Source organism: Heloderma suspectum, chromosome W (genome assembly GCF_057233095.1).
Source record: "Heloderma suspectum isolate Gila_16-S chromosome W, 16-S_ref, whole genome shotgun sequence".
NCBI lineage: Eukaryota > Metazoa > Chordata > Lepidosauria > Squamata > Helodermatidae > Heloderma > Heloderma suspectum.
In genome coordinates, this window is record NC_139475.1 from 58,092,626 (window position 1) to 58,380,983 (window position 288,358).

At 47.3% G+C, this 288,358-nt stretch overlaps 1 protein-coding gene across 1 annotated transcript; it reads right to left on the reverse strand.

Moving 5' to 3' along the window:
- Positions 1 to 93,182: 93,182 nt before the first annotated feature.
- On the reverse strand, positions 93,183 to 192,717 carry LOC146334058 (one cut domain family member 3-like). The gene is made up of 2 exons (XM_084825220.1): positions 191,667 to 192,717; positions 93,183 to 93,475 (listed from the first exon to the last, which is right to left on the reverse strand). The coding sequence occupies exons 1-2, from the start codon at positions 192,715 to 192,717 to the stop codon at positions 93,183 to 93,185; spliced, it is 1,344 nt and encodes a 447-aa protein (XP_084681346.1).
- Between the last annotated feature and the right edge of the window lie 95,641 nt (positions 192,718 to 288,358).

Consider the following 288,358-nt stretch of genomic DNA (forward strand, 5'->3'; position numbering starts at 1 on the left):
GGTGATATTAAGGCTTGCTTCAATTTAAGAAAAGCCTTTTTTATTTTAATTGTCCACTTCTAGTGGGTAATATTTTTGTTAAAGCTTCATACGGGGGCTTCACCCCTTTTTATGGCTACTATAGCCTCCCTCTTGTAACAGGCACACTTATCTTTTGGCTTGCCTGTTCTGCAGATCATGTTTCAAATTCTCTGTGCCATGCACCAGTTTTAACTCTTTGTCTTCTCTGCAAGTTAGGCTGTTTGCCATTGCTTCGACAGAGACTCACTTGCTTAGATCTTCTTACTAATCTCAACGACACACATTTGGGATAAGCTCTCTTTCTTTTTTAAGCCTTTTTGTCTGCTACTTTCTTCTGCCTTCTTTTATACCTTTTTCATATCATTAAAATCTAACACCATGACTGGAAAACATTTGTTTTGCATCGTAGGGCATGGTGGAGCAGATCTAACCATTATACTGCTCCTCTGACTGCATGGTCAGGGCCCATCAAAATTAAGGGAAGGGCGTTCTCATACATGCAAAGAGTTCCAAGCCACCATTTTTGCATCGGCAACTCCACACTGCATGAGTTTTGGCAGAGTGTCAGGTTTGTCTCTGAGCAAATGGAACGTCAGAACAGTTTAGATTTTGAGAGAGAGCTGGAACACATGGGGCAGGAACTTTCTTAGGCTTCAGAAACACAGCTGGGCTTAGAAGTATCACGGGAGAGTGGGGGACTCTTTCTCTCTCACCTCTTAAGTTAAGAGAATTTGGCCCCCCTTTTTAAAGGGAAACTAACTTTTGTAGTTTCTCTTTGAACTTTTTGAAGGCTGTTTCCTTTGTAGTCTGTGAATCTCTAGAAATTTGTGTCTGTATGCTTCATTAGGGTAAATGAAATCAAAGCCTTGGAAATCATAGAATCATAGAATAGTAGGGTTGGAAGGGGCTTACAAGGCCATCGAGTCCAACCCCCTGCTCAGTGCAGGAATCTAAATCAGAGCATCCCTGACAGATGGCTGTCCAGCCTCGTCTTGAATGCCTCCAGGGTGGGAGAGCCCACCACCTCCCCAGGTAATTGGTTCCATTGTCATATTGCTCTAACAGTTAGGACATTTCTCCTGATGTTCAGCTGGAATCCAGCTTCCTGTCACTTGAGCCCATTATTCCGTGTCCTGCACTCTGGGATGATTGAGAAGAGATCCTGGCCTTCCTCTCTGGGACAACCTTTTAAGTACTTGAAGAGTGCTATCAGATTTCCTCTCAGTCTTCTCTTCTCAAGGCTAAATATACCCAGTTCTTTCAGTCAAATGCAGCTTTTTATCTGAGTGATGAAATCACAAATTAAACTGTACACTGAGCTGATCACAAACAAACACACAATCTACAACAACGGGAGTTTAAGGCTATGACAAGCCTCACAGTACTTTTTATGGCAAGTCTTTAACTGGCCAAAGTTCCAGTCCATGTGCAGAGTGCCTCTAACAAAGAAGGCTTTGGGCCATAAAGAAGGGATGCGTTTTAACAAAAGCTCTGTGTCTCTTCATCAGTTCGAATGGGGAAGGTGTAACCTTACACCTCTTCTAGATTTCTCCACAGATAAGAACAGAGCAGTGCTGCTCAGCTTTTCAGCTGTGATGCTTTTCTTGTTTTTTTTTACAAATCTCACTCTTTTGTCAGGTCCTCACAGACACCTTCCAGCCTCTCTGCTTGCTAAGGCTAAACCAGCCGCGGCGAAGGGGGGTTAGGCAAGTCCCCCTTGGCTCTGCTCTGAGCAGGCTGACAGAGATAAGCTTACACAGACCCTGATATTTTAAGAACTTGCCCTGTCTTTGTTTCTTGATTTTGCCACAGTCTTTAAGACGTCAAACAAATCTCTTTCTTCAGAAGTTGCAACATTTTTCAACTGCTATTGCTTCTTCTAACAAACTTGGATACGGTGGCAGACAAACTGTCTCTGGAGGGCCCCCTCCCTCCCCCAACAACCTCTCTTCCCAACCTAACAGACCGAATCAGACCGGGGGGAGCTCAGGGCACCTTGGGCAGGGTCTCCCAGCCTTCAAGCTCCTCCTGCGGGGCTTGAATCAGGGAGAACAGGGGCTTTGGGCTTCACCTCGGAGCATACCATCATGACTTTACAATATTGAACTTTATATTCAACCTTTTCTCGCCTTCAGTGGATTTTGGTTGGCACTCATCCAAATGCTGATAACCTCACCTTCCCTGAGGCAAATTTATCTCTCACTACTTGATTCAGACACCACCCGGGGTCTCTTGCCCCTGTGGTCCTTTGCCAGTAACACATTTACACATTTACACTTCTGTAACTAAGGGGGATTCTTTCCGCACCAATTCAACCAACCATCAATATAGGCGAATTGATCCCATTGCCCATTATTCACCACATTTTTATATACAGCATTTACAAGATTTACACCAAAGGATCCTATGTCTGGCCAACTAATTCCAAATGCCGGCCATTCCAAGTGACAGAGTGTAACCAGCTTGCCTTTCGACATCTTAGTACACGGAGTCTGACAAACCTCAGACGCTTGACTTTGCTAAAGTTCTTTAGCATGCATCCCAAGGGAGTGGCAGAGCTTTCTAAACGGGAGCTACCCACCCCCATTGTGCCTACCTCTGTTTGAAACCACACACGGAGCCTGACAAACCTCCGACACTGACACGGAGCCTGACAAACCTCAGACGCTTACACAGAGTCTGACAAACCTCAGACGCTCCGAAGGCAACTCAAACAGAAAGACAGAAGGGAAATCAAGTACTTACTCTGCCCAGCACCCCAGTGCCGTCTCTTCAGACCCGTTCAGCCTGTTTGACTCAATCAATGGAGTCCACGCCTTTAACCTCCTGGGTGTCCCGACCCCCGTTCTCTGGTGCCGTGGCAGACCTCAAAGGCGGTCCGGCGCGCCCCACAGGCATCTTTGCCGGTTCTGTCGTTTGACCCCAGGGTGGTCCAAGGGACTCCTGACTGCTCGCCAGTTTGTTGCACAAAATGCTAGTTTCGCCCCCTGGAGGCTAGTCCAATTTGCCCCAAAGAGGAGAGTCAACTTCAGGCTGGCTCCAACTCGATTTTATTGTTTGCAAACAGTTCGACAAAGGAGCTCACGCTCAAAAGCAGAGTCGACCCTGGGCAACCCCCGCGTTACAGTTTTATCACCTCAGCTTGCATTCCTCAGCCAGCGTGTCACTTTGATTGGTTGCTAGCAGTTTGCTTGGCAACCTTATCTTAGGGTTACTGTCTGCTCATTCCAGGCATGCGCAGCTCTTACAATACTACGTGCTGCTTAAGACACATACAATGGCTTTTAGGTTACATTTTTACTACACCGATGAGACTGCCGTGAACCCCGCAAAACGGCAAATTGCAAAATTATTTTTAAATTCTCTGTGGGGGAAATTTGGCCAGAGGACAAACCTGCCTAACACACAAGTGGTGAGAGACCCTGATGAGTTATTTCAGATTCTGTTTTCTGATGCTTATGAGGTTTCAGTGTGTGAATTTATCGATACTGATGCCACATGCGTGTCCTGGAAACATTCTGAAGATCGCATGATAACTCTAGGTAGGAAGAATGTGTTCATAGCTGCCTTTACAACAGCATATGCTCGGCTGAAGCTCTACACTTTGCTAGATGGCCTTCAAGATCGATGTTTATATCACGATACAGATTCGGTGATATTTGTGAGTAGGGAGGGGCAGTGGATGCCCCCTCTCGGTGATTACTTAGGAGACCTCACAAGTGAAATCCCTGCAGATGAATTTATCACAGAGTTTGTGTTGGCTGGTCCTAAGTCCTATGGTTTTAAACTTTCAGGAGAAGGGAAAGTTTTTTTGAAGGTCAAAGGCATTATATTGAACACCACTAACTGTGAAAAAATTAATTTCAACAGTCTCAAAGACTTAGTTTTTACCTACGTCTCAGACAGGGAGCGCAGACCGCCTTGTGAGATTGTCGTACAGCAGCCAGGTATTGTAAGGAACAAAAGCCATTGGACTCTGGAAACTAAGACTCTCAGGAAAACTCAAAAGGTGGTATATGAGAAAAGCGTTATTACTGAAGGGTTTAACACACTGCCTTACGGATTTTGACTATGAATACACGCTGGCAACACCCCTTTTCAGCCATTCTAGCGGGGCCTAGCAACTGCGGGAAAAGCTTTTTCATCAAAAATATGCTGGACAATGCTCACAGTGTGTTCTCGGTTGTACCTGAAAATATTGTGTGGTGTTATGGTTGTTGGCAGCCTCTGTACAAAGGTCTGCTATGTAAATACCCATTTATTCAGTTTGTGGAGGGTTTGCCTGCAAAATTTGATGGTAATGTTTTATTACCCCTCAATAAAGTAAATTTTTTGGTGATAGATGACCTGATGTTGTTGGCGTCTGAGAGCTGTGAAGTCGAAAAGGCCTTTACTCAGTATGTACACCACAGGAACATGAGTATTTTTTTCATCACGCAGAATATTTTCTGCAAGGGAAAAAGCAACCGCACCATCAGCCTAAATGCAAAATATATGGTGCTGTTCAAAAACCCCAGGGATAAATTACAAATTGCGATTTTAGCTCATCAAATGTACCCGCAAAACAGTCAATACTTTATGGAGGCGTTTGCAGATTCTACAAGCAAACCTTATGGTTATCTGGTGGTAGATTTAAATGCATCTACCCCAGAAACTTACAGGTTAAGAACAGGTCTTTTTCCACCAGACTGGCCTGTAGTGTACACCATGAAAAAAGCTCCAGCTGGCTACAAAAGGCATCGCCTTTAGTGCCAGCTCATCTATTGATGCCCAGCTCCTCTGCAAGGCAACATGTCTAACTGTGTAAAGAGAAATTTGGCACTCTTAAACATTCGTATTAAGACACCGCCACGCCAGAGGAAAGCCATTTTATGTGCAGCATCTGATGATCTGATTGCGGCCATCTCAGAAATAGCACTCAACACTTTAAAAGGCAACATTCCTCTATCTCTCTAACAGGTACGTACATTAAGAAAGAAACGTAACCTTATTAAAAGCCTGAGTAACAAGAAAGTCTCTCTGAGAAGAAGCAGCATCTGGTGAGACAATCTGGTGGGTTTCTTGGACCGTTGCTAAGTTTTGCAGTCCCCCTGCTCACCGGGTTTTTAGCCAATCAGTGATGGAGTATGCTGAAAAGATGCATTTGGTCCCTAGCCACCAGCTGGAAAAATTAAAGGGGCCACCTCCTAAGGAGGAAAACATCAGAACTGCAGCAATCAGCTCACTCGATACTGAGATGCAGGGATTCTCCACAGGAGCGACTTAACAGAACATGAAAAAGCTAAACGTTATGCTTCTTTGCTTCAAAAATATCTAACTCACGTAAGACAGAGGGAGGCGGCGAAAGAAAACCTAAACCTGTTTCTGCCTCAGCCACAACAGGCCTCTGTGGAAGCGTCAGTAGTCTCTGACAATGTCTTCCAAGAAGTACTGTTGCACAAAATGCTAGTTTCGCCCCCTGGAGGCTAGTCCAATTTGCCCCAAAGAGGAGAGTCAACTTCAGGCTGGGTCCAACTCGATTTTATTGTTTGCAAACAGTTCGACAGAGGAGCTCACGCTCAAAAGCAGAGTCGACCCTGGGCAACCTCCGCGCTACAGTTTTATCACTTAGCTTGCATTCCTCAGCCAGCGTGTCACTTTGATTGGTTGCCAGCGGTTTGCTTAGCAACCTTATCTTAGGGTTACTGTCTGCTCATTCCAGGCATGCGCAGCTCTTACAGTACTATGTGCTGCTTAAGACACATACAATGGCTTTTAGGTTACATTTTTACTACAATTCCCCCCTCAAAAGGCTTTTCTCAAATTTATACTCTCTTTGGTCCAGCGGTGGACTACGCACTTAAAAGCGCAAACTATTATTGCTGTGGCATTGACGGTTTTCTCTAAACAGCAAGTGAGGCCTGGGACGCCTTTGTTCTAGCTACTAGAATGCTGACAACAAAAACACTTCTTTTTTTTTGAACTTTTGGAACTCAGTATTGTTCCGTTCATCAGGAACCCTTGAGACGAGAGCACCCTCTTTCTGTAGAGCTACTTGAGTCCTTTCCGGGGTTCATTATTCCAACGGTGACCTTCAGGTGGGTCAGCTTCCGGTGTGACCCTCTCTGGTGCAGGTGATGCCTTTATTCAGTGTGATGAATCCACTTCTTTTCTTTGGCGACTTTCATAGCAATGGGAGTGGTAAGTAGGATCTGAAACAGACCCTTCTGCTTCTTGGTAGGTGGTTCATCTTTCTAGGACTGGATTAGCACCCAATCGCTGGGATTGAGATTATGCACTGGAGCATCTAAAGGCCAGGATTGGTGCGGTGTCGCAAACCTGTGAAAACAAAACAGACTGCAAAGCAGTAACATAACCTTGAATCTTAAAACTTTTACTTTTAAATTCACATTTAAGCTATCAGCCATAGGTAATATTCGAGGTGGGCACTTATGGAACGTTTAAAAGGTGTCAATTTAATACTTCCCTTGGGGGCGCACCATACTCGAGTCAAGGTGATTGGCAAGGCCTGTGGCCTTTCAACTTAATCTTTCAACAAATTCTAATGAGCATTGTCTTTAAGGTGCGGTTCATCTTCTCAACTTGACTTGTAGATTGAGGTTTCCAAGGGGGGTGTAGCTTCTAGTTAGTTTGTTATGCCTGGGCCACTACTTGCGTCACTTGTCCAACAAAATGGGGCCCCTGATTTGATTCACTCTCTTTAGGTAACAAGAGCTTAGGGATTACTTTTTAACAGGATCTTGGCTACTGTCTGAGCGGTGCAGTCAATTGCTTTTATCATTACTAGCAGGTACCGATAGCCATGAGTCTGGGGCAACTCTGAAAAGTCAATTTGAAATCTCTGAAAAGGATAGTAAGCACATGGGCGACTTCTCATTTGAGCTGGGGGCTCAAACATCTTTGAATCATTTTTGAGGCACAAAGGGCAGTCAGCCACTGTTCTCAGGTCTTGGTCCAACCTGAAGGAGGTGCTATCTGCCTCGGGCGCACTCAAAATCGGGGTGTTAAAAGGGGACGATCCCTTTATTAGCTAACCATAATTTTTGAACTTTTCAATGAGCGGCTTCAAGCCTGCACAGGTGGCTTTTTTCAGAGGATACTGCCTCACGCACACAGGGCTCTCCCTTTTTAAAGAAGATTTTAATTTGTGTTATGCATTTGGTCGGGCAGGGGTTCTGTCTGCCCACACACATGGATTAACATTCTCTAAAATCTCAGTCCCTTTGGCCTCTGATACAATCTTAATTGCTTGAAGGGCCATTCGATAATTTGAGCCCTGCATTGCTGGCAGCTGTACTACAATCTGATTATCACGGAAGAAGATTTTAGCTTGCAGTTTTGTTAACAAGTCCCGCTCCATGAGGGCAACCAGGTATGCAGATGAAACTACAAAGGCATGTTCCAGTATGTTATTTCCAGTCTTCGTGAGGAGGGGCTTACACAGGGATCATAGAAAATGTGGCTCCAGTATCTACTAGGGCTTTACAGTCCTCGCCACCAACCCTTGCTTTTACCTTGGGATTCTCCCGAGCATTTGTTCGTAGGGTGGTGGCCCTTCAGCTAGACTCCCCCCCACTGGAGGACCCTGCCAGCATTTGGCAGCCTTCAGGGTGAGTCTCTTTTCTTTTTTCTTTCAGCTCTGGACAATCTTTCTTTTAATGTCTCTTCTCTCGGCAATACGCACATTTATTGAGCCTCGGTCGGCCCTTTCCTTTTCGCCCCCCCCCCCCTCTGGTCGCTTCTGTGCTCTCAAGCTGCTGTTTATATCTCCGCCCATGGTGGCTGCCAGCATTGCCTTTTCCTTTTTCCAGGAATGGCACTTTTTTATGTGCTCTCATGTGCACCATAGCTCTAAAAACTTCATGATCTGGGGTCTGATAAGGCTAAAGCAGGCGGTGATATTAAGGCTTGCTTCAATTTAAGAAAAGCCTTTTTTTATTTTAATTGTCCACTTCTAGTGGGTAATATTTTTGTTAAAGCTTCATACGGGGGCTTCACCCCTTTTTATGGCTACTATAGCCTCCCTCTTGTAACAGGCACACTTATCTTTTGGCTTGCCTGTTCTGCAAATCATGTTTTAAAATCTCTGTGCCATGCACCAGTTTTAACTCTTTGTTTTCTCTGCAAGTTAGGCTGTTTGCCATTGCTTCGACAGAGACTTGCTTGCTTAGATCTTACTAATTTCAACGACACAAATTTGGAATAAGCTTTCTTTCTTTTTTTTAAGCCTTTTTGTCTGCTACTTTCTTCTGCCTTCTTTTATACCTTTTTCATATCATTAAAATCTAACACCATGACTGGAAAACATTTGTTTTGTATAGTAGGGCATGGTGGAGCAGATCTAACCATTATACTGCTCCTCTGACTGCATGGTCAGGGCCCATCAAAATTAAGGGAAGGGCGTTCTCATATGTGGAAAGAGTTCCAAGCCACCATTTTTGCATCGGCAACTCCACACTGCATGAGTTTTGGCAGAGTGTCAGGTTTGCCTCTGAGCAAATGGAACGTCAGAACAGTTCAGATTTTGAGAAAGAGCTGGAACACATGGGGCAGGAACTTTCTTAGGCTTCAGAAACACAGCTGGGCTTAGAAGTATCACGGGAGAGTGGGGGACTCTCTCTCTCTCACCTCTTAAGTTAAGAGAATTTGCTGCCCCCTTTTTAAAGGGAAACTAACTTTCGTAGTTTCTCTTTGAACTTTTTGAAGGCTGTTTCCTTTGTAGTCTATGAATCTCTAGAAATTTGTGTCTGTATGCTTCATTAGGGTAAATGAAATCAAAGCCTTGGAAATCATAGAATCATAGAATAGTAGGGTTGGAAGGAGCTTACAAGGCCATCGAGTCCAACCCCTTGCCCAGTGCAGGAATCTAAATCAGAGCATCCCTGACAGATGGCTGTCTAGCCTCGTCTTGAATGCCTCCAGGGTGGGAGAGCCCACCACCTCCCCAGGTAATTGGTTCCATTGTCGTATTGCTCTAACAGTTAGGACGTTTCTCCTGATGTTCAGCCGGAATCCAGCTTCCTGTCACTTGAGCCCATTATTCCGTGTCCTGCACTCTGGGATTATTGAGAAGAGATCCTGGCCTTCCTCTCTGGGACAACCTTTTAAGTACTTGAAGAGTGCTATCAGATCTCCTCTCAGTCTTCTCTTTTCAAGGCTAAATATACCCAGTTCTTTCAGTCAAATGCAGCTTTTTATCTGAGTGTTGAAATCACAAATCAAACTGTACACTGAGCTGATCACAAACAAACACACAATCTACAACAACGGGAGTTTAAGGCTATGACAAGCCTCACAGTACTTTTTACGGCAAGTCTTTAACTGGCCAAAGTTCCAGTCCATGTGCAGAGTGCCTCTAACAAAGAAGGCTTTGGGCCATAAAGAAGGGATGCGTTTTAACAAAAGCTCTGTGTCTCTTCATCAGTTCGAATGGGGAAGGTGTAACCTTACACCTCTTCTAGATTCCTCCACAGGTAAGAACAGAGCAGTGCTGCTCAGCTTTCCAGCTGTGATGCTTTTTTTTTTTTTTTTTTTTTGCAAATCTCACTCTTTTGTCAGGTCCTCACAGACACCTTCCAGCCTCTCTGCTTGCCAAGGCTAAACCAGCCACGGCGAAGGGGGGTTAGGCAAGTCCCCCTTGGCTCTGCTCTGAGCAGGCTGACAGAGATAAGCTCACACAGACCCTGATATTTTAAGAACTTGCTCTGTCTTTGTTTCTTGATTTTGCCACAGTCTTTAAGTCGTCAAACAAATCTCTTTCTTCAGAAGTTGCAACTTTTTCAACTGCTTTTGTTTCTTCTAACAAACTTGGATACGGTGGCAGACAAACTGTCTCTGGAGGGCCCCCTCCCTCCCCCAACAACCTCTCCTCCCAACCTAACAGACCGAATCAGACCGGGGGGAGCTCAGGGCACCTTGGGCAGGGTCTCCCAGTCTTCAAGCTCCTTCAGTGGGGCTTGAATCGGGGGGAACAGGGGCTTTGGGCTTCACCTCGGAGCATACCATCATGACTTTACAATATTGAACTTTATATTCAACCTTTTCTCACCTTCAGTGGATTTTGGTTGGCACTCATCCAAATGCTGATAACCTCACCTTCCCTGAGGCAAATTTATCTCTTACTACTTGATTCAGACACCACCCGGGGTCTCTTGCCCCTGTGGTCCTTTGCCAGTAACACATTTACACATTTACACTTCTGTAACTAAGGGGGATTCTTTCCGCACCAATTCAACCACCCATCAATATAGGCGAATTGATCCCATTGCCCATTATTCACCACATTTTTATATACAGCATTCACAAGATTTACACCAAAGGATCCTATGTCTGGCCAACTAATTCCAAATGCCGGCCATTCCAACTGACAGAGTGTAACCAGCTTGCCTTTCGACATCTTAGTACACGGAGTCTGACAAACCTCAGGCGCTTGACTTTGCTCAAGTTCTTTAGCATGCATCCCAAGGGAGTGGCAGAGCTTTCTAAACGGGAGCTACCCGCCCCCATTGTGCCTGCCTCTATTTGAAACCATACACGGAGCCTGACAAACCTCCGACACTTACACGGAGTCTGACAAACCTCAGACGTTTACACAGAGTCTGACAAACCTCAGACGCTCCGAAGGCAACTCAAACAGAAAGACAGAAGGGAAATCAAGTACTTACTCTGCCCAACACCCTAGTGCCGTCTCTTCAGACCCATTCAGCCTGGTTGACTCAATCAATGGAGTCCATGCCTTTAACCTCCTGGGTGTCCCGACCCCCGTTCTCTGGTGCCGTGGCAGACCTCAAAGGCGGTCCGGCGCGCCCCACAGGCACCTTCGCCGGTTCTGTCGTTTGACCCCAGGGTGGTCCAAGGGACTCCTGCCAGCTCGCCAGTTTGTTGCACAAAATGCTAGTTTCGCCCCCTGGAGGCTAGTCCAATTTGCCCCAAAGAGGAGAGTCAACTTCAGGCTGGGTCCAACTCGATTTTATTGTTTGCAAACAGTTCGACAAAGGAGCTCACGCTCAAAGCAGAGTCGACCCTGGGCAACCTCCGCGCTACAGTTTTATCACTTAGCTTGCATTCCTCAGCCAGCGTGTTACTTTTGATTGGTTGCCAGCGGTTTGCTTAGCAACCTTATCTTAGGGTTACTGTCTGCTCATTCCAGGCATGCGCAGCTCTTACAGTACTATGTGCTGCTTAAGACACATACAATGGCTTTTAGGTTACATTTTTACTACAGTACTGGACAGTCTTCCTGCTAGATATACGAACAATGCAAGGCTCCTATTGATCAAAATACAGCAAAACAGAGATGTTTCTTCGTGGGATGAGAAAGGAGCCTTTGTGTACAAGGGGGTGGCTGTACCTGGTTCCAATATTCTGGATTTGGTGAAGGGGATCACACAGACCCTGAAAACCAAGCGTGCCCCAAAAGGTTGGGATGTTTTTATGAATGCTCTGGCTGAACTAAATGTCCCAGCATCTGTAGTGGGTAATCCTACCAATAGAGAAGCCTTGGACTACCTAAAGACCCCCAAAGGCACGACGCCAATGTTGTTGCACACCTCTACGAGTGCTAAAAAACAAAAGCGTTCTGATGCTCCTACCTGGCTCAGCTTATGAAGTAACCTTTTGTGGTTTTTGTTTTATCAGGACTAAAAATAAAATAGTATTTATAAAAAACTTACTTAAAGTAATCTGCACTGTGCCTGTCTACTTTAAGGGTAAATGGTTAGAAAACATACAGATAAGAAATTCTTAAAAAAAAAAAAAAAACCCAATAGAGGATGCTTTATTGGGAAATGCGGCTATGAAAAGCACAGTATGATCTACAGCATTGGGCGGGTTGGAGAATGTCTAAGGCATGCCTGTGCAAGTTGGAACTAGTGTAAGGCATGCCTGGGCAAGTTGGAATTTGTCTAAGGCATACCTGGACATGTTCTTCTTGTTTTTTACGAAATGATCCACCATTTGATCCTTTCTTTCTAAATTGTGAGAATAAGGTAAATAGTTAGAAAACATACAGACAAGACATTCTTTGTTTTAAAAAAAACCCAATAGAGGTTGCTTTATTGGGAAATACGGCTATGAAAATCACGACATGATCTACAGCGTTGGGCAGGTTGGAACATGTCTAAGGCGTGCCTGGACATATTCTTCTTGTTTTTCACAAAATGTTCCACCATTTGATCATTTCTTTCTAAATTGTGAGAATACAGTTCTTGAATCTGTTTAAATGTTAGGCCTTTACAATGCTGCTGCAGGAAAAATGCACAATGGTAGCCACAAACCACAGACTCATCGGCTTGGAGTTGCCTGGGTTGAAACACAGTCTTCCTGGCATTTTTTCTTAAAAAATTCATGATGGTTTTAGGGAAGAGGCGGGTGGTTGGGCAGGTGCCCGTAGGAATAAAAAGACACTCCACTTTTATCCTCTGTCAAGTAGATGGCCAGCCAGTGCTCTCCAGGTAGGTTGTGGGGGTGGGTATTGACTACTAACCCCACAGGCCTTTGGTGTACCCTCCCACTGGGAAGCGTGTCACAAGGAAACACGCCGTAGAAAATCTTTCTGGTGTAGGAGCTTGAAGATAGCACACGAGTTAGCTGCACGCTGTCCATGTTACATATAGTCAAACAGGACATTTCTCCGGTGATTTATTTCTATCACATTGTCAAAAACACCATACACAATCATGTTGACGGTGGCGGCCAGGGCTTTAGCAAAACGGAATTCTGCTCTCAGGTTCCCAGTTTTAATCAAAGAATAGTGATCTCCACATTCTTGGTCCGGCGTCAGGTCGAATGCAAAAAGTGTGTAACCGTTCGCATACTCCTCACGGTTAATTAAAAGGGCCCTATCTTTCATATGTTTGCCAGCTGTTTGTACCAGACTCATGTATTCTCTTACACAGTTTACATTTTCAAAATTGGGTTGGAGTGGCTTCGTGGGGATTTGCTCTCCATCCAGGTAAAGAGCTGAGAAATTAATATAATGCTGAAAATTAAATGGATTTTTATTGAAAGCGCCGCTGAAGGAATCACTATCCACTAGGCCTATAACGACCTGTTTAGGCAGTTGCCCCAAAACAGGTTTTCCTGATTGGCAACGCGGCTTCCTCTGGGAATGCTAAACACTTTCATACTCACACGATCCACGGGGTATTTGGCGTTGGCTGTCAACAGAACCTCTGCATGGCTTAAGCGAATGCCAGGGGCCACCCTCACCTTTTTCACAAATAGGGAGGCTGACAAAATTTGCAGTCTGTAACGTCTTGCTGCGTTTTGTGTCATTAAGCAGAAAGCATCTTTGCTGCATGTAAGTTTAATTTTCACATCAACTCCATTTAACAGCAGCTTTTCCTAAAAAAACAGCTCAGTATGAAGATGTCCCAATAGCTCTATTTTTCGGCTTTGAGCTGTTAGGTTTGCTCTTTTAATGAAGCCTTGATTGTTTCCGTCCAGACCCGCAGATTCGTGTTCCCCAGCTGTATCTTTGTAAAATAGGCCTGCTGAGAATTGTGTTGCTAGAGTATCCTCACTATAGTTCAGCACAGATTCAATGAAAGCATGATAAGGGTAAGAATTATTACTCTGACTTATAAGTCGATCTCCCACCGTTACATCCAGTTGACTAAAGATGGATGCTATGGGGTAATTCACCAGGCCTACTGCCGCATCTGCAGCAATGTTGCTCCCATCTTCATTGACAATTTTGCAGCACACATAGAGCAAGCTGTTATTTAGATCCATATAATCTTCACCATTTCCTGCGATGAAGAAGTCTAGGGGTGCAGATTCTGTCAGGGCTGACAAGGGGGGTACTTCGATAAATAAACTTCTCTCAATACTGGTCTGCATAGGACCAATGGTGAATAGATCCAGTTCAGATTTAGTGCATTCTTCAGAGCCGCAGTGGATAAAAGCCATGATTGCGTCTAAAATATATCTCTTTTTGACGCAGCTGGACGTCTCTTTCTTACAACACGGCGCTTCTGACATCTCTTTACTCTCACAGCTTTTCTTTTAAGGGGGTGGGGTGGTCCAATCAATCTCACCTGTGAGGCTTTTCTTTTTCGGCTACTTTTCCTTTTAATATACATTAGGCCTGACCCCCCTTGAGAAAGTGGATTGTTCACTCTATTCAGAACTGCTTGAGTAACGTGGCCAGCCACATCTTTAGCAACATTACGTGCAGCAGTCTTCGCGTGGGGTTTGATGATGTCCAAGCCTCTTCTCAAAAGGGGAACTGCTTTTCGGAAAAGGCTCCTGAAAATCCCGCCAATCCCCGCCCCGTACATAACAGGGGCACCATGGAATCCTGGCAACACATTTCCGGCCTGGACCCTATAATATCCCCTATACAGGGTAGGTTCCCCATATGTTTTTAGGATGACCATTCTAACTTTAAAATACCTGGGATCTCCGGGGGCGAAAGTGCATCTTCACAACAACCTTACCAAAACGAAATGGTACACTTTTGTTCTGATCCGTCTTTATTTCAACAGGGATGGTGTTGATGTGATGCTTACTCACAGGTATGTAGTGAGGCTTGTCATACCCAATATTGACACATTCCTTGTTCTGTCCACGCATCGGCACACAACGCAGTAAAGGTACATAAAAGTCCCCAACAATCTGATGTTCCACGATATCTGTGTAGATATATAAGGTGTTAAAACCACCGGTAATGTCAGAATTTCCAGTTAACGACCCCAATATGCGGATCAGCTCTGGACTGGCTTCTACGCTATACGGTGCTGTGGCTTTAACAACTTTTCCAGACACCGCATCGTAGTGCATAGTCATTTCCGGGCCACCTGGTTTATCTTGTATAAGCTCGTTTATGTTTTCGACCAGATCAGGAATGCTCGGATAATAGCCACTGCGCAGAAAAAAGGTCCACTTGCTTTTCCCTTGATGAATTTCAATGGGTGCATCGCTAGTTAGAGTGTACCAGCTGTGAGGGTATTGTATTTCAACCAGACCCACTTCCCATGACCCTGGAAGGTCCAGAGATCTTGCTAGGCGTATAGTAAATGCAGAGATGGTGTTCTGTGGGAAAACCTCTGCACAGGCATTACTAGGCAGGGTAATGTAAAACCCACTGTCACCCATCCTGTTCTGCCCTTCTATACAGGTTCACAAAGATCAGAAGCGAGCACCCAACTGTTGAACTTGCTAGGCCAGCCTAACCATTTCACTAGGTGATACTTTCTCCTACCCCTACCTTTTGTAGCCAGGACTTCTTCGATCCTGTACACCCTATCCTCCGTGGCATTAACCTTCTGTAATTCTTCAGGATAGAAGGCCCCCACTACTGTGTCTCCTTCATAATCTTTTAACTGGTAGACAGGTCTCTTTGCTCTTTGGATGACTTGATCCACTATAAATAACTCTGTGGTGAAATTCTGTTCATAACCCTTTGCAAAGACACCCTTGCTTTTAGAAATCCGCACATGATCCCCTTTTCTGAGCAGGGGTGTCTCATGTTTCCTTTTTACAGAGCTCCCGTAGACTACTTTCCAAATGGCCAGGGAGTTAGACTGATTAACATCCACAGGCCTAGCTTTGATGGTTCTGTGAAAGCTATGGTTATAACTTTTTAGGAATTGCGGTAGCACGTCTATATAAGTGAAGGTATTGTTGGCTGTGAAATACCTCCACATTTTTGTTTTTAAAGTTCTGTTGAATCTCTCAACTACCCCTGCTTTTACCTCAGTATTGGAAACAAAATGGTGTACCCCATGTTTTTTTAATAGATGACCCACATCCTTGTTTAGGAACTCCATTCCTTTGTCCGTCTGTATTTTGATAGGCTGCCTTCCGTCTTGTGTGAAAACAGCTTTAAAAGCTCCAGACACTTCCCTGCCCATTTTGCCTTTTAGAGTGCGAGCCCAGGCATATTTAGACAGAATGTCCATCACTGTTAAAATATACTTGTAACCGTTGTTGTATTGAGAAAATTGCTTCATGTCGACTAAATCGGCTTGCCATTGTGCATCCACTTCAGACACTATGGTCCTATTTCATTTAAAATGGATCCTGGCTGGTTTATGCAATGTGTAAGCCTCCTGATCTGAGAGCCACTTGGTAACCTCTCTTCTGAGCAACGTTTTGCTCTGTTTCTTTGCCTGTTTCTTTGCCTTTTGAATAAGGGGTTCACTCCACCCAAACTCCCAACTTCACCGGGGTTATAATAAATCTTCTTTAGGATTTCTTCATGCTCTGACATTTTGTAGGTTAACGCAAGAATGGACGCTTAGGGTTACTACAAAGCATTTTTATTGGTGCAAAAGAAACAACCACCACAGAAAACATTATCTTTCTATGACCGTGTCTGGGGCAATACATGACAGGCAGGAAATGTTGACTGTTGGTGAACTCTCGATGTTCAGGTTCTCGACATCACCGCACATTCCATGTTCCTGTGTAAAACAATGGAAAGCTTAGAGTCAGCAGCATGTACCCCCACCCTCACCCCCGCCCCTGGAATTGCTCTCTAAATACTATTAAGAACAAATCTCAGAAATAAACACTTACTGGTGTGCCTCCTTTCTCTGCCACAACTTCCATCTCCTCTTCCAGATCCTCAAGGGATGTGCAGAAAGTAGACCAGGTTGTGTCAGAATCCTCCAGCTCCATTTTCTCTAAAGGCGAGGTGGCTATTTTCATAAGCACCCCGCCATCCATGTCTTCAACAGGCTTCACCTCAGTACTATCCATACTCCAAGCGGCATGTAACTCGGTTTCAGGAAAAGTTCTTTGCCCCATGGGAAATACAGCTAAAGGTAAGCTGTCTGTTACAGTCGCTGTGACTTCAGATCCCTCCCCTGGTTTACTGTTTATGACTCCAGGTTTCATAGGTGCAGTTTCCATCTTTCTGGGCTGAATGTACAAGGGTACTGGGAGATGAGTAAAACCTGTAGGTCCCTCAGTCACTCTTGGCTGTGCCACATTCTCTGTGCAGAAAACGTGTCTGGGCATGATAAAAGGCTGTTTTTCTGGGGGCAAGGCGGTCCCTATTGGACAATGGGGTTGCGGGGCGTGACCTTACAGGGCTAGGCTCTAAGACCGCTTCCTATTGGTCCATGGCGGTGTGGCGAGTTCGTAGAGGGGTCACATGACCCCGCTGGACCAATCTGGGCGTGGCTTAGAAAAGGCCCCGTGGGCCATCTCTGCACCCGTACCCGCTAGGGCTCTAAAACCAATTCCTATTGGTCCACAGTGGCATGGCGAGTTCGTAGAGGGGTCACATGACCCCGCAGGACCACTCTGGGCGCGGCTTAGAAAAGGCCCCACGGGCCATCTCTGCGCCCGTACCTGCCAGGGCTCTAAAACCAGTCCCCATTGGTCCACGGCAGCGTGGCGAGTTCATAGAGGGGTCACATGACCCCCGCAGGACCACTCCGGGCACGGCTTGGAAATGGCACCACGGGCCATTTCCGCGCCTGTGCCCCCTAGGGCTCTAAAACCAATTCCTATGGGTCCACGGTGGCATGGTGAGTTCGTAGAGGGGTCACATGACCCCTGTCAGGTGACCCTGAAGGTCATATGTGGGGCTTCCAGCTAGGGCGGGACTTCCCATCTCAACGGGGGTGGCGCAACTGTCACCTTCGCAAATGGGGCGTGGTTTAGAGTTTGATGTGGGCCCCCCTCCTTTACTACTCCTGTTTCAACATTGAAAGGTGAAAGCAAGGTTGCGTACCTGCTCCCCTGTTGTTTAACTTTTACATAAACTCATTAGTTAAAGCTCTTGACCGTTTTGACATCCACCCTCCCAAGCTAGCTGACAGACACCTATCGGTGCTACTTCATGCCGATGACGCGGTAATCCTGTCTCAGCCACCTATAGGCTTGAAGAGAGCCTTGCGGGTCCTGGCCTAATATTGTCACGATGAACATCTGCAAATAAGTTATCAGAAGACAAAGGTCATGGTCTTCGCCAAAAGACAGAGGACATACAGCTGGATTGTTAATGGCCATAAGATTGAGCAGGCAAAGATATTTAAATACCTGGGTGGTGTTTCCCAAGCCAATGGCAGCCGGAAGGCGCACGCAGAATATGCCACCCAGACAGCCCAAAGAAGTGCCACTTATGTCCTTTTATTTCTTTCTGACAAAAAGGCAGCCACTACTCTTACTGCTGCCAATTTTTTTGTACCAGCAAGCAAAATCCGTCAAGAATTCACCCAACCTATCTGATGTTTAGAACTTTTCTGAAATGTTTAGAACTTTTATAATGTTTTGGCTTCATATACATATTGCCCTATTTCTTGTATTTGGTCTATATATTTTATGTTAATTATTGGGCTACTTCGGTCATTGGACCGTAATAAAAAATGACTTGACTATTTCCATAACAATTTGGTGCTGTGACTTAGATCCCAAACGCTGAGAAAAATTGAACCAATTTGGACCGCCATTCACTGAACATCCCCGAAGCGCGCACCAAGGTGAGAGACCTTTTGAAATCTCTACATCTGGGACTCAGAGTTGGGCTGCCTGTGGGACAATTCTGTCTTAGCTGTAGGGATGTATGAATTGTGCTCCTACTGTCCCACTTGACTTCCGCAGTTTGCTCCCTCCGTCCTGTTCCGCTGTCCGCAAGCCCTCAGAATTCTGAATTTTTTACTTACGTAAATAAATTTGTACTGACTGCCAAAAAATCCTCCCCACCCAGCAGCTGTCCGCCTCCGTCCGCCATTCCACGAATTTCCGGGGGAACCCTATTTTTCGTAAATGTTTCCGTATTTTTGTCAAGGCAGCAATTCCCCATGTAACTTCCGTAATAATTGTTTTTCGTAAATATTTGCATTTTTTCCATTGGCAGGAATTGACCCTCACGTAACTTCCACGGCACTTGCCATTGTTGTAATTGCTTATGTATTTTTTTCCCTTGGCGGGAATTCCACCCCCCCCCCCACGTAACTTCCGCCACACTTGATATACGTATTTTTTCCCTTGGCCGGAACTCTCCCGCTATTTTCGTAATGGTTTACGTATTTTTCCCCGGAATTTTTCCCGCCCTCTGTGTGCTCCGCCACTGTCTTGTTTGCTCAGACAGGGACTGTGATTTTATTAATTTCTGAGTATTTGTGGTTGATGTGCCTCGCGTTCACTGGTCTTGTTAACCTCAGAAAATCCAGCATCTCCCAAATAATAAATAAACGGGGGCTGCAGCTCTGCTTCAGCAAAATCTGTCATTATTAACTTCCTGTTAACTTCCTGAATGCCGTCTGTGTCTGCGTCTGTGTGGTTGGCTGTGTCAGGGTGGAAACTGAGCCCATAGAGCCCCAGAGCAGTTCTGATTCTGAGGAGGAACAGCAATCTGTGGGAGAGGAGCGCGCTCATCCCTCACAGGCACAGCAGCTGGCAGAGATTCCTCCTGCCAGCATTCCTGGGAGAGAGAGTGACCCTGGCAGCGAGCGAGCACTGGAGGGGGGCTTGCTGGACACTCGACGCCAGGAGCGACGACAGCTGGAGGGCGTGGAAAGGAGGCGTAGCGCTCGTTTGGCGCACAAGCAACGGTTGCGTCCCGAGGACCCAAGGGAAAGAGGGAGGATCTCTCCCTAGCCCATAAGTTCAGGGTCTTCCCGTGGTTCCCCTTCAAATGGGGACCAACTGCCTTACCTGGAGCTTAGGCTACTCAGCTATCTTTCCCCAGTGCTGTTCCTTGCTTTGGCGCTAGCAACTAGTATTCTGAAAGAGTCATAAAGTAATAAAGGAATAAAGCCTTGGAAAGAATCCTCGTCATCTGTGTCCTGAGTTGGCTATTGGTGGGGACTGCAAGAGGCAGCTAGGGTGCTCCTGACAGGCTGGTCACTGTGTGTGTTGTGTGGTGATTGTTGGTGGTTCTCTCTGGTGGTGTGTGTGTACTGTGTGTAGCTGTGCTTGTGCGTGGTGGCGGTGGTTAGTGTGTGTAGCTGAGTGTTGATTGTACATGTGTGTGGTTGTCTGGTTTGTGTGTGTGTAGTTGAGTGGTGTTTGTGCATGTGCATGGTTTGTGTGTGTTTGAACTGTTTAGTTTAAAAAAAATGGCTGCAGCAGTGCTTGGGAGGATGTGGGGCCGGGAGGAGACCAAGGCCCTCCTCATAAACATAAAAAACAGTGAGGCAGTGGCAGTGCTGTTTGGCAGCTGCTGCTGCCGAAATGAATTGTACTGGGAGTGCATAAGGAGGAGGATGGCGCAAGTGGGCCATGTGAGGAGCACTGGCCAGTTGTGCTCGAAGTGGAAGGCCTTGAAGCGGTCCTTCATCAAGGAGGGGATGGCTGCTGCCAAGAGGAGGGCACCACCGTTGAACCCCCCTCCATACTACTGGAGGATCCATAAAGTGTGGGTCCAGGTGGGCAAGCCCGCATTTTCACAGAGGCATATGCCTGGTAAGTTATATTTTTATCCCATCCCATCCCATCCCATCCCATCATCAAGCTTGACTGAATATGAAAACAATGATGTGTACGGTCTGCCACTCCTCTTGGACACTACCAGTCTTATTATTATTCTTCCCATCCCATGTCTGTCCCTCCAGTCCCAGCCCTTTTTGCAACCACCCCTCCTGCAAAAGCCCACCTGAAAATGAAGCTATCTCTTTGTGGTCTCATGTGGAAACAAACAAATCCTGACATTTAGCCTGCAATCCTATGCTTGTTGAACTTGGACAGAAAAAGGTCCCATCATCTTCCGGCCACTTTGGCTGGTTGAAGGGATGCTGGGATCCGCACTGCTTTTTCCTGTACAACCACATGCATAGGATTATGCGGCCCTGGCTACAACTCATATTACACGCTGACACGCTGTCCATTTCCAGGGAAATGCTGCTGCTGCTGCTGCTGCTGCTGCTGCTGGTCTCTCTGCACAGTGCACAGACAGAGAGAGACTGGCACCACCAGCAGCAGCAGGACCAGCCTCTCAGTGTGTGCACGTCATCCTTATTTATGTAGTGATTGCTGAATTTTTGCACCCCACCTTTCTACCAAGACATTGGCACTCAAGCCAACTCATGAGCAAGTGTTGATCTGGGAGCTTGGAGATCTGGGTATAGTCCACTCAGCCATGGAAGCTCGCTGGGTGACTTTGGCCCAGTCAGAAAGCCCCAGCCTACCTCACTGCTGTTGTTGTGAGCGTTAAATGGAGAGGAAGAGGATGATGTGAGCCGCCTTGGGTTCCTTGCGCTAGGAAAAAAGGTGGCACTTATGCAATGCATCAATAGAATAAATAAATACCATGGCATTGCAAATGTAGAAATGGGGTGACTAGAAGTGCAACCCTGTGCATGTTTACAGAAGTCCAACAGTCCCCATCATGCAACCAAAACTGTCAATACTGTCTAATCTGCCTCCCTAATTATCACCTCAAGACCTTGTGGTGGGAGGACAGAATCGGTGGTTCTTATGGTAGTGGGGATGGTGATAGAGGGATCAATCAGTGACTGTGGTTTTGTTCACGCACCGCACATATAACTGCATTCATTCTGTTACTGTGACATCCCACAGCTGCGCATTGTGCTTTGCTGGAGGAGGAGGCACTGAGGGCCGCGGAGAGGGAGAGGAAGGAGGAGGGAGAGGAGGAGGAGGAGACCCAGGAGGAGCCCAAGGAGCCCGGAACCACAGCCAGAGCCGGCAACAAGAGGAGGAGCAGCATCTGTGGAGGAAGGCCGCCCTTCTTCCACAGATGAAGCCCCTCCTCTGGTGCTCCTGAGGCGTCTGCGGGGGGAAGTCCAGAGGCTCAGCAGGACCTGAAAGTCCTAATGGCGCCTGAGCTAACAACTCTGCCTGCAAGATGCATATTACCATTGTGCTTTATGCTTCTCTTTCTACACACAGGTGATGACCGTCAAAGAAGGGTGGAGGCCATCGAGCGGGAACTGCACCCTCCTCCGAACTGAGGCCTGCAGCCAGCCAGCACCCAGCCCCAGCCCAACGTTACAATTGTTTTTGTGTTTTGTTCTGTTCTGTTAGTTTATAAGGTTCTTTCTGAAAAAAAGTTAACAATTCCTTGGTTCAAGTCCAGAGATATAATTTTTTAAATCCAGATCATTTTACACAATGATCTCTGTGTTTGCTTACTGTTAACCGCAACAACAAGAATGCTTTCCCAGCCAAACAAGCCCAGCTGCTGTAAGCTTCCCTCATAGGGAGATGGTCAGTCAGCATCCCTGATGTTACCAAGCATGCTTTGTTTTACGTGGAGGTGCATATCACATACAGGTAAACTAAACACATACCAGAGGGATCTTTTCACATAGAACTCCCGGTGCTTAGGAAAACCCAAAAGCTGAGGGAGTCAGAGAGAGACCACAACAAGGTCTTTGAAAGCCATTCCTTGATTTACGAAAGAAGAATTTAAAGCGAATTAAAAGCACACGTCAGGGGAATTAGAACTATACATACATTTGGGGAATCAGTATCATACTAACATTCAGAGGGGTAAAGATACACATATAAAGTCAATAGCAAAGTACACTGGGATGCACAGAAAATTGTGTGTGGGGGGGTGTACGCTGTATAGGCCGCCAGACACAGGCAGCGCAACTGGACTCTGCATATCGCTGTGAGTTATGCAAAGCTCCGCCACATATCACCACTGCTCTGAGCTCTGCCCAGGCCAGACAGGGACTGCTTGTTTGGACAAAACAAGAACAAGATGGCTACGTACGGTGCGGAATATGTGCACTGCTGGTACAACCACCACTCTGTGAGTTGCCTCTTCTACATGCACATTTGGAAATGGTGTTTTCTCTACCAATTGAAAATGTGCATGTACTTGGGGTCACACTCACAATCACGTGATTCTGCCTCATTGTCCCTCAGAACTTTGGGCCACATTAGCAGCAGTGCCATCGTCAAAGGGGTCCTCCTCGTCACTTGATGGTCGCTCTGCTGTGCTGACAGTTTCAGCTGGTGGTGGTGGAGGGAGGTGCTGCTCAGGAATCCATTCCCTGTTGGAACGCATGAAGGCAAGGGTGGAGACATGTGCTGGTGTGAGTCTGCTTCGGCAGGTGGTGACAATGTTGCCAGTGGTGGAGAAAAGCCTTTCAGAGGACACACTCGAGGGAGGGCAAGATAGATGCCAAATGGCGACTTTGGTCAGATTTGGCCAAACGCCACGTTGTGTGCCCCAGTATAGGAGAGGATCACTCTCTGGGCTGCTGTGTGTTTCTGAGAAACTGTCTCCGGCATAAGCTTCCAGTTCCTGGATAGCCACATCATGAGCCGATCCTTTCCTGGCTCTTTTTGCACATTTCCCCTGCGCAGTTACACCGAGCTCCACTGCCATTGAGGAGTACAAGTAGAACTTGCCATGAGATGCCCCTGTGTCTGTATGTTATGGTGGTGCAGCTGCTGTGGCGGCGTCACCCTTCCTGCTGGTGATGTCGCTGCTGCAGATATTATCTGTAGGGGAGGTAGTCCTAGTAGCCTCACTCTTCCCCGGCTCCTTCTCATCCAGAACATCTTTCTGGTAGCACTCCGTGACTTCCTCTGTCAGATAGCTTTTTAGACTTTGGAAGTCAGGGTTCTGGTTCGACAGCACCTCCCTCCTCATGCTATTCCGGAACCGCGGTTCAAGGAATGAGGCAGCAATGTATTTCATGTCCCCCCTCATCGATGTGATGTGTTCGATGGTGCCCAGCTCCTGCAGAAGGAATTCAGCAAGCCTAACTGCAGGATTGGGGGCTTGACTGGTGATGCACTTACAAAGCCCAGCACGGCATTTTCTCGGCGCCCCCTCTATAATCCTCAGCACGGGTAGACCTTGGCCCAGTGTAGCATAATCTGCACTCAGTAGTGTTGTGCATTCATCAAATACTTTTTGTCAGCCATCAAGTCCCACTGCTGCGGTGTGACCAAAAATGTGGAGTGGTGTTGTTTCTCGATAATGTAGTCGTTTATAGCAGCTCTCTGCTCACAGAGTCTCTGCAGCATATGCAATGTGCTGTTCCAGCATGTGCACACATCCAAGATGAATTTGTGTTGTGGAAGACCACGGCTACGTTGGATGGCACTGATTGACTCTGTTGCAGAGCAGGACTGCCTGAAGTGGGTGCAAATGGATTGGGCCACCTTAAGTACCTTGCCTATCTTAGGAGATGCATCGCTCAATCCCGAACGCACCACAAGGCTCAAACAGTGAGCAATGCACTGAATGTGGTTTAGCCTCGCGATGTGGGCTGCTTTCAGGGAGTTGGAGGCATTATCTGTTGCTACACAGCCCACTGTTAGATTTAAGGGGGCGAACCGGGACTGAACAACACCACTGATGTTACTTGTAATGTTTTCTGCTGTGTGTGTCCCCAAGATCATTGTGACGGCTAATGTTGCTCTTCTCCAAGTCAGTCTGCTGCTCGCATTGCGCGGTGTGCGCGGTGACACACAGATAAGACTTTTTTTGATCGCTTGTCCATGTGTCACTTCTTAGATGAATGCTTCCTCCAACTGCGCACTTCAAATCCTGCTGGAGCGCCCTTCTGATTACAGAAGCCAGGGCTGGAATGGCAACGCCACTAATGTAGTGACGAGAGGGGACATCCCACCGAGGGCACAATTCCTTCGCGAAGCCCCGGAAGGCTTCCTCTTCCACCATGGAGAAGGGCAGCAGGCATCGAGCAATGAGCTCTGTCAGGGCTCGATTCAACCTTGCTGCCTGGACGCTGTCAGAGGGGAATTTCTGTGTCAGCGTGAGGCATTTCTCCAGTGACGCCTGCCTCTTAGCTGAGTTGCCTTCTGTGCCCTTCTCACTCAGACCACTTTGCGTTAGGTCTTTGCAAGATGAGGTAAAGAAGGCGGTAATGCTCTTTTTGGATGGTTGTGAGAGGGACTTGCCTTTACTATCTTTGGGCACAAGAAGCGCATGATGCACCTCCATGTGTCGCCTCATGGCAGACGTGCCCACTCGTCCACAGCCCCCTTCCTTCCCTAGCCGCACACGGCTCCTACAAACATCACAAACCATGATGTAACGGTCATTTTTTGCATATTTGAAGAAGCGCCACACATAGGAACTCACTCTGCCACCATCTTTTCTTTGGGGAATGGGGGTATCAGCTTCAGATGAGGCGGCATCGGGAGCTGCACGTTTCTGCTCATCTCTGCTTGTGGATGGCGTTGGTGGCATCGTTGATGGCAATGACGAGCGCTTAGCAGGGGATGTTTGTTCCTGAGGTTTGGGATTGCTCCCAAAGAACCCGGCAGGCTGGACCACAGAGTCAGACTCAGTCTCAGCAGGGACATCGATACAGAAGGGCTCCTCCTCATCTTCGCTGTCTGGATCACTGCTGAAACTAAGTCCTCCAGCCTTTTTTTCCAAATCACGTGAGCTGCTGCCCACGAGGTGATTATCAGCAGGCAGCTCTGGACCTGGTTCATTTTCTGCCCCACTTCCGCTCTCTGTGTCAGGAGCGCTCTGGCGGCTTCTCCCAGTAGATTCCAATAGCCAACTCAAGACACAGACAAAAGGATTTCTTTTCAAAGCTATAATCCTTTTACAACTTAACGACTCTTTCAGATGCTAATCACCAGTGACTAAGCAAGGAAGAGCAGGGTAGCCTAAGTTTCAAGTAGTCAGTTGATCCCCGTTTGAAAGAGAGTCACTTGAAGACCCAGCACTTATGGGCTAGGGAGAGATCCTCCCTCTTTCCCTTCAGTCCATGGGAGGCGGCCGTTGCTTGCGTGCCAAACGGGCGCTATGCCTCCTTTCTGTGCCCTCCATCGCTCGTCGCTCCCTGCGTTGGTGTCAAGTGTCTAAGAAGCCCCCCTCCCACATTCCCTCACTACCCGGGTCGCTCTCTATCTCAGGAATGCCGGCAGGAGGAATCTTTGCCAGGTGGTGAGCCTGTGAGGGATGAGCTGGCCCCTCTCCCACGGATAGCTGTTCCTCCTCAGAATCCGAACTGCTCTGAGGCTCTCTGGGCTCAGTTTCCACCCTGACACTCTGATGCAGGGAGGACGGTTGTGGGTGTCTCTGTAAAGATTCCAAATAGATAGAAGCGGAGTTTCAGGAGAAATGCACCTTTTACACATGAGTAATAGCAAAGAGAAAAAAACTGTGTACCTCTAGAAATCTGTGAAACATAGCTTGGAATTGCGGTCAACATTACACAAGGTGCAGATGTAAGCTACTACTGCACTAGCTAGCCCTGAGAAAACAACACACGGCACAAGGTGCAAAAAAAATGTACAGACCTCAAAGCTCCACGAGAGTTATCTAAACGTGTCCTCACTGGTAAAAGTCTGAAAAGCATGGGGGAGGAGATATCTGGCTCCCTTGCAAGGTCCACTCCTTTGCATCAGCTCTGTTATACCACTGTGTGAGACTCAGCACCTACAGGGCTGGCCCAAAGCATTTTGCTTCCTGAGGCAAAGGAGAAAATGGCACCCCTCCATCCCACATAGAGCGATAGCTGAATCTTACTTGAACAGTGACAATGGGTGAGCTTCCTCCACCCCACCAGAGGACAGCAAGCTAGCTGAGGAGGTACAAGGCAGCACCCACGGTACTGTGCCCCAACACCTCACTGCTGCCTGAGCACATACTTGGCAAATCCCACTGCCTTTTTCCAGAGTGCATTTCTGGTCCCCTGGGAGCAGTGCCTGATTTTAAAAACCATCCTCAGAAATGTAATTGCTTAATCAATTCACATTGCAGCTCTAGTTAAAAGAGATCAAGGCCAAACAAGACAGCAAACTATGATGAATGGCTTTGGAAACAAAGCAAGAACAAAACACTGACGTGTTTTCCCACTGAAAAGGAGGTGTATCATTTGAGAAATTATTGCAGTTCTTTTAAAGACTTGGGGTTCTGTTTTTGTTTAGTACTGGAGTCCCATATAACATTTTAATAATATGAAATATGTTCACAGCAACGAATAATATGAATGAATGTAAAACAGTCATGTACGTTTTGTGGCGTGTTGAAGAAGAAGATCCTGTGGGGTAGTCTTCCCCAAATGGTTCCCTCCAAAGGTTTCAGACTTCAACTCCCATCAGCCCCGGCCAGCATGTAGTCCAATACATCTGGAAGGCCACAGGTTGCAGGAGGCTGCTGTAGGGACTATTCAAAGATATTTATTTGTATCCAGATATTTACAAGCACCTGTGATGACAGAGTCTTACCAGATCCATCTTCTGGAATGACGTAGACTTCTTGACTTTCATTCCGCTGCTGTAGAGTGTCCTTGGGAACATTTTCATCTGCTTTGGAGACACTGCCCGCCCACTCACCATCCATGAACTTCCTTCCTCTTCCTCCGGAGTTGTGGCTGGCTGTGCCTGTGCCACTTTCTGTGGCAGTATTTGGTGGTGTGTACTGCTTACGCTTGCGGGGTGGACTAGGGCTGGGGCTGTTGTCGCTTGTGATGTGACCATTGTCATATTCACTGACAATGGGATTCACTTACGATTGGCTGGGATCACGCAATGAAAGCAGTTTTATTTGCCTTAAAACTTCCACATCCAGTTGCTGCAGTCTGGCCACCTTTTCTTAGCCATTGTGTGGGGAGAACGGTGGCTTCCATAAACCAGTGGTGGAGAACATTAAGAGGAAACTCTGTAAAATGGCCTTCTTTTTCTAGGGGGGAGGTGAGGAAAAGAAATCTCAGAAAAATGTATTTTCCTCCCACCCTGAGGCTAGGTGGAAGGGGGTGGGAGGATAATATTTTTAAATTGATTTTTTAAAAAACAACTACCAAGGGGTAGGAAGCTCCCACATCCACACAACCTGTATCTCTCTCTGTGCTTTCTCTCTCACCCCCAACTCCTCCCCAGCACCCAATTTAAACACACAACAAAAGGAAGCAGCCCCCCTTTTATCAGATGCTTCCTCCCCCAAGTCTCTATTGAGGCCCAGCAGGCTCAGGAAGAACTTGTATGAAACCACCGAGTGTGCTGACTGGCTACCTTCACCAACAAATCCCTGGGTCCTGATTGGCTCGGGTGGAGCCTGTCAGGCCCATATTTGCAAATCCAACAGAGAGTTCAAGAGGTTTGGCCTGCCTGCCTGCTGCAGAGGCAGGCATAGGTGCAGGCAGGCATGCTCAGAAGCACCAGTGAAGCTAGCCCAGTCCTGCCCCAGACACTGCTAACAGCAGTAATGGAGGCTGGGAAGAGGAGACAGATCTGGCTGCACACTGTTAAGTGGATAGGTTGCCCCTTACACACACGTGTGTGCGCACACACATGCACACACATCTCTGGGGGAGAATGTGGCAGTTCACCCCCCCCAGCCCTTAAAGGGAAACGGCCTCTGATAGCCTGCTTCATTTTCTGTGTGATGGCAGAAGACTGCTATCATATCCCTCTTCTCTTCTCCAGGCAAAATATTCACAACTCTTTCAAGGGTTTGTCATAGGACTGTTATAGAAATGTCAGTTGTAATATGTCTGTTATCCCATGGTTTTATAAACTAGGCTATGTCTATTCTACCTCTGTGTGAGATTGCCATGCTGACAAAGACACAGCGCCTTATCAGAGACTCAGGAATGCCGAGAACGTGTTTACGTTAGAGTACAAGACTACCTCTCTGCGCATGCCTAGATACGTGAAAGGCGCTGCCTGCTTTCTGTTTCCCTCTCAGCTAGACAAATTAGCAAATTAGATTAGCACAATGCAGCCCCCAAAGGTCTTGCCGATATAAACGTTTGGATCACATCACTTGAGTGTGACCTTTGTTGGAGCGTTCGCCCCAAGGGTTGCCTTATTCTGCAGAATAAAATCGTGTTGGAACAGATCTCTGCCTCCTCTCGTTCTTGGTAAACAAATTGGAAAGTCTACCAGGGAAAGAACACAATTTTTGTAACAGGACCACCACCACCATTCTGGTCACACACACCCTGGGTTAGGGGTTGCCCGAGATCAGGGGTGGGCAACGTGGTGCCTTCCAAGTGTTTTGGCCTACAGTTCCCATCATCCGTCACCATTGGCTATGCTGCAGAACCCAGAGTCAGAGAGAGCACGGAGTGAAGAAAAAAGAGATTCTTTATTTAACGCGCGGGCTTAAGGCTGGAATCACTTCCAAAGAGCCAGAAGCCCCGAAATACATCAGCACATTGTTTTTATAGACATTGTGACACATATGAAACGGCTCCTCCTCCCCCTCCCGCGTGGGGTTGCAGTCCTCAACATTTCTTCTCATAGCACTATTGTTTATAATACAAGAACTGGGTTATAGGGTAGCCGTGATAAGGAGAGAACAGAAGAGAACAGCAGAGAACAAGATATACAGCTGTATGACCTTTGACAAGATAAGGAATTCCTGTGTCTCGTCAGCTTACAACAATATATTCAAGGGAGAAAGAGCTCAGCAAGAACATGAAGCATGAGACTGCATGAGGCTACTTAGTCTGACCCCCGATATGGCTGCTACATTCCCCCCTTAAATGCATAATTTCATTACAATTATAGCATTTTTGATAACTATACAAAGCTTTTTGTGACATACATATTACTTAGCCTCTTGTTGGGCTATTAGAGCGTAGAGGGCAGCAGTTTTACTAGCTGAGACATAAAACAGATTGGTTAAACAGCGCATAAGACAAGGAACGCAGAGACATAACAGAACTTTTATGAACAACACTGGTAGAATTAGGATGAACAATGCTTCAAGCCAGCTAAGATCTGGAAGCCAAGGGGTTAACTAATTGAGCTAATTGTTTTGTCTTATTGTTTTGTTAGCTACTATATTGTGCAGCTTGTTGATCTGTTCATCTACGGCATTGCCATTATCAGTTAAGTTAAAACAACAGAGCTTTTGGTGTGTCTCACAACTTAAATGATGAAGAAGGAAGAGGTAATCTATACCAGCTCTATTTTCTAGAACTACACCTCTTAGATCACGCAACTCTTTATTTAACAATGACAATGCTCGTGAGGTGGCATTTATGCTTTTGGCTAAGCTGCAAGCTAACCGGTTGATCTCCAGACTATCAGCCAAGGCTAAACCTGGAACCCCAACCAGTGACATTGTTAAGGCCAGTTTTTCTGAGTCAGAATATAACTGCACATGACTATTACAATTTTTAGTTAGTTGGAGTGCTCGAGGCTGCCGTCGACGGATTTTCTCGGGCCACAAGGGAAGAATTGGCACCAGTTCAATTGGCGGCTGAGGCAACATGGGTGGTTATTAGACAAGTTGGCAGGAATGAATGACCAAGTGTGGGAACTACATGTCTAAAACCATCCATGAGGCAAAAGTATGTGGGCATCATTAAAAGATAGGTTTTGAATTTTATTACAGTGGAAGGGGGCCAGGGATAGCTTTATATTTTCTGGAAAATTTTTGACAATTAAGCATTCGTGCACACATAGCATTTGTTTCAGCAACGATGGGGGTGCATAGAGTGAACTCTGTAGGGGGTAGGATCTTTGCAACTATGCCCCAATTAGCATTTTGGGAATAAGTTAAACTTACACCATAAACTCTTAACATGGTATCTTTTTGAATTTTCCCAGGATGTCTACAGACAGGTATTAAGCAAGAGCTAATAAGCCTGTTTGCAGGTATACCTCTTGGCAAACAAAAATGTTTTACTCTCGTGATGTTAGCCAGGTAAAGCCAGTAATTATCAGCAAATCACTGGGACAAACTTTCCCTTTCAGGGGCTGGCCCCCCTTTTTGCACCTTATTAAGGAGACACAATGCAACACTACTAACACTACAACACGCATGTTTGATCTTCTTTGGGATCTGACCGTACGCTGGGCAGCTATTCACCTGGCAAGCTGCAGTAGGGTCTAGTCCCCTTCTTCAATTCTCCCCAGTTGCAGGTCTGACCGTACGCAGGGGGACAGTCTCCCGGTGTGCCCACAGTAAGGTCTAGCCTGAGTCTTCTTACTGCTTTTTCAGAATGATTTTTAAAGGATTTTTGAAAAGGAAAGAAATCCTTTCAAAGGATTTCTGTTTACAGTCTACTCTCCCCCTCTTGCTCTCTTGACTCGTGTCCAATGTATCCAGGGTTTAACTCCAGCTGCTTTCATAGCTGCGGGGGTGGAAAGTATGACAGTTTTCAGTCTTCTCCATCTGGGAGTCAAAGGGTTATTTTTCCCTCTTTAACTCATACTTTAACTCTTGGTTGGAAAGGATGAACTTCTGTGATGGGAATGGCTTATTTTCTAAGACAAAGCGAGGCTGGGCTTGAAGAACTTTGCTCAGTGTTTGGACTTCTTGTTTAAGGCTAACGTTTGCTTGCTCTTGATACCACTCCAGTGTCAATCATGAAGTCAATGTCACGGCCCCTCACAGTCAATGTCACGGCCCCTCTCAAGCTGTCTCCCTCTTCGCCCATTCTGGCCCCTTTGGTTTTCTCCTTTGTGTATTTGATTTATTTTATTTGGGCATTCATGCCACTAATGTCTATCTTGTCCACACTGGGCACACTGGTTCTTTTTTAAGAATCTTCTGCCTCTGCTGGGTCTTCTTCTTTTCTTCTTTCGTCCACGTTTTCTTGGGCCTCTGGGTTGAGGGGGGTATACTGGCGATAGGCATTTGAAAGACGCTCTAAGTACGCTCTGGGGCCTCGGTGGCACCTTGCAGCACTTTAGACACTTTGGTCATATTAATTGACTTCTTTATACCTGCCTTTACGGCTTTTAACAGCAGGGTTTGATACTGGGTGAGGCGCTCTAGCCCCGCTTGTGTTTTGGGATTCCAGCGGGGGGGGGGGAGGGGTTACTTACAAGGAGACTTTATTGGGTAACTTACAGCACACAGGCGTACCTAATGGTTGGATCAGACAGCTTCTCTGAACCACGAGCTATTGGGCTAAATGGGTTTTATACTATACATGTTACCCATGAGGCAGCACAACACTAGCAAGCATTTTCAGCATAGGCTAGAAGTGTTTGGTTCTCAGGCACAGCTTCCTGTAAACAACTTCGCTTCCCAAAGTGCTTGATAACACTTTCATTCATTAGTATGGGAAGACAAATTTTTTCTCTTTCTTTTGCTTTCTTTTTCTTTGCTGATCTGCCTGTATTGCAGATCATGTTTCAAACTTTTTATATAAAACTTTCTGCTCCATGCACCAGCCTTGTCTCTTTATTTGTCTTTTTCAAGTTAAACTCACTTACTTAAACCTTTCTGCCTTACACTAGTCCCAATGACACACATTTGGGATAGGCTCTTCTTCTCCTTCTAGTTACATTTTCTTCACCTTAAAGAACTATTACATTATTGTGGCTACTTTACCCCAGGTAATAAGCTCCAGGCACAATCAGCTGCTTTTAATTTACCCTGGGGGCAACTATGGCCACGCTTCTTTTCTACAAATGTTTTTTTCTTTGCCTCTTGCCTTTTCTTTCTTCTTTTTTTTTCTCCCTTCTCTATCTGTCTGCTACTTTCTCTATTTCCTTCTTTTCTACTTGCCTTTGTCTTTTTTCCTTGTCATCCATCGGGAACCACACTTAGTATCATTTGGAGTTGCAACTAACACTAATCTGCAAATATCACATATATTTTATGATATCTAAGAAATCATAAAATATACACAACAAACTTTTTCTGCAATTTAACACAATGAATGGAAAACACCTTTTGCATGGTAAGGCATGATGGAGCAGATCCAGCAATTATACTGCTCTTCTGGCTGAAAGCTCAGGGCCCATTAAAATCAAGGGACGGGCATACCCACACACGCAAAGAGTTCTAGGTCACCATTTTTGCATCAGCAACTCTATGCTGCATGAGTTCTGGCAGAAGGAAATCTAAAAGTCATAGATCAAACTCAGCCTGCTGTACACTGAGCTGACTACAAACACAGACACACGGTCCACAGCGATGAGAGTTCAAGTTTATCAAAAGCTTCATAGCACTGTCCATGGCAAGTCTTTGACAATTTAAAATTTTAGTCCATGTGCAGAGTGTCTCTAAAAAGCCCAGACAATGATGGAGGCAAACAGAGAAGGCTCTGGGCAATGGAGATGTGATGTTTCCAGCAAAGGCTCTCCACTTTTGCATCAGTTTAAAAAGGGAAAGTGTGGCCCTACACCCCTTCTGACAGACAAGGGCCTTTAACTTTTTAGCAAGGCCTCTGTCTAAACAGAGCGGCACAGCTCAGCTCTCTAGCCGTGACGCTTTAACCTGGGCAACTCCTCTGTAAATTTTATTCTAGTTCTGTCAGGTTCTCACAGACATTTTAAAAACTTGCTTTTTTTTTTTTTTTTAACCTGGTACACGAAAGCACTGAAACACTGAGTGCCGAAACTCAGGACGCTGGGGGGTGATGGGCATCGCCTTATACTTGCATTTTTCAGGCAGCCATTAATCTTCGGGGAGGCGGTGGGGTGATTTGCAGGACTTCAAAGGCAAGCTTCTCAGTTTGTTTGTATTTGTAAATCCCAAGCTCAAAACAGGACATGATGAGGTACAGGGCAGCCAAATTCTTGCTTTGGCACGGGCAACAAATAACTCGGTTCAGCTTTCTTCGCTGGGGTCTCAAACAGGAAAACAATCTTAATTTAAAGTTGTAACATCACTGACAGCGTCAGCCAGCCAGCTACACAGATCTCATTGTTTTTTAAGACATTTGCTCCAATATCTTCTTCTCAATCAGGTTGGGTCTCCCAGCTTACACAGTTTATTGCAGCTTCCAGGAGCATGGTAGTAGCGTGATTTTGGCTTGGCCAGGAACATGCTATCTGGTTTCTCGGTCTCTTCAGCACACATACTCAGGCAGTCTAACACTGGACACTCAAATCAGTGAGATTTCTTCATTGCAGGGAATCCCACGGCAAAAGCTTAATGGTTACGCTCTTCAGTAATCATATAGCTGATGGTCTACAGGCTCTATGCAATTCTAACACAGTTCAAAGCTAAACACGGCTACCTTGACAGAGATCTTCAACGTGGTCTCTCCGCTTCATTCTGCTTTGGGACAGTCTTATGGCACACTTTTCACTCGAAGAGGGGTCTAGCCTGTGCCCTGGGGGCTGATTCTTCACCTTTATTCTCCATTTTGCGCCTTCATCTTCTGGGTCTTCATTTTCAGTTTCCATTTCTTAGGGATTTCATCTCAATTAGGCGAGGTGATGATGTTGCACAACTCAGAACGTTGTGGGCAATTTTCCTGCCCCCCCTCTCGGCGCGCTAGGCTAACAGCTACTTCTTTGGCCTTACACTCTCACGCTCCCACGCTTTGTTAAAAGCCAGACTGTCCTGCAACATTTTTCTAATTAACAGCCTCAGATCTTGTTCTTTTTTTCCTCTCAGCTCGACCTTGAGCTTTTTGCTGTTTTCTCTCTCTATTCTGAATCTTTTTTAAAAAACCTTTTTCCTGCTTTGTTTGACATACATCTCAAGGGGGTGCAAGGTTTGCTTCCCCCACCACCCATAGCCTCCCTCCTAAATTGAAGACAGACACAATTAGGGAATGGGAATTGGTCAGTGAGTAAGGGGTCTCGCTGGCCGACACAAGAGGATTTTACACACCACGCACTTTGCTACTGGCCTGGGCACCCGGACGGTCAACGGTATGCATCAGAAACCACAGTAGCCACTCACACCATCATCAATCTCTCCACTGCATCCATATGTCCCTGCCACCCACTTTTCCCACTTTTTACCAGAGTGGAAAGCAGCTTCCCCAGCTTCCTCAGCTTCCTACTGAGTAGTGGCGTGCTGGGTACTGGCGCCCACTCGGGGGTGTGATCAGGCCCCCCTTCTACCCACAAGGAGTAGGTTCTTTTGTATACGTATACCACCAACACTGACCTTTCTCCCTAAAGGCGGGGCCCTCTTTTTCCCATATACTTGCCTTTCTCCTGAAGGCTTCCAATGTGGGTTTCAACTCAATTGCAGCTGTGATACAGGCAGGGCTCAAGTTCCTTCCTCCGCTTCCCAAGGTTCTCTTGCCGCTCGCTGCCGTTTGGGCGATCCCGGTGCAGGCTTTCTCCCATTCACTCGACAAAAAGGTCGGTGGCACCAAGAAAGGGAGGCATGCGCCGAGCTCATCTTCCTGGTGCGGCGATCAAGAGCAGGCAACTGCCACCTCTCTGTCTCAGAGCCTGCCACATCCGAGTCACGGCACCATTTATGTTGCAGAACCCAGAGTCAGAGAGACCACGGAGTGAAGGAAAAAGAGATTCTTTATTTAATGCGCGGGCTTAAGGCTGGAATCACTTCCAAAGAGCCAGAAGCCCCGAAATACATCAGCACATTGTTTTTATAGACATTGTGACACATATGAAACGGCTCCTCCTCCCCCTCCCGCGTGGGGTTGCAGTCCTCAACATTTCTTCTCTTAGCACTATTGTTTATAATACAAGAATTGGGTTATAGGGTAGCCGTGAGAAGGAGAGAACAGAAGAGAACAGCAGAGAACAAGATATACAATTGTATGACCTTTGACAAGATAAGGAATTCCTGTGTCTCGTCAGCTTACAACAATATATTCAAGGGAGAAAGAGCTCAGCAAGAACATGAAGCATGAGACTGCATGAGGCTACTTAGTCTGACCCCCGATATGGCTGCTACAGCTAGGTCTGATGGGAGTTGGAGACCAAAACAGGAGGGCCACAAGTTGCCCACTCCTGCCCTAGATCCTATGTGAGCCTACTCTGATGTGGGCAGAAGGTAGACCTCCAGATATTTTGGGCTTCAACTCCCAGAAGCCCCTGCCAGCATGGCCAATGGTCAGGAATGATGGGAGCTGAGGTCCAAAACATCTGGAGATCTACCTTCTGCCTGCTCCTGCTTGCTGATGGCTCTTCTTTGCTACCATCTCCTGTCTCCCTTCATTTCCCTTGCAACAGCATGTTCTACTAACCTCTGAAGCAGGAAGGAATAAACCGACCATACCAGTTTATCCTTTCCTTGCACTTAATAAGGTTTTAATCGCACAATAGATCTGGTTGGACTTATTCGAGAGTAGCTGTGACAGAGATGCATTTAAATTTATTTATTTTTGTTTATTTAAATCATTTGAATCTCACCCTATATCATTAAGATCTCAGGGCGGCATACAGATAAAACCAATTTAACAGTATAAAACAATAAATAATGTAAACAGCTAAAAGCATATTAAACCATTAAACATGCTAATAACAATTAGAAAATCTAAAACAATAAACCAGTTTGCAATTTTAGGGAATTCAATTAGCCCTCAAAGGCTTTGGTGAAAAGCTATGTTTTAACTTGGAGCCGAAATTAAACCCATGTCTGAGCCAATTGGGCCTCCAAGGGGAGGGCATTCACCAACCGAGGTGCCACAGCAGAGAAAGCCTTCTCCCATGTACCACCACAGTGTATGTCTCACACTGGTGGAATGCTGTCTAGCTCCCCGATCCCCCTAGCGCACACCCTCAGGCAATCTGACACCGGACACCCAAATGGTGAGATTTCTTTATTGCAGGGAATCCCACGGCAAAAGCTTCATGGTTACACTCTTCAGAGATCATATAGCTGAGGGTCAGTAGCTGTAGGCTCCGTATAATTCCAGAACAGTCCAAAGCTAAACGCTACTACCGGGACTGAGAGCCTCATCAGCGTGGTTTCCCCGTTGCCATCTCCACGGTTCTGAACACAAGGGAAGGGCCTCTGGATTCCTGGGTACCTGACCCAGGCAAACCATACATGGGGAAACCTGACAGGTGGATGGGTGGAGAGCACTTGGGGTTATTGGGGTTACTGGTAGTGCTGGACTGAATTTTTGTGGGATGTAATTTTTGCCACAGAAGTGCCTTTGGGAGGCTGAAACCGCCCACCTTTCACACATGTTCTGTGCCTGTTTGTAGCCATAGTTTCTCCAGTCTCCAGTTGCTTGGGTGCCATTTGTTTTGAAATAGTTCTCCACTGGGTTGATCCCAGCCAGTCAGGGTTCTCTTGGGGAACACAATGAGATCACGGTACCATGCAGCCAATCAGATTCTGCGAAGTGCCGATGTCACTGAGGGTAAATAAAGCCCTCCCTTTGCCCTTAGTCTGAAATGGAGCGGGGGGGGGGGGGCAGGGAAGAGCTCAGGTTTTCCTCAGCATCCCACTGCTCAGGTTTTCCCTTTGTGATTTAATTGTCTGTACAGCAAACGTTTCACCCTAATACAACTCTAAGGTGCTGTCAAGGTTCCCCTTATGACTTGGACCCCCTGAGCAACCCCTTAAGGATCTCTTGCCTCCTTAAGAGTCCTGTCTTCCTTCTTTTACCTTCCTGTTCCCAATAACGTGGGGTTTAGGCTGTAGATGTGGGGTGACTGACACTCTAGACACAGGGTTCAACCACAACAGTTTACTAGTAGGTTTAAAGCAAACAAATTACAACTAAAGGTATTTACACAATAGAGCTGAGTGATACAAAAGGCATTTAGAGAAAATAAAAGTTGCAAGAAGCAAGTTCCTTTACCCTAGCAGTCCTTAGACTTTTCTAGGCTGTTTCTTCCTGCTCACTCTTTAGACTATGCTCTCACTTCAGGCTCTGGCTGTCTCTGCTCTCTCTTGCTCCTTATATACTCTCCTCCCAGCAAAACCTAAAGGACTGCCTCAAACCTGAAGAAATGAAACTTAGGTGGAGAAATGAAACTGACACTTTAACCAGATAAATGAAACTAGGCTTACCCCCTCCCAACAGAAAACTCCAGGCCTCTAAGCCTGACTTTTCCCCCCCTTTGTCTCTGTAGGCCTTAAACCTTCACAGGCGCATATAGTTAGGCATGATTAGTCAGAGGAGAATGTGGATGGGAAAGCAGGACATCTAAATGATAATCCTATTCGTAGTAATTGTGAATGAAGGGACAACATTCAGAAGGGCATCCCTCTCCATCAGTGGCTCTGATGTCAGCTGGTGGCTCTGATGTCAGTGGGGTGGTTTCAGTCAGACCCAATCAGAAATCTAAAGGGGCTCTCCAAGGTGCAAAGCAAACCTGGAGTGGATTCACTGCCCCACTGACGTCAGAGCCACCAGCCTCCACTGCCCTCTATACTCTTCCCCAGTGGTGGCCTGAAGGTAGATGGCCAAAAATCTGCCAATAGATCCCCGTTTAAAGGGATATGGGACGGGAAGGGCTTTCAGAGAAGCTTGCAAAGCAGATGCTCTACCACTGAGCTAAGCCCTTCCCTCAAGAGCAGGGGTGGGTTGGGGGGCAGCATTCCCCCCCCCCCCAGGAGCATGGTTCTGCTTGCAAACAAGACATGTGCTCCCTGTGTTCCTTGTTGCTTGCAAAATTGCTAGGTTGTTGTTTTTGCCACCACAGCAAATTTGGTGGTGGGGGCAGAGGAGCTACAAAACCAGCCATGGGGCCCCCACTGGTTGCCCATCCCCCATCCTTCCATGTAGCTTCCCTTCCTACCCATGAAATTTCACAAGCCTTTTGCTCAATGCCAAATGCTGGAATTGCTCATGTCAGGTCCCAAATTCAGCCTAATTCTGAATTCAGTTCTCTTTTTTCTCTCTCTCTCTAGCTGCTGACATTGGGGTTGAAATCAGCGGGCAGGAAGGGATGCAGGCTGTGCAGTGCACTGATTATGCCTTGGCTCAGTTCTGCTACTTGCAACAGCTCCTCTTTGTCCACGGCTGATGGTCCTACCTCTGGGTCTGCAAGTTTCACTGCTATTTCTTCTACAAAACGTTTGCCAGCATGATGGTGCAGCTCTCGTTTGCTTTCTATACGGGTTTCACAGCACAGGTGAATTGAAGGTTTTTTTTTTTTCCCCTCTGAAGTTCATGTCCTTTCATTGCACCATTTGGGTCTGAGCTGGTGTAACATGGTGCTCCCCTTAGCCTTGCTGTGGCGAAGGGGCTTGCGTAACTCAGTGAAGCCATAAGCTATGCCGTGCAGGGCCACCCAAGACGGACAGGTCATGGCGGAGAGTTCTGACAACATGTGGCCCACTGGAGAAGGAAATGGCAACCCAATCCAGTATTCTTGCCAAGAAAACCCCACGGAACGTATCACAAGGCTAAAAGATATGACGCCGGAAGATGAGCCCCTCAGGTCGGAAGGTGTCCAATATGCTACTGGGGAAGAGCAGAGGGAATTTCCAAGTAGCGCCAGAAAGAGTGAAGCGGCTGGGCCAAACCCGAAAGGACACTCAGCTGTGGATGTGTCTGGTGGGGAAAAGAAAATCCGATGCTGTAAAGAACAATATTGTTTAGGAACCTGGAATGTCAGATCAATGAATCAAGGTAAGCTGGAGGTGGTCAAGCATGAGATGGCAAGATTGAACATCGACATCTTGGGAATCAGCGAACTAAAATGGACAGGCATGGGTGAATTTAATTCAGGTGACCATCATATCTACTATTGTGGGCAAGAATCCCTTAGAAGAAATGGAGTAGCACTCATAGTCAACAAAAGGGTGGGAAAAGCAGTACTGGGGTACAATCTCAAAAACGATAGCATGATCTCAGTACGAATCCAAGGCAAACCATTCAACATCACAGTAATTCAAGTCTATGCCCCAACCACTGAGGCCGAAGAAGCTGAGGTTGATTGGTTCTATGAAGACCTACAACACCTTGTAGAACTAACACCCAAAAAAGATGTCCTCTTCATCATAGGGGATTGGAATGCTAAAGTAGGAAGTCAAGAAATCACCGGGATAACAGGCAAGCATGGCCTTGGTGTACAAAATGAAGCAGGACAAAAGCTAATAGAGTTTTGCCAAGAGAACATGCTGATCACAGCAAACACTCTTTTCCAACAGCACAAGAGGCGACTCTACACATGGTCATCACCAGATGGTCAATATCGAAATCAGATTGATTATGTCCTTTGCAGCCAAAGATGGAGAAGCTCTATACAGTCAGTCAAAACAAGCCCTGGAGCTGACTGTGGCTCAGATCATGAGCTGCTTCTTGCAAAATTTCAGCTTAAATTGAAGAACGTAGGGAAAACCACTAAACCATTCAGGTATGACCTAAATCATATCCCTTCTGAATATACAGTGGAGGTGAGGAATAGATTTCAGGGATTAGACCTGATAGACAGAGTGCCTGAGGAACTATGGACGGAGGTCCATAACATTGTTCAGGAGGCAGCAACTCAATCCATGCCAAAGAAAAAGAAATGCAAGAAAGCCAAGTGGCTGTCTGAGGAGGCTTTACAAGTAGCTCACGAAAGAAGGGAAGCGAAAAGCAAGGGAGAAAGGGGAAGATATATCCAACTGAATGCAGAGTTCCAGAGAATAGCAAGGAGAGACAAGAAGGCCTTCTTAAATGAACAATGCAAAGAAATCGAGGAAAACAACAGAATGGGAAAGACTAGAGATCTCCTCAAGAAAATTGGAGATCTCAAGGGAACGTTTTGTGCAAAGATGGGCATGATAAAGGACAAAGAAGGCAGGGACATAACAGAAGCAGATGAGATTACGAAGAGGTGGCAAGAATACACAGAAGAACTATCCAGGAAAGATCTGAATGTTCCTGATAGCCGCGATGGTGCGGTCACTGAACTTGAGCCGGACATCCTCGAGAGTGAAGTCAAGTGGGCCTTAGGAAGCATTAGTAACAACAAAGCTAGCGGAGATGACAGTATTCCAGCTGAGCTATTTAAAATCCTAAAAGATGATGCTGTTAAAGTGCTGCACTGAATATGCCAACAAATTTGGAACACTCAATAGTGGCTGCAAGACTGGAAAAGGTCAGTTTACATTCCAATTCCAAAGAAGGGCAACGCCAAAGAGTGTTCAAACTACCGCACAATTGCGCTCATTTCACATGCCAGCAAGGTGATGCTCCAAATCCTACAAGCTAGGCTTCAGCAGTATGCGAACCGAGAACTACCGGAAGTACAATCTGGATTTCGAAGAGGCAGAGGAACTGGAGATCAAATCGCCAACTTTCGCTGGATCATGGAGAAAGCAAGAGAATTCCAGAAAAACATCTATTTCTGCTTCATTGACTACGCTAAAGCCTTTGATTGTGTGGATCACAACAAACTGTGGCAAATTCTTAAAGTGATGGGAATACCAGACCACCTTACCTGTCTCCTGAGAAACCTGTACGAGGGTCAAGAAGCAACAGTAAGAACCAGACATGGAACAACCGATTGGTTCAAAATTGGGAAAGGAGTACGAGAAGGCTGCAAATTGTCGCCCTGCTTATTTAACTTATATGCAGAGTACATCATGAGAAACGCCGGGTTGGATGAATCACAGGTCAGAATTAAGATTGCCGGGAGAATTATCAACCTCCGATATGCAGATGATACCACCCTAATGGCAGAAAGTGAAGAGGATCTAAAGAGCCTCTTGTTGAGGGTGACAGTGGAGAGTGCAAAAGCTGGTTTGAAACTCAACATTAAAAAAACTAAGATCATGGCATCTGGCCCCATCACTTCCTGGCGTATAGAAGGGGAAGAAATCGAAGCTGTGATAGATTTTACTTTCTTGGGCTCCAAGATCACCGCAGACGGTGACTGTAGCCATGAAATTAAAAGACGCTTGCTCCTTGGGAGGAAAGCTATGGCAAACCTAGACAGCATAGTGAGAAGCAGAGACATCACCTTGCCGACAAAGGTCCATCTAATCAAAGCTATGGTTTTCCCAGTAGTAATGTATGGCTGTGAGAGCTGGACTATAAGGAAGGCTGAGTGCCGAAGAATTGATGCTTTTGAACTGTGGTGCTGGAGAAGACTCTTTCGAGTCCCCTGGACTGCAAGGAGGTCAAATCAGTCCATACTAAAGGAAATCAACCCTGAGTGCTCACTGGAAGGACAGAGACTGAAGCTGAAGCTCAAATATTTTGGCCACCTAATGCGAAGAGAAAACTCTCTGGAAAAGACCCTGATGCTGGGAAAGACTGAAGACAAAAGGAGAAGGGGACGGCAGAGGATGAGATGGCTAGATAGCATCTCCGATGCAATGAATATGGACTTGAGCACGCTCCAGGAGAGAGCGCAGGACAGGAAGGCCTGGCGTGCTATGGTCCATGGGGTCATGAAGAGTCGGACACGACTGAACGACTGAACAACAACAACATGGTGCTGCGTATGAGCTGTGAGCTCAGAGGCTGACATTGCTGTCTTTTCCTCCTCCTCAACGTTAACCAAAGTGCAGGTGCACATTGAGCAGTTGCCACATCTTCACCTTCTCCTGAGCACACGCCAGCTGGTGCGACTCTGCAGCACTTTCCATTGCTTAGACCATCTCCGGTGCTCGCTTTGCTCTTATCCAGACTGTTAGATAAAAAGTTCTTGCTTCTGGTTGAAAGAAAGGATGCCAGACAGGCAGCAGTGGATCCAACACTATTTTATTGAACGTTTTGCAAAACGGGTACAGAGCAGTCAGCAGTCTGGACCCCGAGCTAAGCAAGCATAAGTCTTTTTATACCTCCGCCCCCTATACATTTTTGCTAGTGATAAGATATTTCAACCGACTAAGCTACTAGCTGACACAGCAGAAGCATGACCTGCAGATGTACAATGAGATAATGTCGGCATGTTTATTTTTGTGATTATGCTTATGTGCCTGTCTCAACCATGTTTTACGACTTCCCTTTTTAACAAATGTACATTCCCTCTGGACATGTGTCCGGTGGGCTCAATAATTATGACTAGTAGCTCAAAGGTCTAGCAAAGAGCTGACAGCCAAAGAATAAGAGGACAGTCTTTTTCTAACAAGACCCTCCTTTAAGTCTTTACTCATGTCTTAAAGCATTTTAAAACGGGGTTTCTCTATCAGCACAATAAAGCAAGAGCATTTGTTTTGACAAAGCAGTTTCAATTAATCGCTGGGATAAGCCTCTGGCGCAGGGGATAATGCAACAACCAAATAATACTAAAACTCCTACCACCACTACAAGCGAGATAAGGATTGAGGCTGCTAGGTGTTTCCATTTTCCAAACCATCTCTCTAACCAGGCGGTCACGGGGTTGTTAATCCCTGAATTCTCGGCTAATTCTTCGGACAAGGCGGTGAGGCCCCGCAAAGCCCTTGTTACCGTGCCGTCTGGGGCAGTGTTGTTAGGGATGAAGGTGCAACATCGTCCACCTAGCATGACACAAACCCCTCCTTTTTCTGCTAACATCATATCAAGAACATGCCGATTTTCCCAGGCCATTTGGCTAGTGGCATCTAGCTGCTCAGCCAATCCTTTTACAGCATCTTGGGTATAGTTTATAAACCTCTGTTGATTATAATAAATGTAATTGATCCAATCTACATTTTTGTTAATGGTCACCCACCAAAACAGGGTAGATTCAAATCCTGCAGCAATTTGATTTCTTCCTTTGAACTCATCTGGCACTCCCCTTGGTACTCCTATGGAGTCAATGTATATTCGATCATCAAAAGGAGTTACTGATCGTTTCTGCCGGGGTTCGCTAGTCCTCTCTGCTGGATGATATGCAATTGAAAAGGGGACTGCCAACTGAACTAACCCGCAAGCTCCGGACCAGTTGGAGGGCAACACCTCATACAACTCTAGACCCCCACAATACCACCAGAGATCAGCTCGTGGGATTGAAAGGGAATTATTCCTAAAGCGGGTGGAATTAACACACCTTATTTTACTCGTCAGGTTCCCTATGCGCCCCTCTGTGTCTGCAAGGTTTCGGTGTATGCATCCGGTATGGTTTCTTCTTTGCAAGAAGACTGTGGAAGGTCTGACACGATCCTTTGATTTGAGTGGGGGGTATAACTTATTGAGGGTCTGGCATTCCTCCTCTCCCCATGCATCAGGATGTTGGAACAAACGGATCACGCAGGTGAGGAGGGAAGGAGTGTCCCACCCCAGAGGAAAAGGCAGCATCTTTGCTACCGATCTTCCTGTGGCACAAACAAAACAGTCAGACTTATTTAAGGACTTGGCTGTATACTTTATCCACTCTAACCACACATTATCAGTTTCCTCTGTTATCGGGATTCCTAACCTGGTTCTCCAGGGATGCTTCTCTTTCTCGGGGATTTGTACCAGAAGTGGTTTGAGGGGTGTAGGTGTGACATTTCGGGGTTTTATTTTAAAGCTGTCAAGCCCAAACCCTTGAGGTATCACCATCCATGTTAATATTTCTCTGACTAGCATTGCCAACACCACCCACAATACTTGCTTCATATTACAAGTTCTTTGTAATTCGAACCCGAGCTTTTCCCAGATGTTGTGACTTGTATATTACAGGCGATTGTGGCTCCTGGATGGCTTCTTCGCCTGTGTCCCTGGCAGCTTCCGGAGGGGTGCCAGGGAGCAAAGGACCATTGCCCGTGTCCTCCTGTTCTTTCCGGGTGACAGGAGGAAGCAGGGGTTGTTTAAATGGCTTTATCCGGCTGCAATGTGTCCATTTGCTAGAACCTACAAGTTTTACACATGAGTGGCTGGTTGGCCCCACCAAATAGGGCCCTTCCCACCCTTCCTTTAAGGCTTCTTTATTCCACTTTTTCAGCAACACCTCGTCTCCCGTCTGGAAGAGGTGGATAGGTGCATCTAATGGCAATCTCTGGAACGGAATGGAACGGAATAAGCGCGTAGCTGTGAAAGAACAGACTGTAGAGATGTCAACTGATCCCTTAGCATCTGATCACCCATCTCCCATTTGACCTCCTCCCTCCTTCCACAGTGTACCCGAGGCGGGAACCCAAACATCAGCTCGAAGGGGGACAACTTTATGTCCTTTCTTGGCATCCTTCCAAGTTTTGTTAAAGCTATTGGCAGAGCCTCAACCCAAGTGAGCTTTACCCCTTGTTGGAGTTTGGTTAAAGTCTCTTTGAGACTCCGATTGACTCTTTCAACTTGTCCACTTGCCTGGGGCCTCCAGGGGCAATGTAAGTGCCACTCTACTCCCAGAGCCTGTGCCAGCCCCCGTGTAATAACTGAGGTGAAGTGTGAGCCCTGATCGGACTCTATAACTTCAGGCAGGGAGAACCGGGGCACCACCTCCTGTAGCAACTTAACAACAACAGTTTTAGCTTGGCAGTTTCTGCATGGAAACGCCTCTACCCACCCTGTCATTTGACACACTATTACAAGCAAATACCTGTAACCCCTACATGGTGGCATTTCAGCAAAATCAATCTGCACCCTCTGGAAAGGCTAGTAGGCCCATGGTCGCCCTCCTTTTGGCAGAGGGGGTGCCCTGGGAGGGTTGGTTTTCTGGCAAATTTCACAGGTTGCGGCTAGTTGGTGGGCGCGTACGGTTAAGCCAGGGGAAACGAACAGCCTCTTGCAATAGTCGATCATGGCTGATGCTCCAGGGTGTCCAAGAGAATGGTGGACTTGTTCTAGAACAACCCTCTGCAGGGTCTGTGGAAGAAGCAGTCTTCCATCTGTCATCTGTATCCATCCGTCATCACAGGGACTTATTCCATGTTCTTGTGCCATCTGTAGCTCAGCAGGGGAGTATGTGGGGCGCTCTTTTCTTTTGGGTAAAACGAGAAATGTACTTTGGATTCCTTCTCTGGCTGCTCTTTTTGCAGCTTCATCTGCCTTCTGGTTTCCCCGTCTCCATTTATCCTCTTTTTCTTTCCCATGGGCTCGGACGTGGACAATGGCCACTTGTGAGGGCAGCTGGAGGGCATCCAGAAGATCCACTATTAGGCCACCATTAGCCACTGGAGATCCGTTTGCTGTAAGGAATCCCCTCTCTTTCCACAATTGCCCATGAGCATGCACAACGGCGAAGGCGTTTTTGCTATCGGTATAAATATTTACTCGCTTTCCCTTGCTGGCTTGCAGGGCTCTTGTCAGGGCTATCAGTTCAGCGGATTGGGCGGAGAAATGAGGAGGCAGTCTTTCCTCATGCACACTCTCATCCAGGGTAACGACAGCCACTCCTGTATAGCGCCTTCCATCCAGCATATAGCTAGACCCATCTACAAACAGATCTTCGGCTCCCTCTATTGGTTCATCCTCAAGGTCTGGCCGGCCTTTGGTGTCTAGGTCCAGTACTTCAAGGCAGTCATGATCTGGGAGTCCCGATCCGTTTGTGCCCAGTAACGTTGGCAGTAGTGTGGCGATGTTAAAGCTAGAGCAAGCCTTAAAGGTGAGGTTTTCGTTTGTTAGTAAACCTATTTCATATCGGGAATGCCAGACCGGGTTGAGAAATTTGCTTCCTCCTCCTGATCCTAAAATTTGTGGCACCCCATGTGGCACCCAAACTTCAGTGGGTCCTCCCATCGTCATTTTCTCGGCCTCGGTGCAGATCAGAGCTGTTGCTGCCACTGCCCTCAAGCAACTTGGCCATCCTCGTGCTACGACATCTAGAACCTTGGAATAATAACCCACTGGTCTCCAAGAGGGCCCTTTTCGCTGGCAAAGCACTCCCGAAGCTATGCCCTTATTTTCATGCACATAAAGTCTAAATGGCCGGCTGGGATTTGGTATGGCCAGGGCGGGCGGTGACACAAGGGCAGCTTTAAGACTGAGGAAAGACTTATTCATTTCCTTAGTCCATTTCCATTTATCCAATCTATCTTTTTGCAGCGCCTCATACAGCGGCCACGCTGTCTCTCCATAGTTTGCTATCCATAGTCGGCAGAATCCGGTCAACCCCAGGTAGGCCCTCAATTTGCGGGGGGACTTAGGGACAGGAGTGTCACGGATGACTTCGACTCTTTCTTGCCCTAGGCTCTGAGTCCCTTTAGTTAAGTGGTAGCCTAGGAATTTTACAGTTGGTTGGGCCAACTGTACTTTTTCCTTTGACACTTTATACCCCCCCCCCCCCCGCTAGATGATTGAGGAGGGAAACCATCCCACTTAGGCACGTATTCCTGGCCTTGGCTGAAATCAGGAGGTCGTCACAGTACTGGAGGAGATGCACCTCTAGGTGCTGCTGGACCCAGGGTTCGAGGTCCTTTTGGAGCTGCTGGCCAAAGTCGACCGGTGAGAGATTGATACCCTGAGGGATTACTGTCCATGTTAATTGAACCTTTGACCCTCCCTCTAGGCTCTCCCATTCAAAGGCGAACAAAGGCCTTGAATCAGGGTGGAGGGGGATGCTGAAAAAGGCGTCTTTTAGGTCTATGACAGTGAACCAGGCGTGCTCTTCTGGAATTCCTACAAGGAGGGTGTGTGGGTTAGGGACCACAGGATGGGGGGGCCTCGATCTGCTGATTAATGAGGCGGAGGTCTTGCACCAAGCGATACCCCTTGCCCCCCCCTTTCGACATGGCGAGGATGGGCGTGTTATAGGGGGACATTATCTCGGTGAGCCGGCCTTCTTCTCGAAGCTTCGTTATTACTGGTTGTAGGCCCTCTCTCCCTTGGCGGGAAAGGGGATACTGTTTCACATGAACAGGCCTTGCTCCCTCCTTGAGGGGAATTTTGTATGGTGCTGCTGACTTGGCACGAGAGGCCCCTCCAATCCCGGCCCAAACCTCACCTTTAAGGCTTGCTCTAGCTTTAACATCGCCACACTACTGCCAACGTTGACTTTGTTTTCTATTAAACCCCAGTCCTCGCCGGCCTCTGAGGTGGGTTCTTCTGCAACCTTCAAAAGGGCCATTTGGTAGTTACTACTCTGCTGTTTAGGGAGCCGTACCTCCATCCTTCCGTCAGGGGTAAAAGCAATCTCAGTTTGGAGTTTAGTCAATAAGTCCCTTCCTAGCAATGCCACTGGACAGGAGGGGGTGCAGACAAATGCATGCTCTAGGTGTGTTTTCCCAACCTTGGTGAACAGGGGACGAGAGAGAGGCACTCAGGTTGCCCTTCCCTTGACCCCCATTATGGTGGTGAACCCCCCACCTCCTGTTGGGGGCTCGCTGAGGGGGAGGATGGACAGGGCGGCCCCTGTGTCTACAAGGGCTTTGTAGGAGTGGCCCCCAACCTTTATTTTGACCATGGGGTCCCATCTTGCCTCAGAGACGGCTAAGAGGGGGCCGGGCCCCGGTCTGTCCTAGTCTCTTTCTTGTTCGTACAGAACTCTCTCCGCTCCTTCCGTATTCTCCTCTCTCTCTTTCTGCTTCAAAGCCTCACAATCACACTTCCAGTGCCCCATTTTCTTACAGAAGGCACACTGATCTTTCCCCAGGGGAGATCCCTTCCTAGCTCCCCCTTTGTCGGGTCTAAGAACCGCAGCAAGGAGCTTTGCCTTCCTCTTGTCTTTTTCTTTTCCTTCTTCTTCTCGCCTTTCATAAACCTTTTGAGCTACCTCAACTAAAACTCCTAGGTCAGCTGCCAACCCTCCTTCAACCTTTTGCAACTTCTTTCTGATGTCCTGGCAGCTATTTCCCACGAACTGAGTTGTGAGGATCCTTAAATTTTTTGGATCATTCAAGTCAATGTCAGTATATTTAGCGAAGGCTTCTCTCAGCCTCTGGAGGAACATGGCAGGAGGTTCGTTTTTGACTTGCTTTAGAGTCAGGACTTTTTGCAAATTGGGGGCCCTTCTCACAGCTTGCTTCATGCCTGCTAAAATGAGCCGAAAATAGTCAGCATGTAAGCGTCTATGTGCCGCTGTGGCCACCCCCCAATCGGGTCGCCCTGTGGGCAGAACCTCCGCCGTCTCCTCTTCAGTTGCCTGGGGATTTTCTTCCCTATACTTGGCTCGTGCCCTCACAAGGATGGTTGGCTTTTGACTGAGGAAGCAGGTGTTTAACAGCATTTGTGTATCGTCCCATGTGGGGTTGTGAGTGAGCCTCACATTCTCCATCAGAGACAGGAGTGGGCCAGGATCCTCTTCAAAGGAGGGGTTAAATTGTTTCCAATTATACAAATCAGATGTCGTGAATGGGACATAGACAAACATCGTCCCTTGAGGATGTTGGGCGGTAGGGTCAGGGACTTCTCTGATGGGCAAGGTGAACTTCACTGGTGGTTGGGGGTCCTTTCGCAGGTTATAGTTAGGTCCCCCTTTTGCTTCTCTTTGTAAGACTTCCAATCTTTCCTCCAGGGACTGCAGGCGATCTTGGAGAATGTCCCGGCGTTCAACTAGAGGGGTGGGGTCCTCTGGTACTATTTCGTGAGAGGGGTCCTCCTCGGGGGCATCTAGCCACCGAGCGGGCCCCTCAGGAGAAGGTGGTGGTTGCAACGGGCGTGGTCGCCCTGCGACAGCTGTCCCGTAGGGAGGAGGAAGCAATGGATCCTCCAGTGCCGTGGCCACGACCCTAGGTGGTCCCTCTTTTGGTGGTTTTCTTTTGACCACCATGGGAAGCGCCAGGGACATGCATTCAACAACCCACGGAGCGGGTCTGCCACCAAGGGGCACACAAGTTGCCCATGAATCAATATAAGGGAACTGGTCCCAACTTCCCCTCTGTGTGACTGTTATTCGCACATCAGATACCAAGGTTGGGTCAAAAGACCCCTCGGGTGGCCATTTGGGCTCTAATATTGGCCATTCCCGGGTGCAAAAAAGGACAAGGCGATCCTTTGTCATCTTAGTTCCATAATCCTGCTTAAAATGTGACCAGTTGCGCAAACAACACTCCAAGGGCGTATGGGACTTCTCCGCAGGCTTGGACTGGGACCCGCCCATGACGGTGGGAATTTCAATCAACAATTCTTGCGCTTCGCCCTCCTCTGACCCAGCCCGTCTCCGGGGTAAGGAAATGCAGATCGGGGCTCCTCACTCGCTTCGCCCGTAGTCATCTCACACAATCACAAACACACCACCATCCCGCATTTATCCCCTAATGTAAGCTGTTTCACTTACCCCAAAAGCCTCTTCTGTCCCGCCCACAGCTGCGTCCAGCTGCTTATTGATCCACTGCCGGTGCCTAAAAGGAGTGATCACGTCTCCCTCTTCCTCTGGCGTTGGTCCCCAAGCGCCTTTGCCGCCGCCGGCGTGAGGAGAAGGCAGTGTAAACAACCGCCTGTGGCCACTTCTCCTCCGCGGCCCTTCGGTTCAGCGCAAAGGGGACGCGCCCCGAAGCAGGATCCGAGTCACGGCACCAAATTGTTAGATAAAAAGTTCTTGCTTCTGGTTGAAAGAAAGGATGCCAGACAGGCAGCAGTGGATCCAACACTATTTTATTGAACGTTTTGCAAAACGGGTACAGAGCAGTCAGCAGTCTGTACCCCGAGCTAAGCAAGCATAAGTCTTTTTATACCTCCGCCCCCTATACATCTTTGCTAGTGATAAGATATTTTAACCGACTAAGCTACTAGCTGACACAGCAGAAGCATGACCTGCAGATGTACAATGAGATAATGTCTGCATGTTTATTTTTGTGATTATGCTTATGTGCCTGTCTCAACCATGTTTTACGACTTCCCTTTTTAACAAATGTACATTCCCTCTGGACATGTGTCCGGTGGGCTCAATAATTATGACTAGTAGCTCAAAGGTCTAGCAAAGAGCTGACAGCCAAAGAATAAGAGGACAGTCTTTTTCTAACAAGACCCTTTCTACACCAGCTCTGCCATTGCTGTCACTGCTTCATTCGGGACTTCTCCGGCTTCGGGCAGAGAAGCCATTGAGATCAACGCTGCTCTTGGCTCCGGAGATCTGCGCCTGCTTGCCTGCCTGCCCACCTCTGGTCTGCCAAGCCACTTTTCCTGATCTGGGGGCACAGCGCACGCATGTGCCTGCCTCACGGGGCCCTTGCCAAGACCCACAGCCAACCAGAGAGAGAACGAGGAGGCTACTACTGTTGCTGCGCTGATTTTGGCTCCAGAAATACAAACTGTAGGAGACAAAGCTGGAAATCCAGGAAGAATCCTGCTGTGCTTTTTGGAAGGAGGCTTCTCTGAAAGCCCTTCCCTTGTGAACCTTGTGATTCAGCAGCTTCTCTGTGTGCGTGAGTTTTAAAATTCTCCTTCATCGGGGGAAGGGAGAGAAAGGAGAGTGCAAACGGTTGGAGGCGGTGACTCACGGCAATTGTTATTTTTTTACATCAGCTTTGGATTTCACTTTGGAAATAGTCAAAGAACTGGTGCTTACAAGAAAGGCATACAGAACCTTGGGGATCATACCCACTACAGAGACGGCTGAAAAATTTGAACGAAGATTACCCAATTCTTTCCAGCAAGGGAGGAAGAGAAGGGGATGGATGATGAAGCTCTACCCACATCAAATTCCATCTTAGGCTGGTTTGTATGTCTTCAAGGCAGCATTCAAGATCTAAAAGGGGACGCATCATCTGTAAATAAAATCTTGCATTAGAGTTGGCAGCTGCCAAGAATAGCGCAACACATATAATGTAGCCACCTGTAAACAAGAATCAGCTGCACGAACTGATGCTGACTGAGTTAGAGTTAGAGTTAACTCTCAGAGTTAGCTCGCAGTGATGAAAAAGCAAACAAGGGAGAGTCCTCCAATCAGAGTAACAGCCTACCAATGGAAGGCTGACTCTTTTTACTAATGAAGGATACTGAACATGTTAAACTCTTCTTGTCTGAATGCAACAAATTTCTGACTACGTGGAAGCCTTTAAAAGGGCTGCCCCCAGGCTAAAAGAGGAGAGTCAAGGGACAAAGCCTAGTAAATAGAAGTCACAGGCAAATAAGCTAATAGTAAGGAAGAGCAGGATATGCACAAGAGCAGTTAGAAAGAAGGAGAGCAATAAATTAACAAAGAGTAAAAATATTAAAAATATAAAGGGGGCTTGTTTTAGGAAAATGGATTTTAAGAAACTTTTTAAATTATTAGACAATAGTCCCAAACAGATAATAGAACAGACAAGTAAGATGGGAATTAAGAATAAAGAAAATAAAAATGACAACGCCAGACTCCAGCTTCAAAATGCAGAGGGGCCCTTGCTACAGCCCCATCCATCCATACTAGCCCAGGACAAGGACTCTAACTTACAGGACCCATGGTCACCTATGCTGTCAGGAATAAAAATATGCCAGAAGAAGTCTTTAAATAGCAAGAACTGGAATTTAGTACTGAACTGTAATAAGCTAGTTTTATCCAACTACCCTAAACCTAAAGAGTTCTTAACACAGAAGGAACTTAAGTTACATCTTCTACAAATCTTAGATAGGGTGTTCCCAAGCTTGTTTACCATCATTGACCTAGTATATGTGGAATACCTGTACTTCAACTATTTTTGCGCTCGTGCAGTGGTCACCTTTCGAGAGCAAGGTTTAGCCAAAACTGTATATTTGTAGCAGGGGCATATTCTTGAAAAAGGGGATAACAGTCTTAAGATTCTTTGAGAACCAGGCTAGAGATGGCTACTCTTGCACACGAATAAAAGGTAATAGAGCCGAGGAAGCTAGCAGCACTCAAGATCTAATTGATCTGGACACCATTTCGGAAGTCCCCTCCAGCTATAAAAACCTCGAGACTCAAGGGCCAAAGTGCATTGCAAATATTAGTACTCAAGAAGCTAACACTCAAGAAGAACGGCAATTACTGGGTGAGGGGAAGAAACCGTTAACCAGTGAGGGAAAACTGCACCTAGACTCCTTTGGTGTCCTGCCTCTAGAAGCGCAAAACGAAATTGTGCAGAGCCTAGAGGCTCTGAGAATACTTCTAATAGATTTGCAGGCAGAACAAGAGGGATCTACTGATAAAAAAGGTTTACACTGGGCAGCAGAGGATCTTATCCTGGCAAAACAAAACAGTAGCCCAAAGGGAAGGAAGGGAATTGTGCAGGAGAACCCTGAGGCGGAGATGAGTACCCCAAACTGTCTCATTGTAGCAGAGATTAATCCAATAGGAAATAAAAGCGAGCAAAAATGTACTAGGAGGGCCTTAGCTTCTACAATAGCTAACAAAAATTCTGTAGTCCCAAAGTTTCCCACCTGGTCTGATATGAAATTTTTAGAAGGTGAAGAATTGGCCAAGTCTGAGAGGATACCAACTCCTATTTATAGGGATGTACGAAAGTCACTTACTGTTTCACAGATCTGCTTCGCGGTGGGGGGGAGGTGCTCCATCCCTCCCCCCGGAATCCTCGATGCGGGGGGGAGGCGCTCTGTCTCTCCCCCCAGAGTCCTGCCAGGCCGGCTTCGCTCCACGGGGATTCCACGGAGCCGCCGGCTGGCTCCACCCGCAGCCGGACATCCGGCCGCTGGGCAGCAGGGACGCAAATGGCGGCTGCCGTAGCCACCACCGTATGCGTCCCTGTATTTAACCGTGATAGGCTATGTAAATATTTACGTAGCCTATCAAGGCAAGGTAAAAAAAAAACCACGTACGCAAATGGCGGCGGCTACAGCGGCCGCCATTTACGTTCCTTTTTTTCGCCATTTTAACCTACGTAAATATTTACGTAGACTGTTACGGCGAAAAAAAGGGGAACGCAAATAGTGTAGTGGACGCTATTTGCATTCCCCCCCCTTTTTTTTTTGCTGTAATAGCTTACGTAAATATTTACGTAGGCTAAAACGGTGAAAAAAAGGAACGCAAATGGCGGCCGCCATAGCCGCCGCCATTTCCATATGTGTTTTTTTTTTTATCTTGCCGTGATAGGCTACGTAAATACTTACATAGCCTATCATGGCCTCCGCAGGGATGCAAAAGGCATCCCTGCGTTAGCTGTGATAATAGGCTACATAAGTATTTACGTAGTCTATCACGTCTGTGAAGAGGAAGTGAATGGCAGCCGTGGAGGCGGCCGCCATTCGCTAGTCGGCACAGACGGCAGCAGGTAAGTGGGTTGGGGGCTCCGTTCCGGGCCCATTTCACGGGGCGGGGGGGGCTTCGTTCCGCCAATGCACTGGCATTCAGCCTCACCGAGATCCGTGGCGGAATTCTCCGACATCCCTACCTGTTTACCAGACAAATGCTGGCCGTCCAGTGATCTCAAATGTCATCAGGCTGAGCCCCACAATCAACAAAATTGAATATTTGGAAGAGGAGATGGGGGCTTTTGAGAGGGGAATGCAAAAAAATCAAAACCGAATGAGAAGCAAGGTTACCACCATGAATTTCAGATTGCCACCTACCCTGGACTGACAAACACAATGCCAACCTAGTTCTCAGTTAAGACTCTTGTCCTGGAACATTGCGGGATGCTTGAGTAAAGTATCAGACTCTTCTTTCACAGATTTCATTAATAACTTTGACATTTTATTACTGCAAGAGACCTGGGCTAGGGAGGAATTAGATCTGAATGGTTTCGCTGCATACTCTCTCCAAGCAGTATCTAGTCACATGGGCAGACGCTCTAAAGGGGGTCTGAGTTTGCTGGTTTCCACTAAACTCAGAACCTCCATTACTAAACTAGTCCATCTGTCTCACCTCGCCACCTCTTTAGTAATCAATTTCAGATCGATGGGGTTACTGACAATAAATGTCTATTTGCCCCCACAACAACAAAAACAATCAACTAAGGATAATTGGTCAAAATTGGAGGAGTATATTAATAAGATGTCCGTCTTGTATCCAGAAGCCTCCGTGATTGTGGCGGGGGACTTTACTGTGCCCGTATTGGGCAAAATGATGAGGACTTGTACTCTCATTTCCGTGTATTACTGCCAGAAATAGAGGAGGCGTGCCCATTAGCTGCTAGACAGTCCAAAGACACGAGATGTAATTATGCTGGGCTTTGCCTTATGGAAATGGTAAACAGGTTGGATTTAGTTATTCTGAATGGTGGAGTAGAGGGTGATAGGAAAGGTGAATTTACTTTTTTATCTGCTTTAGGTGCGTCTACAATCGATTATTTCTTAGTTTCCTATAAGTTGTTAAATTTGGTGTCCAGCTATGAGGTGGGAGAGCGCATTGAGAGTGACCACCTACCCTTGGTATTATCTTTAAATCTGGATAACCAGATTGCTTACGCGGAACAGGAGCCAATGTTAAAACTAGAGGCTGAAGAGCTCCACGTATCAAGTGGTCTGCCAATCTTGAGACTGTCATCAGAGAGCTATTGTACTCCGACAGCAGTATTCAATTTCGCAATGCCATCCTAGCAGCAGACTCTTCGGTAACAGTTCTTGATCTTATTCAAGACCTGATTCTCTCCCTACAAAACTGCTTGGATTATAAAAAACCTCGAGGGCAAGATGCCTTCACCTGTAAGTCTAAACCCTGGTTTGACCAGGAATGCATTGCCATGAAAAAAATCTTTAGCTAAAAAATATAGGGCCTACAGAGAATTGAATTTGACAGCACTCCCAACAGAGTGGTTTGTGTTAAAGAGGAGTTATAAAATCTTAATTAAAGAAAAAAAAAAGAAACAGGCCCAGATAAAGACATGGCAATGTTTGATAAAAGCATCAAGGACAAACGATACAGCTATATTTTGGAGAACTGTCTCTAAGGACTGGCAGGATACAACAGTTTGTCTGGACTATCATATTCCAGTTAATGTCTCAGACTCTCGCTTTAGAGATATTTATGCGAGAGGTCAACACTGTCAACAGGTGACACAGACTAATATAAATAGTTTTCCTGAGTGGCCGCCTGTTTCTTTGTCAGAAATTACTAACTTTATCTCCAAGCTCAAATCTGGCAAGGCACCGAGGGGTGATAGTATTACACCTGAATTGTTGAAGGCTAATATAGAGTGGTGGGCCCCAGGGCTAGCTGCTTTATTTACCTTCATTGTTCATTCAGCATGTATCCTGGAGGACTGGGGGCTTGCTATTATTGTCCCAATTTATAAAAGAGGAAAAAAGATCAGATCCTGCAAATTTTAGACCAATTAGCCTGCTAAGTATTATCAGCAAGTTATATGCCAGCCATCTTAATGAAAGATTGCAGAACTGGCTAGAGCAAGGAAATATCCTGGAGGACGAGCAGGCTGGTTTTAGGTCAGGGCGATCTTGATCAAGGATTGGCCCTTCAACATCTAGTTGAAAAATATTCTTCCACCAGCAGGGCTCTATATGCAACCTTCATTGATTTTAAGTCAGCTTTTGACTTCATTTCAAGGGATAGATTATGGGAAAAATTTGAGGCCACAAATATTGATCGGCGGCTGCTAGCACTCATCTGCAACCTTTATGAAAACACCTGTGTGAGGATAAGATGCAGTCGTGCGGGTCATTTCTCTGGACCCATACCAACTTTTAATGGTGTTAAACAGGGGTGTATTCTAGCTCCTACCCTGTTTAACTTATATATTAACTCCTTGGTGAAAGATTTAGCCAAAATAAATTCCCACCCTTCCAAGCTGGCAAACAGAAACTCAATACTTCTTTATGCAGATGATGCAGTACTTTTGTCACTAACAAGTGTTGGCTTGAGACGCCTCCTAAGAGCACTCGATATCTATTGCAAAAAAGAACACCTAGTAATTAATTACACCAAGTCTAAGGTTGTAGTCTTCACCAAGAGAAGAATCAAACACAAATGGTAGATAAATGAGCACCCTATTGAACAGGTTGCAACGTACAGATATCTGGGTGTAACTTTCCATTCATCCGGCTCTTGGAGAACTCAAATAACCAATGCTATAGATAACGCCCAGAGGAGTATAAAGGCACTCCCTCACTTTTTTTTACACCAAAGGGGGACAGCATATCCCATCAGCCATTCAGGTATTTACAGCCAAGGCCATAGCTCAGATGCTGTACGGTTCGCAGATATGTGCTTATGGCAATTATGCCCCATTTGAAGTCATACAAACTAAATTTTTGAGAGCCATATTTGGAGTCCCGAGTTGTGTGCCTAATGTAATTTTATTATTAGAAGCAGGGCAAATTTCTGTAGAAGCTCATGCATGGGCTTACAAGATAAATCTTTGGTTGAAGATTATTTTCTTTCCTTTGGGATTGGCCCCATTAACTTTAACTGATGATTTTCAGACAAAATGGATAAGGACATTTAATGAGAAGTTACGAAATATGGGATTTTCCCCCAGTGTGCTTGTACCTCTCGGATACAAAAAAGCCAAAGTTACTATCCGTCAGTGAATTTGGGTGTCAGGAGCGCCCTAGTGGCCTCTTTCAGTCTACTCCAATAGCCAACTCAAGACACAGACAAAGAATTCTTTTCAAGGCTTTAATCCCTTTACAACTTAATGACTCTCTCAGATGCTAATCACCAGCAACTAAGCAATGAACAGCAGGGTAGGCAGTTGGTCCCCGTTTGAAGGAGAATCACTTGCAGACCCTGAACTTATGGGCTAGGGAGAGTTCCTCCCTCTTTCCCTTGGGTCCACGGGATGCGACCGTTGCTTGCGCGCCAAACGAGCGCTACGCCTCCTTTCCACTCCCTCCATCGCTCGTCGCTCCTGGCATTGGTGTCGAGCGTCCAGCAAGCCCCCCTCCCACACTCTCTCGCTGCCAGGGTCACTCTCTCTCCCAGGAATGCTGGCAGGAGGAATCTCTGCCAGCTGCTGTGCCTGGGAGGGATGAGCGGGCTCCTCTCCCACGGATTGCTGTTCCTCCTCAGAATCAGAACTGCTCTGGGGTTCTATGGGCTCAATTTCCACCCTGACATTGGGATATTGAATTGAAAAAGCTTTTAGGTTTGGCCACACTATACCCTGATTTCAGGGACCATGGGAGGGCACTCTTGCCCGCAATTATTTGTCAAATCTGATTATTCCCAAATTCAGAAAGGCTTTTATGTTGGCCAGATTCAATGTTTTGCCATCTGCACTCTTGGAAGGAAGATTTATGAGGGTCCCATATCAAGAACGCTTGTTAAGCGGGGGAAGTGGAGACAGTTGGACACGTTTTGTTTTACTGTTCTTTTTATTGTGATCTTCGATGCACTTTTATTACCCTGATTTTACAACAAATCCCTGGCAGATCTGTTTTATTTATCATAATTTTTACCTGATCAGAATCCCCATGTAACAGCAAAAGTGGCCAGTTTCTGTGCAGCTGCTATCACTTGCCGGATGGTGTTGACAAAATAATATTTTAACATTGTAACAATTTTTTATATTGGGATTGTATGTTTTTAATTGTGTTGTCTTGTGGTTATGTGGTCTGACAGCATGAGTTTTGTATGTTTGTTATTATTTATGCGCTGGTCTTGGACCGAAATAAAATATATTCATTCTTTCAGGTGCATATTGATAAAATGCAAAAAAAGCAATCTTCATGTGACTGTATGTATCCTGTTCTTCTTGTTCCCCTTTTCTCCAAGGAGCTCTGCAACATTGGGAGCCTCCAGTTGGACAAGTCAGATGTTTTGTCTATCTAGTACAGGGATGGGCACCTGACGGCCCACCAGGTGTTTTGGCCTACAACTCCCATCATCCTTCATGATAGCTATACTGGCTAAGGCTGATGGGAGTGATAGGACAAATCATCTGGAAGGCAGCAAGTTCCCCGCCCTGGTTCTAGTGCTATATTCTCTGCTGTGACCAGCAGGTGCTCTCAGGCAGAGGAAAACTTTTCCCATCACCTGCGGCACAAGATCCTATTAACTGGTAGGGCAAAACCTCTGCCAGGGACTGAGCAAGGACCTTCTTCTGCATGCAAAGCAGGTCCCCTTCCACTGAGTAATGGTTTATTTGTTTGTTTATTTATTTATTTCATTTCGGTACCACCCAATAGCCAAAGCTCTCTGGGAGGTTCACAAAATCAAAAACACGAAAATACAACTGAAAACCCAATAGAAAATATAATAGATTAAAACGACAGAATAAAAATACAACCAGAGTAAAAACCTAGCAGCAGTACAGATATTTAAAATGAAATAGCAGATTTGAAACAGCAGAGCTTTAAAAACTGGAATGCTAAAATGCTACAAATGTGTGGGAAAATAAAAAGGTCTTCACCTGGCACCGGAAGGAGTACAATGTAGGTGCCAGGCTAACCTCTCAAGGGAGTTCATTCCACAGCTGGGGTGCCACATCAGAAAAGGCCCCTTTCCTGGTAGCCACCCACCTCACCTCTTTTGCCAGGGACTCCTGGAGAAGGACCCCTGAAGATGATCTTAGGGTCCAGGCAGGTACATATGGAAGGAGGCGATCCTTCAAATACCCTGGCCCCAAGTTGTTTAGGGCTTTGAATGTTAGTACCAGCACATTGAATCGGGCCCAGAAATGGACTGGGAAATGGACTGGCAGCCAGTGCGACTTGAAAAATACTGGCTGCCAGTCCATTTCTGGGCTTTCTCTTTTCTTAGGAAAGAGAAATCTCTCTCTCTCTCTCTCTCTCTCTCTCTCTCTCTCTCTCTTTGACCTGCCTGTTTTGCAGAACGTGTTTCAACTTTCTACATAAAACTCTCCTTGCCATGCACCAGCCTTAACTCTTCACCTGTTTTCTCTGCAAGTTAGGCTGTAAAGTCATTTAGCCTTCTTGCTATACTTCAGCTCTCTCAACAGAAACTCACCTACTTAAACCTTTCTGCCTTACACCAGTCCCGATGACATCCATAAAAATTGCACATTTGGGATAGGCTGTCTTTCACCTTTCAGTCACATCCTCCCACCTTAAGGAGCTCTTTCACTGGACTCTCAATTCCAGATATCTATATAGAATCATAGAATAGTAGGGCTGGAAGGGGCCTACAAGACCATCAAGTCCAACCCCCTGCTCAATGCAGGAATCCAAGTCAGAGCATCCCTGACAGGTGGCTGTCCAGCCTCATCTTGAACCCCTCCAGTGTGGGAGAGCCCACCGCCTCCCTAGGGAACTGTTTCCATTGTCGTATTGCTCTAACAGTCAGGACGTTTTTCCTGATGTTCAGCCGGAATCTGGCTTCCTGTCACTGGAGCCCAGTATTCTGTGTCCTGCACTCTGGGATGATTGAGAAGAGATCCTGGCCTTCCTCTCTGGGGCGACCTTTCAAGTCCTTGAAGAGCGCCATCCTATCTCCCCTCAGTCTTCTCTTCTCAAGGCTAAACATGCCCAGTTCTTTCAGCCTCTCCTCATAGGGCTTTGTTTCCAGTCCCCTGATCATCTTTGTCGCCCTCCTCTGAACCCTCTCCAGCTTGACTGCATCCTTCTTAAAGTGTGGTGCCCAGAACTGGACACAGTACTCCAGATGAGGCCTGACCAGTGCTGACTGCTGAGTAGAGGGGAACTAGTACTTCCCAGGATTTGGAAGCTATGCTTCTATGAATGCAGCCCAAAAGAGCATTGGCCTTTTTTGCAGCCACATCACATATTCAGCTGGTGATCGACAACAATTCCTAGATCCTTCTCGCTTGTCGTGTTGTTGAGCCACGTATCCCCCATCTTGTAACTGTGCATTCGGTTTCTCTTTCCTAGGTGCAGAACTTGGCATTGATCCCTGTTAAATGTCATTCTATTGTTTTCTGCCCAGCGCTCCAGTCTATCAAGATCACTTTGAATTTTGTTTCTGTCTTCCAGGGTATTAGCTATCCCGCCCAATTTTGTGTCATCTGCAAATGTGATCAGCATTCCCTGCACCTCCTCCTCCAAGTCATTAATAAACATGTTGAAGAGCACTGGGCCCAGGACTGAGCCCTGTGGTACCCCGCTCGTTCCCTCTCCCCAGTCTGAGAAGATCCCATTGATAAGCACTCTTTGAGTCCGATTCTGTAGCCAACTGTGGATCCACCGGATCGTTGTTTCATCTAGCCCACAGTTTGCTCATCAGGAGATCATGGGGCACTTTGTCGAAAGCTTTGCTGAAGTTGTGGTATATGATGTCTACAGCATTCCCACAGTCCAGAAGGGAGGTGACTTGATCAAAAAATGAGATCAGATTCGTCTGGCAGGATTTGTTCTTGACAAATCCATGTTGGCTTCGAGTAATCACTGCATTGTTTTCAAGGTTCTTCCAGATGGATTGCTTTATCATCAGCTTCAGAATTTTCCCAGGGATTGATGTCAGACTGACTGCTCTGTAGTTCCCAGGTTCCTCCTTTTTGCCCTTTTGGAAGAGAGGGACAACATTAGCCCTCCTCCAGTCATCTGGAACTTCACCCGTGAGAGCTCTTCTGCCAGTTCCTTTATGACTCTAGGATGCAGTTCATCTGGCCCTGGAGATTTGAACTCATTCCAAGTAATTGGGTGTTCCTTGACCTATCGATCTCAAGCTGCAATCCTGCCCCTTCAGCCTGGACTTCGCCTTTGCTGGGGGGTCGTAGACCCTCTTTTGGGAGAAGACTGAGCCAAAGTAGGAATTGAGCACCTCTGCCTTCTCTTTGTCATCTGTTATCTCTTTGCCATCCTTATTTAATAGCTGAACAAACATTTCTTTCCTCTGTATTTTACTATGCACGTAGCTGAAGAAAGTTTTTCTGTTGCTTGCACTTTGCCATCTTTTTAAGCTGCTTTCTAACAGCTAGATTGGCAGGCATCCCTATTCCTTGATGCTTAACCTGCATCCCCTGCCCCCCTTATTTTAAGACACACACCTAGGGTTCAAGCATTCATTCTTCTCAAACTCTTAATCATTCACACACTGCAGCGCTGCTTTGATTTTCACAAGTTCTTTAGCACCCACTCATTCACAATGTGGGTGGCTTGAGGCTCTCCTCTCCCCATTCCTTTCTTAAATTCATTCTGTCACATTCATTCATTCAACAATCTCTTTCACACATTCTGGAATTTTGTTTTGGACCCTCTATCCCAATATATCTAGCACACTTCTTTGCTTTGCCTGTTTCTGATGCGTGTTTTTTTTCCAGCAAAGCTGTCTCAAATTTTCTTTTAGAAGGTGATCAGCCAAGGGGCTGCTTTGTCTACTTTAAATAGATCAAGCCCGCAAGTCAATGAGATGATATTCCGCTGGGCCCAGCAGAATCTCACCAGTGACTTAACATGCTAAATTGAGAACCTTTGTACCCCCCCCCCCATTTTCCTCTCTCTTCTAGGAGAGGAGGACAATTCTCTGTTTATTGCACGACCGACCGGCCATTTGAACTGCATATATAGCCAACTGACAATTCAAGCTGGCAATCTTTTTCTCATGCACCTTGCTTTATTTGATTTCTAATTGTAGGTCTCTGGAACTTTGTTTTGCTGATTTTTTTTTCTCAGTGCATAGCATCCAATTCGTGCTCCTGATTATTTGAGTGCAATGCCTGCACTTTCTCTTACACATATGCTTGCATTGCAGCCTGACTGTTTGTGTGAGCTTTTGAGTTGCTCTATAATTTGCAATTGCTTGGTGCATGGTTTTGTCTTTAATTTCTAATTTGTTTAATGTACATGGCAGGCAGCAGACCAAATTTATTTTATGGCTGCCGCCAGGCTCTTTCCTTATCACCTTCATATCTCTCAGGGTTGGAAAGGTCTCTGCAGGAGTGGTTCTTCCCACCCTGAGGTCCTGTACAGCCCCCCAGAGGTTAGGTCCCATCCTGGTCAGCAACCCCCATCGAGTGTAGATATGTCACCTTCAGGCGTTAAAAGAAGCAAAGTACTTGCTCTGTTACATTTCTGTTAATCTCCTCCTACATCTAGTTTGGGAATCTCTCCCTTCACTTTCTTTCTTTCTTTCTTTCTTTCTTTCTTTCTTTCTTTCTTTCTTTCTTTCTTTCTTTCTAATCATTGCTCATGCACATGTCCTATACTCCCCCTCCCGCACTTCTCCACCAACTGTGAAATATGGATTTCAATTTTCCCAGGACCACTCAGTTGATCAGTCTGAGAGGTTTGGGATCTTATGAGGTGGAGAAGAACATGCACACAACCAATGTAGATGAAAGAAGAGGAGATTTATTGAAGTAAAAGAAATAAGCAAAAGTAGAACCTCCCCAGAGAGTTGCATGCTCTCTGAGGCTTAAGAAGTTACATGCCTCTCAGGTACAAGCTTAACACAAAACAAGTCTCAAGAAGCTACATACTTCTTGGTCAAATCTTAGTTACCCAAATGTGGTGCATTAAATGACTAAATGTACAGTTAGCCCCTGTTTGTTGCTCAGCTCCAGATCGGTCCTACTGCTGCAAATGGCCCACTGAGGCAACGGTGATACAGTGTCAGCCAGGCCCACGCCCAGGCCTGCTGTCTTATATCCAAACCCAAACAGTTCAGTATGTCAGAACAAAGGTAACTGCACCTTAGCTAAGCCCCGGACAGTAGAATCCTTTCCCTGAATTCTACCCAACACATACTCACCACACGCTATCAAGTACTTGGCCAGAGCACTCAATGCGTGTCCCGTGGATCGAGGGCACTGTTGGTATGTGCCCATACAACGATCCAGATGCAACCACGCCCCTCCTGAACAATGGCAGATCCAGGGGTTTTATACTCTTTTTCCCTCGTTGGGGCTCATGAGATCAAAGAAGGGTTCAGTATGTTCTTTGTTGATAATACACCATGCCCCAAATTCCAGGACTGACGTTGTTACTGACACATTGACATCTCCTTCCGACTCCCCAACATTTCTCAAGGTTGCTTCTGTGGTCATAATGTGCCGTGCCGTCCTCCTCTTTTATTGGCCCATTTCCATCTTCCATAACTGATACTTTGGCAATCTTCAGCTCATACCAGAGCAGTAAAGCCATTCATTCTCCATTCACACCTCCCCTTCCTGACCTGGGCTAGAATACTTCATATGCACAAGACATGGAATGGTTACAAGTTAACCTTTTCACATTTCATGATGTTCTCAATGAACACTTAAATGTTTTGGGTTACAGGGTACATTCAGGATGTTCACAATTCATGTTACATTAAGGGTCAAACTTGGCACTCTATTTGGTTCACACCACATTTGTTACATTTCAAAAGTGGATGAGAGTTCATTGTGGTGTCTGAAGTCTACAAGGTTATCTACTAAAAGCAGGGAGAGAAGTTATAGAGGGAAGCAATCTTTATTGACGAAAATCAAGTAAAGGTGGATTTAAGAAATGAGAGAAATTAATAAAAGTGATAAGATATTAGAAGTAAGATATACATATATCAGTAATGTGAGTGGGGAGAGATGGGGAAACAGACTTGGAGGAACTGAAGGAGCCGATAGCTGTGGCAAATGGTGCGCGTCTGCTGCTGTGTACAAAATTCAAGTTTGTTTTCTTTTTAAAAAAATTCTGGGTGCATTGGTTCCACTTTAGAAACATGATTCAGACATGGGCTATGTGGACAAACAAGAACTTGTTGTGCTTGGACTTTTCAGCCTCTGTTGGAGGGCTGGTTCCTCACCCTTTATAATGTTCTCTACTCTTCCTGTTAGGTGCTGTGCTGTGATTGTTTGAACAGGTAAGCCTCAGTGCCTCCTGACATCTCACAGGATTAAACAGATGTATTTGGTGGCTCCGATGTCAGTGGGGCAGTGAATCCGCTCCGGGTTTCAGTCAGAACCAATCAGAACTCTAAAGGAGCTATCCAAGGTGCTTCAGTACCTTGGATAGCTCCTTTAGAGTTCTGACTGGTTCTGACTGAAAGCCAGAGTGGATTCACTGCCCCACTGACATTGGAGCCACCAGCCTCCACTGGTTTATAACCCCCCTCCCTCCGCAGTTCCTCATTCCCTCATCTGGTCTTCTTCCACATAACCGACAGCTTTCTATGATTTTCTTAGGCACAGGAATCCAAGGGTTGTAGGCCATCCGGTCCAATCCCATGCTTGATGCAGGAAATTCAGAACTAAAGCCAGGGCCAGCTCGCCCATGAGGTGGGTTGAATCTTCAGGTGCAGATCAAGCCCCCCACCCCACTGCTGCCCTACGCCACACTCTGAAAGCAGAGGCTAGACATCCATCCATTGGGGATGCTCTAGTCAGGACCAATGCAAGACTTCCCACTGCCTGAGGCAGGCAACTGCCGCAGCAGGAGAGAGGCCGGTGCTGCTCTTCAGAGAGCCTGCTGAATCTAAATGCCTCACTCTGAGGGGTCTTCACTCAGAGTGAGGCATTCTGGGTGAAGTCGTCCTTGAGATCTACTGTGCCTTGGCAGCACAGGCAATCTCCAGAGCCTCCTCCCTGCCAGGGCTTCTCTGAGGAAGGACCCCTTAGAGCAAGGCCTTGAGGGGGAGGTAAGTAGTGGCAAGTGGAGGTGGGGGAGGGAGAGAGAGAGCGAGAGAGCAGGGTGGAGTGCTCCTGTTCACTGTTCCATGCTACTCTGTATCATTCTGTCTCCACTGTCCAGTTTTCTGTTCCTCTCACCAACAGCCAGTCAGCTTCTATGGCCACAGATCACACCCCATCTTCATTGAGCTGTTTTTGGGGTTACCCTAACTGGTTTCTCCCCTAACATTCTTTTGTATTTTTGCAAACCTTTGGATTCCCCCGAACTTGCTAATACCTACCTCTTGTGCATGGATGGTGCTGTTTCAACTGCATAAACATTGGCACACAGAGCCTGAACATTGGAATTAGCAGGAATGATCTGTTTTTTCCTTGCTGTAACCATCATAGCCTGCAGAGGGCAGCAACATTGCTGCTACAGCCTACTCAGATGGGGCTTGACAGAGGGTTCTTGTGCTAGGAAGACCCCCCTCCCCCTTTCCTGGGTGTGACCACTTTCCCTCAGTTTCTTTCCTGATTAGGGTGTGAGTGTGTCCTGGCCCAACAATTGAAGACACTTTCAGGTACAACACACCTTTATTAAGAAAGAGAAAACAATGCTGCAGCGGAAAGAGTTCGCTCTCTGTGAAGTGAAATTAGCTCTTTGCAGCATGCTAGATGCAGCTAGCTTTTATTAGGAAATTGATTACACAGCCACTTGATCATCTGCAGAATGCTTGTTTATCAAAAGGAAGTCTAGCTTAACCACAGGTTCTTAGACCATTGACTGATCTGTCTGGGGGAATGGGGACATACAGGCAGTTCCCTCTCTGGTCAGCTCATATAGAAACACTTGCTGGTTGGCAAACTGCTTTTCAGAACATTGTAGATTTTGCATTTTTCAAAGAGAGGGTGGGGGTTTTCATACACACTTGAAAATTCCACAGTGGAGACACTCAGGCCTAGTCTTTGCTTTGCTCTATATGGCTTCACTCTGGTCCATTTCAGTTGGCCATAACAAGCACCAAGAAAAGTCTGCAGTTCCCTGAACTCTACAAGGTAGGCCAAAAGAACTGGCTTTTCAATTTCCAGACTTTCTGCCTCTCATTCATCCACAGCTCCCTCGTCTCCTTGGCCAACTTCTACATCATGCTATGGGCCATGGAGGACAGAGCCAGCGCACAGGTCGTTGGCGACTTACAGTCTTTTGCCATGATGATAGCCACCTCAGCCATATTGACCGTCATGGTTGAGGTTAGTTTGGGGGGTGGGGGGCACTCTCAGGGGATGCAATCTTGTGGGATGGTGTTGGTTCTCTTCCAACTTGAGTCTGGTCCTCCCTTTAGCTGTGAATTCTCCTAGTGCCTTTATTTATGTATTTATGATTTCAAGTATTTTTCTCCTGCTTCTCAGCCAAAAGGGTTCCTGAAGAGGCTTAACTGGAATCAGTAAAACAGGGGAGTCCCTGCCCACAGGTTTACAATCTTAAAAAGACATGGCACACAGGGAAAAAGGAATGGAGAGGGAAGAGGAAAAAATAAAAGTTTTTCAACAGGGCTGGTGGAATAACCCTGCATCCCCCTCTCATCGCCCTCTGTACTGCCTGCTGGAATGGCTGCTGGCGGCGACAGCTGTGGGAGGAGGAGGCTTTTCTGGAACGACCCTGAGAGGACAGTGGTGGGCAACAGGGGATGCTTGGATGGGCCTTGATAAGGTGGGATATGAAAATATGAAATCAGCAAGCAGGACTACTGCTAGGAAATATGTTTTGTGGGAAGGGAAGGAGTTGGAACTGGCTGCAGGGGCAGGCAGGCAGCCACTTGGGCATCAGTCATACAAAGGATACAGATTTGCATAAAATTTGCATCTGCCCATTTATATGTATATATGCAAATTTGGAAATTGCTATAATGTCAATAGAAATCCAGCACATCTCACCCTAGTGGAGAAGACAGTCACTGGGTGAGCTGTGTGCCAGCTGCTCAGTCTGCCACTGTTCATCCAGGTGCTGCTACCAGTAGATGTGCAACTTCAAGGCCCAAGCTCTGCTCTCCCTTCTGAGGGTTCTTGATCTTTATACCAGACTTGGACAGCCCAATAGAGAACACCTTCAAATAGAGGACTGTCCCCTGCAAAGGATGAGACATGGCCACCCTAGTGGAGAGCCAGGAATGGATTTGGACAGGACCTGGTCTTTCTGTGATTTCAGAAAACTCTTGTACCAGGGGATGGTGGGGTGACCAAGCTTTTTCTGAGGATTCTCTGAAAGGATATGGAAAAAATGAGCCCATTCCAAATCAAGACAGTGGGGGAGTTTGTCCTTCTATAGCCCCATTGGAGAATGGAGGTGGATTCAAGCAGAGCAAACAAGAAGAAGCTGAGGAAAAACTGTGTGCTCAAGTCTCGAAAGCACCTTCAGATGCATTCCTTGCCTTGAGTGCTCATTGAGCAAAGTGGCAATCCAAAAATCCGCTAAATGAATAACAGATAGTAGTAGTACACAACTTTAGCCTCTGTGATTGGCTGGTAGTATGAAAGCTCAGGATTGGCTAGGCCTGGTATAAATTGGCTGATCACCTTCCGTAATATAAACCTGTGTGATCATTAAGAGCCTCAGAGAAGGCCTTGCTGGTTGTACCATGACCTGAAGATTGCCATCTGGTGGCAACCCAGAAGTAGGCCTTCTCTGTAGTGGCACCTGCTTTGTGGAGTGCCCTCCCCACCCTGGTATTCAGGAAGCCAATGGTGGCATGTTTTAGGCACCTGTTAAAGACCCATCACTTTAGCCAGGCCTTCCCTCCCCCAACCTGGTGCCCTTTGGATGTGTTGGACTACAACTCCCAGCATCCCACAGCCAGCTATTGTGGCTGCCTAGTTTGTTTGTTAAGGATGGTGTTTTGGGTATTTGGTTTTATTGAATTATATATAATTATTATGATGCATTTTAACGCTTTTTTAATCTGTGCTTGTAAACTGCTTACATTTTGTTTTTCAGATACAGAAAGCCAGCGTCCCCCAACCTGATGCCCTTCAGATGTGTTGGACTACAACTTCCAGCATCCTGCAGCCACAATAGCTGGCTGTGGGATGCTGGGAGTTGTAGTCCAACACATCCGAAGGGCGCCAGGTTGGGGGAGCCTGTGGTAAGCAGTATAAAAAGGTATTAAATAAAATAATCAATAAATCCTGGAGCTCGGCCTTCTGCCCTTGCCTGTTCAAGAGAGCCCAACGGGCCTGGCTTGGTCCTGCCAGAGGACACCAACAGGAAAGAGTGCCAAGCAGGTACTGTGGCAGCAGGTCTGAGCATGGGTTGCCTCACAGGCCTTGTTCTCCTTGTCTCCCTGGGTAGATCATGATGGAGATGAAATTCTAGACCATTTGCTCTGTGCTAGCTGCCTTAGTCAGCCTCGTGTTCTACTGCCTGTTCACCTCCATCACTCAAAGCTTCCAGGCCTTCAAGACATCTTCTGTGGCCTTCCTGTTTCCTGGTAAGATGCCTCCAGATGGAAAACTCTCCATAATTTCTAGGCATGTGCAAACTTGGGCTGCAACTGAGGTGGGCTCCAGCGGGTGATGAGGGTGGGCATTTGCCATGGCCCCAAGGGAGTAAAAGAGTCATGGGCATCCTGATTTGGCAACAAGCAGAGGTCACAGGCAGTATGAGAGAAGTATGTTATTTATTATGTCATTTCTATACTGGCCTTCAACCTATTTGGATTTCAGGGCAGTGCACTATCAAAATTCTGTGTGCATGCCCATGCCTTTCCTGGTTGAGGTGAAGATGTCTTGGCCAAAGTCTCCAAAATCTTGGAGCCAGCACTGGCTGCAGTCTGGCACATAGCAACGTATGCGCACAAGTCCCCCCTGCTGAGATGAATGAGGTTCCACAACACATGTGTCTTCACGTTGCCGTCTTGCCCACGATAAGGGTTAGACAAATTCATGGAGGATGGTGATTTGGCATCATCGTGGAATGGAGCCTCCCTCTGCAGAGGCGGTATGCCTTTGAGTAGTAGATGCCAGGAACAAACAACAGAGAGGGCTGTTGTCTACAAATATCTGTCCATTTCCCCAGTTCAGGCAAGGCATCAGTAGGAATGGGGGAGAGGTTTGTTTGGTTCACATTTTAGTGTGAACTTACCTCATTTTGCACTTTTTAATCAACACATTAACCAAAGCTCAGTTTTCCTTCAAAATGTGCACTTTTACACATTTTGCAATGGAGTTCTCCCATTCAAAACTGTGCGCAAAATGCATATATCAGGGGAAAGTGGAAACAAAAAATGTTTCCACTTTCCCCTAATATGTCCTGCTCCTCCAAGAAGACTCCAGGTTTCAGCTCTGTTTATAAATACCATTCCACTCAAATATTATACCCTTAAATGCCCATTTCTCCCTAGTGCAGCATTTGGGTTTCCTTTATCATGGAATATTTTGGTGCCAGAAAGATACAGGCTACACAGCTGTCCCGCATACTAAGACACCCCCCCACACACACACCCATGCCCAAATGCGCTTCTCCTCCTTCCACCTTACAGCTTCCCCCTTTCACCTCCAGATGCCACCAAGAATGCACTGATGGACCCCACAGCTCTGCTTGTAGTCTTACTTTGCGTGGTGGTGAACACTGTCCCCATCCTTGCCATCCATTTTGTGCACAGTGTCTCAGGCTCAGCGACCATGTTGGAGGTAAGCACTTGTTTGGGGAATCTCAGATGGACGGATGGATGGACGTCAAAGGGACGTGCCAAAGGGTTGAGTCCTTAGGGTTGAGACTGGGGCCATGTTTCCATGACAACGGAAGGACAGACAAATGGAGGAGTACCAGATTTTTTGAAAGGAATCGGCTTTGCTGTGAGCAGGGCTCCATGAGCAGATTCTCTGCAGCAGTAAAAATTGCTTCACAGAACATACTTCTGGGTGGGGGTGGGGGGTTGGAGTGGATGTCATCTGACTGGCAGGGGCTGCGCAATAAGAGAAGCTTCCCCCTCTCCCCCCTCCCCTCCTTTCCCCTGAAGGTCCAGATACACCTGCATTTCAGGAGCAAGCCTCATGGAGCACAATGGGAGTTACTTCCGACTCCGAGTAGACACACATATGCTTGTGCTGGGGAAGGGTGGGGAGAGAACACAAAGAAGGAAACCAGCCCCATTGTAACCCGCAGGATATCTATAACGAAGCTGTGAAGTAGTTACTTCCTAAGGCAATGAGTCAGAGTCTTGAGATCGCGCTTGGTTGCTTAATCGCACTTGAGGAATTGGGCTTTGATATGTGCCGTGTCAATTGAGGGGCTTCTCTGTCATTTCTGTGGTCATTGAGAGGGCCAGCCTCGTTCAGCACAAGGGGAGGACACACCCCTTGACAGGGGCGACGGTGAAAGGCACCCCCCTGGGCAGGGCTAGCCTACCCGAGGTCAATGCGGGCACTGGGGCACACAGCAACCGTACCGGGGAGAACCCGACCCGTGGGAAAGAATCGGACTTCAAGCCGTCTCAGGACATCTGTTTTTTCCCTGATAAGCTCCAGGGTGGCTGCTGGATGGCCACGGCGTCATGTATCCCCAACAACCTCAGCGCGCAGCTGGCTCTGAGTAAATCGCTGGTGGAGACACCCCCCTGGGATGGAGTCTGTTGGGAAGGTTGGTTAACTGGAGATGATGATTGTGATGATGATGGCGGTGGCGGCCATGGCCTTCTGTGGGGTTTGGGGTGTGTAGCTGGACAGAGTAATGGTTGGGGGGGGTGTAGTCCAGCCCAGGTGAAGGCCACCAGATTGGGGAAGGCTCGTATATAAGACACACACTGATACTCACATCCGTTTTCCGTTCTTTCCAGATGTTTCAAGCCTGGGACATGCAGGCCAAGTAAATGACTGTGGAGCTGACATCTCACACCCAGAGGGCCACCCTGCAGAGGCGCTCCAGTTATGCCTTCTCTCATAAGGAAGGCTATGCCGACCTCATCTCCAGAGGAGCCAGTCTGCAGATCAAGGCCCCCCACGTCTGCAACCAACCAAGTGGCTTTCTGAGCACTGATCTGTTCAGCAAAGGAAGCCCTGCGCCAACCAAATTCGACCCCTCCATTCCTGAAGTTTCTGCACAGTAGAAGGGCCAACACTGTTGATTAGGGGAAGGGCTGAGCTCCCAGTATTTACCCCAGATGTGGCCTGTGCTACGGCATCATATGGCCTGCTGATTGCAGGGATTAATGTTGGACGAGACTGTTCCCTTTTAGCATCTGAGGAGGACTCTTGAGAGCCAACACATGCACAGTCTACAGGAGCTCCCTTTAATCTAAGGGATTACAGGCCATGCAGGAACCACCAATTGGTGGTTGGGGGAAGGGGGTGTGGCCAGAGACAGCCTGCTTTAGTTACTGGTGCCTGCAGATGAACTCCCGGTCTTTGAATGGAGTTCATCTGCAGGCACCATCTGCAGGCTCTGTGCTATTTTCACAAGTGCCAATCTTTCTGCATAGGTGTAGGGAGGACTTAATTGGAGACTTTCTCCCGTAGGCAAACCTGGGGTCTTCCAATGTGCAGCCTAGTGCCTGGTTATTCTTGTTTTTAACTGAGAGACTGCAGGGCCCAAGCTGGCTGAAAGAGGCCAAAGCCCTGCCCCCCAAATTCCAGTTATGGGTGGGGCAAACAGTGACCATTCTGCTCAAGGAAAGGGATGCTTGTACACGTTCCAGGTGTGTGAGCCATGGCCATTGAATTGATTTTCAAAGCCAAGTCTTGGTGCCCCACCCCCAGTCATGAAGAACAGCTTAATTTCTGGATCAAAGCCAAGGGGGTCCATCAAGCTCAGCATCCTGTTTCCTAGTGACCAACAACAAATGAATCTGAGAAGCTGCCAAGCAAGCATGGAAGGCAGTGGAACCCTTCTGCTCTTTGTCTCTCCACAACTGGCATTCAGAGGTAGATTGCAGATGAACATGGAGGTTCCATTTAGCTCTAACTCATGTAAGAGCCCTGATGGCTCAGACCAAAAGATCAGTCTGTTCCAGTATCCAGTTTCAAAGACTGGACAGCTGGATGCCTGTGAAATCTCACAAGCCAGGCATACAGGTGGAGGACACCCCCCACCCCCACACACGGCTTGTCCCCCAGCACCTTGTATTCTGAGGTAGACTGCCCTTGTACATGGAGACTCCATTTCACAATTATGTCCCATAGTTCTTTTGAGCCTTGCTGCACTGGAGAATCAAACAAGTTTTCTATCAGCTGGCTGGGGGTTTATGTGAGTTGTAGTCCAACACATCTGGAAGGCACCTGGTTGGGACAGGCTGTTCTGTACCATAATTTCAGATGGCTTTTATGTTGTGATTGTATCATTAGCTGTTTTTAATCTCTCTTTTCTTATTGTGAGCCACCTTGAATTTCTTACTGCGGGAAAGATGGGATGTATGTTTTATATATTAATTAATTAATTAAAATCTCCCCCCCACCCCCTGCAGCAATAACCTAGTTCATAAGATTACCCCCTAAAGCTTTCATGCTCTTTTGTGGTATTGAAAGCACAACAGGTTGTATATTATTTGACTCCTCCTGGCTCCAAACCTTGTTGTTGTTCAGTTGTTAAGTCATGTCCGACTCTTCGTGACCCCATGGACCATAGCATGCCAGGCTTTCCTGTCCTCCGCTCTCTCCCGGAGCGTGCTCAAGTTCATATTCATTGCATCGGTGATGCTATCTAGCCATCTCATCCTCTGCCACCCTCTTCTCCTTTTGCCTTCAGTCCTTCCCTGCATCAGGGTTTTTTCCAGGGAGTTTTCTCTTCGCATTAGGGGGCCAAAATATCTGAGCTTCAGCTCCAGTATCTGTCCTTCCAGTGAACAGTCAGGGTTGATTTCCTTTAGGATTGACTGAGTTGACCTCCTTGCAGTCCAGGGGACTCGTAAGAGTCTTCTCCAGCACCACAGTTCGAAAGCATCAATTCTTCGGTGCTCAGCCTTCCTTATAGTCCAGCTCTCACAGCCATACGTTACTACTGGGAAAACCATAGCTTTGATTATGCAAACCTTTGTCGGCAAGGTGATGTCTCTGCTTCTCACTATGCTGTCTAGGTGTGCCATAGCTGTCCTCCCAAGGAGCAAGTGTCTTTTAATTTCATGGCTACAGTCACTGTCTGCGGTGATCTTGGAGCCCAAGAAAATAAAATCTGTTACTGCTTCCATTTTTTCCCCTTCTATATGCCAGGAAGTGATGGGGCCAGATGCCATGATCTTCGTTTTTTTAATATCAAGTTTCAAACCAGCTTTTGCACTCTCCACTCTCACCCTCAACAAGAGGCTCTTTAGATCCTCTTCGCTTTCTGCCATTAGGGTGGTATCGTCTGCGTATCTGAGGTTGTTGATAATTTTCCCAGAAATCTTAATTCCAACCTGTGTGATTCATCCAACCCAGCGTTTCTCATGATGTACTCTGCATATAAGTTAAATAAGCAGGGCGACAATATACAGCCTTGTCGTACTCCTTTCCCAATTTTGAACCAATCGGTTGTTCCATGTCCGGTTCTTACTGTTGCTTCTTGACCCTCGTACAGGTTTCTCAGGAGACAGGTAAGGTGGTCTGGTACTCCCATCTCTTTCAGAATTTGCCAGAGTTTGTTGCGATCCACACAATCAAAGGCTTTAGCGTAGTCAATGAAGCAGAAATAGACGTTTTTCTGAAATTCTCTTGCTTTCTCCATGATCCAGCGAATGTTGGCGATTTGATCTCTAGTTCCTCTGCCTCTTCAAAACCCAGCTTGTACTTCTGGTAGTTCTCGGTTCGCATACTGCTGAAGCCTAGCTTGTAGGATTTTGAGCATAACCTTGCTGGCATGTGAAATGAGCGCAATTGTACGGTAGTTTGAGCACTCTTTGGCATTGCCCTTCTTTGGAATTGGAATGTAAACTGACCTTTTCCAGTCTTGTGGCCACTGTTGAGTGAAATTTGTTGGCATATTGAGTGCAGCACTTCAACAGCATCATCTTTTAGGAATTTAAATAGCTCAGCTGGAATACTGTCATCTCCGCTAGCTTTGTTGTTAGTAATGCTTCCTAAGGCCCACTTGACTTCACTCTCTAGGATGTCTGGCTCAAGTTCAGTGACCGCACCATCGCGGCTATCAGGAACATTAGCATCTTTCCTGTATAGTTCTGTAGCAGCCATATCGGGGGTCAGACTAAGTAGCCTCATGCAGTCTCATGCTTCACGTTCTTGCTGAGCTCTTTCTCCTTTGAATATATTGTTGTAAGCTGACGAGACACAGGAATTCCTTATCTTGTCAAAGGTCATACAGCTGTATATCGTGTTCTCTGCTGTTCTCTTCTGTTCTCTCCTTATCATGGCTACCCTATAACCCAGTTCTTGTATTATAAACAATAGTGCTAAGAGAAGAAATGTTGAGGATTGCAACCCCATGCAGGAGGGAGAGGAGGAGCCGTTTCATATATGTCACAATGTCTATAAAACCAATGTGCTAATGTAAATCGGGGCTTCTGGCTCTTTGGAAATGATTCCAGCCTTAAGCCCGCGCGTTAAATAAAGAATCTCTTTTTCCTTCACTCCGTGGTCTCTCTGACTCTGGGTTCTGCAACATAAATGGTGCCGTGACTCGGATGTGGCAGGCTCTGAGCCAGACAGGTGGCAGTTGCCTGCTCTTGATCGCCGCACCGGGAAGACGAGCTCGGCGCATGCCTCCCTTTCTTGGCGCCACCGACCTTTTTGTCGAGTGAATGGGAGAAAGCCTGCACCGGGATCGCCCAAACGGCAGCGAGCGGCAAGAGAACCTTGAGAAGCGGAGGAAGGAACTTGAGCCCTGCCTGTATCGCAGCTGCAATTGAGTTGAAACCCACATTGGAAGCCTTCAGGAGAAAGGCAAGTATATGGGAAAAAGAGGGCCCCGCCTTTAGGGAGAAAGGCCACTGGGCAGAAAAAAAGAGGGCCCCGCCTTATGAAGAAGGTCAGTGTTGGTGGTATACGTATACAAAAGAACCTACTCCTTGCGGGTAGAAGGGGGGCCTGATCACACCCCCGAGTGGGTGCCAGTACCCAGCACGCCAGTACTCAGTAGGAAGCTGGGGAAGCCGTTTTCCGCTCTGGTAAAAAGTGGGAAAAGTGGGTGGCAGGGACATATGGATGTAGTGGAGAGATTGATGATTGTGTGAGTGGCTACTGCGGTTTCTGAAGCATACCGTTGACCGTCCGGGTGCCCAGGCCAGTAGCAAAGTGCGTGGTGTGAAAAATCCTCTTGTGTCAGCCAGTGAGACCCCTTACTCACTGACCAATTCCCATTCCCTAATTGTGTCTGTCTTCAATTTAAGAGGGAGGCTATGGGTGGTGGGGGAAGCAAACCTTGCACCCCCTTGAGATGTATGTCAAACAAAGAAGGAAAAAGGTTTTTTTAAAAAGATTCAGAATAGAAAGAGAAAACAGCAAAAAGCTCAAGGTCGAGCTGAGAGGAAAAAAAAACAAGATCTGAGGCTGTTAATTAGAAAAATGTTGCAGGACAGTCTGGCTTTTAACAAAGCGTGGGAGCGTGAGAGTGTAAGGCCGAAGAAGTAGCCGTTAGCCTGGCGCGCCGAGAGAGGGGGGGCAGGAAAATTGCCCACAACGTTCTGAGTTGTGCAACATCATCACCTCGCCTAATTGAGATAAAATCCCTAAAAAATGGAAACTGAAAATGAAGACCCAGAAGATGAAGGCAAAATAGAAAATAAAGGTGAAGAATCAGCCCCCAGAGCACAGGCTAGACCCCTCTTCGAGTGAAAAGTGTGCCATAAGACTGTCCCAAAGCAGAATGAAGCGGAAAGACCATGTTGAAGATCTCTGTCAAGGTAACCGTATTTAGCTTTGAACTGTGTTAAAATTGCATAGAGCCTGTAGCTACTGACCATCGGCTATATGATTTCTGAAGAGCGTAACCATTAAGCTTTTGCCGTGGGATTCCCTGCAATGAAGAAATCTCACTGATTTGAGTGTCCAGTGTTACACTGCCTAAGTGTGTGCTGAAGAGACCGAGAAACCAGACAGCATGTTCCTGGCCAAGCCAAAATCGCTCTACTACCATGCTCCTGGAAGCTGCAATAAACTGTGTAAGCTGGGAGACCCAACCTGATTGAGAAGAAAAGAAGATATTGGAGCAACTGTCTTAAAAAACAATGAGATCTGTGTAGCTGGCTGGCTGACGCTGTCAGTGATGTTACAACTTTAAATTAAGACTGTTTTCCTGTTTGAGACCCCAGCGAAGAAAGCTGCACCGAGTTATTTGTTGCCCGTGCCAAAGCAAGAATTTGGCTGCCCTGTACCTCATCGTGTCCTGTTTTAAGCTTGGGATTTACAAATACAAACAAACTGAGAAGCTTGCCTTTAAAGTCCTGCAAATCACCCCACCGCCTCCCCGAAGATTAATGGCTGCTTGAAAAATGCAAGTATAAGGCGATGCCCATCACCCCCCAGCGTCCTGAGTTTCGGCACTCAGTGTTTCAGTGCTTTCGTGTACCAGGTTAGAAGGGAAAAAAAAGAAGACTAAGTTTTTAAAATGTCTGTGAGAGAACCTGACAGAAGTAAAATAAAATTTACAGAGGAGTTGCCCAAGTTAAAGTGTCATGGCTAGAGAGCTGAGCTGTGCCGCTCTGTTTAGACACAGGCCTTGCTAAAAAGTTAAAGGCCCTTGTCTGTCAGAAGGGGTGTAGGGCCACACTTTCCCTTTTTAAACTAATGAAAAAGTGGAGAGCCTTTGCTGGAAACATCGCATCTTCATTGCCCAGAGCCTTCTCTGTTTGCTTCCATCAATGTCTGGGCTTTTTAGAGACACTCTGCACATGGACTAAAATTTTAAATTGTCAAAGACTTGCCATGGACAGTGCTATGAAGCTTTTGATAAACTTGAACTCTCATCGCTGTGGACCGTGTGTCTGTGTTTGTAGTCAGCTCAGTGTACAGCAGGCTGAGTTTGATTTATAACTTTTAAATTTCCTTCTGCCAGAACTCATGCAGCATAAGAGTTGCCAATGCAAAAATGGTGACCTAGAACTCTGCGTGTGTGGGTATGCCCGTCCCTTGATTTTAATGAGCCCTGAGCTTTCAGCCAGAAGAGCAGTATAATTGCTGGATCTGCTCCATCATGCCTTACCATGCAAAAAGTGCTTTCCATTCATTGTGTTAAATTGCAAAAAAAGTTTGTTGTGTATATTTTATGATTTCTTAAATATCATGAAATATATGTGATATTTGCAAATTAGTGTTAGTTGCAACTCCAAATAATACTAAGTGTGGTTCCCGATGGATAACAAGGAGAAAAGACAGAGGCAAGTAGAAAAGAAGCGTGGCCATAGTTGCCCCCAGGGTAAATTAAAAGCAGCTGATTGTGCCTGGAGCTTATTACCTGGGGTAAAGTAGCCACAATAATGTAATAGTTCTTTAAGATAAAGAAAATGTAACTAGAAGGAGAAGAAGAGCCTATCCCAAATGTGTGTCATTGGGACTAGTGTAAGGCAGAAAGGTTTAAGTAAGTGAGTTTAACTTGAAAAAGACAAATAAAGAAACAAGGCTGGTGCATGGAGCAGAAAGTTTTGTGTAAAAAGTTTGAAACATGATCTGCAATACAGGCAGATCAGCAAAGAAAAAGAAAGCAAAAGAAAGAGAAAAAATTTGTCTTCCCATACTAATAAATAAAAGTGTTATCAAGCACTTTGAGAAGCGAAATTGTTTACAGGAAGCTGTGCCTGAGAACCAAACACTTCTAGCCTATGCTGAAAATGCTTGCTAGTGTTGTGCTGCCTCATGGGTAACATGTATAGTATAAAAACCCATTTAGCCCAATAGCTCGTGGTTCAGAGAAGCTGTCTGATCCAACAATTAAGTACGCCTGTGTGCTGTAAGTTACCCAATAAAGTCTCCTTGTAAATAAATCTCCCCCTCGCTGGAATCCCAAAACACAAGCGGGACTAGAGCGCCTCACCCAGTATCAAGCCCTGCTGTTAGAAGCCATGAAGGCAGGTATGAAGAAGTCAGTTAATATGACCAAAGTGTCTAAAGTGCTGCAAGGTGCCACCGAGGCCCCAGAGCTTACTTGGAGCGTCTTTCAGATGCCTATCGCCAGTACACCTCCCTCGACCCAGAGGCCCAAGAAGACGTAAACGAAAAAAGAAAAGAAGACCCGGCAGAGGCAGAAGATTCTTAAAAAAGAACCAGTGTGCCCAGTGTGGACAAGATGGACATTAGTGGCATGAATGCCCAAATAAAATAAATCAAATACACAAAGGAAAAAACCAAAGGGGCCAGAATGGGCGAAGAGGGAGACAGCTTGAGAAGGGCCGTGACATTGACTGTGAGGGGCCGTGACATTGACTTCATAATTGACACTGGCGCAGCATCAAAAGCAATCAAACGTTAGCCTTAAACAAGAAGTCCAAACACTGAACAAAGTTCTTGAAGCCCAGCGTCGCTTTGTCTTAGAAAATAAGCCCCCAATTCCCATCACAGAAATTCATCCTTTCCAACCAAGAGTTAAAGTATGAGTTAAAGAGGGAAAAATAACCCTTTGACTCCCAGATGGAGAGAACTGAGAACTGTCATACTTTCCACCCCCGCAGCTATGAAAGCAGCTGGAGTTAAACCCTAGATACATTGGACACGAGTCAAGAGAGCGAGAGGGGGAAAGTAGACTGTAAACAGAAATCCTGAAAATCCTTTAAAAATCATTCTGAAAAAGCAGTAAGAAGACTCAGGCTAGACCTTACTGTGGACATACCGGGAAACTGTCCCCCTGCGTACGGTCAGACCTGCAACTGGAGAATTGAAGAAGGGGACTAGACCCTACTGCAGCTTGCCAGGTGAATAGCTGCCCAGCGTACGGTCAGATCCCAAAGAAGATCAAACATGCGTATTGTAGTGTTGTAGTGTTAGTAGTGTTGCATTGTGTTTCCTTAATAAGGTGCAAAAGGGGGGTCTGCCCCTGGAAAAAAAAAGTTTGTCCCAGTGATTTGCTGATAATTACTGGCTCCACCTGGCTAACATCACGAAAATAAAACATTTTTGTTTGCCAAGAGGTATATTTATTTATTTATTTATTTATTTATTAAATTTATTAATCGCCCATCTGACTGGTCACCCAGCCACTCTGGGCGATGTACAACCCACCATAAACAATTTAAAACAATAAAATTTTACCATAAATTTTTTTTTTAAAAAATACCCTAACCCACCCCAAATGCCTGCCTGAACAACCACGTTTTTAATGCATGACGGAAGCTCATTAAAGAGGGGGCATGACGGAGTTCCCTAGGGAGGGAGTTCCACAGAGTGGGGGCCACCACAGAGAAGGCCCTCTCCCTCGTCCCCACCAGTCTAGCTGTCCTGGCTGATGGGACAGAGAGAAGGCCATCCGAGGCTGATCTTGTTAAGCGGCCTGTCTGGTGTTGCTGGAGGCGCTCCTTAAGATAGGCTGGGCCGGAACCATATAGGGTTTTAAAGGTCAAAACCAACACCTTGAATTTGGCCCGGAAAACAACTGGTAACCAGTGCAACTCCTTCAGCACTGGAGTGATGTGATCTCGCCGGCGGCTGCCTTTAATCAGGCGAGCCGCCGCGTTCTGTACCAGCTGCAGCTTCCGAACCGTCTTCAAGGGTAACCCCACGTAGAGCGCATTACAGTAGTCTAAACGAGAGGAGACCAGGGCATGTACTACCGATGGGAGCAGATGGTCGGGAAGGTAGGGGCGCAGCCGCCGTATCAGATGGAGTTGATACAGCGCTGTCCGGCTCATAGCTGACACCTGAGCCTCCATGGACAGCTGGGAGTCCAAAATGACCCCCAGGCTGCAGACCTGGTCTTTCAAGGGTAGCTGTACCCCATTCAACACCAGGTCAACATCCCCCAGCCTCCTCTTGTCTCCCACCAAAAGTACCTCGGTCTTGTCAGGGTTGAGCTTCAGCTTATTCCTCCCCATCCAGCCACTCACCGTCTCCAGACATTTGGACAGGGATTCTACGGCCAACCTTGGTGAAGATTTGAATGAGAGGTAGAGCTGAGTGTCATCCGCATATTGATGACACTGCACCCCAAACCTCCTGATGATAGCCCCCTATTTATGATGTTAAATAGCATCGGGGAGAGGATGGAACCCTGTGGCACCCCACAAGTAAGTGGCCACGGGTCCGAAACCTCCTCTCCCAGTGCTACCCTCTGGTACCTGCCAGAGAGGAAGGACTGGAACCACTGCAATACAGTGTTTCCAATGCCCAACCCCTCCAGGCGGTCCAGGAGGATACCGTGGTCAACGGTATCAAAAGCCGCTGAGAGGTCGAGGAGAACAAGGAAGGAGCATTCACCCCTATCCAGAGCCCTATTTGTATACCTGCAAACAGGCTTATTAGCTCTTGCCTAATACCTGTCTGTAGACATCCTGGGAACATTCAAAAAGATACCATGTTAACAGTTTATGGTGTAAGTTTAACTTATTCCCAAAATGCTAATTGGGGCGTAGTTGCAAAGATCCTACCCCCTACAGAGTTCACTCTATGCACCCCCATCGTTGCTGAAACAAATGCTATGTGTGCACGAATGCTTAATTGTCAAAAATTTTCCAGAAAATATAAAGCTATCCCTGGCCCCCTTCCACTGAAATAAAATTCAAAACATATCTTTTAATGATGCCCACATACTTTTGCCTCATGGATGGTTTTAGACATGTAGTTCCCGCACTTGGTCATTCATTCCTGCCAACTTGTCTAATAACCACCCATGTTGCCTCAGCTGCCAATTAAATTGGTGCCAATTCTTCCCCTGTAGCCCGAGAAAATCCGTCGACGGCAGCCTCGAGCACTCCAACTAACTAAAAATTGTAATAGTCATGTGCAGTTATATTTTGACTCAGAAAAATTGGCCTTAGCAATGTCACTGGTTAAGGTTCCAGGTTTAGCCTTGGCTGATGGTCTGGAAATCAACCGGTTAGCTTGCAGCTTAGCCAAAAGCATAAATGCCACCTCACGAGCATTGTCATTGTTAAATAAAGAGTTGCGTGATCTAAGAGGTGCAGTTCTAGAAAATAGAGCTGGTATAGATTACCTCTTCCTTCTTCATCATTTAAGTTGTGAGACACACCAAAAGCTCTGTTGTTTTAACTTAACTGATAATGGCAATGCTGTAGATGAACAGATCAACAAGCTGCACAATATAGTAGCTAACAAAACAATAAGACAAAACAATTAGCTAAATTAGTTGGCTTCCAGATCTTAGCTAGCTTAAAAGCGTTGTTCATCCTAATTCTACCAGTGTTGTTCATAGAGATACTGTTATGTCTCTGCGTTCCTTGTCTTATGAGCTGTTTAACCAATCTGTTTTATGTCTCAGCTAATAAAACTGCTGCCCTCTACGCTTTAATAGCCCAACAAGAGGCTAAGTAATATGTATGTCACAAAAAGCTTTGTATAGTTATAAAAAATGCTATAATTGTAATAAAATTATGCATTTAAGGGGGGAATGTAGCAGCCATATCGGGGGTCAGACTAAGTAGCCTCATGCAGTCTCATGCTTCACGTTCTTGCTGAGCTCTTTCTCCTTTGAATATATTGTTGTAAGCTGACGAGACACAGAATTCCTTATCTTGTCAAAGGTCATACAGCTGTATATCTTGTTCTCTGCTGTTCTCTTCTGTTCTCTCCTTATCATGGCTACCCTATAACCCAGTTCTTGTATTATAAACAATAGTGCTAAGAGAAGAAATGTTGAGGATTGCAACCCCATGCGGGAGGGAGAGGAGGAGCCGTTTCATATATGTCACAATGTCTATAAAACCAATGTGCTAATGTAAATCGGGGCTTCTGGCTCTTTGGAAATGATTCCAGCCTTAAGCCCACGCGTTAAATAAAGAATCTCTTTTTCCTTCACTCCGTGGTCTCTCTGACTCTGGGTTCTGCAACAGTTCTTCTGTGTATTCTTGCCACCTCTTCTTAATCTCATCTGCTTCTGTTAGGTCCCTGCCTTCTTTGTCCTTTACCATACCCGTCTTTGCACAAAACGTTCCCTTGATACCTCCGATTTTCTTGAAGAGATCTCTAGTCTTTCCCATTCTGTTGTTTTCCTCCATTTCTTTGCATTGTTCATTTAAGAAGGCCTTCTTGTCTCTCCTTGCTATTCTATGGAACTCTGCATTCAGTTGGATATATCTTCCCCTTTCTCCCTTGCTTTTCGCTTCCCTTCTTTCGTGAGCTACTTGTAAAGCCTCCTCAGATAGCCACTTTGCTTTCTTGCATTTCTTTTTCTTTGGGATGGATTGAGTTGCTGCCTTTTGAACAATGTTATGGACCTCCGTCCATAGTTCCTGAGGCACTCTGTCTATCAGGTCTAATCCCTTAAATCTATTCATCACCTCCACTGTATATTTATATTTATACTTTGCAGCCAAAGACGGAGAAGCTCTATACAGTCAGTAAAAACAAGACCTGGAGCTGACTGTGGCTCAGATCAGGAGCTGCTTCTTGCAAAATTTCGGCTTAAATTGAAGAACGTAGGGAAAACCACTAAACCATTCAGGTATGACCTAAATCATATCCCTTTTAAATATACAGTGGCTCCAAACCTAGCTGTGTTCAAGATCATAGTGAAACAGATCCGCTAGAGGGCACTAGCATGACATGGTTGGTGTTGGCTGCACATATGGTGCTCTCTGCTGGTCCAGGCAGGGCTCACTCTGGCAGTTTGGGCCACTGATGTGAATGCTGTAGAATTTTGTTCTAAGCAGTGTGTGCATGCACTTGTGGGTGGGTGCGTGCGTGCGTGCGTGCACACACGTGTTGGAGAGGAGGCACATTACAGCGGTGATTCTGATTCTTTAACTAAAAGTAGGATTCTGTTCGTATATATCCCAACACTTTTGCTCAGTCCCACACTTTAAAAATAAAATGATCCACTGATTTTGGAACTTTCCAGCTGGTCTTGTGCTCCTTTGGCTATGCTGCAGTGAAGCCCCAAGTAGGAAGATCTGTCAGCTACAGAAATGGCTTTCCAGCCATGTTCTGGGGTGCCCTAGGGCTTCTCAGGAACAAACCGGTTCCTCGAGAATAAGCTCTCAGTGATGGCATGCAACCTTCCCTGAGAAATAAACAGTGCACCACAACTGAATTACCTTTGCAATGCACAGCCCTGCAGGAGGGCTAGGTGTGTTGGGTCATGCACTTTTAAGTTCAGTTCTTCTCACAGAGTTGTGGTGCAAATGGGAAGGGAGGGAAGAGGGGTGACGTCACATCCCTTCTTTTTGGCATTTTCATGTGGAGCATGATTTGGTGCTGCTGATGGAATCCAGCAGATTCACTGGAACCTCTTGCTGCTTTGATCAGATGACAGCCCCATTTTGGTTTTCCAAAATGGAAAACTGAGAGGTGTTTGGGGGGCAGAGGGAGAGAATGGCAGTTGCCACAAAAGCTCTGATGACACCCCCCCCACACACACACACCCCTGGGCATTCGTCCTTAACCAAAATAGTGGTCGTTGGTTTGGTGGAGCTATGAGGGACTCTAGTCAGAGTCAGTGAAATGTGTGGAACAACCTGCTGGTTTTCAGGCTGGGGGAAGATTTTGGGGGGAGGGGGGATATGGCAGGTGATATTTACTATGTGCTTTTTAAAAAATGGAGAGTGTCATAACATAGCATCTCTCTGAGGGGCATTTAGGGAGGGATGAGAATTGAGGGTCCCAGCCACTGACTGGTCACTGCCACTTCTTTCCCAAATGCCCCTTGGTACCAGGGCTCGTGTCAGGCACCTATCAAGGGTCCACAGCCCAGGAGGCCCTCCTGAAGTGGCTCCTCTTTGCCACAGTAACCTGTTTACTCACCTGCCCCTCTCTCTGGCCTAGTCAGCAGTCATGGAGAGGAGAGAGAGGAGCAGGGGATGCCAGGCCCAACTTGCTCCCTGGTTCTCTGCCTGTCAAGCAAGCAAGCAAGCAAGCAAGCGGCAGCCGTGATGAGAAAGAGGAGGACACAAGCCACTGGTGGCAATGGGGGGGGGAGGTAGATGCACTGAGGGAGCGGCCGAGTGAGGGTGTCTTGCCCTCAAAAGCCTGGAGTGCTTGGAACAACACTCAGTGGGGGTGTTGCATCTTCCCAATGGGCATTCTGAGAAGGAAATGGCTGCCAGCTTGCAGGAGAAGCATTGCAGCCACCACTGGAAAACAGGCGATAGTGGCAAATGGCAAAGTGGTGGTGAAAAAGCATTGGATGCTTTTGCCTACAAATCTCCCCCACCCCACCTCATATACACAAGCACACGTTTGCCCCAAATTTCCCCTTGGAGAATTTTCAGCCTTGCCTCTGCTTAGTTACATCCTCCTTTGAGGTTTGGCCACCTTGACTTTGTCCATACTTCAAAAGTAACCCTTAAGAGAACCCTTTCCCGGGTGCACCTTCACGTTTAGCAACGTGGGAAATACTAATAGTAGCATTTGCAGTGAGTCGACGGCATGCATAGGCTGTGGGAGCTAAGGTGAATGACAAAAAATAATTTATTGAAGAACCCGAAAGCTGTAGGAATGTACAACACAGTCATGGAACAGTAGATAACAACATGAATAAATACTGGTGTGTGTGTGTTTTAGTTTCTTTTCAAAAATTGGTCAAGAGACTGTATGTAGCAAGGCTACTGGATGCTGGAACCCAGCTCCAAACAACACAGACAACTTTTATTGTTTTGGTTTTGATAAAGTGCCCAACACATAAGTCTTTAAAAAAGAAGCTAAAAACAATAAATATAAACCAATGTTTTGAAAAGAACCAAAGTATAGAATTGCAAAGACACAGAAGAATAGCAACTGCATGTTACCAATAGCATTAAATAAACACCCCCTAACCCATACAATAAAGAGAAATGGGAGTTAAACTTATCGTCCATATCAGAACAAAAAACTGAGTCAGGCTCTGAAACGCATAACTTTAAAATTGGGCATCTCTGTTGCTAGAGCCAGCTTTCCCCCCAGTAACAAAACTTGAATTGCTTGGCACAGGTTTGGCAGACAAAACACGAATTCTGGTGCCAAAATTCCAGCTCACACAAATGGGGTATTGCAAACTCCAGTCATTGGTGGCTGGAGCCAGATTTTTCACCTCCTGCCTCAGATCTCCTTTGAGTCCCTTTGCTCCCAGATGGAATGACTGTATAAAATTCAGTCATTTCGGAATTTGGCCGTATTAAAATGTAAAATGTTTCTTAGATTGCAAAGGTGAGGCTAAACATTTATGTCCAACAGGTGCAATTTTTCTCCTCTTCTTCTCTCCCCACTCCCCAGATTTGAAAATCTTGAATGGAATGTAGCTATTGCTATTACTAAACATTATTTGGTAGGGGCTTTTTTGCCGTATCTTAACAATGCTACCTGGGGTCATTTCTTCTTTACTCAGACATTTCCTTTCTGTCCAAAATTATTCTTCCTTCCTTCCTTCCTGGTTTAATTCTCTCTTTCTCTCACCTATAAATCCCAGTACAAGGAAAGACTTGGGGTGGAACTAGATGTGATGAGAAATGTGGGTTCTCTGCTAGAAGTGGCAACTTCTCCCTGCACTTCTGCTCATAGTTATAGAAATGTGTGTCATGTCATGATGCCATGCAAAGGTGTATTTTTTCCCAATGCTCCTCCCCAAGAGGCAGCCAATAATGTGAAGGGTGTGTGTGCATTTTTTATCATGTCTTCTTGTACCCCTTCTAACAAGCAGAACAAAACTGCACTCTCTGGTTCCAGGACTGGTTTCTAATTGGCTATGTCCTCTGAGGTGAGGAGAAGTGAATTCTTCCCAGTGGGTGGGGCTTGACAATCTGGAGGCGGAGTTTCATGGGCAGGGCTGCCTGCCTCCCCCCAGGCAAGCTGTGCTAATTATTTCAACAGTAGTAAAACTCTGGAGTGCTGGATTAAAATAAAACAAAAAACAAAAGTTGTTGGCCGATTTAAAACAGAGTCTGTAATTGGAAGCAACCATGTTGATCAGTCCAAAGAGTTGGGTTGAGTTTGACTAGTGGAGGCTGGTGGCTCCGATGTCAGTGGAGCAGTGAAACCACTCTAGGTTTCAGTTAGAACCAGTCAGAACTCTGATAGCTCTTTTAGAGTTCTGACTGAAACCCAGAGCAGACTCACCCCCCCACTGACATTGGAGCCACCAGCTTCCACTGTGCTTGACCATGGCCTCCTGTGAGCATATTGCCTCTATCTTACAGCTAACATTGACTGGAGAGGCAGATGGGCATGTGTACACTCAACAAAATCACTGGAGACTTAAGCAGTATGTGTGAGTGGATCCATCATACACGAGTTTCCTCTGGAAGTGTCAGTTGAACTGCCATCTTGTTTTCCTCAGAGGCAATGGGCCATCGGGCCCAGGGTCAGTCACAGCACAAGTGTGCTGCCAGCCTGCCACAGGCTTCCTCCTCCTCAAATCCTTGACATGTGAAGTGACACCCCTCTCAAAGTATTGCCTCTGAGGAACAAGGGAGGGGACATATTGGTGGCGTTTGACCTGTGGTGCTTGTCCATGTGATGTGAGTCCGTATGTTTTGTGTCTGTGTGAAGCTTTTCAAGGAATTTCCTCACCAGCCTCTCAATTAAACCCACTTTTTGGTTACCAGAGGAAAACTTAGCAGCGAGGAATTCAATCCTTTCCATTTCACTGTGGAAATAAAATTTGGCACTCCAACATAGGGCCTCGAGTGACTGGTGAATATGTGCACTCTATATATTTACCTTGCTTCTTCTGTACCTCATTCATCATTCCTGTCATATCTCACTGACCACAATACAGGGAGCCCCTTTAGGTGCATTCAGAGATTTCCATGTGAATGCTGTGTTGTGGTTTTCTGTCTGAACCCAGCTAAATTACCAAAATGGGCACCAAATTCTAAATTTCCCTAAATCGAAGGGTAAAATGATATGGGTTGGATCCAGTCTTAGTCACACTTAAGTAAACCCATCAAAACCAATGAGAATGAAGTTAGTTATGACTCACTTCTGTTCTATTTATTTCAGTGGGTGTACTCTAACTAGTTCTGGATCCAACCTTATGTTGGCATCCAGTTCTGGTCACCCATCAGAAAAGGGCTACTGATGATGAAAGGGGGTGAGCTCTTTTCATTCAGAGAAAGAGTAAAGTGCTTGAGATGTTTTAGGTTAGGGAAAAAATGACTAAGTAGGGACATGAGAGAAGTTTATAAAATTGTGCATGGTGGGTAGAAGGTGGGTAGACAGAATCCCCCTCTCACCATAACACTCAAGGTCACCCATTAAAACCGATTGTCAGTAGGTTTAGTAGAAATGAAAGAAAGCACTCCTGCTCACAAACCATAATTCATGTACAGAAGCCTGCCCAAAAGGTATAATTGAAGTCATTGTTTCCTTGGGGCAGAAACCCATCCATCCCGTGTTGTTGGCTTTGATTTTCTGCTCCCTTCCTCTGTCATCTCCCCTTGCTATCAACATTTAGACTGTAAAGCCCTTGCGGCAGAGAACTGTCATTTATATTACTTTGCACAGAGCCATACATAATCAACCCATGTCAAGGAGAGGTGTGCAACCTGCACTCTGTAGGTGCTGCAATGCACTGCTGCATTCACCAGCCCTCAATTCCCCCAAACTTCCAGAGCTGTTGAGGGATTGACAATGAAGACACCAACCATCTAGCTTGACAAATAGCCTGTTTTCTGAGTGTCCCAGGCAGTGAGGTATATGGAAACTACCACCACCATGAGACTTCATTTCTGCCCTGTCCGCTATTTTCGCTTGCCTGACGTTTCTCAGGGGATTCCCAGGTGCAGGGTATCAGATTGGCCCCCAATTTTTGCTTTAGGCAAAATTCAGTTGCCACACTAGAAGTTACACTTTTGGTATTCATGGGCACTCAGGAAAATTCATCACCCTTCATGGAGGGATGATTTGTAGCCAGGGGTGAACATACCACTGTAGGTCAAACATCACAGCTAGAATGTTTGTATGGCTCATATGCAATGCTTCATCAGTGGAGTGAGTTTACACATTCAAGGTGTGAGGAAGCCATCAGCCTATGTGTACAAGCCACACTATGAACTATGGATGGAAAAGATAGATAGATACCACAGGATTATGACCAGATGTAATTAGACTGGGAAAATAAAACACGAACACTCCCCCTGCCCCCGTTTCCATTTGTGCTTATTTTTTGTATTCCTGCTTCTCATCCCGCAGTAACCTCCAACCCAATTTGTGTGTGATTTATTTTTTTGGCAGAAAGGTTGCTGGTTTGGGGGTGGGGGGAGACAAAGTTCCCACTGAAAGGAAATAATCTACTGTGTAAAATGGCTTTTCTTTTCTTTTTTTGCATCAGTGCAGATGATTGGGAGCTCGAGCCACACCGTTGATTCTTCCCTCTCATAAGAAGTGTTTTGCTAAAAGCACCCACTGTAGTTTTTTAACAACACACTGATACACAAAGGAAAGAAGATGGCGGAAGAGGATAAATGTAGGAATTGACAAAGAAACATCCACGATCACATGAAATCAATTGGCCCATGCACAGACCTCCAAGTCGAAATGAAATCTTGTTAAACAAACAACACATCAAACCCATCCTCCCCCCACAACCCACCCCTCCCAATAATTATTATTACATTACTTCAAGAAAGAGTATATTTTTCATGCATAAATCAAATTTTCATTTCATCTTTTTTGTCATTTTTCTTCTTAAATTACATTTGAACACATAAACACATATAATAAATACTCTTATATGACATGACTCAGCAGAAAAAAAGAACAGATCCCCAAAGCAAAGGGTATTAGTATTATCTGTGTTTTTAAAGGACTTGTTTAAATATGAAATCTGTAAACTCCAAGGAACCTTCGTTTCTCTCTTTCTCTCTCTCTCCCTTAAAAAAAAAAAAAATCATGAAACTAGCCAGTTTTTCCTTTCCTTCCCAAACATTCAATATGTCTCCCACTGAGCATGTCAACATAATAATAACATGCCATCTTCTGCAAAATTATAATTTAACAGTATAAAGCTTCAAGTTGCAAATTCCAAAAACTAGCTAAGTATTATTATTATTATTATTATTATTATTATTCACATAAAGTATACATTAAATATTTTTGAGGTATTTCAGAGAACATTGTCAAAGACTTGCCTGGTTTGTGCTGGAGAGAGACGTGGGGGTGGCATTTGATTTTTCTGGGTTTTTTTTTTTTCCTCCTGAATAGTGAAGATCTTTGGTATCAACAAGCCCTTTGGGTGTTGGGTCAAAAGAAAAGGACAATTTAGCTTGGGAAAGAGGGAATTTGGTGGGGAGATGGTTGGTCCCTTGTGTTTTGGGTAAAGCCCAGGTCAGCTCAACCCAAGAGGCAGTACAGGTGGCTGCCCAGGGTATCAGAATTCAAGAGGTACCAGGTTACTCCAACCCCCTGGGGGGTGGTAACATAGCTGCATCCTGCACCAGAACCTGGACATGACAGAGTATTGGGCAGAGAGCAGACTTAGGAAGCAGTCAGAACCACAATTTGGAAAGCAAGAGAGTGATCCTCCCCACCCCAGTCCTTGCATGAAACAAGGGGCCCAAGAAGAGCATAGGGTAGCAATATGGCTTGAGAGGGTGTAAAGAAAAGAAGTCCTGCATATTTCATTCTTGTTGGTGTGGAAGAAGCCATTTGATGAGCTGACCCACATGATCAGAAAGACCATATGGTTCAGCCTGACCTAGACCTCTCCCACTTCAGAGAGCTCGAGGAGACAGTCACATGCATGAATGCACCCTTGATTTTTTTTTTAAACACTTCCTGCATATAGAAAGCTAGCTGGACAAGGAAAAGGGCTTACCTGGAACCCTTCTCCCCTGACATGCCAGCTCTTCCATAGGCAGGGAGTGTTTATGATATCAAAAATCGCACTGTCACCTAATCCCACCACCATGTCCCTCTTTAACAGGGGACATTTTTGTGTGTGAACTCCCCTCCCTTCTCTTTTAGCCCAGCCTGATCTTTTCTTATATTTGTACCTGATCCCTAAGGATCTCAGGGAGGTGGACAGGATGGCCCTGTTTCACTGAATTGGTTGTGCATTTGTCTGGATTGCAGCCACACACCCCAGTCTAGCAATTCCTCAGGGTGCTGGGGCCTCCAAGATGCACTCGAGAGTCCCACACAGCCGGAAAGTACTGCCTGACTCAAAGTATCCTGGGTCAGGCCATCTAGCCCAGTATTGTCCACTTAAACTGGCACATGCAGCAGCTCTAGGCATATGACAGCATGCATATGCACAAGCTTTGTGTGCATTAGACTGCACACTGAATGGGAGGGGGCAGGATGAGTCTGTGGGAGGGATGCCAGGATGAAGGGGATTGGCTGGGGAAAGCTACTTTCTGTCCCATCACCCAAAGGCTATGAGAGTCACCAGAATCCATCTGATTAAGAGAACTGAGGTAATATTATGTGAATGTATAGGACAAAAAGGTGGAAAGAAATGATTTACACCTTTGGTACAAGAAAAAGGCAGTCATCTTTCACTCTAACAATCATGTTCTCTCTCTCTCTCTCTCTCTCTCTCTCTCTCTCTCTCTCTCTCTCTCTCTCTCTCTCTTGCTCTCTTGAGAGGGTTGGGAAGAGCAAGAGGTCTTGGGAAGGAAGCAGGTGGGCACCTAATAACTGTTACGGTGGTTCTGAGGGAACAGGAAGGGTGGTGCACAGTTATAAATTCCAGCACAAACCAGGCAAGGGGAACAAAATCTTTGGTATCAGATGTGATTTTCAAATCACAAAAATCGAAAACTCAAGTGAGGTAGCCTATATTTCCTGGTTCTCACTACAAATGTCTTTGCATGTTTGGGACCAGTAGTCATTAGAGCTAACCCTTTCTTTTCCTTGCGGTATTCTTTCAGCCAAGCTCAGGCCCCTTCTTTTTCTTTTATTTTCTTGGGTGGCTTCTCAGCCCATAAATACTTCACAAAATCAGGTATGGGAATCCACCATCCTCCTCCTCCATTGTTGGTTAGAATCGACACATCACAGACAAGACAAGGAGACACGGTGGGGGCGGGGGGGGACACTTGTGGGAGATGAACACTGGTGGTGGGAGAGAAGATTTGGGCTTTAGGGTTTTCCTCCATTTTTATCCTCTCTCCCTTTTTTGGCAAAACATACCTTGGCGTTTGCTACATTCCCTCTTCCAGCTCGGTTTTCTCTGCTGTCTTTGGTTGGTCCAGCCATCTCACCCATTACATCCCACACACCCTGATGGCCACACCCAATAGCCTAGATTGGGATATAATCTTTTTTGAACTTAGGAAATATTCATAGAGTCATTTCATTTTTTTCCTTTCTCCTTTCTGCTTAAATAATAATTATTCAATGGTATTTTTCCTTTTTTCATTCTAGAAGGTGCCTAACAGTCGCTTAACACATTGTCTTCTATGTAAGGTGAATGCAAAAAACCATTGTGCAAAGATGGTGTTCTGTTACCCGCATCAATTTGATATTGTCTCATTAAAACAACAACAACAACACTCACACACAAAGAATCCCATGTTTACCAGGGAGGTGGTGAGGCTGAGATCCTCTCACCCAGCACCTTCTCAACCTCCTTTCCTCCATCCCTTCCAGGCAAAGGAGAGGCTAAAACTTGTCAGCCAGACACAGGAGGCTTGACTCATGGTAGCATTTCTTGTCTGGTTGACCATGTCATTTTTTCCTTGCGATCACTCATGGTTCATTTCACCAGTCGCTATTGAAGTACATGCTCCTTCCAGAGCCAATGAGGAGTACCATCGTATATCCATCTTGTATTTTTAAGGCAGGCTATTAATTGGCACACACACAAAAAATAGTTGGTTATCTTTCATATGTTGCCAGAGATCCTTTTAAGCTTTTTGTAGAGTTCCAGGATTCAGAAGCTGGGGGATGGGTTGCATTTTCTTTCGCTCTTCCCCCTGCCACGCTCAATGTCGATCTGTACTTAAATATGTCTGTATATCTATTTTGCAATCAGATTCATAATTTTGCCCCCACCCAACCCAACTTTCCCAATCTGATTTCTATCGTATTTATCTTTTCTATCTCCCTCACCCCACCTTGCTGGTAACACAGATAAGGAAAGGAGGACGAAAGTGGAGTTAGTGGGTATTGTGGGAGGAGATGGACAGAATCAATCCAGTCTGGGGCTGGCTTTTGGAATGAAACCAAGGTTGAATGGAAGGTCAGCTGCCGATCTAGTGTTTGGGAAAGAAAGCTCAGCTCCTACTCTTCTTTCCTTTGGTTTCTTTAAAGCTTTTTAAAAAAATACCCGATTTATGTACCTAAAATGTGCTTCGTGACCCGCATTATCTCTAGGTGACAAAGTGCAACTTAGCTTTGGATTCCCCCACTACTGATTCAAGGGGAAGAAGACGGGGTTATCTTTATAAGAGTTTCTGCTCCCCCATCCATGCTTTGTCTAGGAATCCCTTTGAGAAGAATAATCAAAGAACAAGTGGTCTTCTCTTGGGTTGCATTTGGTAAATTCGGACCATGTTGGAGAAACTTCTGGTAGGTTTTGATGGGGATTGCCTGGAGAGTGAAGTCTTCTGTTAATGGGGCCGTCAAGAACAGGATATGAGAAAGGGTAATGAGTTGGGGAAGATGTGCATGAGGACAGCAGGATGATGCTTTAAGGATGAGTTCTGGAATGGATTTCCATGCCTTTCCCCTGTTGGTACTATGAACGCTGTAGACAAGATTGGTTTTTAAAGCCCTCTCAGACCCCATAGGCATCCTTGACTTGCAAACTGAGAAACAGCCCTAAATCATGCCTAAATATATTGTTATCGACTGTCACCACCACTTGTCGCCAACAACTGCTCGTCTCCAAACAAAGGCAAATTATTCCCATGTGACCCTGTCACATGCCTCTTTCCACATTGGAAGTGATTATCATTGGCTTCAAGATAATGACCCTTGTTTGAAATGCGTGGGTGGGTGACTGGATATTTGGGGCCTGAGATGTGTCCCAGAATGCAAGACACTATGCATTATGCACTTGTGTCTCTCTGGTGTCAATATAAGCACAGTGGGGAAAATGAATGGAGCTGGGATGAAGGAAGCAAGATTGGGGGAGATGCCGATAGAACTGCATCTCGGTGAGCGGTACCAGTTTAATCGGTTTATTGTCCTCCCTGCAATGTTTCAGTGCTGGACTGTTTTTAAGGTATGCACCATATTCTTGCACCTTAGATGGCAAAGACACTCACTGGTCATCTGTCATAAGATGTTCATTCCCATAACGATGATTTCAAAACATGCTTCCTTGAAAACATCTACAATTAAAACTGTTTCTTATGTGCCCTCCATCCCCTCAGCCAAATGAACAATATAACACTCTCTGGCCTGGAATTTTATGGAAGGAAGGACACCTCTGTCAGCTAAACCAAAGATTTTGGGGATGCTAATGAGATGGGGTGAGGAAACCTGTTGTGAGCTTTAAATGGAGGTCAAAGCTGGATGATTGCTATGGGATACACCCAGAGGGTCTGCAATTTCCCAGAAGCATCCACTGTGAAGTGTGCATGACTTGTTGCTTGATGTGCGTGTATGTGCATGTGTGTGTGTGTGCGCGTGTGCGTGTGCAGGAAGGGGGAGTGAACGCATGGAGAAGGGAATGAGCTCTTTGCTGTGTGGAGTTGAGGGGGATGTGGGGGTAGCTGATAGATCATGCTTTGGAAAAAGTGCTTGTGGATGAAGAAGGGACTCCGGGGTTGGTCCCTGGCTCTTCCTGCCAGCGGTTCATGCACCGCCGGCGAGCATTCATGAAGAAGTTGCCAACGGTGTTGAGCTCCAGGCCCAGCTGCTGCGAAATGGTCATTTGCATCTCCTTTGAAGGGCGCTTGTTCTCTTTGAAGATGGCAATCAGGGTGCGGCGCTGGAGGTCCGTGAAGACCAGGCGCTGTTTCTTGGGTTGTAGGTTCCTGTCTTTCTGCTGCTCCTGCTCTTTACGTTTGCACGCTATACATTTTTAAAGAAGAAAAAAGAACAAGAGAAGAAGATGGCTATCAGACTCATGCAAATCAAGGCTGCTTCCAACTTTTCTCCCTGTACAACAAGTAGGAAAAATGCCATGCCCCCTCCTGCCCCAGACAAGAGACCCTCCCTACCCACCCACCCAGTGGGAATATGCCACTGATTTCACTTCTATGGCTCTTTATTAGGACTGTCCTGTATTCCTTTTCTGGAAAAATACATATATCTTCACCAAGATAACCTGATTTCTACTTCCTGTATATATGATACAAATGTGCATATATTTGTCTAAAGTATTCTGCTTCTGTTACTCCTGGGGAGCTATGCAGGACATTCATGTCCCACACTGTCCCCTGTACATCTTGTCACTCCCCCCACCCAGCTTCAGCAGGAATTTCAACCCATGTGTTTCCAAATTCACAAAGACTAGAACCCTGTTTTTTCCTACATGAAACCTGAGCTGCTCAGAATCTCTCTCCTTAATCCTATATTCATTTATCATTATCAGTTCATGGTTCTTTCTGTCTGAGTTTCATTGCATCCAGAAATCACTTCCTCCCTAATTGGCTACACTGTTGGATAACAATTAATATTTTAAAGAGATTAAATTATAAATCATCTATTCAGCTGACACAGCCATAATAGAAATCAAAAGTAGCTGTATTGGCCAAAATAAAAATGCTAAAATCCATATTTAGTGTAATACCTGTGCATTCATTTGCAGCAGCAGGGAGGAACTTGTGGTCCTCCAGATGCTTTGGCCTGCAACTCCCACCATCCCTTTCCATTGGCCATGCTGGTTAGGGCTGATGGGAGTTGTAGGCCAAAGCATCTGGCAGGCCACAAGTTGCCCTCCCCTGGGTCACAGCCTTAAGATGGAGAGTGGGAAGGGCTGCAGAACGGTTTTGAGTAAACAGCTGGAATGTCTATGCTCAAAAATGGGGGAATCTACCATTGTTTGGTTGTTCCTTCTTCCCAGCAATCCTTGGGAGGGTCCCAAGTACACATTGAAACCATCTCAGTACCTGGTCCTGGTACTGATCTGAATTTCTGCCACCCCATCCCACTTTCCACCTTAGCCAAATGTAATCAAATGCAGGCTTCATCACCCAGTTCGCACGACGGCAGGGTGGTTAATAAGCCATGATGGCTTGTTAACCACCCTGCTCATGCCGGTTGCATGCGGCAGGATTTATCACAATTACCCTCAGCAGCACAGCTTGTTGTGTCATGAAAACCGGCCAGGGTGGCTTGTTGCCATGGGTAACAAGCCAGCCAGAACTCTACAACAGCTCATGGGTTCTTGATGGCTTGTTACCCATGACAACAAGCCACCTGGGCTAGGTTTGCACGATACAACAAGCTGTGCTTCTGAGGGTAATTACGACGGGCTTATTTTCCAGCCTCAATCATGCGAACCAGGCCCATGGCTTTAACTCCAGCCACGTTTTTCCTCTCCTCTCTTGCTTGCTTTTTGCTCTGCATTAGGCCATCTTGTCTAAGGAAGAGTTCTGAAGACCTCCAGCCCTTGCACAGTGGTTTGTGACCTCTGAGTGGGCCTAATAAAGGTATTATGCTGGATTTTAGCATTTTTTCTTTTGGAACAGTCTTAATGCTTCCTGAAGAAAAAAGAATATAGGGGGGAGCAGAACTGCCTTTTCATTACTACTCAAATCTGTAAAATTTAGAATGGGGAAAATATTTTATGGATGAGCTGAAATGTCTGTTCCCAAAATAGCACTGTCCCATTCACAGGCAGCAAAATTGTGGGGTGGGGTGTGTGAAAGAGAGACACCTGGCCAATTGCCAGTCATCCTTGCAGTCATGATGGTTAGCAGCTACTATTCCTTTTTATCCATAAATCCCAAGTAGCCTTCCAAGCTTGGTACCCTCCATATATTTTGGATCACAATTCCCACAGCCAGCATGGCTGATGGTCAGGAATGATGTGAGCTATTGTCCAAAACATCTGGAGGTCACATGGTCACTTGTCACATAGCATCATTCAGAAATCAATCAGATCAAGGACTCCACCAGCCCTGCCCCGGTCTTCTGGGTCTTAAGGAAAATGGTGCACAGCCAGGCATCAGGAGAAGCATCAGGAAACAGGCACCAATGGTGAATAAAGTTGTGTTGGGGGTGGTTTATCTTTCCCTCCCTTCAAAACTCCCCCCCCCCCGTTTCAAGCTGGAAATTATCTACAAAGAACATTCTGTTCAGCCTTAGTATCCCCCGCACCCATAAAGTTAAAAGTGTTTTGAAGGAGGGATGGCTGCTTCTTGCAGGGTGTACACTCGCCCCATGTTTAGCTCTGTTCAACAGGTTCAGTAAATTTTTGCATTGTTTCCAACACCTGTGAACCTGTTTGCCTACAAGCAACAGTTAGGATAAAAGAACTTGCTGTGTACACCACAGAAAGCTTATTCAAATCACTTTAAATAATCTTTAAAACGATTCCCTGTCTCCAAGTTTCATTCTTCTGTAATACAAGATTGAATTTTAATTGATTTACAATTTAATGGGGCTTACTTCTAGGTAAGTGTGTGTAGGATTGCACCCTTAGAGACTGGGTGTAGTTTGTGTATCTCAATTGAAACCCCAGCAGATAAATGAAAAACCTACCCTATGACCATCAGATGCTTGGAAGGAAAACAAACAAAAATAAACCTTTTTGTCACATAACAGTAATATTTTCTTTTTAAAAAATAACACCAACCTTTTAAAGGAAATTTAGGAAAGAAAAAAAACCCCAAAACAAAAGACATAGATTTGCAAGTTAGAACTTGGATCAAAGCATTTGCTGCAGTCAAAAATGGTTCATTTCCCCCTTCTCCCCCCCACCCCCCCTCCAGCTTCCCATCACACAAAATGTTTGTGAGTACATGCATTCCATCAGTAAACAAAAAAACACCAAGCAAACCCAGCACAAGGCACATGTTGAGCCAGCTTGATGCACGTAGCATAGTCAGGATGGCCACACGGATGCAGCTGAGATGGTTCTGACTGCTGGCCATTGTATATTGGAGTGGTGGAATGTGCTCTCCTGTGTCAGGTTGCAGGCATAGACAAGGCCAATGAGAAACTGCACCAGGGCCACACTGGCTGTCTGGACTGTGCCTCTCCATGCCAGCTTGGGCAGGAGATACTAACTCCCTAGAGCCTGAGTCGGACATGAAGCCCACCTAGCCCGGTATTATATTTTCACTTCTGACTGCTTGGTAGCTATAGTGCCTGTACACTACACTATAATCAACATCTGAGGTCCTTCTCCAAGTGTCTCTTCTGAGGATTTTCAGATGATAATAAAAAGGGTGAGGGCTGTTTTGGTGGTGGTTTTAAATGGTTTTAAGTTTTCGAATGTTTAAATTTTTGCTGTAAGACACCTTGAGGCTTTTATTTTCCTGAGAGAGAGGTGTCTATAGGGATGTACGGATCCCCTTACCTCACATCCGTGGGGGAGGGTCTGCCAGGGTGAGAGGCAAGCTGTTCCTCCCCCTGGAATCCTCAAGGGGGGGGGAGGTGATCCGTTCCTCCCTCCCGGAATCCAAGTTGGCCTGCTCCGTCCCAGCTCCACAGTGCTCTCTGGACACAAATGGCATCAGCTACGCCGTTTGCGTCCCCGTTTCTTCTCGTGATAGGCTATGCATCTCTATTTATGTAGATACTTACATAGCCTATCGCGAGGAAAAACGGGGACGCAAACGGCATAGCGGACACCATTTGCACTTACTTCCAAGTTCTGCACAGATGGCGGAATGGAACCAGCCGGGGGTGGATATCCAGTCCAGAGAGGCACAGGTAAGTGCATTTGTTCCACCGCGGACTTCAGGGGGCCAAATTAACTGGAATTCAGCCTCATTGGAGTCTGCAGCAGATTCTGCGGACATCCCTAGGTGTCTAAGACATTTAAACAATAAATAATAAGGCCTCCTTTTCAGTGCCAGGTTAAGACTTTTCTTTATTCCCAGGCATTTGACAGCGTAACAGTCTTTAACAGGCCCTGGGATTTATTGTTTAAAATTGTTCTATTTTTGCACTTAACTGGTTTTATATTCTATTGTATATTGAGGACTGTGATCTTTCTAAACTGTTCAAAGGGCTTTGGCTATTCAGTGGCACAGACAAGTAATAAATGAAATCATCATCACCACCACCACCACCACCACAGTTATAGTAATAATAGCTCCCCAAGAACTCAGGCAAACAGTGCCGGATCCAGGTGCTTAGGTTCCTTCAGGCAAGGTGACTTCCTTGGGCCCCATCCCTGAGTAAGCCCACCCCCTCCTTGCTGCTATCACCACCTGCCCGTGGATGTGCCCTCTCTCCCTGGCCATAATCGACACAGCTACAGAGGGAAAGCACAAGGAAGGCAGAGGGCCCTGCTCCATCTCCTTGCTCTGGCCATCACAGGCACACTTCAAAGGCCAAGGGACCAGGCAGCAACACCAGGGAAGAGCAGCAACAGCACTGCTGGGGGTTGGGGGAGGGTTCAAGGGGTTGGATTCAGGATGATCCTTGCTGAATAAGGACCGCTGGCTCACATGCTGAGGGTGGGTGCTTTCACTGCACCCAGCCTCCAGCTCAGTAGTGCTCTTCGGTTCTACTTAGGGATGTAAGAACTCACCCTAGTTCAGGTTCTCCAGGCACTCACCAAAGCAGCGCCCCTGCTCGCATCCCCCTAGACCTGCACTCAAGCCACCCACGAGTTCAGTGAATTCCCCAGTGCTCACCACGAACCCGCTCGGTGCGCGCCACCATTTTTGCGCCTTTGATTTCTGCGTAAAACAGGAAGTTAAAAAAATGTGCATATTCAAATATGCGCAGTTTGGAGCTGGGAAAGCTAAATAAGTGCAATATTAGAGGGATTATACCTCTAATATAGTAAGGGACAATCAAAGGACTTGCTGTTGATAGGCAGCTATTATCTCCCCCTGCATGAGATCTTCCAAGCATTTCCCTAAATATACCTGATGGCTCCCCCATGTTGGAGGAAGACAAGTGATTCTTCCATTGTGCCTGCACATGCATCTGTTTTTTCCTCTTGCAGCAATGCAACCCGTAATTTTCTGCCCCCCCGCTTACTTAAGTGCCTGTGATTTGGAGCAGCCACAAAAGATTGCTATGGGGCAGGGGAAGGTGTGAATGCACTCCTGCTGGCTGAAACTGGGACAAGGGGGGCGGGGGACTGGCAAAAGGGTCTCTTTTTTTCATTCTGCGTGTTGACCCCCCAAAAGAAATCTGTATTGGAGCAAAGGTGAAGGCGAGGGGGAGGCACTGGATTTGTGACCGTGAACCCAAGTTGGGTGGCCCAGGTGTCTAACTTTACAGAGGACGGCCCTCTGTTTTGGAGATCTGGCAGAGGACAGTGTTTGCGGATGTTCTCTGTTGGAAGGGCTGATGAAGCCAAGTTTGGTTTAAAGTCAAGGACCTGTTCGGAGGAAGGGCCTTGAAGTTGCCTATCATCACCTAGCATCAGGACTGTGTTATAAAGAATTGTTGGTGATGCTTGTAGGAGCTGTGAGAACTGAGATTGTTAGAACTTGGAAAAATGCCCAAGAACTTTCATTCCAGAGATACCTGGATAGAATATGGTCGGTTGTGCTGGTGGAGAAATTAACCAGCCATTTTCGTGTGGCTAGAGGAGAAATAAAGGAAGATAACTTTGTAGCAACTTGGTACCCATTCTTAACATTTTTCTTAGAACTGAATGTTGAAGATGGACCTCCAACTAATGAATTGGGAGTAGATTTTAATTTGGTATAGAAACAGACCAATTAGCAATAGATATAATACTTCAATTGTATTATTTACAGGTGTGTTGACAATGTATGTATGTGACTGTATTTGATATATTGTTATAATTATTTGTTAGTTTTTTGGACTGGGAGGGTGAGATTAATGTACTTGTTTTAGAAATGCAAATAAATAGTTAAAAATTCAAAATACACACACACACAAAACACATGTAGCACCGGGATGGCAGATTGAGCAGACACATCGCTCTCCTAGTCAGTCTTCTCCACTATGCTGAGATGTACTGTATTTCTATTTAAATTATAGTTATTATTTCTCAATTTTCAGCTACACGTGTAGATTAGCATATGCAAATCTGATGCAAATTGGTGCCCTCTCTTGTCCTCCTTTGTGGTGATACATTTTCTCTCTTTTGGCAATATGAAAGTGGCCACCCTAAAGCCAAGGCTGGGAGTTTGTGACATGGCTGGAATTAGAGATGTGATGGCCCAAAAAAACCCCAGAAAACTTTGGAAAAAAACTTTTTTCCCCTAGAGGACTGTCTTTGTCCAAAAAAAAATTGAACAGCTTTGGATTATGAAATATTTTCTTTTAGAATTTAAGAGAAAGTATTCATATATTTTTCCCAGCCTTTACTGCCCTCAAAATGATTTCTAAAAACCATGTAACAAGAACACTTTTATGTAAAGACTAGAGATGTAAAATGTCTGGAAATACTGATGCCATGGGGGGGGGAGAATGTTTTTTTTAATCCTCTCTGTAGGATTCCCAGCATAGTTATTTCTTTCATTCCTGATTAAAACTATTGATCTAAAGTATATTTTACTGATAGACGTTTATGCTCGCTTTTCCAACATGTGAGTAGAGTCCCCACTGTGCAGTCTTGACAGCTTGGGTTTTGTTCTAGAGAGTCCTGTGTTTCTGATGCTGTAGCAGTCATTTAATGCAGTTCTGATCTATTCAGACAAGAATTACAAATTTACTAACTGAGTTTACTTTTGAAAGAGTTAAAATATACATAAAATAGCTTTAGGAATAGAAAGGCTGCTGTATGTTCCTAAAGCAGCCCCCCACACAGACCTGGTGCACTCCAGATGTTTTGGACTACAGTGCCCAGCGTTCCTGACCATTGGCCATACTGCCTGAAGCTGATGGGAGCTGAAGTCCACAATACCTGGAGGGCACCAGGTTGGGGAAGGCTGTCTTGAAGCAACAAAGTGACTTTAGATCTGTAAAGAGTGCTTAAAAAAGGTATTGCTTATTTTTCAATTTTTCCAAAATTTCCAATTTTTCCAAAACCCCTTGGGAAAAAAACATTTTTTTCCATGGCCTCACCATTTCTGGAAATTTTACATCTCTAGCTGGAATTGCTGAATTTGGTGTCCACAACAGGAAATAAAAGCTCAGCTCACACAAGGCTATGTGCATCACAGATGTCACCACTTGCCAATCTGCGGTTTTCGAAATTCTGGCTTGGGAGGAGGAGCCAGTGGGTGGAGCTAGCAGCAGGGATCGACTAGTAACTGGGCGGAGCCATTATGGGGCTGGATATTGACTAGTTAGAGGGCAGAGCCAGTGGGCAGGGCTAGGAGAGGGTCTAGTGGGTGGAGCATGGTGGATCAAGAAGTGGCAGAAATAAAGAAACCTCTGAACGCACCTTTTTGGTCTCAGCAACCTGGACTGTTCCTTCTGCTCCACATCCTTCATCCTCCATGCTAGAGACAGATGGCAGTGGTGGGTAAGAAGGAAGTGTCACTCCCTTTTCCCTCTGGGTTTGTGTTTTAAAGAAATGTTGGCAGCTCACAGGGTTAGGGATGTTGGAGAAATCCGCAACGGAACCAAATGAGTTTGGATTTTCATGAATCCGACCCCCAGATTCTGCAGCACACTGACTTTCCCCCTGTCAGGTGGATTCCCCAGACTGGTGGACCAGCTTTCTAACATTCCCAAATTTTGCGCAAATTTCATTGCTGAAAGACGCAAAATAAAGAACCCAGGCCAAAAATGTGCATTTCCTCCATAGGCTAACGTGTGAAAATGTGCATTTGGGAGGATTTACACATTTTCCCATGAGCAGGTTTGTGCAATTGCACATTTTGCACAAGTGCAAATTTGCACAAATTCAGGAAACAAAAAAAAATCCAATTCCATCGATAGGCGGATGATTGAATGAAAAGTGCCTGGCAATCTGGGAAACACAGATGGAACGGATTTTACACAATCCGTACATCCCTTCACAGGATTGAAAGGTGATGACTGCTCTTGTTCTCTCAAGGGAATTCATGGGATTTTAACAGTGGCTACTAGTTTAGATTGCTTTAGAGTGAGGTGGATATACAAATTCATTGGGGGTGCAGGGGGAGATGCAAATGAATGGAAGGGTGTGAAAGAAATTTGGAGAATATGTGAAATGATTCTAGGTATTCTACTTATTTTATTTTATTTATTCATTTCTGGAATATTTATAAGCTACCTTGCTTATAAATATTCAATGCAGTGATTACTCGAAGCCAACATGGACTTGTCAAGAACAAATCCTGCCAGTCGAATCTGATCTCATTTTTGGATCAAGTCACCTCCCTTGTGGACTGTGGGAATGCTGTGGACATCATATACGTCGACTTCAGCAAAGCTTTCGACAAAGTGCCCCATGATCTCCTGATGAGCAAACTAGCTCAAAGTGGGCTAGGTGAAACAACGATCCGGTGGATCCACAGCTGGCTACAGAATCGGACTCAGAGAGTGATGATCAATGGGACCTTCTCAAACTGGGGAGAGGGAATGAGTGGGGTACCGCAGGGCTCAGTCCTGGGCCCAGTGCTCTTCAACATTTTTATTAATGACTTGGAGGAGGAGGTGCAGGGAATGCTGATCAAATTTGCAGATGACACAAAATTGGGCGGGATAGCTAATACTTTGGAAGACGGAAACAAAATTCAAAGTGATCTTGATAGACTGGAGCGCTGGGCAGAAAACAGAATGACATTTAATGGGGATAAATGTCAAGTTCTGTACCTAGGAAAAAGAAACCAAATGCACAGTTACAAGATGGGGGATACATGGCTCAACAACACGACAAGCGAGAAGGATCTTGGAATTGTTGTCGATCACCAGCTGAATATGAGCCAGCAATGTGATGTGGCTGCAAGAAAGGCCAATGCTCTTTTGGGCTGCATTAATAGAAGCATAGCTTCCAAATCCTGGGAAGTACTAGTTCCCCTTTACTCAGCACTGGTCAGGCCTCATCTGGAGTACTGTGTCCAGTTCTGGGCACCACACTTTAAGAAGGATGCAGACAAGCTGGAGAGGGTTCAGAGGAGGGCAGATGTCAAGGGCTCCTTGGAGGCCTCTCTCAGTCTAATCCAGTAGCCAAGTCCAGACACAGACAAAGGGATTCTTTTCAAAGCTTTATTCCTCTTTTACAACTTAACAACTCTACTGTTAGCAGCTAGCTATGATCAGCAGAGTACCTATGCCCTAAGTTGGAACAGTTGGTCCCCGTTTGAAAGGGAATCACTGGCAGACCCTGAACTTATGGGCTAGGGAGAGTCCGTTGTTTGCAACCGTTGTTTGCGCACCAACCGGGCACTATGCCTCCTTTCCATGCCCTCCATTTGGCGCCGCTCCCTGCGTCGGTATCGTGCGTCCAGCAAGTCTGCTTCCCACGCTCTGTCACTCCCAGGACTGCTATCTAAGCTAGGAATGCCAGTGGGAGGAATCTCTGTCAGCTGTTGGCCCTGGGAAAGAGGAGCGCGCTCCTCTCCCAGGAGCGACTCCTCTTCCTCAGAATCAGAACTACTCTGGGATTCTATGGGCTCAGTGTCCACCCTGACAGCAGAGAAGATGATCAGGGGACTGGAAACAAAGCCCTATGAGGAGAGGCTGAAAGAACTGGGCATGTTTAGCCTTGAGAAGAGAAGACTGAGGGGAGACAGGATGGCGCTCTTCAAGGACTTGAAAGGCTGTCCCAGAGAGGAAGGCCAGGATCTCTTCTCGATCATCCCAGAGTGCAGGACATGGAAGAATGGGCTCAAGTGACAGGAAGCCAGGTTCCGGCTGAACATCAGGACAAACTTCCTGACTGTCAGTGTCAGAGCAATACGACAATGGAACCCATGACCTAGGGAGGCGGTGGGCTCTCCCGCACTGGAGGCCTTCAAGACGAGGCTGGACAGCCACCTGTCAGGGATGCTCTGACTTGGATGCCTGCATTGAGCAGGGGGTTGGACTCGATGGCCTTGTAGGCCCCTTCCAACCCTACTATTCTATGATTCTATGCTGGACCTCCTTCCAGAGTTGAGGGGAACTGGAACACAGGACAGAGCAAACTAGAGAAACAATGCAGGGAGCAATAGCATGTGGAAAAGACATTCTCTCTGAGCCTAGTCTACCTCACAGGGCTGTTGTGAAAATAAATATGAGGTTGGCTCCTGCATTATAGGTCTTTACACGGCTGGTAAAAAGCTGCCTTGAGAGCCATTTTTGGTGGAGAGGCAGGATATAAATTAAATAAATAGAATCTGTACTGTTTCTCTGAGCGTTTACTGATTAATGCTGCTCTTTGATTTTAGAAGGTTTTTCTGTTCTATTGCAATGTCTACAATTTATCAGTTTTGTTTCAGTTTTTGGTTTGGAATTGTTGCATTTTATTGTTTTATAGTTTCACTGTAAATTGCTTTGAGCTGTCATTGACTGGAGGGGCAAATCAGAAATACATGGAGGGAGCAATCCTATGCAGATTGACAGTTGCCTCCAACCCCACGGATGACCACCTATCCAGGGCAGGGAGGGAAGAGTGGTGAGGAGTGGATCTCCTCCGCCCTCCTGCCGCCCTGCTTTCGTGGCTAGACAGCTGATTTTGGCTGTCTAGCCGCAGGACCTCAGAGCGCGGGAAGGGGTGGCTGGACAACACATGGGAAGTGTTGTACTGGCACTTCTGACCTCCCCACCCTGGCCCACCCCTGGGAACGCCCCATTTCCCCCTGCCCCATGCTGCTCTTTCAAGCGTGGAGTGTGGGGCCTATCCGCGTTGACTACAAGACAGCGCGGGAGGGGGTGGAGGTCAGTTCTCTGGGAAGCGACCTCAGAGAGTGGGCTCCGAGGTCAGTTCCCAGGACCTGACCAATCCTATGGCTGTCTAGCCACTGACTAGTGGCCATAGGATTGCACCCTAAATAATAAGTCATGTCTACTGTCCTGAACTCCTTGTCGAAAAGGTAGGGGAAGAATGGAATGGGGTGGAATGGAATGGAATGAGTGAGACAAGGGTTCCAGCTTTAGAAGATATACACTTCAGGCAGGCATAAAGCCCAACAACAGCTGACTTAAGAATCAAGTGTGAAAACTGCATTTAGGCTGCAACCCTGTACATACTTTCCTGGGAGTATGTTCCGCTGAACTGGATGGGCTTACTTCTGAATAGACATGCAGAAGATTGAACCATTGGACAATTGTTACACATGTGATGTGGCTATGGATGGCTAACAAATTTGTTCAGTTTGCTTTTTAATGCGAACTTACAAAGTTCACATTTCCTGAACCTACACATGAACTGGAACACAGCGATTTTCACACTTTTCAAAATTTTGCGATGCAGTTTGTGAATAAAAAATACATTCAGGAATGTGTATATATTGCAGAAAAGGTAATGCTTTCTTTTAGGGGAAAATCACTTGTAGAAGTGCATATTTTGGGGAATGTGCATGAAAGTGCAAACACATTTTCTGTGCAGACTCTAAAAAACCCCTCAAATTAATGCAAAAATGGAACAGAGCGAACACTGAAAAAATGAGAAACTGAGCGAAATTGGCTTGACAGATTTGTCCAGTCTTAGCTATGGCTAAAATGCAATTTCTTGTGCTACTCATGCCAAATAGTTATGTTGTTGTTTGTTTATTTATTTGTTTGTTTGTAGCATTTCCCCTGCCTTTCATCTAAAAAGGTTCCCAAAGCAGCTTACATATTTGTTTTATGATTGATAAAAAACAAGACAGTTCTTTACAATTGAAAAGCCAAAGCAAAAAACAGAACAAACAAATGAACAAACCACTACCACCACCACCACCAGGAAAAATGGATGGGGAGGGAAGAAGAAACAAGCAAACTCAGGCACGTATTCTTAAAGTTAAATAGTAGTGACTAGCTGCTCTCCCTGAATGAGCATTTCCAAGCATTTTACTAAATATTAATTAATGACCAGCTGGAAAAATCTGCTGCAGCCGGTTGTCATGTTCACATTATAGACTCCTGTAAACCCACACCAATTTGAGACTTTATGTGTGGAAAAATCAGAGTTCTAGGTGTCATGAATTATACTGGCCACTTGGTGGCACTATGGTTTCATATACAACTCTGCTCCTAGTCCTAGTCCTAGGTTCTGTACACACACAAAGAAAAACGTCTTACGTTGTGTGTAACACACATACCCCAAACTCTGTGCCAGTGAAAAATTCAATTCTGTAATCAAGAGGAGTGACACAACCCAGTATCATGGATGCACTTCTGAGTGTTTTGCATAACTGTCGATCAGGCTACGTGAGAAGTGCATGGAAATTTGTTCAATGGCCCCTCACCTGCTGTTTGCAATGGCCTGCTAGGCGCCTTTGGGAACCTCAGAAAGCAGAATGGTACGAAGACAAGAGCCATTCCCCACTGTCTGCCTCCTCCAGCAACAGGTAGCCAAAGGTAGACAGCCTCTAAACATGGAGGTTCCATGGTGAACAGCCATTGATATAGCTCTCCATTTAATTTGTCCAATCCTTTTCTTTTTAAAGCTATCCAGACTTTTTAAAAGCTATCCAAACTGGCAAAAACAAGGCTTTCTTGAGGCAGGGTTGCCATTTTTTCATTTCAGGTTGGGGGTGGGGGTGAGATTTTTTTCAGACCATAAGTGATCATTCCTCAAGAGCATCTCATGTGTGGAATCTGTGTGTATCTCTGGGCAACGTACTGATGCCACGCACACTGAGTTCCTTATTATGAACAGTGGAATAGGCCTATACACTATATTTCCATGCCAAGGGCAGAAATTCCTTCCCTTAAAAAGCAGAGGGGGAGGGGAGGAAAATCTTTTATCCATGTTGATAACATGTACTTTACTAAGTACAAGAAAGATGTCACCTCAAGGGCTTTTAGACACCTCTTTTTCCCTCCCCCTTTTTTACAATTTAATTAGGGGTGCTCCTGAAATTCTCCTAACCCAATGTTATCCCCAGAAAGGGAACGGATTTATTAGAAATCCTCCATGGTTCCATTTTTTAAAAAAATTCTGAATGTTGTAGAATGTGCCACAGGTACGGCGTTCACCATACCTTTGGATTCCTTCAGTCCTTATGTGTCTTTCCCCCCATTACTGAAGTACACATGAGCAAAGATAGAACACACACACCACACACAGACACAAGAAATCTTGATGCAATTTGACACACAGGGGTATCAGGATTCTTTGGTGTGTCAGCAATACCTGGAAGCATTTTAATGTGAACCTACCTAATTTCTATGCCCCAAACCAGAACAGGAACTGAAAAGCTGTTATCCTTCAGTATTCACAGTTCTCTGATTAAAAGGAAATCTGTACAAAACAGTGGCTGTTGGTGGCTGTGATGTCAGTGGAGTAGAGAATGTACGCCGGTTTTCAATCAGAACCAGTCAGAACTCGAAAGGAGCTATCCAAGGTGCTTTGCTTTGCACCTTGGATAGCTCCTTTCGAGTTTTGACTGGTTCTGACTGAAACCTGAAGTGGAAACACCACCTCACTGGCTTCGACGGCTCACAAGCAAGAATGTGTTTCTTAGGAGAAAGTGCACAAGAAATGTGTATCGGAGTGAAAATAATATACACAAAAGCACATTTTAATAAGGAAAATTGTGTGTATTAGACAAAATTTCTATAAAAATACATATATTGTGAGAAATGCACACAAAAATGCTATGAATTTTTATGTGGATTTTAAAAAGAAATCATAAACAGAACAAGTTTAGGATTGGTTAAAAAAATGAGAAACTGAAGGAAACTGTCCATCTTTAGTATCACTACCATTCCACACAAAAAGAATCGTGATACAATCATCCGGTATGATCACATCAAGGTCCCATCTTTCTTTTCTTTCTTTTTTTCTATCAATGCACAGGAAGCTTTTGTAGTGCTTTGTCAGTGGGTAGGTGTACATGATAAGTGGAGTGGCAAATGAAGAAGAACTGAAAGCTGCAGCAAACTGTACATGCTAAATTTCCAGAATAGTTGAAATTCTCCTAGGGATTCAGGATGCATGGAATGAAGGGGACGAAGAGCTGAAAACATGACAGAAGAATGGAACAGGCGTGTGAAGGTTTGAGGCCTACAAAGACAAGGTAAAAAGGTCAGGCCTAGAAGCCGGGGTGGGCGGGGGGTGTTGGGAGGGGGAATCCCTGAGAAGAGTAGTTTCATTTCCCTGGTTAAGTTTCATTTTCCTGAGTTAGGTTTCATTTCTCCAGGTTTGAAACAGTACTTTCAGTTTTGGGGAAGGAGGGGATAAAAAGGGAGAGAGAGCCAGTGAGAGGGAGACCAGAGAGAGAGGAAGACCAAGCATGAAGAGCGAGCAGGAAGCAGCCATTGGCTTGCAGTGCCAATGGGGTGGGCCTTGCGAAGGTGACAAGCATCCATGGGCAGGATTGGGCCCATGGGCTGGAGGTGATGCACTCCTGGGCTAAAATTACCTAGCTTCACCACTGCATGCTCCTCCTCTTAAAATAGCGGTAGGCAACCTGTGGGCCTCAGCTTAATGTAATGCAGCCCTTTGCTAGTGAGCAGTTTGGACCTCTGGCAAGGGGTAGCTGTCTCTCAAGGGGAGGAGAAGGAGAGAGGGAAGGAGGGAGAGAGGGCTAAAGAAGGGGTCGCCCCACCCATTTTAGGCTCTGGCTCCACCCACATGTAGCCCTGAAAGATCCCCCTCCCCCATGGGGGGATGAAACAGATGCTGCTTGTTTCACATGGAAGACGCAAACAGCATCTGTTGGGGAATACTATTTATAACTCCAGACTGATCTGTCTGAACAACTTCGTTGGGGACCTTTCTAACCCCTCCAAAAAGGTACCATTAATTACATCTTAAGGTATGTGGCTGAAACTGTTGCCATTTGGCAGAGATCACCTTCCTGTATCTTAAAATATCCAATCTAGCTGTTTTATGTGGGGCCAACATCAGACCATTTCATATGATCAGAGTCATGCCAATTTCCACTGTGCTAAATTAAGTAAGGAATTCATTCATTCATTCATTCATTCATTCATTCATTCATTCTATTTTTATACCACCCCATAGCCAAAGTTCTCTGGGCAGTTCACAAAAAAATTAAAAACCATTAAAATGCATTCTATAAAGTATAAAACCAGTCACATAATGACACAGAACAAATAGCACACACAACAACAACATATATTTAAAACAATTTAAAAACATCAGCCAGAGACAATCAAGGAGACTCCTTATATGCTGCCAGATGCCTGAGAGAAGAGGGCAGTTTTAACCTGGTGCTGAAAAGATGACAATGTTGGTGCCAGGTGGGCCTCATCAGGGAAATCATTCCATAAATGGGGGACACCACCGAGAAGGCTCTCTCCCTTGTTGTCACCCTCCGAGCCTCTCTTGGAGGAGGACCTTAGATGTACAGTGTAGTGTATGGGTTGGTTCATGCTGGGAGTGGAGTTCTGTCCGGTACTGTGGTCCTAAGTTGTTTAAAGTTTTATAGGCTAAAATCAGCACTTTGAATTGGGTTCGGAAACTAGGGATGTCAGAGAATTCCGCCATGGACTCCAGTGAGGCCGAATTCCTTAGAATCCAGCCCCCTGGAATCCGTGGTGGAACGGCCTCCCCCCCCACCATGGAATCCCCCTGGGATGGAGCTTACCTGGTGGCGGATGCGGCGGCAGGTCTGGTGGTGGTCTCCCAGCCGTTGCCGGGTTTCTGCGGACGCAAATGGCAGCCATCATAGTGGCCACCATTTATGTGGCTTCCTTTTGCCATGATAGGCTATGTAAATATTTATGTAGCCTATCACAGCAAAGAGCAGGGGTGCAAATGGTGGCTGTGACCGGAATTCCGGCTGTGGCCAGCCCCAACCGGCAGCTCCATGGAGTCACCGCGGAGCAGAGCCAGCCGGGGAGGATTCCGGGGGGAGGGACGGAGCACCTCCCCCCCACCGCCGATGCCCTGGAATGGATTGGTGAGTGGGATTTGTACATCCCTATCAGAAACATATAGGCAGCCAGTGCAAGCAGGCCAGAATCAGTCTTCTATGTTTGGACCTTCTGGTCCCTGTTATCAATCTGGCTGCCACATTTTGCACAAGCTGCAGCTTCTGAACCATCTTCAAAGGCAGCCTCACATAGAGCGCATTGATGTTGCAGCTCCAGAAATGTATTGGTACTCCTGCTTTTTATGCTTACTGTGGAAAGGAGCCGGCGGAACCTCCAGCTGCCACCAGACAGGGAGCCATGGATTGCTAGGGAGTGATGTAATTAATGGAGACACACCACATTGTTTTACCAAGATGATGTCTATGTTGGAAGAAAGGGGTGTGTGAAGCCATAAACAAATTCCAGTTGGTGATGCAATGAAAAGTAACCCTGGCAATAGGAAGATCTTTGATATTCACTGCTCCGGAATCTGTTTAGATGTGAAGTGGTATATAAATGTTGTAAATAAAATAAATACATAGAATATTCCTGGGCATGGTGTGAGCTGTTGCAAAAATAGGAAAGGATGTAACATTTGCATCACTTGATACACAGTGGGCCACCCCAGAAGGAATGAGTTTATCACCTCAGTTCATAACAGGAGTTACCTGGGATATGATGCATATGTCAGCACTATTGACAGAAAGAGAGAACTGTCCATGACACAGATGGTATCTGTTTTCAAAATGTTGTATGAGAACCCTGAGAAGAAGAAATGGTTGACCCTTTCCCAAAGCCTTCTGGTTTGGAACTGAAACCAAACAGGAATAGAAGGGAGATTCCAGACAGAGGGTTCATGGCACTACCAACTGAGAGACATTGTGCAGCTATCTATTCTGTCTTTTCTCCTTAATGGATTTATGGTGAAAAGAAAAAGAAAAACTATGGAAGAATTGGTGGGAAAACACGGGAGGGTTACAAACAGATGACAACATCTGAACCCACTGTGAAAGTCCATGAACAATGAATGGTGATTCACAATAAAATCCTCTTCTGGAAGTGTGGCAAAACTAGCAAGGAGGAGAATTGTACCACTTGATGATGGCAAAAGATCTGTGATTCTGGATAATTATGAAGATTTCATTGTGCTTGACACTATGTGAATGATGTCACTGGCATTTAAGAAGACAAATAATTCCAGCGGGGTCAAGCTGGAATTCCAGAGTTTTGGTGGATAAACTTCCCCAGTAGAAAACGAGGTATTTCCCACAAATCAACCAGTATCCAACCTTGCTACAGGTTGTGGCAGAAACAATTAAAAGATGCCACAAAATAGCTGAGAAGTTCCATCAGAGGCACATTCTTGTGAAATATGAATTGGCTTTTGTGAAATTTGCACTTGTAATAAAAGCAGATGAAAATCCTAAGTTTGACAAGTTGTTCCCAAGGCTTGGTGGATTTCACATCTGCTTGGCATGTATCAAAACTGGACAGGACAGTTAATCTATCAATGAAAGTCCCTGAACGAGACAGAAGAGCCAATATTAGCTGCTGTAACCAGCAGGGTGCATTTCTGGAGTAGAAATTAGATGACCTTCTGATTTCATTGGAGCACTAAGAAATGATAACTTCAAAGGGGCTGTGCTGTTGTTTCTAGTGAAAGCATGGAAGTCGGATGATTACATAATTCTTGGTCTCAAGGTTTTGCATGGAACCCTAAAAGGAAATAGTTACTTTTTCCATAGTGTGGATTGCCGTGAGGAGAGTTCTTTTGGAACCTATGACAAGGCAGATTCCCAACAGTTTACTGCCTTGCAATATCATGTACCTTACCAAGTAACATCATCATATACCACAATGACACAGATGGGTTGATCATTCTTCTGAGAAACATTGAACACTTAAATGATGAAGTAAATGTTTGGCTGGAAGTATGCCTGCAGTCAAAGAACAATTTGAGATACACAAATGGAGGTACATGGGTGTAAGAAAGCTAGCAGACTCATTGGGATCTATCAGTGTGCAAATCCCTACCTGGATTTTATTGCTTCCCTGAATGTGACTACACAGCAGCCTTTTCAAGAAAGGGAAAGATTCTGGAAAGAAATGGAAATGCACAAGCTGCATTTTCTCCATTAGGGTTTTGGGGCTCGAGTATGAGGTGGGAATAGGGAGTTTATGTTGGGCTTTCCTGGGGGTTGCATGGTAATGGTTATTGACATTTTCATAGCTGAAATAAATAAATACAAAAGTATTCTTGTAGCAAAAATAATGTGTTACTTTGACTTTAGTCTTAAAATAGTTAATAATTTCATGAATAGATTACATAGTTCCATTTAAGTGTACTGGAAATTATTATGACTCTGATCATATAAAATGGTCTGATTTGGGGTGGCCCCACATGATGCAGTCAGACTGGTTATTTTATGAAACAGGATCTCTATCAAATGGTACCAGTTTCAGCCATAAACTTTATGATGTAATTAATGCCCCCCTTTTTGGAGGGGTCAGAAAGGGTTTTTTTTTTTGCTTCATTGACTGTGCTAAAGCCTTTGATTGTGTGGATCACAACAAACTGTGGCAAATTCTGAAAGAGATGGGAGTACCAAACTACCTTACCTGTCTCCTGAGAAACCTGTACGAGGGTCAAGAAGCAACAGTAAGAACCGGACATGGAACAACTGATTGGTTCAAAATTGGGAAAGGAGTACGACAAGGCTGCATATTGTCGCCCTGCTTATTTAACTTATATGCAGAGTACATCATGAGAAACGCCGGGCTGCATGAATCACAGGTCGGAATTAAGATTGCCGGGAGAATTATCAACAACCTCCGATATGCAGACGATACCACCCTAATGGCAGAAAGTGAAGAGGATCTAAAGAGCCTCTTGTTGAGAGCGGAGAGTGCAAAAGCTGGTTTGAAACTCAACATTAAAAAAACGAAGATCATGGCATCTGGCCCCATCACTTCCTGGCATATGGAAGGGGAAGAAATGGAAGCAGTGACAGATTTTACTTTCTTGGGCTCCAAGATCACTGCAGACGGTGACTGTAGCCATGAAATTAAAAGACGCTTGCTCCTTGGGAGGAAAGCTATGGCAAATCTAGACAGCATAGTGAGAAGCGGAGACATCACCTTGCCGACAAAGGTCTGTCTAATCAAAGCTATGGTTTTCCCAGTAGCGACGTATGGCTGTGAGAGCTGGACTATAAGGAAGGCTGAGCGCCGAAGAATTGATGCCTTTGAACTGTGGTGCTGGAGAAGACTCTTACGAGTCCCCTGGACTGCAAGGAGATCAAATCAGTCAATCCTAAAGGAAATCAACCCTGACTGCTCCTTGGAAGGACAGAGACTGAAGCTGAAGCTCAAATATTTTGGCCACCTAATGCGGAGAGAAAACTCTCTGGAAAAGACCCTGATGCTGGGAAAGACTGAAGGCAAAAGGAGAAGGGGGCGGCAGAGGATGAGATGGCTAGATAGCATCACCGATGCAATGAATATGAACTTGAGCATGCTCCGGGAGAGAGCGCAGGACAGGAAGGCCTGGCGTGCTATGGTCCATGGGGTCATGAAGAGTCGGACACGACTGAACAACAACAGAAAGGGGGTATGGCCTGACAAAGTCAGTTAGATTGAACAATCTGGAATTATATACACTGTTCCCCGACACATGCTGCTTGTTTTATCCATGTACTTTATGACATAACTATTGACCCTGAAAAGGGGTTCTGGGGAGCTGCCACCCTTTAAATGCCCCAGCAGTTGTGCACAACACTGGCAGTTGTGGAGATGCCACAACGTTCACAAGATGCCCAGCGAGTCAAATCTTTTGTACCTTATGATGTCAGCAGAGTTGTAGTCCTGCCACCAGCTCCTCGTCCTGGTACTTTTTCTGGAGCCAGGTCCCAACTTGGTGCTGTGGGATGGGTAGTTGGAAGCACCTGAGAGGCTGTCGTGAGTCCTAGCCCAGCTGCTGCTGCTATTGCAGGCTGCAGTAGCAGCCACTCTTGCTGCTGCTCTCTCACCCTGCAGCACCACCGACCCATCCAGACAGATGTTGGTCAGTGCTTTAGGCATTGCCTCCTGCACTTTTGGGATGGCCGAGAAGGCACCACACGGTGCTGTGCCCCTTCCACCTTTCATGCTGGGCACCCTGCCCTGCCATGCCCCTGCCTCTCCTTGCTGCCTTCCAAGTTCTGTCCTCTTCAGGGAGGGCTGTGTGGTGTCCCTCTCTGCTGCCCTCCTACCAAGCCATCCCCAAGGCACAGTGCTGCAGAGCTCGGCTCCTGCAGGGCAGGCGCAAAGGGATTCCCTTCCACCATGTGTGGTCCAAATCAGCAGATGGCACAGCCCATTGATTGGGTTGGTTGACCCAGCTTTGTGATAGCAGCTCTCAAGGACCTGGGGAGTTTGGACCTCGGAGGAGCAAATTAGGCTGGCTTGCTTAATCAGCAAGCAGGGCAGGGGGCACTGTAATAATGAGTTGTTCTTGTTTTGTACTATATATATAAAACCCATTTTAGCTCTGTGTGTGCATGTGTGAAATTGGCTCTCCTCTCCTTGTTTTAGTCTGGGCAACCTTAAGATGACACCATCCAGTGGAGGCTTACTTAGGAGTAAGGTGCCCATTGAAGTTAGCAGGGAGTTATTCCAAAATAAACATACATTGGGCTGAAGTGACTCCAGCTGGTGGTGGTGGTGGAATGCACTGCCAGGGCTGTTGCTGCTGCTGCTGGTGATGGCAGCTGGAGCAGCTCCCCGCAGCCATGGGCACCAGGTTAGCAGAAGGCTACAAGGTGAGGGAGCCATCGTCACTGTGGGAAGGAGAAAGGGAGTTGGGGGCTTGTGTGGTAAGTTTCTCTCCTTCACCTTGGCTGTCTGCATGGAGAGTGTGCCCAGCTTTGTACACTCCCCTTCCTCCATCTGTTCCCTTCCTTCCCCTCCTCTTGATCCTGCCCCCTCTCCTCATTCTCTCCTTGGCCAAAGTTATTAGCATTTATAGGTGGACTTGCCCTGCCAAGCGCTCACCAACCAGTGCAACAACACAGCAATCACATGTGGAAATAGAGACCTGAGAAGAAAAACAAAAGCTCCAGCCAGGAGGAGAAAGAAAGGGGGATGGGGGAAGAGAGAGGAGGAGGAGGCTGGGTCTAAGAAAGCTCCTGCAGCCTTTCTGTTTTTTTCCTTCTGTTTTTCTCTGTGTGCTTAGTGGGAGCGAAACTGGGAAAGGTGGAGTCTGTCTATGTTGTGCCACTGCACAGTACATGGTCTTGAGGACGTTACATTAAAAAAAAAGGCAGGCACAGGACCCTAGAAGAAGGCCCTAGAAGAGGGTGTACAGTACACACTCATGGATTCCTGACAGGCCTCTTTGATTTCTTTATAACAACAAAACAGCCTGTTTGGCTGTTGCATCTGAAAGAGGCAGTGAGTCAGTTTATGAGGGAGAGGGAGAGGGAGCACATCAATGTGTGTTTATGTTTTCTGTGTCTGTGCACTGTATTTTGTAAAAGGAGAAGCTTGTGTTTGTATTTGAGTTTTCATGGAAGAGATAAAAGTCTTTTGCTTCCAGGAAAGCATGGAAGATGATTTTCACTAAAGTTGTTTGTTGTTTATTCGGTCAGTCGCTTCCAACTCTTCGTGACTTCATGGACCAGCCCACGCCAGAGCTTCCTGTCTAAAGCTCTTTACTTTCACTAAAGTATGGAGTGCAAAATGTTTTTGCACTATTATTCTACATTGTTGACTCTTTCTCTGTGTATGTATGTGTGTATGTTGTGTGTGAGTTCAGTACTGGGGGCAGAGTAGGAGGCTCACTAGGAACAGCTACTCTGGGGCCTGTCATGGCCTTGAGCTGTTGATATCCTCAGAGCTTGCTGTGTGGCTCTGAGGATATTATCATTAGCAGTGGCAGTAGCTGTTGCTTCTCAAACAAGAGAATGTGGGTCCAGAGGAGTGCTTTTGTGTACTGTGATTTCCCCAAAGTTGAGACATTGCTCATAAGGCCACATAAAGGGTTGGATCCAGACTCAGTCTTGCTTAGAGTAGACTCACTGAAATCAATGGGAAAGTTAGGCATGACTTATAACTATCTAAGTTCCTCTGATTTCAGTGAGTCTACTCTAAGCATGACTAAGTCTGGACCCAACTAAAACACCATAAGAGATGACTGAACTATGGACTCCGGACTCTATGAAGTCAGTGGTGGCAGAGGCCACAGAATGTTGAAAGAAATCAATCCAGACTGCTGCTCTAGGGAGAATATAACAAGATGTGTCTCTGGCACTGTGGGTGATCAGTTGGGAATTCTGGAAGCTTTCATTGTCTTCTTCTTAGGGATGTCAGATAATTCTGCCATGGATTCCAGTGAGGTCAGATTCTTTAGAATCCGGCCCCCTGGAATCCATGGCGGAACGGCCTCCCACCCCCTGCCCCCCCCGCGAAATTCCCCCGCGACGGAACTTACCTGGGGCAGATGCGGCGGCAGCAGCAGCTGCAGCAGCTGCTCCAGCAGTGGTGGCTGGTCTCTCGGCCGGCCACAGCAGGGCTGCTGCGGCCATTTGCGACCTTGCAGCCATGATAGGCTACATAAGTATTTACGTAGCCTATCACAGCAAACAGCAGGGACGCAAATGGCGTCGCGGCCACCATTTGCGTCCCTGCTCTTTGCCATGATAGGCTACATAGATACTTATGTAGCCTATCATGGCTGCTTGCAAGGACGCAAATGGTGGCCACTATGACGGCCACCATTCGCAGCTGCAGCAGCCCGGCCACGGCCAGAACTCCTGCTGCAGGCGGAGCCACCACAGAGCGGAGCTGGCCAGGGAGGATTCCGGGGGGAGGGACAGAGCGCCTCCCCCCCACCCCAGATGCCCCTGTGCGGAGCCAGGTAAGGGATTCGTATATCCCTACTTCTTCTTGCTGACTTGCCCTCATCCTGCATTCATCACTCAACAGAACTCCAAAGTGACTGAAAGCTCATTTTTATTGTATAATCTTACAAAGTTGTATAATCTTAGAAGGGGGTGTGGCTGTGACTGTTATGAAGGGACCCTGCTCTTCTGAATTTGCCACTACACTACTGGATGCAAGTATTTTGACATGGGCTCTTGGACTACCAGGGAATGCAGCCCTCGGTAGAGAAAAGGTTTCTCACTTGTCCTAGCTGTACCATGGGCCAAAATTTAATAGAGGAAGATTTCCTGGCTTGGAGTTGTAGCAACAGGAGGCACTTCAGTTTCATGTGTGGGAGGCTTTATTCTTCCCTCCATGGCATGTTTTATTTCTGCTCAAGACAAGCAACAGTTCTCTCCAGAGAATAGCCTGTGGGTTCTTTATAGTGTGATTCCATTTGGCTTGTGGTTAAAACCCCTACAACTCCTTAGGGGTTGTGCGCAGCAGTTGCTTTGAAACTGCCATGTGGCTGACCCCATGGATGTCCTTACCAAGTGCTTTGGCGGGGGTGGGGGGATCATTTGATGGCTCTCCCAAACCAGCCATCTAACCTTTGCCTGGGGTTGGGGGGGGAGAAAGTGCAGAGGTCCTTTGTGTCACCCACTGGCTGCCTCCTCAGACGGAGAGGGAGAGGGAGAGACAGAGACTCTCTGTATTACCGATTCATGGAGGAAAGGGTCTATTAACAGCTATTAGGTAGGATAGCTAAGTGGAACTTCCATGTGTCAAAGCAGTCTATCTCTGAATGCCAGCTGCTAGGGATAAAGAAGGGAGGTTGCCTTCATGCCCTGCTTGTGGACTTCCCAGAAACACCTGACTGTCCACGGTTGGAAACAAAAATCTCGGCTGGATAGATTCCACAAGACCAGGGGAGTTAACACTGCAAAATTTCAGAAGCACCCTTCATGCCTGTTGCTGCTTTCCCCACTCTGAGACTTTCACAAACATGTAGGAAGAAAGCCAGACTATGAAGCAGATGGTCTTCGATGTCTATATACTAATGCCCAGAGAATTTGTATGGGAAACAAACAGAACGAACTTGAACTCTTAATACAGGAGGGAAATTATGACTTGACTTGATAGGTGTAACTGAGACTTGGTGGGATGGCTCTCATGACTGGAATACAGCAATTGAAGGATATCACTTGTTCAAAAAGAACAGGAGGAACAGAAAGGGAGGTGGGGTTGCACTGTATGTGAAAAATAAATATATCTGCACAGGAATACAGGAGGAGGAGCTTGGTAGCCCCATCGAGAGCATCTGGATGAAAATAAATGGAGCAAAGAATAAAAGGAACCTGGTGGTCGGAGTCTACTACCGGCCACCCAGTCAAGGAGAAGATGAGGATGAAACTTTTGAAAAGCAAACAAACAATTCCAACAAGAAGAAAAGGTGGAAGACAACAGAAGAAGCCAATGGGGCTTCACAAAAAGCTTAGGGATGACCTGAAAACAAAAAAGGACACACATAGGAAGTGGAAAGAAGGCCAAGCAACAAAGGAAGAGTACAGGCAGGTAGCACAGAATTGCAGGGATGGTGTCAGGAAGGCTAAAGCTGAGAATGAGCTGAGGTTAGCGAGGGAGGCTAAAAGCAACAGAAAGGCTTTCTTCAGCTACGTGCATAGTAAAAGGCAGAGGAAAGAAGTGGTTGTTCAGCTATTACATAAGGATGGCAAAATGATAACAGATGACAAAGAAAAGGCAGAGGTGTTCAATTCCTACTTTGGCTCAGTCTTCTCCCAAAAGAGGGTCTATGACCCCCCTGGCAAAGGCGAAGTACAGGCTGAAGGGTCAGGATTGCAGCTTGAGATCGATAGGCATATGGTCAAGGAACACCTCATTACTTTGAATGAGTTCAAATCTCCAGGGCCAGATGAACTGCATCCTAGAGTCATAAAGGAACTGGCAGAAGAACTCTCAGAACCTCTGTCTACTATCTTTGAGCAATCATGGAGGACAGGGGAAGTGCCAGATGCCTGGAGGAGGACTAATGTTGTCTCTATCTTCAAAAAGGGTAAAAAGGAGGAACCTGGGAACTACAGAGCAGTCAGTCTGACATCAATCCCTGGGAAAATTCTGGAGCACATGATCAAGCAATCCATCTGGAAGCACCCTGAAAACAATGCAGTGATTACTCAAAGCCAACATGGATTTGTCAAGAACAAATCCTGCCAGACTGATCTGATCTCATTTTTTGATCAAGTAACCTCCCTTCTGGACTGTGGGAATGCTGTGGACATAATATATCTCGACTTCAGCAAAGCTTTCGACAACATGCCCCATGATCTCCTGATGAGCAAACTAGCTCAAAGTGGGCTAGATGAAGCAACGATCCGGTGGATCCAGAGTTGGCTACAGAATTGGACTCAAAGAGTGCTTATCAATGGGACCTTCTCAAGCTGGGGAGAGGGAACGAGCGGGGTACCGCAGGGCTCAGTCTTGGGCCCAGAGCTCTTCAACATTTGTATTAATGACTTGGAGGAGGAGGTGCAGGGAATGCTGATCAAATTTGCAGATGACACAAAATTGGGAGGGATAGCTAATCCTTTGGAAGACAGACACAAAATTCAAAGTGATCTGGATAGACTGGAGTGCTGGGCAGAAAACAACAGAATGACATTTAATGGGGATAAATGCCAAGTTCTGCACCTAGGAAAAAGAAACCAAATGCACAGTTACAAGATGGGGGATACGTGGCTCAACCACACGACAAGCGAGAAGGATCTTGGAATTGTTGTCCATCACAAGCTGAATATGAGCCAACAATGTGATGTGGCTGCAAAAAGGGCCAATACTGTTTTGGGCTGCGTTCATAGAAGCATAGCTTCCAAATCCCAGGAAGTACTAGTTTCCCTCTACTCAGCACTGGTTAGGCCTCATCTGGAGTACTGTGTCCAGTTCTGGGAGTTGCACTTTAAGAAGGATGCAGACAAGCTGGAGAGGGTTCAGAGGAGGGCAACGAAGATGATCAGGGGACTGGAAACAAATCCCTATGAGGAGAGACTGAAAGAACTGGGCATATTTAGCCATGAGAAGAGAAGACTGATGGGAGATAGGATAGTTCTCTTCAAGTACTTGAAAGGTTGTCACTGAGAGGAAGGCCAGGATCTCTTCTTGATCACCCCAGAGTGCAGGACACAGAATAATGGGCTCAAGTGATAGGAAGCCAGGTTCCAGCTGAACATCAAGAAAAACTTCCTGACTATTCGAGCAATACAACAATAGAACCAATGACCTTGGGAGGTAGTGGGCTCTCCCACACTGGAGGCATTCCAGACGAGGCTGGACAGCCATCTGTCAGGGATGCTTTGACTTGGATTCCTGCATTGAGCAGGGGGTAGAACTCGATGGCCTCCCCCAAGTCATTAATAAAAATGTGGAAGAGCACTGGGCCCAGGACTGAGCCCTGCGGTACCCCGCTCATTCCCTGTCCCCAGTTTGAGAAGGTCCCATTGATAAGCACTCTCTGAGTCCGATTCTGTAGCCAGCTGTGGATCCACCGGATCGTTGCTTCATCTAGCCCACTTTGAGCTAGTTGGCTCATCAGGAGATCATGGGGCACTTTGTCGAAAGCTTTGCTGAAGTCGAGGTATATGATGTCCACAGCATTCCCACGGTCCACAAGGGAGGTGACCTGATCAAAAAATGAGATCAGATTCGTCTGGCAGGACTTGTTTTTGACAAACCCATGTTGGCTTCGAGTAATCACGGCATTGTTGTCAAGGTGCTTCCAGATGGATTGCTTGATCATCTGCTCCGGAATTTCCCCAGGGATTGATGTCAGATTGACTGGTCTGTAGTTCCCAGGTCCCTCCTTTTTACCCTTTTTGAAGATAGGGACAACGTTAGCCCTCCTCCAGGTATCTGGCACTTCCCCTGTCCTCCATGATTTTTCAAAGAGAATAGACAGTGGACATGTTCTGTGACATCCCCCTTACGGTGAAACTAACCTAGGATGGGCAGGGCGAGGGAAGGAAGGAAGGAAGGATGAAATATGGATGGAAAGAAGGAAGGAAGGGATTGATGATCGATAGAAGGATGGGAAGGGAGAAAAAGGACTGACAGGAAGGAAGGAAGGAGTGACTGGGAGGGAGGGACGATTGCGGAAGGAAGGAAGGAAGGAAGGAAGGAAGGAAGGAAGGAAGGAAGGAAGGAAGGAAGGGATTGATGGATGGAAGGACAGGAAGGGGGAAAAGGACTGACAGGAAGGAAGGAAGGAAGGAAGGAAGGAAGGAAGGAAGGAAGGAAGGAAGGCAGGCAGGCAGGCAGGCAGGCAGGCAGGCAGGCAGGCAGGCAGGGATCATGATGGATGCTAAATGTTACATACAATATACTAAATGTTACATACTGAGGTAAATTATGTAAATACTTACATAAATACTTACATAATTATTTGCGGATTTTTCCGCATGACAAAAAAAAAATCATCTGCATCTGTCTGTGGGTGGACAATGGAGCAAAAGGCACCTGGCAATCCGCGAAACACAGACGGAGCGGATTTTACATAGTCTGTACATCCCTAATGCCGGGGAGGATGATTTTCATGAATGTGTACTCAGAAGCACTTCATTGAGCCCGTGTTTGTTGGCGGGGGGTTGAGGGGAGCCTGTTCACTGGGCAGTTAATAGACCTCAAAGACAATGTGCCAGTCGCTCTCCCTCCTCACCAGCTCCGCGCTCTCTGCTCTCAGCGCCTCTAGCACACCCACTCATTCTGGTCAGTCTCCGGGTGGCGGCAGCTGCCTGCTTGCCTGCCCACCTCATAAATGCATGTGTGTATGTGGGACTCTGTGGGGTTTGTCAGGAATATCTGCTTGTAAGCAAGTCCTCCATTGCACTTCATTGAACACGTGAGGGAGGGGGAGCAAGGCTCCGCTCATTGGCTGCCCTGCACCTATGCAATAGCTGACGTTCATTTCTGCTTGCTGCAGGACTCGCCCACCCCACCCCAACTAACGTGGCTTCAGTTCCCATATAGAACGCAAAAGCGGAGGAATACCGCACTGCATGTACCGTGGAAAGAGCTAATTCGATTCTGTGAAAGTGCAGATTTTGCCCAAATCGCTTCACAAAGCATTTCTGTTTCGATTGGAATGGTGGCAACTAGCATATATCTATACACGCACACGCACATATCATACATCATCATAACTCATCATATATATCATCCTATCTACATCATATATCATCACTGTTCCCTCTGCTGCCAAACTTGGATGGTCCATTGCTGAACTTGGGTGATAATTTTTCAACCTCTGTTTTAACCTGAGTTGCCCTGAGAAATTTTTGTTCCAGCATACAGATATCAATAAATATTAGTTTGGCAGTGAAACAGGGCCACCCATTTCTGGTTTCTACGTGGGGACCCTACACCACACACACCTGCTACACAGAAATATATCAGTTCGCAATTTTTTTAAGGAAGGTTTATTATTCTAAACCCTTGGGTGGGGGTAGGGGGGGGGAGAGAAAACCCTAATCAGGACCTGTCCTAAATGCTTTCCAAGACCAATGGAATGTTCAGGGTGGTGGAGTGGGAGGAGCGGCAAATTGTGCTGTCCCCCCTCCCCCCCCCCCGCTGCCAGGAGGGCCTGCTCCCTGCATGCCTTGTTTCAAAGCAAAAAGGGTGGTTTTTTGCTGCTGCCCTGCTGCCAAATTTGGTGGCGGTGGGGGGGCAGGGGTTGCCCTTGGAGGCTGCCCACTCCTACTCTATATTATGGTGTCCTCTATTTGAAGGGCTCTCTTGTTGAACTCTGGTTTAAAGTTAAAGAACAAGGAGGGAGGGAGGGCAGAACAGAGGCCTTGAATTTGCCCATCCATACGTAGCAGCACCTGGAGAGTAGATAGAGCAGAGGCACACAGCTCACCTGGCCACCACTTCCCCACTAGGCTGAGAGGTATCATATTCCTGTTTAAATTGTAGCCATGATTTTTAAATCTCCATCTATACATATAATTTAGCAGAGGCAGATTTTAAATAAATTTGTGTACCCTTTTTGTCCCCTTCTTCGGTGACGTGTTTGTCAACCCTCTACAGCTAGCTTATCGCTATCTCTTCTGACAGCAGGTCTCCCAGCAGTCAAACAAAAAGGGGCCTTTCCTAGCCCAGCTAACCTTACATGCTCCAATTCTGGAATTAGTGCTAGAAATTCTCCTCATTTTAAATGGGAATCCAGGAGGAGTGGAACGCAACGCAGAGGGAAATTCCAGAACAACAACAGGAATTGGTGGCAGGGGGCTTTAAATCTGCTAGCTTTAAATCTACTAAGTAAACTGTTGTGGTTGAACCCTGTGTCTAGAGTGTCAGTCACCCCATGTCTACACCCTAAACCCCACATTACTAGGAAGGGGAAGTTGAAAAGGAGGAAGGTGGGACCCTTAAGGAGGCAAGAGATCCTGAAGGGGTTAATCAGGGGGTCCAGGTCATAAAGAGGAACCTTAACAAGGGGTTTCTCTCAGTATCTCCAGTTTGTCTTCTATGGAACGGGGATTTTGTTATGCAAACATGTGGTCTGGCATTTGGGGCTCAGATGCTCAGTTTCTTGGGCAAGTGATTCATCTCTATATGTGCTGTATGGGGGTCAAATATATGGTTTGGTATCTGGGGGTCAAACCCAACCTCTGCTTTGAACTCAATTTCTTGAAGAAGTTACTTGTCCTTTGTAAGTAGGCAGGTCCCTACAGCAGCCATTTTGTGGTGGTGACCATATCAGTATCTCAGATTTCTAAATGTGCCCACAGGGCCAATAAAGATTGGATACCCCTGGTTTAGATTGATATACCAGCTGTGACTTTATCTGGACGGGAAAAGCCTGTTATCCATGCTTTGGTGATCTGCCAGCTGGATTACAGCAATGCATTTTACACTGCCTTGTTGTGGCGAAGGGGCTTGCGTAACTCAGTGAAGCCATAAGCTATGCCGTGCAGGGCCACCCAAGACGGACAGGTCATGGCAGACAGTTCTGACAAAATGTGGTCCACCGGAGAAGGAAATGGCAACCCACTCCAGTATTCTTGCCAGGAAAACCCCATGGAACGTATCACAAGGCTAAAAGAGATGACGCCGGAAGATGAGCCCCTCAGGTCGGAAGGTGTCCAATATACTACTGGGGAAGAGCAGAGGGAATTCCCAAGTAGCGCCAGAAAGAGTGAAGCGGCTGGGCCAAAGCCGAAAGGACACTCAGCTGTGGATGCGTCTGGTGGTGAAAAGAAAATCCGATGCTGTAAAGAACAATATTGTTTAGGAACCTGGAATGCAAGATCAATGAATCAAGATAAGCTGGAGGTGGTCAAGCATGAGATGGCAAGACTGAACATCGACATCTTGGGAATCAGTGAACTAAAATGGACAAGCATGGGCAAATTTAATTCAGGTGACCATCCTATCTACTACTGTGGGCATCCCTTAGAAGAAATGGAGTAGCACTCATAGTCAACAAAAGGGTGGGAAAAGCAGTACTGGGGTACAATCTCAAAAACGATAGAATGATCTCAGTACGAATCCAAGGCAAACCATTCAACACCACAGTAATTCAAGTCTATGCCCCAACCACTGATGCTGAAGAAGCTGAGGTTGATCGGTTCTATGAAGACCTACAACACCTTCTAGAACTAACACCAAAAAAGAATGTCCTTTTCATCATAGGGGATTGGAATGCCAAAGTAGGAAGTCAAGAAATCACCGGGATAACAGGCAAGCATGGCCTTGGTGTACAAAATGAAGCAGGACAAAGGCTAATAGAGTTTTGCCAAGAGAACACGCTGATCATAGCAAACACTCTTTTCCAACAGCACAAGAGGCGACTCTACACATGGACATCACCAGATGGTCAATATCGAAATCAGATTGATGATGTCCTTTGCAGCCAAAGATGGAGAAGCTCTATAAAGTCAGTAAAAACAAGCCCTGGAGCTGACTGTGGCTCAGATCATGAGCTGCTTCTTGCAAAATTTCGGCTGAAACTGAAGAACGTAGGGAAAACCACTAAACCATTCAGGTATGACCTAAATCATATCCCTTATGAATATACAGTGGAGGTGAGGAATAGATTTAAGGGGTTAGACCTGATAGACAAAGTACCTGAGAAACTCTGGACGGAGGTCCGTAACATTGTTCAGGAGGCAGCAACTCAATCCATCCCAAAGAAAAAGAAATGCAAGAAAGCAAAGTGGCTGTCTGAGGAGGCTTTACAAGTAGCTGAGGAAAGAACAGAAGTGAAAAGCAAGGGAGAAAGGGGAAGATATATCCAACTGAATGAAGATTTCCAGAGAATAGCAAGGAGAGTCAAGAAGGCCTTCTTAAATGAACAATGCAAAGAAATAGAAGAAAACTAGGGATGTCAGAGAATTTCGCCACGAATCTCGGGGAGGCCGAATGCCAGCGCATTCGGCCCCCCGAAATTGGTGACGAAACGGACTGCCCCCCCCGCCCCCCCCGGGACGGGACTTACCTTGTGCGAATGTCCTTGGCGGCGGCGGCGGCAGCAGGGGCGGGGGGTGGCGGCGGCTGCGGCGGCCGGTCTTCCGACCGGCTGCCGCCGCTGCCGCCATTTCCAAGTTAAAAAAAAAACAAAAACGTGATAGGATACGTAAAGATTTACGTAGCCTATCATGGCTAGATTTTTAAAAAACACCGTGATAAGCTACGTAAATGTTTACTTAGCCTATCACAGCTGAGTGAAGAAAAAAAAAACCCCGTACGTACGCAAATGGCGGCGCCCATGGGCGCCGCCATTTGCGTTCCTTATTTTGGCACGTGTAGTCTACGTCAACATTTACGTAGACTACGGCGAAAATAAGGGGAACGCTATTTGCATTCCCCTCATTTTCGCCGTAGTCTACGTAAATGTTTACGTAGACTACACGTGCCAAAATAAGGAACGCAAATGGCGGCGCCCATGGGCGCCGCCATTTGCGTACGTGCGGTTTTTTTTTCCCCCACTCAGCCGTGATAGGCTACATAAACATTTACGTAGCCTATCACGGCTGACTGCAGGGATGCAAACGGCGGTGGCTATGGCCGCCGCCATTTGCGTCCCGGCCGGCTAGGATTCACGGTGGGAGGGATGGAGAGCCTCCCCCCCCCGGCCAGAATTCCAGGGGGGAGGGATGGGGTGCCTCCCCCCCGGCCAGAATTTTGGGGGGGAGGGACGGGGCACCTCCCCCCCACCGCGAATCAAGTTTCGGGTTCAGGTAAGGGACTTTCGTACATCCCTAAAGAAAACAACAGAATGGAAAAGACTAGAGATCTCTTCAAGAAAATTGGAGATCTCAAGGGAACGTTTTGTGCAAAGACGGGCATGATAAAGGACAAAGAAGGCAGGGACCTAACAGAAGCAGAGGAGATTAAGAAGAGGTGGCAAGAATACACAGAAGAACTATACAGGAAAGATCTGAATGTCCCTGATAGCTGTGATGGTGCGGTCACTGAACTTGAGCCGGACATCCTCGAGAGTGAAGTCAAGTGGGCCTTAGGAAGCATTACTAACAACAAAGCTAGCGGAGATGACAGTATTCCAGCTGAGCTATTTAAAATCCTAAAAGATGATGCTGTTAAAGTGCTGCATTCAATATGCCAACAAATTTGGAACACTCAACAGTGGCCACAAGACTGGAAAAGGTCAGTTTACATTCCAATTCCAAAGAAGGGCAATGCCAAAGAGTGCTCAAACTACCGTACAATTGCGCTCATTTCACATGCCAGCAAGGTGATGCTCCAAATCCTACAAGCTAGGCTTCAGCAGTATGTGAACTGAGAACTGCCGGAAGTACAAGCTGGGTTTTGAAGAGGCAGAGGAACTAGAGATCAAATCGCCAACATTCGCTGGATCATGGCGAAAGCAAGAGAATTCCAGAAAAATGTCTATTTCTGCTTCGTTGACTACGCTAAAGCCTTTGATTGTGTGGATCACAACAAACTCTGGCAAATTCTTAGAGATGGGGGTACCAGACCACCTTACCTGTGTCTCCTGAGAAACCTGTACGTGGGTCAAGAAGCAACAGTAAGAACCGGACATGGAACAACCGATTGGTTCAAAATTGGGGAAGGAGTACGACAAGGCTGTATATTTTCACCTTGCTTATTTAACTTATATGCAGAGTACATCATGAGAAACGCCGGGTTGGATGAATCACAGGTCAGAATTAAGATTGCCAGGAGAATTATCAACAACCTCAGATACGCAGATGATACCACCCTAATGGCAGAAAGCGAAGAGGATCTCAAGAACCTCTTGTTGAGGGTGAAAGAGGAGAGTGCAAAAGCTGGTTTGAAACTCAACATTAAAAAACAAAGATCATGGCATCTGGCCCCATCACTTCCTGGCATATGGAAGGGGAAGAATTGGAAGCAGTGACAGATTTTATTTTCTTGGGCTCCAAGATCACTGCAGATGGTGACTGTAGCCATGAAATTAAAAGACGCTTGCTCCTTGGGAGGAAAGCTATGGCAAACCTAGACAGTATAGTAAGAAGCAGAGACATCACCTTGCTGACAAAGGTCCGTCTAATCAAAGCTATGGTTTTCCCAGTAGTAATGTATGGCTGTGAGAGCTGGACTGTAAGGAAGGCTGAGCGCCGAAGAATTGATGCTTTCGAACTGTGGTGCTGGAGAAGACCCTTACGAGTCCCCTGGACTGCAAGGAGGTCCAATCAGTCCATCCTCAAGGAAATCAACCCTGAGTGCTCCTTGGAAGGACAGATACTGAAGATGAAGCTCAAATATTTTGGCCACCTAATGCGGAGAGAAAACTCTCTGGAAAAGACCCTGATGCAGGGAAGGACTGAAGGCAAAAGGAGAAGGGGACGGCAGAGGATGAGATGGCTAGATAGCATCACCGATGCAATGAATATGGACTTGAGCACGCTCCGGGAGAGAGTGGAGGACAGGGAGGCCTGGCGTGCTACGGTCCATGAGGTCGCGAAGAGTCAGACACGACTGAACAACAACAACCTTTGAAAACAGCTCAGAAACATCAGTGAGTTCAAAATAGAACTCACTGCCAGGCTACTAACAGGGACAGGTCGATGTGATCATGTGATGCCAGTGATTTGTCGGCTGCATTGCCTTGCAGGCTGTTTCCAGGCCACATTTGAAGTGATGGTGTTGATGTTTAAAGCCCTAAATAGCTTTGGGCCAGAGTACCTAAACTTTAGATCCTAGGAATGTCTCCTCCCATACATATCTGCCTGGACCCTTAAGTCATCTTTGGAGGTCCTCTTCTGAATGCCCCTACTGAATGAAATTTGGCAGTTAGCTGCAAGAGACAGGGCCTTTTCCATTGCGGCACCATGTTTATAGAACACCCTCCTCCATGCTGTCATCTTTTTCACACCAGGTGAAGACAGTTCTCTTCTCTCAGGCATTTTAGACGGTTATTATTGTGATGTAAATTTCCTGACACCTTTTAAATCTTTATGGCATTGCCTATCATTGTCTTTAACCTGTTTTATTATGTAAGCTGTCCTGAGAAGCTTTTTAAAAAGAAAAATAGGGAGGCATATGAATGACATACATACATACATACGGAATTCCACCCATCTTCTACCTGTGGAGTTGGAGGCCAACTGTGTTTTCTCTAAAGCAGCCTTCCCCAACCTGGTGCCCTCCAGATGTTTGGGACCCATGCTAGTTGGGGCTGATGGGAGTTGAAGTCCAAAATCTCTGGAGGGCACCAGGTTGCAGAAGGGTGCTTTAAAGAGGTACCTGACCCTTCAGAGGACTATAATTGCCACCTTCCTTGGGGCAGGGTGCGGGTTAAGGGGGAAATTATTAAACCAATTTGAGCCTTCTGTAGAGATGAAGTTTGGAGTGGAAATTCAAAAGAGATTCTAATCTCACTTTTCAGGTACTCTGGCAACACTCCGCCTTTGCCAACATCTTCTCAGCCCCATCAAAATCCTGTCTGGAGTAACAAGCAATCAATTCTGTTAAGCTGTCAAAATATTTAACAGATATTACAGCTAATAGGCAAGGGGAAACCTCAGCCACCAGCCAGAAAGAAAAATGACATGGCCGCGCTTTGCAGCGGCAATGCAAATGAGAAGCGTTTTCTTCTAAACTGCAATCCAGAGCTCAGTGCCAAGACAGGGCCTGAGGAGAGCAACTACATGGATAAGCAGGACTGGCCCTGAGGAGGGGCCAAGTAGCTTCTCTAGATGACCCTGCCATCCTACGGAAGATGAAGAATCATGGGCCATGGGTGTTTGTTTAGGGCTGAGCTGAAATGTCTCAGAAGACGGTTTTCTGAGAACATTTCTGAGATTTCTTTTTCTCACCCTCCCTCCCTGAGAGAATGCCACTTTGCTGCTTTGCTGCCTTTTCTCCAAATATTATCCACCATAGTTTTGCATGGCAGCTGCCATTTCCCTTCCCCACCCCCTGACATACACATAAAACCACTAGGACCAAGGCATCATGGAGGATGCAAAATGGTGGCTACTAGGGCTGTGCACGGACCCCCCGCTTCACTTCAGATGCTGCTTCGGACTGTCTGAAGTGGCCCTGCCTGGGCCTGGAACATCCACAGGAGGTGAGGGGGCTCGGGCTCCTTCTGCGCTGGTCCCTTCCCCTGGGTCTGGAGCCTGCTGTTCCCCTTCATCCTCGGAGGAGTCCGAGGGAGGCATGACAATGCCAACGGGTAAGGGGAAGGGAGTAAGAGTGCATTACTCATAGGGACTTGAAACTGGAGAATGTGCACCACTCTCGTGCTGAGGACATCAGACACCTCTGACGTAACAGCCATCTTCCTGGAAAAAGAAATCCAGCCATGCCAGAAGGACACATTGATTGGACAGGAACAACGACAGTTGTCTTGACAGCACATGGCTGGTGGGGAGAGAGAGACACCCGTGAGTGCAGTGGGGTGCACATAAGCAATAGGCCCATGGCATCAAAGCCACCAAGCCCAGCTATTCCACCCAGGCACGGGACACTGGGCACAGGGCAGGAGGGCAACCTGGTTGATCCTGCAAGGCTTGTCTCAAAGATTATTAAGCCATGTGCACACATGGGCATTACAGTGAAACTGGGAAAGACTCATTGAATCAGTTATGGTTCCTTTGGGTGTGGCGGGCAGATGGGTGGGCAGAGACTTAAATAAAGTAATAGTAGTAGTAATAATAAAAATGTAATGCCCTGGCTGACTTAAATAAAGACAAAAACTAACCAGCCAAAATGCAGAGAAACAGCAGAGTGAGTGAGTGTGCCGCTCACTTGCCTGAGGGCTTGAGGGTGGGGTAGCCCAGCAGGGGCAGGTTCAACTTTGAGGGAGACCAGATGCTCCACTAAGTCAGGCTCTCCGTGGCTGAATGGAATGCCCGCTCCTGATCCAGGGAGGTAGCGATGAAAAACAATACAGGACTCTTTCGAGGCACGGTAATTGGAATCAATGAGTACACTTCCCTTAAATGAACATCCATGGGAGGGCAAGTCTGGTGCCAAGGAGGTAGTGAGGGAAAACAATCCCAGACTCCCTGGTAATGGGGAATGAGTGACTACCTGGGAGGGCAAGTCTGGTGCAAGCAGCCATGCTGCTGGACCTTGGGAAATGGTTGCCAATGCCTCCAAGCCCAGCTATTCCACTCAGACATGGGAAGGTGGGCGGGCAACCTGGTTGAGCTCAAGTTACAGGAAGCTCAATTCCAGCTGAACATCAGGAAAAGCTTCCTGACTGTTAGAGCAATATGACAATGGAACCAGTGACCTAGGGAGGCGGTGGGCTCTCCCACACTGGAGGCAGCAAGACGAGGCTGGACAGCCATCTGTCGGGGATGCTCTGACCTGGATTCCTGCATTGGGCAGGGGGTTGGACTCGATGGCCTTGTAAGCCCCTTCCAACCCTGCTGTTCTATGATTCTGTGATTCTATGTTGTAAATCCCTGGCTAGCCTGTCTAGTGCTAGATAGCCCCAAAAGCTTACTCCTTGGTTAATAAGTGTTTAAAAGCACAATTGTTGTTCTGTTGTTGTTAAGTGTTATGAGAGCAAAAATAATGTCAAAGCCCGACTTCAGTAATGCAGTGAGGCCTTGTAAGTTATAGCCAAGATTTGATTAAAAGTAGCCTAAAAGAGTTTAGGCCTATTCGGTTTTTAGACTGTCGGAGTCTGTGTGAGCTTATTTCTGTCAGTGTGCTCAGAGCGGAGCCAGAGGGAGTCATCCAACTCCCTAGCCGCCGCTGGCCAGGCCTTGGCAGACAGAGAGGCTGGAAGGTGTCTGTGAGAACCTGACAGAGGCAGAGTGGAATTTACAGAGGGGTTGCCCAGGTTGAAGCGTCACTGCTGGAGAGCTGAGCAGTGCTGCTCTGTTTGGACAGAAGCCTTGCTGAAAGGCTAAAGGCCCTTGTCTGTCAAGGGATCTGGAAGGGGTGTAGGGTCACACCTTCCCCCTTAAGCTGATGCAGAGGCAAGGAGCCTTTGCTAGAAACATCCCATCTTCATTGCCCAAAGCCTCCTCTGTTTAGATCCATCATCATTTGGACTTTTTAGAGACACTCTGCACGTGGGCTGGAACTTTGGATTGTCAGGGACTTGCCATGGAAAGTATTGTGAGGCTTTCAATAGCCTCGAACTCTCGTTGCTGTGGATTGTGTGTCTGTGTGCTTGTACTCAGCACAGTGTACGGCAGGCTGAGTTTGATCTACGACTTTTGAACGTCCCTCTGCCAGAACTCATGCAGCGTGGAGCTGCCGATGCAAAAGCGGTGGCCTGGAACTCTTTGTGTGTGTGAGCATGCCCTTCCCGTCATTTTGATGGGCCCTGACCATGCAGACTGGAGGAGCAGTATGATTGCTGGATCTGCTCCATCATGCCTCACTATGCAAGAAGTGTTTTCCAGTCCTGGTGTTAGATTTCAATAGAAGTTTGTTGTGTGCATTTTATGATTTCTTAAATACTATGTGATATTTCCCCTTCATGGATCACTGCCTTGTTGTGGCGAAGGGGCTTGTGTAACTCAGTGAAGCCATAAGCTATGCCGTGCAGGGCCACCCAAGACGGACAGGTCACGGCAGAGAGTTCTGACAAAATGTGGTCCACTGGAGAAGGAAATGGCAACCCACTCCAGTATTCTTGCCAAGAAAACCCCATGGAACGTATCACAAGGCTAAAAGAGATGACGCCGGAAGATGAGCACCTCAGGTCGGAAGGTGTCCAATATGCTACTGGGGAAGAGCAGAGGGAATTCCCAAGTAGCGCCAGAAAGAGTGAAGCGGCTGGGCCAAAGCCGAAAGGACACTCAGCTGTGGATGTGTCTGGTGGTGAAAAGAAAGTCCGATGCTGTAAAGAACAGTATTGTTTAGGAACCTGGAATGTCAGATCAATGAATCAAGGTAAGCTGGAGGTGGTCAAGCATGAGATGGCAAGATTGAACATCAACATCTTGGGAATCAGCAAACTAAAATGGACAGGCATGGGCGAATTTAATTCAGGTGACCATCATATCTACTACTGTGTGGGCAAGAATCCCTTAGAAGAAATGGAGTAGCACTCATAGTCAACAAAAGGGTGGGAAAAGCAGTACTGGGGTACAATCTTAAAAATGATAGAATGATCTCAGTACGAATCCAAGGCAAACCATTCAACATCACAGTAATTCAAGTCTATGCCCCAACCACTGAGGCCAAAGAAGCTGAGGTTGATCTGTTCTATGAAGACCTACAACACCTTCTAGAACTAACATCAAAAAAAGATGTCCTCTTCATCATAGGGGATTGGAATGCTAAAGTAGGAAGTCAAGAAATCACCAGGATAACAGGCAGGCATGGCCTTGGTGTACAAAATGAAGCAGGACAAAAGCTAATAGAGTTTTGCCAAGAGAACATGCTGATCATAGCAAACACTCTTTTCCAACAGCACAAGAGGCGACTCTACACATGGACATCACCAGATGGTCAATATCGAAATCAGATTGATGATGTCCTTTGCAGCCAAAGATGGAGAAACAAGACCTGGAGCTGACTGTGGCTCAGATCATGAGCTGCTTCTTGCAAAATTTCGGCTTAAATTGAAGAACATCGGGAAAACCACTAAACCATTCAGGTATGACCTAAATCATATCCCTTCTGAATATACAGTGGAGGTGAGGAATAGATTTCAGGGATTAGACCTGATAGACAGAGTGCCTGAGGAACTATGGATGGAGGTCCGTAACATTGTTCAGGAGGCAGCAACGAAATCCATGCCAAAGAAAAAGAAATGCAAGAAAGCAAAGTGGCTGTCTGATGAGGCTTTACAAGTAGCTCACGAAAGAAGGGAAGCAAAAAGCAAGGGAGAAAGGGGAAGATATACCCAACTGAATGCAGAGTTCCAGAGAATAGCAAGGAGAGACAAGAAGGCCTTCTTAAATGAACAATGCAAAGAAATCGAGGAAAACAACAGAATGGGAAAGACTAGAGATCTCTTCAAGAAAATTGGAGATCTCAAGGGAACGTTTTGTGCAAAGACGGGCATGATAAAGGACAAAGAAGGCAGGGACCTAACAGAAGCAGATGAGATTAAGAAGAGGTGGCAAGAATACACAGAAGAACTATCCAGGAAAGATCTGAATGTCCCTGATAGCCATGATAGTGCGGCCACTGAACTTGAGCCGGACATCCTAGAGAGTGAAGTCAAGTGGGCCTCAGGAAGCATTAGTAACAACAAAGCTAGCGGAGATGACAGTCTTCCAGCTGAGCTATTTAAAATCCTAAAAGATGATGCTGTTAAAGTGCTGCACTCAATATGCCAACAAATCTGGAACACTCAACAGTGGCCACAAGACTGGAAAAGGTCAGTTTACATTCCAATTCCAAAGAAGGGCAACGCCAAAGAGTGCTCAAACTACCGTACAATTGCGCTCATTTCACATGCCAGCAAGGTGATGCTCCAAATCCTGGACTGTAAGGAAGGCTGGACTGTCTGTAAGGAAGGCTGAGCGCCGAAGAATCGATGCTTTCGAACTGTGGTGCTGGAGAAGACTCTTCTGGACTGTAAGGAGGTCAAATCAGTCCATCCTAAAGGAAATCAACCCTGAGTGCTCATTGGAAGGACAGATAATGAAGCTGAAGCTCCAATATTTTGGCCACCTAATGCGAAGAGAAAACTCCCTGGAAAAGACCCTGATGCTGGGAAAGACTGAAGGCAAAAGGAGAAGGGGACGGCAGAGGATGAGATGGCTAGATAGCATCACTGATGCAATGAATATGGACTTGAGCACGCTCCGGGAGAGAGCGCAGGACAGGAAGGCCTGGCGTGCTATGGTCCGTGGGGTCACGAAGAGTCGGACACGACTGAACAACTGAACAACATGTGATATTTGCAAATGTCTTTACTGTCAGTTGCAACTCCAAATGACACTGAGTGTAGTTCCCAGTGGTTTAATGTTAGTACCACCCGGGACAGGGCCTTCAGAGTTACAAAGACAGAGAAAGATAGAGAGAAGGAGAAAGAATGTCTGTAAAGAAAAAGTGTGGCCGTGGTTGCCCCCAGGGTGAATTGGAAGCAGCTGATTATTCCTGGAGCTTATTACCTGGGAGTGGAGTAGCCACAATAATGCAAGAGTTCTTTAAGATGAGAAGATGTGACTAGAAGGCGAAAAAGAGCCTATCCCAAATGTGCATCACTGGGACTAGTGTAAGGCAAAAAAGTTTTAAGTAAGTGAGTATCTGTTGAGACGAAGGCAAACAGCCTAACTTGCAGAGAAGACAAGTGAAGGGTTAAAGCTGGTGCATGGAGCGGGGAGTTTTATGTAGAAAGTTTGAAACATGATCTGCAAGATTGGCAGGTCAGAAAGAGAGAGAAAAGAGAAAGATTTCTGGAGGGCGGGAGGTAATAGCCCACCTTTGGGCTGTTACATACAAGCCAAGTGAGAAAATACATCACCTAGAAGAGGAGTTCCTCTTCGAACCCATTTCAGACTGGTTTAAAGGGATCAGAGGGTGGTGGAAGCGAGTGGTTGAAATAATTCTGACTGTTATTGGCTGTTTTATAGCTTTGTGTGATTGCTCATATGGCTATCGCATATAAAGTATACATTTAAGTAGATGTCAACACCCTGGTGATCAAGTGGCAAGGCAGACTGTTATCAGCCTTTGATCATCTGAGGGTGGAATGTATTGGCCGGCCCCAGGAGGGTAGCCAAGACATTTGTAGTGTTGGAGGGGCCTAGCGATCCATAATGCTTGCTTAAGTTCATGATTGGTGCAATTCCCATGCTAGCAAGCCTCTGAGCATGTGAGGATGAGTCAAAGGGCCGATAACAGCCTTCTTGGTGCATTCCTTGCTAATGAGGAGAGTCTTTATCTCTGATGTGCCTGAGAAGCAGAGTCTGTTTACAGGTGGCTGTGCCTGAGAACTAGGCATGGCCGAGAATTCCGCCACAGATTTCAGTGAGGCCGAATGCACTGGCATTCAGCCCCCTGAAACCCGTGGCGGAACGGCCTCCCACCCCCCGCCACCCCGCGGAATCCCCCCGGAATGAAGCTTACCTGGGGCGGATGTTCCAGTGGCAGTGGCTCCGGCGGCGGCAGCTGGTCTCTCGGCCGGCTGCTGTGGCTGCAAATGGCGGCCGCCGTAGTGACCGCCATTTGCATCCTGCAGGCTGCCATGATAGGCTACGTAAGTATTTACGTAGCCTGTCACAGTAAAGGCAGCCACGCAAATGGTGTAGTGGCCACTGTTTGCGCCGCTGCTCTTTGTCGTGATAGGCTACGTAAATACTTACGTAGCCTATCACGGCAGCCTGGCAGGATGCAAATGGCGGCCGCCATTTGCGGCCACAGCAGCCGGCCATGGCCGGAACTCCAGCTGCGGATGGCCCTGGCCAGCGGCTCTGTGGAGCCGCTGTGGAGCAGAGCCGGCCCAGGGAGGATTCCGGGGGGAGGGACGGAGCGCCTCCCCCTCCACCGCGAATCAAAGCTGCGAAAAGGTGAGTGACTTTCGTACATCCCTACTGAGAACCAAACACTTCTAGCCTATGCTGAGAATGAGCGCTAGGGGCGCGTGCTGCTGAAACGCTCCTTATCGCTAACCTGTAGAGTCTAAGACCCATTGTGCCCAGCGGCTCGGGGTTGAGGGAAGCTGTCTGATCCAGCCACTGGGTACGCCTGTGTGCTGGAAGTTACCCAATGAAGTCTCCTTGTAAGCAAACATTTGAGTCTGATTTATCACTATCTTGGCACTTCTAACCTAAGAGTTCAATGCCCATGGCCGGGGTGACACACATGGGCTCCGCCAAGTAACACTGCACAGATGTTGTGGCATCATCTTTGCATCCTCTCCCTCTAACTGCTGCCTGCACCGCCTGGGCCCAGAACCCCTGGCCTGTGGTCCTGCTGGGAGTGCTGCTGCTGGAAGGGATGGGGCCCTGTCTCCCTGCCACCACCACCTCCTCAGAACATAAGAAGAGCCCTGCTGGATCAGACCAAGGGTCCATCTAGTCCAGCATTCTGTTCATCCAGTGGCCAACCTGCTGTCAACTGGGAACCCACAAGCAGGGCATGAGTGCCCACCCATGTTCCCCAGCAACTGGTGTACACAGGCTCACTGCCTCTGGCACTGGAGGTAGCACAGAGCCATGAGGACTAGTAATCATTGGTAGCCTTTTCCTCCAGGAATTTGTCCAACTCCCTTCTAAAGCCATCGAAGTTGGTGGCCGTGACTACGTCCTGTGGTAGCGAGTTCCATAGTTGAACTCTGTGCTGTGTGAAGAAGTCTTTCTTTTTATCCTCCCTGAATCTCCCACCACTCAGCTTCATGGGATGACCCCTCTGGGTTCTAGTATTTTGAGAGAGGGAGAAAAATGTCTCCCTATCCACATTCTCCACACCAGGCATAATTCTGTACACCTCTATCATGTCTCCCCTTACCCTCCTTTTTTCCAAGCTAAACAATCCCAGCTGTTGTGTCTAGGGATGCTGGAGAAATCCGAGACAGACTAAAATGAGCTCAGATTTCTAAGAATCTGACCTGCGGAATCTGCTGAGGAGTGACCCCCCCAGACCACACAGAGTCTGTGGACTTTTGGATGGTTTTTTTACTTTCCCAAAATTTATGCATATAAATTTGTAGAAAAATACATAAGTTTCTGCTGAGGAAATGTTGAATGGAATGGGGGACAATATGCTAAATGTTACATACTAAGATAAATTATGTAAATAGTCATGTAAATATTTATGTAATTATTTGCATATTTTCCCTCATGACAAAAAAAATAATAATTCACACCTGCCTGTGAGCGGACTACGGAACAAAAGGAGCCTGACAATCCACACAACACAGACAGAGCGGATTTTACATGGTCCGTACATCCCTAGTTGTAACCTTCCCTCATAGGGGAGATGCTCCAGCCCCTTGATCATTTTAGGTGCCCTTTTCTGCACCTTTTCCAGCTCGACAATACCTTTTTTTAGGTGTGGTGAACAGAACTGGACACAGTATTCCAAGCGTGGCCGCACCATAGATGTGTAAAGGGGCAATATGACATTGGCAGTTTTAGTCTCAATTCCTTTTCTAATTATGCCTAACATGGAGTTTGTCTTTTTTACAGTGGCCACACACTGGGTTGACATCTTCATTGAGCTGTCCACCACAACCCCAAGATCTCTTTCCTGGTCAGTCACCGCTAGCTCAGATCCCATCAGGCTACACTTGAAGCTGGGATTTTTTGCCCCGACGTACATAACTTTACACTTGCTTACACTGAACTGCATTTGCCATTTCGATGCCCATTCTCCCAGTTTGGAGAGATCCCTTTGGAGCTCTTCACAATCCCTTTTTGTTTTAACCAGCCTAAATAATTTGGTGTCATCAGCAAACTTGGCCACTTCACTGCTCACTCCTAATTCCAGATCACTTATGAACAGGTTGAGAAGCATTGGTCCTAATACAGATCCCTGTGGGATCTTACTTACCTCCACTGAGAGTATTTACCATTTATTCCTACTCTCTGCTTTCTGTTCTTGAACCAGTTACTGCTCCATAAGAGGACCTGTCCTCTTATTCCAGGACTGCTAAGTTTGCTCAGGAGTCTTTGGTGAGGGACTTTGTCAAAAGCCTTTTGGAAGTCCAAGTAAACGATGTCTACCAGATCACCCCTGTCTACATGTTTATTGACACTCTCAAAGAACTCTAGAAGGTTAGTGAGACAGGACTTACCTTTGTGGAAGCCATGTTGATTCTTTCTCAGCAGGGCTTGTCCTATATGCTTACTAATTTTATCTTTAATAATGCCTTCAACCAATTTACCCAGAACAGATGTTAAGCTAATGGGCCTGTGATTTCCTGGATCCCCCTTGGATCCCTTTTTGAACATTGGTGTTACACTGGCCATCTTCCAGTCCTCTGATATAGAGCCTGATCTTAGGGACATGTTGCATATTTTGGTTAGAAGATCAGCAATTTCATATTTGAGTTCTTTGAGAACTCTAGGATGGGTACCATCTGGGCCTGGTGATTTATTTGCTTCCAGTTTATCAATAAGGTTGAGAATTTCATCTTTTGTCACCACTCTTTGCCTCAGCTCCTCAGGCTCCCTTCCTGAAAACATCAGTTCAGGCACAGGTATCTGTCCTGTATCTTCTGCAGTGAAGACAGATGAAAAGGATTCATTTAGCCTCTCTGCAGTCTCCTTGCCCTCCTTCAGTCCTCCTTTAGCTCCATTGTCATCCAATGGTCCAACTGCCTCCCTAGCTCATTTTCTGCTTCTGATACATTTAAAGAATTCTTTACTGTTGGCCTTGGTGTTGTTAGCGATATGCTCTTCGAAATGCTTTTTTGCATCTCTTATTGTCTGCTTGCATTGCCTTTGTGCCAGCTTGTGCTGCCTTTCGTTTTCCTCACTTGGGCAAGACTCCCATTTTCTGAAGGAAGCTCTCTTTTCTCTAGTAGCTCCCTTAACACTGCTCGTCAACCATGCCGGTGACCTCTTGGACCTGGTGCTGCCTCTCCTAACCTGTGGTATGCATTTTAGCTGGGCTTCCGTTATTGTGGTTTTGAGTAATCCCCAAGCATTCTGAAGGGATTTAATCCTCTTGACTGCCCCTTTTGACTTCTTTTTGACCAGTTCCCTCATTTCAGAGAAGTTTCCTCTTCTGAAGTCAAATGTGACTGTGCTGGACTTCCTGGGGAGCTTCCCACTTAAATATACATTACATCTGATAGCACTATGATCGCTGTTTCCGAGTGGTTTGACAGCAATTACATCTCGTACCAGGTCCTGGGCGACACCACTAAGGATTAAATCCACCGTCACCTCCCCTCTGGTCGGTTCCATGACCAACTGTTCTAGGGCACAGTCGTTCAGGGCATCGAGAAATTTACCCTCCTCGTCGTGGCTGGAACACGCATTTACCCAGTCTGTGTGGGGGTAATTGAAGCCGCCCATTCTTACAACACTTCCTCGTTTGGCGGCCCCCCTGATTTTGTTTTCCATCTCAAGGTCACTCTGAGCATTCTGGTCTGGGGGACGATAGCACGTTCCCAGCACTAAAGTAGTTTTGGAGCCTGGTATTGGCGCCCACAGCGCTTCTGTGGAAGAGCCTACCCCTTTTAGGTGCGCTGGTCCGCTCGACACTATGCCCTCTTTGACATGAGGTGACTGATACTCTAGACACAGGGTTCAACCACAACAGTTTACTGGGAAATTAAAACAAGCAAATCACAACTAAAGGTATTTACTCAGTAGAGCTGTGATACAAAAAGCATTAAGAAAAAACAAAAGTTGCAAGATGCAAGTTCCTTTACCCTAGCTGTACTTTGACTTCTCTGGGCTGCTTCTTTCTGCTCCCTCTTCAGACTCTGCTCTCATGGATAAAGGCAAAGGGGGCCTGGCCATCTGGAGAAACCTGGAGGGCTGGATTTGGCCTGCAGTTCTAAAGCTGGCTATCACCACATCTTGTAGCACTGAATTCCATCCAGTTCACTGTGTGTTGTGAAAAAAGAAGCACCTTTTTTCCTGCCTGGAATCTATCAATATTATTGGGCACTGACACACGCCAGTCCTAGTATTATAAGTAAGGGTGTATAGAATTATGCATGGCATGGAAAAAGTGGACCGCCTGCACTGCGCATAAGTGACACAAAATTCACAGCCACATGGTGGCAGCCACTGGCTTTGATACTCTGGTAGTAGTGTGCTCTGTTGTGTAAAACCCATTGTAGATAAACAGCGATCTTGGGGAATTAGTTTTTTTTCCTTCCTCTTGAGCTGCTGATGGGTGACTTTTATCAGGAGCGGAGAAGGATTATTGGCACATTTGGACCTGGCAGGGAAAGGCAAGCTCTAAAAGCCCGACAGATTCCAAGAATAGTTTCCAAATAGAGTCTGAGATGATTTAAGGCAGGGATGGCCGACTGGTAACTCCTGAAGCCCTTGTATCTGGTCTCTGGGTTTTAAGCAAAGTGTGGTACAATAACATTGCTCACATTTTAATATCTAGGCAAACAAAGCATGGAGACTGTTTGTGCATTTGCTGTGTAAGCCAATATGTTGAATGGCACTCTTCTGCTCTCCAGCAGGGATGCGTTTGTTCCACTTTCCTAGAGGAAGGTAGTGTGCAGGTGGAAAACTTGTGAGAGGATGCCAGAGCTTCATCTGTCCGGGATGCTGTAGTGCAGAGCCTCCACTGAGCAGGGGGTTGGACTAGATGATCTCCAAGGTACCATCCAACTCTGGGATTCTATGTTCAGACAGACAGAAAGAGAGAGAGAAGGGAGGGAGAGAGAAGGGGTGGTAGAAAAAGAGAGAAATGGGAATGGCAGAAAGAGAAAATGAGGTGGTGGAGAGAGAGAGAGAGAGAGGGTGGGGGGTGGTCCTGTCCCCGCAAAGAGAACCCATGGCTTGTTGTTAGGTTGTGAACTCTGGGTTGTTTAAACTATGAGTTGTTATGTGCGAACCCAGAACTGTCAGTTGTTCATGAGCTGTTTTGCCAGGCTACAGAGGCTGTGGGCAACAGTGGTAAAAAAAACCAGCGGCCCTACATGCCAGTACTACAGTGCCGCAAAGGCATGTGGGATACAGGGAGGGTGAAGGGGGCAGGAACCAAACAACCCAAAAATTGAAAACAACAACAACAACCTGCAGTTTGCTTGATTATCTGGCAGCCAAATCATGAGTGCGCTCTGAGTAAGGCAATAACCTATGGGTTAATGAAACCATGGGTTGTTGTTACATGTTGCTGTTTATGCGAAGCCCCTAAGTTAAAGAGATTCTTGAAAAGCATGCTTCAGCACAGCAGTTGCAGAGGGTGCTGCACAGAAGGCTGTGTACATGGCCTGGCGCCATGCATGCACATTGACTTGCATATTCACCAGAGACAAGATGCCTCCCCACCACACTCCCCCAGACTCAGGATTCAATAGCTGAAGACTGCAGAGGGGGATGAACCCCCAAAGTATGACACAGCACTAGCAATTCACACAACCACATTTGCACAAGGTGCCTCCCAAAGGCAACATCAGAACAGCTATTCTGGCCAAGGACAAGAGCTAGAAAACTGGGGCAATCTGTGGCAAACAGCCACCAAAATTGGGCCTTCCCCCAGCTCCACCTTGTAGTAGAACCAGGCCATCAATCTGTCTAACCCACTAGTCTTTCCTCTACTGGCAGCAGCTGTCTGGCATCTCCAGGAGAGGAAGGTCTTTCCCTCCCATCAGCGGGATTGAACCTGGGACCTTTCACATGCCAAGCAGATCCTCAGCTACCAAGCTACAATCCTTCCCCTAAACTGCAAGGAAGAGCCCTCCTGGATCAGAATAACGGGTGGATGTAAGCAGGAACCTAGGAAGCTGGCTTGGACTGAGTCAGCCCATCAATCCATTGAGACCAGCATTGCTTGCTCTTGAATGGCTGGAGCTCTCTGGGGTTTCAGGCGAGGGTTTTTCCCAGTCCTACCTGGAGATGCCAGGGACTGAACCTAGCAGAGCAGGACCTCTGTTATGAAGCTACCTTGTGACCCTCCAGAGGTTGTTGGACTGTCATTCCCATCTGTCCTGAACATTGGCCAAGAGTCCAGCAACATCTGGTGGGCCACAGGGCTTCTGGAGGGCTTCTTTCCTGCAAGAAGCTGCCTTGTGCCAAGGCAGACCTGGCCTAGGATTGTCTCCTCTGTCTGGCACTGACTTCCCAGGGCTCCAGGCAAGACATCGCGATCCTCCTGTTGAAACACACCACACTGCCTTACACTTAGACTGCGGGTGTGGAACCTCTGTCAGACCCAGGGCCAAATTCTGCTTCAGAAAAGCTCTTGGGGACCACATTCCAGTAAGGGGGGGCAAAGGCAAAAGGGCCCAGGCCCAAAATACCCCCAATGCCAGCATATTTTAGCAAAAAGTTCTTAGTGCCTGTAACTAAGCCTTAGGAGAGGCCTTCCAACCTTTTAGAATGAGGGAAAAATATACACAAAAGCCAGGAAACCACCAAATAAACAGTGGTTGGGGAGAAGTGGTATGGCCAACTTGGGAAAGCCAAAGGGCTGGATTGGGACCCTGGGCCTCAGGTTTTGCATCCCTGGTTTAGAAGACTTGCATGCTGCCTTTCGTTCAAATGATCCTCCAGGCAGTGTATAACAGATTGCAATGATAATTATACACACCAGCAGCCCTTAGTCTCCTTGTCAATGGATGAGGCCAGAGTGTGCTTCCCTTTCGCTCTGTTGCCTGAGGGGAAAGGTCAGTCAAAGCTAGGGATGTCAGAGAATTCCGCCCGAATTTTAAATGGGATCGAATTCTGACAAATCCAGTCTGCGGAATCCTCCTCGGAATGGGGCGGCCCATTTGACCTGGACAGGAGCTCACGTGGACCCTTTTTTTTTTGTCTGCCGAACAGCAGATTTTATAAAAATAATCATGAAAAGAAATCTGTAAATCAGAAATGGAGGAGGAAGAACGCGAACAGCTTTACCCTTTTTATGAGGCATTTTCCCAAGGCTTTCTTTCACTGGGGCTGAGTTGCGAAGTCCATGGAAATCCTCCATCTTTTCTGTTTATTGTCTGTGGATGTGAGGTCAGGTCTGGTGAGGTGAGGTCAGGTCAGGTGACCGGAAGACTTGGGGAATCCCCACAAAGCGCTTTACTCTTACAGAGACCGACGGCGGGCGCGCGAAAAGGATTTTTCGGCAGTACTTACAGAATTATTTACTTAAGTTCGGGGAGCCAAAAAAACCAGGGGAATCCGGGGCATGTGGATGGTGGAATGGGGTGGCCCACAGCTCTGTGGAATCCTCGTGGAGCAGAACCACTCCACACGGAATCCAGGGGGAAGGAACAGATCGCCCCCCCCCGGCAGATTCCCCACCGGAATGGACGGTGGGGAATCTGTACATCCCTAGTCAAAGCTATCTGTTCTTTCTGGCAGGAGGAGGCCTTCTTTGGTCTTCTTCCTGGCCATGACATTTTATGGCCTTCATAACTTGTTTGTGAGCTTCCCCAAGGCATTTGGCTGGCCACAGTTGGAAATAGGACACCGGGGCTAGGTGGCCCTCTGGCAAATCTTTATTCTGATCTGGGCCTTCCTGTACCTGGCTTCTTCTCCTACAAAAACTGAAGCTGATCCTGGGAGCCTCCAATGAATCTAGTGAATGTCTGAAGATATGCCACTTTCCCTATTTGTAGTGTGGACATGCCGTGCAGAGAAACGAGATCTGGAATGCATTTCATGCATGAAGTCTATTCCTGGTCATACTGAAATTAAAACACCCCAAAACACCCTGTAGGGGAGTTGGTGCTCTGACTCCTTTTGGTTGCCATTTTCTGCAACTTTTCCAGATCTACAATATCCTTTTAGAGTTGGAACTGTCAGAATGGTGTGCCGTATTCCAAATGTGGCCACACCATCTATTTCTATAAAGACATTACTGGCTGTTTTCTTTTCAGTCCATTTCCTAGTAGTCCTCAGAATGGAATTTGCCATTTCTGCTGCCACCACATCCTGACCAGACTTAAGGGACTGTTAAGACACATTAATGTTTCTCTGAGGTTTTGAATTTTCATGCATGCCTGGAATCATCACCATTCATGTGTGGAAGTCCAAATCATCCAGAACTCAGACTTTGCTGTAACACAACACACACACACACACAATTTCTGAAAGAGAAATCTTCCTTCTATTTCCAGTGTTCAAGTTGTGAGAGCCATTGGTTATGTAGCCAAAATGGCATCACCCGTGCATAAGAGGGAGGTATCGTCAGGCATGGTGGAACCCCAAGAGTTGCAGAATTACAAAATACCTTTTTAAAAAAACCCTAAGAGATGACCCCACCCCCCAAACAGCTCAAAGAGGACTTGTTGTACTTGTGAAGCAATATATTTCACATTTAAAACTCCAGTCCTAATAATATTTTATTTGAAGTAAGTCGTATATTGATTTTGATGGAGATCACTTTCAAGTAAGCATGCCTAGGATTGCAACCTTATTTTAATTTCCAGTTTAAGATAAAGTTATACTTTGTATGTGAAAATGGCTTTTCTTCCAAGTAACCAGAAGGGCAGGGGATGAACTAATTGTCTAGCAGGAGGGGTCATGGTGCTTTTCTCCCCTCCCTTCTGGCACCATGAGTGCTTCTCTCCCAAGTGTCAGCTGTTTTGCTTATTGGGGAGGGGGGAAACTACACCTTCCTGTATGAAAAATATTGTACTTGTGGATTACACACTAGTGCTTGGGAGAACAAAACTTCATGGCTGGTGCTGCCTTTAAAAATGACCGCCATATGGAGCTGTTTCTTCTAGTAAAGAAGCCATAAATCATGGGAAGTTGCTGATAGATTTCCAATTGAAGTTCTCTTCCCACAGCCCCCCTCCTCACTCCAGGAGTAGGACTTTCTCCACTCCCCACCATCCCAACTTCTGTGGATACTGGTGGGTGGAGGGGAACCTCCCCCCCCCCCGACAGACCATTGATCCCCAAACCTCTCAATTTTATTGAGCCTCCCCCCCCCCCTCGGAGTAGCTTTAGGAACAAACATGTTGGATGTTGCTTCTGGGCTGCTTTGATTGCAACATGACCGGCTGCATAAAAAGGGTGGGGGGAAGCCCTGGCAAGATATATCATGAGGGAGGGAGGTGCCATCAGGTTCAAGGGATGGAGTGCGGGTCTTGTGCTTGAGTGATGTGAAAAAATGACATTTGGGTGTGTGCATGCAAGAGATTTCCTAGATCTGGCCATGATTGCTCCTCCAACTTTGGGCCCCTTTTCCCTTTGGCCACTGAAATGTGGCCCCTGAGAGCATCTCTGTGATGGAATTTGGCCCTTGGGCTGAGAGAGCTTCAATGCCCCTGCTCTAAGCAAACACTTTGGCCTGTTGTTGTTCTCCTAATCATAGGTCATCTGTCTGCCAACATGGAGGCTTCACTGAACTCTGATGGTTAATGGTTGCGGTTAGACCTAACACAAGAGCTGCTGGATCAGACCAAAAGTCCATCTTGGCATTGTAGAGCCCTTTAAAGACCCAGGTGTTGGGGGAGAAGTGAAGCCATGGCAAGGGAATGATGGGAAGGAGTGATGAGGGGAATGAGCAGCTGCTCCATCCATCCAATGGGACTAGGGACAGCTCCATCTCTGCTGGTATCAGACCTTCCTGGCTAGACTGCTTGCCTCCTGGCTGTCTAGATAGATCCGACATTAAGCAAGAACCAAGAGAGCTAGAGAGACTTTCCATTAATAGTGCTGAACCCCTTGCCAGCTACCCCCCCTTCAGGAAGGCAAGTTTCATTTCGCCTTTATGATAGATATAATTTAAAGATCCAAGAGGTGTTAAAACCCATCAGTCACTCTCTGGCTGAGCTTAAATCTTCTTCCAGATGATCTATATCGCTTGAGGTATTAACGAGTTTTCCAATTTCCATTCAGTCAGCAAATCTGGCCCATCTCTTGGCACACAGGCCCTGTGTTAGGGCAGTAATAATTGCAATGGGATTCAGTGGCCACAGAAACATGCTCATACACTTGCACACACGCAGCTGTAGTGGAAATGCTGCGGAAGACTTTTGTATATCGAGGAGATAGTGTGACATGCTACAACTGCTTCTTTTATCCCTGAAACTCCTGTGAGACCTTAAAAATCAGGCCTCTTAGGCCTCTTTAAGAGCCTTCTAGCCTCTTGGTTCTCCAGTGTATGGTCAGGTTGGTACAACCTTGGAATGTGGGAGGATCTCTTTGTCCATCTGCCTTAGCACTTATCTCTTGGGTAGAATAAAAAAAAAGCATAATCATCATGATACTGAATGTTTCAACCATCAACAGGTGTGATTGATTAAGGGGGCACGTAGACAGCACGTAGTCACGGGGGACTTCAAGGGTATAAGTCGCTCCAGAGCATCACTCGGTTGAGCTTTGGCACAGACCAGGACCGTGGAGGTGCTGCACGTCAGCCGACTGGAGCCTCTCTGCTGTCGGTATCTGGGGCTTCTGACAGCAGAATGGAGGAGTAAGATATTTTGCTTTATAACATCATATGCTTAACTGTAATACTCTGCCTGCTATAGCTAATAAAGCTTTTTGACTGTTGCTCCCTTGTGTGGTCATTGCTCTGAATCCAAAAAGAACTTCTCTGCCTTTGGCAAAACAACAGCCAACACACATGCCAATGCTGTGCACAGTGCAATTTTCCTTTATGCCCACTACAACCAGTTTGTTATTAGACAGGACTGATTTACCCCCATTCCTTTCCATGCTTGTTTCAGAATTTCACTCAGTGCTGTGTTTCCCTTCTCCTTAATCCCAGTTTAAGTAGGAACATTATTTCTGGATTTGGCACACATGTGGTTGTTCATTCCCATCTCCATTCATTCCCGTCTCTCTGGGGCACTTCTGCATGTGTCATGGAAAGGCTCTTGATTTGGATTTCACCCTCACAACAAACTCACTCAGTTTGTGGCATTACTCAGGCTGTTATTAGTTCACACTCAGTCAGGAACTCTGTCTATGATTAGGAATGTAAGAGAAATTTCTTTCAGTTCATTTTTGACCAGGAATTACCCAATTTGTGTCTCCCAGAACCAAACACAATCTGTGATGTGATTCACAGAACAAAAGAAATCTGTTTGAAAAATGCATACTTTTAAAAATGTGCTCACACACACGCTTTCATCAATGGGAGAAAAATGCATACATTTCAAAAATGTGCACAATTGATGCGTACATTTGGGGAAATATGCATGAAAATACACATGCATTTTCATGCAAAAGAAAAACACACACCAAATTTGCAATCTGATATTGACATGACTCGGTCGGAATGAGCTTCGATGCGGAATTCAGACAACCTTTTGCTGATCCATTTATCATTTATATGGATCAACAGTTTGGCATGGGGGTATTTTAAGTGATGGGGGGGAGGGGAGAGAGACTTTGGGCTTTTGGAGATCTACTTTGTTTTCTTTACCCAGTCCCTGAAATCCACCGACTAGAGCCAGGCACAAAATAGTGGCTGGGAGATGGTGGCTCCAGCTACCGGCTGTATGCCATGAGCCATACACTGGAATAACCACCATATAAAAGTACACATCTACACTTGCCTTACTACAGATCCAAGATTCTAACAGCCTAATTTAGAAGGTGGCACGGGGTGAGGGGGAGATTTTCCTGCCATAGTTAAAAAATTCAGAGTCAGAGGATGGCTCCCAACAGATGCCCCTCACACTAACAACCATAAGAGCATTTCAGACCAGGCTTAAATCCCACAACTTTACTGGGGCTTTCTGCCTCCATGCTAAATGCAGGGTCACAATGGCTCCCTTTACACACTCCCTTCCCCACCCCCTTTTCACCCTTATCTGCATGTCCTATATGTTTCATTATATAGCCACTAGATAGCACTGTGGTCTAGCTCCTCTTATTGTTCAAAAAAAATTCCTCTTTTCACAAGGAAACTCAATGCACTGTAATCTGAGAGCTCATTATGTCCAAAAAACATTTTTTTAAAAATTATTTGTCTTGTGACACACACTTCCACACCAGTGGGACTCTGCTTTTAACCTCTAGTGAGTAGAGGAGCAGGCACAGGCTAGTCTAGAACAATCACAAAGCCAGACACAAAAAGGGAAAAAAGGCAACGGAAGGACAGGACTCTCCAGTGGTGGTGACCTGCAAGGTGTGTGCAATGTTTGTTTTCTTGCCTGAGAACAACATGGCCTACACCTGCAACAAGTGCAAGTTGATCATGCTGCTGGAAGAGAAAGGAAGAGGACTGGAGCGGTGACTGTCGACCCTCCGGGGAATAAGAGAATACAAAGAGATCTTGGACAGAACGGGGGAACTGCAGCAGCAAAGGGAAGACCAGAAGCTTGAAGAGCAACAGCAAGCTGAGGCAGAAGTGGGAAATGCTGAGGTGAAGAAAAATGCAGTAGAGGATACTCCTTGGAAAAGGGTGACAGGAGCAGAAGAACTAGAAGACACAGAGCAACCATGGAAACAGTGGAGCTGTGGAACCGATTCCAGGTACTTGAGGATGAGACTGGGGGACAGCCTGCAGAGGAAGAAGTACAGGGGAACCTGCATGAGAATGAGCAAGAGGCTGAAGGTCAGTCAAACAGAGGCGATGAAACCCAGGCCTACAACAAGAAGAAGAGAAGAGTGGTAGTAGTGGGAGACTCCTTGCTGCATGGGATCGAGACCCAAATATGTTGCGAAGACCCGTGGACTCACCAGGTATGTTGTCTCCCGGGAGGACAGATTAGAGACGTGACTGAAAGGTTGCCTGCACTCATAAAGCCCACTGACAGGTATCCCTTTCTTCTCACCAATGTGGGAACAAAAGATACCGCCAGGCGGAGCTACGAAGAAATCATGTCAGACTTTGAAGCTCTGGGAAGGAAACTCAAGAACTTTGGGGCCCAGATAGTTTTCTCATCCACCCTTCCAGTAGGAAGAGGGATAGAAAGGGAAAGAAAAAATACTCGAGGTGAATGACTGGCTACGAAGGTGGTGCCGGCATGAGAAATTTGGATTCTGGGACCACAGGCTATACTTCCTGGAAGATGGGCTGTTGGCAAGGGACGGATTGCACCTCACAAAGGATGGGAAGAATGTGTTTGGCCACAGCATGAAGAACTTCATCAGGAGGGCTTTAAACTGAATCCTACGGGGAAGGGAGATGTAAAGTTGGGGGTAACAATGGACGAAGGCTTATGCACCGCAATGGATTGAACAGCTCTAAGAGTGCCCAATAATAGTCTTCAGACACATGTAGGAAGAAAGCTGGACTATGAAGCACATGGTCTTCGATGTCTATATACTAATGCCCAGAGTATGGGAAACAAACAGAGCGAACTTGAACTCTTAATACAGGAGGGAAATTATGACTTGATAGCTATAACTGAGACTTGGTGGGATGACTCTCATGACTGGAATACAGCAACTGAAGGATATAAGTTGCTCAAAAAGAACAGGAGGAACAGAAAGGGAGGTGAGGTTGCACTGTATGTGAAAAATAAATTATCTTTGCACAGAAATACAGGAGGAGGAGCTTGGTAGCCCCATCGAGAGCATCTGGAACAAAATAAATGGAGCAAAGAAGAAAAGGAACCTGGTGGTCAGAGTCTACTACTGACCACCCAGTCAAGGAGAAGACGAGGATGAAACTTTTGAAAAGCAAGTAGCCAATGTTTCAAGGAAGCATGATGTAGTAGTAATGGGGGACTTCAATTTCCCCGATATTCGTTGGGAGACAAATACCGCAAAACATGGCCCCTCCAGGAAATTCCTGACTTGTGTGGCGGATAACTTCCTCCTACAGAAAGTAGAGGAAGGAACTAGAGGATCGGCTATCCTTGACTTGATCCTAACCAACAGGGATGACTTAGTGGGTAAAGTAGCAGTTACAGGAACTCTGGAGGAAAGCGACCATGTTGTACTTGAGTTCTTGGTTCTAAAGGAAACAAAAGCCGAGTGTAGTCAAACGCGTACCCTGGATTTTAGGAAAGCCGATTTTAATAAACTCAGAACAATGATCAGGAAGGTCCCATGGCAAGTGACTCTAATGAGAAAATGAGTCCAAGATGGGTGGGAGCTTTTAAAAAAGGAAATTCTCAAGGCGCAATTACAAACAATTCCAACAAGGAGAAAAGGCGGGAGACAACAGGAGAAGCCAATGTGGCTTCACAAAAAGATAAGATATGTCCTGAAAACAAAAAAAGACAAATATAGGAAGTGGAAAGAAGGCCAAGTAACAAAGGAAGAGTACAGGCAGATAGCACAGAATTGCAGGGAAGGCGTCAGGAAGGCGAAAGCTGAGAACGAGCTGAGGTTAGTGAGGGATGCTAAAAGCAACAAAAAGACTTTCTTCAGCTACATGCATAGTAAAAGACAGAGGAAAGAAGTGGTGGTTCAGCTATTAAATAAAGGTGGCAAAATGATAACAGATGACAAAGAAAAGGCAGAGGTGCTCAATTCCTACTTTGGCTCAGTCTTCTCCCAAAAGAGGGTCTATGACCCCCCTGGCAAAGGCGAAGTACAGGCTGAAGAGGCAGGATTGCAGCTTGAGATCGATAGGCATATGGTCAAGGAACACCTCATTACTTTGAATGAGTTCAAATCTCCAGGGCCAGATGAACTGCACAGTAGAGTAAGAAAGGAACTGGCAGAAGAACTCTCAGAACCACTGTCTATTCTCTTTGAGCAATCATTGAGGACAGGTGAAGTGCCAGATGACTGGAGGAGGACTAATGTTGTCCCTCTCTTCCAAAAGGGTAAAAAGGAGGAACCTGGGAACTACAGAGCAGTCAGTCTGACATCAATCCCTGGGAAAATTCTGGAGCAGATGATAAAGCAATCCATCTGGAAGCACCTTGAAAACAATGCAGTGATTACTCGAAGCCAACATGGATTTGTCAAGAACAAATCCTGCCAGACGAATCTGATCTCATTTTTTGATCAAGTAACCTCCCTTGTAGACCGTGGGAATGCTGTAGACATCATATACCTCGACTTCAGCAAAGCTTTCGACAAAGTGCCCCATGATGTCCTGATGAGCAAACTAGCTCAAAGTGGGCTAGATGAAACAACGATCCGGTGGATCCAGAGTTGGCTACAGAATTGGACTCAAAGAGTGCTTATCAATGGGATCTTCTCAAACTGGGAAGAGGGAATGACTGGGGTACCGCAGGGCTCAGTCTTGGGCCCAGTGCTCTTCAACATTTTTATTAATGACTTGGAGGAGGAGGTGCAGGGAATGCTGATCAAATTTGCAGATGACACAAAATTGGGTGGGATAGCTAATCCTTTGGAAGACAGAAACAATTCAAAGTGATCTTGATAGACTGGAGCGCTGGGCAGAAAACAACAGAATGACATTTAATGGGGATAAATGTCAAGTTCTGCACCTCAGAAAAAGAAACCAAATGCACAGTTACAAGATGGGGGATACGTGGCTCAACAACACTACAAGTGAGAAGGATCTTGGAATTGTTGTCAATCACAAGCTGAACATGACCCAACAATGTGATGTGGTTGCAAAAAAGGCCAATGCTCTTTTGGGCTGCATTAATAGAAGCATAGCTTCCAAATCCCGGGAAGTCCTAGTTCCCCTCTAGTCAGCACTGATTAGGCCTTATCTGGAGTACTGTGTCCAGTTCTGGGCACCACACTGTAAGAATGATGCAGACAAACCGGAGAAGGTTCAGAGGAGGGCAACAAAGATGATCAGGGGACTGGAAACAAATCCCTATGAGGAGAGGCTGAAAGAACTGGGCATGTTTAGCCTTTAGAAGAGAAGACTGAGGGGAGATAGGATAGTGCTCTTCAAGTACTTGAGAGGTTGTCCTAGAGAGGAAGGCCAGGATCTCTTCTCGATCATCCCAGAGTGCAGGACACAGAATAATGGGCTCAAGTGACAGGAAGCCAGATTCTGGCTGAACATCAGGACAAACCTCCTGACTGTTAGAGCAATACGACAATGGAACCGATTCCTTAGGGAGGTAGTGGGCTCTCCCACAATGGAGGCATTCCAGATGAGGCTGGACAGCCATCTATCAGGGCTGCTCTGACTTGGATTCCTGCACTGAGCAGGGGGTTGGACTCAATGGTCTTGTAGGCCCCTTCCAACCCTACTGTTCTATGATTCCATGATCTTTTTAAAAAATGGGGTAACAGTAATTTACCGCGGGAGATGCCCTGGAGGTTGACAACATCATGTAAAGGACCTGTAAACTTCCATGAATGACCAAGCTCAATCCCAGGATAAAAGCCCCATGTGGAGAAGCCCTAAGACATTATCCAGCTATTCTGTCTTTTCTTCTTCGCTGGAATTTTTGTGGAAAGAAAAAAAAGAGAAGGAACAGTCAGTAAACATGGGAGGGTTCCTAGTGGAAGCCATCATTGTCTGAAATCTGGATCCTTCACATAATTCTAGGAATGAGGCAGGGTGATTGTACACAGAAAGTATCGATCTGGAAGCACCCAGAAACCCTTGCTTATCTACTCCAAATCATCTAGTGATCTACCTACAAATACCTTCTGCCCACCCCTGATTTAGAGGAGCACCTGCTCCCACATTTTCCAGGGGAGCTCTGCCCTGTCTGTATGGCTGGTGAGTACATGGGGCGGGGCCTACTCCGTGGTGGCGCCCAGGTTCTGAAACTCCCTCCTTCAAGAGGCTTGTTGAGACACCCTCTTAAACTTCAAGGAGGTGCTGAAAAAAACCATCCTGCTTCACGAAGTGTTATGCCTTTCTTTATTTGTTTACTGCTCTTGAACCATGCTTTCAAGCCCGGAACAATAAAGAAGTTTTTGCCTGGGATCAAAAACGTAGCAATGTGGGCAGCAAGCAAGCCTTCTGGGCAGGGAATTCTACAAATGGGGTGCCACTGCCACCCATTTGTAATACAGGATGGAGTGTCGCCTTGATTAGTTGCTGTTTGACCCTGTGGCTGAATGGGCTTGTTCCTAGTTTTTAGTTTGTTTTATGCTGTTGATCTGTTCGTTGGCTTGTTATTGTTTAAATTCTATTTATTTATTTTTAATGACTGTATACCACTTCAGTGACCTTTTTGATGGAAAAATGGCTCTTACATTTTTAATAATCGTAATAATGATATAAGAGTGGCCTACCTTACAGGGCTATTTTTGAAGATTGAGAGAATGTAGATGAGTGAAGTGTTTTGAACACTCCAAACACTTTGTTTGTTTTAAAAGTGTATATCCCAACTTTCCAAAATTAAAAATTTTGCAGGCAAAAAATTTTTGCCTGAGCCTGCTTCTGCCCCCGCCCACAGGTACTTAAGGCGGGGCTGCCAGAGGCAGTGCCTCGGCGTGCGCCTCAGCGTCGCGCCAAGTGCAACGCTAAGTGCGCACTTAGCGTCGCACTTGGAGTTGCGTAGGACCTGAAGACCCACCCACCTGCCTCTCCAGAGACACCAGCAGCCACAACACCAGCAGCAAATAGCAGCAGCAGCAGAGGGCAGCAGCTTTAAAGACCAGGGGAAGGGGCAAACGTGGACTATCTGCTCCTTCTTAGCTGCTGTTCTCTTTTATCTCTTTTATATTCTTTTAAACTGTTGTGTATTTTATATCTTAATATTTTAATATGTGCCTGGGAGGACTATTGGGCAACTCAGGGGGTGGGGGAGGTGCCACCATAACTGTGGTCACGGGCAGGGGGAGGTATGGCGTTGGGGGATTAACAGGCCAGCTGAGGAGAAGAGGGGCTGGACACCTTACAGCTGTCCCCTCTTCTGGTTCTTCCCCCAACCTGATGGTTCCTGGCAGCCTTACCAGTCTGCCCTCGGGTCTGGTGGTGCTGCTGCTGAATGCCAGGTCGGCCCAAAATAAGACCTCCCTCATCCATGATTTGATTGTGGATGAGGGGGCTGACCCGGCATGTATTACTGAGACCTGGGTGGGGGAACTGGGAGGGGTCACTCTCTCCCAGCTGTGCCCTCCTGGGTACTCCGTGCAGCACCAACACCGACTTGAGGGTCGGGGAGGGGGGGTTGCCGTGGTCTATAGGAATTCAATCTCCCTCTCCAGGCTTCCTGCTCATTCGAGTGCAGATCTTGAGTGTTTGTACCTTGTGTTGGGTACCCGGGACAGATTAGGGATTCTGTTGGTGTACCGCCCACCCCGCTGCCCATCGGACTCCCTGCCTGAGCTGACGGAGGTGGTCTCGGACTTGGTGTTGAGGACCCCCAGGATGATGGTCCTGGGGGATCTCAACTTCCATGCCGAGGCCGCTGTATCCGGGGCGGCTCAAGACTTCATGGCCGCCATGACAACCATGGGGCTGTCCCAACATGTCACCGGCCCAACGCATACAAAAGGACACACGCTTGATCTGGTTTTCTCGACTGGGCAGGAGGATGGTGATCTGAAAGTGGAGGAATTAACATCTGTCCCTTTGTCATGGTCAGATCACTTCCTGCTGAGGTTTAGACTTCTGGCGGCCTTTCCCCTCTGCAAGGGTGGGGGACCTATTAAAATGGTCCGCCCCCGGAGATTAATGGATTCCGATGGATTCCAGAGGGCTCTGGGGGATTTTCCTGCTGGTATGGCTGGTGCTCCTGTCGAAGCCCAGGTCGCTCTGTGGAATGCAGAAATGACTCGGGCAGTTGACACGATCGCGCCCAAGCGCCCTCTCCCTCTGAGCAGAGCCCGGCCAGCTCCTTGGTATACACCTGAGCTGAGGGCAATGAAGCAAGAGGGGAGACGGCTAGAACGCAGGTGGAGGAAAACTCGTGCTGAGTCTGACCGAGCACAGGTAAGAGCCCACTATCAAGCCTACTCTGTGGCGCTGAGGGTGGCAAAGAGGCAGTTCTTTTCCACCAGCATTGCATCTTCTCAGTGTCGTCCGGCGGAGCTTTTCCGAGTGGTTCGCGGCCTGTTACATCCCGGGCCAGGGAGAGAGACGGTGGAACCCTTGGTAGCATGCTGCGACAAGTTTGCACGGCACTTTGAGGATAAAGTCGCTCAGATTCGTCATGAATTGGACACCACCATTAATGCAGTTCCATTGGTAGAGGCGTTCAGAGCACCATCTGGTCCAGTTTTATTTGATGAGTTTCAGTTACTGAGGCCTGAGGATGCGGACAAGGTGCTTGGCCAAGTCCGATCGACCACTTGTGTGCTTGACCCTTGCCCTTCATGGCTTATTAAATCAAACAAGGAGGGGTTGTCCGGCTGGGTCCAGGAGGTTGTAAATTCCTCCTTGAGAGAGGGAGTGGTGCCGGCCGCTTTAAAAGAGGCAGTAATTAGACCACTCCTGAAAAAGCCTAACCTGGACCCAGAGGATGTTAACAATTATAGGCCAGTGGCCGACATCCCCTGCCTGGGCAAAGTGCTTGAGCGGGTAGTTGTAGAACAGCTCCAGGCACTGTGGAATGAAATGGATTATCTAGATCCATTTCAGTCGGGCTTCAGGCCTGGTTTTGGAATGGAAACTGCCTTGGTCGCCCTGTGGGATGACCTCTGCCGGGAGAGGGACAGGGGGAGTGCGACCCTGTTGATTCTCCTGGACCTCTCAGCGGCTTTCGATACCAGTGACCATGGTATCCTTCTGGATAGGTTGTCTGGGTTGGGAGTTGGAGGCACTGCACTGCAGTGGTTCCGCTCCTCCTTGGATGGCCGATTCCAGAAGGTGGTGCTGGGGGATTATTGCTCTGTGCCATGGCAATTGTGCCATGGGGTTCCACAGGGCTCTGTTCTATCCCCCATGCTGTTTAACATCTACATGAAACCGCTGGGGGAGGTTATCCGGAGGTGTGGGCTGAGGTGCCGTCAAGATGCGGATGACCCCCAGCTCTACCTCTCTTTCTCATCAAAGCCAGGTGAGGCAGTGGCTGTTCTGAACCAGTGCCTGGGCACGGTAATGGACTGGATGAGGGCTAATAAACTGAAACTCAATCCAGACAAGACGGAGGTACTGTTAGTGGGTGGTTCGTCTGCCCGGCTAGGTGATATTCAACCTGTTCTGGAGGGGGTTGCACTCCCCCTAAAGGATCAGGTTCATAGTTTGGGGGTGCTCTTGGATCCAGAACTGTCACTTGAGGCACAGGTGAACTCAGTGGCACGGAGCACTTTTTATCAGCTTAGGCTGGTATACCAACTACGCCCTTATCTGGACAGAGATAGCCTAGCTCCAGCTATCCACGCTCTGATAACTTCTCGTCTGGATTACTGCAATGCGTTATACGTGGGGCTGCCTTTGAAAACGGTCCGGAAACTTCAGCTGGTCCAAAATAGGGCAGCAAGATTGTTAACAGGGACTGGCCTGCGAGCTCATATTACGCCAGTACTTTTCCAGCTGCACTGGCTGCCAGTCCATTTCCGGGCCCGATTCAAAGTGCTGGTGTTAACATTCAAAGCCCTTAACGGCTTGGGGCCAGGTTACCTGAAGGATGGCCTCCTCCCATATGTGCCTGCCCGGACCTTAAGATCATCATCAGCGGCCCTTCTCCGTGAGCCCCTGCCAAAGGAAGTGAGGCGGGTGGCTACTAGGAGGAGGGCTTTTTCTGTTGTGGCACCCCGGCTCTGGAATGAGCTCCCTAGTGAGGTTCGCCTGGCGCCTACATTGTACTCCTTTCGGCGCCAGGTGAAGACCTTTTTATTTTCCCAGGCATTTTAGCTTTCTAAATTTTTATCTTTGCTGTTTTAAATCTGTATTTTAAACTCCTGTACTGCTGCTAGGTTTTATTGTGGTTGTATTGTTATATTGTGGTTTTAATGTTCTATATATTTTAAATTGTTTTATTGTGTGTTGTTTGGTTTTAATTTTTGTGAACCGCCCAGAGAGCTTTGGCTATTGGGCGGTATAGAAATAAATAAATAAATAAAATAAAATAAAATAAAAATGAGCACATAAAATCATTTAAAAAAAAAATCAAAGAGAATGCAAACAAGAGCAGAGAGTAAAACTACCAATCATAAGAGGGACAGGAAAAGTGTATTACACACTGGTTAGGCCAGGGGTGTTGAACCTCACAGCCATGGGCCAAATCCACCCTTCCAGGGCTTTGCAGTTGGCCCCCTTTACCCTGACTGCTGGTTATATGGTGGTTTCCGGGCTGTTTCACATTTTCCCCATTCTAAAAGGTTGAAATGCCTCTCTGAAGGCTTAGTGATTGGCAGGAAGAGCTGGAAGCTACAATATGCTGGTATTTTTGGCCCCACCCCTTTGCCTTCAGGCCTGCCCACCACTGGAATGTAGCCCCCAAGAGCTTCTCTGAAACAGAATTCAGCCATCTGGCTGAAAGAGGTTCAACACCCCTGGGTTAGGCCAAAGGCCTGTTGGAACAAAAAAGTGTTCAGTTGGTGTCAGAACCCAACTGGAGAGAGGGATCAGAGAGAGCCCCCAAGGCAGGGCCCACACCTCAGCCACTGCAAGAGAGAAGGTCCTTTTCTGAATTTCCTCTACCGCACCTCTGGCACACAAAAGGACCTTTTCCACTAACTGAAGCAGATGAGCACCATGGTTTCATTCACATCCCGGTTTTCCCATCTGCACCATGCAACAAAGCGTAACAGGAAATGGGGGGGGGGGTCCGGAGGATGTGTTTAATAGTAGGGCTATTATCATGTTGCCCCTGGAACTGGATTGACCCTTGATCTGGTCCAGCAGGGCTCATCTTATGCTCTTACAATGTCTAAGTGGAACTTCCAGGTTCAAAGGCAGTCTAGCTCTGAAGATGGAGCAAATGTCTGGAGAAGGCTGTTGCTCACAAACTCCCAGAAGCCTCTGCAGGCTGCTGTTGGAAACAGCATTTTGGGTTTGTTGGAGTTTGGACCCAATCCAGCCAGGTTACTTTTCTCGAAATGTGCTACAAAATGCTATGTAGGGTTAAAATGTAAAACTACACACCTGTTGCTTGGTTAAACAAAAAAATCTTGGAAAGACCCTTAGATCACTGCTTTTCATTCAACAGAAGCCAGCCTCACTGTTAAAACTTATCTAAATAATAACATATTGGATTTACTTAAAACTCAATATTCTGTCTGTCTGGTTCCTGGGGGAAATGAATGGTTCATGGCCCAGTCTACTCCATTAAGATGGAGCAGGAGAAAGGCCTTTGTATCCTTCAACCCTCATAATTCTTCCCGCTCCCCCAAGCAAAAGTATAATTTCTTTGTTGACCATTTCTGCTAGTGGGCCGGCCAAGAGTAGACACAGAGGGAGTCCTAAACCTGCTGATGGCCTTCCCAGCCCCGCTCAGGCACCAGCAATGGGATTTTAATAGATGTATTTTTGAATTAGTTCTGGAGCTTTCAGGACTTATCAGTTAAATGAGCTTTTTCAAATGGATTCAAAGGTCACACAGAGAAGTTTTCATGTCTCTGTTATCAGTCCCTTAAGGTTCCAGTGGCAACGGGCAACAAGGGAAGTAGAGAGGAGGAATGGCGGAGGTGAGGGGGGAGGGGGAGAGAGAAAGAAAGAAAGAAGATAAAATTAGAAAGAATTAGATAGAGGGATGGGGGAAAGGTGGAAGGAAAATGGGAGAAAATAAAGGGATGCAAAACAGGAAAGAAGAAAAAAGAAAAAGAAAAGAATGTTCAGAAAGGAAAAGAGATCTGAGTGGGGAAAAGAAAGAATTAATAAGGAATAGTATGGAATGAAAGATGAACAAATGGAAAGGAGAACAGAAATATTGAAAGAAGAGACAGGAAGGGGGAAGAACTGGATAGAGAGGAAGGAAGGAAGAATTGTAGTCTGTACGCCTATGGACAGGGGTATATTCTCATGTTTTATTTCATACAACATTTTGTGTTAGAGAGGGGGCTTAAAGCATAATAATAGTAATAGTAATAATAATAATAATAATAATTTATTAATGGAAAGTTTAAATAGCTGTAGATAGATGTGGATGTGAAAGAAAAAAGAGAAGAAAAGGATTGATAGGAAAGAAGTGGAGGGTTTGAAACTAACAGGATCAAACAAGCAGGGGGAAAAATGGTCTCTTACTTCGCTGCAAGGGAATTAACTGGAAATTCTGATATGATTTTGACAAGCCCTCTGGAACAGCAAGGCAAAGATTTATCCATTAATTATTTATCATAATTAACTCCTGCTAATAGATTGGGCTGCTGTGGTTCTGAGGATATTTCTATTTATAATTAATGTGTGGGGAGTAAATTAGCAGAGGCTTAAGTGGAATTTTTTTTTCTTGAGAGTCTGGGAGATAATATTTGAAATAAAATAAAATATTATTTCCTTGGATGGAAAATCTTCAGGTCCTAGAGTAGAGCCAGCCAGTGGGAACATTTTGCTTGTTAATTTGTTAGCAATTTGGGACCCCGTAAACTGAAAATGAATTCAGAGTAATTCCTAGATTTAATCTGGATCAAGGCCAGACGTTTTTTACACAGTTTCCTGAATCATGAGGTTCTATTTTAGTCAAACTTGTTTAAAACAGCAAGGACAAGAAGAACTAGTTTCATCCTGCAAACCTTTCATGGATGCCACATTATGCTGAATAAATGTTTAACGCCCTCTGCAGAGAATCCTTAACTTTTTACCACAAACCCAGAGTTTGGGAGTGTAGAATTCAGAAAGAAAATCTTTCTCAGTCACACACACACACCAAAACACTTTCAAACTGATTTACGGTACAATCCTGTACATATCTTCTCAGATGTAAGCCCCACTGAATCCAATGGGACTTACTCCCAAGTAAGCCTTAGGCAACAATGCGGGGCACCCTTTCCGGGGAGTAAGGTCCACCAAAGAACGTGGAACTTACTTCTGAGTAAACATGCATAGGATTGCGCTGTTAGCAGGGGATTAGTCTTCCAGATTTTCTGCCATCTCTTTTTTTTCCTAAGACCAAAACCAAAACACTGTCTGAACGCCAGAAAACCCCCATCTCGGTAGGGTTCACAAAGCCAAAGAAATACTTTTTTAAAAAATTCCACGTTATGCTGCATTCTACCTGAAAATAAGTCCCATTGAAATTAGTGGGGATTACTCCAGAGTAAACTTGCATAAACGCAGGTTTGGAGACAGCATTCTCTACTCACGAGAATATAAACACCACTGGGATTTACTTGCAAGTAAAATGGCATAAAATTGCCCCAATTGCCAATAGTGCCAGGCGCTGTATTACAGAATGTTCCGTATAGTGGATCTGTTATCTACGGTACACATTTTATATTATTATTTTTTACTTAGGGTTTCAAATTTTAGGGTAGGAAGAACAAATATTTAACGGGATGAAAGGAAGTCAGATTGAATCGATGACATAAGCCCTCCGTTGCTTTTGAAGTGGAATCCACTGCCTGTCTACTCAGAAGTAAATCCCACTGTGTTCCATGGGACTTACTCCCTAGGTACGCCCGTATTGAATTGCAGCCTTAAGGCTTGTAACCATGTTGACTATTAAACAGTTTTGGGCTGCCATCCTGTAATTACCTCTGAGTAAGCCCCATCGAACTCAGCGGGACTTACTTCTCAGTAGACCTGCCTAGAATCGCACTGTTAGAAACTGTTATATTCCGCCTCCAGTTGCTGGCAAAGCGATTAGAAAACGATTTAAATAATAAGAAACAGTTTAAAAAAAAGAAATGAAAAGGAATAACAACAAAAGAATAACGGGAAAAACGAGGCCTGAGTTGTTCCTACTGCACAACATATTGGCAGCAGGCTGAAATCCTATGCACACTTTCTAGGGAATAAGCCCCATTTAGTGGGTTTTCCGATGGGATAAACGTGTTTAGGTTCGCAAAAAAGAATGCTTGAATATCATCAGCTAACTAAAATATGTTACTATCTTTTTTTACTTCGCCGGGAATGGGAGTGGGAAAGGATGAGGGGAGGATGGGATGAAAAGGAATATGGCTTGCCCTAAATCGGGCTGAGGGTTTTAACTCTCCCCCGCCCCCCATCCACCCACGCCCACCACATAGGAGGCTTGCGGAGGGGAAGCAAAGGAGCGAAGAAAGGGGCGATGTTATAGAGATTACGGTAGTCTACTCTCTCTAATGGTGCACGGAAGGGTTTGTGTAATTACAGTTGTCTAAGGGTATAAGAACTACTTGGGGGTCCCAGAGACTCCAGGAAATGGAGGAGGGGCTAAATTCAGGGGGCGGGGTACCCCAATAGAAATGGGTAGTTCTACACGAGAGAGAGAGAGAGAGAGAGAGAGAGAGAGAGAGAGAGAGCGCACGACCAATTTGGGGTGAATGTACATTAATTAGGGGGGATCTAGTTGTGGAGCCCGGACGTCGTATTGTGGATCTGTACCGCGCATGCCTGCAAACCCCCCCACCCCCCGGTTGAACAAGATAATGGAAGGTCCAATATAAAGGGGGTGGGGTTCGGAAACTGACAAAATAGTCCAATTCTTGTAGAGGTGCAATAAAATACTGGATCATATGAACGCAGGCATTACGCGTGAGATACAAAATTAGAGATACCTCGAATGATCCCTTTTATCCATCCAGAACTTCCTTCTTTCCTCCAGTCTCTCTCTCACTTCCTCCCATCAATCTTTCTTTCCGTCTTTCGCTCTCTCCAGTCGCTTTCTCTCTCCCTGTATATACACGACTCGAGCTCCCAAGCCGTTCAGCCACATCCATAAGTCATAATAACCCCCAGTTATTCCGACTAGCCGCCTCGCTGCGATGGAAAATCGGTTTTAAAAAGACAAGCAGGAGAGTTTGGTTAATGCAAGTTATAGGCGTTTAGACGCCGCTTTTAGTTCTGCCTCCGCTTGTTTAGAAAAAAGGTGACATTTCTGATCAATCACAACTTGCAAGTCAGGTGTTAATACAATCTCCTATTTTTGTTTACATAAATACAAATAAATGTGGGATGATAGGTGAGATGGGGTGTAGTGTGGGAAATAAATAAAATATCCATGTAATTTATGTGTGGACCGCAAGAAAAACAGAGCCAAAATGAAATCAGGCCACTAGAAGTTTTATTCCAAGAAATATCCTATATAAAACTTCTCATTATGTTTTTATTATGATATATCATATATGGAATGTGTTTCTCTCCAAGAATATAACAAACTAAGGGAATAATATCCATTTTCCCTTCTCTTCCCCCAGTCCCTCTTTCTTCCTTTCCAGATATTTTTGGGATATTTTCTTTAACTAAACTAAAAAACTGGCACCTTGTGGGAATAGATGGGGCAGAAAGACATCTGCTCCCTCCACTGCTCTCAGATGCCTCCAGTGCGACCAGCTACGATGACAGCCCTCTCCAACCTGTTTTGGATTTCACCTCCTGTCAGCCCCAATTAGCATGGCCAATGTCAGAAAGGATGGGAGTTGTAGTCCAAAACATCTGAAGGACATCCAGGTTGGGGAAGGGTGGCCTATGACCCAGCAGAAGGATCTTCTACACACTTGCCCAAGAATCAACAACACTGAATTCAGTGGCACTTACTTCCGAGTAAGGGTGCATAGGGCGCCACCTGTGCCACCTAATTCTATGCATGTTTACTCAGAAGCAAGTCTCACTGTACTCATTGGGGCTTACTTCCAAGTAAGGCTGCAATCCTAAGTACACCATTTCTGCTCTATCCCTTGTGTGTTTACTTGGAAGTAAGCTCCAAGGTGTTCAATGGGACTTCCAAGTAAGCATGCAGATAGGATTGCAGTCTTCAGCAACCCACTCCCCCCCCCCCCCATTAGATAGGAACTGGAGAGAAATGATAATACTGGCGGACCTTACAGGGTTATTGAGAGGGTTATTGAGGTGAAATTATCTTGTATGTGGCCTGGGGCCTGGCTTGAATGCCTGAAGCAGGCGATATCATCGCTATTTTTTTAATGTTTTGCAATATTTGATTGCTGTGGCGCAGTTGGGGTCTACTGCTGTTTTCGTGTATTGGATTATGTTGCGCATGGGAAGGATGCTTCTTCTAATGGTTAAATTATTGACTTCATTGAAGTCGCCTAGAACTCTTTGGAGATAAGGTAGCATACAAATCTTTTGAAACAGTCTCCCCCAACCTGGTCCCCTCCAGATGTGTTGGACTGCAACCAGCATCTGGGCTGGGAATGATGGGAATTGCAATCCAACACATCTGAAGGGCATCAGGTTGGGGAAGACTTTTGAAAATACTACCACTGCTAATAATAGTGTATTAAAAACATTGGTGGGCTCACATATCTATGAGAGTTTCTACTTGGTAACTTGGTAACTCCACCATCACAACACACTAAGGTACACTATAAATTATCATGCAAGGAATCTATAAAGCAGCAGAGGCTGGTGACTCCCATGTCGGGGTGTGTGTGTGTAAATCCTCTCCAGGTTTCAGTCAAAACCAGTCAGAACTCTAAAGGAGCTCTCCAAAGTGTGAAGCACCCTGAATAGCTCCCTTACAGTCCTGACTGAAACCCAGAGAGGATTCATTGCCCCACTGACATTGGAGCCACCAGCTTCCACTGCTATAACGTTTCAGCCCTCCCCAACCTGGGTTTCTCCAGAAGTTTTGAACTACAACTCCCATCATTCTTGGCTATCGGCCATGCTGGCTGTGGCTGGTGGGAGTTGTAGGTCAAACATCCTCCAGCTCTAGGTCAGACTCCGTGCTCTCCAAACGTTTTGGATCTCAGCTCCCATCAGCATGGCCAATGGCTAGGGGTGATGGGAGTTGTAGTCCAAAACATCTGAAGGGAGCGGGTTGGGGAAGGCTGCTGTAGGTCCTCAAGATAGGTTTTTTTTTCTTTTTGCACCCCAATTTAATGATAATGAATATAATAATGAGAATAATAGACTACATCTCTTAAACATTTGGCATTATATCATCTCTCTCTTATGAGAATTGCCTGCTCAAAGTCCCGCACTGGGGTGAAGGCTGTAACCCTATGCATCATGGATAAGGAATCCTCCAGCCAGGAGCCAGATACAGACTTCCACGTCTCAATCCAGACTTCCAGATTCTCCCTCAGGCCACACCCCCTCTCCAGACCACACCCTTTCAGGTTATCAATATGGCTTACTTCCCTGGAAGTAAATCTAGTTTAACTCAAAGTGACTTACTTCTGGTAGGCATGCTCTGTTAGGCTGCTAGCCTGTACCCACTTTCTTGGGAGTAAGCCACATTGAACACAGTAGGACTTACTTCTGAGTAGAGATGGACAGAATTGCACTCTAGGAAGTGCATCTAGAATTGTAAACCTTCCTTGATTAATCTAATCTGCATAAATTTACCTATGAGAAAAACAATAGGCCAGTCCAAAGAAAAAGTACTTTTTTCTTGTTTAGACTCTTTGATCACATCATCTTACAACAGACTTTCTCCAACCTGGTGCCCTCGAGATGTGTTGGACTACAAATCCCAACATCCCCAGCCATTTCTGTCATGCCCACACACAGGCAGGAAGGGCCTCTTCCAAAAACTACCATCTATAGTTTTAAAGTATTTCTATTAAAAATAATAACAAACCTTTAAGGGCCACTTCTGTCTCTCTCTCTGTGTCTGAGCAGGATTGTGACCTGATGTGGGCCAGACTGCACCAGCAGGAAATGAGGTGGTAGAGTCCTGAGAGGGGTGATTTGTCTATACTAGTTCAGATTGCAGGGGGAATTTCGATCACATTTTTAATGCTCCCCTTTATTAAAACAAAAGCAAAACAAAACCTTCCTACCTGTATAGAGGACCAGCACAGCAGGGATTAGATCTTCCCTAATATGCCTTTAAAACAAACAAACAAACGTGTGCAGGTGTTTGTTGTTCAGTCGTGTCCGACTCTTCGTGACCCCATGGACCATAGCATGCCAGGCCTTCCTGTCCTGCGCTCTCTCCCAGAGCATGCTCAAGTCCATATTCATTGCATCAGTGATGCTATCTAGCCATCTCATCCTCTGCCGTCCCCTTCTCCTTTTGCCTTCAGTCCTTCCCTGCATCAGGGTCTTTTCCAGAGAGTTTTCTCTTCGCATTAGGTGGCCAAAATATTGGAGCTTCAGCTTCTGTCCTTCCAGTGAGCAGTCAGGGCTGATTTCCTTCAGGATGGACTGATTTGACCTCCTTGCAGTCCAGGGGACGCGTAAGAGTCTTCTCCAGCACCACAGTTCGAAAGCATCACTTCTTCAATGCTCAGCCTTCCTTATAGTCCAGCTCTCACAGCCATACGTTACTACTGGGAAAACCATAGCTTTGATTATGCAAACCTTTGTCGGCAAGGTGATGTCTCTGCTTCTTACTATGCTGTCTAGGTTGCCATAGCTTTCCTCCCAAGGAGCAAGCATCTTTTAATTTCATGGCTGCAGTCACCGACTGCGGTGATCTTGGAGCCCAAGAAAGTAAAATCTGCCACTGCTTCCATTTCTTCCCCTTCTATATGCCAAGCAGTGATGGGGCCAGATGCCATGATCTTCGTTTTTTTAATGTTGAGTTTCAAACCAGCTTTTGCACTCTCCTCTTTCACCCTCAACAAGAGGCTCTTGAGATCCTCTTCGCTTTCTGCCATTAGGGTGGTATCATCTGCATATCTGAGGTTGTGGATAATTCTCCCAGCAATCTTAATTCCGACCTGTGATTCATCCAACCCAGCGTTTCTCATGATGTACTCTGCATATAAGTTAAATAAGGCGACAGTATACAGCCTTGTCATACTCCTTTCCCAATTTTGAACCAATCAGTTGTTCCATGTCCGGTTCTTACTGTTGCTTCTTGACCCTCGTACAGGTTTCTCAGGAGACACAGGTAAGGTGGTCTGGTACTCCCATCTCTTTCAGAATTTGCAACACTTTGTTGTGATCCACACAATCAAAGGCTTTAGCGTAGTCAACGAAGCAGAAATAGATGTTTTTCTGGAATTCTCTTGCTTTCTCCATGATCCAGCAAATGTTGGCAATTTGATCTCTAGTTCCTCTGCCTCTTTGAAACCCAGCTTGTACTTCCGGCAGTTCTCAGTTCACATACTGCTGAAGCCTAGCTTGTAGGATTTGGAGCATCACCTTGCTGGCATGTGAAATGAGCGCAATTGTACGGTAGTTTGAGCACTCTTTGGCGTTGCCCTTCTTTGGAACTGGAATGTAAACTGACCTTTTCCAGTCTTGTGGCCACTGTTGAGTGTTCCAAATTTGTTGGCATATTGAATGCAGCACTTCAACAGCATCATCTTTTAGGATTTTAAATAGCTCAGCTGGAATACTTTCATCTCCGCTAGCTTTGTTGTTAGTAATGCTTCCTGAGGCCTACTTGACTTCACTCTCTAGGATGTCCGGCTCAAGTTCAGTGACTGCACTATCATGGCTATCAAGGACATTAAGATCTTTCCTGGATAGTTTTTCTGTGTATTCTTTCCACCTCTTCTTAATCTCATCTGCTTCTGTTAGGTCCCTGCCTTCTTTGTCCTTTATCATGCCCGTCTTTGAATAGACTTGAATTACTGTGATGCTGAATATTTTGCCTTGGATTCGTACTGAGATCATTCTATCGTTTTTGAGATTGTACCCCAGGACTGCTTTTCCCACCCTTTTGTTGACTATGAGTGCTACTCCATTTCTTCTAAGGGATTCTTGCCCACAGTAGTAGATATGATGGTCACCTGAATTAAATTCGCCCATTCCTGTCCATTTTAGTTCGCTGATTCCCAAGATGTCGATGTTCAATCTTGCCATCTCATGCTTGACCACCTCCAGCTTACCTTGATTCATTGACCTTACATTCCAGGGTCTTTCTTTCATCGGACTTTCTTTTCACCACCAGACACATCCACAGCTGAGTGTCCTTTCGGCTTTGGCCCAGCCACTTCACTCTTTCTGGCGCTACTTGGAAATATCCTCTGCTCTTCCTCAGTAGTATATTGGACACCTTCCGACCTGAGGGGCTCATCTTCCGGTGTCATCTCTTTTAGCCTTGTGATACGTTCCATAGGTTTTTTTTGTCAGGAATACTGGAGTGGGTTGCCATTTCCTTCTCCAGTGGACCACATTTTGTCAGAACTCTCCGCCATGACCTGTCCGTCTTGGGTGGCCCTGCACGGCATAGCTTATGGCTTCACTGAGTTACGCAAGCCCCTTCGCCACAACAAGGCAGTGATCCATGAAGGGGTAGTGATCCATGAAGGGGGCAGTGACATTACATCAAAAAAGGGTATTTCACCACCACCTGTAAGATGAAGTGGTAAAGTCCACTGTATCCCCTTCAGTCTGGACTCTACCACTTCATTCTGCTGTGGGTCTAGGAAGTGAATTCCCAATGTATGTCAACAGAGTTTACTTCTGGGTAAACGCATTTGTAGGATTTAGGGCTTATTATACAGCATTATATGGCTATTTTAACCGGTTTGAACCCCAGGATTGAATCCGTTCCTTGTTCTGTCGGTTTCCTCCATTCTCCTTCCCTTTGCCATAGATCTGAGTTTCTCTTGAATAAATCTTTTGAATAAATCTCTGATAATAGAAATAGAACCCCTGTTAGGCTCTTCTATAAGGATGTTTATGACAGACACCCACAAGCGTAGGGAAACAGGCAGGCTGTATAACCTGGGAAAGGGAGTCATGTCCACAATGTCTAAACAGCTTTTTTAAAAAATGTTTTTTCTTTAAAAACTGGAGGCTGGGGTGTGAAGGCCAGGATGCTGGGGAACTGGCAGGTAGCAAAGGCAGTTGTTACTCTAGTGGTTAAGGCTTGAACTGGTTCAGGATGGAACTTCTATGAAAATGGATAGCAAAGTCTAGAAGAAGCCAAGCAGATAATAAATGACACAGGATCATAGTTCTGCAGCTGAATGGAAATTGTTGGAAAGAAAGAGGAAGGAAGAAGGTAGGAAAATGATGGGAAGGAAGGAAATGCAAGGAGGGGCAAACTGTAGAATGCCTAGATTGGTTTCTCCGACTTGTGTGAGTGAGAAGGGAGAAAAAATAACACAATGCTTGATTTTCTGTCTCTCTCTTCCCCCCACCCCCTCCATGCTCTCTTTTGCTCCCCTTGTAAGATACAAAGAGCTTAAGCAGCAGGGCCCCAAGCTATTTTGCATGTATGTGTTTTATGGATATACCCTGCGAGTTAATTTTACCTGCATAAGAAATAAAGAACTTGAGCATTCTCTTCTTTAATCTAGTTCATGCATCTTTCATGTGGGACTCTTTCAAGCAACTTTTCTGCATCATAGTGTCCTCCCCCAGCACGCCAAGAATCCCATCTCTCACTCACGTTACAGATGCATTTGCAAATAATACATTAGCAATTTATATTCACACACACTCGCACTCTCCCTCCCCCTCTCCCTCTGAAACACACATATAGATTCACACATACACACGCAAAAGCAATATGTATGAAATACTTTGTTTGTACTAAAAGCCCTCCACCTCAGCCCCTTTTTCTTCCTCTCTTTTTCCTTTGTCCTTTACCCAGCAGTTCTCCCCCCTCCCCCCACACGCACCGCATTTTATTCCCTCCCAGGTTGGGGGCTGAGGAGATGTGTTTGTCAATATCCCTGGTTGCTGTTTTGTGCTCAGAATCGATCGCTTGGCTGATTTTTTTTAAAGATTTCTGGCCTATTCATTTCATCTAGCAGCAGTATATAGGTTTGATTTCTTTGTTTCCCCTTCTTCTCCCCCACCTACCCCCTTGACTCCATCTCTTTAAAGTAGGGGAAAATGCAGAAACAAACAAACAATCCCCCCCCCCCCCACACACACACACGTTTTTTATCTCTGCTGGTGAGAAAATAATCTAACAGGAGAGGCAGAGAGGAGAAAGCGGCATCCTGCAGTTAGAACTGCGACACTGGGGGAGGGAGGGGAAAGAGAAGAAGGCAGGGGCGGGAGAAAAACAGCAAGAGGTACCAGTGCCAGAAAACCCACAGCACACTACGCAGTAATTGCAAAATATTATTACTCTTCCCTTTCCACACTGTGTGGTAAGCAACCCCATATTTTCTGGAAAGCTGACCACTGTGAAGGCTTAGGCTCTAAGCCGGTTTTGAGACTTTGAACTCAGTCATAGAGTAAATGGAAGGTGCAAGCAAGTTGTAGATCAGTGTGCCTTTGAACATGTACAGACAGCAAATCCCCTCAACCACCACGGAACCATGCAGCCATCTGGTCTTAGAAGAGGAGGTTTTTCATAACTGGAGGAGAGAAACTGAGCTAGGGGGAATCTTCCATTTTGATAGCAATTTTGAAAACTGAACATTTCCCCTAGAAATTACTACTGATGATGATGATGTAGGGGAGTAGGAGGGTGCCTGTAGTCTGGAAGGTGCCAATGGATAATGTCAAGACAACCAATTATGTACACAAGCACAAAAAGCCACAGGAGGAATTCCCTCACAAACTGTTTTTCCCCACTCTAAAGCAAAGGATGCCCACTCCTTCAGCGCCCACATGCACACCTCAAAACACCTCCTTTGGTTGAATCTAAGTTGGCCTAGCACCACTACATCCATCAAGGTTGTCATTTGCTACCATCTACTTTTGAAAACCCGCGGGGGGGGGGCTGCCATAAGTGTTACAGTACTCCCCCAACTGCTAGAAAGCTGAATCCAGGCTCTGTAGTTGCCCTGCACCATGAATTGTGGTCTTAAAGTGCCACATAAAAATATGTCCATGTACATGACATGTACTTGACATTATACTAGTGCTCAAGGTGTAGTAGAAGGGAGTTTTAGCTTCCTCCCCTGTGGTAGCCAGAGTCAAAAGTGTTCTTTCCATTTTTTTTTTTATGTCTCCTACCCCTGTATTCATGTTTGCTTTTGGGAGGCAGGGATCACACTTTTGCCTTCAGATGTTCTAGAGTTGCTGCCAATGCAAAACTGAGAAAGGGCATCACCACCTGTCAAGATTAGCCCATTTCAGTAGCCCTAGGGCCGCCATCCCCAGCTTGATGGCCACTGGATGTGTTGGACTATAACTCCCAGCATGCTTCAGCCAGGTTGGGGAAAGCTGCCCTGGCTAGGAGGTTGAGTGTCCCCCTCCACATTTCTCCTGCACTTCCGATGCCCATGGACACACAGCTGCACCAGTGGGACGGGTTGGCCTAACGGAGCCATTGCTGGCAAGCCAGTTCAATTACATGCCCACCAACCAAGCGCCAGTGTCGCCATCTTGGATCTCACTTGGCACAAGATCTGGCCTGGCTGGAGAAAATGCTTTGCTCTGCCTCTGATTTAGTCAGGCCTCATGCTGAGGAAGGTGCACACCAAGAGCTGAAAGGATTCTGGGGTCCTCTTCATGTCAAGCAGATTTCTGTAAGGTTGTACTGGGCCCCATCCAAAGTGAGCATTCATCCTAGAACCCCCTGGGAATGACAACTTGCATGGTCCGCTCCATCCATCCTAAGCCACTACAGAGGCATCACTGAAGAAAGACAGACACAAATCCACATACCACAAAACAGCCTTCCCCAACCTGGTGCCCTCCAATGTGTTGGACTACAATTCCCAGAATCCCCCAGCCATTCTGGGAGTAGCAGTCCAATACATCTGGGGAGCACCATGTTGGAGGGGAAAAATACATTTCATGGAAGCTTTTCCCATCACCAACTAAACTCTTTACACAAATGCTTACATCAGCCTTATAGAACACCTTTGTCTATAATTTGGGCCAGATTTCAGGTTTCTGGTACTTAGAGAAGCATGTACTTTAACACCTTTTATATCATTTCCTGCATGTTTTCAAAATTAGAGAGGGTTTCATTTCCAGAATTTTTCAACAAGGATTTGAGCTATGGAATTTCTCCCTCTTGACACTCTCCCTCTTAATAGATAGTTGAAATTAGGTACACATGCTTACCAGATAATAGCAAGGAGAGACAAGAAGGCCTTCTTAAATGAACAATGCAAAGAAATCGAGGAAAACAATAGAATGGGAAAGATTAGAGATCTTTTCAAGAAAATCAGAGAACGTTTTGTGCAAAGACAGGCATGATAAAGGACAAAGAAGGCAGGGACCTAACAGAAGCAGATGAGATTAAGAAGAGGTGGCAAGAATACACAGAAGAACTATACAGGAAAGATCTGAATGTTCCTGATAGCCGTGATGGTGCGGTCACTGAACTTGAGCCGGACATCCTAGAGAGTGAAGTCAAGTGGGCCTTAGGAAGCATTACTAACAACAAAGCTAGCGGAGATGACAGTATTCCAGCTGAGCTATTTAAATTCCTAAAAGATGATGCTGTGAAAGTGCTGCACTCAATATGCCAACAAATTTGGAACACTCAACAGTGGCCACAAGACTGGAAAAGGTCAGTTTACATTCCAATTCCAAAGAAGGGCAACGCCAAAGAGTGCTCAAACTACCGTACAATTGCGCTCATTTCACATGCCAGCAAGGTGATGCTCCAAATCCTACAAGCTAGGCTTCAGCAGTTTGCAAACCGAGAACTGCCGGAAGTACAAGCTGGGTTTCGAAGAGGCAGAGGAACTAGAGATCAAATCGCCAACATTCGCTGGATCATGGAGAAAGCAAGAGAATTCCAGAAAAACGTCTATTTCTGCTTCATTGACTGCGCTAAAGCCTTTGATTGTGTGGATCACAACGAACTGTGGCAAACTCTTAAAGAGATGGGGGTACCAAACCACCTTACCTGTGTCTGAGGAACCTGTACGAGGGTCAAGAAGCAACAGTAAGAACCAGACATGGAACAACCGATTGGTTCAAAATCGGGAAAGGAGTACGACAAGGCTGCATATTGTCGCCCTGCTTATTTAACTTATATGCAGAGTACATCATGAGAAATGCCAGGTTGGATGAATCACAGGTCGGAATTAAGATTGCCTGGAGAATTATCAACAACCTCCGATATGCAGACGATACCACCCTAATGGCAGAAAGCGAAGAGGATCTCAAGAGCCTCTTGTTGAGGGTGAAAGAGGAGAGTGCAAAAGCTGGTTTGAAACTCAACATTAAAAAAACGAAGATCATGGCATCTGGCCCCATCACTTCCTGGCATGTAGAAGGGGAAGAAATAGAAGCAGTGACAGATTTTATTTTCTTGGGCTCCAAGATCACCGCAGACGGTGACTGCAGCCATGAAATTAAGACGCTTGCTCCTTGGGAGGAAAGCTATGACAAGCTTAGACAGCATAGTAAGAAGCAGAGACATCACCTTGCTGACAAAGGTCCGTCTAATCAAAGCTATGGTTTTCCCAGTAGCAACGTATGGCTGTGAGAGCTGGACTATAAGGAAGGCTGAGCACGGAAGAATTGATGCTTTCGAACTGTGGTGCTGGAGAAGACTCTTACGAGTCCCCTGGACTGCAAGGAGGTCAAATCAGTCCATCCTAAAGGAAATCAACCCTGAGTGCTCACTGGAAGGACAGATAATGAAGCTGAAGCTCCAATATTTTGGCCACCTAATGCGAAGAGAAAACTCTCTGGAAAAGACCCTGATGCTGGGAAAGACTGAAGGCAAAAGGAGAAGGGGACGGCAGAGGATGGGATGGCTGGATAGCATCCCTGATGCAATGAATATGGACTTGAGCATGCTCTGGGAGAGAGCGCAGGACAGGAAGGCCTGGTGTGCTATGGTCCATGGGGTCACAAAGAGTCAGACACAACTTAACAACTGGACAACAACAACACATGCTTAAGGGTGCAGCAAGACATGCTTTTGCTAGGGATACGGGGTGGTGGTGGTGGTGGTGGTGGAAATAAATGTTGCTCCCATCTCAAACTGGCTTAAAATAACACTTTTGGCTGCATTTCTAAACATATTTACTAGGTGGTAAACCCCACTAAACACAGTGGGAATATCCATGCATAGATGGGATTGCACTGGACAATATTAAGGTACTTCCCCACCAGTTACAAGGCTGAAATTGAGTACACAATACACACACATTATCCAAAATGATAGATGACTTTTCTAGGCCACGTTCTAGCAATCCAAAGTGTGTGTGAGAACATACTATGTGTTAACTTTCTATGATCATTACAAGTGAGAGAGATTTAAAAAATCTTGGTCTGCATGGGAGAAGTGTGCAGTTCAGAATTTTCCAGTTTTGCAGGAAGAATTCTCATGGTAGAAGGGAGAAATTATATACGTATCTGTCTATGCGTCTTTTTTACAGAGAGCACTTCGCTGATGCACAAACTGCTGGAGATATCAGAATTATTAGAGTGCTTGTTGGTATCTGAATTTCGTATATTGCCTTGAGCAGTGGGTGGAGAGTGATTTTATAAATATGTCAAAAAACCCACAAACTTCTACAACAGATAAAAATTTGGTACATGCATTATTGTCCAGCAAGCACAGACTGTTGCGGTGGGCTGGTGTGTGTGTGTTGTGTATATATTCCTTTAGCCTGGGAAGAATGTAAATTTAAATGTCATTTAAATCTGCTGTTTTGTGGTTGATTTTTGTATGTTAGTATTTTATTGATGCTGTAAGTCACCTGAACATTGTTATTGGACAGCATATAAATGTGGTAAATAAATATCCAATTCAGTTGTTATACCATTTCTGAGAACTCGGTGTCTGAGTATATGCAGAGTGCCATTCTCCAATACCAACTAGTGCTCCCAGTCTACACCCGCTAGTAGGGTAGCCCTGCTTAACGCAGCGAATTATTTGCCAGCCATCTTGAGCTCCGATACCTCTTTCCTTCCACGGATGTTCCTTTCTCGCTTCCTCCTTGCAGTGCTCGTCTGACTCCGGATTGGCCACGGAAGCCGTGTCTGGTGGCGTTGCGGCAGGGGACGGGTTTTGTGGGGTGAAAGCTATCGCTAAGGAAGGCCGGGACGGATCAGTCGGGGAGACGGTGATGAGCTCGGGAGGGCAAGGGAAGAGGACTGGAACGGCCAGGAAGCCCTTCGGTCGCCCACCCGCAGATCGAGAGCGCTCGCTCGGGATAACGACGCGTTTATGCAATCAGGCTAATGGGAGCGGGGTCGCAGCTGGGGCTGGGCGCCAGCAGAAGGGGGAGGGGAGGGAGAGAGCACACCACGCGTTAGCTTTCCTTCCCTAATTTCTAAATCTCCCCTTTATTCCAGTCAGTTTCATTTTTCTTCCTTTCTCTTCATCTTTTTTGTCTTTTTTTCCTCCTCCAATTTCTTATTTCATTTAATTTTATGTTCCTCTTTCTCCCTCCCTCTTTCTTTCTGTCTGTTTCTGCTTTTTCATCAGCCTTTCCCTTTCTTTCTATTAATCTTTTTTTAAAAAAAATCTTGCTGTGGTTTATTTCTGTGTCTCTGTGGTTTATTTCTGTCCCGGTCTTCTCTTCCTTTTCTCCTTTCCCAGCCCTCCTCCTTCTTTCGCCTTCCCTCCTTCATCCACACTCTAAACCTGCTCCGCCTCCGAATCACCTGGGGGTTATCGGCATGCCTTTCTTTGCTTCCTTTACTTCAAAGCAAACCCCACAGAGTCCAATGGGACTTCCCGAAGAAGTGGTGGGCATCCAAGATTGCTGCCTCAGCCCGGGAATTCTCGCTCCTGCGTCCTCTCCTTCGCCTTCAGCCGGGATCCAGGCCGCTGCGCGCGTTTCTCGGTTGCGCTCCCCTTTATTCATAGCTGCAGCAAATGCGCACCGCGCAGGGACCACTTACTCTAGAGGTGTCGTATTTAAAATAGTCGCGCTGCACTAAGACGGCGCTTATATTGTAGTCGGAGTGTAAAGAAACAAGCAAATCACTGACGATTTTTCAAAAAGCCCTTTAGGGCGCAATCCTATGCAGGTTTGGGGGTGGGGGGAGTTTAATGCTGGGAGTTGTGGGACTTTGCAGTTGTTGAACTCAATGGCACTTACTGAGGAGTTGACAGGTATAGGACAAAGAGTGCTTGTGTGTGTTTTAATGCAATAGATTAGGGGAAGTTTTTATCCTCACTGTTTGTTTGTTCTTTAAGAAGGGCTATCTATCTTTCTATACACACACACACACCAGCCCTCGCCTCTACAGTAGTTACTAAGCAATTGCCTTCAAATCTCCGCCCCCATTGTTTTATTAGAAATGAATGCTATATATTCGAGAAACCCCAAAGCTGCCTGGGGGAGGGGGGCAACTTATTTAGCAAGCGATTGACTTGAAATCGATGGAACTTACTTCCAAGTAAAGGGGTCTGGAATCTGGGTGTCTGAAAAGGATAAATCACAGCACAAATTGACATAAAATAAAATGCAGAATGGGGGTGTTCCTCAAAATTGGGTGTTGATGCCTAGACATTTAAACAACCCCCCTGTTCTCTAAATTGGCTGTCTACAAAATATATGATACTGGCTGTCTACTTTTCTCTCTTCCCACCAGCCTCCTTATCTGTCTATGCCCTCCCTCTCTCCACACACCTATCCAGGTTCTTAGGTTCCAATCCAAGGCACGCTTACCTGCTAGTAAGCCCCACTTAATACAGTATGATTTATGTTCTGAGTAAACATGCAGAGGATTGGGCTGTTCAGCACAGCAATGTATATATTTTGCTAAAATATATTTACTACTAAAACAACTCTTATGGATAGACTCCTCTTGCTGTGACAGTAACTTGCTTCCTAATTTTCTTCATCATCATCATAATCATCATCATTATTATTATTATTGGGTTTTAGTCTGCAATCTTATACACACGTATACCTCTGAATTGGCATGTATATAGGATGAAACGTTTCACCCTGTTACCTCAGCTACCTATGCAGCAAGGGTGGGCAGAAGGTAGATCGGGACCTACTGGGAGATCTCTGGGTGATCTGGAGCAAAGCGGCAAAGCTTTCAGACTCCCAGTTGTCTAAAGGAAGGAACCATTAAAAAGCTCTCTTAAATTAGGTTGCTGAAAAATAACCAGGGGTGTGTGTGTGTGTGTGTGTGTGACCTGTGGGTTCAAATGGGGGCTGGTTTCTGTCTTTGTGTTTACTGCTCTCTTTCCCAGCACAAGCATATGTGTGTCTACTCAGAAGTAACTCCCACTGTGCTCAATGAGGCTTGCCCTCTGAATGCCCACATAATTTACAGAGATCCCCCTCAATTGACATGGCACAGTTTAAAGCCCAAATTCCTTAATTGTGGTAAAGTGCGATCTTGAGGCCTGATTCTCCTTTGTTTGGTTTATTGCATTAGGAAGAAACACTTCAACCCTTCCTTATAGAGATCCTGCGGGTTCAAATGGGGGCTGGTTTCTGTCTTTGTGTTAACTGCTCTCTTTCCCAGCACAAGCATATGTGTACTCAGTAGTATCTCTCATTGCACTCTATGAGGCTTGTTCCTGAAATGCAGGTGCATCTGGATCTTCAGGGGAAAGGAGAAAGGGGGGAAGCCTCCCTTATTGGTTGAGCAGCCTCCTTCCTTGTAGTGGAAACAGGGCCTGAGGTGGCTGCAACCCTACAAACACTGACGTGGAAACACATCCCATTGAATGCAAAGGGGCTTTCTTCTGAGAGTGGTTGGATCTCATGCTCATGAAATACACACACACGTGTGTGTGTGTGTGTGTGTGTGTATATATTTCATGAGCATGAGATCCAACCACTCTCAGAAGGAAGCCCCTTTGCATTCAATGGGATGTGCTTCCACGTCAGTGTTTGTGACTAAAATGCTATCTGGCTAAAATGTACACAGACTACTGCAAATGTACTATGACAATAATGATGATGTATCCATTGCTCTTCTAAAGGGAAAAAATCAAGGCAAGTCATACACACACACACACACACACATATATGTGTGTGTGTATGCATGCATGCATGCATATATACTGTGTATGTGTGTGTATATATGTATATATATGACTTGCCTTAATTTTTTCCCTTTAGAAGGGCAATGGATACATCATCATTATTGTCATAGTACATTTGCAGTAGTCTGTATACATTTTAGCCAGATAGCATTTTAGCACAACCATTTTATATTTGTATATATGGTTTTACCGTCTAATCAAGGTCTTGACATTTCGCTTCAGTTTCAGTTCGGGTAGACAAACATGGGGGCATTCCGTTTTCAAGCGGTTGTTTTCCTCAGTCAAAATATCTGAATTTAATATTTGGGGGCCATGATCTCTGCAAGTTCATGCCCTTTACTGCCTCCATTAATGTAAATTGAAGGGATGTAAGCGCCTACTTAACTCTTTGATAGAAAGGTTCGGGACTTTTAGCTTAACTTTGGTTCGATCTTCCCGTAGGTTTTTTTTTTTCTTTTCTCACTCAGACGTTAGTCCTATACCGGCTTGCCTGGGAGCGAGCGCCATCGAACTCAATGGGACTTACTTCTGCATAGACATGTAGAGGAGGGTGCTGTAAGTCTTCTGTACTTGATGGCAGTTAAGAGCGCAATTTTGCAGTTCTGCTCATGTTTGTAGGATATTTTCAGTTTAGTTTTATGGTTGATGTTTTTAATTATGTATAACTGACTTATTTGTATTATTTTGTGTACCGCCCTAGGCTCCCTTGAAAGGAAGGGCGGTATATAATATAAAACAAAAAAAATAATTATTACTCCAACTTAAGTGCCATTGATTTCAAGGGGGCTTACTTCCAAGTAATCGCGTTTAGAACTGCAACCTGCCCTTTTGTATTTTGTAGAGTGCTATGGACATCGATGATGCTTTATTATTATTATTATTATCGGTAGTGGTATCAACTGTAACACTACTACTTGAAGTAAATCAGTATTTGATGATGATGATTTTTTATAATGCTTCATTTTTGCTCCACCCCACTGCCCAGTCCTGGAACGAAGCAAGAATGCGAAGCAAGAATGGATAAAAGTGCCCCTGAGCAGGTGCAGAGGGCATTTACTCGCACGGCTGAATCACTTGCACAGAATTCCAACTCATCAGGGACAACGTAGAGGCTTTCAGTGCCCCTGTCCTTAGAAACTCAGCTTTCAAAATCTGAGACCCCCGTGCCCTCCCATGTATGTACAGGGATAATTTGATTCTCTCTCTCGCCATCCCCGTCTGTTCTGTTTGGGTTCTTCTCTATCTGTATGTACCGAGGTTTGGTTCCCTTCCCCCTCTCCGCCTTTTAAATTATTATTTATTTGGTAGAATCGGAAATAAAACACAGACGGCTCAATTAGAGTGAACAACGGGGGTACTTAAAGAGCCAATTGTGGCCAGTGTTTAAATCTTTATTTACCAGAACCTTGTAAAGGCTAGGGGACAATTTGCATGCTATTAACTGCTTTTCAATAGGGCATTGACTGGAACTAAAGGATGCCACTCGCCCTCCCTAATTAAACACCAACGGAATTACTCTCAGTACATATGAATACCGCTTCGCCCCCATAAATAATTCCCCTGGACCCGTGGTGAGGATCGGGGAGAAGCAGCCGCTCAGTCTCGCCCGGGCCGGGTCCTGAGAATAGGACACAACACAGGAGGGCCTGCTGGATCTGTGCAGGCGCTGCGGAGAAGGAGGCGGGAGAGGGAGAGAGAAGGCCAGTGTAAAGCAGGTGCGCGTGCGCCCAACTTTTTCTTCTTCCCTCCATCGGGATCTCTCTCTCTCTCTCTCTCTGTCCGTGTCCGTCTGTCTGTCTCCCTCCAATCTTTTTTTAAAAAGAAGCAGCTTATATTGCACGACTACAGTCTCGATTAGTCGAACGTGTTCTGCAACACACACACTCGACATAGTTAAGTAAAGCCCATTCAGATCAACGTGGATAAATAACATTAGGATGGACTGGAGGGCAGAGAGGCCAAGAGATTTCCCCTTCCTTTTCTCTTTCCTTTATTCCGCAGTCCCTTTTTCTTCCTTCCTTCTGTCCATCAGCAATCTCTTCTCCTTTCTTCCCTCCCTTTTCTTCTTTGTTTCCTTCCTTCCTTTGCGTCCCTCTCTTGTTCCTATTGATCTGTATATATTCTCTCTCTTTTTACTCTTTCTACTCAGCCACTGTTCTACGATCCTGTGTACGGTTACACGAAGGGAAGAACCTCTAGTTTCAGTGGGATATTAAATAAGATTGAAGCTTAGTTAATTAGATTTTGAATCAGCTTTGAAAGCTTTCTAAATAACATTTTCTTATAAAAACACACAATTCGCAAATAAACTATGCATTACTATAATGCTAATATAATATTAGTATATTAGTATAATAATGCTATTATATAATGCTATTATATAATGCTATTATATGTGCTATTATATATATATTACAAATTATACTAAACATAATGTCCATATATGCAAAAGAAAGCATGTGTTATTATAATATATAACATTTGTGAGCACATTGTCATAATGTATAATAACTTGTATGTTAGTATAATGTATAATGTTATTATACTTTAATAAGTAATTAATAAAAAAACTATTATGCTTGATGATAAACACGACCTGCAGCCAAACTCCAGCCCTTGTAAGTTCCACCAATTTCAACAGAAGAAGTCAGCAAGTGCTTCAATTCTGCCACCCCACTCCACAAAATGGATCATGGGACTTTAAAAGTACTGAGCTTTTTACTAGATGGTCAGTTTTCTAATGAACATGCTGATCATAGCAAACACCCTTTTCCAACACCACAACAGGCGACTCTACACATGGACATCACCAGATGGTCAATATCGAAATCAGATTGATTATGTCCTTTGCAGCCAAAGATGGAGAAGCTCCATACAGTCAGTCAAAACAAGACCTGGAGCTGACTGTGGCTCAGATCATGAGCTGCTTCTTGCAAAATTTCGGCTGAAACTGAAGTGCGTAGGAAACCATTCAACCTGAAAACCATTCAGGTCTGACCTAAATCATATCCCTTATGAATATACAGTGGAGGTGAGGAATAGATTTAAGGGATTAGACCTAATAGACAGAGTGCCTGAGGAACTACGGATGGAGGTCCGTAACATTGTTCAGGAGGCAGCAACTCAATCCATGCCAAAGAAAAAGAAATGCAAGAAAGCCAAGTGGCTGTCTGAGGAGGCTTTACAAGTAGCTGAGGAAAGAAGGGAAGTGAAAAGCAAGGGAGAAAGGGGAAGATATATCCAACTGAATGCAGAGTTCCAGAGAATAGCAAGGAGAGACAAGAAGGCCTTCTTAAATGAACAATGCAAAGAAATGGAGGAAAACAATAGAATGGGAAAGACTAGAGATCTTTTCAAGAAAATCGCCGATCTCAAGGGAACGTTTTGTGCAAAGACGGGCATGATCAAGGACAAAGAAGGCAGGGACCTAACAGAAGCAGATGAGATTAAGAAGAGGTGGCAAGAATACACAGAAGAACTATCCAGGAAAGATCTGAATGTCCCTGATAGCCATGATAGTGTGGTCACTGAACTTGAGTCGGACATCCTCGAGAGTGAAGTCAAGTGGGCCTTAGGAAGCATTACTAACAACAAAGCTAGCTGAGATGACAGTATTCCAGCCGAGCTATTTAAATTCCTAAAAGATGATGCTGTTGAAGTGCTGCACGCAATATGCCAACAAATTTGGAACACTGAGCAGTGGCCACAAGACTGGAAAAGGTCAGTTTACATTCCAATTCCAAAGAAGGGCAACGCCAAAGAGTGTTCAAGCTACCGTACAATTGCGCTCATTTCACATGCCAGCAAGGTGATGCTCCAAATCCTACAAGCTAGGCTTCAGCAGCATGCGAACCGAGAACTTCCGGAAGTACAAGCTGGGTTTCGAAGAGGCAGAGGAACTAGAGATCAAATCGCCAACATTCGCTGCATCATGGAGAAAGCAAGAGAATTCCAGAAAAATGTCTATTTCTGCTTCATTGACTACGCTAAAGCCTTTGATTGTGTGGATCACAACAAAGTGTGGCTAATTCTGAAAGAGATGGGGGTACCAGACCACCTTACCTGTCTCCTGAAAACCTGTACGAGGGTCAAGAAGCAACAGTAAGAACCGGACATGGAACAACCGATTGGTTCAAAATTGGGAAAGGAGTACGACAAGGCTGTGTACTGCCACCTTGCTTATTTAACTTATATGCAGAGTACATCATGAGAAATGCCAGGTTGGATGAATCACAGGTCGGAATTAAGATTGCCTGGAGAATTATCAACAACCTCCGATATGCAGACGATACCACCCTAATGGCAGAAAGCGAAGAGGATCTCAAGAGCCTCTTGTTGAGGGTGAAAGAGGAGAGTGCAAAAGCTGGTTTGAAACTCAACATTAAAAAAAGGAAGATCATGGCATCTGGCCCCATCACTTCCCGGCATATAGAAGGGGAAGAAATGGAAGCAGTGACAGATTTTATTTTCTTGGGCTCCAAGATCACCGCAGACGGTGACTGTAGCCATGAAATTAAAAGATGCTTGCTCCTTGGGAGGAAAGCTATGGCAAACCTAGACAGCATAGTAAGAAGCAGAGACATCACCTTGCCGACAAAGGTCCATCTAATCAAAGCTATGGTTTTCCCAGTAGTAATGTATGGCTAGAGCTGGACTATAAGGAAGGCTGAGCGCCAAAGAATCGATGCTTTCGAACTGTGGTGCTGGAGAAGACTCTTACAAGTCCCCTGGACTGCAAGGAGATCAAATCAGTCCATCCTAAAGGAAATCAACCCTGAGTGCTCATTGGAAGAACAGATCCTGAAGCTGAAGCTCAAATATTTTGGCCACCTAATGCGAAGAGAAAACTCTCTGGAAAAGACCCTGATGCTGGGAAAGACTGAAGGCAAAAGGAGAAGGGGACGGCAGAGGATGAGATGGCTGGATAGCATCTCCGATGCAATGAATATGGACTTGAGCACACTCTGGGAGAGAGCGGAGGACAGGAAGGCCTGGTGTGCTGTGGTTCATGGGGTCACGAAGAGTCGGACACGACTGAACAACAACAACAGTTTTCTAATACTGTGATCCCAGCCAGCCCCACACATCTTTTGGGAAAAGAGGGGGCACATTTTGAAACGAATTCACTGTTTTCTTAATACCCACTCCTGCACTACACACACACACACACACACACACACACACACATTTTCTTCCTGAGATAATCTGCTAGAATTCAGGTAAAACAGGTGAGTGAGGAGAAAGGGTGAGTTGTTATACAGTCATACAAGCAGTCATACAGGGAAATGACTGCATGTAAGGGAAGGGCAAATGTGTCCACTGTCACGTATGAAACACCAAGCACCATGTTGAATCTTGCAAATGTGGGATGCCTCTGTGTCCAGGACAGCGTCTATAAAATTGGCTGGGATTCTGCCAACTGGCTTCCACAGGCTGTGTGGACTGCGCCCAATTGTCATTAGGACTGTGGTATAAATGTCCTTTGGAAAACCCTGTGGACTTCAAACACCAGCGACTAGGTTTCCAGCCAAGCACTGGTGGTAGAAACTGGTTTGAAATCCGTTTGTGCAGAAATATCTGTTTCACACCAGTGGACTGGAAACTAGTTTGGTGGCTCCTGTTCTTGCCACATCAGTCAGTGGAGCTGACCTCCAGAGGAACGCCTGTTAGCCTTGCTTCTTACCACAATTTGCAGTCTGAATAGAAATATATAGTAGCCACCGACCAAGGAGGCTGCCTGTTGAATCTCTGCATGAATTCTTGTTCTGAGCTTCCAAATGCCTGAACTGGAACCAGGTAGTTCTGTTTTGCCTGTGGCACAGGTGTGATTAGATCCTTCAGTTACTCTCCCTGCCCCTCGCCCCCCGGAGAGCAGCAGAATGATGTACCCTCACAGGAGTTTGCCTCTTGCTGCTCTGCATGAGTCCCTGTTCTGCCATGGCATCCTTCAATCAGGTATCAGGCCCAGATGGGTGACTCCTGCAGAACAAATGGGTAGTCCTTATTACACATTTTACAAGTAAAATTTTCCAGTGGTGTCAAGGATGGAGCACGCCTTTCGTTTTAATTCTGATGAGAAAAAAACACAACCATCAGCCATACCATTACACACACACACACACACACACACACACACTCCCACAAATCTAGACACTGTTGTGGGCTCCAGGAAGTCTAGGGGTCTTCACACTAGGTATAAGAAGGTACTACTGGTGTGAGAGACAGAGAGACTCACATCCTTCTGTTGCTGGAAGGCAACTACTAAAACCATTTGGAACATAAGAAGCTGGTATTAAAGGTTCATCTAGTTTCTTCCAGGAATTCAGATCTAAGAGTCACCAATAATATTTTCTTAATATGGATGGAAAGAGAGAGAGAGAGAGAGAGAGAGAGAGAGAGAGAGAGAGAGTGAGTCAGTCTTGGGTCTTGTGCATGTGAAGAGGATGGCACTGAGAGATTTTGGCTCTCCGCTTAAGTATATAAGTGCACCCTTGCTGGATCACACCAAAGGCCCATCTACTCCACCAATCTCCTGCCAACAGGGCCCAACCAGATGGCTCTGGGAAGCCCATGAGGAGGGCAAGAGGGCAACTCCCACCAACTGAGGTCAGCTGTGGCGCATGGAGGTTCCATTTAGCAGTCAGTGGCTAATAGCTATTTGACAGGCTCCCACCTCCTTCCTGAATGTATTGAATCCTGCTTTAAAGCCACCTAAACTAGTACCCGCCACCACATCTGGTGGCAATGAATCCCACAAGCTGAATTATTCTCTCTGGGATCTGTGTGGGAGGGAGACAGAAAGAAGGAAAGGAAGGGGGTGGCTTTGCTGTGTGTGATGTGTGTATCTAAGAGATTTATGGAGAGAGAGAAATATGCTGTATTCCACTGCTACAGGGTTGGTCTGCACATGTCTTGTGCATGCTCATTGCTTGATGGCTAGCTGCATGAGCTGCCTGCAGTGCAATGCTTTTCAGTGGCCTGCTCACAAATCCCACTGCTAGCCATCCTGTGTAGAGGATCAAGCATAGTGCATGTTGTACACTGAAGACGCCTCCCCCCCCCACCTTAGGTCAAGCTATGGAGTGGGGGGAGAGGGGCAATGTGTCACTAATACCTTGTGCCACCACACCGCACACCACTCCACATGCACGCACGCACACACGCACCATGTCTTGGAGTGTGTAATAAATGTGTGCCCTGTGATATATTTATGCCCTACCTCAGTAGGCCTTATTTTATACCAATTGTACAGTGATGTACTCAGTGTTTTAAGTATATATCTTGGTATTTCAACTCTTGCTTATGCCATCATCACTAAGGCTTTTGTGTGGCATCCACATCCTTGTTTCAACATGTTAATTTATTCTCCCCCCCCCCATATTTCCAGTCAATTAGTGCAGAATTCAAATCCTCTTATATTTTTTAACCCATAAATGTGTATTTAAAAGAGTGAGGAAACATGCATTATTTACCTCTCTTTAACTACCGTAACTATGACTACGACAAGGTGGCTAAAGAAAGGATATTGAAATGTAATCGATCTGTTTTAAGGGTTTTTTTTTTTTAGGATGGATAGATAGATGGAGACAATTACAGTTAGACCAAGGCTGCAATCCTACAAACACTGACGTGGAAGCACATCCCATTGAATGCAAAGGGGCTTCCTTCTGAGAGTGGTTGGATCTCATGCTCATGAAATACACACACACGTGTATGTGTGTGTGTGTGTGTGTGTGTATATATATATATTTCATGAGCATGAGATCCAACCACTCTCGGAAGGAAGCCCCTTTGCATTCAATGGGATGTGCTTCCACGTCAGTGTTTGTGACTAAAATGCTATCTGGCTAAAATGTACACAGACTACTGCAAATGTACTATGACAATAATGATGATGTATCCATTGCTCTTCTAAAGGGAAAAAATCAAGGCAAGTCATACACACACACACATATATGTGTGTGTGTATGCATGCATGCATGCATATATACTGTGTATGTGTGTGTATATATGTATATATATGACTTGCCTTGATTTTTTCCCTTTAGAAGGGCAATGGATACATCATCATTATTGTCATAGTACATTTGCAGTAGTCTGTATACATTTTAGCCAGATAGCATTTTAGCACAACCATTTTATATTTGTATATATGGTTAGCAGACGCTGTTATGCATGTTTTTGCTCAGGGTTTAGATGGCTTTGATAACTATGGGTTATTAAATCTTCTACATAATTACCTAGAAGTAAATCCCATTAAATTTAATGTGGCTTACATCTGAGCAGGCATATATAGGACTGAACTTCAGCTCTGCTTTTCTGTTTTATATTTTAATACAGATTATTGTACTTTTAATTGATTGTTGTCATTGTAAGCTAGTCTGATAACCCTTCGAGGTTGAACAACTATATGCAATAAATGCAACAATTATAGTAATTGTAATGTTGGATCCAGATAATAACAACAACAACAACAACAATAATAATAATGGATGGACCCAGTCATACTTAGAGAAGATCCATTGACAAATTAGTTTTGAGTAATTTAAGTTTCATTGAGTTCAGGTGGTCTATTCTAAGTATAGCTACATCTAGATCCAACCCATTGACTTTAGACTGCTGTTAATGTACTAATTTTCCAGAGGGTAACCCTGTTACATCTATTGCAGCAAAACCAACAAGGACTATTGTGGCACCTTAAAAACTCTGAGGAAATGGAGTGGGCTATAGTCCATGAAAGCTTATGCCAAAATAAATGTGTTAGTCTTTCAGGTGCCACAAGCCTCCTTGTTTTTTTTGTTATTCTGTTCTTAACAGCAGGAGCAGCTGACCATCATCCTGCCCCGAGAGCCTTAGTTAGAGAGGGGCGGAGACAAGGATAACTAAAGATGAAAGGGGGTGGGAGAGAATCTGATTTATAATGAAGTCATATGGTTGTCTTGTCTGCACGCCTCTATCTATATTGGCTCTAATGGGGCTGGGAAAAATCGATGTATACACCTTGATATAGCCACAGGGGACCCGAGAAGAGGGCTAGGGGGAGAGCGACAAAGGCGCAGGGAGAAGAGAGAGTGGGGCGGGCGTCATGATGACAATCAGCCGGCGAGGGGCGTTATCGGGACTGGGAGAGGGAAAAAAAGATGGGGGATGAGAGAGGGAGAAACTAAAATTCTCCTCCTAAGTCCTTTCAGGGCCAACACAGACAGAACCTTGAATGGGTGTAAGTGGCCATGTCTTCTGTTCATTTTTACTCTAGAGTAGGCCACACACATTTGAAGTGGTGTCCGGACTGCTCCCCCGAAGTGGGCACACTGCTGCTACTCATGTCCCCTCCCTCCCAGTGCCAGCACCGATGGCAGGATGAATGCCATCTCTGTTGCTTTATTATGGATACGCGAGCCTGCAACACCCAGCCCGCTCACAGATGACAGGGCCTCGTCCCTCGAATAAATCTCATGCGGCCTGCACGCGTGGTTTTGAAAACATTCGGGGACGGGGGGAAATCCACTGCACCACGTTCCTGCAGAGTATTCACGAATGCTGTTGTTCAGACGTTATTACTACTAGGAAACTGTTAAGCGCTTGATCCTGTATAGTATTTTGAGCCCTTCAACCATTTTTATTTTTCTATTTTGTATTGCCTTCATATTGGCTAGTATTTTGGCTACATCCCAGATGTAAGTGTTTGATGCCTTTTAGTCTTGATAAGAAGTTCAGAAAATGTGGAGAAAACGCGTTTCTCCTTCCGTCATCGGAAGAGAACTGGAAACCGATCGATGATAATTGATTCAGCAGCTAGGACAGTGCAGTCCCATACATGTCTACTCAGAAGTAAGTCCCATTGATTTCAGTGGGGGTTACTCCGAGGGAAGTGCCTATTAGAGTGCAGCCTAAATGACGTTCTTTGCATAATGAATCGTTAAAAGGTGGAACTCCCTGGGACAAGACGTGACACTAGCTTAGAAAGCTGGAGAAAAGGACGGAGGCAAAGCCACGGAGGAGAGGGAGGTTCATCGAGGGCTAAGGGTGGTGCCTCCTTGCTCAAAAGGCAGCCTAACTCTGAATCACAGATTTTGGGGACAAAGAACAGGATTATGCTTTCCTGCCCTACTTGTGGGCTTTGGAGGGGCGTCTGTTGGCAACCAGTGAAGGCTAGTGGCTCGGATATCAGTGGGGCCGTGAATCCGCTCCCGGTTTCAGTCATAACCAGTGAGAACTGTAAAGGAGCTATCTGCCCCACTGACATCGGAGCCACCAGCCTCCACTGTTGGGAACACTGGACTGTGTGTATGAACAAACTCGGGTGTGTTGAATTTCCCCTGATCTCATGAGATGTGTTACTCTCCTGCGTTCACTTTGATAGGTCACAAGAATGCCACACATTCCTGATCAGAACGTGTGTATGGGAGACAGGGCTTCTCACACACACGCAGACAGAGCCCTCTCCTAATTCAGATGAACCCTCCACCCTTCTCAGGAAACCGATTTCAGACGGGTTCCTTCGCCAGCAGAGACAGCCTCCGTTTACTCAGCTTGCCTCTGCTTCCCTATGCAGCACATTGCCTTGGTTATAGATAATTGATCCCTGCCGCCATTGGTAAAATGAAGGAGCTACACTATCAGGGGCATTGCTAGTTTCTTAAAAGATCTGGGGCACAGGCCCATAATACAAATTTGCATATATACACGCCAGCGCGCACACACACACACTAGTCTAAGCGCATCTCAAATATATATACAATATGTGTGTGTGTGTGTGTGTCTGTGGTGTGCTAGCATGTATGTATAGATTGTATACATACATACATAAGAAGTGTGCATTGACCCCCCCCCACCCCCTTCAACTCAGACCCCAATTCAGCATTTTGGAAAACATTCCGCTTCTGCTCGGGCCAATTTGTAGTCAGACCACTTCAGCTCAGCACCAACCCTGAGTCCAGGTTTGGAAAAATGAGTCTTTATGCTTCCTGTTGACTACCATGGGCAATTAGAAAAACACGGTACCTTTTTTCTCTTTGTCAGAACTGGATGATAATTTCAGGCATGGTAGCCCCCTAGAAGGGGATTACACCTGCCCAATGTCAGAAAAATAGGTGCAGGGTTTATATTTTGATTTTCTTTTGAAGGGAACTGCCAATAATGTTTTTATTACTTGGAAGAATTGGATAAAAATTTCAGGATTCAATACTCCATCAGAGGAGGTCATGTCTGCCAAATTTCAGAATGATAGCCACAAGGGTTTTTGTGTAAGTGTGGCCTTGACATTTTGAGGTCTCCAAAAGAGGACATACTTACCTCCCTATGTTCCTTGTAGACCATTGTACTGAAAATTACAGACAGCCTACAGTTGTCCCTAAGTAAGAAACCAGCAAAGTTTCAGAAGGCTATGTGCAGCAGTTCATGTGGAAGGGGAGTTCTCCAATTTGGGGGAGGGAGTGATTTGCTTTGCTTTCCCTTCACCCCTTCCCCAATAGTTTTTGGGTAAATTTGTATGAAAATGCACAGGTCATTAGAGGTGTCCCCCAGGCAAGAAATCTGCAAAGTTTCTGAAGGATATACATGCATTCTAATTTAGAATTACTAGAATGTATTTACATTTCACCAATGTTAGCAGCAGGAGAACATGGGTGGGAAAGTGCTATTGCACTCATGTCCTGCTTGTGGGTTTCCCGTGGGCATCTGGTTGGCCACTGTGTGAACAGAATGCTGGACTAGATGGACCTTGGTCTGATGCAGCATGGCTCTTCTTATGTTCTTAAAGACAGAGTGCCTCTGAGCATATGCAAAATGCTTTTCTTTCACCACTGAGCACTTACATTCTCCCCCTACCAATTCTATTCCCCTCCATGCAACCATCCCTCCTCATCTTCCCATCCTCCAGCAACTCTTCATAAAAACAGATGTCTCATTTTGTGCAACTCTCCTCTACCTCCTCCTTGTTACGCACAAGCTCTCATTCTCCCCATAACTTCATTTGTGCCAAGACTTCACCAGGATCCAGCCGATGGGTCTGTTTTCAAAACTAGGGCTAAGTTATGGAGAAACTCTGCATGTGTACTAAGTGCATTTCCCTCACCACTGGAGCTAGAGTTCATGCAAAACACACGCGTGTGCGACAAAACATGCACAGGACTGAGCTGAAAGGGTAGTCAGTTCAGTAGCCGGAACTGGGTAGGCACTGTGGTAAGCCTGCAGTACCATGCTCACAACTCAGGACTTATTTCTGAGTGAACATGCAGAACATCAGGTTGCAACCCTCCCTGCAGATGTAACTCGTGTTGGAATCCTATGCACGCTTTCCTGAGGGTAAGCCTCATTATAAACGTGATGGGGCTTCTGAGTAGGCATACATAGGAGTGCATAAATGAGCAGTATTTATCTCCCCTCCACTTAAAAAACAAACCCCAAACTCCTCTTGTTATTAAAGCGTTCTGTTCAGAGGAACACAGGAAGCTGCCTTGTACCGAGTCAGGCCCTGGGTCCATCTAGCCCGGTATTGTGGACTCTGACTGGCAGCAGCGGCTCTCCAGGGTTTCAGGCAGGATGCTTCCCTAGCCCTGCCTGGAGCTGCGGGGGGTTGAACCTGGGGCCTTCTGCATGCCAAGCGTGTGCTCTGCCGCTGAGCTACAGCCCTTCCATTGCTGGATAATGGCGACTGACAAACAAAACTGCCCCAGATGTGTTTCTCTGCAACCATGTGAACCCACTCTTCTCAAAGGCTTGAGTGAGGCGGAGGAGACAAACCAACCCTCTTGGCTGTTTGCATGAAGTCAAGTACAGTTCAGAGCCTCTCTTGCCCACCAAAGAGAATTCGCTTTCAGAATTCCCCAAGATAGGCTCTGGGTGGAATAAAGAAGGGAAAGAAAGAACAGGATAGGGGAGGAAGAAGAAAAGAAGAATGGTGATTGGAAATGCAGTGGGGGGGGGAGGTAGAGAGCGTTCCCTAAGCCAAGTGGCTCCTTTCAGAGAGGTGGTACTTCAGAGGAATTTAGGAGGCTGTGCAGGGTTTGCAAGGATTGCACGTACTTAAATGAACTTTATGAGGTGAGGTGGCTGAGGCCTTGTCTAGCTTTTTAACACTGTGGAACCCATTTAAAAGCCCCAGCAGTTTCTCGATCATGACGCCACATAGTCCTAACCCTCCCTTTGGGATTATTTGAGTCCTACAGCTATTAGCAGAAATTAAAGTGGAGGGGGAGAAAGAAGTTCATGGAGGCTGACTGGATCCTTTGCTGTACTGAAGCGACTAAACCTCTGCAGAATCCAAAGGTTCCACCTTGGGGCAGTAAAATCAGGTGCTGTGTGAAATACCAGTATTTCACATGGGGCTCTTTCTTCCCTTCCTTCTCCCTCTTCAAAATGTCACTGCAAGCAAGCTCCCAACATTGGGCATGTAAGAGCAGAAAAGAAGGGGGAGAGAGGTTTTTTGAACCTAACCCCCCCAAAAAAAACCCACCTACAGCAGAGATTAGGGATAGTGACCACCTAATGGTCTCCTTAAACACCTTCTGATTAGGATCTCTAATCCCCTGTGTGGTTTGACAGTTTTTACTTTTTGTTTTAGTCTTTGAGGAAAGGAAACTTTATGCATGGCTAGCACAAAAGCCACTGGACCTAACTGTCTGAAATTTGGCAGGTTCAGTCAGCTCCATAGGGGCTGCCAGGTCCCCATATTCCATGCACTTATGTGGAACAACAACAACAACAAAAATAGCTCTTTGCTTTGACCAATTTTCTTGAAAATAGCACATTTTACCTGTGACTAGCACAAACGCCACTGGACCTAACTGCCTGAAATTGGGCAAGTGCTATCAGCTTCATGGGGCCTACCAGGTCTCCAAATTTCATGTAGTTATACAAACTAAAAAAGTTATGTCCGTTTCTGTTTTCCAATGCAAGTCAATGGGAAAATGTAAAAAAAAAAATGGCAATTAGATCAGCTCAAAAGATCCAGGGCCCAGCTCAAAAAAGTTCCGGGGCCCGTGCCCAGGTGGGGGCTCTCCTAATGACGCCCCCGCTATCGATCCGCCTGGGAGGGGGCGGGGAGGGGAGAGGTTAGGGAGATCAGCTGTTTTTGACCTATTCAGCAACATCCGCGCCTAGGGAAGGGCGGCAGCCTGAGGAGCAGGGGGGGGGGGGCAACCCAAGTGCTTCGAGGTTTCCTCTTCTTTGCAGGGGGAGGGCCATAAGGAAACAGGGACTGATGGAAGAAGGAAAGGGGGGGAATCGATCGCCAGGAGATTCAGGAGCGACAAAAGAGCGTCTGTCCTTCTTGACCCAGCGCAGCAATGCAACTTGCGGGAGTCGCAGCCCCAATAAGACGTACGGGGGGGGGGGGGGGGTCCACTGGCTCAGCGGGCAAGAGAGCTCTATCCCTGGCGGATCGCCACGGATAACCCGACGGAGTTCTCATGTGCGGTGGCAGGCTATCTGTGAACGGAAGACCACCACAACAGACGAACCTGGAAGCATTCCTGCCCGGCCTCTGGGCTGCCTAGAAGTTGGAAACAGGCTGCTGGACTAGGTGGGTTTCTGGATTGCCACCGGAGCCTCCTCTGATCTGTCTCTCTCCCCGCCGGTGGTGCTTGAAGCCAAAACAATGTGGTGTCCCCCGTACACACACACACACACACACACACACACGCACACGCACACACACACACCTGCAATGGTCCAGATGCGCAGGAGATGACGCAAGCGCAGCTGCGGGGCTGGTTTCCCACCGTTGGAAGGAAGTGAAGTGATGCACATGGGATGGGAATGCAAAGAGCCAAAGATCAAGAAGTCCAGAACCGGACATTATACTGCTGCACTACTCTTCTTTCGAAGCCCCCCCCCCCCCCCCGGCAAAAATGCCTCCGGAAAACAAGAGCAGAAGCATACAGCTAGTCCCCAAACTGGCTTTGTTGTTTTGGGAGTGTGTGTGTGGGGGTTGTGCGAAGTGGTCGTTCGAATACACACACAACTTTTCCTTCGGTGACAAGGATCAATCAACCAGTCGGTTGAGTATGTCATCGGTGCACGCACCCCTCCCTCCCTCCCTCCCTCAATTAACACGTTTTAGAAGGAGACAGATATACCGAGATGCTCCGGGTTGGCTAGGCTGGGGCTTTGCTGGTGGTTGTATTAATTCATAGGTCGAATTAGGGGATACCTCTGTTTAAGAGAGGCATGGTAAACTTTTGGCTGGCACCAATACACAGATGTACTGTTTATCAGCCTAGATAGACAGGTAAATAGAAGAATAAATATACAGATGGCTGAAGAGAGAGAAGGAGAAGGAGCGATGAACCTCCTCCTACTATATTCTTTCTCTCTTTCTCTGCATTGGATCCAGATTTAGTCATATTAAGAGCAGACCTATTGAAATTAATGGGACTTCTGTCAGAAATTCCATTGATTACAATGTGTCTTCACACACACACAGTAAGCAAGTCCATTCAACCCCTGCTACCCTTCTTTCTTCCTCTGTGGATTTTACACTGTAAGCTCCTTGCTCCCAGGGTCGTGTGTGTGTGTGTGTGTGTACGCGCGCACGCGCGCGTGCGTTTTAAGAGTCAGAGAGAGACGGGAGTTCTAAAGCACATCCATAGATGGATGAAGGCGTAAGTCGTCTCTCCGCGTCCTTTCTTTTCTCGGGCTCCTGTTTCCTCTCCACCCGCCCCCTTCCCAAGGTTGCTCTGGACGCCTCCCTCCGACCCGATCCCATCCGCGGGAGCGCCTGCACTCGCGGTTCGGCCGTCCGAGGAGAGGATCCGGGGCGCGGGTGCAACCCCACCCCCGCGCCTTCGGACGCTTCCGCAAGGCGGCCGGCGCCCCCGCTCCCGCCGGCGCCCCCCCCCCCGCACCTACCGGCGAGCCGGAGGGCGGACATGCGCTGGAACTCGGGCTCTTGCAGCCACTTCCACATCCTGCGGAAGGTCTCGCGGCCGGACTTGAGCTTACTCCAGGGCTTGGGGTTGCGCAGCAGGTCGGAGAGGGTTCCCTGTGAGCGGCACAAGATCCGCTGGGCGAAGATGGCCTGCGGGATGCTGTAGCGCTTCAGCTCGGCCGTGATGCGCTGCGCCACCTCCTTGGTGTTGATCTCCTCCGCCTGGCCCTGCGCGCCGGACGCGCCCGCGGGCCGCTCGCGCTCGCCCAGCAGCGCGCCGTTGGCCTGGCCGGCCGGGTGGCCGTGCGGGGGCAGCCCGCTGAGGGCCGGCATCAGGCCGGCGGCGCCCAAGCCCCGGCCCAGGTGCTCCTCGCCGCCGCCGCCGCCGCGGGCCAGCAGGTGCGGCTCGAAGCCGTTGGGCGAGAGCAGCTTGTCTCCGGCCAGGTGGCCGCCGGGCCCGTAGGGCGCCAGAGGCTGCTGGCCGTTGTGCAGCGCGCCCAGCCCGCTGGCGAGCGGCGACAGCGGCTGCCCCATGGCCGGCATGTCCTTGGGGTAGTGGCCGTAGAGGGAGCCCATGGAGGCGGCCAGGCTGCGCTCCTCGCGCACCAGGCTGAAGCCGCCGCCCACGTTGCCGGAGAGGCGCTGGTGCGGCGCGTGGTGGTGGTGGTGGTGCGCGTGGTGGTGCGGCGCGTGGTGGTGGTGGTGGTGCGGCGGGTGGAACTTCTCCGACACGGTGGAGATGGGCGGCAGGTGCTGCAGCGGCGTCAGCGTGGTGTAGGTGCTCATGGCCGACGGCGACTCGCACGCCATGCTCATGGCCGGGTGCAGCGGCGCGCCCAGGCTGTGCTCCGGCCGGTAGTCGCCCGCGCCGTCCAGGAGGGAAGCCATGCTCGACACCATGGCCGGCCGCCCGTGCGACGAGACCAGGTTGCGCGGCGGCGGCGGCGGCGGCTGCCGGGCGTGCGCCCCGCCGGGGCTCAGCAGCTCCCCGGCCTGGTGCAGGCTGCCCAGCCCGTCGAGGCTCAGCTCCATGGCGCGCCGCTCGCCCCGGCCGGCCGGCCGGCCGATCTCCCCCTCCCGCTGCTACTGGATCTCCGCCTCTCCCCTCCGCCTCCTCCGCCGCCGCCTCCGCCGCCGCCGCCTTCCCCGCCGCCTTAATCCAGCTCGCCAGCCATCTCAGGAGATCGCCATCCGGATCTCCGGGCGCACGCAGCAGCCGCGGGACGCGCGGGCCACCGCGCCGCCTGCCCTCCTCCTCCGGCAGCAGCTGCTGCTGCTGCTGCCCAAGGCTGCGGGGATGGGAGCTCGCGGGGCTCGGCGCCGGCTGCTCCCTCTCGCTGGCGCTCTCCTCCCCTCCGACGTTCACCGTGGCTGTGAATCACGGTTTGGCCTCGCAGCATGCCCACCCGCCTTGACGTCACGACTCCCAGCTCGGGGCTGTCCTCCTCCCCCGTTCCCGCCCCATCCACCCGCGCGCCAGCTGGAGAGCAGCGAGCGCCCACCCGCCGGCCGCGTTGGAGCGGCGAGGCTGGCGTGCGGGGTCGTCGGCCGGGACACCCCTCCTCCGCGCCGAGGGGAAGGCCGGAGGGAGCGCTGGAGACCGGGGCAGGCAGGCGGGGAGGCAGGCAGGCAGGCAGGCGGGGAGGCAGGCAGGCAGGCGAGCCGGCGGCGGCGGCGGCAGGGGGTAAGAGGAAACAGCGATATAAAATCAATTGCGGCTGGAGGTTGAGCGAGGCATAGGCTACACTCGACGGGGGTGGGGTGGGGTGGGGTGGGGTGGAGATGCCAGGGCTGGGATCCGGGGGAGGGGAGGGAGGCGAGAAAGGAAGAGGCTAGAGGAGAAGGTCGGGGGGAAGAGCAAAGATGATCAGAGGAAAAGAAAGGGAGCGAAGAAGGAGGGAGGAAGGGGAAGACAAAGGAAAGAAAAAGACGGACGGACAGAAAAACAGACTGCAAGGGAAAGGAAGGAAGGCAAGGCAAGGAAAAGACGAGGAGAGGAAGGAGCCGGAGGCCCAGGGAAGGCCGGAGGGCTGTGTCGAGGCTGTGTCTCTTGGGACAGGTGGCCCGAGCCCGGCGGACGGCGCCCGCGCCTCCCCCTCGCCGGGACTGCATCGGCAAGCCGTGCGTCAGGCACTCCATCGCGCCTGATCTCTCCGTCCATCTATCACGGGCGTTTCTGCTTCATTGGTCTATCCATCCAGGCAAGGGAGAGGCCGGGAGTGCGCGTGGATGGCCGCGCGGGAGGAGGAGGGCAGCCTGTCTCCCCCCACCACCACCACGACCCCCGCCGCCCCGTTGTGCGCCTGCCTTTCTGGGGATCGTAGCCCCCCGCCCGGTCCCAAGCTGACCTGGCTCCTCCGCCTTTGGGGCTAGCCAGGGGGCGCAGGCAGAGGGGGCTCCGGCTCCGCCATAGCATGCCTCCCCCCAGCCCCCCCCTACCCTTATCGATCGCCCAGCTCAGAGGGAACGGAGGAGAGGAGGGAAACCTTTGGCTCTGGAGTCTGGTCTGCAGATGCTCTGTGGGAAGCGGGGAGGGGAGGGCTGAATGGGAGCTCCCCCCCCCCCGTAGGTCCCTACAAAAGTCTATGTCACGGTGGCTTCCAGGTCCTTTGGACTACAGCTCCCATGAGCTCCAGCCAGAATGGCCAATGGTCAGGAATCCGGGTAGTCCAAAACATCCAGAGGGCACCAAGTTGAGGACTGGTGTATGGGGGTCCTGGGAGACAGTCCAGAAACGGATGGGGCTGCATTTCTGCCTACCACTTAATATTCTAGCGTGTACAGAGGCAACCAAGGTCGGGGGCGGGGGCGGGGGCAGGGGGGCATAGCCATACTTTGAAACAAAAGTAAACTGCATCAAGCCAGATTTAGGAATTTGTCACCATGCCCCATCCGTCCTCCACTGATTTCAGTTTTTAAGCAAAAATGACCATTGCAGTTGTACTCTAGAAGAGTGGGTTCCAGTTTTGTTTCCCCCACAGGTGGACTTCTAAGACAGTTTGGAAAATCTTGTCTGAGCCGAATTTCTGGGCAGGTGTAAGAAAGCAGCACTGTGTAAACGGGGCTTGGCCAAACTCCCCCCTCTCACAATCCAGAAAGAAGGAAGGGGTTTTTCTCTACTCCCACCTCCTTGGCGGGGCCTCACCATAAATATTCCAGTCTCCTCTCTGAATGTTCAGCATTTGTTTAAAACAACAAGGGTCTAGTCCCTTTTACTTGTGAAGATATAAGAAAAGTGATGCAGGCAGGATACCGTCCAACATCTCACTAAGAAATAATAAACATAAATCACATACGTATAAGGCTCTGCATTTCTGTTCCGGCTATTCTGCACCGATTCCCCACATATCAACATACTTTGGCCTCCTCACCACAAAATGTCTGTCTATCTGCTGGTATTTATTATTTAATTTATACCCTTCTTCCCCTCCAAGTGTCTCCAACCCACCCACCCCATTTTATCCACACAACAACCATGTAAGGTAGATTAGGCTGAGAGTAATGGAAACTGGTGGCTCTGATTTTGGCAGGGATGTGAATCCATTCTGGGTTTCAGTCAGAACCAGCCAGAACTCTAAAGGAGCTATCCAAGGTGCTGAACATATTTTGGGGGTAGGTATCAGCACCACAGAGAGCTCCTTTAGCATTCTGGCTGGTTCCCGCTGAAACCCAGAATGGACATATAACTCTGCCAAAATCGGAGCCACCAGCCAGTTTATGACTGGCCCACAGTCACTCAGCAATCTTCATGGAGAAACGGGGATTTGAATTTGGGTCTCCCCAATCCTAGTCTGACACCTTAACACAGCCTTCCCCAACCTGGTGCCCCCCCCCCCCGATGCATTGGGCTACAACTCCCATCATCCCACCCACCTGTCCATGGTTGAGGAATACTGCTCTAACCATGACACTGGCTCACTTCAACTAAACCTTGTTCATTTCTATATCAGGGATGGGCTGTGGAAGAAGTTAATAATAAAGAAGAAGCAGCCTCTGAGCATGAGCAGAGTGCTCTCCATTGAGTGACCACAATCATCACTCTAAGGCAGACTCCCTGGGAGAAAGAGTTTAGCTTCTGGAGTGGGTCCTGCCAGCAAACTCCTGAAATGGGTCACGGCTGAAACGCTACTAGGCCCAGTGATTTGACTTCAATGCTCTGCACAGATAGATTCAAGTTTATGTGTATCAAAATTAATGTATTTATTGATTACATTTCTATACCACCCAATAGCCAAAAAAATCTGGGTGGTTCAAAGAAATTAAAATTACAACATGATAAACAATTAAACATACATAATATAAAACCTTTAAAAGTGTTAAACAGAATAAAAGCAAAGTAAAACGGAAACTGCCTTGGTCGCCCTGTGGGATGACCTCTGCCGGGAGAGGGACAGGGGGAGTGCGACCCTGTTGATTCTCCTGGACCTCTCAGCGGCTTTCGATACCAGCGACCATGGTATCCTTCTGGATAGGTTGTCTGGGTTGGGAGTTGGAGGCACTGCACTGCAGTGGTTCCGCTCCTCCTTGGATGGCTGATTCCAGAAGGTGGTGCTGGGGGATTATTGCTCTGTGCCATGGCAATTGTGCCATGGGGTTCCACAGGGCTCTGTTTTATCCCCCGTGCTGTTTAACATCTACATGAAACCGCTGGGGGAGGTTATCCGGAGGTGTGGGCTGAGGTGCCGTCAAGATGCGGATGACCCCCAGCTCTACCTCTCTTTCTCATCAAAGCCAGGTGAGGCAGTGGCTGTTCTGAACCAGTGCCTGGGCACGGTAATGGACTGGATGAGGGCTAATAAACTGAAACTCAATCCAGACAAGACGGAGGTACTGTTAGTGGGTGGTTCGTCTGCCCGGCTAGGTGATATTCAACCTGTTCTGGAGGGGGTTGCACTCCCCCTAAAGGATCAGGTTCATAGTTTGGGGGTGCTCTTGGATCCAGAACTGTCACTTGAGGCACAGGTGAACTCAGTGGCACGGAGCACTTTTTATCAGCTTAGGCTGGTATACCAACTACGCCCTTATCTGGACAGAGATAGCCTAGCTCCAGCTATCCACGCTCTGATAACTTCTCGTCTGGATTACTGCAATACGTTATACGTGGGGCTGCCTTTGAAAACGGTCCGGAAACTTCAGCTGGTCCAAAATAGGGCAGCAAGATTGTTAACAGGGACTGGCCTGCGAGCTCATATTACGCCAGTACTTTTCCAGCTGCACTGGCTGCCAGTCCATTTCCGGGCCCGATTCAAAGTGCTGGTGTTAACATTCAAAGCCCTTAACGGCTTGGGGCCAGGTTACCTGAAGGATGGCCTCCTCCCATATGTGCCTGCCCGGACCTTAAGATCATCATCAGCGGCCCTTCTCCGTGAGCCCCTGCCAAAGGAAGTGAGGCGGGTGGCTACTAGGAGGAGGGCTTTTTCTGTTGTGGCACCCCGGCTCTGGAATGAGCTCCCTAGTGAGGTTCGCCTGGCGCCTACATTGTACTCCTTTTGGCGCCAGGTGAAGACCTTTTTATTTTCCCAGGCATTTTAGCTTTCTAAATTTTTATCTTTGCTGTTTTAAATCTGTATTTTAAACTCCTGTACTGCTGCTAGGTTTTATTGTGGTTGTATTGTTATATTGTGGTTTTAATGTTCTATATATTTTAAATTGTTTTATTGTGTGTTGCTTGGTTTTAATTTTTGTGAACCGCCCAGAGAGCTTTGGCTATTGGGCGGTATAGAAATGAAATAAATAATAATAATAATAATAATAATAATAATAATAAAACACAAGAATAAAAGCCATCAGCAAAGTAAAGATCTAAGAACACACTGACATTTAAAAACAAGACTGAAGGACGAAAAGGCTTGGGACAATAAAAAGGTCTTCACCTGTCACCAAAAAGAGCACAATGTAGGTGCCAGGTGAGCCTCTCTGGGGAGGGCATTTCACAACTGGGGTGCCACCACTGAAAAGGCCCTCTCCTTAGAAGCCACCCACTTCACCTCATTCGGTAGAGGCACCCAGAGGAGGGCCTCAAAAGATTATATGCCAAGGAAAACAGAATTCCATCCCTCCCCCTCCCCTCCCCCCCCCACACAGTGCATTTTAGTGTTGGAAAAGATCTTGGAGGCCATTTAGTCTAGGGGTGCAGGCCAAATCTGGCCCTCTGGTGTTCCTCAGTTGGCCACACACCACTCCCTACCTCTTTTTCCCCAACCACTGTTCATTTGGTGGTGTCCTGGCTTTTATGCAACTCCCCCCTTCCCCATTTTAAAAGGTTGAAATGCCTCCCCTAAGGCCCCATGACTAGCCAGGGTTGGCTCAAGACATTTTGCTGCCTGTGGCAAAGGACTTCCACACCAGCAATGGGACCTCACCACACCAGAGAGCAACAGGCCAGTTTAGGGGGTGCAGGACTGGTGGCACACACAGTTCTGTCCTCCCAGAAATGGCTGGGGGGCTGTTGTTGCTGCCCACCAGCATCTGCTGCTGGAGGTGGTTGCCTCACTCTGCCTACTGGTAGAGCCAGCCCTGTTACTGGCAGTAAGAGCTTGAAGATAAAATATGCTGCTATTCTTTTCTATCTTTGCCCTGCCCCTTTTGCCTTCAGCCCCGCCCACCACTGGAATGCAGCCTCTGAGAGCTTCTCCAAAATAGACCGTGGCCCTTGGGGTGGAAGAGGTTTGACACCCCTGATCTAGTCCAACCTTATCGCAGTGCAGGAGTCTTGCAATTGCAGCATCTCTGGCAGATGGCTCATCCAGGCTGTGTTTAAAACCTCGTGAAAGAGCCTCTCAAAGCAGTCTTCCAAACAGCTCTCACTGTTTAGCCAAAATCTGCTCTCCTGCAGTTCCCACCCCTTGGTTCTAGTCCTTTCCCCAGGAGCAACAGAGAACAACTCTGCTCCCAACTCTGCAGGGCAGGCATTCAGATATTGGAAGACTGCTATCATGTCTCCCCTTAATCTTCTCTTCCCCAGGCTAAACACACCCAGATTTGCTTCTAGTTCTAATTTCCACCCATTGCTTCTAGTCCTACCTTCTGGAGCACTGGGAACAACTCTGCTCCATCTTCTGCCTGACACCCCCATTATTATTTATTTATTCAATTTATAACCTGCCTATATACAAATACTCTAGGTGATGTACAATGTTGAAAACAATTTAACAGAAAATCCAATGATAAAAACAGCACAGCATAAAAACAGTATATAACAGTCAACAAAGAGGAATGAGAGTTCTAAAAAGGGAAAGCCTGCCAGAGTAATGGAGTCTTTAATTCCCGCTTAAAGACCTTTAAAGAGGTCAGCTATTTAGATACTGGAATAACCTTTCTATATTAGAAGACCACTATCATGTCTCCCCTGAATCGTCTCTTTTCCAGGTTAAACATATCCAGCTCTTTCTGTCATTTAACTTCTGTAAACTGCCCAGAGATCTTCAGCTATGGGGTGGTATAGTACAACTTGGTCTTCAGCCCCCTCACCATCCTGGTCACTCTTTACAGTGCCCTTCTTAAAATGTGGCACTCAGAACTGAACACAGTACTTCAGTTGCAGCTTGAACACATCATCATCATCAGTATTATATGGGCAAGACCTCTCTTTATTTGAGATTTTGGAGATCTGCTGCCATCAGAGATGTCAATTCTTGGTGAGATGGACTGATAATTATTCAGGAGGCCCGGACCTGTTGAGTCACTTGTTGTCCAATCCTATACATGTCAACTCAGAAGTAAATTCTTTTGAGTTCAGTAGGGCTTACTCCCAGGTAATCACATATTGCAGCCTTAGTTTCTGAAACTCTGAGAAGTGTCATGTACATCAGTGGCATTGTGACAAGGACACCAACATCACCACTATACTTGTTGTGACCTGGTCTTCCCCACTCCCTCAAAGACCAAATTCTGCTGGTGAGTGCCAACAGAAATGGAACCAGAATGGGAATACTGAGAAACAAGAGGGAGGGATCAGCATGCTTGGGGGAACCCTAAGGTCGAGGAGACACATCATCATCATCATCATCATCATGGGATAACCGTCCCCCCCCCAATCCATCACAATAAGGACTGTGTATGCTCAGTAGCCATGGAATGTTAAGTGTCAGTTGGAAAACTAAATGGAAAGCAGGGGAGGTAACAGAATGTCTGGAGGAAGGTATGGCTGGCTAGAACCTGAAAAGGAGCACTTCTGTTGGGGTGATGATGGATGCTGCAACATTTTGTTGCATGTCTGACTTGTACCACTCTTAACAGAAACTACTCTAGTAAGAGCCTCAATTTAGGATCTCCACCCTCTCTCCTGTTGTGCCCTCATGCCTGGAACAGCCTCCCAGGCTGGTCCCTTCTTTCCTCAAGGACCTCAGAATCATCCAGACTGAAAGTCCAAGAGGAAACTTCTAGAGGAGCTGTCAGGATGACAAGTTGCCAGACCCCAAACCAGGGAGAGGCAGCCCGAGGGAGTCTGACCCCATTCACCTGCACATACATCCCAGGTGGTTTGCTCCCCTACGGGCCCCATTGAGGAAGATAGATTACATAATTCAGTGTTGTTCAATGGTGCTTAAGTCTGTCTTTAAATGCCTCAAGACCTGCTTGGGGAAAGAAGGGCCCAGCCTTGGTGAATCAACAACCACTTCCCCTGAGAGCTGTCCCAGGTCCTGAAGTATCTGACCTTGGCTCTCAGAGCCTGATCTGGACAGGATGTGGCCATCTAGTCCAGCATCCTGTTTCCCACATTGGGCAAAAATAGCTGCCTCTGGGCAGCCCAGAAGCAGACAGCATCACTCTCTTGGTCCACATGTGATGATGACCAGCAGCTGAATGGGGGATGTGAGTCCATTCAAAAAGATTGCCCTGTTCCAGTCAGGCAGTAAGCCCAAGTGAGCAAAGCCTGGAAGGGGCTAACTTTCAAAGGGAGTTATCTGGAAGCAGTTAGCAAGAGTGGAGGATAGGTCTACTAGTCATCATGATAGATGGAACCTCCATGTTCAGTGGCAGCATTGCCCTGAATACCAGAGCAACAGTGGGAAAAGCTGTTGCAGGGGTGTTGAACCTTTTTCAGCCTGAGGGCCAAATTCATTTCCAGAGAATTTCTGGGGGGGTGCATTCCAGTGGTTCAGCTGTCGCATGTGGACCAAGAGAGGGATGCCCTGTGTGAGCCTTTGCTTCAGCTGGAGAGAAACAAAATAGCAAACACAATACCTTTGTGCATCCAGCTTCATCCACCTCAGCTGCCCTGAATGCCTGGAACTGCCTCCCAGAGCCCCATGAACCTCCACCTCTCTTAAGCAGCTCTGTCCTTTCTCTCTTGTGGTCCCTTACACCTGGAACTGCCTCCCAGAAAACCTCTGAAGTGCCACACCTCTTGCTGGCTTCAGATCTCGCCTCCATCCATATAAGGCTTTGTCACAACCCAAGATTGTTGGTTAGTCCCCATACCCCAATGCAGCCTAAAGGAGACATAGCAGAAATAAACCTATGTATATCCTTTCCCTGTTAGCCCCTACCTCAGTGGTCACCCGTGTGTTGATGTAGAGATTGCAAGCCCCTAGAGCAGGCCTGGGGAACCTCTTTCAGCCTGAGGGCCAAATGAAGAAGCTCTCAGAAGCTGCATTCCAGGGCTGGGCTGGGCTGAAGCAAAGAGGGCAGGGCCAAAACACAAAATACTCTCACTGTCAGTAACAATGCCTTAGGAGAGGCATTTCAACCTTTGGGGAGGGGGGGACCATGCAAAAGCCAGGACACCACCAAATGGTCTGCAGTCAGGGGAAGGGGTGGAGCCAGGGGAAGGGGTCATGGCCATCTAGGGAACTCCAGCGGTCCAGGTTTGGCCCCCAGGACTGAGGTCCTGCACCCCTGGCCTAGAAAGAGAGACTTGTCTCCTTTTACATCATAAAACGCAAGGCACATAGTGCTATGTAAAATAATAATCATTGGTATTATCCTGATTTTAAAAATATTTCAATGCTGGAAAATCAAGTGCCCCCCTCATGTCCCCCCCCCCACCTTGTGGTGTGGCAAGTGCTGCTGTAATACATCTCTGGCTCTCTCTGGTGTTGGCTGGACATTCTCCTCTCCATCCGCTCTGTAATTAATAAAATATAATTGAGCCATGCTTGCTTGTTCACCTTTCTACTGGGCAGTGACACCCTGTTGCTCCAGTTCAATCAATACAATGTCATTAGGCAAAAGGCAGGAAAATGTGCTAAAGCGTTGCGGGAGCGGGGGAGTGCTGGCTTGAGGCAGTGGGGGGAGATTTTTCTGAGAAAACCCATGCAGAACAATGGAGGCACTTGGGGTGCTAAATTGTGTCCTCAAAAGGAGTGGAAGTTTCAGAGGGGGGTGGCATGTTGAAGACTACTGTGTCACCTAGGCAGAATTAACCTCCTTGCCCCATTTATCCAGTACATGGATCAGGTGGTGTTTGCTACCTGCAGCTGGAACCCACTGCATACCAGCCATGTCATTTTTTGTGTACAAGCCACTAAACCAGATGCTAAAGCTATCCCTGGACTATACTTCAGGTTGTTGTTGAGGGCTTGCATGTTTCAATGCACACACCATATTTAAAAAAAAGAAATAAAAAAATCCTCCCTGAACAGAGAAACATAGCACATCAGGGTCAAGGCTTGGCGTATAATGCTTCTTCCTGACACTCATTTTCTATGCGAGGGGAGTAGTTCCCCCCACCCCTGCATGGGATATTCTTAACATAGGAATAGCCCTGCTGGATTAGGCCATCTAATCCAGCACCCTCTGTCCCAAAGTGGCCAGACAAGATGCTTCAGGGGCATCCAGAATTTGGGCATGTAGGCAATAGTCATCTACTGTTCTGGTTGCCTAGCAGCTGGTATTTGGTGGCATGCTGCATCTGAACATGGGGGCTCTGTTTAGCGATTGCCGTTACTAGCTGCATGCATGTTTCTAATGCCCATTTGCAGTCATCTACGCTTACACACATACACACAGGGTTCATCAGGGACTAGCCCCAGAACCTGTTTTGAATTCCAGGGCTCCCTTCTAGAGCACCATGACAATAATAGAACAGCTCATGAAAGCATGTGCTGAGAACCTCTCCCTCCAGACTGGGTGACCACTGTTTGTCCCAACACATTATGGGTCTGTACCAGTTCAGACTACTTGCCTATCTAGCCCATTATGATCTGTTTAAACTGGCAGTGCCTCCCCAGGGTCTCCCTGGGCAAAGAGAAGGGTCTTTCCCATCACTGGCTGCTACTTTAACTGGAGATGCTCAGGATAGGACCTGGGGCCAATGAGTGTCTCTCTCCCATGAAGGATGGGGAAGTGTCTAAGAACCATCCCCCTGGCCCCACTTGCCAAGCTGCCACCAGCCACAGAAGGCCTCCAGCCTCCAACTCCAGGAACAGTGAAGGCAAAGGGGCTCTGGTTGGATGTGGTGCATGCTGGGAAAACTGACGAGGAGGACATCCTCAAGATCTAGTAAGGCCAAAGTCTTTCTCTACACCTCACAAGCAAACATGAAAAGGCCTTGGTCAGGAAGGATGCAGCTGCTGGTGGTGGTGTGCAAGACCACCGCCCAGGGAACACCAGGACTTCCATTGCAAGTCTGCTGAAGTGGACACCTCTGGCTCTTGCTGGACAGTTCCCAGTGTCCAGCACCAGGATTTTGGGCCCATTCACTAGGGCCTTCTCTATCCCCTCCCCTCCCCTGCAGTTGCTACCTCCACTCTGATCATTCTTCATTTCACTCATGGCATTCATTCTTCTGCATTCCTTGGTTGGATCTGGTACTTATTTGCCCTCTGTATAGATAGCACTATAGCACACCTTTGGTTATCTTTTCCATTGACTGGCCTTATGGCCTCACTTTGTAAATTAAAAGAGAGGAAAAAACCTTTTGTTGTCCTTCTCTCTCTGTACTGGTGTTGGATTCAAGATCTGCTGTCCTCAAGATGAAGGACTTGGAATGCAGAAAGTCCCTCTGCCCAGTTTTGGGGGATCCCCCTCCCCCAGTGCACCCTTTGTAGCAGGGTCTCCTGACTCTCTTGTGTTGCATTTTCAGAGGGCTGGAGGGAGGGAAGTCCACTTCCACCAGCACAATTGCTCCAGCCTGAACCTGGATCCAACCCAGGGTGTATACAGTATGTACTGTATATTTGGGTAACCTCTTACTGCAGCCTTCCCTTACCTGGTGCCCTCCAGATGTCTTAGACTATGCTGGCTGGAGGATTATGGGAGTTATAGCCCAACACATCTGGAGGGCATCAGATTGGGGGAGGCTGACTTACTGCATTTGGTAAAGCTTTCTCTCTGATACATAAAAGCAGATGCCCCAAGAAATCTGTCAGTCTTTAAGGTGCTGCAAAAACTCCATGTTGTGATTGTTTGCCTGCCAGCAGAATGCCAGGCCTGAACTGTCCCAGAGCCATGCAATCCAATTCTTGATGCAGGACAGAAGCCCACCAACCACAAACTGAGATAGATGTAACGCTGTTGAATTAAGAGTGCAAGAATAGACACCTAGCCATGCCCACATAACTTCTGTGTTAAAAGAACCGCACTAGCTGCCTATTAGCTACCAAGGCACATACAAGGTTATGTTGTCATACAAAGCCCTAAACCACTTGGGACCAGGATACCTAGCAGGCCGCCTTCCCTTGTACATACCAAGGCAACCTTTAAGTTCGGCAGGGGAGGCCTAGCTGGTCATTCCAAAACAAACAGAGTGTCGCTGTGAAATCCCCAGACGGCAGGCCTTCTCTGTAGCAGCACCCACCCTCAGCAAAACCCTCCCTCGTGTAGTTCGGGAGGCAGAAAACGTGACATCTTTCAAATGGCCCCTGAAAACACACTTGTTCACCCAGGCTTTCCCTGCGCTGTAAGTAAATCAATAATGTTGCTTCATTTTACTGCTCCTTTATTTTTTTTAAACTGTAGTTGAGAATGTTTTTAGTACCGGGTTTTTAATATCCCCCAGTCACGAGTGGGGAAGGCAATGGCAAACCACCCCGCTATACTCTGCCATGAAAACGCCAGCGTAAGCGGCGTCCCTCTAGGGGTCAGCAATGACCTGGTGCTTGCACAGGAGGAACCTTTCCTTTCCTTTTAATATTGTAGTTTAACATTGTGAACCACTGAGAGATTTTTTTTAATATTCAGTGATATATAAATGCCACAAAATAAATAAATAAGAAGAGTCCTGGAGGATCCAGGACCAAAAGCCCATTAGTCCAGCATCCTGTTTCCCACAGTAGCCAATCAGATGCCTCCAGGAAGCAGGACTTGAAAGCAGACGTACCTCCCATCTTTCCCACCAGCAGCTGATTTTCAATGCCATGCTACTGTTTCAAAATCTGGAGGTTAGACCTCAGGTTAGGGAACTGATGTTATATCAAAACAGACCATTGGTTTATCTTAGCTCAGTGTTGCCTACCGCACTGGCTCTCCAGGGTCTTGGAGAAGAATCTTCCCCAGCCCTACACTGTGATCAACATCTGAGGCCCTCCTCCAAGTGCCTCCTCTGAGGGTGGCTCAGAGGATGCCAACAAGGGAGAGGGTCCTTTGGTGGTAGCCCCCTGTGAAGGTTTGAGGCCTACAGAGGCAAAAGGAAAAAAGGTCAGGCTTAGAGGCCTGGAGATCTTTGTTGGGAGGGGATATTCCTGAGAGAGTCGTTTCATTTCCCTGGTTAAGTTTCGTTTCTTCACATTTAAAATACTACTTTCGGTTTTAAGGGAGGAGGGTATATAAAGAGAGTGAGAGAGTCAGGAAGAGCAAAGCCTAAAGAGGGAGCAGGAAGAAGCAGCCTAGAGGAATCTAAGTGCAGCTAGGGTAAAGGGACTTGTGTGAACTTTTAATTTATCTTAATGCCTTTCGTATCACTCACCTCTATTGCGTAAATACCTTTCGTTGTGATTTGCTTGCTGAAAATGTACCAGTACACTGTTGTGGTTGAACCCTGTGTCTAGAGTGTCAGTCACCCCACATCTACAGCCTCAACCCCACGTTTCTGGAAGGAGAAAGTAAAAGAAGGAAGGTGGGACTCTTAAGGAGGTGGGAGATCCTTAAGGAGTTGCTCAGGGGGTCCAGGTCATAAGGAGAACCCTGACACCCCAATTGAAGAGAAATAAAAATAAAAATTCTACAAAGTGTACAAACAACCCTTCCTCCACAGAATCCCAGGGTGGTATACAAAACATCAAGGCTCTCCCCAGCAAGGTCCACCTGGTGCCAACATGGCCAGCTTTTCTGCACCAGGTTAGAACTTCCCTCTGCTCCCAGGCATATGATGGCTTCTGAGTTCTTTTGAAATTCATCCTCTTCCTCTCTTCTCTCCTTCTTGCATTCCACAGATCTATCATAAACAGTTCACTGACACATAAAGATTTGTTTTCTCTGTTGGAACAATTGATAGATGACCTGAGAAAATATTTCTCGGTGCCTCTGGTTATATGCAGTGCTCCAAAGACAGCCGCAACCTCCTCAAGCCAGAATTTCATGGTGGGGTGGAGGAAGAGAAGTTGCCTGGTTGGCTGAGAATTATCCAGAAAAGGCTGGGGCGGGGTGGGGGAGGAGAGAAAATGCCTTTGAGATTTGGTTAGATGGGAAGGGGCTTTTTAATGTTCTGGAATTTATTAATTAACAACGTATTTATTTAAATAATACATAACTTGTATGCATCACACTTTACAGCATTTGTAAGCTAAAGAGAAAGGTATCTGTCCTCATGGAGCTTACAAGCAAAACTGGAATCGATTCAGCAGTGGTTGGAGTATTGGACTAGGGCTGGGGGTGGGGTGGATAATCCAGAATCAAATGTCCACTCAAGCATGAAGCGTGCCTGGGTCCATCACCGTCTCTCTCAGCCTAAACTACCTCACAGGGTTGTTGTGAAGATGAAATGAGGAAGGGGGAGAGAAGCATGTTCTCTGCCTTGGACTTCTTGAAAGGGGTATAATTAATTAATTAATGCACTTCCCAACTCAAGATTTAGGGATAATTTAGGGAAAATAATTCTTATTATGACTGTACGCTTTGCTGGGCAGAACTGTCCCTTCTTTTTCTGTTAGACTTAAAAATTACTCTTATGTATTGATGTCATGGTGAAGAAATACTACACTAAAATCCTAATGCTACTAATACTACACTAAAACACTAATAGAAACACTACACTAAAATAAATACACTGATACACTAAAATATTAATGCTACTAATAGTAATATGATGCCAATAGGAATAGTATACTAAAAACACTAAAATATAAATATAATTCTAATCAGACTATCAGAGCCTTTCTTTTCCTTTTCTGTCCTTCCTGGTGCGGGGTGGGGTGGGGAGAGGAGTAAAACCAAGAGCCAGGCAGGCTCCTCATTAGAATCTGCGACTGTGAGAAGTGGTAGCAGTGCCTGGGAGCCAGTCCCACGGAAATACGGTGCGTGCGTTGCCTTCCAGTGTATGAGCCCCGAGTACACAAAACGTCGGTTTGACACACCCAGTCCTCCTCGGGCGTGGTGTTTATTACCGAGCTTGTAGTATCCTTAAAAGTCTACCGTTTCGGCTTAATTTGGTTATGGATCGAGCTAGGAGAGGGGAAAGAGAAACAGAAAGAATAAAAAAGATGGGTGGTGGGTTTCTGGAGTATTTAAGTCCCATTAAAGTCAACGTGGCTGGGAAACGTCTAACTTTTTCCAAGTTTCTCTTCGAAACGTTCACACGTGGATTTATACACGAAACATTGGCGTGAGTCTGCCTTATATTGGTGAGGATGTGTGAATAACCTCTGTACTCGCGTTTACACATGTAACGCGGCTCCCGTGTCCTGCACCATATCGGAGTGTGTGACAAAGGCTAGGCTACATGTTCTGCCTCATGTTCTAAGCCATCTGCACTACAGCTTCCATTAGAGCCTGAATTTATTACAGTGACTAACGAATACACAGTACCTGCCAATTGGACTTAAGACTATTTAATTGTAGAGGGATGCATCAAACCCAAATGCCAATTTCCCGCTCGCTCGGTTCCAAACTTCTCCTGGCTAAGAGAAAGAAGGAAAAAACCCGTAAATTCTGTAGACTTCTTAAAGTCCCAGCATTTGCAGTCCTGTAGATTCTGTATGTTTTTCTTACCTGCTGGTGTTAACTTGAGTTGAATTGTATTGTTATTATCAGCATGCTTTAAAGAAGAACACCAACATTAAAATTGAATAATAATTAATATTGTTATACTAGTAACAAGTCATCATTATTTTTTTTCCTCGAGCCAGTATAGGATGTGATTGATCAGGACTTCTTAATTTACCGATTTTAATTTCTCCAGCCTGCTTCATTTATTTATGGTTCATTCTAAATATTTTAGGCTCTATTCTTAAACACACACACACACCCCAGCACTGTAACGTAAAAATGTCCAGCTTAAAAAAGACAGGAAAGAATTTTGTGATTGGCTCCCTTAAAAAAAAAAAAGTAGGCTCCTAGGAACCACAGACCCATCACACATGCCAACCCTCTTTCCTTCTCCACCCTCCATGCCCTGTAAATGGAGGGAGCACCCACAACATAGAAGGTACACCAGTTGGCCGGGGAACATGGGTGGGAGGGTGCTGTTGCACTCGTGTCCTGCTTGTGGGCTTCCCACGGGCAGGGGGGGGGGAACTGGTTGGCCCCTGTGTGAACAGAAAGCTGGACTGGATGGACCCTGGGCCTGATCCAGCCGGGCTCTTCTGACGTTTTTAAGAAGGGGAGGCCAGGATCCAACCGCAGTCAGACAAGCTAGCTTTGCTTTTAACGGGGAAGATTGAAGCTGCAGCCACCTCTGACCAGAGAGTGACTTACCATGAAACCCGGTAGGACTTGCTTGAGTAAGCACGCGTACCGTTGCACCATTCATTCTCTCCCTTGGAAATGTGGGATTGCAAGAGTCCTACATCCGGCTGGAGCAGCCTCCCCCATCTGGGTGCCCCCTCCAGATGTTTTGGACTTCAACTCCCGTCAGCCCCAGCCAGCTTGGCCAATGGCCAAGGATGCTAGGAGCTGTAGTTCCAGACATCTAGAGGACACCAGGTTGGGGAGGACTACAACATGCCGTTTGTCTCTGTATGTATGTGTCTCTGTGTATACCCAAACAGAAATTATGCGGTCATTGGTACCACAGGGGACCGCGGTGGCTTAGTGGTTAAGCAGACTGGAAGGTCAGCAGGTCAGCAGTTCGAGACCCGAGTGCCGCGTGACGGAGTGAGCTCCCGTCTTCAGTCCCAGCTCCTGCCAACCTAGCAGTTCGAAAGCAAGAAATTGCAAGTAGAAAAATAGGCACCACCTCGGCGGGAAAGGTAACAGCGCTCCGTGCACCTCGGTGTTCAGTCACGCCAGCTTAGAAACGGGGATGAGCACCGCACCCTAGAGTCGGACACGACTGGTTGGGGACACCTTTACCTTTATTGGTACCACAGAGGGCAATTCCCTTGCAGCTTTCATACATGAAAACAATAATTTCCCCTCCACCTTTCCAAATTTTCTCTTCGCACACGTTAAAAGACACAGAGGATTAGTCCTACCTAGAGTAGACCCATTTAAATTAGTGGAACTCGATTTCGTCAACTAATTTAAGTCTCCTTGATTTCAATGGAACTACTCTAAGTCTGGATCCAGACCAGACTCTCACCCCCGATTTTATTTTATAGGACAGTAGGACAAACTTTAATACCTATTATTTTAAGTTCAAGGGGCCGCAGTGGCTCAGTGGTGAAGACGCTGAACTGCAGACTGGAAGGTCGGCAGGTCAGCAGTTCGAGGCCCGAGTGCCGCGTGACGGAGTGAGCTCCCGTCTTCAGTCCCAGCTCCTGCCAACCTAGCAGTTCGAAAGCAAGAAATCGCAAGTAGATAAATAGGCACCGCCTCGGCGGGAAAGGTAGCAGCGTTCCGTGCACCTCGGTGTTCAGTCATGCCGGCCACATCACCACGGAAGCGTCTTCGGACAGCGCTGGCTCTTCGGCTTAGAAACGGGGATGAGCACCGCACCCTGGAGTCGGACACGACTGGCTGGGGACACCTTTACCTTTTTTTTTATTTTAAGTTCGAATTTATTATTGGGTGGGAGGGAGAATATGACATTAAACAGGCATCACAATTACCTAGCAAATCTTAAACCAACAGACAGGAAACTGCCATTTTTGGAACGGTAAATAAAATTTTAAAAGTGACATTTTAATTCATTCAAAGCAAATTTCAGTTTGAAGGGGAATTTTTCACTTTAAATTTCACCCGAAGGCAACTGATCCCTGTTGGGACGCAAGGCCCTTGAAAAGTTCAAGGTCACCAGAGGGGATTGTAAAGGAAAACAAAAAAAAACGAACAAAGTGCATTAAAGCTGGGTGCATTTTAGTTGTCCAGAGTGGACAAATCAATGTTGGCAAATCCACAAAACAAATGCGGGTCGTACTTCTACAGCCCATGTTTTTAATGTAGAATTTTATTGTTTTAAAATGTTTCTATTATTGTACATCACCCACACCAGCCAGATGGGCGATTAATAAATTTAATAAATAAATAAAACAAACCTAGGTATCAGAAGTTTTATTGATGTGTGTGGAAGATAGAAATATTAACGAAGTATATATATAATTTATTTAGATTTATACACCACCTTATTTGCTAAAAAGCCATCAAGGCGGTAAACAACAATTGAGACAATAAAACTTAAAACAATAAAAACAAGTTGAAAGACAGCAAAACATGAAAACAAGTAGTTGTCCCCCTCTGCTCCGCATTACGCCCGATACGTTAAACCTCTACCTTCCAACAAACCGCTCGCCCCCCAAATTTATGCAAAGGATTTGTGGAAAGTTTGATCACAAGAATCCAGGTTTTTGTATTTATTTCTTCCTATTTTACTTTCCTGGGAAGCTGCCCCGGTAATTTGTGAGCCTTCCGGCTACTGATGGCTGGTTTCTTACACTCTGCATATTTTATTTCAATTATATTTATATATTTTTAAGATCAAGCCGATTTGGGGGCGGGGAGAAGTGGGGGAGCGTTGTGTGAATGTTGAGTTTGGATTTATTAAAAAAAAAAAAAAAAGGATTTGCCACCAGAAGACTTAAAAAGTCCGAGGTGTATCAGGCTGTAATCTGGTGCTCACATTGCTTGGGAGCAGTAAACCGGATTGAACTCTGTAGGATTTACTTACGAGTAAACATGGATAGGATCGGGTTGAGCCTTCCTTGCCCTTTCAGTCTTTCCTTCCTCCTCTCCTTCTTCCTTCCTCCACCCATTTTTTTTACTCGGAAGTCAATCCCACTATGTTCAATAGGGCTTACTCCTAAGTAACTGTGCCTAGGATTTGCGCCGAAGGGTTTGCTTCGTCCTCCTCCTCCTCCATCAGTCTTCTTCCTTTCTAAACTTACTCCTGGTTTACTATCCCAACTTTATTACCTTGCAAAACAAGGCTTAAATAATCTCTACACACACAGGCTCTTTCCACTCCGCTTTTCCATGCCTTCAGAAACGGCCTCTTTCTTTGTACAGCGTGGAACCAAAGTCCAATCCGTTGCATATTTCCCTCGCCAAAGGCAAACCCGGCTGCCCTCTCAGCCCCGATTCAAAACCAGGCTCTCTGGCAGGCAGAGAAGGTTCCCTTTCCACCTGGGAGTCGTTCACTACCTTACAGAACTTTCTGGAGGAAAGCTGAAGTGCCGGGGAGAGGGAGATTTATTTGCCCTCCAACCCAGAATTTCATATGCTCAGGTATTAGCCCACAAAATAAAACGAAAGCTCCCCCGCCCCCTTTTCCCAGCGAAGCCAGAATCTCCGATGTGGCCGGTATCTGAGTTAAGATTCCTGGCTTAATTATTTACCTGTTAAATCCCATTTTCCCTCAGCCTAATGGTCCCGGGAAGGCCTTGTAAGTTTCATCTGCGGTCGCCTCCCTCTTTTTACTCTCTGCGTGAAACAGACACAAGAGCTGGTAAATTTCCTTTCGGAAGAGACAAAAAGGCTCGATCCTGAGCCAAATCGATCGGAATGGGAGTTCAATTGATCGGACTCGGCATTGATCCTTATTGATCTCCTTCCCGTCGCTTAACAAGCCCTGCGCACCCACCCTTTGTAACGAAGGCTGAGGGAGGAAGAATCAATCTGTGTGTATTTACTTCCAGAGGGGTCGGAGCAGCCCGCTTGAAGTTACTGGGGTTCTTTAATTTTTTTTACTTAAAAAAAAGCCCGCAATAGAGGCCCTTAAGTAGGGAAGATACTTAAAAAGAGAGAGAGGGGCGGGGGTATTTAGGAAGATGGGAACTGTGAGGTTCTCCAGGAACAGTCCTATTGATTTCGATGGGAATACTCTGGAGAAAATTGGTCTGTAGGTTTCAGTCTTGTTTGCATGTAAAAGAGCGAGTGAGAAGCAAAGTTCATCGCATGTTTGCTCATCGATAGATCGTCAGAAACGACGCTTTTATATAGAATACACACACATTAATTTGCTACTAATATATCAGTAAAATTTGCTGTTAAACACTTAGCTTGATCTCTGTGCAGCCCAGCTGCATCCTGAAACCACTCCTTCCATTCTTTCCTTTCTCTCCCTTTCCTCCCCCACTTTATAGTGAAGATAACAGGCACATCTATTGCCTGCAAAAAAAGGGGGAGAGTTTCCTGTGAATACTGTTGGGTTCTTTGATTATTTGGAAAAATGGCCAGAACCAGAAGGGGTTCTGCGGAATGTGGTTATACAAAAGTCATACAGCTTGTTTTTATTATTGTCATTATTATGTTCTAAAATACCCCCTCCCCCATTCTAAATATTAAGACAGCATTTCTAAATGCATTTACTTGGGAGTGAGCACCATTGAACCCAATGGAACTTTTAGGCAAATATACATAGGGTTGATTGTGGATCTCTTTAGCTTTACTATAGCCCAATCTTAGGCATTTTACTCAGAAGTAAGTCTTGCTATATTTAATGGGACTAACTCCACGGTAAATGTGCATAGTAGTGCATTCTTAGGCTGCAATTTTATACCTAATTACCTGTGAGTATGCCCCATTGAACTCAAAGGGACTTACTTCTGAGTAGAAATGTATAGTTAGTATTGTGCTGTTGGATACCTAAGAGATAAGACTATATACTCCTTGCATAAGATACTTCTTTAGCCCTTTCCATTGAAGACAGAGGGAGAGAGGGGAGAAATAGATGATGGCCAAAAGAGGAGAGAGAGAAATCTTATGCTTGGAAGTTAGAGGAGTATAATTCTGCCCTCTCACGAGTGGAAATCTGACTTCTGAGGTTTTCTCCATTGTAGGTAAGTGATGGCCGCAGTGATATACTGGTGGTCTGGTCTGGTGGGGAGCAGTTGTGTGTAACTGCTACCACAGGATGTAGTGAGTAGTGACAGCCACCAACTTGGATGGCTTTAGAAGGGGGTTGGACAAATTTCTGGAGGAAAAGGCTACCAATGATTACGAGTCCTGATGGCTCTATGCTACCTTCAGTACCAGAGGCAGTGAGCCTATGTACACCAGTTGCTGGGGAACATGGGTGGTGGTGGCAGCGCTGTTGCACTCGTGTCCTGCTGGTGGGTTCCCGGTCGACAGCTGGTTGGCCACTGTGTGAACAGAATGCTGGACTAGATGGACCCTGGGTCTGATCCAGCAAGGCTGTGCTGATGTTCTTATGTACCCTTGCGGTAGGGGGAGGCTGCAATAAATATTCAACCCCCCTGCAGTAGACCAATAAAGCAGCCACCTAGAACCCACTTAGCTGGGCTCAGTTACTTGTATTTTGTATGTAACCAGCAGTTATCCTGATGTGAGGCTTAGCTGGATATCTGCCTTTGTACATTTTTGGATCCACTGCCTGCTCCATTTGAAGGGCCAAGGATAGGTTGCATTGTTGTGCTGTACACAAGAAGCCTTTCTTATCCTGGTGTTTCCTCATAGCCATAGGGCCAGGCTGGAGTTGTGAGCAGCGATACCCAAGTCTGGCATCAGAGGCCCTGGAAAAGCAAGAAAATCTGGTCCTCACACAGCAGAATGCATTGCTCCCTTGACAAGAGTGACTCAGCTGGCCAGACCCCTAGATTGAGACCCAGCCTGCCCAATCCACATGTTGTTTATTGTCTGACAGTCACTAAGTGCTGGTGTTTTATAGTCCCAGGGCTGCAGTCCTATACACCAGGGGTGCAGAAGCTCTTTCCACCTGAGAGCTGAATTCCATCTCAGAGAATTTATGCATAGCTGTGGTAGGTGGGGACACACACACACACACACCCAAATATAGACATGTTTTAGCTGACTTACTGCCAGTAACTAAGCCTTGGCAGAGGCCTTTAAGCCTTTTAGAATGGGGAAAAACCTGCACAAAAGCTGGGAAACCATCAGATCAGCAGTTGGGGGAAAGGGGTGTGGCCTCCTGGGGACCTCTTGAGGGATGCATTGGGGCCTCCAGAGGGCCAGATGTGGTCCCCAGGCCTGAGGTTCTTCACCCCTACTGTACACCCTGACCTGGGAGTAAGTCCCATTGAGCACAATGCAGCTTAATTCCAATTAGACGTGTGTGGGATTGTGCTGTTAATGGCCTCAGACTGAGTTACCTGAAGAACCACCTTCACATGTCTTTTATTTATTTGGGTTATACATTCTATCCCACTCTTCAAACCAAAAGGGGTGTTGCTGGGCACTTAAAAAGTTTGTGGTGGAGGCCAACAGGACACAAATCTCATCTGCATATGAGAATTTATATCTATAGTGCACATTTAGAAATAATTACTAAGACTTATTTAGATTTCTTTTGAGGCAAAGCCAGCCAATTCATTTCTCATCCAAATACTCTCAAATAAACTGAATTATTCAATTAATTTGCACCCTGACCCAGATCATCCCAAACCAACAGGAAATGTTTTTTGCTAAGCTTAATTACCATGCAGAGTAAGATTTCTTTTTGGTGGGGTATTGCAACATGTGGGAAGGGGAGAATTAACACTTCTCTCACCAACTGCAACCCCCCTTGAGAACTGCTCTCTGCAAGGCAAATGACCTGAGGGAAAAACCCTTCCATTGGCACTAATGTGCCCTCAGGGATCTTTGGCATAGATCTTGGCCCTGGGAAATAGATTCAGAGCCAGGAGCCCATTGGCCCAAACTTAGCAACACCCCTGGTTCCCAGACAGGTAACCGTTAAAACAGCCAAATAAAACCAAGACAAAACATCGTAGGAACATAATTCAAGAACTGTCTGGCTGGATTAAACCAAAGATCCATCTAATGTTGCACCATTTCCTTCAGTGGCCATCCAGATGCCCCTCTGGGAAGCCCACAAGGAGGGTATGAAGGCAATATCCCTCATGATTCTCAGCATTAGATGCTAGAGACAGCAGACAGCCATCATGACTAGTAGCCATTCATAGCGTTCTTCTCCTCCATGAATTTGCCTCATCCTCCTCTTATAAAGCTTCTAAGCTGTTGGCCCTCACTGCATCTTGGTGTGGCAAGTTCCATAAATTAATTATGTGCTGTATGAAGAGGTCCTTTCTCTTGCCTGCCCTAGATTTTTCCTGCCCATCCATTTAATTGGTCTAGTATGATGAGGGAGAAAGATTTCTCTCTTTCTCTGTCTCTCCACTTTCTCTGCACCATGCACTATTTAACGCACCATGTATTATTTTATATACTGTACCTCTATCATGTCTCCACTTGGTTACCTAAAAAAAGCAAAAAAAAGTGAAACACCCTGAATGCAACAGCTCCTCATAGGGGAGTTACTCATCATTTTAGTTGCCCTTTTTGCCCCTTCTCCAGCTCTATAGCATCATTTTTGAGACAGGGCAACCAAAACAGCACACAGTATTCCAAGTACAATCCCACAGTTCAACATTTAGAACAGCAGAAAGGGGAAAAAAGATGTTACAAGGACCAGATAAAACCAAAGGCAAGCAATATTTTAAAAGCACTTATTAAAACCATCATCTAAATGGTGAATGACATGTATTAGTCTGCTTCCCATCCTATTGACATCACATGTGAGATCAGGCAGGCAGGTACAAGAGTTGGGGCCTTTTTGGTGGTGGTGTCAAAATTGTGGCATGCCCCCCTGGTGGAGATCCTCTGGTTCCCTTTCTTTCCATTTTTTGTTTTAGCATCTGTCAAACACCTTTTGTTTTTAAAGATCTTTATTTTTAAAATGATACATTTGAGTGCTGCTCATTCTGTGTTTTGTGATTGATGATGTTTTACATATTGTCTAATTTTATTTTTATGTCTCTAATTTGTTTGTATGTGTTTTTATTGTCTAATTTTGTTTTTATTATTTTGACACTTTGCAAGCTGCTTTGGGTGTTTTTCAACAGAAAAGCAGACTGTGTAACAAATAAATGAAAGTTGGACACCCCTGTTCCATTCAGGCCTTAAGAGCCTCAAGTACATGCAGTCTGTGGCAGACTTGCCAACCTGGTGCCCACTAGGTATGTTGAACAATAACTCCTATCATCCCTTGCAAGCACAGCCAATGCCAACGGGATATTATGGGAGTTGTAGTCCAACACATTTGGAGGGCACCAGGTTGGGGGAGGTAAGGCTGTGGCCAGTGGAGGCTGGTGGCTTTGATGTCAGTGGGGCGGTGAATCCCCTCCAGGTTTCAGGCAGAACTCTAAAGAAGCTATCCAAGGTGCTCAGCACCTTGGATAGCTTCTTTAGAGTTCTGCCTGAAACTTGGAAGGGATTCACTGTCCCACTGACATTGGAACCACCAGCCTCTGCTGCCTGGGGCCATTCACCAACCAATGCTCCAGCCTCATGCTAGGAGTTCTTAAGCCTGGAATCCTGGGTGCCCCCCAGTGTCACTATATTCCTTCAACCATCTTTCTCCCTCCCTCCCTCATAAATCTTCAGTTGCCTTTTTCTTAGTATTGAAAACTAATTAAATAATCTGTTAGCTAACATGTTAAATTAAGATCCACTGCTAGCTTTAATGATGTCGGCAGTGGAATTGATAGAGAGACAGAGTCTGTCAATATCATCCTTCTCTGGTTACCCTGGAGAGAGAGGGGCGTGTGATGGTGTCCCCATCAGGTTGCCATGAAGGTAGGGTCACCCATCAAGGGAGGAATTGGCTGGGAAGAGATGGTTCCTCAGGCAACATAACAAGATCTCTGCAGGGTTGGATCAAAGGGGTGTGGCCCAGGGTCCCAATCCAGCCCATCAGTGTTGTCCAGATGGCCACACAACCTTTCCCCTGACCACTGATCATTCCGTGGTTTCCAAGTGCAATTTTCTCCCCATTCTAAAAGGCTGAAATGCCTCTCCTAAGACTAGGTTACCAGCAGTAAGAGCTTAAAATAGATTGGTATTTTGGCCCCACCACCTTTTGCCTTCAGCCCCACCCACCACTGGAATGCAGCCCCTGAGAGCTTATCCAAAATTGAATTCAGCTCTTGGACTGAAACGGGTTCAGCTCATCTGGTCTATTGAGTCCAGCATCTGTTTCCAGACACCACTGGGAAGCCCAACAGCAGGGCATGTTGACTACCAGCATCTGTAATTCAAAGGTAGACTTCCACTGCCCATAGAGGTTCCATTATTAGCTGTCATGAGTAGTAGCTATTGATTGCCCTGTCACTAGAAGCTAAGAGCTGCCTTCCTAAATCAGACCAAATGTCCTTCTCATCCATTATTCTCTTTCCAACAGTGACTGATGCCTGTGGGAAGCAAACAGGAAATAAAAGAAACTGCTCTCCCTTATTCTTGTTGCCTTGCAGGTGAGGCCTTTGAATGCCTTTGGATGTGGGATGTTCTGTTAGGTAATAGCCATGGATAATCTATCCCCTTCCATGAATTTATACAATCCTTTAAAAAAAATGCCATCCAAGCTAGTAGCCCTTTCATCATGTGGTTGTGAGTTCCACAAGTTAAGTTTGCATGAATACATTTTGATTGTTTAATATTTTGAACTGCTTTTATAGTTAGCTGACCTGAAAATGTTCATGCTTAAGTGTGGGGTATAACATTTTAAATAAAACAAAATAAAGTGCTTTCTTTCATGTGTCCTGAGGAGGGAGGTTTTAGACATGAAACTTTAAAGAGCAGGGGTGTTGAACCTCTTTCAGCCAAGGGCTGAATTCCATTTCAGAGAAGCCCTGGGGGGGGGGGTGCATTCCAGTGGTGGGTGGGGTCAAAGGCAAAAAGGGATGGGGCCAAAATATCAAAAATACCAGCCTATTTTAGTTTAAAGCTCATCCTGCCAGTGACTAAGCCTTAGAAGAGACATTTCAACCTTCCAGAAAGGGGTGGGGGGACACCCAAAAGCCAGGAAACCACAAAACAATTGGCAGCTGGAGGAAAGGGGGGGTGAGGCCAGGGGAAGGGGTGGTGGTGGCATGGATGTCTGGGGAACCTGAGAGAGCCAGATTGGGATCCTAAGAGGGCTGGATTTGGCCTGAGGTTCTGCACCCCTGGTATAGAGCAATGTGATTCCTTCCAAAATGCTGCCCCAAGGAGCTTACAATCACTCTCTTTGGGTTTTTTTTTTTTTTTTTAAGAGCAAGAGAGGAGAGATGATGGAAATGTGGAAAGAAGGATGTATGAACAAATAAAATAAAATCACCAACTCCTAGAAGAGGTTGCCTGCTGCTTCTCTGCATTGTTGCTGCCTTCTGCCGAACAGGCTATCTTGGAGGTGGATAATTCAAACCCACCCCTTTGGCCACTGTGCTTGCATCATTCAGTCACTCCAGCAGCCAAAGTGTAACAGAATCTCAGGCCTTAAGAAGAGGTTCCCTGTTACATCTCTGCATGAGTTGCTGCTCTGCCTTCCCTCCTTCCAATCAGTCACTGCTGGGGAGGGATGGCTCTGACCCATTGTGTGGGTTATGTAAAAAAGGCTTATCTGCCACCCTCCAAGCATAGCTGGCTGCTCTAGACTGGCTTGATTGGGAGAAGGGGGTGGATTTCTTTGCCATGACACTATTTTGATTGTCCAGTTGCTCTGGTGGAGCGATGCAGTGAGCTAACCCACTGACAGCAAGACATCATCTCTGGGTGTTTCTGCAAAAAACCCCGCATTCTTACCGGGGTTTTCTGCTTTTGGTTTCTTTGTGGGATTAGGATGGGCTCCTTTACACAGCAGACACATGGTTTGAATCCAGGGAGCGCCTCCCTCCCTCCCTGGTATGTGTGCAAAGGAGCGGGGGGGGGGGGAGGAGGAGTCTTGTTTTCTTCGCTTAACTTGTGCTGTACTGTTTCTTCGCAGCCCCCAGGAAAGCTACGGCTTACTTCTGAGAAGATGAAAGATTGTGCATTAAGTCTGCAACCCTTGGTGCCCTTACTTGGAAGTAAGCAATGGGGTGCTCTGAATCAGCAGAGGGCATTGATTCTGAGCTTGGTGGGGAGGGGGAATCAGATCTGTCTCCCTTTATTGCAGAGAAGCATTTTACCTTCTTCTCCCTCCGATCAGCCTGCAATTGAGAAATGTGCTCAAGCATTTACATGTCAGAGAGAGACATGGTTTGAATTGAGGAAAGTCCTTCCTCGGCACGGTCATAGTGGTACTCCTGTATTGCACAGTGCCATTAACTTTTATTACTAGCTTATCTCCAGTCTTTTTGAAAGAAGGATAAAGGGGGAAATGTGTGCAAGACGACTTAGAGGTTGACAATGTTGTGAAAAGGATGCGCGAACTTCCATTAGTGCCCAAACACAAGCATGCAATAAATCATTTGTGCAGAGACCCTCTGTGTGTGATTTTGGTTTTACTCCTTCCAAAGGGGAGACACATCCAGACTGGAGACTCAGGCAGAGGCACCTCAGTGGAGGGTGGCTAAGTTTGTATACTTTCAAAGTAAATTCTGATGCTGATAATAATTAATAATATAGATTCCTTGGGTGTCAGAGATTGGGAAATAGTGTTCTTATCCTTAGCCCTTTGCATAATTATAAAATCTAAGAGCAACGGAAGGCCTGGCATGCTGTGGTCCATGGGGTCACGAAGAGTCGGACACGACTTAACGACTGAACAACAAAGAGCAAACCAGCCTCTCTGCCAGCTCCTGCTTTGCCTCTGGTGGTCCTCCACTGAGTCAGGCTGGGGATTCCCTTGAAGCCACTCCAAGAGATATGAAAGAAAATAACACACACCTATTGCTTTTAGGGAAAGGTTACCTTTGAAAACTGTCTGGGGGGAAATCAATGCTTGCTATAGTATAAGATTGAGAGAGACAACATCCATCTATCACTTAGGGCTTCAATAGGATTAGAATAGCCTTGTCAACAACCAATGGCTTAAAGAGACCATCTCAACATCTTCTGCCTACCCTGCCCCCATCCTATCCCCCCAGGCCTTGACTCACACAAGAACAGTGTGAGCATCATATTGGCCAGGGTTGGAAAGTGGACTATTACCATCTGTTTTGCTTTCTCCTGCATTCGCATTTTTAAGATCTGAAGTTCTTTTGGTCCTGAATCTGGAGAACTTTGCACATTTTTGTAGATTCTTGTCCAAATCTAATGGCAATGAAATGGTCACCTGTCCCTCGCAAAAGCCACGTGGTATGATTCTGTGCAGCACAGGAAGGGTGCAAGAGTATTGTATGGAGGCACAGAATCCTGCCCAGCTTCCAAAGTGTGGGAGAGCAGACCTGGGGGGAATGGATGGGCTCATGGGAGGTGGTGGCCAGTTGTGTTCCACCAGCAGTAGTGCAGTGGGACATTCAGAAGGGCAGGGTCCCCTCGTGACAGTCACAGCCGCGCCCCCTTCCAAGATTGCACAACCTTGTGGGATATACAGCCTTCAGCTGGGATCCAAACACAGTGCAGCTGAGAGTCAGGCAGGGGTATTTCAGTTGGACGTCCAAGAAAAGATGCGGGGGTGTTGATCTTTTTCACCCACACACCCACACACCCACCCACCCACTCGCTCAAACACAAACGTTTTAGGTTTTCAAAATACGATATTCTATGGAAGCTTCACCCTCTCAACTCTGCCCTCGTGGACAGATCCTTTCTCATTTAAACAGCCCCCTTGCGCGCTCCCGTAGCGCCCCAACATTACCCACTAGCCTTCCCTAAGCTCCTTCATTATATCTCCTTCATTATATAATTTCATATAAGCTCCTTCATTATATCTCCCCCCTCCTCCTCCAGTAGAAACGTCCACATACCCAGCTGGATTGAACTGCGCGCGCACACACATGCATGCTCAAGATTGCTTTTTTTGCAGTGTTTTATCCACGTGTATGATTAATGGTCTTCCCCGTAGTAACCTATGGCTGCGAGAGCTGGACCATAAGGAAGGCTGACCGAAGGAAGATAGATGCGTTTGAACTGTGGTGCTGGAGGAAAATTCTGAGAGTGCCTTGGACTGCAAGAAGATCAAACCAGCCCATACTCCAGGAAATAAAGCCAGACTGCTCACTTGAGGGAATGATAGTAAAGGCAAAACTGAAGTACTTTGGCCACATCATGAGAAGACAGGACACCCTGGAGAAGGTGCTGATGCTAGGGAAAGTGGAAGGCAAAAGGAAGAGGGGCTGACCAAGGGCAAGGTGGATGGATGACATTCTGGAGGTGGCGGACTCGACCTCGACTCGACCTCGGGGGAGCTGGGGGTGGCGACGGCCGACAGGAAGCTCTGGCGTGGGCTGGTCCATGAAGTTACGAGGAGTCGGAAGCGACAGACCGAATAAACAACAACAACAACAACAACAACATGATTAAGGGCACAAGATATGAAAGAACTGAAGGAGCTGTCAGTGGCAGTAAACTGTGCACCCACAGCACAGTGTTCTGTGCAAAATTCAGAAATAAACAGAACAAAACAGTGGAGGATGCCTAATGCATCACTTCCACTTCAGAAACAAGAACAGTTATTTTGGAAGTTAAACATCCAGGGAGAAATTCTGATGAGGAGAATTTTGGAGTCTTCCCTAGGACATGGAAACTTCCTCAAGGAGCTGCAAGCCACATAGAGCCATCATGGGAGTTAGAGAGTGAGATAATAACAGCCACCAGTTCACCTGTCTCTCTACCCTGAATACCCACCCTTAATTTTTTTTTAAAAGGTGAAGCTTCTAGTCCTTGTCTATATATCTCCCCCTTGTATCTGTCTGTCTGTCTGTCCCCCCTCCCCCCCTCCTCCATATATATCTTCCTCCAAAGAGAAGTGGAGCTGTCTCTGCACTTCCCTTCCCCTCCATGTTATCCTCCCAATGATGCTGTGAGGTAGGTTCAAAATTTGAGATGAGGACTGCATCAAGATTGCTCAGGGAAACTCATAGCTGAGTGGGGGTTTGAGTCCAGGCATGGGGAGAAGTCTTGTGAGCTGGTGTGACTGGCAAAATAAAACATGCAAAACTGTGAACACTTCAGAATAAAATATGCAAAATAAGAGTTTCATGCATAAGTATTTGATTTGCATAATTCTTCCTGATTGCAGAATCCAGCTTTTCCTGGTTCAGAATTGAATTTTTAAAGTGTATACAGCTCTGAGTGCCTTCAAAATCAAGGCGAATGAACAGGTTTTGTTTGTTTCTGCATGGGGGCAGAAAATATTCATCTTGCAGTTTGCCTGAGTTCGGGGAGATTATTTTTTACAACAACATAATCCAAACAGAAGTATTATTGAACTTATTCAAATGGAATCTTTTGGAGAGCAAAACCAAGATGGAGACAAGCTGGGTGCGGAGACGAGATGGAGAGAAAGGCAGGAGGCACTGAGTGCCTTTATCAATATTTCTCCTGAAAATGTATAATGCGTTTTCTTTTCTGAAAAATTAATAACCTTGCTTTGTCTCTATTGACTTTTTCTCTGGCTCACGGTGGATGTTGAGTGGAAATCAAACAGAGAGCTAAAAAAGCCGGCTGACCCTCAGCTGTCCAACTCTGGATCCTTTTCAGTTGGCACGGAAGCAGCTTCTATCCCAGGCCTGAATGGCTGGCACTTAAGACACACACACACACACACACACACACACACACACACACACCAATGTAGATCATAGTGTATGGGGAGGATTACTCTGCAGTGTGCCAGAAGTTGGTGTTGACTGAGGGTCTCAGGGAAGGGGTGTGGGAAGCTAAGAACCAACTTGAAAATAGGGGATGCTGAATTCCACTCTTGGCTCATTTGTTCTTTCTTTCACTTACCGACTGATTGACAAACCTACCTACCTACAAGCATACAAACAACAGGGGTGGGCAATGTGTGGTCTGTGGGCCACATGCATACATTGCCCCCCTGCTGTGGCCCCTGCCACCTCCTGCTGCAGTCCAAAAACATGAATGTCCACCCCTAATGGTGTCCATAGGGGCTACAGAATACCCAAACAGCCAAATTTAGCTTGTTTGCAAACTAAATTTGGCCTTTTAGTGTTCTGTAGCCATGATGGATTGCGAAAGTGGTTAAACTTCGCTTGAAAACAAGCTAAATTTAATCATTGTAGCGCTCTGTCGCATGACGGGGCAGTTTGCTGCCAAATCTTGACAGAAAACCACAGATTTTGACATGTTTTTCTTTTGGGGAGCCGGGGGGGGGGGAGAGTGCCCTGCAGATTGTATGGATCCCTGAAGACTGCAGCAGGGTTCCAAGGGGCAAAAATGGCCCCAGACCTCCAGAAGTTTCCCACCCCTGATCTACACCATGTTGCAGTGTGGAGCGCTCCTGTTCCAGCCAACCAGGCCCTCTTCCACAATATTCCATTCCACTCCTCCAGCCCCCCCATGTTTTCTGCCTCCCCTCCCACACATGGCTGCCGAGCATGCTTAGTCCTCACTGGGCTGCCCCCCGCCCCCACACACACACACCTTTTCTCAACAACAACAAAAAATCATTGTGCAGGATCATCTCCCGGGAAGTGTGCCTGGGCCTTTCATTGACTACTTTTAAATGGGGCCTTAAGATCTGGATGTTTGTTTCAAACTGCTTTTCCTTGACTCACTGAGGCTGGTCAGTAGCTGAATAATGGTAATGGTTGAATAATTGAAAAATTTGGGTTGTTTTTTCTTTAATATTACTTGTCCTTTATTTTTGTAATTATTTTTAATTTTTTAATGACCTTGAAAGGACTTTCTGCTTGAAAAGGCAGTATATAAATACATTAAAGAAATCAATAATCCTCTGCAAACCTTGGGATTTGCAGAAGATGTATTTATTTATTTAATGTATTTAATGAACCTGCTGATACCTCTCTGTCATGTGTGGATGGTACTGTTTTCACTACATGAGGATCAACACTTGGAGAATGAGTTTATTATTAATACATGGGATAAGTAGAGTCAACAAATAAAATACTGGTTAAACTGACATCCCACAGAGATAAAAATCAACAACTCAATAGGCCAAATGGTTGCTGAAGGACAAAGTTTTTGCCACTGCAAAAAGACCTATCAGAGAGAGGGCAGGGACTTCCAGGCTCAGCCAGAAAGAAAGCTCTTCCTGCATCCCAGCCAAACACGACTTCAGACCTCAGTGGGACACATAGGAGACCCTCCATAGAAGATCTTAATGAAAGACACTGCAGTTCTGCAATGGCAGAAAAGCCCTCAGTGTTGCAGTTCATTCAGTGCCAGCCCTAGGATAAATAGTGCCCTGGGCGAGGAGTGCCTTTGGTGCCCCCCTCCCCATTGTCAGTTTTGGAGGGCCACCCAGAGGATTTATGGGGCCTGACTCAGGTGTGATGTCCATCGAGAGCAACATTGCTCAAAACCTGGATCTCTCAGACACCGCACTTCAGTTTGCACAAGCCAACGTTCAAAAAGCCACTTTCTGAGCAGTGGCCATGCACTATGCAACACAGCAGAGGGTTTTTTTTTACTATGTTTTGGTTTTGTCACAGTTCGTATGTTTTGGTAAGCATTCTTTGTTTTAGAATGTCCATTATTTGTATCTTTTAAAGAAATATGGCCTTGTAGGCCCCTTCCAACCCTACTATTCTATGATTCTATTCTATGAAATAAAGAAAAGTTATAAATAAAGAAGGTATACAGCTGACCTCTTACAGCTTATGGCTTTATTTTATTATTCTTTATATAGTGCTTATAGTGTTCAGAGTATTTGAAGTACTCAGTAACTTGGTAGCATTGCCTTAAAGTAAAGCTGAGTTCCACTGACTTTTATCCAGCGCAAATGACTTCAAAGTGGAAATTGAAAAGAAACAGACTTCGAAGTGAATTGTAGGGAGATCGTTTTTGTAGTTAGCACCCAAGCAACCTGTAAAACCTTGAAAGAACATTTGCAGACACTGAGTTTTTGCCACCCGAGTTCACTGTAGACAGTGCTTTCCAAAACAACAGCCACTGAGCTCAGCTTGGCAGCCCCCCACTCCTCAGCTCTGTGCCTGGGCAACCATCTGGCTTGCCCACCCCTAAGGCCAGCCCTGAACTTATTATATACTGTATTTGTTATATTTATACTCCAGGCAAGTTTGGCTTGCAACATGGGTTACATGGCTTTGTCCTGTTTTGGGCCTCGCACTTTCAGAAAGGTATGTTTAGCACATAGAAGAAGTGATTAAGAGGCTATATTTGAAGGACCACCACATGGACAATGGAGCAAATTTCTTTTCTCTTGCTGCAGAGCAGGGGTGAGAAACCTCAAGACAAATCCGGACCATCTGGGGTCCCAATCCAGCTTCTTGGGGTTCCCCAAATTGCCACGTCCGTTTCCCCGAAACACCAATAATTGGTTCTTTCCCCATTCTAAAAGTCTGAACTGCCTAAGGATTAGTCCCCAGCAGGAAGAGCTTTAGCCTGCAATCCTGGAACACTGACTTGGGAGTAAGTCCCATTGAGCTCAATGGGAGTTACTTCTGAGTAGACATGTATAGGATTGCACTGTTAAGCTCAAATATGATGGTATTTTGGCCCTGCCTTTGGCCCCACCCCCATTTTGCCTTGGCCCCACCCACCACTGAAATGTTGCCCCCCAAGAGCTCATCTGAAATTGCACCCAGCTCTTAGGCTGAAAGAGGTTCAACACCCCTGCTTCAGTGGGTAAGACCCTGAACAAACAGAGTCAAATGTCAAGGAAGGGGATTTAGAAGTCATGATAACAAGTTGGTCCTGATGGTGCCAGCTGTTCAACGATGTGACAAACTGCCATGGCAGGTGGTGGACATTCCTTCACTGGAAGGTTTTAAGCAGAGGCTGGACAGCCACCTATCAGGGATGGCATAGTAGCCGATTTCCTGCCTTGGCAGGCGGGCAGGGGGGTGGGGTGTTGGACCAGACAGTAGGACAGAATCATCCTTATTAGGGGGAGTTTGATGGTTGAGGCTCTGGATCAGAAAGGAAGATTTATGCTGAGGTTTAAGAACACAGGGATGTCTTGCTGAGATGCTACTAAGATCTCGGCAGCTGACAGGGTCAGCAGATTGCCTGTCAAATATTGAACAGAGACATCAATGATGTTAGCCCTAAGTGAAAACAAACAACCATGGGGGGGGGGAGCAGTTAATGGGTCCTCTTGAGACATTCTCTTGGCATCATGGGTTCTAGTGGTACCTGGCACAAACATTATTTATGTCAGAGTGATGTACCACTTAGCACAGCAGCAGTTCAGGTGAATATTTGTTGTGTACAAATCAGCGATAAAACTTCGAATTCTTTTCTCCGGGGACAAAATTTGAGAGGTGGCGGATGCTACCTCAGGACTTGGTGCTGCAGCAGGTTTCGAACTGATGACCTGAGGGGTGTCAGTGTGGTGTAGTGATTAGAGACTGTGGATGTCCAGGTTGAAATCCCAGCTCAGCTGGGATTTCAGTCAGTATTTCTAGCCAAAATAACCTACCTCACAGGGTTGTTGTGAGCTTAAAATAGGGGAGACGAAGAAAACCATGTATGCTGTCTTGAATTTCTGGGAGGAAAGGTGGGATATAAATAAATAATGAACCAACAAATAAACTCCAGGTAGGAGATGGGTCATCCACCACCCAGTTCTGGTCAAAAGAAGGCTTTACAGAGAGAAATCCCAATGCAGCCTCCTTGTACCAGTAAGGCGGATAGGGTCACAACAGGGCTGGCTCCAGAAGGTGGCCAGGTTGGGAATTTGCCAGGGTCCCAAGACCAGCAGACAGCCCACTATTTTGAGAATTGAATTAAAACTGCAATTTATCAAATAGGGAAATGCACTGTGCAATATGTTACACAATTGTGTACCATTTCCACCTTGCATAGAGCGCATAAGAAGATCATATGTATGCCAAGGGCATTCTCAGTTTGCATGGTCCACCTCTTCCAAGTTAATGGAGTCCACAGAAGGGGTTGTGCATAAGAACCCAAAAAATCCTGGAGTCAGCAGTAGAAGCTTCCAAATCATGAAGGCTTTGGTGAGTAGCTGTAAATATCATTCAGATGAATGCAGGCAGTCATTTCTGATTGGGTCTGTTCCGCTTATAGAAGAAAGATGGGAATTGCACAGTGTTAGAAATACTGCAAGTGCCAGCGAGTGGCATTTTCCCTATCCAAGTTCCTTCCTAAGGACGTAACTCTCCAATATAATCTCACTTTACTTTTAGAAAGAGGTTAAAAGCTTCTGACTGTTACAGAATATGCTGTAAAATGGGGGCTGTTGGTTGATTTTAACTTTAAAAATCAGTTTGTTTGTTTTTAATTACTAATCCAATCAGTGTTAATCTATTTATTTATTTATTTTTTATTTATTTCATTTCTATACCGCCCAATAGCCGAAGCTCTATAATAATAAAAGAGGATGTCTGTCTGTCCGTCTGTCCGTCCGTCCGTCCATGAGGGCCAAATAGCAAAACTAAGGCTGCAATTCTATACCTGGGAGTAAGACCCATTAAATTCAGTGGGGTTATTTCTAAGTTGATTGCAAACTACTACTTTGAGAATGAAATCAAAATTGCAATTTATCAAATAGGGAAACCCATTGTGCAATACATTACAGAATTAGAAGAGAAATTCACATTAGAAGAGAAATTCTTACAGTGGTCCCTGTCTACTGTAATCATAGATTTTTTTTTCTTTTGTCTTTTTTGTTATTTAACATTAGCCATTGATTGGGAGAATGTGTTTGAACTATGTGTTTGTTTATCTGTTTCCTGTTTGCTTTTGTATTATTGTTCTGTATTTGTACATTATCTTTCTAAAGTTATTGTGTATACAGCAAAATAAAATCAAAACAAGGAAATGAAGGAAGGGGAGACTGAGAGGAGAGAAAAAGAAAGATGACTGAACATGAATAAAAATAGCTGAATGAATGGAAGGAAGGGAAAAAAAGAGAGAGAGAAAGAAATATAATAAGAAAGAGATAATATTTTACCCTTCAAACTACTCTCTTTAACCCAAGCTTGAGTTGGCTGCGCCATAGATGACTTTACTGCTCTATAAATATATGATTTAAAGGACCTAACTCCTTGGGAACTGCACCTGTATCCAAACCGTGTCTCAGACAAGCAAATGAGTAGAAGGAAATTATCAAGGCTGCTTCTGTTTGACAAAAGGACAAACGGATCAGCAACCACAAGCTGCATATTGCAGAAGTCCGGATCCTTCCTGCACCAGCAGCTGTGGTGCTACACAGCGATAAGGGATGGGTCAATATAGTTTTCCATAAGTTTTTTTCCCCTCTTTTCAGAAAGGAGATGAAGAAAAGCTAAATGTGAGATGCTATTGATTTCTCTCTCTCTCTCTCTCTCTCCCCCTCCCCCTCCCTCTCTCCCCCTTCCCCCACCCCAGGAGCCAGCCTGAAGGACAGATTGCAGCCCAAACTGACCAACTGACCACAGAGGGGACATTGGAGACTGGTCCATGGATGCTGACCAATCGCTACCTGCACAAGACCTGTTGCTTAGCAACCCAGCTGGGAGAAGAGAAGGGAGAAAAAGAGAGAGATGGATTTTTCCAAAGGCAGCAGCCACACCAGATCAATTCTGCAACATGGGCTACAGTGACCAAATGGAGTCGTTTTTGCTTGGAGCACCTATTGATCTTGCCCTGCTATGGGCATTGAATGAGGTTTAATAAGCCCCCGGTAAGCAGGAACAAGGGTTTAAGTGATAGCCTGGCAGTCAAACATCAACTCCTTTTTTGTTTTCTCCCCTTTCCCCCCTCTTCTCTTCTTTTTATCATCTTTTTAATTGCTGAAGAGAAAGAAAAGACAATAGAGTATATTATAAGCAATTTTTTAAAAACGGACTTCAAATAATGTCTCATACATGGTTTAGAAAGCCATGCTATTAATATGGACCAGTAATCTAGATCATGGAATGGGGCACAGCAGTGGTTGGCTTGTCATGGGAGATCATCTGGCATGTCTTAATTCAAGCACTTAATTCAATAATGAGCCCAGAGTACTCAGGCACAGAGGAGTTTGCATGTTATGCCTCTGCATGAGTCACTGATCTAACTCCAAATTTGCCATAACATAGCATGCATCTGGTAAAGTGGACTGTGGTTCACCAAAGCTTATGTCATAATCATTCTGTTAGTCTTTTATGGTGCCACCAGACTCTTTGCAAGTTTTGCTGCAACAGCACTGGTGTAGCGGAACCAGAGCTCACAGCAACACAGCACCAGCACTTTTGGATGAACAGGGTCATTGATGTCACCTGCCACCCCCTTCAGACTTCCCTGTTCCCTCTGAGCTTGGCTGCTATCCTCACAGTAGCTTGGGCAGGCTGGAGAGAGGGGATGAATTTTCCCAGAAACAATATATTGTTTCCTGTTTTAATGCAAAGTATTTTGGGCTGGCCTGGTCTTGAATGGGCAAGTAAGACCCATTAGCTATCCAAAAGACCTGCTCCTGGTGGCAATGAAACTGCTAAAATTGGTTTCTTGATATGGATCAACCCAGCTGCTTGCATTTTGGAATCTTGTTGGGAACGTAGCTATAGGGACTGTCATGATGAGTGCCTGCACTGCAAATATTACCACTACACCACTGAGCAACAGACTAACATGGCCACCCCTCTGGAAAAGAATCAAACTGTGCTGCCTTTCAAGCAACCTCCCTTGTGCTTGCTGTCCAGATCCATGACCAACAGCAGCAGGATCCTTATGCTCAGTCCTTGACTGTTGAAATACCCAAGCTTCAGGGAATTCCTCCTTCTCAGTCCAAGATGGATTGTTATACCGTGGGGGATGGCTTTATGTTCCACCACCTGGGCCTCTCCATGTGCAAGTACTTTGGCTCTGCCATGACAGCCGGCCAGCAGGACATTTTGGCCTATGCTAAACGCTGTCAGGAGCGCCCCAACTGCCTCTTAAAGTCTCCTCCAGTAGCCCAAACAAGACGCAGACAACGGGGATTCTCTCCAAGGCTTTATTCCTTTACAGCTTAATGACTCTTTCAGATGCTAATTGCCAGCGACTAAGCAAGGAACTGCAAAGGGTATCATAGCAGAGTAACCTAAGCTCCATGTACGCAGTTGGTCCCCGTTTGGAGAAGGGCGGGAGAAGCTCTGAAACTTATGGGCTAGGAGGGGGGGCTCCCGCCCTTACCCGTGGGGCATCGGGGCGCAGCCGTTGCCGTAGCGCCAAGCAGGCTGAGCGCCTCCTCTCGGCACACTCGACCTCGTGCCTCTCTGTGCGCCGGCGCCTTGCATCCAGCAACAACCGCTGTCCCGCTCTTTCGCTGCCAGGGTCACTATCTCTCTCAGGAATGTGAGCAGGGGGGCCTCTCCCTGCAACTGTGCCTCTGAGAGACAAGCGGCTCCTCTCCCATGGGTTGCAGCTCTTCCTCAGAATCAGAGCTGCTTTGGGGGTCTATGGGCTCAGTTTCAACCCTGACAAACACTCCCCTTGGTTACTAGGGGATTTTGGTGGCCAAAAGTACATGTGGATACAGAACGTTCTGTTGAAGCATGTGACATCTGCCGCCGAGCCAAGAACCAACCTGCAAAGCCTGCAGGTCTTTTGCTCCCATTTCAAGCCCCTTCTGGCGCATGGAAAGCAATATCTATGGACTTTATTACAGAATTGCCAGTTTCAGGAAGCTACAACACCATCCTGGTCATAGTAGGCCTGTTTTCCAAAATGGCCCAGTTCATTGCCTTCTCTGGGATCCCCTCAGCTAAAGAGACAGCTCAGTTGTTCATTCAAAGTATCTTCCGACTACACGGTCTGCCTGAACACATGGTCTCAGACTGGGGCACCCAGTTCACAGCTCATTTCTGGCAGTCCTTGTTCAAGTCCTTGGAAGTTCAGCTCCACCTCTCTTCGGCCCATCATCTCCAGTCAGATGGGCAAACTGAGCACACCAACACTACACTGGAGCGATACCGTTGTTGCTATGTGAACGTCCAGCAGGACAATTGGGCAGAGCTCTTACCTTTAGCAGAACTTGCATATAACAACTCTCTACACTCTTCTACATGCCAGACCCCTTTCTTTGCAAATTACAGCTACCACCCCCAGTTCTTCCCTTCAGTCTCTCCACCTTCTTCTGTTCCGGCAGCAGACCAAATGCTCCACGAGCTCCAGGCCTTGCATCAAGTCTTGCAGGAGCAACTGGATGAGGCCAAAGATGCGTACAAATATTTTGCAGACCGATGGCGCCGACCTGGCCCAGTCTTAGCAGTTGGAGACCGGGTATGGCTGTCAACCTGGTACCTCCCCACCTGCTGGCCTATCTGCAAGCTGGACGCCCATTACATCAGACCCTTTCCTATTGTTGCTCAAATCAATCCCATAGCCTTTCTCCTACAACTGCCCTCATCCCTACATATTCACCCAGTTTTCCACCTCTCACTTCTGGTCCCTGAGGTACCAACCCATCCTTTCTGGGACCGCTCATCACCACCTCCTCCCATTACAGTGGACGGGGAGGAGGAATATGAAATGGATAGAATTCTGGACTCCCGGCTATACGGAGGATTCCTCCTCCAGTATTTCATAGAGTGGAAAGGTTGTGGGCCAGAAGATCACTCCTGGGAGGATGCCGTGAATGTCCATAGAATCATAGAATATTAGTAGGGTTGGAAGGGGCCTACAAGGCCATCGAGTCCAACCCCCTGCTCAATGCAGGAATCCAAGTCAGAGCATCCCTGACAGATGGCTGTCCAGCCTCGTCTCGAATGCCTCCAGTGTGGGAGAGCCCATCACCTCCCTAGGGAACTGGTTCCATTGTCGTCTTGCTCTAGCAGTTAGGAAGTTTTTCCTGATGTTCAGCCGGAATCTGGCTTCCTGTCACTGGAGCCCATTATTCCGTGTCCTGCACTCTGGGTTGATTGAGAAGAGATCCTGGCCTTCCTCTCTGGGACAACCTTTCAAGGACTTGAAGAGCGCTATCAGATCTCCCCTCAGTCTTCTCTTCTCAAGGCTAAACATGCCCAGTTCTTTCAGTCTCTCTTCATAGGGCTTTGTTTCCAGTCCCCTGATCATCTTTGTTGCCCTCCTCTGAACCCTCTCCAGTTTGTCTGCATCCTTCTTAAAGTGTGGTGCCCAGAACTGGACACAGTACTCCAGATGAGACCTGACCAGTGCTGAGTAGAGGGGAACTAGTACTTCCCGGGATTTGGAAGCGATGCTTCTATGAATGCAGCCCAAAAGAGCATTTGCCTTTTTTGCAGCCACATCACATTGTTGGCTCATCTTCAGCTGGTGATGGACAACAATTCCAAGATCCTTCTCGCTTGTCGTGTTGTTGAGCCATGTGTTGCCCATCTTGTAACTGTGCATTTGGTTTCTTTTTCCTAGGTGCAGAACTTGGCATTGATCAATATTCAATGTCATTCTGTTGTTTTCTGCCCAGCGCTCCAGTCTATCCAGATCACTTTGAATTTTGTTTCTGTCTTCCAAAGGATTAGCTATCCCGCCCAATTTTGTGTCATCTGCAAATTTGATCAGCATTCCCTGCACCTCCTCCTCCAAGTCATTCATAAAAATGTGGAAGAGCACTGGGCCCAGGACTGAGCCCTGCGGTACCCCGCTCGTTCCCTCTCCCCAGTTTGAGAAGGTCCCATTGAGAAGCACTCTTTGAGTCCGATTCTGTAGCCAGCTGTGGATCCACCGGATCGCTGTTTCATCTAGCCCACTTTGAGCTAGTTTGCTCATCAGGACATCATGGGGCACTTTGTCGAAAGCTTTGCTGAAGTCGAGGTATATGATGTCTACAGCATTCCCATGGTCCACAAGGGAAGTGACTTGATCCAAAAATGAGATCAGATTTGTCTGGCAGGATTTGTTCTTGACAAATCCACGTTGGCTTCGAGTAATCGCTGCATTGTTTTCAAGGTGCTTCCAGATGGATTGCTTTATCATCTGCTCCAGAATTTTCTAGGGATGGGCGAAAGTCCCTTACCTGTCCTCAAAGCTTGCTTCGCGGTGGGGGGGAGGCGCTTCAGTTCTCCCCCCGAAGTTCAGGTGAGGGGGGGGAGGCACCCCGCCTCGCCCGGCTGAAATTCAGGCCAGGGGGGAGGCGCCCCATCCCTCGCCGGTGAAATTCAGGCCGGGTAGAAGTGCCCCGTCTACCCGGCCGCGAAAAAAAAAGTAAAACAAAAAAACAAAAAAACACACACCCGTAACGATTCACGTAGCCTATCATGGCTAGATTTCCAAAGTCAGCTGCGATAGGCTACGTAAATTGTCATGTAGCCTATCACGGGTGACTTTGAAAAAAAAAAAAAAAAGCACGTACGCAAATGGTGGCGGCCCATGGCTATTTACGTAGCCTATCAGGGCTGACTTTGGACATCTAGCCATGATAGGCTACGTAATCGTTACGTAGCCTATCACGGGTGTGTTGTTTTTTTTTACTTTATTATTTTTTTTTGTAATGGTGGCGGCAGCAGCCAGTCGGGAGACCGGCCACCTCCCCCACCCCCAACAAAACGCCACCGAAACGCCGCCGGGACCCACTGCCAGGAGGGACATTCGCAGGAGGTAAGTCCCTGTCAGAGTGGACACTGAGCCCATAGAATCCCAGAGTAGTTCTGATGCTGAGGAAGAGCAGTCGCTCCTTCGGGAGAGGAGCGCGCTCCTTTTTTCCCAGGACCAACAGCTGACGGAGATTCCTCCCACCCACATTCCTAGTTTAGAAAGCAGTCCAGGGAGTGACTCAGCACAGATAGCAGACTGGGGGGGATGCGCGGCGCAGACGCAGAGAGCGGCGCCAAATGGTTCGCGCTCAAAGAACGGTTGCGCCCAGAGGATCCAAGGGAAAAGGGGAGGGATCCTCCCTAGTCCTTATATTCAGGGGTCTGCCAGTAATTGCCTTTCAAACGAGGATCAACTGTTCCAACTTAGGGCATAGGGATGCTGCTGCTCAGATCTAGTTGCTACCTGTAGAGCTGTTAAGTTGTAAAAGAAGAATAAAGCTTTGAAAAGAATCCCTTTGTCTGTGTCTGGACTTGGCTACTGGATTAGACTGAGAGCCCTCCAAGGAGCCCTTGACAGTCCCATCCCGGGGGGGTGGGGGGTGGGGCGGGGGGCCGGTGGAGAATTTCCACACCAATTTTGGGGGGCCGAATGAGTTGGCATTCGGCCTCCTGAAGATTCGGGGAGAAATTCTCCGCCATCCCTAGAATTTTCCCAGGGGTTGATGTCAGACTGACTGCTCTGTAGTTCCCAGGTTCCTCCTTTTTGCCCTTTTTGAAGAAAGGGACCACATTAGCCCTCCTCCAGTCATCTGGCACTTCCCCCGTCCTCCATGATATCTCAAAGAGAATAGACAGCGGTTCTGAGAGTTCTTCTGCCAGTTCCTTTATTACTCTAGGATGCAGTTCATCTGGCCCTGGAGATGTGAACTCATTCAAAGTAATGAGGTGTTCCTTGACCATATGCCTATCGATCTCGAGCTGCAATCCTGACCCTTCAGCCTGTACTTCGCCTTTGCCAGGGGGCTCATAGACCCTCTTTTGGGATAAGACTGAGCCAAAGTAGGAATTGAGCACCTCTGCCTTTTCTTTGTCATCTGTTATCATTTTGCCATCCTTATTTAATAGCTGAAAAACCAATTCTTTCCTCTGCCTTTTACTATGCACGTAGCTGAAGAAAGCCTTTTTGTTGTTTTTAGCCTCCCTCGCTAACCTCAGCTCGTTCTCAGCTTTAGCCTTCCTGACGCCATCCCTGCAATTCTGTGCTACCTGCCTGTGCTCTTCCTTTGTTACATGGCCTTCTTTCCACTTCATATATGTGTCCTTTTTTGTTTTCAGGTCATCCCTAAGCTTTTTGTGAAGCCACATTGGCTTCTTCTGTTGTCTTTCACCTTTTCTTCTTGTTGGAATTGTTTGTGATGGTGCCTTGAGAATTTTCTTTTTTAAAAGCTCCCACCCATCTTGGACTCTTTTTCTCGTTAGCGTCGCTTGCCATGGGACCTTCCTGATCATTGTTCTGAGTTTATTAAAATCAGCTTTCCGAAAATCCAGGGTACGCGTTTGACTACACTCGGCTTTTGCTTCCCTTAGAACCAAGAACTCAAGTACAACATGGTCACTTTATTTGCCCTTATTTTCGCCGTAGTCTACGTAAATCTTTATGTAGACTAGACATGCCAAAATAAGGAACACAAATGGCGGCGCCCCATGGGCACCACCATTTGTGTACGCACTTTTTTTTTTTCTAAACTCACCCGTGATAGGCTGTGTGACGATTTACGTAGCCTATCACGGCTGACTTTGGAAATCTAGCCGTGGTAGGCTACGTAAATCGTCACGTAGCCTATCACGGGGTCTTTTTTTTTTTTTACTTTTTGTTTCGCAGCCGGGGAGACGGGGCGCTTCTCCCCGGCCTGAATTTCAGCCGGGCGAGGCGGGGCGCCTCCCCCCCGGCCTGAATTTCAGCCGGGCGAGGCGGGATGCCTCCCCCCCTCACCTGAACTTCAGGGGGAGAAGCGAAGCGCCTCCCCCCCACCGCGAAGCCAAGCTGCGAAAAGGTAAGTGACTTTCATACATCCCTACTTTCTGTAGGAGGAAGTTATCTGCCACACAAGTCAGGAATTTCCTGGAGGGGTCATGTTTTGCAGAATTTGTCTCCCAACAAATATCGGGGAAATTCTCCTTGATTGGGTGGCCGGTAGTAGACTCCGACCACCAGGTTCCTTTTCTTCTTTGCCCCATTTATTTTGATCCAGATGCTCTCGATGGGGCTACCAAGCTCATCCTCCTGTACTGCCGTGCAGAGATATGTATTTTTCACATATAGTGCAACCCCACCTCCCTTTCTGTTCCTCCTGTTCTTTTTGAGCAACTTATATCCTTCAGTTGCTGTATTCCAGTCATGAGAGTCATCCCACCAAGTCTCAGTTATAGCTATCAAGTCATAATTTCCCTCCTGTATTAAGAGTTCAAGTTTGTTCTGTTAGTTTCCCATACTCTGGGCATTAGTATATAGACATCGAAGACCATGTGCTTCATAGTCTGGCTTTCTTCCTACATGTGTCTGAAGACTATTATTGGGCGCTATCAGAGCTGTTCTCTCCATTGCAGTGCATGCGCCTATGTTCATTGTTACCCCCAACATTACATCTTTTCGAGGGCTCCTTGGAGGCCTCTCTGAGTCTAATCCAGTAGCCAAGTCCAGACACAGACAAAGGGATTCTTTTCAAAGCTATTTGCGTTGCCCTTTTTTTCGCCGTAGTCTATGTAAATCTTTATGTAGACTACAGGGACCAAATAAGGAACGCAAATGGCGGCTCCCTATGGGGGCCGCCATTTGCGTATGCGCTTTTTTTTTTTTTTCAAAGTCACCCGTGATAGGCTACGTGACGATTAACGTAGCCTATCACGGCTGACTTTGGAAATCTAGCCGTGATAGGCTACGTTAATCGTTACGTAGCCTATCACGGGGGTGGGTTTTTTGTTTTTTTTTCACGGCCGGGTAGACGGGGCGCTTCTACCCAGCCTGAATTTCGCCGGCGAGGGATGGGGCGCTCCCGCCTGGCCTAAATTTCGGCTGGGCGAGGCGGGGCGCCTCCCCCCCTCGCATGAACTTTGGGGGGAGAAGTGAAGTGCCTCCCCCCCACCGCGAAGCAAGCTTCGAGGACAGGTAAGGGACTTTCGTCCATCCCTAGCTTTCTCACTCTCAGGACTGCTATCTATGCTAGGAATGCCGGTGGGAGGAATCCCTGCCAGCTGTTGGCCCTGGGAAGGATGAGCGCACTCCTCTCCCAGGAGCGGCTCCTCTTCCTCAGAATCAGAACTACTCTGGGATTCTATGGGCTTAGTGTCCACCCTGACATATCTTCCTTCCCCATAGGATTCAGTTTAAAGCCCTCCTGATGAAGTTCTTCATGCTGTGGCCAAACACATTCTTCCCAGCCTTTGTGAGGTGCAACCCGTCCCTTGCCAACAGCCCATCTTCCAAGAAGTATAGCCCGTGGTCCCAGAATCCAAATCTCTCTCGTCGGCACCACCTTCGTAGCCAGTCATTCACCTGGAGTATTTTTTGTTCCCTTTCTATCCCTCTTCTAACTACTGGAAGGATGGATGAGAAAACTATCTGGGCCCCAAAGTTCCTGAGTTGCCTTCCCAAAGCTTCAAAGTCTGATGTGATCTCTTCGTAGCTCCGCTTGGTGGTATCTTTTGTTCCCATGTGGATGAGAAGAAAGGGATACCTGTCAGTGGGCTTTATGAGTGCAGGCAACCTTTCAGTCACGTCTCTAATCCATCCTCCTGGGAGTCAACATACCTGGCAAGTATACACGGGTCTTTGCGACATACTTGGGTCTCGATCCCATGCAGCAAGGAGTCTCCCACTACTACCACTCTTCTTTTCTTCTTGTTGTAGGCCTGGGTTTCATCGCCTCTGTTTGACTGACCTTCAGCCTCTTGCTTGCTCTCCTGTGGGGTCCCCTGTAATTCTTCCTCTGCAGGCCGTCCTCCAGTCTTGCCCTCAAGTACCTGGAATTGGTTCCACAGCTCCACTGCTTCCACTGGCGCAGAGTGGCGTCTAGTTCTTCTGCTCCTAACTGTCACCCTTTTCCAAGGAGTATCCTCTACTCCATTTTTCCTCACATTGGCATTTCCCACTGCCTCATCTTGCTGTTGCTCTTCAAGCTTCTGGTCTTCCCTTTGCTGCTGCAGTTCCCCCGTTCTGTCCAAGAACTCTTCGTGTTCTCTTATTCCCCGGAGGGTCGACAGTCGCCGCTCCAGTCCTCTTCCTTTCTCTTCCAGCAGCGTGATCAACTTGCACTTGTTGCAGGTGTAGGCCATGTTGTTCTCAGGCAAGAAAACAAACATTGCACACACCTTGCAGGTCACCACCACTTGAGAGTCTTGTCCTCCCATAGCCTCTTTTCCCTTTTTGTGTCTGGCTTTGTGATTGTTCTAGACTAGCCTGTGCCTGCTCCTCTACTCACTAGAGGTTAAAAGCAGAGTCCCACTGGTGTGGAAGTGTGTGTTACAAGACAAATAAATGAAAAAAAAAAGTTAGTTAAAAAAAAATGTTAGGGGCCTCCCCCTTGACCTCCCCTGCCTAACTCCCCTGGCCAACTCCTGTTTGTTCCCCCTGTTCTCTCACTCTGTTCGCTCGCTCTCTGGGAGCTTGCTTGCTTCTGTAGTCCCTGGAGCAGCTTGCTCTGCTCTGCTCAGCTGGGAGGCGGGAAACAGACTGAAGCTTCCCGCCCACTCAGCTGCTGGGAGTACTCAGGCCAGACACCCCCAATTCAGTTGGAGCTCTCAGAAGCACCTGGTGAGCTCACAGCCACTCAGAAGGATAAAGGGCAGCCCCTTGGGCTTCCTGCAGCCCACTTACCTCTTAGCCTCTGTCTCCTTTGACTCCTTTCTCTTCTGCCACTGCAACTCCCCTGGCCAACTCCTGTTTGCTCCCCCTGTTTGCTTGCTCTGGTCGCTCGCTCTCTGGGAGCTTGCTTGCTTCTGTAGTCCCTGGACCAGCTGGAGCAGCTTGCTCTGCTCTGCTCTGCTCTGCTCAGCTGGGTGGCAGGACACAAGCCTGGTCTGGAAAGTCCACCAACAATATCCAGGAAAACCTGGCCCCTCAAATCAGTCCAGGGGGGATTATGGGGAGGGGAGTGATGTCATGCCCGGACCGGAGAAGCCCTCCTCAGAGGAGGAGCTGGAGGCCCCAGAGGCCCAGGGCACCCCAGACCAGGGACTGCCACCAGCCCCACAGGGGCCCGAGCCCTCGGGGGAGGTGGCTGCCGGGCCATCCCTGGCAGGAGAGAGGAACTCCTGGTCCCCGGGAGCGTCGTTGCCTCAAGAGGCAGGCTAGCAGGGCTCCTGTGCGAAGGAGGGCTCGCCTCCAGAAGAGGTCTCCTCAGGAGAAAGGGACTCCTCAGGAGTAGGCTCTGGGAAGGGAGCCCTGATTGCTGCTGCTGAGGTCTGGGTGGGACCTGGCTGGCCTGGAGCTTAAAAGCCGGCACTGGAAACCCAGCCAGCGCTGGACCAACCCGGCCCTTCCAGCCTCTGCTGCGACTTCTGAATCACGCCCTGTGCCTGATGCTCCGGTTCCTGGCCTTCTGGACTGCGTAACCTGACTGACTGACTGACTGACTGACTGTCTGTGTTTGGCCTCTTGCTTGTGATCTCTACCACACCTGCCGCTGTTGCTGCCTGATCCTTGTTGCCTGACTGACTGCTGGCGTTCTGACCTCTGCCTGGATCTTGACCGCTCCTGCTTTAGCTTAAACCTCCTTGGACTGAAGCCTCTGTGCTGTGCTTGACCACTGGCTTGCCAACTTGACTACTTTGTTGCTTGCAAACAGCCAAGACTCGATCTGGAGCAGGACACACTGACACTCTCTGTTTCTCCTCATGTTCCAGACCCCAGCATCCCAAACTGCACAGCCATACTGGTGCCTGTATTGGGAACCTACTGGAAGATGAATTGTGCCTTGAGGAGTGAGGTGTGACCTGTCACAGCTTCCCTTCATGCCTTTACTCCTGCGGAAAAAGCTTGGACATGGCAGCTCCTAGGAGCTGCCAAGCTATAGGGCTGCTTGCTATGAGCAGCCATGGCAATATCCCTTTCAGCAGAGACTGCTAGGACTGGGTGGTGATGCTGCATTTCCCACACGTGTAGGCAATTGGCACAGGTGGGATGGACTAAGCCTACAGGACAGCCTGCTGAAAGGCCCTGCTAATGGACTACAAAAGACAGCTGGAGAAACAGGAAGGGAGGTGGTCAGCAGAGGCCTGGTGTGAGAGTCCACCACCAAAAGCTGCTGGCTTCGCTGCTGTCTCTCCTCTCCTTCTTGCCTCTGGGATTCCAGACCACTGAAGCTGGAGAGGTGCTGTGACTACAACCTGGAAAGAGACCCAGTCTGCCAAGGGAAAGAAGCTATCGTGCCTTTTCCCGGGGGACATACCATAATTTGGGACCAGTTGAGTGAATTGCTGGTGTTCACATATGCCATGGACAGAACCCAGTGGGTCTATTTTGTAATATTTGTGTTGGCCAATAAAGCCTTAGGACAGCTGCCTGCCTTGATCTGCCTTATGTTGGGTAAAATCAAGAACCAAATCACTCTGGCAGTACAGCGCCCACAACACAGCTAGCAATGGCCAGGAATCGGAGGACTGGACGCTCTTCCTTGCTTGGCATGGATCAGCTGCTATGGCACACCTTTGTAGAGAACGACCAGATGTTCCAATTTGTTGCACGCGAAAACAAAGCAGCAGCAGATGAGCAGGCACAGTTGTGTGAACAACAAGCTGATGGTGAAGAGTGCAGGAGGAGCCAATGTGCACTCCAGGCATCAATCGACATGCAGACAGACCTGCAGGAGATGCTGGTGGGGGCACTATTGGGGGAGCTGTGGAGAGAAGGGCCAGGGTGTGTTCAGCCCAACCCAGAGGAAGCAACCCCTGACCTGTGTTTTGAGGTGGAGGAGGATGAAGCATTCTCTCTCACCCCAGCTTCACCTGATCTCCAGCCACCACACCATCTGCCTGCACCCACAGCCACTGGACCCCCCACAGCAGGCATCCACCCCCAAGAAAGCCACTCTGCCCCACCAGAGGGAACAGCGCTGGGTGAGGAAATTCTCACTGTAGCCATCTGCAGCTGTTTCTCCCCGTAGCTACCCTGTCCTGGCCTGCACCACAAAACGTATGGGGAGACAGGAAATAGTTTAAAAATAGTTATCTTTTTTTAAATAAAGTTTTCAAAATGTCACAAGGCAATTTAGGGCAGAGGGGTGGAGTCTGGAGAAAGGGCTGCAGGTTGATTTTGTTTGGGGCGGGTTGGCTGGAATGTCAGGGGGGAATTAATAAAAATTGCAATTGGGGGGAAGGGGGGCTATATACATAGGGAGTGGGTATTAACAATATGAACTATGTACATTACAGAGGGAGGAAGTGGAAGGTGCATCACTGGGGCAGTGGTGGAGGGGGGATGGCCAGATGTGTAGGTCTTGGGGCTCTGTGCCCATGCTGAGCTCTCCCCCTGGCTGGCCGGCTTCCACGGTCTCTGGCAGGCATGGCATCCCACCACTGCTGTTGCCTCTCCTGTTCCAAGGCCACCACTTGTCCTGCAACATTGGCCACTAGGGAGGAAGAAAGGTTATTGCATGGGCTCATCAACATGGCTTCAGAAAGGGGCAATGCATCCACTGCACTCACATTCAGCCCATATCCTAACAACATGCTCGAGGATCTGCCACAATAGCCCTGTGGAGGCTACTTCAAACTGGATAGCCCTCCTGGCCATGTTGTGCCTCTGGGTGGGTGGGGGTCCCTCCTCGAGTGGCTGGCTGACCTTCCTGTGCAGGAACAGGTGGCAGTGAGGGCAGAGGCAGCAACGGGAAATCCTCCTCCTCCTGCTGGTGGTGCTGTTGTGCTGCTGCCTATGCTGGGGCTCATTGCCCACCCAGATGTGGTTGGGCCGGGCCTGTGGGGAGACACCCTCCAGAATAATTCCTTATCCTTTCCCTCATTACTGTTAGCATTAGTAGAACCTAATACTAGGGTCCAGGTTAGTTGGTTCCAGGAATAGTCTGAAGGCACATGAAGCAGCCACCTTGCTGAAGCTAAGCAGGTCCAGGTCTGGTCAGTGCTTGGAGGGGAGATCAGGTGGGAACCACATGTAGCTACCTTTATTTCCACAATGGAAGAAAGGTGGGATAGAAATGTAATCAATCAATCAATAAACCAGCACTTACCTTGTGGTCTCTGGAGGCTTGGGCTGAGCTGCCCAGCCAGGACCCAGAGTTCCAGGAGCTCCCTGAAGAAGGGGGGCTGGGTGGCATGGGGTGGGGCCTCCCAATTGCACCTAGAAGCTGCCACCTCCCAGGCAATCTGCCTATAAAGGTGGATGGTATGCAGGCAGGTGCTAGGCACCAGCCTGTAAACCCATCCACTATCATGAATTAGCTGCAGGAGACAGTGTACTTCTTGGCCAAGCCAGGATGCCCCCTGGTGCCAGGGTGCCATTTTGCTCTGGAGCAAAATGGAGAAGGCCAGGACCCCTGACTTCCTGGTTACGCTGGGATAGAGGGTTGCTGTGGCACATCTATAGTTTAAATTCTTAAAGGAACATTGTGTACTTTCTGTGTTGCTAAAAAAACGCATGGCAGGATCACCAGCATATTGTGCAGAGGAAAATGCAAGCTGCAATCGGATAACTTGGGCAAACATCATAGCAGAAGTAGGAACACCAGACCAAATCCAACAGATATCATCTCCCCAGACAAAAACAACACAGTGACTCAGCGACCTCTTGAGGGCTCCTTGAGTTGAAAACAGGAGGGACAAAACTCAACAACTTCTCAAGGGCTGCCAGAATGCAGAAAGGGACAAAACAGGCTTTTTAGTGTGGAAGCATGGCAGATACATTAAAGCTAAATCGTGCATTTTCGCAGGCATGGGATCACAGTTTCACGCATGGTTGTTTGTTTCTCCATGTTTTCAATAGGCAGACCACTGTAGTTGGTCCGTGCCTACGAAAGGTCGATAATGCGCAATCACGATTTAGTGGCTTAAATAATACCATATCTGGAAATGGTGGTGACTTGAGGAGCAACTCAGTGGACATTGGGCAGTCTGTGGTGGAGCCCCCTTGGTCTCCCTTGCAAGCTCAGTTTAGCCAGTAAACACTCCCGCGCCCCCCCTTCCAACCCCACTTGCCCAAGCCCCCATTCCCAGCCAGACATCTCCAGTTCCCTGCCAAGCAGCATGTCAGGATTCCCTAAGCCCCCGCTGAACTTCAAACGCCAAATCAAACACAGAAGAGAGGCTTCAGTCTACGGCTTTTGAACCATTACTTCACAGGGTCATACATAGCGATGTCAGAGAATTCCGCGACGGATCTCGGTGAGGCCGAATGCCAGTGCATTCGGCCCCCCGAAATCCATCGCGGAATGAAGCCCCTGCCCCCCCCAACCTAGGGATGTCAGAGAATTCTGCCACGGATCTCGGGGAGGCCAAATGCCAGTGCATTCGGCCCCCCGAAATCGGTGGCGGAACGGCCTGCCACCCCCCCCCGCCACCCCCGGGATGAGACTTACCTGGGGTGGATCTTCCGGGCGGCGGCAGCGGCTGCGGCGGCGGTTCAGCAGTGGCTGCGGCAGCCAGTCTTTCGACCGGCTGCCGCCGCGGCCATTTCCAGTAAAAAAAAAAAAAAAGACATGATATGCTACGTAAAAATTTATGTAGCCTATCACGGCTAGGTTTAAAAAAAAAAAATGTGATAGGCTATGTAAATGTTTACGTAGCCTATCACGTCTGACTTAAAAAACAACAACAACAACAACAACCGCGTACGCAAATGGCAGTGGCCACGGCCGCCGCCATTTGCGTTCCTTATTTTGGCACGTCTTAGTCTACGTCAAGATTTACGTAGACTAAGACGGCGAAAATAAGGGGAACGCAAATAAGGGGAACGTGCATTTTTTTTGTTTTTTTTTTAAAGTCAGATGTGATAGGCTACATAAACATTTACATAGCCTATCACGGCTGACTGCAGGAATGCAAACAGCGGCGGCTATGGCCGCCGCCATTTGCGTCTCTGCTAGCCAGTGGCCGGATGTCCGGCTGCTGGCGGAGCCAGCCAGCGGCTCCACAGAATCCCTTCAGAGTGGAGCCGGCCAGCCAGGATTCTGGGGGGAGGGACGGAATGCCTCCCCCCCACCATCAACATAATCTGCGGAAAGGTAAGTGACTTTCGTACATCCCTACCCCAACCCATGAAAGGCACACGGGACGAAGTCCCCGCCGCCCCCACCCCACGAAAGGCGTGCGAAACAGAGCACTTACCTGCTCCCGTCTGCGCTGCTTTGTGAATGGCGGCCGTCCTGTGGCCGCCATTCGCTTCCTCCTCTCAATAGCCATGATAGGCTACATAAATACTTACGTACCCTATCACGGCTAACGCAGGGATGCCATTTGCGTCCCTGCAGAGGCCATGATAGGCTGTGTAAGTATTTATGTAGCCTATCATGGTGGGGGGGGGGGGAACCCAGCATACGCAAATGGCAGCGGCTACCGCCATTTGCGTACACTGGGTTTTTTCCCCCCCTGCCATGATAGGCTACGTAAGTTAGATAGATCTTTTACAAGTAAGATAGATAGATCTGCACATTTGCATACGCTGGGGTTTTTCCCCCGCCGTGATAGGCTACGTAAAAATTTACATAGCCTATCATGGCTCAATACAGGGATGCAAATGGTGGCGGCTATGACAGCCGCCATTTGCATCCCTGCAGGGCTGCCCAGCGGCCGGCTGTCCGGCTGTGGGCGGCTGGAGCCAGCTGGCGGTTCCACGGCTTGGCCGCAGAGTGGAGCTTTCTGGGCAGGATTCCGGGGGGAGGGATGGAGCTCCTCCCCCCACCATCAAGGATTCTGGGGGGAGGGACGGAGCGCCTCCCCCCCCACCGCGGATGCCCCTGCGTGGAGCCAGGTAAGGGATTTGTACATCCCTAGTCATACAGATGCAAATTGTCAGTGACTCTCAGTCTACAAAGGAAATGCCTTCGGGGTTCAAGAGATAGCTACGAAAGTTGCCCACCCACAGTCTGAAGAAAGGCGGGCTCACTATCCTAACTTAAGGGGGGGGCATCTCCCTCTGTCTCGTGAGGCCTCCAAGCGCAGCTGTTCCCGCAGGGCCAATCGGGCAGACCGTCTAAGCTCTGCCCCGGCCATCTCTCTCTTGGCTCTGCGTCTTCACCTGATGTCTGAGAATTCAGGCTCTCCAAGCCCTGCCTCTCCCTGTTTGCTGTCTCTCACACAGGTGTGTGTGTGTGTGAGTGTGAGTGTGAGTGAAGAAGGGCCTCTCCATCCAGCTGGGTCTTCGAAACCTGAGGAGGCTGCCTAGCCATGTCTGGGCAAGCCTGGGAAACTTCTTCCACCACGTTTTGCGGTTCCTCTTCAGAATCTGAGCTACTCTGCCACTGCCTGTGCTCAGAGGCACCCCTGACATCATCCCCGCTCCCATGAGGCCCCCCCTCTTGCTCCCTCCCAGGGCCCCAGGCTTGTGGGGTTACTGATGGTGGAAATGGCGTAGCAGCAAAGGGGCATGCAAATGTTCGGCCAGTTCCCAGGAATGTTCATCCGGACCATGCCCCTTCCAGTCCACCAAGTATTGCAGGTGCCCTTGGAAAAGGTGTGAGTTCAGGATGTCAGCGACTTCAAACTCCTCCCCCCCCCACCAACACCGGAGTTGGGGGGGCAGTCAGAGCGATGGGGATCGCCAGAGATTAGTGGGGAAAGCAAGGAGTGATGAAAAACAGGCTGCACCTTCATGGAGGGGGGGAGTGTCAGTCAAAAAATGACAAGGGTAATCTGGGCCACAATTTGGAAGGGACCCATCTGTTGGGCTGCGAGCGTCTTAGTGGGGAGGTGAGAGGGGAGGTATCGGGTGGACAACCAGACCCAGTCCCCAACGTGCAGGGGCAGACCAGGCTGGCGACGTCAGTCCGCAGCTTTTTTAAACGCTGCTTTAGCCTGTTCGATGTAGTCCCATAAGAGGTGATGCACAGAGAGCAATTCCTCCAAAAAATCATGGGCCACAAGCACCGAGGCAGGGCCAAGTGAGGAGAGGAATGCTTTGGGATGGTACCCAAAATTGGCAAAGAAAGGAGTTTGGTGGGTGGAGGCATGGCACGCATTGTTATAAGTGAATTCTGCCAGAGGCAGCAGGTAAAACCAGTTGTCTTGTTGGTAGTTTACATAACAGCATAAGTATTGTTCTAATGTGGCATTGGTACATTCGGTCTGCCCATCTGTCTGGGGGTGGTGAGTGGAGGAAAGCTGGAGCATCACATTGAGCAGTGCAAGCAACTCCCACCAGAAATGAGCTGTGAATTGGGGCCCCCAATCCAAAACAAGCCCCTCCGGCCAGCCATGCAGCTGGAAAACATGTGACAAAAAGAGTTCTGCTGTCTCCCTGGCTGTGGGCAGCCCTGAGCACAGGATAAAGTGAGCCATCTTAGAAAACAAGTCCACCACCACCAGAATGGTGGTCTTACCTTGTGAGTGGGGCAAGTCGGTGATGAAGTCAAGGGAGACCAGCTTCCAGGGCCCAGAGGGTGTAGGCAGGGGATGGAGTAAGCCAGTGGGTTTGCCTGTGGGGTCTTTCACTCGTTGACAAGTCTCGCAGGAGGCAACATAGGTCTTGATGTCCCAACACACTTGAAGCCACCAAAAGTCCCACGTAACCCCATGTAAGGTCTTGGAGAAACCAAAATGCCCAGCGGTGAGGGAGTTGTGGCACTGATGGAGGACTCTTTCTCAGAGGCATTTGGAAGGCACATAAACCCTGCGTGAGTGATAAAGCAGTCCTCCTTGCAAGGAGAAGGGGGTAGACTTGGGGATGCCAGTTGTTTGCCCTATTTCCGCCACCTTTTCACAAACAAAGGGATCCCAGGCTTGGTCCATGCGAAGAAGCTCTATCCAAGAGTGAGGTTCCACAGCAGCCACCAAACTTTGGGAGTAAAGGATCAGGGTGGGGGAGGGGCTGTCCTCACCCCCTGGCTTGCAGGAGAGTGTGTCCACCTGTTGGTTGTCAGTAGCTCTCACATGGCGAATCTTTAGGTTAAATCGTGAAAAAAATAAAGACCACCTAATTTGATGCTGATTTAAGGCTCAGGCTGTACAGAGATGTTCCAGGTTACGATGGTCAGTTTGTACTTCAACTGGGTGCTGTGCCCCCTCCAAAAGATGACACCATGTCTCTAAGGTGGATTTTATAGCTAACAGCTCTTTCTCCCAGATGGTATAATTCCGCTCAGACACGTTTAATTTCCTGGAGTGGTAAGCACAAGGCTGCAACTCTCCTCCTGCTGGTCCTGGCTGGAAGAGTATGGCCCCCACCACAAAGTCAGATTTGTGTTTGCACAACAAAAGGCTTCCCTGGGTCGGGATGTAAAAGGATCGGCTCAGAGCTAAATAGCCTCTTCAGCTCTTCAAAAGACTGTTGGACAGAGGCAGTCCAGTGTAAGGGAGATTTCTTGCCTTTGAGGAGGTCTGTGAGAGGAGATGTCAGTCTTGCATAGCTGAGCAGGAACTTTCTGTAGAAGTTGGCAAAACCCAGGAAACATTGTAAGTCCTTCTTTGTGAATGGAGCCTGCCAGGAGAGAGCAGCTTGGACCTTTGCAGGATCCATCTTGATGCCATCCACTGAAATAATGTAACCAAGGTGGTCCAAGGATGTCAAGTCAAAAGCACATTTCTCCAGTTTTACGAAGTGGTGGTGTTTCCAGAGAAGCTGTAGGACTGCTTGCACATGTTGTTGGTGGGAGTGGGGGTCTGAAGAAAATATAAATAGGTCATCTAAATAAATGATAAGAAAGGGTCCAAATAGTCCCAGAAGATGGCATTCATAAAATGCGAAAAAGTAGAGGGAGTGGAGGCTAGGCCGAAAGGCATGACCAAGTATTTGTAGGATCCGCACCTAGTTCCGAAACAGGTCTTCCACTCATCCCCCTCCCAGATGCAAATCAGATTATAGGCGCCATGCAGGTCCAGTTTAGTGAAAATCTTGGCTTGCCCCAGGTGCTCAAGCATTTCAGGGATTAGAGGGAGGGGGCATTTGTCAGGGATAGTAATGGCATTTAGGTTTCTGTAGTCATGGACAGGACAGGGCTCCCCCAATTTCTTCTTCACAAACATGGTGGGAGTGCTGGCAGGGGAGGTGGAGGGGCAAATGAAACCATGCTGCAGGTTAGTGTCCAAAAATTCCCTCAGAGCTTGGAGTTCTGGTTCTGACATAAAGTTCAGCCGGCCAGCCAGGATGGTAGCTCCTGGGATCAGATTGATGGTGCAATCATGGGGTGGGGGGCAGTCGGTCGGCCTCTTTCTTGTCGAAAACATCCCTAAATGCTGCATACTTTTCTGGTAGGATCACTGGAGCAGAAAAACTGCTTGGGGAGGACGAGGAGGGAGAGGAAAGAGTTAAGGCCTGAGCTGGGGCCATCTTCGCTCCCAGGAAGCAATGCTGTTGGCAGTAGGGAGAGAAGAACTGCACTTGATGAAGCTCCCAAGAGATCTGAGGATTGTGCTTAGAGAGCCAGGATATGCCCAGCACATTTGGGTATTGGGGCACCTTGGCCAGGTGAAATTGAATCTGCTCGACGTGCCCCTGGGAATGTAGGGTGACTGGAGTTGTAATCCGAGTGACTGCTCCAGAAGAGAGAGGACAGTCGTCGATAGTCTCCACTTTCAAGGGGGTAGGGAGGAGCAGAGCAGAGATGTTGCGTTGCAGAGCAAATGTTTCATCCATGAAACTGGTAGTAGCCCCAGAGTCCACCAGCGCCATGACATCTCTCCTCACCCCCCCACTGGGAAGAATGGAGGTGCACAGGAAGCAGCAGATGGGATGGGGGGGAATGCGTGGACGGCGTAGCCTGGTTGTGGATGGTGCCTCGGCACTGGAGACCCCCAACAGACCTAGGGGGTGGCCTAGTCAGGCTTGGGGGGCAGGAGGTGGGGAGGGGATGGGGAGGGGGTGGGGCCGTCAGTCGGGAATGGCAGAATCTGGCAAAGTGACCCTGCTTTCCACACCTGAAGCACTGACGCTTTGTGCGCCGCCACTCCAGTTCTTCTGGGGATAGCATGGCTTGGGTTGCTCCCAATGCATCAGGGTCTCCTTTGCCCCTGCGGCAGGGCTGCAGGGGGGGGGGAGGTGGCAGAAGCCGCGGGGGAATGGGAGGAGGGAAATCTAGGCTAATGGAGCTCTTCTTGGCTTCACGGCGCCCTTCCAGCCGACTGTCAATCTGCAGGATTGGATAAGCTCCGCCAGTGTAGGCAGACGTGGCGCCCACGCCAGCTCATCCAAGACCTCATCATTCAAACCATCCAAAAATTGGGCCACCAGAGCCACATCGTTCCATTGTAAATCCTGCATCTGCAAGCGAAAAGTAGTCGCATAGCTGGAAACTGAGTCCTTGCCCTGCTTGAGGCAGCGGATATCCCGAGTTGCCATCTCCACACGAAGGGGGTCACCAACAAATCCCCTCATCACAGTCAAGAAGCCCTGATAGTCTGCCGGCAGGGGATCATTAGCAAGGAGAAACGCTGAAGCTCATTTTGCCACCACGCCTGAAAGCAGGTTAATGATAAACCCCACACGAATCTGGTCCGTCTGGAAATCCTCCAGCCAGAGGCGCATGTACAGTTCGGATTGGGTGTGGAAAATTTGGGCACCCCCAGTCCCCTGTCACCACCAAATTTCTCAGGAAGTGCCATCTAGGGATGTCAGAGAATTCCGCCACGGATCTCGGTGAGGCCGAATGCCAGTGCATTCAGCCCCCCGAACTCCATGGCGGAACGGCCTGCCTCCCCGCCCCCCCCGCGGATCCCCCCCGGGACGAGACTTACCTGGGGCGGATCTTCCGGATGGCGGCAGCTCCAGCAGCGGCGGCGGCGGCTGGTCTTCCAACCGGCTGCCGCCGCTGCCTCCATTTGCAGTCTGTTTCCCCCCCCCCCATTCGTGATAGGCTACGTAAAGACTTACGTAGCCTATCACGTCTGGGTTAAAAAAACAAACAAACACATATGCAAATGGCGGTGGCTACGGCCGCCGCCATTTGCGTTTCTTATTTTTGGCTGTCTTAGTCTACGTAAATATTTATGTAGACTAAGACGGCCAAAATAAGGGGGAACGCAAATAGCGTCTGCTACGCTATTTGCGTTCCCCCTTATTTTGGCCGTCTTAGTCTATGTAAATATTTGCGTAGACTAAGACAGCCAAAATAAGGGGGAACGCAAATAGCGTAGCAGACGCTATTTGCGTTCCCCCTTATTTTGGCCGTATTAGTCTACGTAAATATTTACGTAGACTAAGACGGCCCAAAATAAGGAATGCAAATGGCGGCGGCTGTAGCCACCGCCATTTGCGTACACATTTTTTTTTTTTTAACCCAGACGTGATAGGCTACGTAAGTCTTTACGTAGCCTATCATGGCTGAATTCAGGGACGCAAACAGCGGAGGCTACGGTTGCTGTCATTTGCGTCCCTGCTAGCCAGGGGCCAGATGTCTGGCTGGTGTCGGAGCCGGCCGGTGGCTCCGTGGAATCCCTGCGGAGCAGAGCCGGCCGGCGAGGATTCTGGGGGGAGGGACGGAGCACCTCCCCCCTGCAGCGGAACCCGGCGGAGCCAGGTAAGTGGGGTTTCGTACATCCCTAGTGCCATCAGGCATTTTCAACGGGGAGGGATTGAGGGTGGAGGGGGTTGAGCGGCCACCTGTAAGGCTTGTACAGCACCCGCCAGTTGATTGACCTGATTGCAAAGAGCCTTGTTCTCCTGCGTCAATGTGTTAAAAGCCTGTTTCATGGCACTGTCCCAGAGCACAGTCAGTGAAAAAGAAACAATGAAAGAGGAGAGAGGGGGAAAAAAGAGGACGGTGGGCAAGCTGTCAGAATTCCCTTTTGTCCCTGCTGAACTTCACAAGCCAAATCAAAAACACAGACAAGAGGCTTCACTCCATGGCTCTTTAATCCTTTACTTCAATGGGTCATACAGATGCAAATTGTCAGTAACTCACAGTCTACAAAGGAAAAGCCTTTGGGAATTCAGGGGGAAGCTACCCAGGTTGAAAGTTGCCCACCGTTTGAGAAAAGGCGGGCAGGCTATCCTAACTTAAGGGGGGGGGGATCTCCCTCTCTCTCGTGAGGCCTCTAAGCGCAGCTGTTCCCATCGGGCAGATTGCCTAAGCTCCGCCCCGGCCATCTCTCTCTTGGCTCTGCGTCTGCGCCTGGCATCTGAGAATTCAGGCTCTCCACACCCCACCTCTCCCTGTTCACTATCTCTCACAGGGGTGTGTGAAGAGAAACCCTCTCCATCCAACTGGACTATTGAAACCTGAGGAATCTGTCTCTCCCTGTCTGGAAGAGTCTGGGAAAGTTCCTCCCCCATGTTTTGTGGTTCCTCTTCAGAATATGAGCTATTCTGCCACTGCCTATGCTCAGAGGCACCCCTGATACAGCACCCTTTAACCCACCACTGAGCCAAAGCCACCATTCCCTCACCCCTCTCCCAACAGACTTAAATGCAGCTTTGAAGGAGACTCTGCATTCAAATAGTAAAGCATTTATTGACTGTTATTGTCTTCAAGTTACTCCCAGGAGTTCTGTTCATAGAGGAGAACCAGCAGGGTGACAGAGGAGCTACGGGGGGGGGGGGTGCAGCACTCCAGAGCCACTCAGTGAGTGCATCGCTCACCCACTCTCCTGTATCAGTGTGCTGCTGCTCGGAGTTCTCAGCCTCAGCACCCAAAATGGCGGCGGCCCATGGGTGACTGAAAAAAAAAAAGTGCGTACGCAAATGGCGGCGGCCCATGGGCGCCGCCATTTGCATTCCTTATTTTGGCACGTCTAGTCTACGTAAAGATTTACGTAGACTACAGCGAAAATAAGGGCAACGCAAATAGCGTGCCCTTATTTTCGCCGTAGTCTACGTAAATCTTTACGTAGACTACAGGGACCAAATAAGGAACGCGAATGGCGGCGTGCATGGGCCGCCGCCATTTGCGTACGCACTTTTTTTTTTCAGTCACCCATGGGCCGCCGCCATTTGCGTACGCACTTTTTTTTTTTCAGTCACCCGTGATAGGCTACATGACGATTTACGTAGCCTATCACGGCTGACTTTGGAAATCTAGACGTGATAGGCTACGTAAATCGTCACGTAGCCTATCACGGGGTCTTTTTTTTTTTTTTTACTTTTTGTTTCGCGGCCGGGGAGACGGGGCGCTTCTCCCCAGCCTGAATTTCGTTTTTCAGTTTGTTTGTTTTTCAAAGTCACCCGTGATAGGCTACGTGACGATTTACATAGCCTATCATGGCTGACTTTGGAAATCTAGCCGTGATAGGCTACATAAATCGTTACGTAGCCTATCACGGGTGTTTTTTTTTTTTTACTTTAGTTTTTTTTTTTTGCAATGGCGGCGGCGGCAGCTGGTCGGGAGACCGGCCGCCGCCCCCGCCCGCAACGAACCGCCGCCGAACCACCGCTGGGACCCACCGCCAGGAGGGACATTCGCCAAAGGTAAGTCCCATCCTGAGGGGGGTGGCGGGGGGGTGGCGGAGAATTTCACTGCCGATTTCGGGGGGCTGAATGCGTTGGCGCTCGGCCCCCCGAAAATTCAGGGAGAAATTCTCCGCCATCCCTAGCCTTGACCAAGGGAGGTATTAGCCACCCCCCTTACCCACTCAGCCAGTCCACCTCTGGCTGCTTTTATGAGCCAGGAAGGACAAGGACCTAGAACACACGTGGTGGCTCTCACCAAAAGTGCTGTCCTGTGTGGTGGCACAGGGGAAGGAGCGGAGGATGAGGGCAAAAGGAAGGAGAGTGGGCATGGGTGTGTGCACACCAGCCCAGCCCCTGCCAGCAACACTGAGGAGACCCTGAGGAAAAGGGACACTTCTCAGAAGAGACCTAAAATGCTCTCTAGGGCAGGGATGCACAAACTCAGGTCCAGGGGTCCCAATATGGAACTCTTTGGGATTCCCGAGATGGCCACACACCCTTTCCTTTGACCGCCAGTCATTTGGTGGCCTTTGTGCAGTCCCCACCCAACTTTTGAGAATGTTGAAATGCCTCTTCTATGGCTTAGTTACTGGCAGTCATAGTTTTCAGCTAAAATACATGGGTAGGTTTAGCCTCACCCCTTTTTGCTTTGGACTGCCCTCCAGTGGAATGAGCCCCCTGAGAGCTTCTCCACCATTGAATTCAGCCTCAGGCTGAAAGAGGTTCAACAGCCCTGCTCTAGAGAATCAGGGAGCTGAGTGGGGACAACGACATGTTGGGGACAAAGAGCAGAGGAGGAGCATCACCTTCATGCCATCCTTGGGACCTTTAAAAGGCACCTGACCTTTATGGCTGCTACCCCTCTCTCTACCTCAAAGTCCCTCCTCAAAATCCACTTTTCTGCAAAGCCTTTGGTGCAACCCAGCAATCTGTGCACCATGCCACCCCTGCCAATAGGCATGCCAACCTACTCACCCCTTAAATGTAGGTATGCTTTCTCCAACACATGGCATATATTTATTCAGTCAGTTATGCAGAGAAGGGAATAAGGAATTCAGCAAAAAGAATGGCAAGTCCTTGTGTTATCTTAAATACTAACAAATTTATTATGAGTTGATGATATATGGCACAAGAGGGAGCCCACAAAAGCAGCTGACAAAGAAGCAGAGCAGGGTGCATTTTGCACAGAATGCCTAATTATCTTTTATACCCAGTTTTCTAAAAAAAGTATTTTTAATGAGAAAGGGAGCTGTATAAGAAATTTTACTTGGTTGTGCATGAAATGGACCCCACCTCATCAGATGCATGAAACTCCTAAGTTGCCTGGGTGTGTTTCTGCAGCTTCTCCAGCAATTAAAAACCAACAGCAATAAACTGGACATGCTTGTTTGTTACCAATTAAGTAATACATAATTTAAAATATCAGCTTGTTTATCATTAATTAAACACACAAAAACAACAACAGATCTGGACTCCTTTTTTCATTTCAAAAACAGAGCAAAATCAAAATCATTTTTGCAATCAAACCAACCAGGAGTGTTGTTGTGACGCTTTTGAAAAGGCAAACAAATATGGCATAAGCTTTCATGGACTCGAGTCCACTACTTTGTGGGATCCATGCTAGGTTAGATCATAGAATCACAGAATCATAGAATAGTAGGGTTGGAAGGGGCCTACAAGGACATCAAGTCCACCCCCCTGCTCAATGCAGGAATCCAAGTCAGAGCATCCCTGACAGATGGCTGTCCAGCCTTGTCTCGAATGCCTCCAGGCTGGGAGAGCCCACCGCCTCCCCAGGTAATGGGTTCCACTGTCATATTGCTCTAACAGTCAGGAAGTTTCCCCTGATGTTCAGCCAGAATCTGGCTTCCTGTCACTTGAGCCCATTATTCCGTGTCCTGCACTCTGGGATGATCAAGAAGAGATCCTGGCCTTCCTCTCTGGGACAGCCTTTCAAGGACTTGAACAGCGCTATCATATCTCCCCCCAGTCTTCTCTTCTCAAGGCTAAACACGCCCAGTTCTTTCAGCCTCTCCTCATAGGGCTTTGTTTCCAGTCCTCTGATCATCTTTGTTGCCCTCCTCTGAACCCTCTCCAGTTTGTCTGCATCCTTCTTAAAGTGTGGTGCCCAGAACTGGACACAGTACTCCAGATGAGGCCTAACCAGTGCTGAGTAGAGGGGAACTAGTACTTCCCGGGATTTGGAAGCTATGCTTCTATGAACACAGCCCAAAACAGTATTGGCCCTTTTTGCAGCCACATCACATTGTTGGCTCATATTCAGCTTGTGATGGACAACAATTCCTAGATCCTTCTTGCTTGTCATGTTGTTGAGCCACGTATCCCCCGTCTTGTAACTGTGCATTTGGTTTCTTTTTCCTAGGTGCAGAACTTGGCATTTATCCCTGTAAATTTCATTGTTGTTTTCTGCCCAGCACTCCAGCTTATCAAGATCACTTCGAATTTTGTTTCCGTCTTCCAGGGTAGTAGCTATCCCACCCAATTTTGTGTCATCTGCAAATTTGATAAACGTGGCTGTGACCTGGCAGTAACGTGGTCAAGGGATGAGGCCACCCCTTTCCCTCCCCCCATTCACTCTTTTGCCAGTTGAAGTAACTAGCCTGCCTTTTCAATTCATAATTTTTAAAGGTAATTTGCTCCAGATTATTTTTTTTCCCCAGAGTGCCAGGTTGGGGACTGAATTTGCCAAAATGGCACCCATGGCCATAATGTTGGGGAAATAACTGTTTGTCTCCTCTCACATATCACTGAGCATGGAAAGGGGGGCTGTGGAGGAAAGCAAGCATATTGTTGTCAATGGGCCTGCGTTTCTCATTCATAAAAGTGCTACAGCACTGTTTCAGGGCTTCAGAATTGCATATTTGTGGCTTTCACCCGTCAGAGTCTAAGGCCGATATCGTACCACCCCCTTACAAATCTATGGTGAGACCACAGTTGGAATACTCTGTACCGTTCTAGTCACCACACCTTAAAAAAGATATTGTAGAGCTGGAAAAGGTGCAGAAAAAGGCAACTAAAATGATCAAGGGGCTGGAGCATCTCCCCTGTGAGGGAAGGTTACAACAGCCGGGATGGTTTAGCTTGGAAAAGGGAGGGTCAGGGGAGACATGAGAGAGGTCTGCAACATTATGCAGGGTGTGGAGAAAGTGGATAGAGAGACATTTTTCTCCCTCTCTCAAAATACCAGAACCCAGTGGGGTCCTCCCATGAAGCTGATTGGTGGGAGATTCAGGACAGGTAAAAGGAAGGACTTCTTCACACAGTGCAGAGTTAAACTATGGAATTCGCTCCCTCAAGACATAGTGATGGCCACCAACTTGGATGGCTTTAAAAGGGGGTTAGACAAACTCCTGGAGGAGAAGGCTATCCATGGCTACTAGTCCTGATGGCTCTGTGCTACCTCCAGTACCAGAGGCAGTGAGCCTCTGTGCACCAGTTGCTGGGGGGCGGGAGGGTGCTGTTGCGCCCATGCCCTGCTCGTGGGTTCCTGGTCAACAGCTGGTTGGCCACTGTGTGAACAGAATGCTGGACTAGATGGACCCTGGGTCTGATCCAGCACAGCTTGTCTTATGAGTATCTAGCCTTTATCTCCCATTCATAAAAGTGTGGGCAGGAGGAGGCGGCTTAGTTCATGGTTAGGAAGTGGAGGTAGCAGTGGCAGCAGCCCTGCTGCTGGCTCCAGAATGTTTAGGGAAAACTACCACATTACTCCTCCTTGAAACTTCTCTGAGCATGGAGAGGGGTGGGAAGCAAGCCTCTTTCATTGGCTGAGCAACATCTCTGGGGCTGATAACATTCACTTCTGCTAGTGGGACTTTGTCACCTCAAGAAAGGCAATTTCAACTGCAGTTTGACCTTTCAAACGCGGGGGTTTAGGTACTGTTTACTCCACTTTTCTTGCTTCACATGCCGCTGATGGACCAAAGCCAACTTCATGAAAATCCAGATAATACCCCAATGTGCTTCTCATTCTGTTTTCGTGTATATCCCCCCCCCCCTTGGAGTTTTGTCTCTAAACATTGGGCAAATGTGGGGATTTCTTGTTGTTCTAAGCTTGCATGTTTATTATATCTGCACATATATATTGGGGGGGGGAGATTGTAAGTAGTGAGCTCAGAGGGAAATGAAATGCATAAGTAAAGAAGGTGACAATGGCATTATTTAGAGCCATTGTTTACAGCTACCATTGTTGATGATAACACAAAAAAACTGGCACTGATAAGTTGATTAACACCTGTAGTGAGATAAAAATCCACCATCTTGACTCAAGCCACAGGTGGTAGAACCAAACTTCTTGATAAGTGTCAATTCAGCAGTTTCATGCTGGATTCTCCCTTTGCGATTCTTTTGTTCAAGAACAGCCATCTTAATGTCAACATCAGGGTGTCCTGGGAGACTGAAAGGGTCCCTCAGTGTTTTTTTTTTAGTATTGCCCATTCTGATGTCAGATTTCAGTCCATTTATTCCTTTAGAGTCCTGTTTGCCTTGTATAGAAGGCAGAAGGGCATTACTGGCAAATGATGGCATACACCACACTGGAATATAGGGATGGCATGGATGCCCAAACAGGTCCAGGAATCCAGCAGACCCCCTGCCCGCTGCCTCAAGCTGTGCCCACCGAGCCCCCTGCCCCACTTGCCCCCCCTTCTTGTCAAGCCACCCACACTCACCCTGGGCCTGTCTGGCAATTTCTGTGGCCACCATTTTATGAAAAAAATGGTGGTCACAGATATGCGCACATTTGTTCTTCCACAAAATGGCACTGTGAATGGCCGATATGCGGAAGGTTACATTTATTTATTTGCAAATTTCTTCATATTTAGGATGGAAAGAATTTGAGATTTTCAAAAAACAGAATGTCACAGAAAGCTAAACTAACATTTCTGGATGGAATGTCGGTTTGCACATCGCCCAACATGCACGCCCCTCGCAAAAGAGGTGTTTGCCTTTTCGTTTACCTGTTTTCACCAGGTTGGCAACTTTCTTCCTCTTGCCCTGGAGAAGGAGAACCTGAGGGATGGGTCAGCAAGAGGAGGGAGAGCTCTGTCCAAAAGCTCCACTTAATCATCTCAGCTCCTGCAAACATGCGAAAACCACGACATGATCAATCAGATCTTGAAAATTAATTATGATTACACCCTTTAATCCCAATTATGATTGATTAATTGATCCAGCTGTTCCCTGTGTCAGATTCCCCCACACACACCATATACACTGGATGGCTCAGAGGAGGTGGGGGACCACCTGCCTTAAAATGGGGGCATGGAAGACAGAGGTGGTTTTTGAAAGAGGGGGAGAGGGAGGGAGGGAAACGGAGGCCTTTTCAGAAGCCATGACCATGCCTTATACCAGACTATTTATCCATCTAGCTCAGGGATGCAGAAAATGAATTGAGTGAGGGGCAAATTGCACCCCCCCAACAGGCCAGTTGACATCAGCAGGCATGGCCGCGCCCACTGACATCATCAACCCCCCCCCCTTTGCCTTTCTCCATTGTGCTCCAACACCCATTTCACAGAAGGCCAAGTAATGAGGCGGCTCATAGACAAGGAACTGGGCCAAGAAACTGAGTACAAGCCAGAGGTGGAGTTGAGCCCCAGTGCCAAGTCTCTAGCCCTCCCCCCCAGGTCACTCCCTGCCACCTCTCAAACCCCTCAGGAGTCTCCCCACCACCACCAGCATCTTTTTTTTTTTCTGGGTGGCTACGAACACATTGAAATGAATCCCTAGGCAGCTGCCATTTTATTTAGAATGCCATGTGGGGCCCAGAGGAATTCTGGGAAATGAAGAAGTGAGGAGGCCAGGGCTCCACTTTGCAGCATGCCAGCCTCCATAGGGGTTTTTTTAAGGATAATTTTAAACATCTGGAAGAAAATTAAAATCAGGAGGGGCAGGGAGCCTGGCAGGCACCGAGAGAGGTATGTGTCAGAAATCCCAGGTCTACTCCAAGCAGGAGTGGCTCTCCAGGGTTTGAGGCAGAGCTCTTTCCTAGCCTTACCTCGAGATGCCAAGGATTGAACCTGGATATGCAAAACCTGTGCTCGCTCTGCGTCATGTCAGACATGCTCCCGACTCTGAAGAATCCGGAAGATGACTCAGGCGTCTCATTGTCAAAGGTCTTTTGGCGTAAGCGAGTCCCTTGACTCGAGCACTGCTCTGGCCAGCCCCAGCCTCTCTGGAGATGCCATGCTGGCCCATCCACAGAAGAGGGCCTGGATAGACCTGTAAAGGGGTCCCAGGCTCCCTGCAGACAATGTCCCCCTTGTGGAGTCAGAGCGGGAGCTTGAGTCACCTCCCAGCCCCAGAGAGTGGTCCCGCCAGAACGTGCAGTCACAGGCTGCCACACTTGGGAGGCAAAGCCCAAGGCCCAGAGCACCCGAACTACTCAAGAGCAAGGGCCTCCTCTGGTGTAGGGAGCCTCTGAAGACAGGGCTGTTTGCAGCTGAACCTGGGTGTGGGTTGGGAGACCTCCCTATATAAGCTTTCAATGGAGACCTGTTGCTTGCTGGCACAATGCCTTTCTTTCAGATCCTAGTCCCTTGCAATCTCACTTTCCTGACCTTGCTTCTTCTCCTGACTGATCTCCCTTGCTGCTGACCCCTGGACTCCTGCTAAGGCCCAGTACCTTGGGCTGTGATTGTACTGGACTGCTTGCCTGTGCTGGACTTCAGCTCTGCCTCAGACCCCGCTTTTGGACTGCCTTTCTTCTTGACCGGTAACACTTTGCTTCTGACCTCTGACATTGCTGTATGGATTTGCTCCAGGGCTGTGCTTGACCCAGCAAGAGCAGGACACACTACCACTGAGCAATGGCCTTTCCCATAACCACGCAGGGCAATTCGGATCTCCAAATCTGCAGAGGAGTTTGGTTAAGGAGAATTTTGGAGGCGTCCTTATGGAGATTTGACTGGCTTCACAGTGTGAGGAAGCAGATTATCCCCTGCTGGATGCAATCCCAATTCATGCTGGATTTTTTGCTGTGGGAGAATTTCCCAACCAACCACACCTCTCCAACCTTACACCTCTCCTCAGGCACAATACGGGCAGCACCTTTAATGTTTCTTTGCATTTTAATTTATTCCAAGACTAAAAAGAAATATATTGTGTTCCATTATTAATCAGTGATGTGAGGGAGAGCAACATGCAGAGGAAATTAACTCTCTGACCTTTCCCACTGCCATCTCCTGTTGGTTTCTCTCCTGCCTCTCAGTGACACCCCCCAACCCAACAACTGCCAGAAGTCTGGCATCCTAGAGCAGCCACCTCATCCCGCATGGTAGGGAAGAGGCTGTAATGGTCATTTTTCTTGTAGGGATGTACAAATTGTGTAAAATTCATTCTGTCTGTGTTTTGTGGATGGTCAGGCGCCTTTTGTTCCGTCGTCTGCCCACCAATGGAACTGCATTTTTTGTTTCCAAATTTGCCCAAATTTTGCGCAAATTCACATGTGCAAAAATGAGCACTTTCCCCCAAAATGTGCATTTTCACACTTTTGTCTATGGGGGTAATGTGAATTTTTGGCCAGATTTTTAAGTTTGTGTGTATTTTTCTACAACAAAATTTGCACAAAATTTGGGAAAGTTCAAAAACTTGTCCACAAGTCTACATAATCCTCCTGATAGGGGAAAAGCCTCTCTGCAGCAGATCTGTGGTTCAGATTCATGAAAATCTGAGCTCATTTGGTTCCATTGCAGATTTCTCCAACATCCCTACTTTCTTGACAAAGGCTGCAAAGAAGTTATTCCTGATTTTTTAAACCTTAAATGACTGTTTTTTAAGAGGGCTTTTTGTGGGGAAGGGATCATGTACAATGCTGGTTGCATAATATATGATGGGTTGGATCCAGATCTAGTCACATGCAACTGAGCTGGCAGAAGCAGAGCTACGTCCCCATGGCAGCCCCTTCAAATGCTACATAGATGGTCTGGGCATGTTTCTGAATGGGGTGGGCTGTGGTTTGGAATCCCCAAAATCCATGAGCACAGGAAGGAGCTGGGAAGTGAGCTTCCACCCACCCAGTTGCCTAAATCTAGATCCAACCAGTTTGACCACATTCAATTCCTTTACAGCAGGGGCAGGGGCACTGTGGTGTTTAAGAAAGGTCTAAGAAAAGGCCAAAAGCAGTGCATGTAAATATGATAAAGATTATACAAGAGGTGGAGTAGTTTTACAGGTACACAGGATACCTGCTGAAAATGTGGATCAAGAAGAGGGAAATGGTCATAAGAACCTCAGAAGTGCCATGCTGGATAAGACCCAGGGTCCATCTAGTCCAGCATTCTGTTCACACAGGGGCCAACCAGCTGCCCACGGGAAACCCACAAGCAGGACACGAGCTCAACAGCACCCTCCCACCCATGTTCCCCAGCGGCTGGTGTACACAGGCTCACTGGCTCTGTTCATATAACACCTTGTGATTTGCTTGCTTTAATTTACCAGTAAACTGTTGGGGTTAACACCCCAGGTGTCTGAAGTGTCAGTTACCCCAGGCCTACAGCCTCAATCCCACATTACTGGTAAGGGGACGTTTAAAAGAAGGAAGGTGGGACTCTGAAGGAGGCAAGAAGAGATCCTTACGGGGTTGCTCAGGGGGTCCAGGCCAAGGGTGGAACCCTGACAGGTGCATTTGGCAATTTGAGAAACTGTCCTGGGCACCACCACAAAATGGCTCCCATGGGAGGTGTGGCAAAGGACAAGTAACCTTCCCCAAAGACTGACTACAAGGCAGGCATGGGGTCTGAGCACCAACTAAGCAACACACTAAAGAACAGCACCAACAGAAACTGATTTCGCAGCAATCCCAGCTACCAGTAAGAAAATGTGTTAATTTTTTTAATTCAGCACTAGCATGGATGAATACACAGGGATTCAAACCCAGACTTTTAAGAACAAAGCACTTGAAGTCCCTGGGCCTGGATGGACAAATATGTCAGTTTTGGTTTCCCCCATGTTTTATTTTCTTCAAACCCAAGTTCTTTTTGTCCCAAATATGGAACGTTTTGATAAATTCTTATCAAAACCCAACTGAAATGAAATCCTCTCCTAGGGATGTGCAAACCCACCCCCGTCTGGGTTATCCAGGTGCCCACCAGCCCTTGCCCCTGCTCACCGGAGTGGAGGAGTAGGATATTCTGCTTGGTCTGCTCCATAACATTGTATGCTTAACTGTAATACTCTGCCTGTTATAATTAGTAAAGCTTTTTTTTTTTTTTACTCTTACCTCCTGGCGTGCTTATTGCTTCTGAATCCAAACAAGAACCTCTCTGCCTTTGGCAAAACATGGGGCAAGTAGGAAGATGAGTATAGCAGTTGCTTGCCAGAGCTTAGAAGGGTGATGGGATAAGGGGTTCAACTGATAGCGTGCATGCTATCAGATGAGGCTGCATACATCTCTAAGGAAGAGGTGGGTCTAAGTAGAAGGTTATCACAGGACATTTGGAGGGGGAAGAACAATGCTGGTTCCAACTGGTTTTAGGAAAAGGGGAAGGAGAAAGGAGTAATTTGACTGCAGAAATGGGAAACTAAGGCAATTTCAGGGTAAACAAGATGCGTCAGAGATAGGAGGGAATTTCTGGGAAATGTGTCATGAAAATACACATATGAAGAGATGTGGTCCAATGGAAAAGATAATGTTGGGAATATGTATTAGAGGGGAGGACATCAAGATAGAGGGGTATTTAAGTTTGGACACGGAAAGGATTGGAGTCTCGATGTCAGGGTGGAGACTGAGCCCATAGAGCCCCAGAGCAGTTCTGATTCTGAGGAAGAGCAACAACCCATGGGAGAGGAGCTCGCTCATCGCTCACAGGCACAGCAGCAGGGAGAGATTCCTCCTGCCAGCATTCCTGGGATAGATAGTGACCCTGGCAGCGAGAGAGCACTGGAGAGAGAGCTTGCTGGACACGCGACGCCAATGCTGGGAGCGACGACAGCTGGAGGGCGCGGAAAGGAGGTGTAGCCCTTGTTTGGCGCGCAAGCAACAGCTGCGTCCCAAGGACCCAAGGGAAAGAGGGAGGACCTCTCCCTAGCCCATAAGTTCAGGGTCTTGCGTGGTTCCCCTTCAAACAGGGACCAACTGCCTTACCTGGAGCTTAGGCTACTCTGCTGACTACCCCAGTGCAGTTCCTGGCTTAGTCGCTGGTGATTAGCATCTGAAAGAGTCATTAAGTTGTAAAAGGAATAAAGCCTTGGAAAGAATCCTCGTCGTCTGTGTCTTGAGTTGGCTATTGGAGGGGACTGTAAGAGGCAGCTAGGGCGCTCCTGACACTCTCTTTTAGGAGAGGGTCCCTTTTACCGGTAAAAGAACTTGTATGAATCATAACCAAATAGAGCTGCTAGAAGTGTGAGTATTACTTTAATCTTTGCTGGATGAAGGTTTGTGTGCTTGTTAAACTTTATCTTTTATCTTTCTTTAATAAATGCATTTAGATTATGTCATTGTTTAGTCCTTATTTGTAGAATTTAAGTAAATCTGAGTGAATGTGAACACTCTGGTCTCAGTCCCCAAAGGAACCTCGCCTACCACATCAGGGCCAAACGGGGGCTGTTTAAAGTAGGTGTGCCTAGGTACCCAATACCAGGGACCCTGAAATTTTAGCCTCCAGTTTTTCCCTTACAGATTAATGATCCTTCCACAAGTGGTTCTTATTTGTGGGATTTAGATCTCAGAGTGTTCCAGAGTACGTGTTTGCTTGTACTGCTTTTTTACTGAAGTTTGAAGTTTTTGAAACTTTTAAGGGATGCCTTAAAATTGGGAAAGGGCGGGTATGGAGGCCAAGAGAGACCAAATGAGAAAAAGGGGGGTTACGGAGTTTACAAGGGGGTTACGGAGTTTACAAGGGGGTTACGGAGTTTACAAGGGGGCATGGAGACTACTAGGGTATTTTTGAGCAAAGCAGATGAGGAGAAAAGGAGATTTAATAGGAATTGAGCAAGTGGAGGAGAGGAAAAGGAGTAAAGCTATAAGCCATTGACCAAGACTGAGCCATAAGCTGACTCCAGCAACACCTGAGACCACCCTTTTCAGGGAGGTACAGAAAGCAAGGGGGGGGGGGGTCAGTGAAATCTCATGTCTCAAAGGTATCCCTGCATAAATCTTCCATCAACAGCTGACCAGGTCTGGGCATAAAGCTTCAGCTCAATTCTGTGACTCAGTTGGTATGCCTCAAAAAGGTCTCCCGTTTTTGTCCATGAGGTAAGAATCAAGAGCAAGTAGTGAGAAAGGGATTTTTGAGCTAAAGAATAAGACACAGAGCAGGTAGAGTTGGCAGAGAAAAGTGATCCAAGCATAGTAACATATCTAAAAGAGTAAAGGAGTGGATTTGTGGAACGAGGAGGCTTTTAATGTAGAAAATCCTCTGTTCGCTTTTGAAGAGCAGGTTGAGAGTCTTAGGAAAATCTGTCTATGAAATATTAGATCGGGATCCACTAAAGGATCTTTTGAGTCTGAAAGGTAGTGTAAAGGAAGTAGCCAGACAAAAGAATTGATTCCATCCGGGGAAGGAGACAGCTCCCATTCTGAAGACTAGAAAGTTCCTGCCATGAACTGACAGAACCTTAGAATGGTCACAATTTGCCCTAAGTAATTGCTGTCTGGTACTGTCAGATAAAAAGTCCTTGCTTTCGGTTTAGAAGAAAAGGATGCCAGGCAGGCAGCAGTGGATCCAACACTATTTTATTGAACGTTTTGCAAAACGGGTGCAGAGCAGTCTGGACTCCGAGACACGTGTGCAAAAGCCTTTTATACCTTATCACTTCTATTGTTCTTGCCAATAGCCAATAAACAGTCAGTATCAGCTTACCAAGCCATTAGTCATGAGCGTGTCATTATGGTTCTCCTTTTTGCTCCTCCCACATTTTTCCCGCCACTCAGGCTCCTACGTAACTGAGGCGCCAATGGTTATGGAGTCTCTTTTTCTAACAATTCCCTCCTTTAAGTCTTTACTCACGTCTTAAAGCGTTTAAAACGGAGCCTCTTTATTGGTACAATAAAGCAAGAGCATCTGTTTTGACAGAGCGGTTTCTATCAATCGCTGGGATAATCCTCTGTCAGGGTGGACACTGAGCCCATAGAATCCCAGAGTAGTTCTGATGCTGAGGAAGAGCAGTCGCTCCTTCGGGAGAGGAGCGCGCTCCTTTTTTCCCAGGACCAACAGCTGACGGAGATTCCTCCCACCCACATTCCTAGTTTAGAAAGCAGTCCAGGGAGTGACTCTGCACAGATAGCAGACTGGGGGGGATGTGCGGTGCAGACGCAGAGAGCGGCGCCAAATGGTTCGTGCTCAAAGAACGGTTGCGCCCAGAGGATCCAAGGGAAAAGGGGAGGGATTCTCCCTAGTCCTTATATTCAGGGGTCTGCCAGTAATTGCCTTTCAAACGAGGACCAACTGTTCCAACTTAGGGCATAGGGATGCTGCTGCTCAGATCTAGTTGCTACCTGTAGAGTTGTTAAGTTGTAAAAGAAGAATAAAGCTTTGAAAAGAATCTCTTTGTCTGCGTCTGGACTTGGCTACTGGAGTAGACTGAGAGAGCCCTCCAAGGAGCCCTTGACAGCTTGGTCCCCGTTCCTCTTTTTTTTTCTCTCTCTCCTCTCTCTCTCCGATTGCCTTATGGAGGGTGCTGGGGACCCAGCGCTGCAAGCTCTGCTGCAAGAGAACCAGTTGCTCCATGTTCAGATGGCTCAACTGTCGGCGGCTGTGCAAGATCTACAGGCTAGTTTTCAACCCCCCCCACCTCCACTTCCCCCATGCTGTAAATGCCCGGTGGCGTTGCCAGAGAAGTTTTCTGGTGAGAAAGAACTTTTTCAGATTTTCAGGGCCCAATCAGAGCTGTACATGCACCTTCGACCTGAGGATTTCCAGACGGAACAGGTTCGTGTGGGTTTTGTCATTAATCTGCTGTCGGGCATGGCAGCTAAATGGGCTTCGGGACTCCTGCTCGCTAATGACCCCCTGCTCGGGGACTATCAAGGTTTCATGACAGCCATGGCCTGTTTTTTTGGTGACCCCCTGCGCACGCAGACGGCTTCTCGGGAGATTCGTTGCCTCCGGCAGGGTAAGGACTCAGTTTCCAGCTACGCAACTTCCTTTCGCTTGCTGATGAGGATTTACAGTGGAATGATGCCGCGCTACTGGCTCAGTTTTTGGATGGTTTGAACGATGAGATTTTGGATGAGTTGGCGCGCGCACCCAGCCCGCCTACTTCGGAGGAGCTCATCCACACCTGCCTTCAGATAGATAGTTGGCTGGAGGGGCGCCGGCAGACCCGGTGGGGAGCCAGGGGCCGGTATTTCCCTCCTCCCATTCCTCCATGTTTCCTGCCTCCTTCCCCATCCCCCGCTCCAACGCTGGGGGCAGAGGAGACCCCGATACAGCTGGGAGCTACTCGAGCCTCACTGCCGCCAGAGGAGTTTAAGCGCCCCCGTGCTGAGCGCCGATGTTTTCGATGTGGAAAGCTGGGGCATTTCACCAAGACCTGCCAAGTGACATCCATGGCTCCGCTTCCTCCTCCTCCTCCTCCTCCTCCTCTCCTTCCCCCTCCTCCTCGTCCCCAGGCCTGACTAGGCTGCCCCCCAAGCCTGTTGGGGGCCTCAGTTGTGGGGGTCAGTTCCCCACCGGGTGGGTGCTTTCCCCACCCCCCCTCCCATCTGCTGTTGCATGTTCACCTCCGCTCCTCTCAGAGGGGGGTGGTGGAGGCCCTGGCTTTAGTGGACTCGGGGGCAACGACCAGTTTCATGGATGAGACCTTCGCCCTTTTCCACAAGATTCCTACCCTGCCCCTTCCTGCCCCCTTGGCAGTGGAGACCATTGATGGGTGTCCTCTCTCTTTGGGCGCGGTGACCCGGATTACAGTTCCGCTCGCTATGCGCACCCAGTCCCACGTTGAGCAGATTCAGTTTCACTTAGCCAAGGTTCCCTTATGTCCAATCGTGCTGGGTATTTCCTGGCTCTCTAAGCACAACCCTCAGATTTCTTGGGGACTTCAGCAAGTGGAGTTTGCGTCTCCCTACTGCTGGCAGCATTGCTTCCTGGAGGAGGCGCCAGTCCCGGCCCAGGCCTTAACCCTTTCCTCTCCCTCCTCGTCGGTTTCTGGCAGTCCTTCAGCGACCGTCATCCTCCCAGAGAAGTGGCTTTTCGGGATGTGTTTGACAAGAAAGAGGCTGACCGGCTTCCCCCCCACTGCCCTTTTGACTGTGCCATTAACCTCATTCCGGGGGCAACCATCCCCGCTGGCCGGCTGTATCCGATGTCGGAGCCGGAACTTCGAGCTCTGCGGGAGTTTTTGGACACAAATCTCAAACACGGTTTCATTCGCCCCTCCTCCTCCCCCGCCTGCGCCCCTATCTTCTTTGTGGCCAAGAGATCTGGAGAACTCAGGCCGGTGCACGATTTCCGAAACCTAAATTCCGTCTCCATCCCTGACAAGTACCCCCTCCCCCTCATACCAGAGATGCTGGAGCGCCTGGGGCGAGCCAAGATTTTCACAAAGTTGGACCTGCGTAACGCATATAATCTCATTTGCATCCGGGAGGGGGATGAGTGGAAGACCTGTTTCGGGACCCGGTACAGAGCGTATGAATACCTAGTAATGCCTTTTGGCTTAGCCTGTGCCCCTCCCACTTTTTTGCGTTTTATGAATGCCATCTTCAGGGACTATTTGGACACTTTCCTCATTGTGTATCTCGATGATTTACTTATATTTTTTGAGGACTCTGAGGCCCATCAACGCCATGTCTCTGCCGTACTCCAGCGCCTCCATGAGAACCATCTTTATGCCAAGCTGGAGAAATGTGCGTTTGACCTAACCTCTTTGGACTTTCTTGGCTACGTTATTTCACCTGACGGTATCAGGATGGATCCTGCAAAGGTCCAGGCTGTCCTCTCCTGGCAGGCTCCGTCCACCAAGAAGGACTTGCAACGTTTGCTGGGGTTTGCTAATTTTTACAGAAAGTTCCTGCCCAGTTTTGCTTGGCTCACTTCTCCTCTCACGGACCTCCTTAAGGGCAAGAAATCTCCTTTTCATTGGACAGCATCAGCCCAACAGGCTTTCGATGAACTTAAGAGGCTTTTCAGTTCTGAGCCGATCCTGTTACATCCCGACCCGAGGAAGCCTTTTGTAGTGCAAACTGATGCCTCTGACTTTGCGGTGGGGGCAGTGCTCTTTCAGCCTCATCGGGAGGGCGGCGGGCTGCAACCCTGTGCCTACCACTCCCGGAAACTGACCATGTCTGAGAGGAATTATACCATCTGGGAGAAGGAACTGTTGGCCGTCAAGTCTGCTTTGGAGACCTGGCGTCATCTCCTGGAGGGGGCACAACACCCAGTCGAAGTTAGAACCGACCATCGCAACCTCGAACACCTTCAGACAGCCCGTGCCTTAAACCAGCGGCAGATTAGGTGGTCGCTTTTTTTTTCTTGGTTCCACCTTAAGATTTGCCATGTGAAGGCCTCAGACAACCTACAAGTGGATGCTCTTTCTCGTAAGCCTGATCTCCAGCCAGGGAGTGAGGAGACTTCCCCCCCACCTCTCTGATTCTTCCCCCTCAAGGTCTGGCGGCAGCTGCAGTGCCTCATTCTTTCGTTCGTTAACAAGCCTATTTCATATCGGGAGTGCCGAGCCAGGTTGAGGAATTTGCTTCCTCCCCCTGACCCTAGGATTTGTGGCACCCCATGTGGCACCCAGACCTCGATGGTCCCTCCCATTGTCATTTTCTCAGCTTCAGTGCAGATCAAGGCTGTCGCTGCTACCGCTTTCAAGCAGCTCGGCCATCCTCGTGCTACAACATCAAGGATTTTGGAGTAGTAACCCACTGGCCTCCAGGAAGGGCCCGTCCATTGGCAGAGTACCCCCGAGGCTACGCCCTTATTCTCATGCACATAGAGTCTAAACGATCGACTGGGATTTGGCATGGTGAGGGCCGGTGGTGACACAAGGGCAGTTTTAAGGCTGAGGAAAGACTTATTCATTTCTTTAGTCCATTTCTATTTGTTTAATTTATCCTTTTGCAGTGCCTCATATAGTGGTCATGCTATTTCCCCATAGTCGGCTATCCACAGCCGACAGAATCCAGTCAATCCCAGGTAGGCCCTTAGCTCACGGGGGGACGTATGGACAGGAGTGTCATGAATGACTTCGACTCTTTCTGATCCCAAGCTTTGGGTCCCCTTGGCTAAGTGGTAACCTAAGAATTTTTCAGTTGGTCGGACTAGCTGCACCTTTTCCCTTGACACTTTATAGCCTCTCTCTGCTAGATGATTAAGGAGGAAAATTGTTCCATTTAGGCACATATCCTTAGCCTTGGCTGAGATCAGGAGGTCGTCACAATATTGGAGGAGATGCACCTCAAGGTGCTGATGGACCCATGGCTTGAGGTCCTTTTGAAGTTGCTGACCAAAAACGACCGGTGAAAGATTGAGCCCCTAAGGGATCACTGTCCATGTTAATTGAACCTTTGACTCACCCTCTGGGCTTTCCCACTCAAAGGCGAACAAAGGCCTCGAGTCAGGGTGGAGTGGGATGCTAAAGAAAGCGTCTTTTAGGTCTATGACAGTAAACCATGCATGATCTTCTGGAATTCTTATGAGAAGGGTGTGTGGGTTAGGGACCACAGGGTGGGGGGCCTCGATTTGCTGGTTAATGAGGCGGAGGTCTTGCACAAGGCGAAACCCTTTGCCCCCCCCCTTTTGACACAGCGATAATGGGCGTGTTGTAGGGGGACATTATCTTGATGAGTCGGCCTTCCTCTCGGAGCTTCGTTATTACTGGTTGTAGACCCAGCTTCCCTTGGCGGGAAAGGGGGTATTGTTTCATATGAACTGGTTTCGCTCCTTCCTTGAGAGGAATTTTGTATGGTGCCGCCGATTTGGCACGAGAGGCCCCTCCAACCCCGGCCCAAACCAGTGGGTTGACTCTGTTTTCTATTAAGCACCAGTCTTCATTTGCCTCTGAGGTGGGTTCCTCCATGGCTTTAAAAAGGGCCATTTGATAGTTGCTGCTCTGTTGCTTGGGAAGTCGTACTTCCATTCTTCCATCAGGGGTGAAAGCGATCTCAATTTGGAGCTTAGTCAATAAGTCCCTCCCTAACAATGCCACCGGACAGGAGGGGGTACAGACAAACGCGTGTTCTAGGTGTGTTTTTCCAATTTTAGTAAACAAAGAACGAGAAGGGGGCACTCACGTTGCCCTTCCCTCGACCCCCATTATGGTGGTAGTTCCCCCACTTCCCGTTGGTGGCTTGTTAAGGGGGAGTATGGACAAGGCAGCCCCTGTATCCATAAGGGCATCATAGGAGCGACCCCCAACTTTAATTTTGACCATGGGGTCCCGTCTTGCCTCGGAAACGGCCAAGAGGGGTCCGGGCCCCGGTCTGTCCTAATCTCTTTCTTGTTCATACAACACTCTTTGTTCTTCCCCCCTGCTTTCTTTCTCTTTCTGTTTCAGGGCTTCACAGTCTTGTTTCCAATGCCCAATCTTCCTACAGAAAGCGCACTGATCCTTTCCTAAGGGAGGCCCTTTTCTGTTCCCCTTTCCACCCTTCTTAGTCCCTCCTTTCTCTGGCTTGAGAACAGCAGCAAGTAGTTTTGCCTGCCTTTTATCTTTTTCTTTTTCTTCTTCTTCCTCTCGTCTTTCATAGACCTTCTGGGCTACTTCAACCAGGACTCCCAAATCAGCCGCCAGTCCTCCTTCGACTTTTTGTAACTTCTTTCTAATATCTTGGCAGCTATTTCCTACAAACTGCGTTGTGAGAATTCATAGGTTATTTGGGTCATTCAGGTCGATGTCAGTATATTTAGCAAAGGCTTCTCTCAGCCTTTGGAGGAAGACGGTGGGGGGCTCGCTTTTGTCCTGTTTCAATGTCAAGACCTTTTGCAGATTGGGGGCCCTTCGAGCGGCCTGTTTCATGCCCACTAAAACAAGCCGAAAGTATTCGGCATGTAATTGCCTTTGCGCTGCCGTGGCCACTCCCCAGTCAGGCCTCTCAATAGGCAAAACCTCTGCCATTTGCTCCTCAGTTGCCTGAGGGTTCTCTTCTCTAAATCTAGTTCGCGCCCCCGCAAGGATAGTTGTTTTTTGACTAAGGAAGCAAGTGTTTAACAACATCTGTGTGTCATCCCAGGTAGGATTGTGTGTAAGCCTCACATTTTTCATTAAGGACAACAGTGGACCAGGGTCCTCTTCAAAGGGAGGATTGAACTGTTTCCAATTGTACAAATCAGATGTCGTAAAGGGAACGTAAACAAACATTGTCCCCTGTGGGTGTTGGGTGGTAGGATCGGGGACCTCTCTAATAGGGAAGGTCAATTTTACTAGTGGTTGAGGGTCCTTTCGTAAATTGTAATTAGTAGGGGTGCACGAAAGTCAATTACCTGGTCTCGCAGCTTTTCGTGGTGGGGGGGAGGCGCTTCGCTGCTCTCCCCCCGAAGTTCAGGCCGGGGGGGGGAGGCTTCCTGCCTCGCCTGGCCGAAATTCAGGCCGGGAGAGAGGCTTCCCGCCTCGCCCGGCAGAATTCAGGCCGGGGAGGAGGCGCCTCGCCTCGCCCGGCCGCGAAATTAAAAGTTAAAAAAAAAAACACCCCCGTGATAGGCTACATGACGATTAACGTAGCCTATTACGGCTAGATCTGCAAAGTCAGCCGTGATAGGCTACGTAAATCGTCACGTAGCCTATCACGGGTGACTTAAAAAAAAAAAAAAGCGCGTATGCAAACGGCGGCCCCCACAGGGAGCCGCCATTCGCGTTCCTTATTTGGTCGCTGTAGTCTACGTAATCTTTACATAGAGTACAGCGACCAAATAAGGAACGTGAATGGTGGCTCCCTATGGGGGCCGCCATTATCCGTACGCGCTTTTTTTTTTTTTAAAGTCAGCTGTGATAGGCTACGTGACGATTTACGTAGCCTATCACGGCTGACTTTGCAAATCTAGCCGTAATAGGCTACATTAATCGTCATGTAGCCTATCACGGGGGCATTTTCTTTTTATTTACTTTTATTGGAATGGCGGCGGCGGCAGCCGGTCGAAAGATCGGCTGCCACCCCCGCCCCTGACGAAGACCCGACGAACCGCCGCCGGGAGGGACATTCGGGAAAGGTAAGTTCCGTCCCGGGGGGGGGTGCGGGGGGCGGGGTGTGCGGAGAATTTCTCCCCGAAACTTTTTCGGGGGGCCGAACACGTTGGCGCTCGGCCCCCCGAAATTTCGGGGAGAATTTCTCCGCCAACCCTAGTAATTAGGCCCTCCTTTGGTTTCCTCCTCTTTATCAGGCACCTTTTCCTGGGTTCGAGGCCCCCAAGCACCCTTCATCTCTTTGAAATTTTTCTCGAGGGCGTCCAAACGATCTTGGAGAGTGTCCTCGAACTCAGTCATAGACCCAATATCAGGAATTTTTAACGGTTGCAACTCTTGGGCAGGATCCCTTGGGGGGGGCTGGGGCGGGCGTAGTCTCCCCGCGACAGCAGTCTCGTAGGGAGGAGGAAGCAACAGATCCTCAGGGGCCGTCGCTGCCATCCTAGGTGTTCCCTTCCTCGTCAGTTTTTTTCCAGTTATCACAGGGAGGGCCAAGGACATACATTTAACTACCCACAGGGCAGGCCTGCCGCCGAGAGGTACGCAAGTTGCCCATGAATCAATATAGGGGAACTGATCCCAACTTCCCCTCTGTGTTACTATTATGTGCACAGCAGATACCAGGGTTGGGTCAAAAGACCCCTCGGGTGGCCATTTGGGTTCTAATACCGGCCATTCCCGGGCACAAAGAAGGACAAGTCGATCCTTCGTCATCTTAGTTCCATAATCCTGCTTAAAATGTGACCAGTTGCACAAACAACACTCCAAGGGCGTATGGGACTCTTCCGTGAGCCTGGATTGGGACCCGCCCATGACGGTGGGATTTCACTCAACAAAACGCGCGTTTTGCCCTCCTCTGACCCAGCCCATCGCCGATACAGGGAAATGCAGATCGGGGCTCCTCACCCGCTTCGCCCGTAGGCGTCTCACACAATCACAAACGTACCACCGTCCCACGTGTATCCTCTAAAGTAAGCTGTTTCACTTACCCCGAGGCCTCCTCTGTCCCGCCCGCAGCCGCGTCCAGCTGCCTATTGATCCACTGCCGGTGCCAAAAAGGAGTGATCACGTCTCCCTCTCCCTCTGGCGTTGGTCCCCAAGCGCCTCCGCTGCCGCCGACGTGAGGAGAAGGCAGTGTAAAACAACCGCCTGTGGCCACTTCTCCTCCGCGGCCCCTTGGCTCAGTGCGAAGGGGACGCGCCCCGAAGCAGGATCCGAGTCACGGCACCAAATTGTCAGATAAAAAGTTCTTGCTTTCGGTTTAGAAGAAAAGGATGCCAGGCAGGCAGCAGTGGATCCAACACTATTTTATTGAACGTTTTGCAAAACGGGTGCAGAGCAGTCTGGACTCCGAGACACGTGTGCAAAAGCCTTTTATACCTTATCACTTCTATTGTTCTTGCCAATAGCCAATAAACAGTAAGCTTACCAAGCCGTTAGTCATGAGCTAATTATGGTTCTCCTTTTTGCTCCGCCCACCTTTTTCCCGTCACTCGGGCTCCTACATAACTGAGGCGCCAATGGTTATGGAGTCTCCTTTTCTAACAGTACCTTGGACAACTTGGAATGGTTTAAGGTAATATGCTATTTTGTCTGATGACTGAGAGGGAAGAGATAACTCACAAATACAGGTGGATGAGCTTGGTAGCCCCATCGAGAGCATCTGGGTTAAAATAAATGGAGCAAAGAATAAAAGGAACCTGGTGGTCAGAATCTACTACCGGCCACCCAATCAAGGAGAGGATGAGGATGAAACTTTTGAAAAGCAAATAGCCTGTGTTTCAAGGAAGCATGATGTAGGAGTAATGGGGGACTTCAATTTCCCCGATATTTGTTGGGAGACCAATTCTGCAAAACATGGTCCCTCCAGGAAATTCCTGGCTTGTGTGGCAGATAACTTCCTCCTACAGAAAGTAGAGGAAGGAACTAGAGGATCGGCTGTCCTTGATTTGATCCTAACCAACAGGGATGACTTAGTGGATAAAGTAGCAGTTACAGGAACTCTGGGGGAAAGCGACCATGTTATACTTGAGTTCTTCGTTCTAAAGGAAGCAAAACCCGAGTGTAGTCAAACGCGTAGCCTGGATTTTAGGAAAGCTGATTTTAATAAACTCAGAACAATGATCAGTAAGGTCCCATGGAAAACGACTCTAATGAGAAAAGGAGTCCAAGATGGGTGGGAGCTTTTAAAATAGGGATTACGAAAGTCCCTTACCTGAACCGAAACTTGATTTGTGGGGGGGGGGAGGTGCTCCGTCCCTCCCCCTGAAATTCTGGCCGGGGGGGGAGGCGCCCCGTCCCTCCCGCCACGAATCCTGGCCGGCCGGGATGCAAATGGCGGTGGCCGTAACCGCCGCTGTTTGCGTCCCTGCAGTCAGCCGTGATAGGCTATGTAAATGTTTACATAGCCTATCACGGCTGAGTGGGGAAAAAAAAAACCGTGCGTACGCAAATGGCGGCGCCCATGGGCGCCGCCATTTGCGTACGCACGGTTTTTTTTTTCCCCACTCAGCCGTGATAGGCTACGTAAACATTTACATAGCCTACCACGGTGTTTTTTAAAAATTTAGCCATGATAGGCTACATAAATCTTTACGTATACGTAGCCCATCACGTGTTTTTTTTTAAACTTGGAAATGGCGGTGGCGGCAGCGGGTCGGAATACCGGCCGCCGCCGTACCACCGCCGCACCGCCGCCGCCGCCAGGGACATTCGCACAAGATAAGTCCCGTCCCGGGAGGGGCAGACCGTTTTGCCACCAATTTCGGGGGGCCGAACGTGCTGTATTCGGCCTCCCCGAGATTCGTGGCGAAATTCTCTGACATCCCTATCTAGGGTTGGTGGAGAATTTCTCCCTGAAACTTTGGGGGGCCGTGCGCCAACGTGTTCGGCCCCCCGAACAAGTTTTGGGGAGAAATTCTCCGCACCCCCCCGCACCCCGCACCCCCCCCGGGACGGGACTTACCTTTCCTGAATGTCCCTCCCGGCGGCGGGTCCCAGCGGCGGTTCGTCGGGTCTTCGTCAGGGGCAGGGGCGGCAGCCGATCTTTCGACTGGCTGCCGCCGCCGCCATTCCAATAAAACTAAAAAAAAAAAACACGCCCCTGTGATAGGCTACGTGACGATTAACGTAGCCTATCACGGCTAGATCTGCGAAGTCAGCCGTGATAGGCTACGTAAATCGTCACGTAGCCTATCACGGGTGACTTTAAAAAAGTGCTCAATTCCTACTTTGGCTCAGTGTTCTCCCAAAAGAGGGTCTATGACTCCCCTGGCAAAGGCAAAGTACAGGCTGAAGGGGCAGGATTGCAGCTTGAGATGGACAGGCATATGGTCAAGGAACACCTAATTACTTTGAATGAGCTCAAATCTCTAGGGCCAGATGAACTGCATCCTAGAGTAATAAAGGAACTGGCAGAAGAGCTCTCAGAACCACTGTCTATTCTCTTTGAGAAATCATGGAGGACGGGGGAAGTGCCAGATGACTGGAAGAGGGCTAATGTAACAACAGAATGACATTGAATAGGGAGAAATGCCAAGTTCTGCACCTTGGAAGAGGAAACCAAATGCACAGTTACAAGATGGGGGATATGTGGCTCAACAACACTACAAGCGAGAACCATCTTGGAATTCTTGTCCATCACAAGCTGAATATGAGCCAACAATGTGATGTGGCTGCAAAAAAAGCCAGTGCTGTTTTGGGCTGCATTCATAGAAGCATCGCTTCCAAATCCCGGGAAGTACTAGTCACCCTCTACTCAGCACTGGTTAGGCCTCATCTGGAGTACTGTGTCCAGTAACAGTTCTGGGCACCACACTTTCAAAAGGATGCAGACAAACTGGAGAAGGTTCAGAGGAGGGCAACGAAGATGATCAGGGGACTGGAAACAAAGCCCTATGAGGAGAAACGGAAAGAACTTGGCATGTTTAGCCTTGAGAAGAGAAGACTGAGGGGAGATAGGATGGCGCTCTTCAAGTCCTTGAAAGGTTGTCCCAGAGAGGAAGGCCAGGATCTCTTCTCAATCATCCCAGAGCGCAGGACATGGAAGAATGGGCTCAAGTGACAGGAAGCCCGATTCTGGCTGAACATCAAGGGAAACTTCCTGTTTATATGACAATGGAACCCATGACCTAGGGAGGTGGTGGGCTCTCGCACACTGGTGACTTTGAAGATGAAGCTGGACAGCCATCTGTCAGGGATGCTTTGAATTAGATTCCTGCATTGAGCAGGGGATTGGACTAGACGGTGTTATAGGCCCCTTCCAACCCTACTGTTCTATGATTCTATGATTTTGTGGAATTCTCCTGGCAGGGGAAATGCCAGTCTGCTGCAGAATCTGGGGGTCAGATTCATGAAAATCCAAACTCATTTGGTTCTGTTGCAGATTTCTCCCATATCCATATGTACAACATTTCGAAATGTAGGGATGTACAAAAGTCACTTACCTTTTTGCAACTTGGATTCGCGGTGGGGGGGAGGCGCTCCGTCGCTCCCCCCGGAATCCTCTTTGGGCCAGCTCTGCTCTGCGGCGGCTCCGCAGAGCCGCCACACAGCAGTCCACAGCCGGAGTTCTAGCCACGGATGGGCTGCTGTGGACGCAAATGGTGGCTGCCATAGTGGCCGCCATTTGCATCCTGCGAAGCTGTTGTGATAGGCTATGTAAATATTTACGTAGCCTATCACGGCAAGCCAAAAAAAAAATAGCATACGCAAATGGAGGCGGCTACGGCGGCCGCCATTTGCGTTCCCCATTTTTACCCATTTTAGCCTACGTAAATATTTACGTAGGCTAAAATGGCTAAAAATAGGGAACGCAAATGGCGGCCGCCGTAGCCACCGCCATTTGCGTATGCTTTTTGGGGGGGGGGGCTTGCCGTGATAGGCTACGTAAATACTTAACTAGCCTATCATGGCTATGATGAAGAAGCAAATGGCGGCCACAGGGCAGCCGCCATTTGCATAGGGATGGCGGAGAATTTCTCCCCAAATCTTCGGGGGGCAGAGCGCCAACGCATTCGGCCCCCTGAAATCAGCGGTGAAATTCTCCGCCACCCCCCGCCACCCCCGGGATAGGTCTTACCTTTGGCGAATGTCCTTCCCAGCGGTGGGTCCCGGCGGCAGTTCGTCGGCCTTTCGTCGGGGGCGGCAGCCGGTCTTCTGACCAGCTGCCGCCGCCGCCATTACAAAGTAAAGTGTAAAAAAAAACACAACCCCATGATAACAACCCCGTTAACGTAGCCTATCACGGCTAGATTTCCAAAGTAAGCCGTGATAGGCTACGTAAATCGTTACGTAGCCTATCACGCGTGACTTTGGGGAAAAAAAGCACGTACGCAAATGGCGGCGGCCTATGGGTACACCGTAGTCTACATAAATCTTTACATAGACTACTGGGACCAAATAAGGAACGCAAATGGCGGCGCCCATAGGCCGCCGCCATTTGCGTACGTGCTTTTTTTTTTTTCAAAGTCACCCGTGATAGGCTACGTAACGATTTACGTAGCCTATCATGGCTGACTTTGGAAATCTAGCCATGATAGGCTACGTTAATCGTTACGTAGCCTATCACGGGTTTTTGTTTTTTTTAACACTTTGTTTCGCTGCCGGGGAGACGGGGCGCTTCTCCTCGGCCTGAATTTCAGCCGGGCGAGGTGGGGCGCCTCCCCCCCAGCCTGAATTTTGGCTGGGCGAGGCGGGACGCCTCCCCCCCCTCGCCTGAACTTCGGGGGGAGAAGCGAAGCGCCTCCACCCCACCGCGAAGCACCCCTGCAAAAAGGTAAGTGACTTTTGTACATCCCTACATTTGCAAGTCAGCACAGACGGCAGCAGGTAAGTGCTCCATTTCGCGCGCCTTTCGTGGGTTGGGGGGTGGGGGAGTCGTTCTGCTATGGATTTTGGGGTGCCGAATGCACTGGCATTCGGCTTCACCGAGATCCGTGGCGGAATTCTCTGACATCCCTATCGAAATGTAAAAAAAAACCCCAAAAACAAATTGATGGAGGATTCCTAAAGCATCAGATCTACCTTGTGTTAATTCAGAACTCAAAAATCCAGGAAGGAAGTTGGATAAGGAGACTATGGGAAACATCTTTGAGTTAACGCACAACCATCCCACTGTTTGCCCCAAAAGGGCTTGTTCTTTTGCGCACACCTCATGGATGCTCATGCAAAATAGGGATGAGGTAGTGTTTCATTTGGTCCACATTCTTAAGTGAACTGATTTTAAGGCTCCTTGAATTACACACTTCTCTCAATTTTGTAATTCAATCCATAGCTCAAAAAGTACATAAAAATGTGTATAATAAGGCAAGTTGTGCACAAAAATGCACATATTAGGAAACATTACATACAAAAATGCATACGTTAGGGGAAATTCTGTGGGAAAATAATTGCAAATGTTTGTGCATTTTAAAAATGTTTGGCAAACTGATGCAGAAATTGAATGGAATGGAATTATAACTGAATACATGTTAAACTGACTATTTTGTCCACCCCTAATGCAAAATGCACCAGAGTCACCACAGCATCTCTGTAGAGCTAGTCAGAGGTGGGGAAGAAGAGACTGCAGGCCCTCCAAGCCAGCAGATGGCACCTTATCTCCAACTGCATGGATAATGTCATTATATGGTTTGGTCAGTAGATGGCACTGGACTTAGTTGTACCTGGGTGGAATCAGGAGTTTCCTGTTGCTGTTCTTTTCTTGTTTGGGAGAGGCAACAAAGGTCTTATTTAGCTTCCTGTGTCAGGGTGGACACTGAGCCCATAGAACCTCAGAGCAGTTCTGATTCTGAGGAGGAACAGCTGTCCACAGGAGAGGAGCATGCTCATCCCTCCCAGGCCCTGCAGCTGGCAGAGATTCCTCCTGCCAGCATTCCAGACATAGATAGCGGTCCTGGGAGTGAAAGAGCCTGGGAGGAGGGCTGGCTGGATGCTTGATGCAGACACAAAGAGCGACTAGCTATGGAGGGCGTGGAAAGGAGGTGTAGCGCCTGTCGAGGATTCCGGGGGGAGGGACAGAGCACCTCCCCCCCACCGTGGATGCCCCTCAGCGGAGCAAGGTAAGGGATTCGTACATCCTTAGGGACAGTGCTTTTTCAACCAGATCGGGCGGGCAGCGGGTTGCAACCCTGCGCCTACCACTCCAGGAAGCTGAACATGCCTGAGAGGTATTATAGCATCTGGGAGAAGGAACTGTTGGCCATCAAGTCCGCTTGGGAGACCTGGCGTCATCTGCTGGAGGGGGCACAGCACCCAGTTGAAGTTAGAACCGACCATCGCAACCTGGAACATCTTCAGACAGCCCGTGTCTTAAACCAGAGGCAGATTAGGTGGTTGCTTTTTTTTTCCCGGTTCCACCTTAAGATCTGCCATGTGAAGTCCTCCGACAACCTACAAGCGGATGCTCTTTCTCGTAAGCTGGACCTCCAGCCAGGGGGTGAGGGAAATCCCCCCCCTCTGATTCTTCCCCCCCAGAGCCTGGCAACAGCTGCGGTGCCTCACTCTTGGGAGGAGCTCCTTCACTCTGCACAGGCTCAGGATGGTTTTGTTCGCACAAAGGTGGAGGAATTGGGGCTAGCCTCTGTCCCCCCTACCCTACCCCCTTCTCTTTGCGAGGTGGCCGGCTTTACCATTCCGGCCGGGTCTATATGCCTTCTAGACCCCTCTGTGAGAAGGTCCTCCATCAGTGCCACGACTCCCCCACAGCTGGGCATTTTGGTGTCACCAAGACCCTGCACGGAGTGACGCGGGATTTTTGGTGGCCTCATGTGTGTCGGGACGTCAAGTCCTATGTCGCCTCCTGCCCAACCTGCCAGCGGGCGAAGGCCCCCTCAGGCAAGCCCACAGGCTTACTTCACCCCCTGCCTACCCCCTCAGGACCTTGGAAACTGCTCTCCCTTGACTTCATCACTGACTTGCCTCCCTCACACGGTAAGACCACCATTCTGGTGGTGGTGGATTTGTTTTCTAAGATGGCCCATTTCATCCCCTGCTCTGGGTTGCTCACAGCCAGGGAGATGGCAGAGCTGTTTTTGGCGCATGTTTTCCAGCTCCATGGATGGCCTGAGGGTCTCATTTTGGATAGGGTGGCCCAATTCACTGCCCATTTCTGGAGAGAGCTACTTGGGCTTCTCCATGTGATGCTCCGTCTTTCCTCCGCCCACCATCCACAGACGAATGGTCAGACCGAGCGCACCAATGCAACTCTGGAGCAATATTTGCGCTGTTATGTCAATTACCAGCAAGATGACTGGTTTTCCTTGCTGCCTCTCGCGGATGCTTCCACCCACCAAACTCCATTTTTTGCCAGTTTTGGTTACCACCCCAAGACTTTCCCGTCCACCCTAGCTCCCTCTTCGATTCCGGCGGCCCATGACTTTTTAGAGGAGTTTCAAGCGGTACACCACCTCTTACGGGATGCCCTCGAGCAAGCCAATACAGCCTACAAGGCCTCTGTGGACCGGCAGCGCCAGCCGGGTCCGTCTCTGAAACTGGTGGACTGGGCTTGGCTGTCCACCCACTACCTCCCTTTCTATTATACTGTCTCTTTTTCTTCATGAGTTTCATAACAGAAGTATGGTGTAGTGGTAAAAGTCCAGCCCAAAGTCACCCAGTGAGATAACTAACAGGAGGTTTGCTAATGAGCTGGATGTGGAAATACAAAGCTGAGCTGGGGGCAAGTGGGGTGCTGACATGTGTAGGAGTAAGTCGCATCGAACTCAGTAAGACTTACTTCTGAGTATACATGCACAGAGTTCGTTCTCCTCTCCATTTTAGCCTCACAACGCCACCAACAAGGCTGGATGTGGAAACAGAAAGCCTAGCAGGAGGAATAATACCTGGTGCAGGGCTCCAGACCGGCATGGTCATTTTAAAAGGTTTTTTCTTTCTTCCTTTCAAACAGCGTTGCTTTAAGCAAAGAGTTCATCGCTCGGGCACACCTAGGGCAGCCTTGTTTTGGGAAGCCCTGAGGAGGAGGAAGTGTTTTGGCTGAAAGTAAATGGAGACGGAGGATTTCAATTGAAAAAGAACACCCACAAACAAGGCGGTGAGCACAATTCATTTTTTTAAAAAAAGAACTTACGTATTTATTATCGAAATATACTACCTTGCATTTTTATTTACGAAAATTTCGCAACTCTGTGCAGATGACAGAAAAAAAGCCGCATGACTGCTGGCTCCGCAGGACCTTGTGGTGCCGTTCTGCAGAGGATTCCATGGCACAGACTGAAGGGAATTCGATCCCATTTCAGTCCATGGCGGAATTCTCTGACATCCCTACCAGCATGTCACAGATGATAACTGAGACCCTCTTGCACACTTCAGCACCCCAGTTCTTAGGGTGAGCACCCCCACATTACACGTGGCTAAGATTTTTGAAGCTTCAAAGATTTGAACCTTCAAATCTTCGAATCTTCAAAGATCATGCCTGAATTAGAAAAAAAAAATCGTGGAGAAGCCACGATTCTTCGAAGATAATGCCTTAATTTTTTAAAAAAAATCCAAAGTGGGGGGATAGGAGGGGGTAAAACTTAGTCTCATTTGAAGGGATAGAACAATCCGCTGCTCAATGCAGGAAGCCTGATTTCCAGGCAGTCGCCCATCCAACTACTGACCGGGGCCGACCCTGCTTAGCTTCCGAGATCAGACAAGTGCGCGCACATCCAGCCCTTTCCTTGTTGCTGAGGAAACATTGAGTGCTGAGGAAGCTATGCGATCAGTAGCCGGAAGACGACATGGGGCTGTCGAGAGCTGTGATTGGACAGGAGGGAAATACAAACACTGCCGTATATGGACAGGCAGAGGAGGGGACTACGACCAGATATGGTAGCGAAGGTGGAAAATCAGAGCACATTAGGGGGAAATACCGGGATATCAGGGTATTGAAAGCGAGAGCATGGAAGCGGGAAATTCCGGTTCCAATTCGAGGCGGGTACTGCGTAGTGTGAACGACGGGCGGTGAAACCTCATTGGAAGCGAAAAAACCCATAAGTGTAGATCTGCCCTATGACTGATTAAACCATGAAATGTGAACACGTTTGTGCATTACTCGCCTCTTGTTCTAAGTGACTTTTTTTAGCTATTGGAGGGAGCATGAGACCTTAATAATGAATAAACAGAAGTGACCACTTGATTTTAGAATTCCTCCTATGCTTGAAAATATATATTCATTCCTTAATACAGTAATGCAACATAACAATTGAATGAAGGCACTTTTGATTGGTAGAATACTAATTATTCAAATACACGCAGCTTAAGCTGCCTTGTACAAGATCAGACTATTGGTCTATCTAGCCCAGTGTCCTCTACAGCAAAGGTGTTGAACCTCTTTCAGCCCCAGGGCTGAATTTCAGAGCAACTCTCGGGGACCACATTCCTGTGGTGGGTGGAGGCAAAGGGGCAGGGCCATAATACCAAAGCTACCAGCATCCTTCACTTCAACCTCTTAGTGCCAGTAAGTGAGCCTCAGGAGAGGCATTTCAACCTTTTAGAATAGGGGGAAAAGGTACAAAAGCTGAAAAGCCATCAAACGACTGGTGGTTGGGAGGAAAGGGGGTAAGGCCAGAGGAAGGGGCACAGCCTTCTTGGGACCTTCAGAGGACCAGATTTAGGCCCTGGGAATAAGGTTCTGCACCCCTGGGCTAGTCCTGCATTCTCAACTTGTCTGCCTCCTGAGGAATCTGTATAACGCCCAAGTAGCAACGGTAAGAACAGACCACGGATCAACGGCCTGGTTTAAGACTGGGAAAGGAGTACGGCAGGGTTGTACACTCTCACCCTACCTATTCAACCTGTACGCAGAACACATCATGCGACGTGCTGGGCTTGATGAAGCCAAGGCTGGAGTTAAAATCGCTGGAAGAAACATTAACAACCTCAGATATGCAGATGATACCACTTTGATGGCTGAAAGCGAGGAGGGGCTGAGGAACCTCATGACGAAGGTGAAAGAAGGAAGTGCAAAAGCTGGGTTGCAGTTAAACCTCAAAAAACCAAGATTATGGCAACCAGCTTGATTGATAACTGGCAAATAGAGGGAGAAAACATGGAGGCAGTGACAGACTTTGTCTTTCTAGGCGCAAGGATTACTGCAGACGCTGACTGCAGCCAGGAAATCAGAAGACGTTTACTTCTTGGGAGGACAGCAATGGCAAATCTTGACAAAATAGTTAAGAGCAGAGACATCACGCTGACAGCAAAGGTCCGCATAAGTAAAGCAATGGTATTCCCTGTAGTAACCTATGGCTGCGAGAGCTGGACCATAAGGAAGGCTGAGCGAAGGAAGATAGATGCTTTGGAGGAAAATTCTGAGAGTGCCTTGGACTGCGAGAAGATCAAGCCAGTCCATACTCCAGGAAATAAAGCCAGACTGCTCACTTGAGGGAAGGATATTAAAGGCGAAACTGAAGTACTGTGGGAGTGGGAGCGCAGGTGCTGTTAATTTCGTAAGAAAAAACAGAGAAAGATAAGCACTAAAAACAGTCCTGTTGTTTTCAGATTTAGTTGATGGATGATATTCTGGAGGTGACGGACTGGACCTTGGGGGAGCTGGGGGTGGTGACGGCCGACAGGAAGCTCTGGCGTGGGCTGGTCCATGAAGTCACGAAGAGTCGGAAGCGACTGAACGAATGAACAACAACAAACAACAGTACATTACACCATCTCTCATGGATGAAGATTCAGTCAAACCAATTAAAAGCCTGCGATCTTGGTTAAAATACACAACTCAACATGAGTGATATCTGTTGCAGATTAATTAATGTGGAATTAAAATCCGTGGTTGGAGGCAGGGGGGGGCTGTGCCATTAGAGCAGGAGTTAGGAACCCTTTTTTCCTAGGTAGGGCTGTTCACCCACAGGAAAAGTCAAGGGAGGGGGTGCACAGCTGATGGTTGGCAGAATCAGATTCAATAGTGGATGGAGCCAGATCCCAAAGTAGGTGGAGTCAGAGCAAAGAGTGGGTGGAGGTTGCAGCACTGCAAGATTTCATTTCGTGTATTATATTTCTATACCGCTCCATAGCCAAAGCTCTCTGGGCAGCTTGCAAATTTTTCTTAAAAAATGCATTCTATAAAGTATAAAACCAGTCATGTAATGACACAGAACAAATAACACACACAGCAACAAGATATATCTAAAACAATTTAAAACAATAAGCTAGAGACAATCAAGGAGAAGGGATGGCAGAGAATTTCTCCCCGAAACTTCGGGGGGCCGAGTGCCAACGTGTTCGGCCCCCCGAACAAGTTTCGGGGAGAAATCCTCTGCATCCCCCCACCCCCTGCACCCCCCCCCGGGACGGGAGTTACCTTTGCCGAATGTCCCTCCCGGTGGCGGGTCCGGCCGGCGGTTCGGTGGGTGTTCGTGCGGGGCGGGAGCGGCAGCCGGTCTTTCGACCAACTGCCACTGCCGCCATTCCAAGAAAAGAAAAGAAAAAAAACGCCCCCGTGATAGGCTACGTGACGATTAACGTAGCCTATCATGGCTAGATCTGCAAAGTCAGCCGTGATAGGCTACGTAAATCGTCACGTAGCCTATCACGGGTGACTTTAAAAAAAAAAAGCGCGTACGGATAATGGCGGCCCCCATAGGGAGCTGCCATTCCCGTTCCTTATTTGGTCGCTGTAGTCTACGTAAATCTTTACGTAGACTACAGCGACCAAATAAGGAATGCGAATGGCGGCTCCCTATGGGGGCCGCCATTAGCGTACGCACTTTTTTTTTTTAAGTCACCCGTGATAGGCTTCGTGACGATTAACGTAGCCTATCACGGCTGACTTTGCAGATCTAGCCATGATAGGCTACATTAATCGTCACGTAGCCTATCACGGGGGCGTTTAAAAAAAAAAAAAAAAAACTTTCGAGTTCGCAGCTGGGCGAGGTGGGAAGCTTCCTCCCCGGCCTGAATTTTGGCCAGGGCGAGGCAGGAAGCCTTCCCCCCGGCCTGAATTTCGGCCGGGGCGAGGCGGGAAGCCTCCCCCCCCGGCCTGAACTTTGCGGGGGGAGCAGCGAAGCGCCTCCCCCCCACCGCGAACAAGCTTCGACGACAGGTAAGTGACTTTCGTCCACCCCTATCAAGGAGACTCCTTATATGCAGCCAGATGCCTGAGAGAAGAGGGCAGTTTTAACCTGGTGCCAAAAAGACGGCAGTGCTGCCGCCAGGTGGGCCTCATGAAACAGATTATTCCATAAATGGGGAGCCACTGCTGAGAAGGCCCTCACCCTTGTTGCCACCCTCCGAGCCTTATGAGGAGGGCCTTAGATGCAGAGTGTAGTGCAGATCATGTCCCCCTCTCTCTCTCTGGGTCACACCACATGAAATCAGGCTGAGGGTCACTTGAGGCTGATGGGCTGCACATTCCCCAGGACTTTGGAGTAATGACGATACTGAAACAATCTTTCAATATTGTGAGAAGAGAACCTCATGGGTGATGTTTGTTCCAGATTCATTCGATAAAATGGAGTAAGAGTCCGAGCAGTCACATGCGTTGGATTGCCACTGAGGCATCGCCCAAAAAAGGTCAAAATAGGACGCCCATTGGCTTAAAATGTGCATGTGCTAATTTATGCATATAGATGCACATTCAGAAATAATTACTATAATCTGAATAGGAGTACAGGACATCTGACCATAGTGTGGAAGGCTGTGACCCGCTGGCCTGTGTGCCTTGCTCAGCCTGCAGTCCAGGTGCTGCTGATGGGCACCTTCAAGGCCCTTTTGCCTTTCCTTCTGATGGGTCAACATCTTGGACTGGGCAGCCCTTCAAACCGAGGGCACCTTCAAAATACAGGACAGTCCCTGGCAGCCCTTCAAATACATCATTGTCCTTTCTAAAAGAAGGCACAAGGACACCCTAGATGTGTGCCCATAATCATAATTGGCCACCCCCATTCCAACAGCTGGGGATGCTGGGAGAGAGTAAGTGGGAGTTGGGGGGGGAGGGGGAATAAGAGAAAAAGGGGTCTCTGACAGCCCCTTTTGTTATATTTAGGATGACAAGTATGAAGGAAGCTCTGTGTTCTAAATAGCCAGTAAGTGTGAAATTGATCTGGCAATTATTGTAAATATAGAGAGGAATTTTGAGGGCTTATAAGGAATCTAAGTGCTTTCAAAGACTGTGACTTTTAAAGGACGGTGGTGGGGAAATGGGGAAAACTACCTTTTTTTATGCCCTCCTTCCCTCTTACTACAACAACCAAGTTCCATATTTGCACAGGCTCCCTTCAATAGTGATGTTCCCCAATCATTGAAGACAAAATTAGCAAGCAGCTTGAGCATGGTTCAGACTGCTAAATGGCAGGGTGTGGCGGGGCAGGGAGGCATAGAGAAATAGAAAGGCTTTATCCAACAGCGTGAAGCAGGCCAGCCATCAGAGAAGCACACCCATGCAACCAACCTCGAGTTGGGGGGGCTGGAAAATTCCCATTCATAATCAATAAATGAGGAATATTGCTATTCATTAACGCAGCTGTGAAGGGAGTATTGATTTCTAACTGGCTGCTATTTTGTGTGTGTGTAGCCGCACGCGTGCACTACACACACACACAGAGGCACATGCAGCTTACATTTTAAACCCCTCTTAGAAGCAGGCCTCTCTGGGGAACTCTTAAAAAGTACCAAGAAGCACTCCAGAAATTTGTGAAGGCAAGGGAGATAAGGAAAAGTGCACTGGAGAAACAGGGTGGGGTGGGGTGAGAACAGAGCGATCTCTTTAAAATGGGTGTGCAGAGCTGGAGAGTTGTGGTACCATCTTGCAGCAACAGCAGCCGCGCTCCATTCGCATTTGAATATTGATTAACAATAGATTAGAGTGAGCACGGAGGAAATCTTTACACCAGTCATTTTAAGTAGGCAAAAGTCACAACAAGTCCAGAAATGAGGGTTAGAAAACATCCCTAGAAATTTGTTTCCCAGGCACAGGGGGCATGTGGAAAATCATGAATGGTGGGCCATAGAGTTGGAACCGAAGTGAAATTACAAGGTGAATTTCAAGCATTTTTCCCAAAAGAAATCATAAGCAAAACAACAACCCCTACTGAATTTCAGTGAGGCTAGCAGAATTTCACTGGAAGCATTTGCACATCTTTACACTGGAACACATGAAATCATGAATTCAGATTATTAGTAGCAGTGTGTCCTAATAATTCAGATTATTAGTAGCAGTGTGTCTATTTGCGTTGCCCTTATTTTCGCCGTAGTCTACGTAAAGATTTACGTAGACTACAGCGACCAAATAAGGAACGGGAATGGCGGCTCCCTATGGGGGCCGCCATTATCCGTATGCGCTTTTTTTTTTTTTTTAAGTCACCCGTGATAGGCTATGTGACGATTTACGTAGCCTATCACGGCTGACTTTGCAAATCTAGCCGTGATAGGCTACGTTAATTGTCACGTAGCCTATCACGGGGGCGTTGTTCTTTTTTTTTTAACTTTTAATTTCGCGGCCGGGCGAGGCGCCTCCTCCCCAGCCTGAATTTCGGCCGGGCGAGGCGGGAAGCCTCCCCCCCCCAGCCTGAACTTCAGGGGGAGAGCAGCGAAGCGCCTCCCCCCCACCGCGAAAAGCTGCGAGACCAGGTAAGTGGCTTTCGTGCACCCCTATCAGGATGTAGTCCACAACCACTTCTGTCAGCCTTCCCCAACCTGGTGTCCTCCAGGCATTTGGGACTGCCACTCCAGGCATTCCTGACCATTGGCCGGTCCAGTTCGGGCTGATGGGAGTTGAAGTACAAAACATCTGGAGGGCACTAGGTTGGGGAAGGCTTCTGCCATAATAAATATGCAATAACACCTCATACATCTGATGAAGTGGACTGCCACCCGCAAAAGCTTCTGCCATAATGAATACATTTGTCTTTAAGATGCCACAAGGCTTTGTTCTTTTTGCTGCCACAGACTGACAAGGCTGTACCACTGGAAATTCTCCCCAAAAGAGATGAGACTAACCCCATCCCCAATTACATTTAGGCAGGCAGTGAAAATAGTTTGAAAAAAATTCCGCATGGCTTTTTGTGGTTTTTCATTGGAGATTTTAACTCAACTCCTTTCTGGTTTTAGGGCTCTCTCGTTTAAATGTTGATATTGTTACACTGTTGTTCTGTTATGTGGGGGCCCTTGTGAGGGCCAAAGAGCAGTAGAAAGGTGTTTTCAATAAAGAAACACAGGATCAAAACCCACAACCTCAGCATCCCTCTCCAACATGAGAGGTTACAACAGCTGGGATTGTTCAGCTTGGAAAAAAGGAGGGTGAGGGAGAGAGAGGGGCACACAATTATGCATGGTGTGGAGAATGTGGAGAGGGAGATATTTTCCTCTCTCTCTCAAAATACCAGAACCCAGAGGGGTCATCCCATGAAGCTGAGTGGTGGGAGATTCAGGGCAGATAAAAGGAAGGACTTCTTCACACAGCGCAGAATTCAACTGTGGAACTCGCTACCACAGGATGTAGTGATGGCCACCACCTTGGATGGCTTTAGAAGCGGGTTGGACAAATTCCTGGAGGAGAAGGCTACCATGGCTGCTAGTCTTGATGGCTCTGTGCTACCTCCAGTACCAAAGGCAGTGAGCCTGTGTACACCACTTGCTGGGGAACATGTCTCATGGGGTGTTTCTGAGCGCAGGGAGTGGGATAGTAGTTCAGATTCTGAAGGAGAACCGCCAGACATGGGGGAGGTATTTTCCCAGTCTAGTCCAGACATGACTAGGCAGGGTCCTCAGGTTTCAAAGGTCCAGCTGGTGGAGGATGAGGGTCCCTCTTCACCCCAGCCCCCCTGTGAGAGACAGCAAACAGGGGGAGGAGGGGTCTGGGGAGTCTGATTTAATAGACGTCAGGCAGAGCAAAGAGAGAGAAGGCAGGGGTGGAACTTAGACGGTCTACCCAATTGGCCTTGCGTGAAAAGCTGCGCTTAGAGGCCTCACGACAAGAGAGGAACCTCCCCCTCCTTAAGTGAGGCTAGTGAGACCGCCTTCCTCTTCAAATGGCGGGCAACTCTCGTAGCTACCTTTTGAATCCCCCCCAAGGCATTTCCTTGTAGACTGAGAATCACTGAGAATTTGCATCTGTATGACCCTGTGAATTAATGGATTAGAACAGAAGCCATAGACTGAAGCATCTTGTCTGTGTATTTTTCGGCGTTTGAACTTAAGTGGGACAAAAGGAACCCTGACAGCATGGGCAGGAGGGTGCTCTTGCACTCAAGCCTTGCTTGTGGGTTCCTGGTCGACAGCTAGTGTGAACAGAATGCTGGACTAGATGGACCCTTGGCCTGATCCAGCAGGGCTCTTCTGATATTCTTATGTTCTTAACGCTTTGTAGACATGGACACATCTTGCATTGGTG

What these genes read in the sequence shown, in the direction of transcription:
- LOC146334058 (XM_084825220.1), bottom strand. Translation starts at nt 192,717, where the DNA reads ATGGAGCTGAGCCTCGACGGGCTGGGCAGCCTGCACCAGGCCGGGGAG. An exon ending in GTCCGCCCTCCGGCTCGCCG is followed by an intron (nt 93,476 to 191,666) that starts GTAGGTGCGGGG and finishes AAAAATGTATAG; the next exon opens with CGTGCAAACGTAAAGAGCAG.